Source organism: Tenrec ecaudatus, chromosome 15, assembly GCF_050624435.1.
Source record: "Tenrec ecaudatus isolate mTenEca1 chromosome 15, mTenEca1.hap1, whole genome shotgun sequence".
NCBI classification, from domain to species: domain Eukaryota; kingdom Metazoa; phylum Chordata; class Mammalia; order Afrosoricida; family Tenrecidae; genus Tenrec; species Tenrec ecaudatus.
This window is the reverse complement of record NC_134544.1, coordinates 69,685,820-69,955,532: the sequence shown is the minus strand read 5'-3', so window position 1 is coordinate 69,955,532 and position 269,713 is coordinate 69,685,820. Positions and strand designations below refer to the sequence as shown.

Here is a 269,713-nt window from a genome sequence, read left to right as displayed (position 1 = left end):
ATTCTGATCACATTTAATTAGAGTTGTCCACAGTCAGCAATGGTGATCTTCTTGCTGGTCTTGCCATTCTTGGAACCACAACGCTCCATGGCTTCCACAATGTTCATGCCTTCTTTCACTTTACCGAAGACCACGTGCTTGCCATCCAACCATTCAGTCTTAGCAGTGCAGATAAAAAACTGGTAATCACTTGTATTGGGTCCAGCATTCACCATAGACAGGATGCCAGGGCCTGTGTGCTTCAGGATGAAGTTCTCATCTTCAAATATTTCTCCATAGATGGACTTGCCACCAGTGCCATAATGGCGTGTGAGGTCACCACCCTGGCACATAAACCCTGGAATGATTCTGTGGAAGCAGGAACCATTGTAACCAAAACCTTTCTCCCTAGTGCTCCGAGCGCGGAAGTTTTCTGCTGTCTTTGGAACGTTGTCTGCAAACAGCTGGAAAGAGACATGGCCGAGGGGCTCGCCATCAGCTGCTATGTCGAAAAACACAGTAGGGTTTACCATGGCTGGGCACAGCAGGACCAGACAGGAATACAGATTCAGGCGGTAGCATATGCAAAGCGCATATAAATGTGCTTTACACAATTGATGTATGTATGGATTTGATAAGAGTTGCATGAGGCCCAATAAAATGATTTTTTTTTAATTGTGGTGATAATTGGACAACTCTTCTTTTTTTCTCCAACTCTTCATGATGTGATCAAACTATTGAATGGTATGATATGTGAATAATATGAAACAAAACTGTTAAAAATATGACTGAACTATTGATTTGTATATTTTGTGAATTATATGCCAATAAAACTGTTTAAAAAATTTTTAAAAACAACATATTTGGAAACGACTTTTGTGTATGAGATATATTAAAAACAAAATGACTCATCATCTATCCAGATAGGATAAGAAGTAGATGCAACCTGAAGACTACACAGAATATTCTGTCCCATTTTCCAGAGTAGATGTTTCATGGGGGAATGGAAGAAAAGTGTACAACAAAACATCAGGTGCAATAAATAGGCGGAGCTACTGCCCAGAGATACTTTCTAATCATTGAACTGAAATTACTCCTGGACGTCTCCTTTCAGCTGAATCACAAATTGGCTAAAAAATAAATGAAATACTCTATGATTTGTCTGGAGCCATGAGGCAAAGCCATTACTTGGAATTTATTAGCCTGAGCTCTGGATATTCTTCCACCCCAGCCTACGTGACAGAGCACTGCAGCTGTGTTTGACATACTTATCTTGCCAGAAACAGATAAAGAAGTCTCTATCTGTCTGCATGATTCTGTTCTGAGGTCATTATTCCCGGAATGAACTCTGCTCGCAAACTTGGGTAAACGTGTTTAATGAGTATATGTAAGCACCTGCATCTTGTTCCCCCCACTATTGTTCTCAAGGAAACATCTGCATCTTGCTTCCCCCACTATTGTTCTCAGGGAAACACCTGTGGCTTGCTTCCCCCATTTATTGTTCTCTGGGAAACACATGCGGCTTGTTTCCCTTTCCCTGGCCTGTATAAGCTATAACTTTCCACTCAATGAACAAGACTTGATCAGGATATTGTCTTGTCTCCATTCTCCGTGCCTCTTGTCCCCCCAATTCCCACTCTCTCCTCCAGGATCCACGTTGAATGTCCCACGGGACGGGACAATGATTACTGGCCTTTTTTGCATTGAACATCCACAGTCTGAAACATGCCCATGCCAATGTTGTTCCCCAAGACCTTATCCCAGATACTCTATGCCTCCACTGAGTATGCCTTCGGGGCTGAGAGAAAGGGTTAGGGTTCTCTGCTGGCAGCTACCAGTCCTCTGCAGCATTGCTTGTAGATCCATTCCTTCCTCAGAGTCACACTCCCTGGCCAAGCATTTGAGACCACTTCCATTGAGGACACTGCAAGGCAGGCTACCAGAGATCAAGTGGAGTGACTGGATGAGGGGTATGTGATGAGTCAGAATGGCAGTCAAGGGGACCCCCTTCCCCATTATGCCAAATTATGTTTTCCATTGTAGTCTTCATGTACCAAGAAGGAAACAGAAGAAACTTTTACTATCATTATTATTATTGCAATTGATTTTATTATTTTATTAGGAGCTCTTACAGATATTATAGCAATTCATCATTCTATTAGATCAAACCTAGTTGTACAATTGCTACCATCATTATTTTCTTTCTTTCTTCCTTCCTTCCTTTCTTTCTTTTTCTTTCTTTCTTTCTTTCTTTCTTTCTTTCTTTCTTTCTTTCTTTCTTTCTTTCTTTCTTTCTTTCTTTCTTTCTTTCTTTCTTGTTAGTTCAAGGATCGTTTGTTGGCCTTTAGGAGTGTTTTCCAGTCCACTCTGTTGGGGCACCACGCCCTGGCACAATATCCACATTCAGCATTCCTTGGGGATCTTGCGACTCCACTTCCTTGCTGTTCCGGTGCACTCCCCCAGTGTTTAGCCTCGGTATGGTGGGATCAGGTCAGGTGCAATTTGCACACTGTGCCTCCTGTGCTGTTCTCTGTAGCTACCATCATCATTTTCAAAGCATTTTTTTCTTCTTTAACTCTTTGACATCAATTCCCTTTTATCCTCCCTACCCCCCATCAATCCTTAATATATATTATAATTATTGCCCTATTTTACACCATCCAGTGTACCCATTTACCTACAATTCTGTTGTTAGTTCCCTGCGCCTGGGGTTGTACAGTCATCATTGCTATCAGTCCCCCTTCTCCTTTCCATATGCTCAGGGAATCATTACTCTCATTACTGTTTATGAGGGGTTTATCTATCTTGGATTTTGTGCATCAAAAGGTCTCAATTGTACAAATGTACACATGCAGGTCTAGTAAGATTAGTGAGGTAAATCTAAGGGTGTAATAGTGAGGCAAGGAAATATTTTTTTAATAGAGGACAGTTATGTGTTTAATCAGAGTTATACTGCACCCTGCACATATCATCCTTTATATATAGCCCTTGTGTAAGGGACTGTCTAATTGTCTTACAGGTGTCTCAACTTTATCCATGCTTTTTCACATCAATTTGATTGGTTGTTTTTGAACTTCTGATTCCTGTTGACACCTCATGATCACACAGGCTGTTATGATTTCATGTGGTCTTTGTTGTTTCCCTCCTAAACAGTCCTGTGTTTAACCTCAGGGCTTTATGATCCCAGGTACTATATATTTTAAGAGCCGAGCACCATCAGTTTTCTTCACCACATTTGCATATGTACCCATTTTGTCATCAGCAATTGAGTATCACACGTTGCCACAATATTAGAGTTGTTTTCGTTGTATGTTTTCTTTCCAACTTGCTAATTATCACAGTTCTCATAAAAAGTTCTTCAATCTCATGGCACAATGAGAATTGCCTACAGAAAATATCCTTTTAAATCATTTTTTTCGTGATTGACAGGTTCCCAGGTTCCCTTAAGAGCTCCACTTCTGCAATGTCAGTGGCTATTCGATGGTGATGACAAAGAGTCACGTTCCAAACTTTCAAGGTAACAAGGCTTTATTCAAGGAGTCTGGTTCAGTTCGGGGAGGTAAAATCGCAATGTGGGATGTAGATCACAGAAGACAGCCAATGGATACATGATACTGAATGAGACATCAGGTGGGTTCAGATTCATCAAAGATAACAATGTTTGTGGAGCTAGATTTAGCACACACACACACACACACACACACACAAAAACCCAAACCACCTGTGCTAGTCCTGGTTGACTAGAGAAACAAAATTCATGGACACTCAAATATGTATAAGAAAGAGCTTTATATTAAAGGGCAATTGTGTATTGAGAAACATCCAAGCCCAGTCTAGGTCAAGTCTATAAGTCCAATATTAGCCCATACGTCCAATACTGGTTAATAAGTTCCTCTTTAGACTTGTGGAGCTATGCAATAATGCCAAATGCAGAAAGACCACTGGCCAGTGGGTGGAAATTCTTGTGGACCCAGGGGCGGTGGAAGCATCTAAGTGCTGGCGTGGGTCTCCATGTGGTTCCTCCAGTTCCAGAGCTCTGGGTGCATCGGTATAGATACAAGTGCCTTTTTAACAGGAATGTCTTACAGGGAGTGAGTGTATCTGGCCTCCAGTGGGTTATTTATCTCTTTTGCACACCAAATGAGTCATCCAGCTGTCTATGAGTTTTTTTCTCTAGCTTACCTGGATTAATACATAGCTATGAAAGCAACCCGTATTGAACTCTTACATTAACCAATAAGCCAATATACTGTCCATTGTGACCTCCAACTGCATTTATTACACAGCCCTTCAGATACCATCCTACTTAGCAGGCCTCAAAAATGTGCAATGTAATTGTTTTTGCCACACTCTCCTAAGAGAATAGGTATAAACCTCTAAATCAGTAAAAGTGATTCAAAAAAGAAAGAAACTTGATATAGATAAAACACTATTAATAAATTGAAACAAAGTAGAAAGTCTTTACACCCAGACATTAAAACGTATTTTATAGCCATAGCAAACAAAACAGACTGGTACTGGTAAAACAATTGATATGAAGACTGGTGGATTATAATTGAACACCGGAAATACAATCAAATACCTATAGACACCTAATCTTTAATAAAGACACCTACAATCAAATACCTATAGACACCTAATCTTTAAGGCAGAGTACGTGGGGGCAGAGATAGTCTTTTCTCTAAGAAATCTAATTTACGTTGGCTCTTTACCTACAACAACAAAAAAGAAAAATAAGAGGACCCATACTACACACCATGTATAAAAATGAACTCACCATACATCAGAAACCTAAATAGAAACCCCAGAACCATAAAGGCTAGCAATGAAATTTTAGGGACAAACTAAAGGTCACTATCAAGGCATAAACACACTGTGAACATAATGAAATATCAGCAGTATAAACGAAAAGTAAAGAACTGAGACATACTAAAAACAATAAACATTTATACACATTGAAATAATTCATCAAAAGAATTAAGAGAAAACGCACAGATTGAGAAAACCATTCAGTAATAATACATCAAATTAAGGGCAAATCTCCAAAATCTGTACGCAACTAAAACATTTAACAAGAAAAATACAAATAACCCAATGGAAAAAATAGGTACAAGACAAAAACAGACAATTCATTAAAGATGGCATCTAGATGTCAAACAATCATATTAAGAAATGTTAACATTCACTAGCAAGAAGAGAAAAATAGATTAAAACAATGAGGAAATACCACCTGACACTCACACATTTATCAAAATTCAAGACGGCAAAATAATAAATACTAAAGACAAAGAGTAGAAATTGGAATGCTCATACCTTTCTGGTGGAAATCAGTGTGACACTTCCTTAAACAAATGCAAATCCAAATACTTTAAAATCTAGTAGTCTCTTCATTTTTTATATACCCTAAAGAAGTAAAGAATACAATATGAACAGACATATGCATACTTGTTTATTGCTGCATTTTCCAAAATATAAAAAACAAGGAAATAACCAAAAACGCTTATTATAAAGGAATAGACAAACAAACCCTGGTACTTCCATATAATAGAATATCATGCATCATTAAAAACAAAATGACTGTTAAACAGGAGGAGACATGGAAAAAAACTAGAGAACATTATGCTTAGCAAACTCCCTCAATCTTACAAACATAAATGTTTAATATTACTAGCATTATTATGCAAAGAACTCGGATTATACTTGAAAAGATAAGATTTTGATGACTGTGAGGAGGCAAAGGACAGGGATTGAACAGGGACAGGAGAGCCATAGGTTATTGAGGAGGATGGGGCAGAGAAAACAAAGAGAACCACTTGCATGGAGTGTTTAAAATGGTACTGCTGTTGATTTCCATTTCTTGAGAGATGGGTGGTGTAAATATATGCAGTGTACATATTTTTTTAAATCCCTCAAGATTTCTTATTCTTCCAATCTAAATATTGGTCTAAATGACTAACAAAAGAATAAAAAACCAAAAAGCAAACTGAACTGGACTTTAACTAAAGAAAAAAGTTCACTTCCAACAAAAAAGACAAAAGAAATCAGTAAAGGCTTTTTTTTTATGGGTACCCAACCTACTAAGAATCACTGACTTTATTAATCCATTGTGCTGGAAACTGAGAGCAGCATAGTAAAACGCTTAGACAAATAGGCAGACGTAAGTAAAGAAGCAGACTAAGACTCGGGACAAGAGAAAGAGAGAAGAAACTGGTGTTGCTGGTCTTTAGATTGCAATATGCTTTCTTCCAGAGTTGATAAGGAACACATTTCCATGGCAGAGAAATTCATTCTATCTCAGTGTCCGATAGAAATTGTCCTCTGTTAAAAGTCTTTTAAGGCATTTTTTCCATGATTGCCTGATGATCCCTGACCACTTTTCATTGTGAGCCCAACTTCTGCTTTTTCACTAGCTGTTTCAACAGTAATGATAAACAAGCCTGGCCACAATAGAGTTTGGGAAGGTAAAACTCTTTTGGGTCATTGACCATCAAGGACAGAACAATGTACATAACGTATTTAATGGGACATTAGATGGATTCAGATTAAGAAAAACCACTTGCAGCCCGTGTTATTTTAGGTGAAACAAAGAAATAGATCAGAAACTTCCTCAGCTAAGTTACTGAGGTGTTCTTTCTCTCTGAATTGCTAATTTTCAATCACTGAAAGATGTGTCCAGTTGTCACTAAGACAAGGCCCATTTTTATCAGGTTTATGCCCACTTTAATAGCTCTGTCTACTTAGAATTGTTCTTAAAGGAAAGACTTAGACCATTCAATTTTGTTGTTTTTAATATGTACTTTCTTCCTGAATTGCTAATTAACAAAAGTCTAAGTAGTTGGACAGCATGCCCTCCACCCACCACTTTTCTGTCACTTTGTCTTTGTCTCATGGCTTTTGTGTTGCTGTGATTCAAATGCAAAGGCGTTTCAAATGCAAGCAGGGTCACCCAAAGTGAAGAGTTTTTAGCAGAACTTCCAGGAGTCCCTCATTACCTCCATGCCCCGCCCCTTGGGAAAGACCCTACCCCTACCCAAGTGATGTCATTTCCTGCCGAACCCACTTCCTCTGACTGAGAATGTGCAGTGCGAGGGTCCTAGTAGGGTAAGTAAGTCTCTATGTTTCTATGCTGTTCCTAGGCTCGGTGGCTCCGACAGGCCCGGCATCCCCAGCTGTGGCCCGATCCCCACGAATATTACAGTTCCTGCATCTTGTCTGCTCGCGTTCCAGGTCATCGCGACCCCATGGGATATTTCCAGGTAAATCCTTTCTGAGCTGGTTACAAGCCTCTCTGCCTTCGGCTTGGGAATATGCCGGTCCCCTTTACCTGCTCAGAGCCCCTCATTCACCCTCACCCCTTAAGCCGGAAATGCCCGATTGATGGTGGGTTCTTGTCCACCTTGTCAGTTATTGGGCATGAGAGCAGGGGACTTCAGAAAGTCCTTTACTGAAAGGAGAGGCCAGCCTTGGAGTCATCAGGGCACTCCACTGATGACCGAGGTCTGTATTAGCGCTTAACTTGTAAGCACCTTGCTTTGCAAAGAGTACTATAGCAGTGACAGCTCCAAATCCCCGCATAGATTAAGTCCTCACTTGGATTGCAGAGTCCCACATAGAGTAAACCCCCATTGAGTGCTCTCTCCCAAGGAAGCAAAGTTGTAGGTAACCTGGCCCTCAGGCAGAGGGCTTTGGAGTGTGCATTACGTACACCTTTTTCCAGGCAGCCCTGGAAGGGGCAGTCTTTCTTAGAGGCTTGCAGGCCTGTGTGTCCTTGATGGAGGTCACCAAACTGAAGACAGTACAGGGGGTCTCCTAGCCATCCCTTATCAGTCTTGCCCTGGGAAGCATGCCTTCCACCCACCACTTTTCTTTCAGTTTGTCTTTCTGTCTGTGCTTCTGTGTCGTTGTGATACAAATGCAAATATGTTTCAAATGCAATCAGGGCCACCCAAAGTGAACAGGTTTCAGCAGGGTTTCCCGACAAAGAAGAAACTACTAAGAATGAATCCATTGCCACTCTAGGCCCTGTGCCTGACCTCCAGGGCCGTCCTTCCAGGTCGCACTCATTATCTCTAGGCCCCGCCCTTCTCACAGACTCCACCCTCTCCCCTCCCCAGGTGATGCAATTTCCTGCTTAACCCACTTCTGACTGAGAAGGATCCCAGTGAGTGTCCCAGGAGTTTCTGAGGGTGAGTGAGTTTCTGTGTTTTTGTGCTGATCACGGGCGCGGAATCCCCCGCAGGCCTGGCGTCCCTAGCTGGGTCCGGGTTCCTGTGGACATTACACTTGCCACGCCCTGTCTGCCAGTGTTTCAAGGTCGCCGAGACCTGGGACATTTCCAGTTAAATACTTTCTGAACTGGTTGCAGGCCTCAGGCTTCGGGTCTGGGAATACTCTGGCCGATTTTCTTGCTCAGAGCTCCTCCTGCACCCTCACCCCTCGCTCCAGAAAGGCGCGATTGGGGGTGTTTTTTGTCCTTGTCAGGTCGCGGCCATGAGAGCATGGGGACCCCAGAGTGGCCTTTACTGAAAGGAGAAGTGAGCCTTGCAGTCATCAGGCCACCCCACTGATGATTGAGGCCTGTATTAGAGCTTGGTTAAGTTCTTCTTGCTTTCCAGAAGGGTACAATAGCAGCGACAGCCCAAATCCCAACATAGATTAAGTCCTCACTTGGATGGCAGAGTCCTACATAGAGTAAACCTCCCTTGAGTCCTTTCTTTCCAGGAACCAAGGTTGTAAGTAACATGGCCTCAGGCGGCTTTGGAATGAGGCCAGCTCCAGTAAACTTTTCATTTGATCCCTTTGGGTGTGGCCCTGATTAACCTTGAGACCTGCATATAACAGTTTCTTAGAATCAAATTCTATGTATGTAAATTCTTTTTATCCTGTTGGGTTTTTTCCCTCATATGTTAACTGTTTCTTCATTTTGTTTGAATGTACTGTGCAAGAACTGTGTCCTACTAATAGCTCCTCATTTTAAAAATTGTGTCAATTATTTCTAATTAAAGGCTACATCCAGATATATAACTCTTGTATATAGTAAGATAGGATCTTATTTAAAATAAGCTACCATTATTTTCTCTGCCCCACTGCATGGTAGTGCTTGAATGTTTTAGCCTTTTATCCACGTGTTCTTGATAAGAGGCTTGTTTTGTCCACTGCGCTACAGTGGGTTCTGTGAATGATGCCATAGCACCTTACACTACTCCTTATGGTTTCTAGGCTGTAGTCCATGTCTATTCAATGGCCACCTCATGGAACACAACTGCTTTCATTTCATGGAGCTGCCAGTCTTTTAACCATTGGAGCAGGAGGGCTTCTTCACGGGCTAATTTAGATAGGCCACGCTGACATGTTTTTCATTATCGACATGGTGATTCTTAATGGGAATTATGTTTGTTATTCTGATTTAGTCCTATTTCCAACACACTCTCCATGTGCATAAATAGACATGAATATGCGATAATCATGTTCAATTTCCCCTTTGGTTAGGTGCCATGAAGTTAATTCCATCTCGTGGCTATGTTATGTGAGTTCCATAGTGTTTCTGGAGCATGATATTTGTGGAAGCAGATCTCCAGTGCTTCCACAATAATGCGGGCTCTTTACCCCATCAAGCCTCAGTGGAACAGTCTAGTGCAAGCTATTTGTGCCACCTAGAAACTTTCATTGTCCCTAACCTCCCAAAACAAACTCACTGCCACAAAGTCAATTCTGTCTCATAGTGTTCCGTATAGGTGTCCAATATCAAAACCTGTACAGGAGCAACCAGCCTCATTTTCCTCTTGCAGATGTGCTGGTGTGGTTGAACTGCCAGCCTTAAGGGTATCAAATGAAGCCAGAATTAATTTTTTCCCTTAGAAATGAACCAGGCCAAACAGATGCTGTCAAACCCACAGCAGCTCCTGGAGGCTCCATGTGTGTCATTGCACAGGGATGTTGCAGAGGGGTTTCAGTGACTGGTTTCTCAAAGTGCATCACCCAGGCTTTCTTCCCGGAGACCCCGAGTAGACACAAACGTCCAGCCTTTCATGAACATCTATCCATGGTAACCATTATAATGCTCAGGGACATAAAAAGTGAAGCAAGGCACAGATGCGAGCAAGTACACATACTTAGAAAGGCCAGAAACTATATAAGTTGGAAATTTTTCAGAGAAGGAAAACTCAAAACTATACAATGAGGTTGAGTTTCTAACTATAACATGAGAAACCACACGGTTGAATTTGTAACCTTTGCAGGACCCAGAAAAATAAAGTCATATTGTTAATTTTCAGCTATCAAGTTTTTATGTGAATTGTACAGATATACTGTAACCTAACTGGCCTCTTTACCATAGCTAGAGAATAAAATTAATATCAACTTTAATAGATCTTCAAGAGAGATGGTATATGTAAATAGCTTAATATTCTTCCTGAGTTTTCATGGAAGATTGGAAGATGAACAGGTATCCTAAAAATTTTTAAGATGTACAATATTTGAGAAATTAAAAAATTATTATATTCTATTTAGCATAATCCTGAACTGTCTAGAATAATCTATTAGGAACAGATATGCAGTGGCTTCAAAAGGTTCATGGATAAAGTCCACTGTCTTTATTCCATTTTTCCATGACCTTTTTGAAGCCCCTTGTGCATTCATGGCATAAAGGATTGGCTACCAATGAGCTCCTTGTATCTCAATTAGATAATACTTGATAAATATTAATCATTTTGCCTGCCATTGGATTCCATATGGTGACTGTATTTGGTTTCAGAGTAAAACTATACTCTGTAAGATTTTCAGTGGCTAACTTCAGAAGTTGGTTGATTTCTTGTAGGGTACTGCTCCGTTGCCTTCAATTGCAATCTTTTGTTTGAAAGCTGAGCGCTCAGTCATTTGCACTACTCAGAGACTTCCTTTAAGCACCTACACCTTGAAGTTTGAGTGCTTGCAGTCAGAGCCCTGCATTGCCAGATGTGTCATGAGTTAACGTCCCTTACAAGTTGGTGGGCCTTTTCTAGGGCTACTTTTCTTTGTCTGTTGTTCTTTTATGTGTTCTTGTAATGATACTTTATTGTGTGTGGGATATATGAACAAAGGAACCTATTTGTCACAGTGGGTTAAAAAATGAGCTGCTGACTGCAAGGGCAGCTGTGCAAACTCACCAGAAATGCGCAGGAGAAAGATGAGTCTGCCTGTTCCAGTAAAGATATACAGGCGTGGCAGTCCTAAAGGGAGTTCTACACTGTCTGATAGTTCTGCTGCGAGTTGGCCAGATGTGAGGGCAGGGAGTTACATGTGGACAAGTCCAGACCTTATTCTTGGCCACTTATTCACTATTTGAGGCTAAATGCAATTAGATGAGCATTTTTGTGGACGCTTGTGAAGTGCAAAAAAAATTTTTTTTGCTGACAGTTTTGAGAACTGATCCATTTGTGGAGGAGAGTTGTTTTGGAACATGCTATTTTTAAAATAATTTATTGTGGGCGCATACAACTCTTACCACAATCCATACATACATCCATTGTGTCTGACATCTCCCTTCACCCAGTTTCCTCTTGTACATCCCCCAGGGAGGAGGTTATAATGTAGATCCCTGTAATCAGTTCCCCCTTTCCACCACCCCCTTCCCTCCATCATCCCCCCACCACCCCCCTGTATCGCCTTTCTCACCACTGGTCCTGAAGGGATCATCTGTCCTGGATTCCCTGTGTTTCAGGTTCCTATCTGTACCTGTGTATATCCTCTGGTCTAGCCAGATTTGTAAGGTAGAATTGGAGTCATGATAGTTGGAGGGGTGGGGAGAAGCATTTAGGAACTAGAGGAAAGGTGTAATTAATTTTCATCATTGCTACACTCCAGCCTGACTAGCTCATCTCCTTCCTGCGATCCTTCTGTAAGGGGATGTCCAATTGCCTATAGATGGGTCTTCAGTACTCAATCTGCACTCACCCTTATTCATAATGATTCGATTTTTTGTTCTCTGATGCCTGATACCTGATCCTTTTGACACCTCCTGATCACACAGGTTGGTGTGCTTCTTCCATGTGGGCTTTGTTGCTTCTGAGCTAGATGGCCACTTGTTTACTTTCAAGGCTTCAAGACCCCAGATGCAATATCTTTTGATAGCTGGGCACCATCAGCTTTCTTCACCACGTTTGCTTTTGCACCAATTTTTCTTCAACGATCATATTGGGAAGGTGTGCACACAATGGTATGATTTTTTTGGAATATGCTACTTTTTATTGATTTCAATTTTTTTTTATTCACTGAAGTCTCAATGACACACCTTTCTGACATCCTTTATCCTTATTTAAATTTATTTGGTCAACCTGGGGTTTGACTATCCTTAAAACATAACAAGTACATTCCTTCCTGATACCCTGTGGTCTGGTATTTTCTCCTTTAGGAACAAACTCTTTTGGGCTATCCATTAGTTAATTCCCATTACAGCCTTCAAATCACTATTTTCAATGAATTCAATTAATTAGACTACTAAGGGCAGATAACGAAAACCACCACTAGACAAAAGGTCTGGATAGGCAGGTACGCAGAATGATTTCAGAATGGAAATCAGCTGAGAGAGTGCCTATGTTCACCGCCCCTCTGTTTTCAGGAAAGATGCTTGCTCTGGGTCCTAACTAAATTAATTAATTAGAGGCATTGAAAAGGATGCCTTTTTTTTGGTTAGTTGCCACCTAGTTTTCTCCAATTTATAACAACACTGTGCACCCATGGTAATGTAGTACGCTATGTGTTGGGTTGGTACCCACATGTTCAGCCTTTCAAAACTGCTAACTGGTCCACAGTAGAGATGAGGCTTTCTACTCCCTTAAAGACTCGCAGTTTCAGAAACGCACCGGGCCTGTTCTACACTGCTCTTTAGGAATGATTGAGTCCGAATTGACTCAATGACAGTGATTTTTATTTTTAATGTACAACAGAAAAACAAAACCAAAAAAAAAAACAAAAAAACTTGCCCTGTGACCTCCGTACTCTGAGTTCAACATGGTCAACTTTTTTCTCTGAGACTGAAATGGTGACTTTGGGCTCATCACAATTTGGTCATGAACCTGAAAGTCCTCATTTGCATTTCTTATAACTATTGCTTCTTTTGTTTTACTTTCTTGCTAGTGCTTCTTCATGCTCCATTTATTTTTCCAGTGTGGGATTTCCATCAATACTTATTGCTAATGAGCTTTTCATTTGGTGGGTGACCTTGGAGCTTCCCTCTCCTGGCCATGAAGACCTGGGTGCTCTTTGACTCCTTTGCTTGTACGTTTGAGAAAGGAAATCAAACCATATTTGCAAACTCATCACAGAACCCCCCCCTACATTGTTCGAATTTCCTTATCATGCCAAGGTTCACTGGCTAGTTTCCTAAAGTGATCATTTTATTTCTCCCTGTGCTATTTCATGAAATGTAAATATGCATGTGTTACTGCTTAGGCTCCACCTCTGTTGCATTTCTCATACAAGTTATTACCATTTGACCTTGTGCTTTTCTTCTTGTTAGTTGTAGATTCATTTTCAACTCATAGCCACCTCATGTGTCCAGGGTAGAACTGTTGGTTTTAGAATGGTGTGCCCTTTCAGAACAAATTGGCCTTGTTTTGTTTTGATTTCCTCAATGCTGTGTCTGCTTTGCCTGGGTATTATATTACCTCAATCAATTGAATAAAAGCAAGAGCCAGTTATATGGGCCTGAGGTAAGCAGTATTGTCTGAGACTCATGGACTCTTCAAGGCAAATGAGTTCCAGTTACCTGAATTGAATAGATTGTTTTCTTCGTTTCCTCTTTGTACTACACAGAATATCTCTTGACAATGAGGCTACATGGGCCCGTAAAGATTTACAGACTTGGAAACGCTAATGAGCAGTTTCACTCCCTGTTATATGGTGAAAATGAGTTAAAATGTACTTGACAGCACTACATTTGGTTTGGTTCATCATGAAGGAATGGGAAGGCTTTAAAACATGGCACCTGATGCACTGCTGTGCATGAGATTTTGAAAGTCTTATTGGATCGACATTAGGTTACATTGTTGTAGCAGATTTGTAGAGTGACCGGTGAAGCTCATGTGACGTTTATGTTATAGCTAGTTGGTGATGCTGTGAAATTTTATCATGAAAGTGAAACCTTTTCTATGTTGTTGTTAGGTGGCATTGTGTCCATGGCAACCCTAAAACCCTCTATTTAACAGCGTGCCCTGCCCTGCACCATCTTCACAAATGTTCCCATGTTTGAGCCCATTGTGACAGCCCCTGTGTCGATCAATTTTGTTGAAGTCCTTTCTCTTCTTTGCCTCTCTCTCCCTTACCAAGCATGATGGCCTTCTCCAGGGACTGGTCTATCCTTAAAAAATGTGGGAACAAAAGTCTGACAAGTTATAGAGGCCAGTCCCACAGCTGAGAGAATGCTAGTGGTCATCATGTTCAGCTAGTCTGCCTTCCATGACCTGCAAATGTGAAAAAATCTTTAAAATATCTAAAATGTGAAAACATCTCAAAGCCTGGTGTAAGTACTAGGATCCTTAGACAGTTTACCAGTCAAATGCATTGAAGTTCTGTCTACTTATACGAAAATTGGAATCTAACTACATTTTCCCAATTAGCAAAAAGACGAACATGCTATAATGATATTTCATAGATTGTGCTCTTTTGTCAGTATATCCTATGGGCTTAGTGTATATTTATGTGTGAGTGTCCACTGTTCTTTGAGGGGAGTAGGCCATAATAATTACATGACAGTAGCTTTGTGTCTCAGAGTGGGAAAATTTTTGAGGATATCACTATTCATTTTTAAAAAAATCATTTTATTAGGGCTCCTACAACCCTTAACACTATCCACGTGTACATCAATTGTGTAAAGCACATTTGTACATTCATTGCGCTCATCAATCTCAAACATTTACTCTCCAATTAAGTCCCTGGCATCAGCTCCTCATTTTTCCCCTCCCTCTCCACTCCCCCCTCCCTCATGAACCCTTGATAATTTATAAATTATTATTTTGTTATATCTTGCCCTGTCCGACGTCTCCCTTCACCCCCTTTTCTGTTGTCCATCAACCAGGTTGGAGGGCACATGTTGATGCTGGTAGTTGGTTCCAAACCACCCTGCTTTCACTCTCCCAGTATCACCACTCTCACCACTGGTCCTGAATGGATCATCCACCCTGGATTCCCTGTGTTTCCAGTTCCTATCTGTACCAGTGTACAGAGGGTATCTATATTCTATTGCTACCTTTCACTCTTGCCATGTTACCCATTTCCCTGTTCAATAGCTTGTTCTATCTCCATGAAAGTACAAAATACACAAGAGTGCAACTGCAGAGTGACTGGAAAGTAGGAGAGTAACATAGACACACCACAGAAAACTTCATAATTCCCCAAATAATCATCTCTATCAGCAGGTAATATGTCCGCTCTTGATCATGTAGAATTCTCCAAGACAATTCCAAGAATGCAGGGCTATGGGTTGCTACTTTGTTAGTTCATATCAGTAGCTCTCCAATGGCTAAGGAGGGGCCACAGGGAGAAGCACAAATTCTGCACTGTTTCCTGGTTGCTATCTTGCCTTCGCCCTGTGCTTCATGTTCTTCTAATAAATATTCTGGTTGGTCCTGTGCAAGGAGGTGAATTTGTCTCCTCCCTCCAATGGAAGAGAGGATATGAATGTGGAATTGAGGCTTTTATTTTGGTCATTCGTCTGATTTGTGTGTTCTGACTGTTCTCTATTCTGAAAAAGAGATAGGAATAAGGTTGCAGTTGGTCACAAACTGTACAGAGATAAACTCATTATGCTAGAAGCATGCAGTCGTTGGGATAGCATGTAATTAGTCAGGAAGTGTGTCTAGTGCAGTGGTTCTCAACCTTCCTAATGCTGCGGCCCTTTAATGCAGTTCCTCATGTGCGGTCACCCCCAACCCTAAAATTATTTTCATTAATGTAATTTTGCTACTGTTGTGAATCTGGCAAACCCTGTCAATGGGTCATTCGATCCCCAAAGGGGTCACAACCCACAGGTTGCGAACCCCTGCTCTAGTGGGTGAGGTGGGTTAGCTAAACCCTGTTGGAAATCTTTAGTAGAACAAGACCCCTGTGTCTAATCCATGTGAAATGAAGTCTATTTCCCAGGACTGTCATCTTCATCTTTCATATAGTGGAATGCATGGCACCTTGCTGAACCCGAATATATGGGATATTTTAGGACACTGTGGCTGTTGAAGAGGTGGCTGTGGATTTCTCTTAGGAAGAATGGGCATTGCTGGACCTTTCTTAGAGGAAACTATAGAGACAACATGTGATGACAGAAACTTTTAGAAACCTGACCTCAGTAGGTATGAATATTTTCATTAAAAAAGCGAAATGTGAGTGTGTGTGTGTGTGTGTGTGTGTGTGTGTGTGTTTGTAATACTCATTGATGCTACTGCAGTATGTGGGCTGAGTAATGGGAATACTTTGTTATATGAACAAATGTAGGAATTTCCTCTCAGGAGCATGCATGTCATGCTTCTCCCCATGAATCTAAAGCTTAGTGTTATAGTAACTTCTTATATCAAGTGTGACTATGAGTCTACTAAGTTTCCTTACATGTTATAAATGTGAGTGTTGACCTTTGGTGCAGAGAGTATGTGTGCATTGTGCCTTGTAAGAGCTCTGTTTTTTACAAGGTTAACATGATAGCTTCATTTATTTAAAATCATTTTATTGGGGGATTGTACAACTCTTATTACAATCCATACATACATCCATTGTGTGTCAAGCACATTTGTACATTTGTTGCCTCATCCTCAAAATATTTACTTTCTACTTGAGCCCTTGATATCAGCTTCTCATTCTTTCCCTCCCTCCCCGTTCCCCTCTCCCTCATGAATCCTTGATAATTTATAAATTATTATTATTTTGTCATGTCTTACACTGTCCAACATCTCCCTTCACCCACTTTCTGCTGTCCATCCTCCATGGAGGGCATTACATGTAGGTCCTTGTCATCGGTTTCCCCTTTCTGCCTCACCTTCCCTCCACCCTCCCAGTATCACCACTCTCACCACTGGTCCTGAAGGGATCTTCTGCCCTGGATTCCCTATGTTTCAGGTTCCTATCTGTACCAATGTCCATCCTCTGTCCAGCTGGATATTTAAGGTAGAATTGGGATTATGAGAGTGGGGGGGGGGGGAGGAAGCATTTAGGAAGTAGAGGAAAGTTGTATTTTTCATCGTTGCTACATTGTGTCCTGACTGGCTCATCTTCTGTAAGGGGATGCGCAGTTGCTGACAGATGGGCTTTGGGTCCCCAACCTGCACTCCCCTTCATTCACAATGATTTGATTTTTTGTTCTTTGATGCCTGATACCTGATCCCTTTGACACCTCGTGATCACACAGATTGGTGTGCATCTTCCATGTGGGCTTTGTTGCTTCTGAACTGGATGGCCACTTGTTTACTTTTAAGACCCCAGATGCTATATCTTTTGGTAGCTGGGCACCATCAGCTTTCTTCACCACATTTGCTTATGCACCCATTTGTCTTCAGCGATCATGTTGGGAAGGTGAGCATCACGGAATGCCAGTTTAATAGAACAAAGCGTTCTTGCATTGAGGGAGCACTTGAGTGGAGGCCCAATGCCCATCTGCTACCTTAATACTAAACCTATAAATATATGCACATAAATCTTTCCCCCCATGATCATATAAAAATATATTTACATATGTACATGCCTGTATTTAGATCTCTGTAAATGCCCTTTGCTTCCTAGTTCTTTCCTTTACTTCCTTTTACTTTCTTGTTGTTATATTATCATGCTCAGCCTTCATTTGGGTTTCAGTAATTCCTCTCAGTTACATTGCCTTTGATCAATGCCTACCAGGTGTCCTACACCCTCCTTGCCACTCTAACACATCATCATGGGTCCTGTAGGTGCAATTTACAGCAATAATAAGTAAAAATTATAATAAAGTCACAGAACATGAGAGATAGAAGAGAGATTGAAATAATGGAGTTAGACACATTTCATAGTAGCATCCTCACCTCAGCCTCACTTGGTCCACATGGAGAGAGAGATTTATTGCTAACCAAGGTTTTATATTCTCTGGGGACATGTAAGCCCCCTAATTAAAGGTGAAGACATACGTCACAGGAAAGGGTTGTGCTATGGGTTATACAGTTATGGCAGGGGATGATCTAGGGGTTCATATTGCTATAGGAAGAGGAGGGAATAAGGGTATACTTGTGACAAGATGAGGGGACCCAAAATTCATGATAGTGGCCTAATTTTGGATGTCACTGAGCAGGTTTGACCTGTTCTGGCTCACTATAGAAACCATTATCAGTAGGATATAAACCTACCCTGCAGGGATCAAACTGAAACCTTTAGGGAGAAGTAACCCATTATCCTTAACAGTGGGCCCTATTTGTGGTGGAACAACTGATTGTCTTCAGGGAGGTAACTTGACAATCATTTACCATTAGTTGCGAGCAGTGTCCTAAGTCTAACATATATTTGGGGAAACAACTTGGGAGAAATATTTTTGTTTCCCACAATTTTAGATCACTTATTGTTCCCCTGTCCTTGGGTTGGTTAACACCACTTCCTTCCTTTCCCCCACCTCCCCCAATCCCATGTCCACCCCCTTCCCCCAACCATGGGTCCTATTGCTTTCTCCTCCAGATTGTTTGTCCAGCCTATCTTATCTACATAGACCTGCAGAGATAATATGTTCACACACACACACACACACACACACACAGACACACACACACACAAAGACAGCAAAACAAAGTGACAAAAGAAACAAAACAACAGCAACAAAAAAAGCAATGACAAAAAAAAGAAAAACCTGTAAAAAGTTAAAGGTGTGTGTGTTTGTTGACCTTTAGGAGTGTTTTCCTGTGGAGTCTGATAGGCTGCCACACCCTGGCCCCAAAGTCTATTTTGCGTACTCCCTTGGGACTTCCTCACTCTGCTCCCCATGTTCTGTTGCACGCCCTTAGTGTTTTGCCTTGGTGTGGTGGTGTCAGATTGGATGCAATTCTCACACAGTGTCTCCAGTGTTGTCCGCTGTAGGACTATGGGTCAGTGAGGGATGTCATTTCTCATAGTGGGGCCAGCCATAGGTCCTCCCTTTGCATTGGCTGCGCTGAGCGGGGGATATTGTCCTCAAGGCTTGATTGGCCAGGATGTGCTCCACTCTCTCTTTCTCCCTCTTCATTTTCTCCTGTGTGCTACATGTCCCTTTCCCTGAGCTGTAGCTTCAGTGTTGTCCTCTGAAGTAAATTCTTCCAGGGGTAGGGGGGGAAGGGGGCAAATGTCCTCGTAGTTGGGATTGAGGCTGGCCCCTCAGATACTGTTGTTATAAATAGATTTTCACCCACCCAAAATCCACAGACTTAGAGGAACATAGGGCTGACTTGGTGACAGGGAATTGGTGATTATCTTTTCACACTTTCCTTGTGATGTGTCTTTCTTTAAGAGCAGCATGTCAGATACACTCTTTTGCCCTCATATGTCACTAATGTGATGGGGACTTGCCTTGGGCTGGAGTATCTAGAAAAATACAACTATAGACACTAACATATACATAAGAAAGAGCTTTTTATCAAGAAAATATCCCAGCCCAGTTCAACTGAAGCCCGTGGGTCCAATTCTAGCTGGAACATCCATGGCTCAGTGTGTTCAAGTCCTCAAACTTCAATTTTTGGGTGAACATCAATCCTTTCTGCTGTCCAGCTTAATATATGTGTGTGTATGTTATATACATTTATGTGTGTCTATATATGTAACTATATAGTCACTCTAATATTATATGTGCCTAAAATCCCTTGCTTTAGTTCATTAATTCATCAGTATATGAGGACCTTCAACACTACAGAAAACTACAGGACTCTAAATCCATGACTTTCATCACAGAAAGGGTCGAAACAAATTCTGTTTCAGGGTTCTAATTTGAATAATTTTGCATTCCCTTCTCTGTAAGATAAATGCTGTAATTTTGATCATGCTGTATTTTCTTTATCTTTTTTATTAAATCATTTTATTGTGGGATTATACACTTTTTTTATTATATACTCTTATCACAATCCACACATCCATCCATTGTGTTGAGCACATTTGTACATTTGTTGGCATCACTATTCTCAAAACATTTTCTTTCTACTTGAGCCCTTGGTATCAGCTTCTCATTTTTATTCCCTCCCTCCCTCATGAACCCTTGATAATTTGTAAATTATTATTATTTCATGTCTTACACCGACCGATGGATTCTTTCACCCACTTTTCTGTTGTCCATCCCCTAGGAGGGGGTTATATGTAGATCATTGTGATTGTTCCCTCTTTCTCCCCGACCTTCCCCTCACCCTCCTGATTAGCAATTAATAATTAGTGAGTTAAGTACCAAGAGTTATTTCAGCATGTTTAAATGTAGCCTACCACATCTTTAATATTTATTAGCTATTTATGGCATATTATGAATATTTTATAGATATTATTAAATTATGATTAGAGGAATTTTTATTTCTTTTTGGAAGGCTCTTCTTCCTTCAAAAAACTGTTAAGGGGGTGGAAGGGGAAAAGAGAGAAGCTGATACCAGGGGCTCAAGTAGAAAGAAAATGTTTTGAGAATGATGATGGCAACAAATATACAAATGTGCTTGACACAATGGATGTATGTATGGATTGTGATAAGAGTTGTATGAGCCCCCAATAAAATGGTAAAAAATGTTTTGGAAATTTTGATTGCAACATATGTACAAGTGTGGTTAACACCATCGAATGGTGGATTGTTATAAGATTTGCAAGACCCCCCCCAATAAAATGATTAATTAAAAAAATGTTAACCTGATTGCTCTAGTTAGAACATACAGTCAATTTTTAATATTACTGGTAAAACTGGACATTTATGTTTGTCCTTTTTCTGATGTGAGGTAATGTTTTTTCAAGTATGACATTTTGACTTTATCTTTTTAGGAATGTATATTGGCATATTAATATATTGAACTATATCTGCTTTATATTAGATTTGTAGAGGTTTTTTCCTTAGCATTAAAAGCCTTTGACTTTGCTTAGTATGTTTCTTTGTCTATTTAGATTATTCCTTTTTTTACATTAATTGGTATATTACAGTGCTTATTTTCATGTTAGATGAATTCTAGGATAGATTCCAAGTACTCATCATATGTAATTATTTTCATGTGTTTTTGACTCAATTCCCAATATTTTCAAGAACTTTTTCATGTAGATCCATTATCAATATTGGTCTACAGTTTTCTTGAAGTTTCATGATCTGACCTTGTTAACAGGTTATTACTGGTCTCATAGAAAATGTTAGTAAGTGTACTCTCACGATCATTGTTATGTTTCACCCAATAATGTGAACTTAGACAAAAAGCATAAATTGTTTATTCATACTGTGTGAATACTCTGGTGTCTAGCTGCCAGAATCTTCAAATTTAATCTGTCTTCCAGTTAGCCTTGAAGTTTCTCATGGAATTTAATTGTGATTCAGTTGATTATAGACCTTCTGAACATCCTGAAACCCACTCAACTCTCATCGATCGCTTGCTCTGGCTGGATCCTCTAGTCTTGCAGCTGACCCCTCAGTGTAGAGTGATAAATGATTTACACTCCTCTTGAGGGACAAATCGTCACTCACACCTGAGACTATGGTTGGGACATCCTTGAACTCAAGCCAATAAGCCCACTCCCACAGTGTGTGTTGTTTGCCATCAGTCAGCATTACCTAGAAAGTTTGGAATCCAGAATTTAGGCCAAGATGACAAAATGGTTGATAAGTCATCTCTTTTCTGGATCCATCTTGTACTTTTAAGCTTTTGCCCTCACCTTGGCTCTTGCCATGGCCCATCTACCTTAGCCCTTGCCATTCCTTGACTGTAGGCTGCAGTCTTTCCCAAAGGCTTTAAAATTGGACATCCGTAAACACAAGAGTTTAAGAGCGTAGCAAATAAGGATTCCCCTGGCAGGTTTTCTTGTTTAGGATATCTCTGTGTTGGCCAAGGTACGTCTAGGATGTCCTACTGGTGTCCCTCTGTCTCTTGTTGTCCACCTGTACAACTTTCTCTACTTACTACACTAAGATGCATAAATGGGTACCCAACCATAGGCATTTCTTCACACACAATTGATATCATAAAGAATACCCAGGATGCAAGGGGATTGGGGCAGGTTATACTTGATGAAAAGCTCAGCCTACGTTGGAGTAACATCTATGAACACGAATCAGCTTGATCACTTTCACCAAATATGTCAAGGGTTATGGTCTGAGGTGCACTATGGGCTGGTAAAGAACATTCTTCATAAAATATTCTTTTCTTCAGTTAGATTGCCGAAGAAAAGAAGGTATTTACATTCAATGGAGCCTGAAATACTTGCGCTTTATTCTAAAACAAAATATTGTGTATATAGGATGTGAATCCAAAGTTGATGATGATATTTGAGAAATTAGTAAAATGCTGTGTAAAGAGAGTGGGCTTTTGTTTAATGCAAACACCCTCAGCTTGGAGTGTGATTTGGATCCCAGTTGGTGAGGGTGGTCACTATTTAGCCCAAGAAGTACAGGCCAAGAACCTGATATGCCTTTTTCAGCATTGCCTCCTCTTCTGTTTCACATCAAAGATTTGCCACAGAGAAATATGGTCCAGTCTAGGGAGCTAGAAATCTGGTACTACTGTCTTGCACATTGAAGCATCACAAGGAAGGATTTCAACTTCTGACTGGGTTGTAAACCAAATCCATTCACCTGACTCCAGGGTGAGCATCCCTGGGGTTCCTGGGGGCAGCACTGGGCAGAGGAACTTGAGGGAAAGGAGTAGGGATCTGGGCTTCCTGGAGTCTGAATCCAGGAAAGCACCAGTGTACAAGGATCCAGGCTGCCCCATTGGTCAGGGTCTGAGCAATTTGAGCATCTCCCTGAAAGATAGAATTCACTTGTTATGAAACCATTTATAATTATATTAGAACTTAAATTGTGAGCACTCCAATTTCCAAAAGGTTGCTGGCATAGTGGTTACAGATTGGACTGCTAACTGCCAGTCAGAGGTTCAGAATTACAAGTCACCCCTGGGGAGAAAGACAAGGTTTCCAATCTTGTAAAGAGTTACAGTCTCAGAAATCGACAAAGGGCTGTTCCACCTCCTTTTAAAGTGTTGCTATAATCAGAATCCACTCGCTGGCACTGAGTTGGGTTTAAGGTTTTCGTTGCTGATGACAGTGACAACTCTGTCCATTTGCTGCATCCCCAACTTGATTAAGCCTCCATTGAATTCTTTCTGATCATTAACCAAGAATGTAGATCATCTTCCCTTTGGGGAGAATGCCTTAGAAAATAGATTGCCTGTACTCCTCTCCAGCCAGCCCCTTCCCAGGGCCGTCCTAGATGTGTCCTTGATGGAGCTCACCTTACTGAGGACAGCACAGGGGCCATTGTCATGAGTCTGGCCTTGATTGCCTCAGTTTGAAGGGCCTGGACGATTCGTGTAAGTCCTTCTATCTAATAATGTGCATGTCCCAATTATGGTCCCATTCCTGCTGCTACTGTCCCACCTGTAGCTGTGATGTACTGATCTGCCACCAATCATGATCTGTGACATGGCCTTTTGTTCTGTGCCCTATTATCCAGGGTCTTGACTGAATCCTCAGTTGCATTTGAACTACTGATGGCCTCCCTTATCCATATGATATGTGAGTGTGTGTCTTTTGTTGTCTCTTAAAGTTTAATAAATGTCCTCCTTAAATTATATTTGACAAAGGGGTTACTTTTCTACCCTAAAGCGCAATTTAGGATCATCAGTGACTCAAGGTACAGTTCTTTGGGACAGCATCTTAACAGCCACCCTGCAGGTGAGGTCAGGCCCTGCAACCCCCTGGTTTCTGTCCTGAATGGGCAAATGTTACAAAGGTCTTTTCATTCTGCGGATAAATGCTCACTCTGCACCTTAGCCTCACACCAAACACACTCAGCTCTATGTGGGTTGGCAAATCTAGTTGCCAAGATAAGTACTCATATGTACCCCCATTTCACCTCCTAACCTCCTGCCCAAAGGCACTCGCGTCTCTTGTTCTGTGACCTGGGAATCCCACTGCTCTGTTTCAGTCTCTTGGTTCTGCTGCCACCATGTCTCTGTTGCTGCTTCTCCCCATCACTTCCTCTCTTGTGTCACAGCTCTCTGTCTTCTGGATTGAAGAGTTTTAGTGCAAGAATGTAGTATCCAAAGGCCCCTACTTCTGGCTCTTCTTTTTTGATGGTAGTGAGATCCCAGTTTTTGTCTCTGAAATGACTCAATTAGTCCTAGGACGATTTCCAGTGTGACTAATCTTCAGGTTAGGTTTTAGACAGTTTATTTAGGTAACCACAATGCACAAAGTACCGAGTATTGTTGGGCAAGCTGCCCAGTCCTCTTGAAGCAAAAAAACCAAACTCACTGCCATCAAGTTAACACTGACTCATAGTGAGCCTTTAGGACAGGGTCGAACAGCCCCCGTGAGTTTCCAAGACTGTAACTCTGGCGGAGTAGAGAGCCATGTCACTCATGGTTGATAGAAGCCCCATCCTGCTTTTGAGGAGAAATTGGGAGTTTCCAACTGCTGAACTTGCAGGTGACAGCCCGACAGTCACCACTGTGCCACCAGGGCTTCTTTGCCTCGTTCGCATTGGCAGGAGACAAACCCACGTAAATGATTTGGAAGAAGTTAAGGGGACATAGCTAGAAAGACTGTATACTTGTATAGGCCAACTGTCTAACTCAATGATTCGCAACCTTCCTAATGCCCCAGCCCTTTAATACAGTTCCTCATGTTGTGGTGACCCTCCAGCCATAAAACTATTTTCATTGCTATTTCATCACAGTAATTTTGCTACTGTTGTGAATCAGGCAACCCCTGGGAAAGGGTCCTTCAGCCCCCAAAGTGGTCTCAACCCATAGATTGAAAACCGCCAATCTTAACTGCATTAGGTACTACAAATAATGCTACATTAAAAACGTTATCTATATTGGGATTCAAAAATGCACTCACTATTGGGGAATGTATACTTTTTCATATATATATATAAATATAAATTTCAATCTAATAGATGTCATGTAAGTGTTTATTATGGAGCCTTGGTTTTAACATATGCTAAGAGTTGGACTTCTATCCTCAAGGTCAGAGGTACACACCCATTAGCATCCTGTTATGCCTTTAAAGTCTTGAAAGCTCTGTACAGCAGTTCTCCTGTGTCCTATCTGCAGATTATACGTTTAACTCTACTTGATGGTGAGTTTTAAAGTGATTATACAATTTATAGTTCTTCTATAAAATACTCATTAGTTTATAATAGCTCTTTATATAGCCCATTTAAAATGTTTCCAGATGCTTTAATTAACATATTTATCTTAAAGATTCATTTGTTATTCTCCTTGAGAGTCACACAGTAAGGAATTGATAGTTCTGTATGCTGTGTGGTAGGGATTCAAATGTTTTGTTTCTTCTTTCTGACATTTATATTTGATTGTCCAATCTCTATTTGTTATAAAGTAATCTTTTATTCACATGTATGAAAATTAATGAGTTTTATATTTTATTGCTCATGTTATAAGCATGCTTCCCAATACTCATTGAGGGGACCATTAACAGTATTGGGGACTTTGTGTGTTAAGAGGGAAAGAACAGCAACAGCATCTGGACCTACAGGTTATGTGTTACTCACATTGTATTCTCCCATCAGCTTGCAGATGGTGCATCACCAGCAGCTTAGAGGAAGGAGGAAGAAGCACCTGGTATTATTATTTTGGGGATGTCCTCATGAGAGATTGAAACTTGTGAGCATCATTAGCTGATCCACAAAAAATAAACAGAGCATCCCAGTTGCCGGCAGTGTTATAAGGATCAGAGAAAATGCCCAAAGCTCAGGTGATTTTGATGTGTTTTTTATCCGTTTCTGTATTTCCTACTGGAATTGTAGGAGCCTGTGTAATACTGATTCAGTTCAGTGGAAAAGTGGAGATTTGAAATACTAGAAGTTAGAGATAAACTTCGACTCTGACTTCAATATTTGGCTGGAGAATATTAGGAGTATATTGATCATAGGATTAACATAAACTATTGACATTAAACATAATATATCAGTGAGGGTTCTTTGGATGACATTATCTTCCAACTTGTAGTTTATTATTCTATGGCCAGCTCCTGAGAAGCATTCAAATGATATGTTATGCATAATTTTTAAGGAGAAATAAAATCACTTCTTTAGGAGAGTTCACTATTCCATGGGACTTTGAGTAAGTTTCTTTAAAGCTTCTTTCTGAAGGTTATATATTAGATAATCTCCGAAACAACAGCATTCTCATCAATGCATCTAACATGGACCCTGTAGCAGTAGTGGTTTAAAAATGGCTGACAGCAGCTCACCTCCTCACACTATGGAAGCAGGAGAGAGAATCAACATCAGCTGTGATTTGTATGAGGCAGAGCTTAGACAGACCTGTACCCTGCAGTAGGTTTCCAGTTATGACACCAGTATCTTTGCCACAGCCCTCTCCTACTCAGCTCAGTAATTTTTTTTGCAGTTTCCATGGGCTAATTACAGTTCAGAGTCACAGGTAACAGAGTGTAATTTGATATCAGAATCAATAGGCTACACATTGGCTTTCATATTAAAGAACCATGTAAGCACATTTGCTCTTCTTCAGGGCAGGCCTGCTTTCCCTGTCCTCTATCAGACATTTTTCCTCCTATAGGTTGGCTCATTTCTTAGTTCCATCTTTATAGGGTCCTCTCACCTCCTTTGGGATATCCTCTTCTTGATTTTCACTGCCTCCCCACTTTCTTGGCTGAAAAGTCCTTTCTGGACCTGTCACCATTGGCTCTCTCACTGTGTCTCATCTGCCCTTGTCATTTTCTCCATTACACAGCTCTTGACCTGTGAATAGTACAGTTCATTTTGCAGGAGCAGCAGTAGACCGGTCCCTATGAGGTAGAGGTTCAAGATGGTCCATGATTTGCTCTCCAGCATCTCACAAAACTAAATAGTTATCAAGTAAATAAATCACTCTTCAAGATGTGGAAGCTGGTGAGTCCCCAATCTGTAAAGAGGTCGGGGATCAATCTGTAAAGTTCTCCTCATTCATGTGTTTGCAAAGGCTGATGAACCAGATCATCAGGGCAGAAAACAGTCCACTGCCTCACAAAGTGAAGTTGTTGAATCTGGTCTGATAATAGGTAGCAGGGGCTGAGGAACCCAAATGGGAAGGTCAGACAGCAAGCTGTTGACTCATGGAGTGAGTGTATTAAGCTCTCCAATTAGGTCACACAGGCAGCTTGCAGTTGTCATTCAAGGAAATGGCTCATGAATTTCTGGAAGCTGCAAATCCCTAATCCATGGGTTCATTCTGAACTGTGTGGCTGCAGGGGCTAACAAAACCAAATCAACAAGTCAGATGACAGGAAATGTCTCTTTCTCTCTCTCTTCTCAAACCATGCCTGCAGTTCTCTCTCTCCCTCTTGACATGATGGCTTCTTGGGTCAACCTAGCACCTTCCCTGCCTAGGCAAGGTAAGGAGGGCTCCAGAGGTCCACCCAACAGAACTACGAGTGGCCCTTGCAGAGCATGTGGTGAAAGATGGCAGGTTCAAGAGGACCTTGCAATTAAAATTAAGGCCATACGGTCTGAAGGTGGCTGAGAAGAATTTGTCTTAAGGTTGTCAAGAGGAGCTTGTCCTAAGGTGGCCTTTAAGAACTTAGAAAGTTGTTCTGCATTCAGGGAGATATTGCCCATGAACATTCTGATCTTGGTTCTGGTTAAAGCTGCTTGTTCCTGATCCCAAGTTGTACCTTGTTCATGAATAGACACTTTGTTCTGTTGAGTTTTGTGTGGCCATAGCAGCAGATTACCAGACCCAGAAGTGAGACAAAGAGTCGTGTGAGAGGAATGACTTGTGTAAGAGTTGACAAAAAATGTTGGAGAGCTGAGGTATGTTTGACCTCCCCCATCTGAAATGTTCCTGATACTTATTGCCACTGAAGGTTCCGAGCCTCTTATAATGGTGATACTAGTAGAAGCCCTAATTCCATTTCATAATAAACAGGTGTTTATCTACTTTGTGGGAGTATAAAGCTGAGCAATTTCACTGGAACTCAAAATTCTAATGTTATGAGTAGGTGCATTATTTTGGGGCATGCAGGTCCCCAACACTCCAAAAGTGATCCTCAGGAGTGACATTGCAATTGCGACAAATATTAAAAGACAGAGAGCAGACAGTAAGACACAGGGACTCTCTTCCCAGGTCAGGACTGAGCGTGAATGTATTTTCCAACGGGTGTATATATAGTGGAGCTTACAGATCTTTCCATAAGGCGTGCATGTCATTGCCGTTAACATATGCATAGTCAATGGGTAATAATATCATAAGTGGGTAACATAATAAATAAGCAAGAGTGTGACTCACCATCTTGACCTAGTGCTAGTTGACTTGAAACCCACCCTGTGCCCTCCCCAAGCATTTGCTACATTTATGGTGGGTTGGCTACAGAACCTGATGGCTCTGATCTACAGATAACCTTCAGGCATGGTGAAGTAGCCAGGTTCAGAAATGATTCATCTACTATGGTACCTCCTTTAAGACTGCTCCTTAATGGAGAATTATTGCAGGGGGTGGGGGCACATCATTTGGCCTGGAGAATGTTTATTTGAAAACATTTATTTCTCAGAACAATGGAGATCTTTCTGAAAATCGGGCTAGTTTTCTGGGCTGATGGTTGCGAATATAGAAATAAGGTCAACTATTTTCTACCAAGTCCTCAGTTAGTTTTTATTACTGTTTTGATTTCTTTACTGTAAGATATATATTTTTAAATCTTCAAATGGAAAATACACCATTAAATAGACTCCTCTTACTATAGGAATCACTGACCTTCAATGATGTGGCTATAAAGTTCACCTGGGAGGAATGGCAGCTCCTGAACCCTGCTCAGAAGACACTATATCAGGATGTGATGTTGGAGAACTATCGCAACCTGGTTTCCATTGGTGAGGAGAATTCTCAAGTCATTGGCTCTGTCACTGACTTTTCCTATCTTAAGTGTTGAAATCCTTGCTGTGTCTGTGGTGTTCTCAAAGCGATAGATTCTCATTGCATTCTCTGGTCCGAGATTAGTGGGTTAGGCCTTCTACCCTTGAGAAAACACTATTTACTTTGTTCCTTTGAACATTATTTTCCTAGAAATACAACATTCTGCAGGCTTTACAAACTTTAGGTTAATTTTAATGTGACTAAGATGCTGTAATTTCTCATAAACAGGTTATCTAGTTGTCACCTCAGAAGCTTTCTCTCAATTGGAATAAGAGAACTGTGTTCGGTATTAGAAACAAGCTATAGTGGAATTTTTTCAGATGCATAGTCAAAATACCTTAAGGGGAGTTGACTGGGGGAGTTGATTCAACTGGTAGAAGGCTCACATGTATAATAGGTGTCAGAAAATGCATAAAAATTGCACACTTCTTTGAATTCTTCTAGATGTTGAGTGAAGTAGACATGTAGCTCTTATGAAATTAAATTTCCATTTACTTGTTTTACACTACTGTATGTTTGCTTGAATAAGTTTCTTTAACATTCTGAAATTTTCTCTCTTTTGTATGCTACCACTTTACTATGAAAATCCATCTTGCTAGACTCTCTCCAAACAGAGAACTCTGAATTTGTAACTGTCCTCTGAGCACAGCACATTCCTCCCCTACTGGGTAAGAATGGATTTCCCTTTGCAGTATGCAGCACCATCTTGGATCTTGAACTCCCACCATAAACGGGTCTCCTTTGGGCTTCCTTAGTTTCCGCCCTTGGAGTTTCTCTAAAAGTTTTGGTGTCCATTTTCTCATTTGTTGTCCTGTTCTTTTAAAGTTTTCTTCATGCAGGTGATATAAATTCTTTCTGTTTTCTTATAGAGATGGTCAAATTGCCTTCTTCTGTTGCAATTCTTTAACAGACATGTTTCTCAATATTTTACTCCTTTTGGTGAAACACATTTATGACTTCTGTTATTTTCAGGTATCTAAAATTATCTTCCTAGCAAGAAAATTATCAGCTTAAAGCATATTTTAGTACTATACCTTAAATTTTTTTCTACCTGTAAGATTTTTTTTTAAGTTGTCTGTTCCTCCAATAATTTTGGAAGTGGAAAGGGCATGTTTTCTTTTCATTACGCACATGTCTGCTGTGTATTCCTTAGTATGCAGTGTGCCTTCTTAATAGGTTCCAATACACGAATGATGACCTTTGCTGCTTCTAAAGAACATTTTTGCAGTATATTCCAATAGATTTTGTTGCTGTTATTCAAACAATGTGTAATATATTCAACATTGCTCTTTTCTTTTCTGTCTTTTGAGTAGCCTTTTGGTTTCCATATGTAAGATGTCTTTCGTGTCATCCCACATATCTAGTCTCAGTCACTAGTCTTCAGTCATCAGTCTTTTATTCCCCAAGTTTATTTTTTATGTAGTCTCAGCTCTGTGATCTAGCTACTTTTCCTTGCTTTTACTTGGATTTGAGCAATTGATCTGTTCAACAGATAACCCATGTGTGTGTTTTGACTAATGAGCTTTTCCACCATTTCTTTCTATAGATGTGGTTGATTTGATTTTCATTTGTTCCAATCCAAAAGATCCATATGTATAGTTTCCATTTCTGGTGCTTAATAAGAAATTTGGTATGAATTCATCATTAGTCTCAAAATTTTATCAGTAAACTTGTATGTCCTGTCACTATTGTTACATTTTCCCATTACTGATACTTTCCCCAAATTTTACATTCATCACTGTATATGATTGTATGGTTGATCAATATCAGGCTGCAAAACTCATGTGAAATTTCCAATATATATTTTTCAATATTTTGTTGGGAGCTCTTATAGATATCATAACATCCCATAGTTCAATTACATGGAGGAGTACTATACAATTGCTACCACAGTTTGAAACGTTTTGTTCTTAAATTCCTTTGTATTAGCTCCACTTTATCCTCTCCCTCCTCCACCCTCAATTTCTTTATTGTGGAAAACAGAACCTGGATGAAAGCAGCCTTATCTCTATACTCCTGACCACAGAGCATGGAAGACCAGTACTAGTGTTAGAAGAAAACCTTCTCAAGCCCCAAGGATAAAGCTAGAGCCGAAATGCACAATCCCCAGATAGAGTTTTCTCCACAACTGCCCTCCAGTAAGATGTTAGTGTACAGCTCCTACAGGCCGCTGACTTCTTGCTACTCAGCTAAAATTTGCCTAGCTATAAAAACAATCAGCTTCCCTTTGTTGCTATCACTCAAGCAATCAACTATCCCTTTGTCTCTTAAATGCCCTCTGCATGGATCATAAAAGGTTGTGTAATTGAAGGGCAGAAATAAAAAGACTTTGTATGTTTCACTAATTTATGTAATCTCAGGGCATGCAGCCCCCCTGCCCACCTCACAGACACCTACCTACCTAACAAGGTAGGCAGGATCTTTAATCTGGGATGCCTGAACTAATTGGATGAGCAATTTAAGACCAGTGTTGAGGGCAGGTGGAGTAGAGTAACTGTCTCCTTAGCAGGGCGAACAATAACAACACGTCTGCTCTTGTAGTTAAAGCTACTGGCAGATAGTAATTAGCCATGTGCTGGTATGAGGTATCATTAAGGTAACACTATAATGAGAGGATATTGTGGGGATGATTTTTAATTAGGAGAATGTAACTGGGACTCTTTTCCAGCTTACAAGTGTGAATGCCTCTCCACCTAGATACCAGGCTTTGCAATCTTCCTTCATTCTGAGGATAAATAATATGTCTGCACCACTCTTCTTGACCCTCACCTTCCCACAGCCTGATACTTATCATCAAGTATTCTAAAAGAATTCAGGTCCTGAATAAAAAAATATTTTCTTCTATTAAATTGGCGTTCTATCATGCTCACCTTCCCGACACAACCACTGAAGACAAAGCGGGTGAATAAACAAATGTGGTGAAGAAAGCTGATGGTGCCCAGCTATCAAAAGATAAAGTGTCTGGGGTCTTAAAGGCTTCAAGGTAAACAAGTGGCCATCTAGCTAGAAGCAAAGGGATCAGGTATCAGGCATCATCAGAACAAAAAATCTTACCAGAGTGAATGAGGGAGGGAGTGCGAAGTGGAGATCCAAAGCCCATTATTAGACCACTGGAGATCCCCTTGCAGAGGGGTCTTTGGGAGGCAATCAGCCAGACAGTGTGTGATGTAGCAACGATGAAAAATACAGCTTTCCTCTAGTTCCTAAATGCTTCATCCCCCTGCACTCTCATGATCCTAATTCTACCTTGCATGTCTGACTAGACCAGAGGGTATACACTGGTACAGATAGGAACCAGAAACACGTGGAATCCAGGGCGGATGATCCCTTCAGGACCAGTGGTATGAGTGGAGATACTGGGAGCATAGAGGGAGGGTGGGTTTTAAAGGGGAAACCGATTAAAAGGATCTACATGTGACCTCCATCGGGGACGGACAACAGAAAAGTGAGTGAAGGGAGATGTTGGACAGGCAAGATATGACAAAATAATAATTTATAATTTATCAAGGTTTCATGAGGGAGGGGGGTGTGGGAAGAGAGGGGGGAAATGAGGACCTGACTCCAGAGGCTTAAGTGGAGAGCAAATGTTTTGAGAATGATAAGGGCACTGAATGTACAAATGTGCTTTACATAATTGATGTATGTATGGATTATGATAAGAGTTGTATGAACCCCTAATAAAACGATTATTTTTGCAGTCTATCTGCAGCAAGGTCCGGGGGGTCCCTCAAGGTGGGTAATGGCATCGGTGAGGAGACAGAAACCACACGACTCAAAGGTTATGGGTGACTGTTCCAATTTTATTCACGCAAAGCTTCAGCATATATATTCTTTTTCTTGGCTTAAAGCTTATGGCCTGAGATCATTCATCAGGAAATTCTCAGGCCACAAGACCATGACAAGTTACATAAATCACATCATGATTCTTGGTTAAAAATTAGTACATCTTGAAACTACAACTTTCTCAACTACAAGGGTGATAGACATAAACCTTCTAACAATAACTGAGCACATTCCATCCAACTAGGGTGCATTGTTCTAACTATGAAATCATTAAAGCATTAATACATTTCATTATCAAAAATTACGTGACAGGCTTTGGCTGTTCTTTATGTTCCTTCTTGGGCTGTTCCTCTAGGGTTTTCATTTCTTGTTCTTTCTTTTCCACTAAGTTCCCATAAATTAAACTCCCAAAAGTCTTTCTGTACCAAGATATGAGTTGCCTCACAGTAGGTAGCTTTGTTTCCGTGGACTTCAAACACCACGGGGCCTTCCTCTTGCTAACCTTTCCATAAAACTTAAACTACTAAAATGAACTTGTACACCTTCTTTGTTAACCATTCTTATGACATTTTCATTACAAGCCCCTGTATAAGGTAAATCAGGGTCAGGAACTCTATTTCTCTTTGGGTTATTTCCTGGAGGGGGATGCCGTATTTTACCCCCTATGCTGTAACCAATATAAGAAAAGGGAAAAACTGGGGGAAGAGGATGACAATTTTTTTAAGTCTTACATAGAAGCTTCCAAATGAACCTCTGAGATTTCTGTGAGTTTTGGTTGCACTAGCTCAGCCTGCTCAAGATCCACCATAAATTCCTTAAGTGGGGTTTCTGGCATCCAGTTTCTAGTTTTATTATACAATACACTCTGCACGCAGTCAGGACATGGATCTTTCCAAACCATAGGAAGGGAAGTAACCTCAACTTCTGGGGAATATTCCTCAGTTGACATCAGTTGTTTCCTAAAAGGGTAAGTGATCAAAATTATCAGGAACCAGAGAGCAGCTACAATTATCAATAATGATATCAGGCCAATAATTCCAAAGGGTTCACGGGGTTCGTGGAAGGGACCTTCCTTGGTGGAGCCTTCTTTAAATGCTCCTCCATGCACTGACTTTGTCAAGGCCCATGGTTGGAAGTGTTCTCGGCAGATTATAATAAAAATTCAGGATATTCCCACATTCATACTTGTCTGTTATGTTGTGTCTTGCCTTCTGGAGGTTTGCATACCTCGCTACCATATGAACTCACTGCTAAACGACCTCGCGCTCTTATTCCGGCACCAGAGATGAGACAACTCTACCCTGTTTTTGCTGTCTGCTTTATCTTCTTTAATGCATATGCAATTGCTAAGGGCCCATTCGACTTTGGGGCTGGATCCCTCACTTTATGTTTGCTTTAATTGGTGCACAAATCTAAATAACACTGGTAGTAAGTGGTTTTGCCTACCACTGACAAAACAATCTTTCAGGGAAGAGCTTTCAATGTGCTTTTGGATAATGAATATGATGCCAGTCTTGAATTTGGGTACCTGATTATCTAATTAAAAATAGCCAGTACTGGTCTACTAAATTTGAATAATGCATAAACTATCAATCTTTTAACATTCCATTTTGTTTTGACAACTTGCAAATTTTTCATATTTCATGTATGCCATTTTCCAATTATTAGAGGATGTTTGCAGCTATTGTATTTTCCTTTTCAGTCATGCCATGTCAAGCACTGAAGGTTCCCAAAGCTCTTCTTCTATCTGCATCATTATTGTTGACTATACTTTGAGGATTTAATACTTGTTCATTGTTATTTCATTGCCATTAAACCTGAGGGCTGCATATTCTAGAAGTAGATCACTATGTCTTCCTCCTAGTCCCTATTTCTGGAGATTCCACTAAGACCTGTCTACCATGGGTGATCCTGCTTGTATTTGAAATACTGGGTGGCATTGCTTCTGGCATCAAAACAACATGCAAGCCACCACAGAACAACACTGTAAGATAAGTGATGCAAGCTAGAACAGACTCCATAAACATAAAGAATATGTTTCTGTACCATAATACCTTTCCTATATACCTGTAAAAATGCGTTTCTCCCAAGTAGAACATTTGGCATTTTTCACATTCACAACTTTATCTAGTACTTAGTTGTCTTTCAGTAAAGGTTAATGAAATGAATACATCTAATCTCTACCAACTGGAACTAGTAAGCCTTATCACACCTGCGGTCTATTGGTTTCAATTTGTTCCTTCTAGTACATTTGTTGTATATTTTCATGTACCTCTTTAAGCAAATCCCTAATCTGTATCCATGCATCACTTTCATATCAAACCTGATTTCTACAATAACTATTTTTAACATTTGGATTGCTTACACAGTTGTATTTCATCCAATGGACAATAAGCATTAAGCATAGTGTTTTATTTATATTCATATAAGAGGGTTATTACTAAAGATCTACTTTGTCAATGCATATTTTAAGGGGTCCATTGTAAATCAAGATGTTGAAAAGAGTCAATTTTCTGTTCTTTTATAGATATCCAGAAAGATGATGATCATTTTCTTGAGCACTTGCAATGTGAAAGATACATGGACAGAATGGAACAATGCTATAAATTTAATACATTGGAAAGTACTGTTTATCAGCACAAAAATAATTTCCTACCAAAGGAAACTTTTGAGATGTTCGGTTTATATGAAAAAATTGTTAAATCAGATTTAATGGTTCTGGAATTAAATCAGGACAGAAGCAAGAAAACACAGAAGTCATTTGTGCTCAAGCAAGATGAGGAAACTTTCCTCCACATTGAACAAGAGCAATTTTGTACTGAAATGAAATTCCCTTAGTGTGAACAGTCCAGGCTTCTGAAGTCACAGTGGATTCAACATCAGGAATCTGATGCAATTGAGAAATCACACACAGCTGATAAATGTGGGACAACCTTCATCGAGGAGTCTGTGCTCTATGAGCACCGGATCACTGATACACTAGATAAGAACTATGAATGCAGTCAGTGTGGACAAAACTTCAAGAAAGCGTTCAAACTCAATGAACATTATCAAAAAAGTCATGAAAGACAAAAGCTATATCAATGTTTGCAATGTGGGAAAACTTTCAAAAGTGGGTCCTACCTCAAGGGACATCAGGAATCTCATGTGGCAGGAATGTCCTATATATGCAGTGAATGTGGGAAAGACTTCACCAGGAAGGGTGATCTCACTGCTCATCAGCAAACTCATACTGCAGAGAAACCCCATGTATGTAGTGAATATGGGAAAGGCTTCATTCAGAAAACTCATCTACGGACTCATACAGGAGAAAAACCCCATGTATGTGATGAATGTGGAAAAGTGTTTCTCTGGAAGTACAATCTCACTGTCCATCAGCGAACTCATACTGGAGAGAGACCCTATGTATGTGATGAATGTGGAAAAGCCTTTAACTGGAAGAATGGGCTCACTGTTCATCAGCGAACTCATACTGGAGAGAAACCCTATGTATGTGGTGCATGTGGCAAAGGCTTCATTCAGAAAATACATTTTAAAGCTCATCTACAAACTCATACTGGAGAGAAACCCCATGTATGTGGTGAATGTGGCAAAGGCTTCATTCAGAAAACACATCTGAAAACTCATCTACGAACTCATACAGGAGAGAAACCCCATGTATGTGGTGAATGTGGAAAAACCTTTAACTGGAAGAACGAGCTCACTGTTCATCAGCGAACTCATACTGGAGAGAAACCTTATGTATGTGATGAATGTGGAAAAACATTTATTGGGAAATCTGCTCTCCTTTATCATCAGCGAACTCATACTGGAGAAAAACCCCATGTATGTGATGAATGTGGAAAAGCCTTCAACTGGAAGAGCAGGCTCACTCTTCATCAGAGAAATCATACTGGAGAGAAACCCTATGTATGTGATCAATGTGGCAAAGCCTTTACTGGGAAGACTTCTCTCACTTATCATCAGCGAACTCATACTGGAGAAAAACCCCATGTATGTGATGAATGTGGAAAAGCCTTTATCAGGAAGAATTCCCTCACTTAACATCAGTTACCTCATACTGGAGAGAAGTCCAATGGATGTGATGAAGGTGGGAAAGGCTTTATCAGGAAGAAGGACCTCAGTGTTTCTCAGGGAACTCATACAGGAGAGAAACCCCGAGAATGTAGTGAATATGGCACAAGTTTCATTCAGAAAGGAAATCTCAAAATTTATGTGTGAGGGAAACCAGCCCCTAACACATCATCATAGGTCCCGTAGCCGCAATTGTACAATGATAATAAGTAAAGATTATAGTAAAGTCATAGACAGCATGAGAGATAGAAGACAAATTGAAATAATGGAGTCGGACGCATTTCATGGTAGCATGCTCACCTCAGCCCCACTTGGTAGTCCACGTGGTGATAGAGATTTATTGCTAACCAAGGTTTTGTATTCTCTGGGGACGTGCAACTCCCCAATTACAGGGGAAGACATGTCACAAGAAAGGGTTGTGCTCATGGCTTGCCCTTCTATGAGACATGATGCCCCTCAGTGACTAAGGACGATACAGGGGACAGCACCGGAGACACAGTGTGGGAATTGCACCTGACCTGATCCCACCACACCGAGGCAAATCACTGGGGGAGTGCAGCGGAACAGCAAGGGAATGGAGTGGCAAGGTCCCCAGGGAATGCTGAATGTGGACTTTGGGGCCAGGGCGTGGTGCCCCAACAGACTGGACTGGAAAACGCTCCTAAGGGCCAGCAAACGATCCCTGAACTAACTACAAGCTTTTCTCTTGTGAACTGTTTTGTTCTGTTCTTTGTCAGTGGTTTGTTTTTGTTGTTTTGTTGTCTGGTTGTATACTGTTGCTTTGTTTTCCTCTGTCTTGTTTTCGTGCATGTTAGTAACTCCACAGGTCTGTCTGAATAGGACAGGCTGGATGAACTATCTGGAGGAAAAACAACAGGACCGATAGTTCCGGGGGGACTTGGGGTGGGGGGGTAGGGGGCGTACGGAAGTGGTGTTAATAAACCCAGGGACAAGGGAAAAACATGGGACCCCAAATGGTAGAGAAGGGGGAGTGGCAGGCATGGTGGGAAATGATCAAGGGTAAGGTTGCTTAGAGAAGAGGTATACTCTAGCCCAGGTGGCGATGAAGCATGGTAGTAGGGCAGGAGGAAAGTCAAGGGAGATGGAGGAAAGAGCTAGGAGTCAAAGGGCATTCATGGAGGTCTAGACAAAGACATGTACATGCAAATATATATAGGAGGATGGGGAAATAGATCTATGTGTCTATATGTATAGGTCAAGTATTAAGGTGGCGGAAGAACCTTGGGCCTCTACTTAAACACTCCCTCAATGCATGAATACCTTCTTTTATTAAATTGGAACTCTATGATGCTCACTCTCCCGACACAACAGCTGGAGCTAAAGTGGGTGAACAAGTAAATGTGGTGAAGAAAGCTGATGGTGCCCTGCTATCAAAAGAGATAGTGACTGGGGTCTTAAAGGCTTGAAGATAAACAAGCGGCCATCTAGCTCAGAAGCAACAAAGTCCACATGGAAGAACACACCAGCCTGTGTGATCGAGTGGTCCCAGGGGGATCAGTTACCAGGCATCAAAGAACAAAAAAATCATATCATTGACTGCACACCTCCATGATAGGATCGCTGAAAACATATGGGTGCATAAGCAAATGTGGTGAAGAAAGCTGATGGTGCCAGGCGATCAAAAGAGATAGTGTCTGGGGTCTTAAAGGCTTGAAGGTGAACAAGCGGCCATCTAGCTCAGAAGCAAAAAAGCCCACATGGAAGAAGCACACCGGCCAGTGCGATCACGAGGTGCCAAGGGACCAGGTATAAGGCATCATGCACAAAAAACAACAACGATATAAGTGTGTGTATATATGTGTATATGTATATATATACCATATTAAATGAAGGGGGGTGTGCAGAGTGGAGACCCAAGGCCCAAGTGTCGGCCAATGGAGATCCCCTCATAGAGGCGTTTAGGAGAGGAGATGGGTTAATTAGGGTGCGAGGTAGTACCGATGGGGAACACAGCTTTCCCCCAGATCCTGGATGCTTCCTCCCCCCAACTACCATGATCCGAATTCTACCTTGCAGGGCTGGATAGGACAGAGGCTGTACACTGGTGCATATGAGGGCTGGAGGTACAGGGAATCCAGGGTGGATGATACCTTCAGGACCAAGGGTGTGAGGGACGATGCTGGGAGAGTGGAGGGTGAGTGGGTTGGAAGGGGGGAACTGATTGCAAGGATCCACATGTGACCTCTTCCCTGGGAGAGGGACAGCAGAGAAGGGGGGAAGGGAGACTCCGGATAGGGCAAGATATGACAAAATAACGAGGTATAAATTACCAAGGGCACATGTGGGAGGTGGGAAAGGGGAGGGAGGGAAAAAAAAAAGAGAACCTGATGCAAGGGGCTTAAGTGGAGAGCAAATGCTTTGAGAATGATTGGGGCAGGGAATGTATGGATGTGCTTTATACAATTGATGTATGTATATGTATAGATGGTGATAAGAGTTGTATGGGTCCCTAATAAAATGTAAAAAAAAGAAAAGAGGAGAAAAAAATGATTAGGGCAGGGACTGTACAGATGTGCTTTATACAATTGATATATGTATATGTATGAACTGTGATAAGAATTGTATGAGCCCCTAATAAATTGTTAAAATTTTAAAAAAAAGTAAAAAAAAAAAGAAAGGGTTTTGCTATAGGTAATACCGTAATGGGTGTGTGTGTGGGGGGGGGGTGTGATATAGGGATATATACGCAATAGGAAGAGGAGGGATTGGGTGTATCCATGTGACAAGATGGGTGGATCCTGGGTTCAGAATGGCAGCCTAAGTTTGGATTTCACTGTTCCAGTTTGACCTAAGTCTAACATGTTTGGGGGAGATGACTTGGGAGAAATCTTTCTGTTTCCCACATCTATGAATTTATACAGGAGATAAACCTTATGTATGTATTGAATGTGGTAAAGCTGTCAGCCATCAACCATACCTTACTAGCACATCGGAGATTTCATACAGGATCTAAACTCCATGTATGTGGTGAATGTGGCAAATCCTTTCTCAGTAAGAATAAGCTCATCGTTCATCAGCGAACTTATCCTGGAGAGAGAGAAAACCCATGTATGTAGTGAAGGTGGCAAAGCCTTCATTCAAAACTCATCTGTGGAATCATACTGGAGAAAAACATTTTATGTGTTGAGTGTGGTAAAGCTTTCACCCAGACGTGATGCCTTACAGCACATCAGAGATTTCACAAATGAAAGAAGCCCTTTGCATGAATTAAAAGTGGAACATCTTCTTTGTGGAAGTCAGGTCTCATTAAACACGAGAAAATTCTCAACAAGAAAATCTTTCATTGGAGTTAGTATAACAAAACCTTCAAAACAAAGGAAGAAGTGCTAGAGTTTGCCCTGGGCCATGTGTGGAAACAGTTGTGATTTACCATATGGGTACCCATATTCTGTGTTGCTGTCCCTCTACTGACATGGCCCACCATTTTGGGGGCAGATGACCTTCCAGACTTCCACAGTGCATGGGTACCTCATTGCTCTTCCAGCTTTGAGTGCCCGAAAGAGAGCTGAACCTGGTGTTTCTGGATCACAGATGTACCAACCAGTAGAGTGACCACCCAGATGCCAGTTGTGCCTGCCACACTTGCATGCTCTTTGTTTACCCTTCCTCCCCAGACAGCAGAGTAGTACCATAAAATAAGAATAAAGGAAATAGAAGATGTGTGGGAACAATTCATCCTGAGGATGAATTGACCACAGCAAACCTCAGCCTCCACAACCCTGAGACAAGAAGAACTAGACAGTGCCCATCTTCCACTACTAATTACTCTGAAAGGGATCACAAAAGAGGGTCCTGAGTCGAGTGGGAGAAGAAAGAACAAACCAAAATCATAAAATAGATCACTGTTCTGATGGAATCCTCAAATTATGGACTTCAGCGACTCTTCAGTCTTGGACCTGTACTCACGCCTCTGACTCAGCTTTCAGCCCAACAATCTATAAGCTAGGAGGGGAAGATTAACATCTGAGGTATACTCCTTAGAACAATCAACCATACTAAATAAAAAGAACAGCATTTGCTTATGGATAAGAACTCTTGAAAGCAAGAAGGTATAGGAAAGAAGGATAAATAATATAAAAACACGAGGAGGGCTGAAGTGGAAAGAATGCTGGTATATCTTGGGGATTGCAATCAATGTATGAATTGTTGAATGGAAACCAGTTTACTCTGTAAAGTTTTAAATCATAAAAAGAGTTAAAAAATGAAGAGCTCATGTCTCATCAATGATTTCATGTAATATGGTTACCATGTAGCTGTAATGAGTGTGGGTAACAAACTTACCTGTGTTTCTAAGTTTACTTGACATAAATACACAAAATTGAAAAACCTTAAGTTCAGTCAAGATGGGAAAGCTCTGCACAGGAAGTCATGTGACATCACATACCAGTGATCTCAATGACAAGGAAAGCTCTGGCAATATAGTGACTTTGCAAATACCCTCCTTGGTTTCTCTCAGTGTGTCAGTCAACTACATTAGAGTTTTAACCAATGTAGTCCTGGTTGGCTGGCCTTTAGCCCAAATGGTGTCATGTGACAATAGAGGATTTGTACAGCAGAGAAACCACATGAATACAGGGAATGTGGCAGTGCGTATGCATTTAGTGACTGACAGTGCCTCCAGTATCCAATTACATTTTCTTTGATGTTCCGCAAAGCTCAGGCTAAGCTGATGCACTAACTGCACAGAAAGACTGAATGAAGTCTGCCACATTGTATGACTGCAGTGTAAATCCTGTAGGAAATCCTACGAATACAGAGACTTGGAAAGCCTAATGACTGATGCTATGTGCATATGTGCATTGATATCAAGACCAATATCTGATTTTACATTTGTTCTCTCTTTTGACCCATGTTAACTACATTAACTGGAGAAATACTGTGGCCATAGAAGAGAAATGAGAATAGCCTTGCTCTCATGCAGCATTCTTTGGAAAGTAGGTTATTGCAGATGCAGTTAAGGTAAAATATAACCCTTTAGCCTTTGAGATACTTTTTGACCCATTTTAAATCTATTGTAGTTTTTAATATTTCTCTTCTATTGAGCTTTATCTCTTTTAATTTGTTGTTGCTTTTAAAAATATGTTTCTATGAATTCCATGATGCCTAATCGTATTGCTGGATATATGGGATTTCAAGTTCTGGTTGTTTTAAGTAGTGCCACATTGTTTTGCACAATGGCTGTATGTATTTATGTCTTCCAGCAGTATATATGAATCCCAGTTCCTCCAGATCCTCTCCAGCATTTGTTGTTTTGCTTCTTTGGTTTGGGCTGGCATTGTAGGACTTAAGTGCTATCTCATTGTGGTTTTCCTGAAGGCTAGTGATTGTGCGCATTTTTTATATGTTTGTTAATCATAGGTACCTCATTTTTGGTGAACTGTCTGTTCATATATTTGTCCCATTTTTTCGTTGGGTCTTGTTATTTTCTTATTGATATGTTGTAGAGTTCTGTATATATATATTTAAGGATATATTTTAAAAATCATTTATTGGGGGCTCATACAATGCTTCTCACAATCCATACATACATCCAATTATCATGATCCCTGTTCTACCTTGAAAGTCTGGTTGAACCGGTTGTTGTACACTGATACAGGTGGTAACTGGGAACACAGGGAATACAGAGTTCTGTATATTTTTGTAACTAGCTCTTTTTCCAGTGTGCCATTGGTAAAAAAAAAAAAAATTACCAATTCGTGGGCTCTCAGTCTTTTTTGTTATTTAAATAATTTTGTTGGGGGCTTGTACAACTCTTATCACAATACATATACAAATCCACTGTGTCAAGCACATTTGTACATTTGTTGCCCTCATCATTCTCCAAAAATTTGCTTTCTACTTGAGCCCTTGGTATCAGCTCCTCATTTTTCCCCATCCTCCTCATTTCCCCCTCCCTTATGAACCCTGGTAAGATATAAATTATTATTTTATCATAGCTTACAATGCCCAAAGTCTCCCATCACCCACTTTTTTGTTGTCCATCCCCAAGGGAGGAGGTTATATGCAGATCCTTGTATTCCGTTCCCCCTTTCTACGCCACCTTCCCTCCACCCTCTGGTATTGCCACTCAGTACTGGTCCTGAAGGGATCATGTGTCTTGGATTCCTTGTGTTTCCAGTTCCTATCTGCACCAGTGTGCATCCTCTGCTCTAGCCAGGTTTGTAAGTTAGAATTGGGATCATGATATTGCTGTGGGTGGGGGCTGCGGATGGGGGAGCGGAAGCATTTAAGAACTAGAGGAAAGATGTGTGTTAAATGAATGTTACACTGTACCATAACTGGCTCATCTCCTTTGACCCTTCTACATAGGGATGTCCAGTTGCCTACACTGGGTCTTGGGTCCCCACTCCACACTTTCCCTTATTCACAGTGATAGGATTTTTTTGTTCTTTGGTGTTTGATACCTGATCCCTGCAACACCTGTGATCACACAGGCAGGTGTGCTACTTCCATGTGGGCTTTGTTGCTTCTGGGCTAGACGGCCACTTGTTTACCTTCAAGCCTTTAATATCCCAGATACTATAGCTCTCAATAGCTGGTCCCCATCACCCTTCACCACACTTTCTTATGCACACGTTTGTCTTCAGCCTTCATATGGGGAAGGTGAGCACAAAATGATGCTTTTTTGTTCTTCAATGTCTGATACCTGATCACTTTAACATCTCGTGATCACACAGGCTGGTGTGCTTCTTCCATGTGAGTTTGTTGCTTCTGAGTTAGGTGGCTGCTTGCTTACTTTCAAGCCTTTAAGACTCCAGACGCTATATCTTTTGATAGCCGGGCACCATCAGCTTTCTTCACCACACGTGCTTGTGCACACGTTTGTCTTTACTGCTCATGTCAGGCACTAAGTGAGCATCATCATAATAGAACAAAGTGTTCTTGTATCGAGGGGGTACTTGAGTGGAAGCCCAATGTCCATCTCCTACTTTAATACTAAACCTGTAAATATATGCACATAGATCTATTTCCCCGTCATATATAAATATGTTTACATATGTAAATGCCTCCTAGTTCTTTGCACTCTCTCTTTTTACTTTTGTCTTGTCCCACTTGTCCCACTATCATGCTCAGCCTTCATTTTCATTTCAGTAATTCTCAATAACATTGCTCTTGATCACTCCCTACCAGGCCTCCCAAACCCTCCTTGCCACTAGTTTTGAATCACCAATTATGAACCACTGATTTGGATCTCTTGTTCTCTTGTCCCTGGGTTGGTTAACACCACTTCCTTTCCCCCACCTTCCCCTCTCCCAGGTTCCTTGGAACTATCTGTTGCATTGTTTTCTTCTCCAGATTGTTTATCCAGCCTAGCTTATCTAGATTGACGTGTAGAGATAATATGCACATAAAAACAATACTGCACTAAAAAAAATGACACATAAAAACAATGACAGCAGCAATACAAAAAAAAAACAGTGACTTGCAAAAAAAAAAAAGAAAGAAAGAAAAGCCTGTAAATAGTTCAAGTTCTGTTTGTTGACCTTTAGGCATGTTTTCCTGTCTAGTCTGATGGGATACCACACCCTGGGCGAGTCTATTTTTTATTTTCCCTTGGGTCTTACTTGCTCTGCTCCCCTTGCCGTTCTGTTGCACACCCTTAGTTGGTGTGGTGGGGTCAGCTCGGGCACAAATCCCACACTGTGCCTCCAGTGTTGCCCCCTGTATGGCTATGGGTCAGTGTGGGATGTAGTGGGGCCAGGCATATGGTCCTCTCTGGGCATTGGCTGCCCTGAGCGGGGCTATTTTCCTCAGGGTTTGGTGGGCCACGGTTTGCACCACTCCCCGTTTATTTGCTTCTGCTTTCTTCTAGGTATGGTAGGTCAGTTCCTTTCTCTCACCAGAAGGTCTAATGTTATTCTCTATGCACACCCTTCCATGGTGGTCAGGCTGGTTCTGATTGGGGCCGGCCCTATAGACCAGTCTTTTTATGGATTCCTCCACCTGTTACATTGCCCTCCTGGTTTGGTGCGTCATGGTGGGTTCTCTTTGCACATTCCAATTCTGTGGGGACACAACCAATCCTCCCCTCCTGGGTGGCTTAATGCCCTGTTCCCCCCATATCATCATCTCGGTTTCTCCCCACCGCCATTCTCCTTCCTCCTTCCCCTTTTCCCCTTCTTTATGTTGGACTCATATATTACCTCCCTGGGTTTTGTCTGACCTCCCCCTGACTAGCTGTGATGCCTCCTGTGATTTGCGAGATAAGTGTCTGTTCTTGTATTCCTTACCTCAGGGGACTCGTGTTATACCTGTCCTTTTGACATTGGCTTACCTCGCTTAACGTGATTCCTTCCAACTCTTCCTATGAAACGACGTGTTCCATGTGATCATCCATGCTTTGTGCTCCATAGTGTGTTTGTGCTAGAGTTTACTAATCCCATGGAAACTTAGGCTGTTTCCAAGTCTTCGTGATTGTGAATTGTGCCGCAATAAACATTGCATTGCAGATGACTGGTCATGTTTTATTTGTTACCTCCTCTGGGTATATGCCCAGTAGAAGGATGACTGGGTCATAAAGTAGATCAATTTCCATTGTCTTTAAGTATCTGCAGATTGCTTTCCACAGTGGCTGTGCATATCTACGTGACCCCCAGCAGTAGAGGAGGATTCCTATTTCACCACAACCCCTCCAACACTTGTTGCTCTCTGATTTTCTGATTTGAGCTAGCCTCAAGGCAGTAGGTGGTATCTCATGGTTGTTTTAATTTTCATTTCTCTTATGCCTAATGACAGGGACCAGTTTTTCATATGCTTGTTGGCCACATGGGTCTCCTCCCTAGTGAAAGTTCTTTTCAGTTCTTTTACCCACTTCCTTAGGTGTTGGGAGAGGTCAGAGGCTTACAGACATCCTCCCGATGGCAGTTAGTCACCAGAGTATATGGCAGGCCTCACTCCCTGCTACTGGGGACAATAAACTATTCCTCCCTGAGGCCTGCAACCAAGTGTTCTCACCCTACCTATAAGGATCTCTATCAGTTGAGTCAGGGAACAGGCCAAACTGACTGTGACATCAAAGTTAAGTTATCCGCCCATCTTATCACATGTATACCCCCAATCCCTCCTCTTACTATTGCATGTATGTTTCTAGACTACCCCCTCTCATTACTGTATTAACTATAGCACACCCCCTTTCTGTGACATTTGTACTCACCTGTAATTTGGGGGCTTGCATGTCCCTGGAGAATATAAAAAGCCTGGGCTAGCATTAAAGATCTCTCTCTCCCTCCACATGGACCATCAAGTGGGGCTGAGGTGAGCATGCTACCATGAATCATGTCTGACTCCATTTATTACAATACTTCTATCTCTCATGCTCTCTATAACTTTACTATGATCTTTACTTATCACTGTACAATTGCGCGTACTGTACCCGTAATGATGTGTTAGGACTGGCTTCCCCTGACACTTGGGGGTTCACTGTTTTCCTCTTTTTGCAGGCCATGAGGGTGTTAAAATTTTTAGTAATGAGCTCTTTGTCCAATGTGTCATTACTAAAAATCCTCTTCCAGTCTGTGGGTAGTCTTGTCACCCTCTTGGCCAAGTTTCGAGGCACACAGGGGTTTTATTCTTATTAAATCCCATTTGTTGATTTCCAGTTCACCTGTGTGTGTACCCTTCCCTATTGCAGTGAACCTATGAATTCCCTGGGTCAATGATCTTAGGTGTATCCCGATTCCCTCCTTGATGATCCTGATGGCTTGGGGTTTTACTTCTAGGTCTGTGATCCGCCTTGAGTTTATTTTGCATGGGGTGAGGTAAACGTCTTTTTTCATTTTTCTACATGTGGATATCCATTGTTTCCAGCACTACTTGTTATAAAGGGCCTCCCCTTCCCACTTGCAGGTTTTGGGACCCGTATTGAAGATCAGTTGTCTATATGCTGATGGTTTTATTCCTGGGCTTTGTATTCTTTTCCACTGGTGTGAGTCTCTGTCATTGTGCCAGTACCACACTGCTTTGATCACGGTAGCTGTGTAATATGTATTAAAATCAGTTAAGGCGAATCCTCCAACTTTGTCCTTCTAGAGTTCTCTTCTAATTCTGGGCTTCTTCCCTCTCCATATGAACTTGGTGATCAGTTTTTCCAATTCTTTGAAGAAGGTTGTTGGTATCTGAATCAGAATAGCATTGAGCTTGTATGACCGGCCGCATCTTTGCTATGTTGAGCCTTCCAATCCAATAGCATGGGATATTCTTCCATTTGTGAAGGTTGCTTTAGGTTTCCTGTAGTAGGATCCTATAAATTTCCTTGTATAGGTCTTTAGGATTTTTGTTAAATATATTCCTAGATATTTCAGTTTGTTCTTGGCTATTGTGAAGGGTGCTGCTTTCTTCATGCTTTCTTCCATGGTTCCGTCCGATGTGTATAGCAAACCTACCAACTTCTCTTTGTAGATATCATATCCAGCCACTCTTCCATATTCCTCTATTGCTGTAAGTACTCCCATGTGGAGCTTTTGGGGTTTTCAATATACAGTATCATCTTCAAATAGTGATGGTTTCACCTCCTTCACTGCCATTTGGATCCCTGTGATATCCTTCTGCTGTCTTATGTTGTTAGCTATAGCCTCCAGTAGAATATTGAATAGAAGTGGGGACAAGGGGTATCCTTGTCTTGTACCCTTTTTCAGTGGAATTGATTTTGTCTTTTCTGTATTAACTATGATGTTGCCTGTTGGCATTTCGTAGACAGCTTGTACCTGCTTGAGGAATTTACCTTCCATTCCTATCTTCGTGAGTATTTTAATTAGGAATGGATGTTGGGTGTTGTCAAATGCTTTTTCTGTATCGATGCATATTATCATATATTTTTAAATCATTTTTCTTCTTGATGTGGTGTATAATTTTGATGGATTTTTGGATGTTAAACCATCCCTGCATCCCTGGCATGAATCCTACCTAGTCAATGTAGATAATATGTTTTATATACTTTTATATTCTATTGGTCATTACTTTGTTAATGATTTTTACATCTATGTTCATTAGAGGTATTGGTCTGTAATTCTCTATACCTCTGGGGTCTTTGCCCCGTTTGAGTATCAAAGTTATGCTGGCTTCGTAGAATGAGTTTGCCATCCTTTTCTATGCTTTGGAAGACTTTGTGGGGAATCTGAGTCAATTCTTCCTTGAATTCTTGGTAGAATTCTGCTGTGAAGCCATCTGGCTCAGAGGCTATTTTTTTTTGGTAGCATCTTGATGACCCTCTATTTCTTTTGCAATAGGTTTTTTGACATTCTTGACCTCTGTGTGAGATAATGTAGGGATCGACTGTTATTTCAAGTGTCTATCCTTGTCTTCCTCTTTTCTGAATTCATTAGAATACAGACTTTCATAGTGTTTTTTGATTATCCTCTTAATCTCATTTGGGTCTGTTGTAATTACCCCTGTGTCATCCCTCATCCTGTCTATGGATGCTTGCCCTTTCCTATCCTTGGACAGATTCGCCAGTGGTCTGTCAATTCTGTTGATCCTTGCATAGAAACAGCTTTTAGTTGCATTTATCTTTTGCATTGTTCTTTTGTCTTTCCACTGGTTAACTATGCCCTTAATTTTATTATTTCTTTTCTTTTGCTATTGGAGGGGTCCTTCTGCTGACCCTATTCTACTTGTTGGAGTTTTGTGATAATATTATCTGTCATAAGTCTCTCTTCTTTTTTATATGTATTTAATGATATCAAGCTACCTCTGATAACTGCCTTCGCAGTATCCCATAAGTTTTGATATGTTGTATTCTCATTCTCATTACTTTCTAGACACTTCCTAATATCCTCTCTAATCTGGGCCTACCCATTCATGTCGCAGGAGATAATTGTTTATCTTTTTTATTGCTCTTGCTCTTCCAATTGATTGCCCTTGCTCTTCTGGATGTACTTTTATTAATGTCCAGCTTTATGACATGATGATCTAAGAAAGACGTCTGAATAATATCTATGTGTTTGAATTTACACGGACTTGACTTGTGTCCCAGCATGTAGTCTCTTCTTGAAAATGACCCATGTGACCTTGAGAAGAATGTGAATTATCTGTATTTGTATGGAAAGCGGTATAAATGTCAGGCCCAGTTTCCTAATTATATTTTTTAGCCATATAGCCTCTTTACTGAGCTTTTCCCCCAGTAATTTGTCTTTCCCTGATAGCAGTGTTCTAGTCACCTTTTATGATGGTTCAATCTGTGATTTATTTTTTCATCTTTTTAATAGTTTGATGAAATTTGTCACTCCAACGTGCGCATAAATATTCAATATGCTAACTGGTTCTTGGTTTACTGGGCCTTGAGGCATTATGTAGTTTCCCTTCTTGTCTCTTTTTATGGTTTGAACCTTGAGATCCATTTTGTCAAAGATTAAGATTGCCACCCATGCTTTTTTAAAGGTGTCATTTGCCTGGTGTACTTCTGCCAGCCTTTATTCTTAGTTTATTTTTGTCTGTGTGCTTAAGGTGTGTCTCTTGAAGGCACATCTTGATGAATTATGTTTTCTGAGCCAGTCCTCCAGCCTCCTTTCTTTCCGTGTATGAATTGAGTCCATTGGAATTCAGAGTTATTATTACAATCTGTGCATTCAATGTTCTTACGCCCTGTCTTGTGTTTTGGGTGTTTTCCTATCCTTTCATATCAGTGTAGAGATTTTCTATTTTGTCTTCTTTTCTCATTTAGGCCCTGTTGTCTTGGTAATTGTTGCTGGCATTTTGGCTTCTGGATATATGGTGTCTGCTTGTTTCTGGTGGAGGTTGAACCTCTGGCCACAATGAGTCAGCCAGTATGTTCTGCAGGGTCAGGTGTCTTGCAGCATATTCTTTTATTATTTCCTTGTCCTGGAAGACCCTTATTTTCCCATCTATCTTAATGGATAATTTGGCAGGGTAAAGGATTCTGGAGGAGGCATTTTTTCTTTCAGCTTTTAGAAGATGTTTCTCCACTCTCTCCTCTTCATAGTGTTTGCTGATATGTCTCAGCATATTCTTACCGGATATCCTTTGTATGTGACTGCCTTCCTTTCTCTTGCTGTTCTTAAAATTTTCTCTTTTTCCTCAAAGGTGGATATTTTTACTGTTATATGTCTTAGTGAGTTCTTCTTGTGGTCTAGTCTAGTTGGTTTTGTTCAGCATCCTGTATGAGTGTCTGGTTCTCACACATTAAGGTGGGAAAGTTTTCTTCCAGAAATTCTTCCACTATCTTGGCTGTCGACTTCTGTGGTGTGTTCTGCTCCAGTAGACCAATTATATGAATATTATTCCTCTTCCTAGCATCTGTCATTGATATCTGGTTATTTTCTGCTTCTTTGATTTTCCTATTTGACGGTCTTTCCCACTTGCATATGTCTGTTTGTGGGTCTTCGAGATCACCGATACCGTTCTCTGCCTCCTCAAGCGCAATCGTAAATTCTGTAAGCTTGTGTTTGGCTTCTGCTACTTCATCCGTTAGCACCTGTGTTTCCCTTTGGTGTGTGGACTTCATCCCCTCTATTGTGGACTTCACCTCCTTTATCATTGTATCCTTATTCTGCATTGCTTCCTTCAGCTCCAGTATTACTCTGAGCAGACTTCTGAAGATTTTCTTCTGTGACAGATCTGTGTCTAATTCTTCTACGAGAGTCATTAACTCTGCTACTGTGTTTTGTCTCTGGATTTTTGTAGGGAATGATGTGGTCTGTTGATTTTTCCTCAATTTTTCATAGGCCCCATGTTTCTAGGACACCAAGGGCCCCTTAACTCCTTCCATGTGTTACTATTAAAGGTGCTTCTGGGGGCTACATATGACCTTCTATAGAGGTGGGTCAGACTCCTTTGTAGACAGAGTCCCTTGATGGTTCAGTGGCCAACAGTGGTGAGAAGTTTCAGTGACTGGAGTGGAGACTGGAGCCTAAATGTATGCTCCTAGGATCCTTTGACCTGGTCTGTCAGGGCACGATTAGTCTTTTTCTTGGTTAAAAAAAAATTTTTAATAGGGAAAATCATAATAGCAAAAAAGAAGAGAAAAAAGAAATAATAATGTAAAAGGTCAAAGAAAAAATAAAAGAAAAACAGATTATTTTCCCCCTTTTGCCTCCAATTTTTAAAGATGCCGAATTGAAGGCGTATGTTGGGGAGAGCTCACTGTCACCCGAATGGTGCTGATCAAGGGCTCCAAAGCCAGACTATGTGGGAATGAATGCTCTTCAGATCAAGCATGCTCTTCCCAAGGTCCCTGCAGGCCTGTTGTGTTTAGCCAGTAGGCAGAGGTTAGGCATCCAGGAAACGCACAACAGCAGCGAGCCAACCACACCAGCCTGAAAGGACTGGGGAAGCAAGAGGTGGTGTGGAAAATGCCAGACCAAGATGCCCACCTCCTCTGCCAGCAGGAACTGGGCTGGGGCCAGAAGGCATTTGGGGCCGCTGGTGCTGGGGATGCCTTGGGGTACTGCAGTTGCTTGGGCCATCTGGAGTGGATAGAAACAGCTCTGGCAGGAAACCCAAAGATTGTCATTAGCGTCCTTAGCAGGCAAGAATGCTTATCGTTCGGGCCGTGCTGTGAACCCCGCAGGGCTGCACAGGGCTCTGCAGTTGCATGGGCCAGGCCAGGAAAGGGCAGAAGTGGTTCTGGTGGGAAACACAGGGTAGTGGGGCCAGCCCGCTGCACTGTGGGAATGGGCTGGGGCAAGCAGGCTTAGCTCTTGGGGCTGCCAACACTGGGAACCCCTCAGGGCACCACAGTGGCATGGGCCAGCCTGAAGTGGCTCTGTGGGTAGAAGCTGGATGGACTTGGCAGCGGGTGCATGTTGGTGGAGAGTGCCCACCGTCATGCAGCCTCCCAGGCAGGGAGCAGTAGCGAAGCTGACAGGAGCAGGCAGGCAGACCATGGTGCTGGTGGCGAGGTCCCAGGCAACAATGGGGGCGGATTTTCCCTAGTGCAAGTTACCAAGCCAGCTACTGGTAGATTTCAGGTCAGTTACTGGGCCCAGGCAGATTTCTGCCACGTGGGGAGAGGGGAACTGGGAGAAAGGGAAATTTCTCTCTTAGTGGGGTCCCATGTGTGGGCAGCTGTTGTAGGGAGTCCCACCATAGCTTTGCGTGTCTGCGCGGGGCAACCAAGCAGCTCCTGGTGTGGAGGCCCGGCCTGGGTGTGGAGTGAGTCAATCACTGCTCACACCAGTGGTGGGGGTGCACTGGGGTCACTCAGCCTGATGAGCCGAGATTTCCCAAGAATCGATCCCAGATCACTGAGTCTATGGCTCAGGACAGATGTGTGGAGTGGGGGTGGGGGAGCTGATCCAGGGGCATCTCTCACCAGAATCCTTCCACTCGACTACCAGGACACTTAACCCACCATGTCCAAAAGAGCCTTCGGTATGTGTGGCTCACCTGGTTGCCATCTTGACCCCTCCTCCATTTCACTCTTCTAATGTAGTCTTCTGATGTGCATAAGTGGTGTAATTTCATTTATGTCCAGATTGGGAATCTTTATTCTAGCTAGTGGACTTTGGGAGGATTCAAACTCTCTGAAATTCCCCAAGGCACAAAATGATATTCTGGTAGGTTTATAAGAGCAAAAACCATAGTCGGTTTGGCAATCAGTAGGGGTTGAGGATATTACAAAGTATAAACAAAGAAAGGTTGAGGCTTCCACATTCCATTCAGCAAGCAGTTTATAGAAACTAAGATAAGCATTAATGTTCTTAAGTTTGTGAGGTAGGGTGGAATGGGGTATGAGACAAAGGGCACATTCTGAGAAAAGGAGGATATTGACTTTTGGGTAATAATACACTGTGAAGGAGCAAACCTGAGTGTGGAAGAGAAAGAGGTCACATATTTTAGTGATTAAAGAGACCTGGACATCATTTTTACTAAATTCGAAAATGGGGGCACACGAGTCAAGCTTAAGTCCTTACAACACTGCACTCTGAACCAAATGGTGATTCACCCAGAAGGCCTTGGAAGTCAGGCTTATTGAATTAGTTTTCAAAGGTCTCAGCCTTCAAAATAGAAATGCAGTTCTGCTCTGTGCAGAATGGGACACAGTGCATCAGAATCAACCCCCATGGAATCTAAAACAGTACTACATTGGTTTGGTTTTGTTTAAGTGCTATGAGCATAAAGAAACCCTGGATGCACAGTGGGTAGGGCGTTGACCACCTGAAATCCAGCTTCTAGCAAGGATGATTAAAGGGTGTGCCTCCAAATAATTTACATTCCAGACCCTACAAGGCTCCTATGACTTAGAATTGACTTGGTGACTGTGTGTAGGGCCTAATTGTATGATTTGAGTCAAAGTTTCTTCTCATTTTGTGGACCTGGTTTAACAGCCCCCAATCAGAAAATATTGCACAGGAAATGAAAGTTTTTTTTCCCTCAAAGCTTTAACCACTATGTGGAGAAAAATAGAGACAGCACACAAATTGTCAAAGTCATTCCCTCTGTCCTGGGTTTCTGGGACATTTTCAGGATGTGAATTTTCACAGTGTTTTCTACATAGTCATAGGTGGGTGGCAGTGTCCTCAGACTGCAGTGTGATAATCTGAAGATATTCTGTGCTGACTGCAATGACTATGGAGAAGACACTTCCTTCTGTAAAGTCCTCAGGGAGATGCATTGATACAGTGACTGCAGTACTAGTCTTAAACATAGCAGATACTGTTTTGCAGATGCTGTGTACTTGTTAGGTGTCCTGTAGTCAGTTCTGATTCACTGTGAATCTGCAAACAATAGTCATAAACACTGCTTGGAGTTAGATTTGGTCAGTCATACTCAAGGTGCACTAAAAACCCCAATATTCTGAAATGTGGAAATCATGGTAGAAAATATGATTCCAAGGAAAACATAATCTAATTTCATGCAGTTGTGCTGTTAATTGATAAACAAGAATAAAATTTTCAGATTAAAATTCTAACTACTTTGTTGTTTTGTTTTCTGACTCTATGACTAAGAGATGGCATGGAGGAGATGGTTCCATTCCAGATCTTATCTAGTGCCTGATTGAAAAGCTCAACAGATGAATGGAGCCTTTTCTTCCAAGATGGCTTTGTCTTAAGTCTGGCCAGCTGGCCTGGTTGTAAGCTAGGAATGCATACAGGGCTGAGGATCAGGACCTTGTTCTAGCACCTGGATCTCTCCTTTTGACTGCCCTTCCTCCCAACATGGTGCCTGCGTGTGTCCTGAAAATCATGAGTTAAATAAAATGAAAGCTACATTAAAATTTATTGATTTTCACTTATGTTTAAATTAAAATATGAAATTGTTTAAATTAATATGGTCTCTAAGAGCTGACAAATTAGAAATACTTTGGGTATTTATATACAATCAACCCCACAAGGGAAAGTGTAGAGTTTCCTCAGGAATAAGTACCTCCCCTTGCTTCAAGCACAGGAGCACACTATTCCAAGGGCCCCAAATGTGTCCTCTGAAACCAGTCACTTCTTCTGTCCTGATTCCCAGTCAGTGGCTTAGGATGGTAGCAGGATTTAGGCCACCAGTTTTTCAGACCCACTTGCCAGCTCTGATGAGCAATTGTGGCTTGAGGATACCACTGTGCTCTCGCTGGTCTACCCTGGACTGAGCACATTTCAGGGAACCCCTACCCATCCTATATCTTCTCCTCCTCATAGCAGTTCCTGGGGACAGGGTTGCATCAGAGCTGACAGGTCCTTCAGCTTTGCCTTGTTCCCTCTGCATGATGTGCCTCCATGGGTGGTCTTCTGCTCTTTGGGAACAGAAGGGCATTTCCTCATATTACAATGAAATGTTTCTAATTCAGTGTTTGATACAGACCCACACATCTAGAGAGATCCTCAAGGGAAACGGTAAGATAGAGAGGAAGCCCCAGACACTGACAGGAAGTCAACTTTTAACTCCTCTCTGTTTGGTCTGCTGGAACTGAGCCCTGGGTCCGAGGGTCCTCAGCAATCATTGAAGTCCAGTGTCCCACTGTAGGGAGATTTGTGTATAAACATTTAATGATTCCCTTCATGGTGTCTCTTTTATGGTGATACAAGGTTATGTCTTTAACTTTGAGCCTGACTATTTGAATGTAGGGAATGTTCTTGTCATTGTCTCTGGGGACTGCCAATCAGCCACCCGCTGAGCTTATGTAGGGTGTAGTACCAACATTAGTACTAGTAATTGAGACCCACTGCAGGCCCTCCCCTGGAGCTGGCTGATGCAGTCCATTCATAACTGCTGGTAAATGCAGAGACATTGTCTAGTTAGCCTCGGGTCTCCCCCCAGACTCTACCAGCTACTCTTTACCCTAGACATCTGCAAACACAAAGACATCCTGTTCAGGAAACTATCACAGATATCCACTGTTTCTCTTGTTCATCATCTTTTCTTCCTTTTTATAATTGCCACCAGGGAACCTTAGGTCAGCAGACTCCATTGGGACTTGTGCATATCATATCTGCTCAGTGAATGGGGAGACCTGGGCAGCCCATGGCTGTGCACTCTCATTTCTAGAGTTTAAGGGTTAGGCTAGGCTGCTTTTCATCAGCAGACGAATGTGCTCTTTGGGAGATGCTTTCATTAGAAAGATATCTGAGGGGAAGATATGAGTGTCCTGGGGCAAATAGCTGGTAATTATAGTGTTTGGAAAAATATGATATCTGATTATACGAGTTTACTGCACTGATTAATCCACATAGACACCAAGTGGAACAGAGGGAACAATATTTTCCCCGGTAATACAGCTCCTGTCATCCGTAAGATATAATTGCCTAAGTGTAAAAGTGAATGACACCAAAACAGGATGTTATGGTCACAGGTGGTAAACTACTGTAGCTTGGGGAAAAGATGTGGGGGGGGGGGGCGGGAGGGAAAAGAGAAAAAGAAGTTCTATCCTGGACAGGGTCAGAAATTTCTCTCCTGGGCCCATAATTCCCCCGAGGGAGAGACATGGATACTTTTAAGGTCCCAAGCCAGTCTTTGGTTCAGAGTGCTCCCTTAAAAATGATGCAAAGTCAGAAGATTAGATTAATCACCACTCCCTTTAACAAAGCCACATCACAGAATTAACAGTCATCAAATATAATAACCCTGAATGCACCTGAGAGTGCTGGAAAGGCAAGTGGAGTTTTGGGGATTTTTTATATTTGTTTCTGGAGAGTGCAAAGCCAAGCAAAAGAAGCAAAGAAAAAACTTCAACCCTGATACCCACGGATTGAACCTCTAATAACATTCCCTCCTCTGAATTTGGCTTTACCATTTGAAATCCTTGCATCATACTCTGAAGCCCACGACTCTGGGTTAGCAGTCATCTGCGCCTCCATTCCAGGATATTCCAGCTTTAAGTTCAATGGAATATTTCCGTTCCTTTAATAACAGCAAAGTAAGTGATACTATTAAATTGAGCTGAGCTAGAGTCATGTAACATTGCCTGGGGCATCATATGAAATGATTACCTAATCTGAGAATAGGTCTCAGACTCTGTGTTGGTGTTTATGCTGTTATTGGCTTATGCATTATTTGCCCTTTTGAGATGGACTGCTTTGACTCAGCATAATGTTCTTTAGGTCTACCTGTGTAGTGATGAGCTTTGTTGGTGTTACACTATTTCCTACACATATATAGTATCCGATTCTGTGTATGTACCAAAGTTGCTTTATCCAATCTTCTATTCATTGGTTTTTGGTTATGGCCAATTTCTTGATATTTTGAAGAGTACTTTGATGAACATGGGCATTCATATGTCTATCTTTAATTTGTGATCTTAATATACCCACTGAAAGCTTTGCTGGAATACATGCAGTTTATTATCCCATTTGTTTGTGGTATCACCATATCACTTTACAGAGTAGTTGGACAGAACTACCAGCAGCAGTGTCTGGGAATTCCAATCTCTCTGCTTCTTCTCTGGTACATTTATTTCTGTTTTTCTTTCCTTCTTTTCATGGGCTACCATTTTCAGTGTAAAATTATATAGCTACAATTTTTTTATATCTGCATCTTCTGTATGGCTTATGATCAGGAACATTTTCTATGGTTGCTGCAAGCCAAGTGCTCACTCGATCAGGAACATTTTTAATGTACCTATTTCACATTTAGATGCCTATTTTGATTAACAGTCTAGGTATAATTTTTACTGCTTTTATTGTTGAGTTATTTGGATTTTCTTATTATTAAAGTCTTGCATCATTCTATATATTTTAGAGGTATATAATTGCCCCTGTGTCATTGGTCATGATTGTTTTCCAGTCCAGGAAATAATTGTTAATTCTCTTATTGAATTATTTTGATGTACATATGGGTTTTATTATACAAAGAATTAGTCAGTTATTTTGCTTCTCTTGTGTGGACTTCCTCTGCTGTGTTTGAAACGTGTATGCCCTGTATTTGGGCCCTTAAGTATGTAACTATTTTCCCATTGGTGATCTTTATGGGTCTGTACATGGAGGTAGGTCTTTGATCTATCTTGAATTCAGTTTTGTATATGAGAAGTCAAATGGGTCCTGTGTAATTCTTCTGTAGATTTAGATCCAATTTTGCCATCACCATTTGTTGTAGAGAATGGTTTCTTCCCATTTAATTTTTGGCACTTTCTTGAATATCAGTTGCCTACAGGTGGTTGACTTCATTTGTGAGTTGTCTCTGCCCCTCGCCCCAGCCACCACCACACACACACACTGGTCAGTGTACCTATGATTTGACCAGTCTTATGCTGTTTTGCCTAATGTGGCTGTATAATAGGTTTTGAGATTGGGTAGTGTGTGTTCTCCTACTTTGTTGCTCTTTTGATCTTTCTTGCTTATCCTGGGTCTCTTCTCCCTTCATATGAAGTTAGTAATTAGTGTTAACATTTGATTATGGGATGAAGTTATTATTTGGATCAGTATTGAATGGTATTTAAAATTTGTGTTGGGTAATATTGATATTTACATAACGAGCCTTCCTATCATGAGCGAGGGACAGTCTTCCATTTGTTTAGATCTCCTTTGGTTTCTTGTTGTTAGGTGCCATTGAGTTGAGTTCTGTCTTAACGTGACCCTCTGAACAACAGTGTGTATTGCTGCTCAGTCTTGTCCCCACCCCTGTCCTTGATAAACGATTTAATCAATTATTGTCTCTGTGTGCCCAGCACTTCTAGACAATAATAATTATATAAAGATAAAAATAAAATGTAAGAAATAAAAGTCTACTCATAATATGTTTAAAACAGAAAAGGAATTACTCTCATAGAAAAATAAAAAGATATTTAACCCTAGAGAAAATTCAGGTTGAGTCAAGAGGGAAATCAAGTGACCTTGTACCATATTTTTCCATGATTAAATCCACTATAATCAAGTTTACAATAGTATATGTCTGAGACTAACACTGAAAGAATTTCTTCAGGGATAATAAATTAAATTAAGGAAAATTTAACATTGTTTATTATTTTAATTGTCTTTAAAGATAACTAATATTTAAAACAATAACAAATTTGTATACTTATCTATTATATTCAAGTGATTTTGTTTAAAAAGGGACAGAAGATAGGGAAGGAAGAATTGGAAATATGTTATTAAATTATCCTTATGCTCAATGGAAGGAATGTATTATTGTCTAAACATAAAATAAGATTATTAAAAATTCATGTTATAAAACAGGATAGATTTGTAAAAGTTCATGCAAGAATAATTTACTAATTCAATTAATGTAAATAATATTTATAAAATACTAATTCAAAGCAAGAAGTAGAGCAAAAACAATCCAATAAATAGAAAACTACTAGTAAAAATGTACCTACTAGTAATGTGTTCAGTTTTAATACAAAATGTTCAATGTGGTATAAATTTAAGTCTGAGTACTGATTTGAGTTGGAGACATTTCCTTTGAGGCAAATACCTATCATTCCCACGTGAGAACAATGTATGGCTGTTGTAGGATAGGGGCCCACCTGGGTAAAGTTCAATCTGGTGTGAGGGGAGAGAGTAAATTTGGCACACAGTATAAGATTTTTTTTTTCCTCTTAAGAAATTCTCTTGAGGGTGGGGGGAGTGGGAAGGGAGGGGAAAAAAGAGGACTTGATGCAAAGGGCGTAAGTGGAGAGCAAATGCTTTGAAAATGATTAGGGCAAAGAATGTACAGATGTGCTTTACACAATTGATGTATGTTTGGATTGTGATAAGAGTTGTATGAATCCCTAATAAAATGTCAAAGAAAAAAAAAGAAAGAAATTCTCTCAACCACAGAGCTGATGAGAATCTTCGTTTATTGAGAGGAAAGGGTCACATGTCATGTAGGTAAAAGGTATAAGAACAGTCACCCTGAAACACGCTGATGCCACCGAGTCAATTCCAACTCATAGTGACCCAATAAAATGGAGTAGAACTACTCCACAGTGCTTTAGAGACTTCAGATATTTATGGAAGCAGACAGCCTAATCGCTTTCCTGCAAAGTGGCTGGGGGGTTTAAACTAACAACCTTGCCATTAGCGGCTGAACACTTAAGCCATTGCATCACCATGGATACTAAGAATTTTTTAGTCATTGGAAAATTCTCATCTGTATAGAGAAAATATCACTTCCTCCTTATAGGACTGCAATAGTGATCAATGAAAGCCACAAAGAAAACACAAACAAAAAAGTGCCCTTGGGGACAAATGACAACAAGGGAAACAGAAGAACAACCAGAAGATAATATTGCTGCACATATATCTGAAAGTATAAATTAAATAAGAAAAAATAAAAAGTAAAACAACCTATCACTTCCTCACACACAAGCCTCAGAAAACCAAAAACTCAAACCAGACACCAATGATTAAGGTATGTTGGTGAGGATATGATAACATGTTAAATGTCTTTGTCATTAGGGAATTGTAAAGTTGAACAGTGAGATACCATATTTTTGAAATGAATGAATCAAGCAACATTAAAGGGCAACCTAATAATGCCTTATGTTGTTAAGTGTTTTAATAGTTGTTTAAAGGACATAAACACAGAGAGTTGTTCTCTAAAATCTGGTCAGGAATATGCACCAGTTGTTTTAGTTTTGTGTTTTAATGCACTATGGTCTTAAATAAATGCTTATATCAGTTTGATGATTTCCAAAGTATCTGATAAGGAGGGACACTATAAAATGCTCAAGAGAATGGTAGACAAAGAACGACTAACCATTGTGAACATATATTCCCTGAATGAGAGACCCGCTGAATATGTCAACCAAACACGCTTAAAGATGAAAAAAGAAATCACAGCCTCAAAAATTATATTCAACACACCACTCACTGAGAAAAATCATAGGGAAAGAAACTCAACAATGAGGCTAGAGATCTAAACACTACAATTAGACAATTTGACCCGATAGATATTTACAGAGCTATTAATCCAAATTCACATTCTTCTCAAGCTCACATTAGCACATATTCAAAGACAGACCATATGTTGGGGTGTAAGGTGAATCTACATTAATTTAAGCACATTGATATACAGATATCTCTCTGGCCACTGTGCCATAAGGCTAGAAATCGACAAAACGAAGACAAAGAAAACAAGAGCAAACAATTGGAGTATGAATAACTCTACTGCAAAAGGAATGTGTAATGGCACGGATCAGAGATGAAATTAGGAAATTTCTAAAAACCAACGAGAATGAGCACACGATGTACCAAAACTTATGGGCCACAAGGAAGGCACTTATCAGAGGAAGTTTCATAGTGATACATGCACACATGAGAAAGGAGTAGAGACTCATGATTGATAAGCTTGCACAACATTTACAACAACTAGAGCAGAGTCAGCAGGACAATCCTACTAATAGAAAAAGAAAGGAAATTATAAAAATCAGGGCTGAGATTCAGGAGAGGGAAAATAAGAAAACTATGGGGAAAATATTGCTGCTAAAAGTTGGTTCTTTGAAAGGATAAACAGAATTGACAGTCCACTGGCAAACCTAACCAAAGAAAGGAGGGAACAAATTTAATAGCAAGAATAAGGGATCACAGAGGGGACAATACAACAGATCCTAATGAAACAAAAAAGGATAACTACACAGTACTATGAAGGGTTGTACTGCAATGAATTGAACAATTTGGAAGACATGGACAAATTCTTGGAAAATCAATCATTCCCTAAACTATCCTCAATGGACATAAAAAGTCTCAACAGACCCATAGCAATAGAAGAAATAAACAAGGTTATCAAGGGATTACCAACAAAAAAATCTCCTGGACCAGATGACTTCACTGGAGAATTCTACAAAGCATTTGGGGAAGAGCTAACACCAATACTACACAAACTCTTCCAGATTATAGAAAAAGACAGCAAAGTACCAAACTCCCTCTATGAAGCTAGTATACCAAAACCAGGCAAGGATCCCACAAGAATTGAGAACTACAGACTGGTATCCCTAATGAGCATCGATGCAAACATCCTTAACAAAGTACTAGCCAACAGTATACAAAAGTATATAAAACAAATAATTCACTATGACCAAGTGGGATGGTTCAACATTTGAAAGACCACTATTATTATTCATCACACTGACATGAAAAAGTATAAGAACCTCATGATAATATCGATAGATGCAGAAAAAAACATTCGACAACATCTAACACCAATTCCTGTTTGTGACACTTGAGAAGATAGGAATGGAAGATAGGAATTCCTCAAGACAATACAAGCTTTATATGAAAAACCAACACTCAACGTGGTAGTCAATTGAGAAAAGACTAACACAATCCAACTGAAAAAGGGGACCAGACAAGGATGCCCCTTGTCCCCATTCTTATTTAATATCGTTCTGCAGGTTTTGGTTAATAGCATAAGGCAAAGAAGAGACATCAAAGGTATTCTTCTGGGGAAGGAAGAGGTGAAACTCATTATTTTCAGATGATATGATTTTATATGCAGAAATTCCCAAGAGGTCCACAAGGGGAGTACTGGAAGCAATAGAGGAGTTTGGCAGAGTGACAGGATACAAGATCAACAAACACAAGTTCACCGGATTGTTATACACATTGGATAAGGCCACAGAAGAAGAGATCCAAAAAGTGGTACCCTTCACAATAGCCAGATACAAATGGAAATATCTAGTGATATACCTGACTAAAAGAACAAAAGATCTATATGGGGAAAACTACAGAACACTATTACAAGAAACCAAGAGTGACCTCAACAAATGGAAGAATATCCCTTGTTTGTGGATTGGAAGACTCAATATAGTCAAAAATGTCAGTTCTGCCAAAGGCACTATATAAGTTTAATGCCATCCCGATACAATTACCCTCATCTTTCTTCAAAGAAATGGAAAAACTGATTACTAACTTCATATGAAGAGGGAAGAAGCCGAGAATTAGCAGAAAACTCATCAAGAAGAAGGACACAGTGGGAGGGCTTGCTTTACCTGACTTTAGCACATTCTATACAGCCACAGTTGTCAAAACCACATGGTGTTGGTACAATGACACATACTCAGATCAATGGAAAAGAACTGAAAACCCAGAAATAAAATCAACAGCATACAGACAACTTATCTTGGATAAGGGCCCCAAAAATATCAAATCGGAAGCAGATGCCCTCTTTAACAAGTGGTGCCAGAAAAAATGGATATTTACTTGCAGAAAGATGAAGCAAGACCCTTATCTCACTCCATGCACAAGAATAAGCTCAAGGTGGATCTCAGACCTTGAAGTTAAACCCCAAACTATTAGGGCCATCAATGAGGGATTTGGGACCAACTTGAGAATTTGGCACAGGGAATACATAGGCTATTAGAAATGGGGAAGGACACAAACACAGAGGATGCACAAATTGACAAATGGGATACACTGAAGATAAAACACCTGTGTACATCGAAAGAATTCACCAAGAGCGTAATAAGAGAGTCCACGGACTGGGAAAACATCTTAAACAATGACACATCAGACAAAGGCCTTATTACTAAAATCTATAATACTGTGCTAGCTTCCCCCTCCAAAAAAAAATCAAACACTAATTACCCACTTCAGAGGTGGGCAAAGGACTTGAACAGAATTTTCACAGGGACAGAAATCTGAATGGCCAACAAACATGTGAGAAAATGTTCCCGATCTTTAGCCATAAGGGAAATGCAAATTAAAACAACAATGAGGTACCATCTAACACCCTCAAAGGTAGCCCAATTAAAAAAAATCAGAAAGCAACAAGTGTTGGAGGGACTGTGGAGCGACAGAAACTCTCATCCACTGCTGGTGGACCTGTAAGGATGTACAGCCCCTATGGAAATAGATTTGGCCATATCTAAATAGATGGAAATCAAGCTACCATATGACCCAGCAATCCCCCTACTGGGCATATACCCAGAAGAGACAAGAAACAAACCAAGGCCAGACACAATGTTCATTGTGGCACCGTTCACAATTGCAAAGAGTTGGAAACAACCCAAATTTCCATTAACTGATGATTGGATTAAAAAACTGTGAATACAAAGGAATACTATGCATTGCTAAAAAGCAGTGATGGGCGTATGAAGCACAACACTGCATGGGAAGTACTGGAGGAAATAATGCTAAGCCAACTAAGTCAAGCACAAAAGGACAAGTACCACATGAGTCTGCTGAGGTAAGCTTTAAAAAAAATTTTTTTAAGGGACATAGGGAAAAAGCTACTGTATACAAACATTCCTGGGGTGAGGACCAGGTAATATGGCAGAGACCAGACCAAATACAGGGATGCACATGACAGACACCTAAAAAATAACTGGGCAAAAGGAAAAAAGAGTAATAAAAAGAAATGGGTAGCGGGGGCACAGGGCACTAACCCACCCAATGGGAGGGTATTGTTTAAATCTCCACAGGGAAAGAGGAACCACACTTCAACCCAGTGCTCCAAGATTTGATTGTCACATGTCGGCGTTGGAGTAGGGAACCAGTGGAGAAGTCTGGGGATCCAGCCCCAATCTCAACTACTAAGTGAACACCTAACCCTCTCACCAGAACAATTTATTTCAAAGGTCGGCATTGAATCTGCAGCTTTCGGAGTCGGACATATTTAATCAGAGCACAGGGGAGCAGATGAAGTGGGAGGAGGAGAGAGTGGAGCACATCTGGCCTCACATCTGGCGTGAGGACGATGTTCCCAATTAGAACAGCCAGTCCACAGAAAGGACCACATGGCCAGTCCCACTATGACACATGATGCCCCTCAGTGACCCATAGCCCTACAGGGGACATCACCGGAGACACAGTGTGGGAATTGCACCTGATCTGATCCCACCACACCTAGGCAAAATACTAAGGTGGTGCAACAGAGCAGCAAGGGAATGGAACAATGAGGTCCCCAGGGAATGCTGAAGGTGGACTTTGGGGCCAGGACATGGTGTCCCAGCAGACTGGACTGGAAAACAGTCCTAAAGGCTAACAGACGATCCTTGGACTAACTACAAGCTTTTCTTTCTTATACTTTGTTGTTGTTTTTTGTCATTGTTGTGTTGTTATTTTGTTGTATATTGTTGCTTGGTTTTGCTCTGTCTTGTTTTTGTGCATGTTATTATCTTCTCAGGTCTGTCTAAATAAGATAGGCTGGTCGAACAATCTCGAGGAGAAAAAAATGGGACCGACAGTTCCGGGGGGACATGGGAGAGGGGAAGGTGGGGGGGAAGGTAGTAGTGTTAACAAAGCCAGGGACAAGGGAACAACAAGTGAGCCAAATCATTGTGTGGGAGGCCTGGTAGGGTATGATCAAGGGTAATGTAACCAAGAGGAATTGCTGAAGCCCTGGTGGGGACTGAGCATGATGGTGGGACAGGAGGAAAATCAAAGGAAATAGAGGAATGAGCTGGGAGGCAAAGGGCATTTATAGAGGCCTAGATAAAAACATGTACATATGCATATATATTTATATATGAGGATGCAGAAATAGATCTATGTGCATATATTTATAGGTTTAGTATTAAGGTGGAGGAAGGACCTTGGTCCCCAACTCAAGTACTCCCTCAATGCAGGAATACTTTCTTCTATTACATTGGCATTCTATGATGCTCACCTTACCAACACAACCGCTGAAGAAAAAGCGGGTGAATAAGCAAATGTGGTGAAGAAAGCTAATGGTGCCTGACTATCAAAAGATATAGCGTCTGGGGTCGTAAAGGCTTGAAGGTAAATAAGCAGCCATCTAGTGCAGAAGCAACAAAGTCCACATGGAAGAAGCACACCAGCCTGTGTGATCACAAGGTGCGAAGGGGTCAGTTATCAGGCATCAAAGAACAAAAAAATCATACCATTGTGCGCTCACCTCCATGATATGATCACTGAAAACAAGTAGGTGCATAAGCAAATGTGGCAAAGAAAGCTGATGGTGCTCGGCTATCAAAAGAAATAGCGTCTGGGTTCTTAAAGGCTTAAAGGTAAACAAGCGGCCTTCTAGCTCAGAATCAACAAAGCCCACATGGAAGAAGTACACCAGCGTGTTCGATCACGAGGTGTCGAAGGGATCAGGTATCAGGCATCATCAGAACAAAAAATCTTACCATAGTGACTAAGGGCGGGGGGGGGGAGTGTGGAGTGGAGGCCCAAAGCCCATTTGTAGGCTACTGGAGATCCCCTTACAGAAGGGTTTCGGGGAGGAGACTCAGGGTGTGATGTAGCAATGATGAAAAATACAACTTTCCTCTAGTTCCTAAATGCTTCCTCCTCACCCCACTATCATGATCCCAATTCTACCTTGCAAGTCTGGCTAGACCAGAAGATGTACTGTGGTACAGATAGGAACCAGAAACACAGGGGATCCAGGGTGGATGATCCATTCAGGACCAGTGGTGTGAGTGGTGATACTGGGAGTGTAGAGGGAGAGAGTGGGTTGGAAAGTTGGAACTGATTACAGGGATCTACATGTGACCTCCTCCCTGGGTGACGGACAACAGAAAAGTGGTGAAGGGAGACATCGGATAGGGAAATTCATGACAAAATAATAATTTATAAATTATCAAGGGTTCATGAGCGAGTGTGGAGGGAGGGGAAAGAATGAGGACCTGATGCCAGGGCCTTAAGTGGAGAGCAAATGTTATGAGAATGATGAGGACAATGAATTTACATATGTGCTTTACACAATTGATGTGTGTATTGATTGTGATAAGAGTTGTATGAGTCCCTAATAAGACGATTTGAAAAAAAAGAATGTGTCAACTTGTTTTTAAGGGCCTGTGGCATTTTGTGGGCTTGAGGCATTTTGTGACCCCATCAGTAATATTTCAATGTACATTCTGAAGGAAGAGCAGAGACTCCTTTCAGGAGGAACACTAAATACGTTTTTGGTAAGTGATAGTGAGACAGAGCATTTGGTAGCTGTTAACTGCACAAGGAACCGCATACATATTGAGGTGATGAAATTATTTCTAGAAATCTTAACTAGAACTATGATCAATGTATTGTGACTCGTCAATGGCACCACTAGCAGCCTGGTCTGAAACAAGGACACATAAGGTTTTCCATGTAAAGGATATGGCTATGACTCCTTGAAACCACAATTCCTGAGGACATTTGTATCTGATCCAGTGGGTCTCATAGTACTTAGGCCTGTAGCTCTCAGTTTCCTAACATGTTTGAAGTAGCTTTACTCTCTAGGTACCAGGGAAAGTCTATGTGGCCTTGTCCAATTGGCACTTATCAATAGTGGATAATTAGGGTCAAACTTTTCAGATACAACAGTGCGTACTCAGAAGTCTTGACCTTAAAGACCCTGGTTTTATTTTGTTGGGTCTCAACTTGGCCCCAAATTGTTATCCACTTATCTCTTGAATCTGTGCCTTAGCTCTGTAAATGAGAAGTGTGACATTTCATCTACTGGAATCTCCCCATATTAAACCTGTGAAATATTTTAGTCCTTTCTCCTGAAGAACAAATCACCTATCCTCTCCCCACCCCCGCAAACCTTCCCTCTATTTTATTCAATAAAACATACTATTGACAGCATTCACTGCGTCAATCCATCTTTTCCAGGGTCTTTGTTTATGGCCCTCTCCTTAACCAAGCGTAAGATCCCTCTCCAAGGACAGGTCTGCTCTGAAGCATGACCAAAGGAAGAGTGTGACCGCAGTCCCCCACTACCACAAATTATGCAGTCGCGTTTCCCACATTTGGGAAAATCGCAGGGGTCAGCACATCCGGAGTGCAATGGATAAGCCTCGCCCTGGGAAAATCACCTTCGTGATCATGATCTCTCCCCTGCCAGCCAAGACCCACCTGAGATCTGCAATGGTGTCCCTTGCTCCACAACCTCTTCTAAATCAAGCCTGAATCTCTGAGAGTTTCCTGTTAATGTATTTGCATTTGATGTCAGTGATTTTTAAAATAATTTTCACCTTCTGTTGGATAACCTTTCTTTGGAATGAGTGCAAACATGGCTCTTTTCCAGTCAGTTGGATGAGTCACTGTCTTCCAAACTTCTTGGCATAGATGCGTGCTTCAGCAGCTTGTGGAAACACTCCACATGGTACTGCACTGATGTACTGCTGCGACCCTCACTGGGGCTTCACTTTCCTGTCGGTTTGTCATCCTGTGGCGCCTTGTGTGTTGTTGTGATGCTGGAAGCTATGCCACTGGTATTTCAAGTACCAGCAAAGTAAACAAGGGAACAGGTTTCAACAGAGCTTCCAGACTGCAAACAAGGAGTAAGTTTTCCCTTTCATATAAATTAGCCAAGGGAAACATATGGATAGCTATGAAACCGTGTGCGATACTGAAATCTGCATGCATAGAACAAGAGCATTGTCAAAGATAGTGCCGAGAGACGAGCCCCTCAGGCTGGAAGACACTCAAAACACGACTGAGGAAGAAGTGCCTTCTCAAAGCACTGTGGACCATAATGCTGTCGATCGATAAAGCCTGAGGGAGGAAAGCCTTCAGAATCCTCATTTGCTGATGGGGCAGGATTCAAAATGAGAAGAAACCACTGAAAATATCATTTAGTCATTGAAACTTGGAGTGTACAGAGTATGGACCTAAGACAATTAGAAGTCATCAAAAACGAAATAGTGTACATAAAGGCAGATACCTAGGCATTAATGAACTACAATAGTCTGTATTGGCCATTTTGAATCAGAAAATCATACAGTTTAATTATGCCAGGAATTACAAAGTCAAGAGGAATGGCATTGCATTAATTATTAAAAATGGTATTTCAAATTTTATCTTGAAGAACAATGCTGTCTGTGATAGGATAATGTCTATCCAGATATAAGAAACTCCAATCAATACAACTTCCATTAAAATTTATGCATCAATTACTAAATTTACTGATGCAGAAAATGAAGAATTCTGCCAATGTGTGCAGTCTGAAATCACACATGCAATCAAGATACTTTGATAATTGTTGACAATTGGAAAGAAAAAGGAAGAGTAATTGGAAAATATGATCTTGGTGATAGAAATGTAGCTGGAAATCACACGACAGAACTTTGCAAGATCAACAACTTCTTCATTGCAAATACCTTTTGCCAACAACACAAAAGGCGACTATAACATGACCTTCTCCAGATGGAATGCACAGACTGACTCCATCTGTGAGAAGAGACAATGGACATGCTCACTATCAGCAGCTAAAACCAGGCCCATGTTGACTGTGGGACAGGCCTTATAAGTAAATTCAGGTTGAAACGGAATCAAATGAAAACAAGTCCAGGAGAGCCAAAGTACAACCTTTGAGTCTATCCCACTTGAACCTCAAAAACATCTGAAGACCAGACTTGATGCATTGAACACTAATTACAGGAAATCTGATGACTGGGATAATATCTAGAATATCATGTATTGAGAGGCAAGCAATAAAGTAAGGGGTTATTATAAAAGACAATAAAGAAAAAGAAAAAAAATACTATTGACATATTATGTTCTAGCCTCCTAACTACAGTACATGATCATCTGTGGATTTATTTTTATGGTTTTATTCATTCGAAACAATTTAATAGTGTTATAGGCATGTAATCCACATATCACACAGTTCAGTAGTTCAATCATAATAAGAGTTGTACACTCATTGCCCAATCAAATTATTTTTGAACGTTCACTCCTGCCTCCATGGTTAAAGCACTTTTAAAATGAGTTGTGTAATCATCATCAGTTCTAAAGAGTGCTCCCTCCCCATCCCACGTGCATCATTTGCTCCCTCAAACCTACTCTCCCTAACTCCCGCCCTAACCTCTCCATCCCCTATAAACCCTTGCAGTAGTTCTTATGTTTGTGCTCCTATTCCTTCTGTTCTTAGCAACCTGGAAAACAAACAGAAGCAGTATAAAGAGAAAAAATTCAATTGCAAGGATAATATAATATTACAGAGATAAAAATACAAATAGTTGGAAAGAAAGAAAAGACCGGCGTGAATTGGTATGATTTCTGTAAGAACTCCCAATAAAATGCTTTCAGGGGGAAATTGTCACACATCTGAGTGTGAGTTTGAGCCCCTGTTCTAACAACCAATTTTTCAAAAAGACATAAGAAAGTGTCCATTTGGGATGGTATCTGTATTTGAAATGAATTCACCTCTTTGTGATGTTTGGCTTAGGATCTGTAAGTAATAGTGACTTTATTAGATAGAAACCAGGCTACTGCCAACAACATGTTGGGTCAAATTGGGGCCAACCTGTTGCTCAAAGTTTACATTTGGAAATCCACAAGGGTTGCAGCGACCAGGAGCACAGGAAGGAGGATGGTGGGGGATGGAAGAAAGACAGGAGACCTGATACAAGAAGCTGAGGCAGGTGGAGCCTTTTCCCTGATGAGGAAGGAGGCTTCCCAGCAACTGCAGCACATTAATTTATACGGGCAAGGCATAAGGAATTTCATGGCTAGTCGAGGGGAGTCGCAAGCTGGGAAGAAGGAGCATAGCTGATTTGCAGGTCATCCTGCTTCAGCGATGTTAAAGGGAACAAGGGGGGAACTGTCAACTGTCCCTTAGGTGAAGGACACGACACTTGTTGCATCCGCTCCTTGAGCTGTCAGCACCCTTCCATGGGGCCCTGCCTCAGCTGAAGGAAGTGATGATCCTGCCCCACTAGTCCAAGAAGTAGACAGTTTTCCCCCCCAAGAGTTTGCCTCCAGCTTCTCGCAGCCTTCACCAGTTGCATCTCACACTGGACACCTGCAAACATAGGGACATTCCAGTCAGCAAAACCCTCACACACATCCACTGTCTCTCCACCATGCACATTCATGCTTGCTTTTTCTCTGTAAAATCACTTTTTAACATAGTAACAAGGAAAACCCGGATCAGCACTCAAAGGTGACTTGTGTTCAGTCCTGATAATTGAATTTGGACACCTGGGAATTCCAGAGTTGAGGCACTTCTCCCAGGGCTGGGTTGTTTTATCAGCAGAAGGAAGGGTTGACACCAGTAAGTGAAGTGCATGACTGCTGAGAAGGTCATCACAAGAGCAGATAAGAATGTGCTAAGTATCATAGGGAGTCTTAGGCGTGTTGTTTATGATGAGTGGGGCTGCTAATTACAAAGTCAGCAGTTTGAACCACCAGTGGTTCATTGGGAGGAAGATGAGGCTTTCCACTCCCACTGAGATTTGCAACTTAACACTCCTACAGGGGAAGTGCTACTCTGGCCCCTTGTGTCTTTGAGAGGAAATGACTCAATGGCAGTGATGCTTTTTGGATGTGCTTTTGGAAGGACACTGCATTCTGGGTAAAGTAAGGTATGTATAATTTTACTATACTAAATGGAGAGAACACATCACTTTATTGCATTTTTGAATAAATACACAAATGTGGGTAGAGGCACCATTACCATTTTAACTTTATAGGTGTAAAACTACAAATGGAAAAAAAAAAACTACAAATGGAATTCTTAAAATTTCAGCTGTGTATCCCGCAGAGACTCACCTCATGCTCTTTGTCCATGTTCTTTGAGCTCTTAGGGGGAAAAAACAAAGAATTTGAGGTAGGCTACTTCAATGCTATAGTGTGAAATTTGTAAGATTTTCCTATGAAACTATCAGAGGACAACTCTTCATACCTAAAAGAATAGGTGAGCACAATGTCCCAATGGGGAACAGTTCCTCAGTTCTTCTATCCACACATGTGCCCATCATTGCAGGTTTCCATTGTGTTCAGAGTTCATAATGTGTTCCATGTTCTGTTTCCTTAGTTTAAAAAAAGTCTTTGAAGATTAACAATTTGATAACAAAATTTACTCATCATAAGCTTCTGAGTTAACTTTTATGTCTTTAATTTAACTGACCCCACAGATAGATTATACAGCCCCCGTTAGCCATAATTATTAGTATTTTTACCCACACTTGTGCCTCTGGTCTTGGGTCACAAGCCAGTTTTGTGATAAGACAGACTTTAACCTACTTTGTCGTTTATGCTTCTTGCTTCTGCTGTCATATGGTTATTTCTCATTAAATAAAAATTTTAAATCACACTCTTATACTTACTTAAAAATGACTTTATTGTTCATGCTTAGATCTTTGGATATTTTTAGTTGTATGCCTGTGTGTGGCGGGTGGGGGACATGATCTGATACACGGATTCATTCTTCTGCACGTGGAAATCTAATTCTTTTTTTAGGGGGGGGTTTAAATTTTTATTTCAAAAGCTTGGATAGCTTCAATATCCAGGTCGTGGCAAAATCAGGACACGTGTAAAATACCTTACAATACATTAGATTCCCAAAAAGGTACCAAAAAGTACAGTAAAATTAACACTTCCGTTAACAGGAAATGTATGACACAAATAATATAAAATTAAAAGGTGAAAAAAGGTGACACTGGTTTCCTAAGATACAAGTTTACTCTTTACCCACCAGGGCCTGCAGGCCCAGGATACAGAGCAGCAGCAGGGCGCACACCCACCCCTCGGGTTTGGGGGAACCTGGTGTTAAATTAGGCCCACGATGCTGCTCGGCCTCTGATACACCACACGCTGCTAACACAACTAGCTCTGGAAATAGTAAACAGGAGAGTGATTTCCAGGGGGAAAATTTTAAATAAGATGCACATGGGACAGGCCATAGAAAGTTTGCCAAGTTAAATTTGGTACATAATTGTGTTCACTGATATCCAAACAGAGTGGCGCGGTCAGCTGTCGTGCCTGCCACGGCCTCAGTATGGCTTGTAGTTATTCTGGTGGCCACCGCGTCGCTGGCTCTTCCCGTAATTTGTACTACCCTGACTGTAGTCGTAGCCGTAGCCGTAATAGCCATAGGGCGAGTAGTCGTAGCCGCCATAGCCGGGCCCGTAGCCCTGCTGGTAGCCGTAGCCCTGGTTCCAGTAGTTGCCGTAGCCCTGATTCCAACTCTGACTCTGACCTCCACTTCCACCACCACCACCACTGCCTCGGTTCCCTCGGTTGTGGTTTCCACGGCCCCCAGGGCCGTACTGCTGCTGCTGGTAGACCTCTTTGGGCTGGGCCACCTGGATTTCACACTTGCTTCCACTGACAGTGTGAAACTTTTTCTCCAGAACCTTCTTCACAGGTTCCTCTTCTTTATAGGTGATAAAAACAAAGCCTCGTCTTTTGTTAGACTTTGGATCCATGGGAAGCTCAATGGCCTCAATCTCTCCAAATTCGCCAAAGTACTCCCTAATCTTCTCCTCAGTGGCCTCAGGATTCAGACCCCCAACGAAGATTTTCTTCACCGGATCCTTTTTCATGGCCATGGCCTTTTTAGGGTCAATAACCCGACCATCCAGCCGGTGCTCCTTCTGGTCTAGTACCTTCTCCACGCTGGTTGCATCTTTGAAGAGGATGAACCCAAATCCTCTTGACCGTCCAGTGTTAGGATCCATTTTTATTGAACAGTCAACGACCTCTCCAAATTTGGTAAAATAGTCTTTCAGATCCTTTTTGCTGGTATCCCAGCTCAAGCCACCAACAAACATTTTTCCCGCGTCCTCCTCGTTCTTGCTGGCGTTGATCTGGTCTCCCTCGGCGCCATTCTGATTGCCGGCCGGGGTGGCGGCGGTCGCCGTGGTGGCTACAGTCGCGGTCGCCGTCGTGGTCGTGGTCGCGGTGCCGGACCCGGCCGGCGACTCGCCCTCTGGGGCGGCCTCGTGCCCGTTTTCCGTGGCGCCGGTCGTCTCCATTGGCTGCTCGTCACCCGTTTCCGACATAGCTCGGCCGGTGCGCTGCGGCTCAGCTTCCCTCCGGCCCGCGTAGTTCCGCCGCCTTGGAAATCTAATTCTTACAGAATCATTTATTTAATGGTTACTTCACTTAAGAGGATTTAATACTTTTTTTAATTAATTTTAACAATTTATTAGGGGCTCATACAATTCTTATCACAGTTCATACATATACATACATCAATTGTATAAAGCACATCTGTACAGTCTTTGCCCTAATCATTTTTTCTCCTCTTTTCTTTTTTTACATTTTATTAGGGATTAATACTCTTATATAAAATAAGTTTACCTCAGTTGTATAAGCATATAATTTTTACTTTAAAATTTACTCCATTGGTCTATGTGGAGTCCCTCTGTGAAGGATTACACTCTATTCTGCTCACCATATAACAGGTGATTCACACTCACCCAGAGATACCTGAGAGTAAGGTCTAGTGAATCATTTCCCAAAGATGCCTGGAAAGTAAGAGGAGGAGGGACTGCATTTGTCTAAATGGTGAGATTCTGTTTTGCAGGAAACTGTGGATGATAGTTGAGTCCCCAATTGTATTCATTTGTATATCACATTTATTATGTATTTATTGGACATAGTTTTCCTGATTAATAGCCATACAGGTAAACTGAATAAGGAGTGGTATGTATTCTGAATGTTAAACATTAAACAATTTAACACTTTGCGAATGTAAAAAACTATAATATATTCTTAATTTAGGTAATTACTTGACTAAACAGCATTAATCTAAACATTCTGCACCACACTTCATCAGAGATGTTGTTGGGTGCTTTGGTGTCAGCTTTGATCATCATGGTTCTATGTACATCAGAAAAAAAACATAAACTGCCACATCTTGGACTGTCCCCACTTATTCCTAGAGAACAATTTTGTAGCCACTCTCTGTATATCTAATTAAGCATTTTCCCCTATTTTGCTGACACTCTGTCAAGCAGGATGTCCTTCTCTAGGAACTGGATTCTCTGATCGCAGGTTCAAAATATGTGGGAAGTCCCACTATTCTCAATTCTAAAGAGCATTCTGAGATGTTAGTCTGCAATTTCTTCCTCTTGTGGCAAATTTGCTATTTTTAAAATTAAAGTTTCCTTCCATTGAATGTTTGCTTCATTATGCTCCAAAGAGTAATCTCAAAAATGACACCTCCAACCAGACGGGTCATTCCAGTTCCCCTGTTTCCTATGTTAGAGATCTCTCTCTGCCTGGAACACTTGTGTCTGCATAAACCGAGACAATGAGTAGCAAGCATCACTAATGACATGTCACAAGTTCAGCCCCAGGTGTCCCCACAGTAATTATCTCAGACATAGAAAATCAGCCAGTCACTACTCACATTGCAGAGGGAGCAAAGCAGTCAGACACCTGACCCTTCAACAAGTTTTGATGAACAGATAAATGATAATAACCATGATAATCTGTATGCCAAGAAGGAAAATTGATCATATGGGATGCCAATGAAGGGTCGGGGTCACTTTTAATATTTGGACTACAAACAGAGAATGCTAGTTTCTCCTATTAAGCCTGCAGTGAGGAGAAATTTAGAGAAAAACTGTCCGGGGGATGCTGAGAGCTAAGAGAGGAAGTGCTCATTCTAACACGTCTGTGCTCAGTGGGTCCTGTGTGCCCCCTGCTGTCCATGTCTCCCCTGCAGGGGAGGTTTGTGTCTGAGCTCACACTGACATCCCCTCACTGTGCTCCTTGCACAGTAATCCATGGCCGTGTCCTGAGTGTTTATGGAGTTCAACTGCAGGAAGAACTGATTCCTAGTGTGTCTCTGGCTTTGGAAGGATGGGTTATAACTTGTACTACTCCATAGCATATCGCTCACATCCACTGCAGTCCCTTTTTTGAGGTCTGGCAGATCCAGTTCCAGCAGGAAATTCTGGTGATGGAGAAAACTGAGACAGTGCAGGTGAGGGACTGCTTCTGGGAGGGCTTCACCAGTCTTGTTCTCGACTGCTGAGGCTGCACTCCTGTAAATAAAGATAATTGGTCTCTGTCAATCACTTGCAGTTACAACCATCCCTGTAGACCCAGGTCAGATATCTGAATCTCCCACCTTAGGGAACTGTCACTTGGCACAGGAGAACACAGAGCAAAAGCATCTTTAGACCACAGCTCTGCTTTGCCAAGAGACCTAGAGTTCTGCTGAGAACTGACAACTTTCAGTGCCCAAAAGCGAAATTTTAACTTAGTGCCTGAAAAATTATTTGCATGTGAGTTTTAAAAGTTTGGCGTTGAAAAAGTAAGACCAAAAAAATCTATCCAATTTGAACTGTGGTCCTGAAGAAGACAGTTGAAAGTACCTGGGATTGCTCAAAGGACAAACTAACTTGGAGTGAAGTGAAGGGGTATGGAAAGAAGAAGGCCTTCAAGGAACTGGACTGACAGTGTCTACAACAATGGGCTGAAGCATGGGAGCAATTTTAAAGAAAGCACAGGACCGTGCTGTGCTTTGTTCTGTTGTGTACAGTTCCCTATGGGGTTGTAACCAACTGGATGGCAGGTAACAACAACAAATGGGTGATGGTTGTGGTTGAGTCATTTGGATGACAGAAAGCATACTGGCTGGGAAGTAGGTTGACCATAATGCAGAGCCATGTGTAAGCAGAATGGTCACAAATGTGATACCGTGTCTGTAAACTTTATTGTTTAGGAAGTGACCCCGTGATTGCAGGAAGGTAGTGAGTCAAGTGGCAGTACAGTGGAGAGGTCTAACTAGAAGATCTTCCAGGTCAGTTAGTAACAGAGAATCTGATGGCAGGGATTCTGGCACCTGAGCTACCCAATGTAGATATCAGGAAAGGGCTGAGAAACCTGCTATCGACTGCCTGTGAGCTAGGTCACATAGCAGTAGAGAGGTTGCTAGTGCAGAGACCGAATGCAGAACTTCTGTACTGACCTGGAGTTAGACCAGTGAGCAGCAGAGAGACCCCACTGGTAGAGAACTGTCCAATGCTCTGATCAAGAATTGTATCAACAGGGAATATTTTTGTTCCAAGGTTTATCTGCTTCGAAAGCTCCCCTGGTTAGCCAACTACATACAATTTGTATCTTGTTACTTTCAAATTTTTATTTTTCTTTAAAAAAATACCTTTTTGGGGGGCTCTTACATCTCTTATCACAATCCATATGTTCCTCACATGTGTCAAGCACATTTGCACATATGCCACCATCATCATTTTCAAAGTATTCTTTTCCCACTCGAGCCCCTGATTTCAAATTAAGTTTCATCCCAATGTATAACCTGTTTTCAACCTCCAATTAACTACATACCTGTGAGTGTGGTGTGAGTCTGTGCAGCTAGTGGATGGATTTGTCAAACCCAGCTGAGCAGGGAGTGAAGCACAGAGAATTGATGGGTTTAGAAATGGTGAAGGAGTTGGAGAACGGTAGTGTATATCTGACCTCCAGCTTATAGTACTCACCTTTATGCTGATTGCAAATCTATTCCACTGTGAATTATTCAAATAATTAAACTACACCATAAACGCGTATCTCCCCACAGGTTATTAAACATTCCTTAAATTTTTATGAGTTTTTAATTCATAAATAAATTAGCAATAACATGATGGCACTACTTTGTGACGATTCAAAAAACAAACCTTAAAATTTACAATCCAGTTTTTTATTTATATTGATCACATTTCATGTGTTAGCTAGACATGTGTTACCACCCTACCAAATTGAACATCAGAGATAATGACCAAGACTTCCTGTTTTATAGCTATGACTGTATAATGAGAAATGTAAAGTATAGTGTGTACATATATGTACATATATATGTTGAAAAAATATATGAAAGTCAGTGAAAACATCATTTAAATGATCCCAAACAATAAAATTCCAAAACTAGTTGATATTTCACAGCAGAAAAAATATATATGTATTTGAAAGTGAGTGACTAACCTCATGAACCAGAGTGGAGTGATGGATTGCTTTTATATGGCCTTTCTGTCCACTGCTTTGTCCTTCCCAACCAAAGAATGGGTAAGGCCCTGCAAATAAGGTGTATGAAATTAGAACAAGTGGGACACACACACTCACTCACTCACTCACTCACTCACTCACTCACTCACTCACTCACTCACTCACTCACTCTTTCCTCTTGTACAGCAAGTATCTAAGCATGGCGCCCTCCACCAAGTCTGTGAAGGGCGGGGCCGGAAGTGCGTGTCGCCAGCATCTGGCGTGTATTTTGGCCTTTGGCGGCCGCCATAGTCACGCACAGCGTCCCCGTCGCGCCGGGAGCTGCGGCGGGAGTTTGAGGAGGATCCTGCGCACCGGCGGCGCGGCGAAGCCTTTGGGAAGTAGTGTAAGTTGTCGGGACGACGGTGAGTGAGGAGAACAAGTGCGTGTCTGCCTCTGAAACAGGGCGAGCGACGCGCGGACGTGCGGCGTCAGGACCCGGGCTCCTGAGGGCGAGGCGGGGCAGAGGAGCTGGGGGGGGGGGCAGCAGGCTGGAGCCATGCTTTCTGGGGTCCGACGGGGAGAGCGCCCACACACAATCACCCGGGGTGCCCTGCCCGTCAGGGCCAGAGGGCTTTGCGCCTCTCCCTGAATGACAGAATTCACTGGATGGACAACCGTTTATAATTGTATTAGAGCTTCTTCAGTTCTGAGCCCTCCAATTTGCAAAAAGTGGTGGCCTAAGTGGTTACAGATTGGGCTGCTAACTGCAAGGTCAGCAGTTCGGAATTACAAGTCACACCTGGACAGAAAAGCAGGGTTTCTACCCTTGTAAAGAGTTACACTTTCGGGAACCCACCTGGGGCAGTTCCAACTTCTCCTAAAGGGGCGCTGTAATCGGAATCCACTCGATAGCAGTGAGTGGGGTTTTAGGTTTGGGTTACTGACGACAGTGATACCTCAGTGTCCATTTGCTGCGTCCCCACTTTGATTAAGCCGCCATTAAATTCTCTCTGATCATTAACCAATGATACAGAGCATCTCCCCCTCCGGGAGAATGCATGAGAAAGTAGATTGCCTGCACTCTTTTGCAGCCAGCCCTCTCCATGGGCCTGCCTAGGTGTATGCTTGATGGAGGTCACCTTACTGAGGACAGAACAAGGAGCATTGTCATGAGTCTTGCCTTGATTGCTTGTGTATGAAGGTCCTGGACCAGTCTTGTAAGCTCTTCTATTGAATAAGGTGCACGTCCTAATTATGGTCCCTTTCCTGCTGCTGAAGTCCCACCTGTACCTGTGATGTATTGATCTGCCACCAGTCATGATCTGGGACATGCCTTTTGTTCTCTGCCCTGTTACCCAGGGCCCAGGCTGTGAATACTCAGTTGTTATTTTGACCTCGTGCTAATGGTCTCACTTATCCATACGGTGTGTGTTTGTCTTTTGTTTTCTCTTAAAGTTCAATAAATGTTCTCCTTAAGTTATATTTGGCATAGGGGTAACTTTTGTACCCTAACACACAATTTGGATCCTAAATGACTCAAGATACAGTTCTACTTTGGGACAGCATCTTGACAGCCATACCTGCAGCTAAAGTCAGGCCCTGCAGCCCTTTGGCTTCTGTCCTGAATGGGCAAGTGTTTCAAAGGTCTTTTAGTTCTGCAGATAAGTGCCCACTCTGTCCCTTAGCCTCATGGAACTCTGTGTAGGTTGGCAGATCTGGTTCCCCAGATAAATACTCAGATGTATACAACTTCATGTATTAACCTCCTGCCCAGAGGCACTCAGCTCTCTTGTTCTGTGGCCTGGGAATTGCACTGCTCTGTCTCAGTCTCTTGGTTCTGCTGCCACCATGTCTGTGTTGCTGCTTCTCCCCATCACTTCTTCTCTTGTGGCACAGCTCTCTGTCTTCTACATTGAAGAGTTTCAGTGCAAGAATCTGGGATCCAAAGGCCCCTACTCCTGGCTCGCTCTCTCTTTTTTTTTTTTTGGATGGTAGTGAGATCCCAATTTGTGTCTCAGAAATGTCTCAGTTAAACCTAACAGGATGTCCAGTGTGACTCAGCTCCAGGTTAGGTTGTCAGGCAGCTTATTTGCATAACTCCAAGTCTCAAGGGTACCAATCTATTGTTTGGCAATTTTCACAATTCTCTTAAACCAAAAAAACCAAACCCACTGCCATCAAGTTAACACTGACTCATAGCAAACCTATATGACAGGGTACAACTGCCCCATGTGGGTTTCCAAGAGTGTCACTCTTTAGTGGACTAGAAAGCCATGTCACTCGTGAAAGGAGAAAGCCCCATCTTTCTTTCTAGGAGAAATTGGTGGTTTCCAACTGCTGACCTTGCTGTTAGAAGCCCAACAGTAACCACTATGCCACCAGATCTCCTTTTCCTCATTCACATTGTCGAACGACACACCCACCTAAACATTTGGAAGGAGTTATGCGGCCATCGCTAGAAAGGCGTACAGGCAAACTAAGTGCATTGGGTTATTGTAAATAATGCTACATTAAAAATGTTATTTGTCTTGGAGTTCAAAAGTGCACTCACTATGGGGGATGTATACTTCTTACTTCATATATACATATTTAAATTTCAAACTAATAGGTGATATATGTGTTTAATATGGAGCTGTGGTTTTGACAAGTGGTAAGTGTTGGACTGCTAACCCATTAGCTGCCTGTCGTGGCTCTGTAGTCTTGGAAACACTGTAGAACCGTTCTCCTTTGTCCTATCGGGTGCTTATATGTGTAACTCTACTTGATGGTGATTTTTAAAGTGTTTCTAAAGTGATTGTACAATTTACAGTTCCTCCAGCAAAATAATCTTCAGTTTATAATAGTTCGTTATATAGCTCATTTCAAAATTTCCAGATGCTTTAATTAACATAATCATCATAAAGGTTCATTGATTTGTCATTCTCCTTGAGAGTCACACAGTAAGGAATTAATTCTCTGTGTGCTTTGAGGTAGTGGTCCAGATTTATTGTTTCTTCTTTTTGACATGTATATTTGATTATCCAATCCCTATTTATTGTAAAGTCATCTTTTACTCAGATCTGAAAATTATGAGTTTTCACTTTTATTGCTCATGGTATTAACATGTTTTCTGTCACTCAATAAGGAGACCGTTAACAGTATTGGGGACTGTGTTAAGAAGATGGACAGGAACCCTTACAGCATCTGGAACTAAATTTCTCGCATTGTAGCAGCTTGCAGATTTTCACCAACCAGCAGCTTAGAGGAAGAAGGAAGAAGTGCCTGGTTTGGGTATTATTATTTCTGGGATGTCCTCATGAGAGACTGAAATTTGTGAGCATCATTGGAGCTGATAGAGTTAAGACAAACATAGAGCATCCCAGTTGCTGGCCGTGTTATAAGGACCAAAGAAAATGACCAAGGCTCAGGTAATTCTGCTGCATTTTCTTCTTTTTTGTATTTCCTACTGGAAGTGCAGAAGCCTGTTAATACTGATTTGGTTCCTTGGAAAGTGGAAATTTGAAATAGCAGAAGTTAGAGATAAACTTTGACTCTGACTTCAACATTGAGATGGAGAAGATTAAGAATATGTTGATCACAGGAATAACACTAAACTACTGACATTGAACATAATACATCACTAAGGATTCTTTGGATGATATTAGCTTTCAACTAATAATTCATTATTCTATGGCCAACCCATGAGAATCATTCAAATTTAACACTATGCTCAGTTTTTAAGGAGAAATAAGATCACTTCTTTAGGAGAGTCCATTATTCCATGGGTTTTTTGTCTGAGTAAGTTTCCGTAATGTTTCTTTCTGAAGGTGGTGTTGAATAATCTCCCAAACTGCAGCATTCTCATTAATGCATCTGAAATGGGCCTTGTAGCAATACTAATTTAAAAATGGTTGACGGCTTCTCACTTCTTCTAATTATAGATGTAGGAGAGAGAACCAACCATCAGCATTAGCCCTGATTCATATGAGGCAGAACTTAAACATAAATCTACCCTCCAATGGTTTTCCAGTTCTGACAGCAGTTATTTTTACACAGTTCTCTCCTTCTCAGATCATTCATTTTTTTTCAGTGGCCACATAGAAATTATAGTCCAGAATCACAGGTACAAGTTTTATTAAGTAACAAAATATAACTTGCTAACAGAATCAATAGGCTACACATTGGGATTCATATTAAGGAAACATGTAGGCAGATTTGCTCTTCTTCAGAGCAGGCTTGTTCTCTCTGTCCCTCTCAGACATTGTGCCTTCTGAATAGAAGCTCATTTCTTGGTTCCATCTTTTTCAATTCATCTATATCAGCTCCTTAGTGATACTGTCCTCTTGATCTTGCCGGCCTGTTCCACGATCTTGGCTGGAAAGCTCTGTGTGGACCTGTCACTGTGTCTCCTTTGCCCTGGTCGTCATCTTCATTGGACAGCTCTTGATGCAAGAATCTTACAGTTCATTTTGCAGGACCAGCAGTAGACCTTCACTATGAGGTAGAGCTTCAGGATGTCCATGATCTGCCCTGCGGTATCTCACAAAAGTAAACAGCCATCAAGTCAATAACTCTTCAAGATGTGGAAGCTGGTGAGTCCCAAGTCCATAGGTCAGGTATCACTCTGGAGCAGTGGTTCTCAACCTTTCTAATGCCGCACCTTTTAATACAGTTCCTAACGTTGTGACCCCCAATCATAAAATTATTTTCGTTCCTAATTTGTAGTAATTTTGCTACTGTTAGGAATCACAATGTAAGCAGGATGTGTTTTCATTGTTACAAATTGACCATAATTAAAACATAGTGAGTAATCAGAAAACAATATGTAATTATATATTGTGAAATATTTCTTTCTAATGACAAAAAAATGAAATTTTGTTTTGAAGCATGTATAGCATGGGTAATAGTCTTCACGCCCGGTACTTGAATGTGGGCGTATCTGCATGTGGGTGGACTTCCTGCATACAGATAGAGGAGCGGTATCTTGGTTCCTAAGACCATTGGAAATATGTCTTTTCTGATGATCTTAGGCAAGCCCTGTGAAAGTGTCATTCGACCCCCAAAGGGGTTGAGACCCATAGATTGAGAACCGCTGGTCTGAAGGGTTCTCCTCATTGATGTGTTTGCAAAGGCTGATGAACCAGATCACCAGGACAGTAGTCCACAAGGTGAAGTTGTTGAATCTGGTCACATAATAGGTTGCAGGGGCTGAGGAACCCAATTGGGAAGGTCAGACAGCACGCTGTTGGCTCATGGAGTGGAGCAAGCTCTCAAGTAAGTTCACACAGGTGGCTCAGAGTTGTCATTCAAAGAAATGGCTCATGAATTTCTGGAAGCTGCAAATCCCTAATCCGTGGGTTCATTCTGGACTGTGTGGCTGCAGGGGCTAACAAAACCAAATCAACCGTTCAGATGACAGGCTAATTTCTCTCTGTCTCTTCTCAAACCATGCCTGCAGGCAGTTCTCTCTCTCCCTCTTGATATGATGGCTTCTTGGGTCAACCTAGCACCTTCCCTGCCTAGGCAAGGTTGGGAGGGCTCCAGAGGTCCACCCAACAGAACTACGAGGGCCCCTTGGAGAGCATGTGGTGAAAGATGGCAGGTTCAAGAGGACCTTGCAATTAAAGTAAAGGTAATTCTGTCCAAAGGTGGCTGAGGAGAATTTGTCCTAAGGTTGTCCAGAGGAGCTTGTCCTAAAGTGGCCATTAAGAGCTTAGAAAGTTGTTCTGCACTCAGGAAGGGAGATAATATCTGTGAACATTCTGATCTTGGTTCTGAGTTATAGCTTCTTGTTCCTGATCCTGAGTTGTACCTTGTTCATTAATAGACCGCTTTGATCTATTGAGTGTTGGGTGACCACAGCAACAGATTATCAAACCCAGAAGTGAGACAGAGTGGTGTGGAAGGACTGACTTGTTTTAGAGTTGACAAAAAATGTTGGAGAGTTGAGGTATGTTTGACCTCCCCGATCTGCACTGTTCCTGATACTTCTTGTCACTGAAGGTACCGAGCCTCTTATAATGGTGATGCCGGTAGAAACCCTAATTCCATTTTATAACAAATAGGTGTTTATCTACTTTGTGTGAGTGTAAAGCTGAGCTATTTCTAGAACATTCAGATAATGTTACTGGACCTCAAAATTCTAATTTTATGAGTGGGTGCATTATTTTCGGGCACTAGGGTCCCCAACACTCCAAAAGTGATCCTCAGGAGTGACATTGCAATTGTGGCAAATATTTAAAGACAGAGAGCAGACAGCCGGACACAGGGGCTCTCTTCCCATGTCAGGACTGAGAGAGTGAATATATTTTCCAATGGGGATATATAATGGAGCTTACACATCTTTCCATAAGGCGTTCATGTCATGCAGGTAGCATGTACATAGTTAATGGGTCATATCATAAGCGGGTAAAATTATAAACAAGCAAGATGCTGAGTTACCATCTTGACCTAGTGTTAGTTGACTTCAAACCGGCCCTGTGCCCTCCCCAGGCATTTGCTACATTTATGTTGGGCTGGCTCTAGAACCTGATTGCTCTGACCTCCAGATAACTTTCAGGCACAGTGAAGTAGCCAGGCACAGAAATGATTCCTCTACTATGGGATCTCCTTTAAGTCTGCTCCTTAATGGAGAGCTAGCTATTGTGGGGGCCACATTATTTGACCTGGAGAATGCGTATTTGAAAACATTTATTTCTCAGAACACTGGAGCTCTTTCTGAAAATAGGGCTAGTTTTCTGGGCCGATGGTCGCGAATGAAGAAATAAGGTCAGATATTTTCTACCCTGTCCTTGGTTAATGGCACATTATGGAATGAACTACCACTGTAGTTTTTATTACTGTTTTGTTTTCTTTACTGTAAGAGTTTTTTTTAATTTTCAAATGGAAAATACTTCATTTAGTAGACTCCTCTTACTACAGGAACCACTGACATTCAACGATGTGGCTGTAAAGTTCACCCGGGAGGAATGGCAGCTCCTGAACCCTGCTCAGAAGACCCTATATCAGGATGTGATGTTGGAGAACTATCGCAACCTGGTTTCCATTGGTGAGGAGAATTCTCAAGTCATTGACCTCGTCACTGGCTTTTCCTGTCTTATGTGTTAAAAACTTTGCGGTGTTTGTGGTATTCTCAAAGAGGTCGATTCTCATTGCATTGTCTCATCCTAGGTTAGTGGGTTAGGTCTTTTACCCTTGAGAGAACACTATTTACTTTGTTCCTTTGAACATTATTTTCCTAGAAATACAAAATTCTACAGGCTTTACAAACGTTACGTTAATGTTGGTGTCTAAGAGTCTGTAATTTCTCATAAACAGGTTATCTAGTTGTCACCCCAGAAGCTTTCTCTCAGTTGGAACAAGAGAACTGTGTTTGGTAGTAGAAGCAAGCTATAGTGGAATTTTTTCAGATGCATGGTCAAAATACCTTAAGGGGAGTTGGCTGGGGTAGTTGATTCAACAAGGAGAAGGCCTCATATCTATGATACGTGTCCGAAATTGCATAAAAGTGTGTGCTACTTTGAATGTGAGAGTTCACTTGTCCTAGATGTTGAGGGAAGTGCACCTGTAGCTCTTATGAGATGAGATTTCTATTTTCTTGTTTTACACTATTATATGTTTGCTGCCATAATTTTCTTTAACATTCTGAAATATTCCCTTCTTTTATGTTTCCACTTTACTATGAAAATCTATCTTGCAAGCCTCTCTCCAAACAGATAACTCTTAATTTATAACTGTCCTCTGAATTCAGCACATTCATCCCCTACTGAATAAGAGTGGATTGCCATTTGTATTGTGCAGCACCATCTTGGATCTTGAGCCCCCACCATAAGCAGGTCTCCTTTGGGCTTCCTTAGCTTCCCCCCTCGGAGTTTCTCTAAAGGTTTTGGTGTCCATTTTCGTGTTTGTTGTCCTGTTCCTTTAAAGTTTTCTTCATGCAGGTGACATAAGTTATTCTGTTTTCTTAGAGAGATGGCCAAATTCTTTCTCTGTTGGAATTCTTTAACAGACATGTTTCTCCATATTTTACTCCTTTTGGTGAAACACATTTATGACTTCTGTTATTTTTAGGTATCTAAAATCATCTTCCTAGCAAGAAAATTGTTATCAGCTTAGAACATACTTTAGCACTGTACCTTCAATATTTTTTTACCTGGAAGATTTTTATTTGAAGTTGTCTGTTCCTCCAATCAGCATCTTATATTCTTGCTTTCTTCATTACGCACATGTCTGCTGTGTATTCCTTAGTTTACAGTGTGCCTTCCTTAGACCCACTATTTCTTAACAGGTTCCAATACACGAACGATGACCGTTGCTGCTTCTAAAGAATATTTTTGCAGTATATTCCAATAGATTTTATTGCTGTTACTCAAACAATGCATAGTATATTCAATATTGCTCTCTTTTCTTTTCTGTATTTTGAGTAGCCTTTTGATTTCCATGTGTAAGTTGGCTTTCATGTCATCCCACATCCCATCTGGTCTCTGTCATTAGTCCTCAGTCAATCTTTTATTCCTCAAGTTTATTCTTTACATAGTCTCTAAGCTTGTGCTCTAGCTACTTTGGCTAGCTTCTACTTGGATTTTAGCGATTTATGATCTGTTCCACAGTTAACCCCTAGGCGTGTTTTGACTAATGAGCTTCTCCACCATTTCTTTCTATAGATGTGGTTGATATGATTTCCATTTGTTCCATTCTGAAAGATCCATATGTGTAGTTTCCATTTCTGGTGTTTAATAAGGAATTTGCTATGAATTCATCATTAGTACCAAAATTTTATCAGTAAACTTGCGTGTCATTTCTATTCCTAAGGTCACATTTTCCAACTACTGATACTTTCCCCAAATTTTACATTCATCAGTGTACATCATTGTATGATTGATCAATGTCAGGCTGAAAAATTCATGTGAAATTTTCAATACATATTTTAAAAATATATTTTTGGGGGTGCTCTTAGAGATATCATTACATCCCATAGTTCAATTACATGGAGCAGTACTGTACAATTGCTACCACAGTTTGAAACATTTTCTTCTTGAATTCCTTGATATCAGCTCTCCTTTATCCCCTCTCCCATCAATTTCTTTATTGTGGAAAACAGAACCTAGATGAAAGTGTGAGCAGCCTTATCTCTATACTTCTGACCACAGGGCTTGGGAGACCAGTACTAGTGTTGGAAGAAAACCTCCACAAGCTCCAAAGGTAGAATTGCTAATGCGCAATCTCCAGATAGAGTTTTCCCCACAACTGCCCTCCAGGAAGATGTTAGTATACAGCTGCTTCAGGCGCCTGACTTCTTGCTACTCAGCTGAAAGATGCCTAGCTTTAAAAGCAATCAGGTTCTCTTTGTTGCTGTCACTAAAGGAATCAACTATCACTTTGTCTCTTAAATGCCTTCTGGATGGTTCCTAAAGAAGAGTTGTGTAATTGAAGAGCAGAAATAAAAAGGCTTTGCATTCTTTCACCAATTTATATAATCTCATGGCATGCAGCTCCCCCTGCTACACCACCACCCCCCCACATGCACAGGCAGACACCTACCTACCTAACAAGGTAGGCAGGATCTTTACCTTGGGGATCCCTGAAATAATTGGATGACCAACTTAAGACCAGTGCTGAGGGTAGGTGGAGTGGAGTAACTGTCTCCTGAGCGGGGAGAACAATAACAACATGTCTGCTTTTGTAGTTAAAGCTGCTGGCAGATAGTAATTAGCCCTGTGCTTGTATGAGGTATCATTAAGGTAGCACTATAATGAGAGGATATTGTGGCCATGATTTTTAATTAAGAGAATGTGACTGGGACTCTTCTCCAACTTAGTGAATGCTTCTATATTTGCTTTAATTGGCGCACAAAACTAAATAACACTTGTACTAACTGGTCTTGCTTGCAGGCATATGAATATTAGCCTACCACTGACAAGATTATACATCAGGGAAGACACTGAAGTGTGCTTTTGGATAATGAATATGATGCCAATCTTCTTGAATTTGTCAATCTCAGCCTTATAAACCACTTGATTACCTAATTAAAAATAGCCAGTACCAGTCTATTACAGTTGAATAATGCATACACTATCAATTTTTTACCGTTCCGTTTTGTTTTGACAACTTGCAAATTTTTCCTGATAATATTGCATGTGTGCCATTTTCCAATGATTAGAGGATGTTAGCAGCTATTTTTTTCTCATTTTCAGTCATGCCATGTCAAGCATTGAAGGTCCCCAAAGCTCTTCCTCCATCCACATCATTACTGTTGACTGTACTTTAAGGATTTAGTACTTCCTCAGTGTTACTTCATTGCCATTAAACCTGAGGAGTTCATGTTCCAGAAGTTGATCACCAGGTCTTCCTCCCAGTCCTTATTTCTGGAGATTCCACTAAGACCTGTACACCATGGGTGATCCTGTTTGTATTTTAAACACTGGGTGGCAGTGCTTCTGGCATCACAGCCACCTACACGCCACCAAGGACAACACTGTAAGATGAGAGCTGTGAGCTAGAATACAGGCTCCATTAACATAAAGAATGTGTTTCTGTACCCTAGTCCCTTTCATATATACCTGTAAAAAATGGTTTTCTCCCAAGTAGAACATTTGGCATGTTTTACATTTCCAACTTTGTCTAGTACTTAGTTGTCTTTCAGTAAAGATGGATGAAATGAATACATCTAACCTCTAATCACTGGAATTAGCAAGTCTTATCACTCCTGTGGTCTATTGGTCTCAATGTCTTCCTTCTGTTATGTTTGTTTTATGTTTTCATGTACTTCTTTAAGCAAATATCAAATCTGTGTCTATTCATCACTTTCATATCCAACTTGATTTCTATAAAAACTATTTTTTATCATTTGAATTGTTTACATGATTGTATTTCATTCAATGGGCAATAAACATTAAGGATAGTGTTTTATTTATATTCATAAAAGAGGATTGTCACTAAAGATCTACTTTGTATCAATGCGTATTTTAAGGGGTCCATTGTAAACCAAGATGTTGAAAAGAGTTAATGTTCTGTTCTTTTATAGAAATCCAGAAAGATGATGATCATTTGCTTGAGCACTTGCAATTTGAAAGACGCATGGACAGAATAGAACAATGCTCTAAATTTAATACATATCCTCAGCATAAAAATAATTTTCCTCCAAAGGAAAATGATGAGATGTTTGGATTACATGAAAAAATTGTAAAATCAGATTTAATCATTCTAGAATTAAATCAGAACAGAAGCAACAAAATACAGAAGTCAGTTGTGCTCAGTGAAGATGAGAAAACTTTTCTCCACATTGAAAAAGAGCGATTTTGTACTGAAATGAAATTCCCTGAGTGTGAACCACCCAGGCTCATGAAGTCACAATGCATTCAACATCAGGAGTCTGATGAAATTGATAAACCACACACAGGTAATAAATGTGGAACAACCTTCATCGAGGACTCTGTGCTCTATGAGCACCAGGTTATTGATATACTAGGTAAGACCTATGAATGCAGTCAGTGTGGGCAAAAATTCAAGAAAGTGTTCAAACTCAATGAACATTATCAAAAAAGTCATGAAAGACAAAAGCTATATAAATGTTTGCAATGTGGGAAAACTTTCAAAAGTGGGTCATACCTCAAGGGACATCAGGATTCTCATGTGGCAGGAATGTCCTATATATGCAGTGAATGTGGGAAAGGCTTCACCAGGAAGAGTGATCTCAATGCTGGAGAGAAACCCCACATATGTGGTGAATGTGGAAAAGTCTCAATCAGGAAGACTGCTCTCACTGATCACCAGCGAACTCATACTGGAGAAAAACCCCACATATGTGGTGAATGTGGAAAAGCTTTTATCAGGAAGAGTAAGCTTGCCGTTCATCAGCGAACTCACACTGGTGAGAAATCCCATGTATGTGGTGAATGTGGAAAAGCCTTTCTCAGGAAGGATGTTCTCACTGTTCATCAGCGAACTCATACTGGAGAGAAACCCTATGTATGTGGTGAATGTGGGAAAGCCTTTATCACGAAGACTGCTCTCATTGTTCATCAGCAAACTCATACTGGAGAGAAACCCCATGTATGTGTTGAGTGTGGAAAAGCTTTTATCAGGAAGAGTAAACTTACTGTTCATCAGCGAACTCATACTGGAGAGAAATCCTTTGTATGTGGTCAATGTGGAAAAACCTTTCTCAGGAAGGATGGTCTCACTGTTCATCAGCGAACTCATACTGGAGAGAAACCCCATGTATGTGGTGAATGTGGCAAAGGCTTTATCCAGAAGGCTTCTCTCACTGTTCATCAGCGAACTCATACTGGAGAGAAACCCCATGTATGTGGTGAATGTGGAAAAGCCTTTATTCGGAAGCGTGCTCTCACTGTTCATCAGCGAACTCATACTGGAGAGAAACCCCATGTATGTGGTGAATGTGGAAAAGCCTTTATCTTGAAGCATGCTCTCACTGTTCATCAGCGAACTCATACTGGAGAGAAACCCCACATATGTGGTGAATGTGGAAAAGTCTCAATCAGGAAGACTGCTCTCACTGATCACCAGCGAACTCATACTGGAGAAAAACCCCACATATGTGGTGAATGTGGAAAAGCTTTTATCAGGAAGAGTAAGCTTGCCGTTCATCAGCGAACTCACACTGGTGAGAAATCCCATGTATGTGGTGAATGTGGAAAAGCCTTTCTCAGGAAGGATGTTCTCACTGTTCATCAGCGAACTCATACTGGAGAGAAACCCTATGTATGTGGTGAATGTGGGAAAGCCTTTATCACGAAGACTGCTCTCATTGTTCATCAGCAAACTCATACTGGAGAGAAACCCCATGTATGTGTTGAGTGTGGAAAAGCTTTTATCAGGAAGAGTAAACTTACTGTTCATCAGCGAACTCATACTGGAGAGAAATCCTTTGTATGTGGTCAATGTGGAAAAACCTTTCTCAGGAAGGATGGTCTCACTGTTCATCAGCGAACTCATACTGGAGAGAAACCCCATGTATGTGGTGAATGTGGCAAAGGCTTTATCCAGAAGGCTTCTCTCACTGTTCATCAGCGAACTCATACTGGAGAGAAACCCCATGTATGTGGTGAATGTGGAAAAGCCTTTATCTTGAAGCATGCTCTCACTGTTCATCAGCGAACTCATACTGGAGAGAAACCCCATGTATGTGGTGAATGTGGCAAAGCCTTTTTAATGAAGAACGATCTCACTGTTCATCAGCGAACTCATACTGGAGAGAAACCCCATGTGTGTGATGAATGTGGAAAAGCCTTTATCACGAAGACTGCTCTCACTGTTCATCAGCGAACTCATACTGGAGAGAAACCCCATGTATGTGGTGACTGTGGAAAAGCCTTTATCCAGAAGACTTCTCTCACTGTTCATCAGCGAACTCATACTGGAGAGAAGCCACATAAATGTAGTGAATGTGGCAAAAGCTTCATCTGTAAGGGAAATCTCAAAACTCATCTACAAAATCACAGGAGAAAACCCCTATGTATGTGGTGAGTGTGGCAAAGGCTTTATCCAGAAGACTTCTCTCACTGTTCATCAGCGAACTCATACTGGAGGGAAACCCCATATATGTAGTGAATGTGGCAAAAGCTTCATTCTTAAAGGAAATCTCAAATTCATCTACAAATTCACAGGAGAAAAACCCTATGTCTGTGGTGAGTGTGGTAAAGCTTTCAGCCAGACGCAATGCTTTACAGCACATCAGAGATTTCACACAGGAAAGAAGCCCTTTGCATGAATTAAATGTGGAACATCTTATATTGGATGTCAGATCTTGTTAAACATGAGAAATTTTCAACAAGAAACCTTTCATTGGAGTTAGTTTAACAACGCTTTCAAAACAAATGAAGAGGTGCTGGAGTTTGGCCTGGGCCAAGTGTGGGAAAGGACAGTTGGGACTTACCATATGGGTACCCATGTTCTGTGTTGCTGTCCCTCTACTGACATGGCCCACCATTTTGGGGGCAAATGACCTTCCAGACTTCCGCAGAGTGTATGCTCTTCCAGCTTTCAGTGCCTGAAAGAGAGCTGAACCTGTTTCTGGATCACAGATGTTCCAACCAGTAGAGTGCCCACCTACTTGCCAGTTGTGCCTGCCACACTTGCATTCTCTTTGTTACCTCCCCCTCCCCCAGGTGACAGCACAGAAGTACAATAAATTAAAAATAAAGAAAATAGAAGGTGTGTGGGACAATTCATCCTGAGGATGAATGGACCATCAACCACCACAACCCTGAGACAAGAACTAGATGGTGCCCAGCTTCTACTGCTAATTACTCTAAAGGGATCACAAAAGAGGGTCCTGATTCGAGTGGGAGAAGAAAGTGGAACAAACCAAAATCATAAAATAGATCAGGCTTACTGGTCTGATGTAGACTTGGAATCCCCAGATTATGGCCTCTAGTGACTCTTCACTCTTGGAACTGTACTCACTCCTCTGACTCAGGTTTCAGCCCAACAATATACAGGCTCAGAGGGGAAAAATTACATCTGAGAGGTATGCACTCCTTAGAAAAATCAACCATACTAAATCAAGAGAGCTTTTGCTTATGGATCAGAACTTTTGAAAGCAAGAAGGAATAGGAAAGAAGGAGGACTAATATAAAAACACAAGGAGGGCTGAAGTGGGAAGAATGCTGGTATGTCTTGAGAATTGCAATCAATGTATGAATTCAATGGAATACAATTTACTCTGTAAAGTTTGAAATCATAAAAAAGTTTTTTTTAAAAATGAAGAGCCCGTGTCTCATTAATGCTTTCTTGTAGGATAGTTATCATGTAGCTGTAATGAGTGTGGGTAACAAACTTTTACCTTTGTTTCTAAGTTTTCTTGACATAAATCTACAAAATTTAAAAGCCTTCAATTCAGTCAAGATGGGAAACTCTCCACAGGTAGTTATGTGACATCACATACCAGTGATCTCACGCAGAAGGAAAGCTCTGGCTATATAGTGACTTTGCAAATACCCTCCTTGGTTTCCCTCAGTGTGTCAGTCAACTACATTAGGATTTTAACCACTAAGTCCACTGCACTTGGAAAAAGTTTCAGAAAGGGCACAAGCTCAAGGAAGTATAATCTACAGATATAGGCATTTTTATAGATTTTGATATTGAGATATATGCCACAGTAAAATACTGGTAAAAAAAATCTGGCTCAAAGACAGTAAAGATGTTCCACAGGGTTTAGGCTGCATTCTTTACAGAGGAAAGGGGAAGTATTTAAATCAGGCTATTCGGAGGGCTTGCTCTACCTTAACTTTACACATACTTTACAGCCACTGTAGTCAAAACAGAGAGGTACTGGCATAATGACAGATATTCAGAACAATGGAAAAGAGCCAAAAACCCAGAAGTAAAAACATCAGCATACAAGCAACTGATCTTTGATAAGGTCCCAAAAAATATTAAATGGGAAGCAGATGCCATCTTTAATAAATGGTACCAGAAAAAATGGATATCTACCTGCAGAAAAATGAAGCAAGACCCTTACCTCACTTTGTACTTCTTTTTCTTTTGAATTCATTTTGTTGAGAATTTGTTAATAATTATTTGTTTCCTAACAACAGTATTGGCATAGACAATATTTTCTAGGGTGTTCTAAGAGGAAATTATCGCACAATGTGCACTAGTGAGTATTCATTAGAATGAAAAAATTCAAGATATATCTGAGGATGTAGACAAAATTTGAGACAACATGATCATTTTTTAACTGTATTAAATATTTCTAAGTTTGACAACAAATGGCAGTAGGTTGTATCTAAATTGTAAACTGAGGTCTGAGCAATACATAGTGCTCTGAAATCTGCCTGGTGAACGATAGACAAACCCCATTCCAATGAAAAGAAGGCATGGTCAGATGCATGAAGGTTCCCTAGAGTCCATGCACGGTGGTCCCTGAAGAAGTGCTGACAAGGTGGGGAAACCACAGCTTCTGAGAGGAAAGCCTCACTGCCTTCATTCCCTTGTCTCTGCTGAAACTGAGTTTGTGTTTGTGCTCACACTGACTTCCCATCACTGGGTATCTTGCACAGTAATACATGGCTGTGCCCTCAGGATTCACAGAGCTCAGTTTTAAATAAACATGGTTCTGGGTGGTGTCCCTGGTGATGGTGACTCAGTACTGGAGATCTGGATTATACTTTGTGCCCCCATTCTCCCATATCCCAATCCACTCCAGACCCTTTCCTGGAACCTGGTGGACCTAGGTCACATGATAGCAGGTTAAAGAGAATCTAGAGACAGCACAAGTGAGAGATAGGGTCTGTGAGGGCCTTGCTAGTCCAGGGCCTGACTCTTGTAGCTGCACCTGGGCCTGTACAGCTGGGGATAGAGAGAAACACAGTGAGTCATGTGCTCGAATGCTGCACTCCCAGACTTCATGTCTGACTCCCTGAACCACTCACCTCCCGGAGTTGCCAGGAAGAGGAAAACCCACACATGCTTCATGTTCATGTGGATAAGATTCGTGACACCCAGAAAATGCTCTCCGGGTGAGAAGGAATATAAATTTTAAGTCCATGCGTGCTGTGGTTTCCTTTGGGTTCATGTCAGGCATTTGCGTGTGGGAGGTGCATGGTATGTAAAGGTGGAAAGGGCTGAATGGGGCCCCTGCCTCTGGGACTCACACTAGAAAAGCAATGCTGGTGGAGTCCTTGGGAGAACACAGCCCTCTCTCTGAGGTCTTCACTCTACCAATCATGCGGACAGCTGTGCAGATGTTAAGTTTAATGTAGCTTTACATCCATTACCATCAGAAGTACACAGATGATCTGGTGAAATTAAATACGATCTCTATCCTTACCATGCAATGGAATCAAGACTAGGCCTACCTGAATCGTTTCATACCTCTGACCATGTAGGGAATCAAGTATATGTCATCCCTAAAACTCTTTGTCCCCATAACATTTCAGAATATTTGGGAAGGGGTAAAAGATACTTTGTCATATTATGTTTTTAATATTGGAATAAAAAGGTTTCCTAACAACAAGGTTATTTGTGGGGTTACAGGAACCCACAGAAATCATAAGAAGGTCATTTTTCTTCCCATGGCTTAGTACCCTATGTGGGTGATGGGTATTCTGAGCCCCCTGCTGACAGCAACCCATCACATACAGGAGAGGTGTTTCCTGGGCTTACACTGCCTTCCAACTTCTGCGGGCCACACAGTAACATTTTCTCTGGTCATAAGCATTCAGACTGTTGGTCAGGAGTGTGACCTGGAGTTGTCTCTGCAGATTTCCAAACATGGCAGTGGAGCTACCATAGAGGTCAGCACAGCAGTTCTAACTGCAGTCTTTATCCAGGCTCCTGTGGGTTCTTAGCACCCCTGCAAGTCAACTTTCTCCCTGAGGTTATTTTTTATCTCTGGTCCCTCAGTGTGAAAAGCTTTAGAGGTAGAGAGTGCTACAAGTTGCAAACACTGAGTTGGATATAGTGAAAGGAAGTATGATATACAGACATAGCTATAAAGATTTTGATATTGAGATATGTGCCACAATAAAGTACTGGTATAAAAAATCTGGCTCAAAGACAAAGTTATTCGACAGGGTTTAGGCTGCATTCCTTACAGAGGAATGGGTAAGTATTTAAATCAGGCTTCTATTCAAAATAATTGAAACCGGAACTTTTAGTTAATTATTCGATATTAAGAGGAAAGTTTCTAGCCAGAATTATTTTGGGGGTGGTTTTCTGTTATGTTTGATGGGAAATTTTGCAGATGTTGGTAATTGTTGAAAACAATAATCTAATGCCACTGAACTACACCTGAGAAGAATGTTGCAAATAGTATTGTGTTGCATGTTTCATGAGAAAAATATGTTCCAATGTATGACAGAAAATTTTGCACACATAGCTGGAAACTGATGGAAATCCTTGCCAGTACAACATATCAAATACTGTTTAAAATATTGAACAGGAAAAGGGATTATGATATAAGCCAGTAACTGAATTTACCAAAAAAATTCATAATGAAATAGTCTATGTTTATCATTTTATTTTATTGTTCATTTTTGCCCAAACCAGTTTATAGTTAGCTGTGGTAGTCATATAATCATTTGTCAATTTGACAGGATTAAGAGTGAAGGGGTAGAGTCTAGCCAGTCACTCAGATCATAGCCAGTGTGGCCTCTGTGTTGACATGGCCTTCTCCTGAGGATTCTGGGAACTCCTTTATTCCTCCTTGGATGTAGGAGTCTCTCTGTCTCTGTCTCTCTCTGTTCACTCCCTGGGAGACATTGCAGCTGACAAGACACATGCAACTATGCTAGTGCCCTGAGCTGGAGAAACCATGCCATGCTGGACCCATGCCAGCGCTGAGATGCTTACAATGCAACCGGATCCGGAAGACTTCCCACCCACTGGCCTGTGCTCTTCTTACGTTTGGCATCATTGCATGTGTTTTGTGAGTCTGAAGAAGACTTTAAAAATAGCTATCGGGCATATGGTCTAAGATTGGACTTAAGGACTTGATCTGGACTTGTCTGGGATGTTTTCTCAATATTTGATTGCTCTTGTATATAAAGCTACTTCTCAATGACACAAGTGTCTATGAATTTGTTTCTCTAGTCTACCCAGAGTAACACAGATACCATATCATAACACAGTTCAATCACATCAAGCAGTATTTTATTATTGCTACCACAATCAGTATGAAAACATCCTCTTCTTTCTTGAACTCTTTAATATCGGCTCCCTTTTACCCCACCCACTGCCCCACTGTACCTCCAAGAAACCCTTGTTTGTCTTGCTGCCTCTATACATTTATCAATTCTGGGTTTGTACTGTTAAACAGAAAAACACATAACAAAACTCAAGAGTATTACCCCCAGTTGCAAAATACATCTGAGATGAACCCGAATAGGAATTGGGAGTTGAGGAAGAAGGCAGTCCGAATTTAGTCCTCTGTCCTTCCCTGGAGTCCAGGACTGAGCCAGATGTGTTTCGGATCAATTATGTCAGTCTGGCTACTGGGGTGTGGTGACCTTGCTGGATAACTGCCTTTCCAGGGCTTCTGTGTTCAAAAATACTCTTTAGGTCCTATAGCCTGCCCTTTCTACCTTTGGCTTATCACATGCTAACATCCCCAAACTGATTGTTAAACATATTACAAGAAAAACACAAGACACCGAGAAAACGAACTCCCTGCCTTCCAGTAGATTCTGCCTCATAGCACAGCCCTATTTTGTCATCTTTGCCGGTGAGGAGGGAACACTGTTCTTTTAGCAGCACAAGCGAGGGATGCTTACAAACCACCATCCCTGCACTGGCCGCAGAGTGAGACCGCTGGCTGTGGGGAGTGGGAACCACTCCTGATGATGAGCCGGCTCCATCTCTGTGTGTGCAAAGTTCTGTTGCATGCAATGTCTGTGGGTAAACTGCTTTTGTTGGCGACCACAGACAATGGTTTAACAGAATTATGCTGTTAAGTTGACCTTACACTACAATAGAGGGGAATACTGTTGGAAGGAAGAATAAGGCTATTTTTATAAATCTACCTTTAAATTGAAGCACAGCAAGTGAAAAAATATGCTTAAAAGGAAAACCAAGTGTTTGATCGCCCCTGTGAACAACTTGCTGCTGTGGGATCGCCAAATTTGTGGGTGGTAGCTGGGTTGGGAGACCGGGATATAATACCGGGCGTCCTTTAAATTGGTTTACCCACAGAGAGCACAGCTGTGCTCTCAATCATGCCGTCCCAGTTCACAGCACCTTCCTGTGTTTTGCTTCCCTTACAGGTTCTGTGGCAACTCCCGACCGAACAGTTGATACTTCAGGAGCATCCCACAGAAGCCTGCAGAGACAACTGGAGGCTTGATGCTGAACCACAAGGTCCGCAGAGGGAGGAGAGCTCCCACTGGTGATAATCCCTAGCTATGCCCAGCTCCCTCCTGCAGATGATTAGACCAGGCCACGTGGAGAGTCTCAGCACTCGGGAAACAGGAGTGCTTGGAATCTTCCAGGAGCGGGGCTAGGTGTCGGTGGAGGTGTTTCTATTTTGATTTGAGAAAGGAATCACAAAGCTCCTCACCCTGCTAGTAGAAATGGGACCTGGCATTTCCAGGTTTCCCGGCAGTTTTCCTGCACAGGACTGGTACCTTTCAGAACTGGTGCCCAGACTCTAGCCTGATCCACTTCTGAATGTACACTCCTCTTCCTTGGGCCATCCACTGTACTAGAAAACTTACACCCCAGGACCACGCATAAACAGCGGATAATTCTGAGCTGTACAGGAAACCACTGTTATAAGCACAATAAAAGTTCACTCTTCTAAGAATAATTCACAGAGTCCATAAGGGACTCTAGTGGATTGATTATACTCCTCCCTTGCCCCAAACCACAATAACCTCTGTAAATGCAGACCGGTATCTCTCATGAATATAGATGCTAAAATCCTCAACAAAGTCCTGGCCAATGGAATCCAACAGCATATAAACTTTTTTTTAAAGACCAATATTCTCAGGCCAATGAATCAGGACAGAAAATCAACAATAAAAATATCCACATACAATTGATTTTTACAACAACCCAAAAGACATTAAATAGGAAGCAGGTGCCTCCTCAATAAATGGTGCTGGAAAATCTGGATATCCACCTGCAGAAGAATTTGGATATCCACCTGGATATCTTATTCCATGCATGAAAATAAACTCGAGGTGGATTAAAGACCTATATGTAAAATCCTGAGCTAGCAGGATCATTAGTGAGAAAATTAGGACATTGCTAGGAGGCCTAGTTCAGGGAATACATGGGCTGGCAGAATTAACAAAAGAAACATACTTCATAGAAGGTAAAATAGATCAATGGGACCTATGAAAAAGAAAACACTTGTGTAAATCAAAAGTTTATTTAATAAAAGAGTAAAAAGAGAGCCCACAGACTGGAATATGATATTTTCCATCTAATGACACATCAGATAAAAGACTAATTACTAAGATCCACAGAATGTTACAAGCTTATAGCAAGGAAAAAACAAACTTTTGATAAGATGGGCAAAAGACCTGAACAGACAATTCACACAAGATGACAGTTAAATGGCTAATAAACACATGTGGAAATGTTCCAGGTCTTTAGTCATCCAGGAACTGGAAATCAAAACAACAATGTGATACCAACTAAAGCCCAGTACTGTATCCCAATTTCAAAACAAAACATAACTGAGAACAATAAAGGGTGGAGAGGGCCTGGTGGGATAGGGACTCTTGTACACTGCTAGTAGGCATGTAAATATGTACAGCCACTGTGGAAGGAGATATGGCGATACATAAAACAGATGGAAATTGAACTACCATATGACCCACCAATACCATCACTGGGCATATACCCCAAAGAAATAAGAAAGAGATGACGAACAGACATGTGTTCCCCCATGATCATTGCAGCACAGTTCACAATAGCACGAAGCTGGAAACAAATTCCCATCAAGAGAAGAGTAGATACATTTTTTTTAAAACACTCTGATACATACACACAAATAAATAGAATCCCTAAAAAGCAGCAATGAAACACCTCAAGTCGTGGTGGAATCTGGAAGACATGCTGAGTGAAGTTAGTCAAGCACAAAAGGACAAATGCTATCTAAGTCCGCTGCACTTGGAAAAGGTAGCAGAATGGGCACAAGCTCAAGTTTACTGGCCATCAGGTCTTCTGGCTGGGAACTAGATCACCTGGGAAAGAGCTGGACCGGTGCCATGAACCACAAATCCTGTTCAAGGTAAGTACTGTGGAGGTCATTTGGCCAGAGGGCACTTCCTGACCTTATAGCTGGGATCCATTGGTGGCGGGAAAGGGGGCAGGAGGCTGAGTGGTAGCAATATGGATCTGGGGTGAGGTCCCCTGGAGAGGGTGGTGGCCCTCTCAAAGGGGTGAGGCTTATTGATGGTAGGGGTGGGCAGCTCTGGAGAGTGGGGATGGAACAGTCAATTTTGGGTGAACATAAGTGCGTGTCTGTTGGGGTGTGGGAAAGGAGAGCTGACAGCCAACTGGGGGAAGGAGGGACTGCAGGTGCTCTTGGGATCAACAGGTAGGGAGGGTATTTCATGTCTTGCACTGGGAGAGCAGAGCTGACCTAGGACTCTGGGTTTACCTGGGAAGCTAGGCCAGATGTCACAGAACAGTGGGAAACTGAATCCTGACTCTCAGAGTACAAGTCATGCTGCAGAGCTGCATCTGTGAGATCCCCAAATGGGAACTCCACTGGGGGAATTGGATTCTACCCCAGACTCACTGTAACCTGAGGATTTAAGCAGGAAAACACATGGTGTCGGGTTGAAGAAAAGACCTGTACCAAGAGCTGTGTACTATTGGTTGTCAAACAAACAAACAAGTCTTGGTACAGCGAGTGTGCTGTGTTAAGACCTGTATTATCCTGGCAACCCTGTGTGGCTGTCCTATTGCAGTCTGCTTATACTCATCTATATTAGCCTGTCTCTCAGAGGTGTGCCGCCATTGGGGCTCACCGTCTTGAAGCAGTGTAATTTGTTTTATTATTTTTCAGAAAATGAAACCTAGGGATGTTGAGCCCACAGGGAACGAAAGTATAACAAGGGTTTAGGGTGCTTGAAGGGTGGAGGAGACAAAAGGGAGATGATTTCCAGAAGTCTGGGAAGGAACCCTATCATTTGGAAAACATGTTATGAGTATGCAAGCAATTCCACAATTAGTTTAGACAGAATTGAACTATGGAACAATGAGACCTATACAGTGGTTCCCAAGTTAAATCATTTTAATTTTATCCAATAAAAGGAAATAAAGGAATAGATCAAGGAATGGGTTTGGAGCTTGCACTAAATCCTATCCCCAATTTAAGAACAATCAGTTCTTACATCATGGCCCTGCTTGATCCTCAGCTTAATGAAATGATCACTTGATATAAGGGCGCTACAGCAAAGTGGTGAAGAAACCAGAAGGTGCCTGACTATCAATCAGAACAGTGTCTGCAGTCTTAAAAGCTTGTATTCAAACAAGCAGCCATCTAAGCAAGGAGTCTGCTAACTCCACACTGAGAAAGCACAGCAGCTCGTGTGACCCAAAGATGGCAATTACAAAACAGCAGTACAGTGAGGAGAAAAGCATCAGAGCACACATTGTGAACACCCAATTTGTGGAGGCCTATGGGCATGGTGAGAGCCCCAAACCCATCTGCAGAGCATCTGGTCAGACTGAGCCACTGGCAGATGGCTCTAGTCACAGGCAAGAGTCTCCGTCAACCTTACTGTCAGAGACCATGGTCATCCTGATTATGCAAGGTTGAATTCAACACTTGGCCAGGGGACCACCAAACAGACGAGACTTCAATTTGTTCTGGGCGCAAGCATTTCTTACTGGTTCTATGACAGAAACCTCTTCCCTGGCTTTTTGAATATTTTTGGTGGTCTTTTCCTTCTTGCACATTGTTTGTATGTTTGTCTTTATACTATTATGTTTTTACCCTTACCACCTTAGCGCATTTTTGTTTGTTTTTGTTGGGTCATCCAGCAGTGAAGTACAGGTAGAGCGGATGCATGTTGATAATAATGTCTATAAGGGTCTATAGGAATAGGTAGGGGGAGATCGGGAGGGAAACAGGATTTGGGGAGTAACTAATGAAGATGGGAGGGGGTGGGAGCACTAGGACAGATTGTGATTGCATAAATCATCTTAGAGGCAATTTACCTATGGCGGGGCAGGGGACGATGCTCTAAAATTGATGTGGGGCGATTGTAAAATTCTCCATGACAGGATTGAGTAAATAAACTACAAAATAAACAATATAAACCATTAACATCTTAATAAAAATATTATAAATGATATCATAAGTGATGTCACAGATGAAAGGGCATAATTAAAATAAGAATACCATGAAGAAAATTATGTGGAGACCAAGATAATGGAAAAATAGAACAATTCCTGATAATAATATTAAATACTGTTAAACAAAATACAGAACACACAGAAAACAAACTACTGGAGAAATGCAATCAAAATAAGATACAAATTGGAGACACAATTTCCATAACCCACTGGCACCAAGTGAACCCACACTCACAGTGACCCTCTAGGACCGAAGAGATTGCTCCTTAGTGTTGTTTCAGCCGCCAGAAATCTTTTTCCTTCATTGAGAAATTGACACATATGTATTAGATAATCAATTTTAGACTCCCTTTTGAATGTGCAACTGTGCTATATAAAAGTAATTTTTAAATATGTTCAAAATAAAAGTGTTCTGAAACATTTGTTTATCAACTAAGATTCTTTAATATAGACTTAAAAACACTTTATGATGATCTATTTCAGACATCATACTATTCTATAATTCAGTCCTATTAAGCAGTGTTGTACAGTCACTACCACAATCCGTTTCAAAACATTGTCTTCCTTCTTGAAATCCTTTATGTTAACTTCCCTTTACCTGCCACATCCCCTGCCATAGCCCCCAGAACCCTAATTCTAATTATTGTCTCTGTAGATTCACCCATCCTGGGGTTTAAAAATTTCAAAATATAGAAAAAGACCTAACCAGGAGTCAAAAAAATTACCAACAATGACAAAACACCATAGCAATAAACCTGTACCTGGAAAAAAAAAACCCACAGAAAATATTAAAAACCAAATCAAGCACAAAGGGTATCAAAAGGGAGATCAAATGATAAAGTTTTAATCATTCAAGTCAGATTTGCCATTTTAATTTACTTTAGTCCTTTCTCCAATGCGCTCAATCTGAGCACCAGGTTATTTCCATTCCTCAATTAAGGTTCGAGGGAAATTTCCGGAGGCTTATAACCGGTGTAAATCCTGTAAGTATGTTTTGAGTTTTTCCTGTAAGTGTGTATTGAGTTTTCAGTGTCACCCACAGCTTTCTGCACACCATAATCTCACAATTTACGCCCTGATACTATCCCCCCTTTTGGATTTTAATGATACAATTTATAATCCTGGCACATCTTTTCAGAGCCTTATCACTCTCTCTTGGATTGGCTGGTGATTTTGAACTGCTGATCTTGTACTTGGCATTCCAATGTGAAATCCAATGTTGTATCAGGGAGAGTATATTTGTATATCATGTTTATTACTTATTTATTAAACTTTATTTTCCTGATTATGATAGCCATATAGTTAAATTTAATAAGGAATGGTATATGTATTGAATTTTAAATATTAAATAATTTATCACTTTCTGAATATAAAAAGCTGTAATATATTGTTATTTTAGGTAATTACTTGGCTAACCAGAATTAATCTAAATGTTCTGTACCGCACTTCATCAGGGATGTTGTTCGGTGTTTTTGAGTCAGTTTTACTCACAATAACTGTGTGTACAAGAGAACAAACACATAAACTGCCAAGTCTTGAGTTATCCTCACATGCTCCTAACTTTGAGACCATGTTTGCAGCCACTCTGTCTGCGCATCTAACTGAGCATTTTCCTGTTTTGCTGACACTTTACTAAACAGGATGTTCTTCTCTCGGGACTGGTTCCCCAATAACATGTTCAAAATATGTGAGAAGGCTCACTATTCTCAATTTTAAAGAGCATTCTTAGATATTAGTCTGAAATTTCCTCCTCTCGTGACACATTTGCTTTATTTATTAATAAATCTTTTTATTGGGGCTCATACAACTCTTATCACAATGCGTACATACATCAATTGAGCAAAGCACCCTTATACATTCGTTGCACTCGTCATTCTCAAAATTCATCTTCCACTTGGGTTCCTGGAATCAGCTCGGTTTTCCTTTTTTTCCCCTTCCCCTTCCCTCCCCGCTCCCCCCTTTCCCCTGGTCCCTTAACAGTTTATAAATAATTATTATATCTTATCTTATACTGCCCGGCATCTCCCCTCACCCACCTCCCCATTGCCCATCTCCCAGAGAAGAGGTTACACATAGATCTGCAAGATCGTTTCTCCCTTTCTACACCCCCTTCCCTCCTGGTGTCTCCACTCCTTCCGTGGGTGTTGAGGGGTTCGTCCGTCCTAGATTCCCTGTGTTTCCACATCCCTACTGCACCGCTGTACATCCTCTGGTATAACCAGGTCCACAAGGTAGAATTGGGGTGTCGCACAACACAGGGACAAGGGAACAGCGAGTGGTTCAAAACCAGAGGAGGGAGGGGAGGGGAGGACTGGTAGGGAGTGCCAAGGGCAAGGTAACTGAGAGGAATTACTGAAACCAGAATGAAGGCTGAACATGGTAGTGGGACGGGAGGAAGGAGAAAGGAAATAGAGGAAAGGAGTAGGAGGCAAAGTGCATACAGAGAAGCCTAAATACAGACATGTACATATGTACATATATTTATGATTATGGGGCCAATAGGCCTATGTGCATATATTTATAGGTTCAATAGTAGGGTAGCAGATGGACACTGGGCCTCCTCATGCATACTCCCCCAATACAATAGCACCTTGCCCTGCTAAACGGTCATTGCATGATACCCACTGTGTTGGACAGGGTTCTCTAGAGAGACAAACCAGGTTGCTAGTAATTATATATAAATATACTTATAAAGATAGATATATAATACAAGAAATGAACCGTTAAATTATATACAGATAGATAATACAAGAAATTAACAGTTAAATTATAAAGCAGTGAGACACTAGCAGTCCTTTAAGGCTTGAGAGCTGCCAGTTGCCAGTCCCCTTCTGTAGAGAGAGCTGGGATATATATCTCCAGGCAACAAACAGGAAGGCAGGTCCTCAACTGTCATCAACTGTCGGTCCCCAGCTCCAGAGATGAACATTCCAATCATGTGGGCTTAAAGGGACCTTAACTTACAGCGACAAAGTCCACAGGCTAGGCATCCCACAGGTAGTGTACCACTTTGAATTGAGGCACAGAACAAGCAAGGCGAAGCTCACCGAGCCATTTATCCCTCTGCCCTTCTGTTAATCCTACTTGTGTTTATCGGCCAGGCTGGCACAATAAACTATCGCACCCACCTTCCCGACATGATCACTGAAGACAGACCTGTGTGTAAGCAAACGTGGTAAAGCAAGCTGATGGTGCCCGGCTATCAAAAGATATAGCGTCTGGGGTCTTAAAGGCTTGAAGGCAAACAAGCAGCCATCTAGCTCAGAAGCAACAAAACACATGGCCTAAGTAAATACAAGGTGCTGAATGGACCATGTAGTAGACACCAAGGAACAAAAACAATCATTGTGTGATCACCTTCCTCACATAATCGCTGAAGACGAAGTGTGCATAAGCAAGTGTGGTGAAGAAGGCTGATGGTGTCTGGCTACTGAGAGATATAGTGTCTGGGGACTTAAAGGCTTGAAAGCAAACAAGCGGCCATCTAACCCACAAGCAACAAAGCTCACACGGAAGCAGCACACCAACATAGGTGATCCTGAAGGACAGAGGAGACCAGGTCTCAAACAACAAAGGCCGGGGGTGGTGGTGGTGGGAATCACATCATCGTGAATGAGGGGGAGTGCGTGATGGGGGACCCAATGCCCATCTGTAGACAGTTGGACATCCCTTCCTGAGGGGTTGTGCGGTGGAGATGAGTCACTCAGGGTTCAGTGTAGCAACCATGAAACTCAAAACCTTCCTGTATTTCCTGAATGCTTCCTCCCCTCCCAATTATCATGACCCCAATTCTACATTTGCTATTTTTAAAATCAAAACTGTCCTTCCAAAGAATGTGGACTCTTTATGACTCCAAAGAGGAATCTCACATAGGACTCCGCCAAGAAGATAGATCACTCCAGTGCACCTGTTCCCAGTGTTGAGGGTCTCCATATGCTTTGTTTCTGCATCAAGGGAGACAATGGGTAGCAAGCATCCCTGAAGACATGACACAAGTTTGGCCCCAGAAGTCACCACAATTATTTTCTCAGACCTAGAGATCTTTTGTCAGTCACTACCCACAGCCCACAGGGAGCAATGCAGAGAGACATCTCCAGAGACCTGACCCTTCAACAAACTTTGATTAAGAGATATAATGAGAATGACCATGTTAATCTGTTGACTATTTGTACTGTGAATTGAGAAGGCTAGTTCCTTCTCAAGCTTTCAGTGAGGAGAAAATGTAGAGAGAAAAAAACACCATCCTTGGGGATGCTGAGAGCTAAGTGAGGGAACCCCGATTCCAACAGGAAATTCTCCCTGTCATCCATCTGTGCCTGTGTAGGCCTGGGTGTCTGTGCTCTGTGGGTCCTGCGTGGCCCCTGCTGCCCAGTGTCTTCCCTGCAGGGGATGTTTGTGTCTGGGCTCACATTGACTTCCCCTCGCTGTGTTCATTGCACAGTAAACACGGCCGTGTCCTCAGCAGTCACGCAGCTCAGCTGCAGGGAGAACTGATTCTTCGGTGTGTCTCTGCTGATGGAGAGTCCAGTTTGGAAGAACGGATTATAATATGTATTACCATCATACCTTATATCTCCCATCCACTGCAGTCCCTTCCCCAAGAGCTGGCGGAACCAGCTCCAGGTGTAAACACTGGTGATGGAGATACCAGAGATACTGCAGGTGAGGGAAAGCTCCTGGGAGGACTTCACCAATCCTGGGCCTGACTCGAAGCTGCACCTGGGACAGGATCCCTGCAAACAAAAACAGATGGTCCCAGTCAGTGACTTGAAGTCACAACCATCCCCATAGACTCAAGTCAGATGTCTGAGACCCCCACCTTGGGGAACTGTCACCAGGCACAGGAGAACACACAGCAATAGCATCTTTAGACCACAGCTTTGCTTTCCCAAGAGACCTATAGCCCTGTCTTAAGAGGACTGATAGCCTTCTTAGCCCAATGGTAAATTTTACCTTGGTGCCTGAAGAATAATTTGTATGTGAGGGAGCCCTGTCCTTATAAGCAGAAAGTGTTAGAGACCAGACTCCCCTCTTCCTTCTGAGCCCATTCTAGGGTAACTGCTTGCTTTAGCTCATATGCATGTTAGTCTATAATGAAAGAAGGTTTTTCTGAAGAGGTGTGTGGTAAAGGACAAAGAATGTCCAGAATTTCTGAGTCCAGTGTTCTCTTCTTCCAGCCTCTCATTGCCCTTGCCCTACCTTGGACTTCTATAAGTCCTGTGTCCCAGAGAGTGGGCAGGACAGGGTTTGTTGAAAACATCCATTGGACACCAAGGCATCTTCAGATCACACTCTCCAAGACCCATTTTTTTCCTGTCCACCCTGACACCTCCTAATTAACATCCTCATATTACTGAGAAGTTTTACATGTGTGAGAGTAATATCTATTAGAAGCATTAACACCAAATCAGTCCCAAGGAGTTGGGCTTGATAATGTCTCAAAGGTCCAACTCTTGTATGAAGCCATTCAGTTCCAATTCCCACCCACTCCTCCCTTGAGGAGATCCCCTCATGTATCTGGTTTCTGAGAATCACTGCAACATCCACCAGAAATTCATGAAATCTTGAAGGAATCAATCACGTGGTGGTGGGGTCTGGTCAGTCCAAATTCTGAAGATCAGGAGAGGTTAAACCAGACACTGGGTAGAAAGATATGTCTCACTCCTAGCTTTGCATTTTATTTATGCACATCTGACCTGAAGCCTCTGACAGAATGTTTCCAGTTGGCATTGTCCTGCTACTAAGCTTATTCCGCCAGGATTTTCCCAACCTTGGGTCATGGTCATCACCAACTCCACTTCTCTTACAAGCAATAGACACACCACATCCCAGAGCCTAATGATCGAGGTCACTCTCAGTGTAAGTAAAGAGATTCGAGTGCCAAAGGGTCTCAGGGAAGAACACGTGGCCTATAAAAGTTGGGCTTAAGACAAGATAATGTTTTCACTCTGTAGCCGCTAAAAAATGCAAGATTCTCAATAGACACGCACACACGCACCTTTGTTTTCTGGAATATCGAAAATGATGTCAAATCAGTCGAATCCTGGTTTCAAGTATAAAAATTCAGAAGAGCAGTAGGTGGAAAACCATCATTTGAGAAAATAATCAGAGTAAGAAGAACCAAGAACAGTGTTTTAGATCTTGAACCAAAAGACACTTTCTTGAGACCCAACAGGCACTCTCCATTAACATTAGGTCCATCCATGCAGTTGATCCTCAACATTTAGAGAATGTGCGCAGACACTCTTAAATGTCCCTTACCCAGGGGGCTCTGGTTCAATTGAAATGGGAGCATCTCCAACCAGCGACAACCTCTCCATTTGTGCTCTGGACACAGCCCCATTACAACTGCTCATGGGTCTCACCTTACATTTATTCCCTAAACTCAAGGAGAGTCTACTTTTGTAAAACTGTTCATATTATTGACTCTAGAAGCTGCGCCACTATCTCTAGCCATGCTACTTTCTTCAAATACTTTCTTCATAATGTATCATTTTCAAATAAATGACAGTCAGTATAATGTCTTGATAATTTAGAAGAGTCTTTATTTGGTTATAACTGGATGGCTAGAATCTAAAAGTGATTTGTTGTTTGCAGTCCCAAGTCCACATTTCAGTCAATCTTTTAAAGGCAAAAAGCTTATTTATCCTTTGTCTAAGATGTACTCAAGCATGGACAGAAGAAGAAAGAAAAATTAATGCTACTATTCTTTAGGCTTAGGGAGCATTACAGGGCACAGCATTGATTATAACATTCTGCAACTAAAAAAACCAAGCATGCATTACCAGGTACATTCCTTATCATAAAAGAAACAATGCCAAAATTGACTATAACAACCTGGTTACCATAACCATAAGATTAACTACACCGTTCAGATTACAACATCAAAGGAAGCAATATTGAATCAGAACAAATGATATATTGAAGAATAGTCAAAACTAATTGTGTCCAGAACCTGGGAACATGGGAGTACATGCTAAAATTAATCACAAGCAGATACTTTCCCATAAGAGGAGGGAGAAAGGACAGGTCAACTAGCAGTCTACGTTTTGAGATGGGAGGGAGGAACAGGTAAGTCACTTAGCAGCTCACAAAAATGGAGTTTCTTTTGTTAGCCTCAATAACACAGTTTAAAATATTTTCCCCAGACTAAGCTTTGACACCATTCATTTACTGAATATATATATATATATATACACATACATATTACAATGGGGAAATCCAAGCACAAGGTTTTAGTTACCTGGACTTCCTTGGGCCAGAATTTGCTGAAGGGAATAAGCAATTGCTTTGAAACGAAGACACATAGATATCAGTACAATCCAGGGGTATAAGCACAGGACACTAGCATTTTTCATGTGGAGATAATTGAGTCAGTTCCCTTGTCATATGTGCACTCGCAGAGCATCACCTGATCCTGTTCATTTTACCAAGTCCCCATCTCACCGTCTACCCTTGGTGCTTGTCTGACTGATTTAAGCTTGAGACCATGATGTAGCTGCACATGAGTTCAGCTCACTTCCATGTCTGAGTTTGACTGCCACAATCATCTCAGATAATTTCATAGCAGTGGTTCATAGGGGTCTCCTTAAATGTCACCCTCATGACATTACCCATCTGCACATCATTTTCCTAACAGGGTTGGTACACATGTTCTCAATGAGCTCCTGGGTGCTCCCTTTACTCTGAAGGAGCAACACATCCAACTCTAGACGCAGATGGGTTTCCTTTGCAGTCCCCCATCTCCTGGAGTTAGGCTTGGTCGGTCACTTAATCAAGGTGCACTGAATCTCTCAAAATTCTGAAAGGTGGAAATGATGAAAAATATGGCTCCAAGGAAAATTCAATCATATTTGCTCCAGTTGTCTATAGTTGTACACGAAATAGACATACAACACTGCAGCCTAAAATTACAAGAATTTTGTTGTTGTTGTTGTTTTATTTGTTGCTTGGTTTCCCCTTTTATTCTTTTGATGCAAAAATGTCTGATTTTTAGAACGTCACTCTCATCTATATTGTTTCTTTGTGTGTACTTCTTTTGCTCTGTTTGACAGTGTACGAGTGCCCTGCAATGGGGCACTTACATGTGTCCCTGCTTCCTTATAGATGGACCCTATAGCTCTGGGATTGACGTTAGGTCCTTGATCATCTTGTGTTCGTTTTTGTACATGAGCTGTAGTTTCAGGTCTCTTTCATCTTCTGAGGGTTGTGATTCAATTGTGCCGGCACCATTGTTGAAAAGAATGTTGCTGTCCCTTATAAATTCCCCTTGGACCTTTATTGAAGATCAGTTGCCTGCTTGTGGATGGATTATTTATTTGTTTTCTATTCTGTTCCATTGGTCAAAATGCCTGTCATTGTATGAATGCCAGATTGTTTTGATGGCTGTGGCTGTAATAATTGTAAGGTTGGTTTCTGTGAGGCCCCTACCTTGTTCTTATTCTTTTGGGGTCTCTTGCTTATCCTGGGACTCTCCGTATGAAGTCAGTCATAGGTTTTTGTTGTCGTTGTTGCCGTTTTCATTTCTTTAAATGATTAAGTTGGTATTTGGATTGGAATTGAATTTTATTTAAATATCTCATTAGGTAGTATTGACATTTCCTTTATATTCAGTATCCTTATCCATGAATATGGCATATTGAGAATGTGAACAGATTTGCATTGGGAAGCATGACCATTCCTGAATCATATCATCTAACTGGAAAAGAGAGACTGAAAATAGATAAATAAAGACACAAAGAGATTTTGGACAGTTCTGAATCTGGCCTGCACACTTCCTACTGAAGATGAGAGTCCTATGGGAGGCACATTCTGCTTTGATGTGGTCCATTCCCTAACTAATTGCCTGCATATCTCTAACCTGGAACTCACCTCCCCCAGTTTCTGTGGAGAGTTACTCTAATCACTATTTGTGATCACTGCAGGCTGTACTGTAGAGTGATTGCCACACTTCTTGGGTAGTGTGTTAGTCTGGGTTGACTAGAGAAACAATCCTGAAATACTCATATGTGTGTATGAGAGAACTTGATACTAATGAGCAATTTTACATTATGAAAACATCCTATTCCAGTCTAGATCATTCCATAAGTCTGGTATTACCCCACATGTGAATACTAGTACATAAATTCTTCTTTAGACGCACGAAGCCATGCAATGATGTTGAATACAGGAAGATCGCAAGCCAATGGGTGAAAAGTCTTCTGGATCCAGTGGTGGTGGAAGCCTCTCAGTGCTGGCATGGGTCTCCATGTGGCTCCTCCAGTTTCAGGTCTCTGGCTCCATCAGCCTAGCTCTATATGTCTTGTCAGTAGGAAGACGAAGCAGAGAGTATGTGTCTGGCCTCCAGTGAGATATTAATCTCAATTGGACCTCTAAATGAGGTCATCAAGCTGCAGCCTGGGTGACAGGTTAAACTCTACCCCTTCACCCTTAACAGTGTCAAGTTGACACCAGATTTTTTGACTACCACAGATAGGTTGTACTATCTCTGTTATTCGGGAGCTAAGGCTTCCAGGGCATCCTACTAGAGCTCTCCTGCCTTGTTCTGCAAGCCAAGTCTTTTTGTGCATATATCAGCCTCATGCTGGTCTTGTAGACTTATGTCCCTGAATCTCAGCACCTCCATCATCCAAGCTAGCTCCTTGACTGGGAAAATTAGGTCTAGAGATTTGGGGGTCTTCACACAGCCGGCTAGTGTTGAGAGTCGATATCAACGTGGAGTCTATCAGCAAAGGTTACTGATCTTTCACTAAATTTGTGTCTACTTTATGCTGATAATCCTTCATTCTGGAAGTATAGGATATCCCTCTTGCAGTTATTTTCCACTGGTCTTTGTGGAGTCCCTCCCATGTGTGCTACTCAGTCGCCATATTGCTCCGTCTCTGAGATATAGGATATATATATATATACAAAATGTTTCTCTACAATTTTAAACATTTTTACTAAACAAAAAAATTAAAATGTAAAGCTATTCTTCTAAACTTTCCCCCAAAGAATTCTATCCCCCTTGATTGACAGCACATCAGAATGAAAGTTCCACAAGCCTCAAGGAAGTTCTCTTACTTTTGGGGACACCCAGAAATATGCAGGGGAAAGTCAGCTCTTCAGTGTCCATGGTGTAAGGTTTGTCCTTGGTGTAAAATCCTCTATGGACAACCTTTCCAACTCTTGAAGAATGAGCTGGTGTATTGTCATGATAGATAGAAAAGATCTTTTGTGCAACATTCTAGGATGTTTTCTCACTAATGTCATGTTTTATTTTCTTTAAACTTATTCATAGTAATATTCTTAGGTTTTCTATGTCTTATGAGAATTTCACTCCAGACCTACCTGTTAGAATCCATAAAATCGCTGTCATATTCTGAATTGAACTTTATCCCTTGAATATCGACCTAGATGATTCCCTCAGAAGTAACTGTTTTCATTGTGTCTTTCTCTTTGGATCATAGTGATGCATCCAAGATTTATCAATAATTAAGTTTCATTACCAAAAGCTGGCTTCATTAATTTCAGTTTTCTTTTAAAACAATTGTGTAATATCAATATTTTGAGCTCATTGATGTATGTGTACTGGTTTCTGGCACCAATCAAGAAACCAAAATTATCACTTAAAATTTAAAATACAGAACCATGTGATATTCTCACTTCATAAGTTACCTCCTCAATGGTAACTCGATGGTCTTCTTCCACAAGCACTTCATGTCTGCCAGTTTCATCATTTGTAGCAGTTGACTTTTTCCCCTCTTTGGCTCACCTGTGAAGTTTCCACTATATTTCTTATAACACTTGATCCATTTTTTAACTATCATGTGTGCAGAAGACAGACTTTCTGTTGACCTAGTTTCTTTCTTTCTTTCTTTCTTTCACGACTTCCACACAAACATGTATTTTTAATCACCCTAATGAAACCAAGTTGAGTGTGTTACTGAGAAAATATGGCCACAGTCATCCCCTGATAGCAGAGGCATGTTTAAACATGTTTTACTTGGAATAAACACATGAATGCAGAATTTATTTTACTAATTCTTACATAAACTATAGCTCTTCTTGGCTAGGCAAAAATATGTATGAATGTGTGGATAACTGCAACTGTGAATTTATTGATAACATAACCACATATTTATAAAGGGTTAAGCGTTCTAATTTGATTTGGTGAAGATGGTCATAAGTGTAATTCTCATAAACTGTCATTTACTCTGCAGATGAATATTTGTATTTACATGGTAAGTTTTAAGGCTATATAGTACAGTTTTTCAATCTTAGCATAATTGATATTTGGGGTTATATATTTATTGTGATTTTAAAAAAGGAATCCCTGGATTCTATCTACTAGTGCCAGCAGAACTTCCCTAAGTTTGGCAAACTGAGATAAATTTCAAGAATTTCAAGGTATCTCTGGGAGAAAATATTTCCTCTGAAATGTGAGATTGTTAATATCAATGTGCATAACATTACCCAGGTTATTCTAAATATGATATTGCAGTAACATAGATTGATGAGTATTCATATAAATGAGAAAATTGATGATATATGTGAAAGCTGGGGAAAGATTTAGTTTTTTATTGTTAAAAGGTCATTTTATTGGGAGCTTTTACAACTCTTATTATAATCCATATATCAATTGTATCAGGCATATTTGTACATATGTTGCCATCGTTCATTTCTAGATATTTACTTTCTATAGAGCCCTTGTTATCAGCTCCTCTTTTTTCCTTCACCCCAGATGTAGTTTTAACGTGATCAATGTTAGAAACAATTCTGCATTGTTTCTAAACTTTGCCATTAATGATGCCTTTTAGTTCCCTGAACTGCAAACCAAAGTCTCACCAAGAACCATTGCTTTGAAATAATCTCTGGGATGATCAGTGGAAGACAAACAAATCCATCCACTTGAAAAAGTATTGTTCCCTGTCAAATTTTCCCTAGAGTTACTGTGCTTGGGAGTCCCCAGGGAGGTGGTGACAAGGTGTGGAAACCACAGCTTCTGAGAAGAAGCCCACACCCAACTGCTTTCCATAGCATCTGCTGAGAAGATAGGGCGCTAAACTGAGTGTGTACTGGGGACCCCAACACACCGTCCCCCTGCTGGCTGCCACAAGGAATTTTTTGTCTGAGCTCACACTGTTTTCCCAACACTATACCTGTCTCTTGCACAGTAATAGACTGCTGTGTCTTCATAATTCACGGAAGTCAGCTTTAAATAATCTTGGCTCTTGGAGATATGCCTGGTGATGCTGACTCAGGACTGGAGAGTTGGAGTATCGTGTGTACTCCCCTGGACTCCATATCATACCAAACTACATCAGCCCCTTTTCTTGAGTCTGGTGGAACCAGTGCACACGATTGCTGGTTGAAGAGAATCCAGAGACCGTGCAGGTGAGGGACGGAGTCTGCGAGGGCTTCACCAGTCCCGGGCCTGGCTCCTGTAGTTGCTCCTGGGACAGGATCCCTGGACACAGGGAGAAACCCACTGAACCATTTGTTCCGAGGTAGAATTCCAGACTTCACAGGGAACCCCTGAAGCATGCACCTCTAGAAGTTGCTGCCAGAAAAAGGAAAACCAACGCATGTTTCATGTCCCTGTGCATGAGGTCTCTGACACCCAGGAACAGTTCTCCACGATGAGGAGGAACCCGAATTTAAGTTCACGTGTGCAGTGTTCTCTTGTGGCTGCCTAAGAGAAGTTTGCATGTGCGAGATGCATTTGTATGTAAATGTTAAATAAGGTGAAGGAAGGTCCCTGGCTTAGAGACTCACACTGTGGGGAGAATGATGCTGAGAGTACCATTGAGAGAAGACAGTTCTGTCTCAGAGTTCTTCACTTCTACTAGACCAGGGTTCTCTTTATCCACCCTAGGACATATTCAGGAATCCAGATTTAGTTATGGATCCAGGAAATCTCTAGGAATAGGGTAAATGAACTTAGACTCCAAGGTGTGGATGGATATTTAGATAGTGTCAAAAATAAAAGATAGATTGGTGAACACACCTGCAGATAAATAATTTATGTTAGCTATGTGGAGATAATAAATAGATATAAAGAAAGATCTCTCACTGCTGTATGAGTCCAGTCAGACTTAGTACGAATCTGTAGGACAGGGTTGAACTGCCCCTATGAGTTTTGGAGACTAACTTTTTATGGGAATAGAAAGCCTGATCTTTCTCTGCACAGCAGCTGGTGGTTTTCAACTACTGACCTTAAAGAACACAGCCTCACACGTACTCACTACACCACCATGGATCATGTTGGGTTGTGATCCATAAGGTAATCAGTTCAAAATCCTCACCCATACATCAGAGACACTCTGGGCTTTCTACTCCCCTAACAAGCTCCAGTCTTGGAATCTCACGAGGGCAATTCTACCCTGCCCTATAAGGGCCCTGTGAGTCAGCATCAGCTCAATGGCAGTGATTTTTTTTCATAAAGAATGACAGATAATGGTAAATGGAGAAGTAGACCAATAAACATCAAAGAGTCACCAACTCTCCAGGGTTCCCTGAATGCTCACATTTTTAATCATTCCAAATGTCCATTCACTCTTGTTGAAAATATTAAATATTCCAAAGTATTAATAAAGGAATTAAATGGTCCCCAAACATTGACTCATGATGAAACCGGAATCAAGGTGCTATTTGTCATACACCTTGAAACATTCATTAACTTGGGCGAGTAGTCTGCACCAAAAATATCTTTGGAGTCAGGTGCATTGAAGGGTTATTGTGCCAGGAAATACCTCCATGTCAACATAAATTAGATTTTGTTTTTCTCTGCCTATGTGTCTGTCTGTCTCTCTGCCCTCAGTTTACCTCTCTGCCTAGAAAATATTCCCTTTCCCCTGAAATGGAATTTCTTCAGAGTCTGTAGATCATGACCTTGAAGGAGCACTTTGGGAAGCAGAAACCATCAGGACCACAAACAAAGATAATACATGGTCCTCAGTTCACAACTATGTTTCTGAATAACCAGGACTTCATACTTTGATCTCTGATTATTAGCACCTGCCCTGCAGAGTGAGGATTCACTAGCCCTCATAATCCCTGTTATCTTAGCAGCCTGACAGCCACCTGCCCCTATCATATTCAAGGTCAGTAGTTTGAACCCACCAGCCACTACATGGAAGAAAGACTTGGATTTGTATTTCCCCTAAAGAGTTACAGTCCCTGAAGCTCACAGAAGCAGATCTACCTGTCCTGGAGGGATGCTATTAGTCAGAATTGGCTTGATGACAGTGAGGCTTTGTTTCGTGTTGTTTATCATATAAGACATCAGCCTGCCACTTAATCCAAGGATTTGGTACTTGTGAGTCCTCATTTATCATGTGAGCTATTTCTTGATATCAATCTCTGTGTATATATATATATATATATATATATATATATATATATATATATATATATACACACACACACACACACACACATCTACTTCACCAGGTTTATTCCTCTGGGTAACTCAGATAAGTATGTGTATGGATGTGCATGTGTGTGTGTTATTGAGAAGATTTTCAATTCAGCTAACCTAACAGTGACTTATAGAATATTTCACTGCATTGAAATATCACCAAACAAAATTTATATCTTTTTTTGGTGTTTTGGTTTTCATTGTCTATTAACTATGTCTAAAATAATTTAGTGGAATGATGTCCTATGTGAATGACTATATATCCCCAAAATAATTGAAAATGAATTAAATTCAACTAATCGTTCAACTAGAAGTAAAATGCAAATATTTTCAAACAGACAATTTTACACAAACTCATATTTACTTCAAGCCTTTTTATTTTCCAATTACATAGTACTGAAGTTTAATATTATTTCAAGTGGTCTCATTGATGTGAAGTTTAAGCACTTGTTTGTTGGAAAAATGTTCATCTTTCTAATCCACCAAGCTATTTTCCTTAGAACTGAGGCAGGCTGTTGTACTCTACCCGTTGGTGTTGTGATGAGTGGAATATCAACTCAAGTACACCTACCAACAACCGTGATGTCAGTGGCTTATTCGTAATTATTAAAATACCAACCTATTTCTCTTCAATATTAATTATACTGTTTGAGAGTTCATGATTAAAATAGTCATGAAACTTATTTTCTTTTTCATAAAGTGGTAAAAATAAGTGTGCACAATTTAAAGTATACATATTTCTTCCATGAAAAAGAAGAACAAAAATAAGCCAGAATCTTTTCCTGGATAGAATTCAGGTTACAACATTTAAGAATATTTTGTGGTTCTGAAACTATAAATATATTAACCAAGAGCCCTGCATTGTTTTAGGAGACACTCAGAGTGACGGTTCATGAGAGAGAGCTGCCCCGTACGGTTTTCTAGTGTGTGATCCTGATGGGAGCAGGCCATCAGATCTTTTCCCAACTGAGATACCAAGTAGCTTTGCATTGCCCAACTTTTGGCTAGTGTGTTAGTCTTGGTAGACTAGAGAAACAAATTCATGGACACTCACATGTGTATAAGAGAGAGCGTTATATAAAAAAGTAATTTTCCATTAAGGAAACATCCCTGCCCAATCTAGATCAAGTTCATAAGGCTGATATTAGCCCATATGTACAATACCAATCTATAAAGTCCTCTTCAGACTCACGAGACACATGCTATGATGCCAAATGCAGGAAGATCACAGGCCAGTGGGTGGGAAGTCTTGTGGATCTAATGGTGTTGTAAGCCTCTCAGTGTTGGCAGGGGTTTCCACGTGTCTCCTCCAGTTCCTAGGGCACGGGATCTATCAGTGCAGTGCTATGTGTCTTGTCAGTAGAGCATCTCTCAGGGAGTGAGCAGAGAGAGAATGCCTCCTGCCTCCAAGGAGGAAACACAGGAATTCCCAGAATCCTCAGGGGAAGGCCATGTCCACACAGAGGGCTTATTTGCTATATCCTGATTGGCAACCTAGACTCCACCCCTAAACTCTTAATCCTCAAACTGACACCAGATTATGCATCTAGCACAGTTAGCAGTTGAGCGCTTACCTATTCTGCCACCAAGGCTCTCTGTTACAAATTTAACTAGGAGGGAATGCAAGGTGGGAAATTCACTAAGCTCCATGGATAACTTTGAGACTGAAGAAAGGAGCTCTGTTTCTTTTAACCTTTGTCCCAGGTTTAATTCTTTAGTAGAACCGCTGCCCTCTGCCAACACTCATACAATACTAAATTAATTCATTACTTATTTACAAAATGCCTCTATATTCCCATGAACTCTCAGTCCACAGAGTTCTTCTGAACATATATGCATTTTTCCAGTTGTCCTAGACCCTTCACTCTGAACGCACTATATTTCTCATTCCTGAGGTACAACCCATTGCCATGATGTCATAGAAAGTTAATGATGTGCATACCTAGATCCTTTTGATTCTAATTTCTGTCCTATCGTCTCCTACAGAAACCAAAGACAATCTGCTCTCAACTCAACGTTTGGTAAGCACTCTTCAACGGCTAAGCATTACAGATCCCAGACAATCAACGTTCACGGAAAGCAACACAAAAGACAGAAAGAGGAGCGTGGGAAGGGGGGTGGGGTGCTCTCTGCATTAAAGTGGAAAGCATACATTCTTAGAGAAATAGTGCCCTTTTCTTTTAACATAGTTCTAGAATTATCCTAGTGTTTACAGGACCATGTACATCCACGACTGTTTGAATGTCTTCCCCATATATAATGAGAGGTACTGATCTCTCAGATTTCAGCAGAAGAAATGGGATGTGGAGTATGCAGGCTGGTGATAACATGGTAGGTATGAAGCATACTGAAGCGGAAGCGTGAGGAAGCACCCTATATACGTATTTGTTCACACCTACATTACACCCAACTGTTGGTGTGTCTTTGTCTTGTGACCCGTTTTATATTCTCCTGAGGCAAATACCTGCTCACAGCTATATATTAATGAGTTCTGAGAGTGGTCTGGTGACAGCAGTCTGCTCCAGGCAAATATAAATTGCCTTACTTCTCAAGCAAGTGGGTCATTTAGTGGTGTTCCCATGCTCCTCCATTTCTCCCCATCCCACAATCTCCTCCTGAAATGGCTCTGAGAGCTCTGCTCTGCAGCTGTGACTGTCAAGGGTTTGGGGCGCTTCGAGATGTGGTTTCCGTCGCTCTGTCCTCACACAGTAATGCATGGCTGTGTCTGAGACCTTCATGCTGTTCCACTACAGGAAGGCAGTGCTGAAGTCTTGTCCATGGACAAGATATGGCCTTGGAATGAGAATCTATAGTGTGTTCTTGAATCTTAAGGATCAGTCATCCCCTCGCACTGCAGGTCAATCCAGATGAACCAATAGCTACTGGAAAATTTGTATCCAGATGCTTTACATGAGATCTTCAAAGCCTTCCCCCACTGCCCCCCCAAGACCTCTTCACCTCTAGCTCAGGCTGCAGCAGATGTACCTGGGTGAAGATGCCAGTGGAGACATGGGTGAGATGTCCATTCCAGCCCTTTTGTGATGCCAGACAAAGAACTACCCCTGACCTGGGAATACAGAGACTAGGAGGGAGAAACATAGACAGAGACCATCCTTCAAGAGAACAGAAAAGACAGCACTCAGGATGCCAGAAGGGCACTGTAGGAGACTCCTCAAAGGAAGGGTACTGTGGTTGTAGATGACACATCTCTGATTTTACATAGTACAGCCTGACATCCAGATAAAACTCGTCAAGGCTGGTAACCCAGATATCAGGCAGAGCTGGTTTTCAGCTTATGGAGAAGAGCAAAATGTCTCCATTAACACACACACACACACACACACACACACACACACACAAACACACACACACAAGCACTGCGGCAATAGAAAATGCAGAACAGTGCCTTTCCCAATCGAGTGCATCTCTCAGCTTCCTCTGGTGATGAGAAGGGGAACATCTGTGTGGGGCTGCTCCTGAGGGCCATGGGAAAGAAGGAGAAGGGATTTTCAAACTTCTCTGGGTCATCTTTCATGTTCTTTGGTTAGAATAATTCAGTGTTTTCTTGGAGATGGCATCAAGACCTGTGGGTTACAGAAGTTCCTCCCCCCAAATGCTGAGTGTATCATTGCTGTATCTACTAAAGATTAAATAATTTGCAACAAGATAGCGGGCATTTATTTTATTCACATCTTGCCTGTGGCCCGGGGACACTATTCAGGTAGAAGATAAGGTAATCTTTGCTCTACATTTTATTTTATCATTCCTAATTCTATTATCTGTTGCAGCAAACTGTGAAAACACTGGAAGCACTCAGTCTCATGTGCAAGGATATTTGGAAGACAGCTATTTGGTCAACTGACTGGACAATATTTGTGCCCATTGCAAGGGAGGCGATCCCATAAAAATGCTCAAAATATAGAATGCTATTACTGATATTTCAAGCAAGTAATATATTCCTTAAGACCATCCAAAAAAGTTTCTGGCAGCATATTGACAGGGCACTGCCAGACGTTCAGACCAGAGCCAAGAGGATGTGGAACAAGGCATAGCATTCCTGGTGTCAGATGGATCATGGCTCAAGCAGAGAATAAAAGAAAGAAGTTTATTTGTGTTTCCTTGACAATGCAAAGACATTAAACTGTGTGGATCATAATAAACTGGATAACCTTGAGAATGAGGAGAATTCCAGAATATCTAGTTGTGCTCATGGATCAACCAGGTAATATGTTGTGGTTTAAATTCAGGACAGGTGTATGTCAAGGTTGTATCTCTTCACTGTACATGTTCAATCTGCGTGCTGAACAAGTGATCACAGTAGATGAGGGGGAATGTGGCACCAAGTTTGGAGAAAAGCTTATTAACAACCTCTGATATGCAGATGACACAACCTTCTTTGATGAAAGTGAGGAATTGAGACACCTGGATCACGGATCGTGGCCTTCAGTATGGATACAAACTCAATGTAAAGAAGACAACATTCCTCATAATTGGACTGAAAGCTTACATCATGATAAGTGAAGAAAAAGTTGATGTCATATATTTTGTCTTGCTTGTAGCCACAATCAATGCTCTGGGAACAGCAATTAATAAACTAAAAAAAAACATATTGCATTAGGTAAATCTGCAGCACCGAAGAGCAAGGTTGCTGCTTTGAGGACTAAAATGTGCCCGACCAAATTCATGGTTTTCTCCATTGTCTCATATGCATATGAAAGTTGGACATTGACTAAGGAAGACCAATAAAGAATCAATGCATTTGAATTATTGTACTGAAGAAAAATATTCAAAGTACCATGGACTACTAAGAAAAAATATTCAATGGACCATGGATTGCTAAAAGGACAAACCAGTCTGTGTTGGAAAAATGCTGTCAGAATGCTCCTTAGAGGCATGGATGACAATACTTTGTCTTAGATACTTTGGACACATTGCCAGGAAAAACTAATCCCTGAGGACATCATGTTTGGTAAAGTGGAAGGGCATCGAAAAGAGGAAGGCCCTCACTGAGATGTATTGACACAGGCTGTAACAACAGACGCAAACATAGAATGTGAAGGTGGCCAAGGACCAGGCAATGCTTTGTTTTGATCCATAGAGGGCCAATTGATAGCACCTAATAACATTAAACCAAGAGTTTAAACTAAAGCAAACTTCATTTATCTTATAGTTTGCATCTTGAAGCACTCAGATTAGCATACACGTTTATTTTTTTACAGATGTGTTAATAATATGAATATTTTGCATCACCAATTATGAACCACATAGTAACCATGAATTAGATGACATTGCTGAACCAGGAAGAAGAAGAAAAATGAAAAAAAAACAGTAGGAGAAAAGGAGATGCCAGGTCATAGTTGACTCTGACTGACAGGGACACTTCTTAAGGAGATAAAAGAGTCAGATGTGAACGTCATTTTCCACTGACATGTTACTGATGCTGAACCAGTTGCTGTGGACACCCACCACAAACCCTGATGGTGTGCTAATTGAGGAAAACTAATGGGATCACTACACTGACTCTGATATCTTGGAAACAACTCAACAGAACTGTTCTCTGTCTTTCAGCTACTAGTAGAGTGCTTAACTGTTTTCTTAACCCAGGGACTTGAGATGCCCTGAAGGAGGTTGGAAAAGTCTCCCCGGGTTTCCCTGAGGTTCATTAAACAATGATCCAGGGAACCTCTGGCAACATTCCCAAGATGTGAGACAGGCTCCTTTCTCTGCATGCAACAGTACTTTCTCCTGTTACGACTTTTAGCTTCAGAGATATCAGCAGTAGACAAACTGTCACAACAATCGGAGATTCCCTGAGGGAAAGTGTGAGATGGAGAAGAATCACTAGAGCACAATAGGAAACCAGTCCAGAAACTGTTCCTCTGTACCTGCTCCTGGGTCTGTATCCTATAATTGGTGGGTCCTGGGCGCCCCCTGCAGTCCAGCCCCGTCAGGGCAGGGAAGATTTATGTCAGGGACACACTGACTTCCTTTCAGGATCTTTCTCACAGAGTAATAGATGCCCTTGTCTTGGAGTTCCAGGCTGTCCATGTGCAGCTACAGCGTGTTCTTGGCATTGTGTCTGGAAATGAGGAATCTGACCTCCATGGAGTCTGCATAGTTCTTATACCATGATAGATGTATTTACACAAGAGACTTGAGAAAAGGTTACATACTGATGTGTTTTCCTCCTCCCCTTTTGGGTCACTGGTTTCATTCCACAGGAAATAAAAGTATTTTTCTTTGTTTCTCATGTCTAAGTGCATAACCAGTAAATAAAGAAAGGATTCAGTTGCTATTCTGGGTCACTGCCTCAGCGCAGCACAGCCCCATCTCCCCAGGTTTTGTGACAATCTCAGGATGTGGGTTTCACACTGTGTCTTGCACAGTAATAGGTGGCAGTATCCTCAGACTTCAGGCTGCTCATCTGTAGATACGCTGTGCTGACTGAGGCGTCCAAGGAGAAGACATAGCCTTGTGTGAAGCCCTGGGCATATGCTGGTTTCCCAGAGTAGTGTAGATTCAGCCCATCCACTGAAGGCCTTTCCCTTGCACCTGCCACACCTGCGGCATCCATTCACCATGCTAAAGCTAGTGAAGGGATATCCAGAAGTCCTGTAGGACACCTTGACAGACTCTCCTGGTTTCTTCACCTCGGCCTCCAATTGCACCAGCTGGATCTGGGCACTTGCACCTGTGAAGAAGTGAAACAGAAGATGAGTGCTCTGGAGCTACCATAGCATCCTCCCCACCCCAGGATCTTGCCTAGTTACCTAGGGCAACTGCCAGTGGGAAAAGGAAACTCCATAGCCACTCCATGACGAGTGGACTTTCGTCTTGATGGTTTATGAGTAACCTATATGGCAATGTCCTCGATGGGTGGTGTCTATGGGGAGATGATGTCAGCTTTTTACTCTATAGCGCACTTGTTTTTGCATATAAGCCGAGTTCTGGAATGCCCGGTTCCTGTTCTCCATCAGGTATAAGTAGCACGTTCCTGATGAAGAGTATTGGACACAGCCTGGATTGCTAGAAGAGCAAATATATTTTATAAATACAACCACAATAATGCAGCATTCTTCCTCTGTATTTTGAACATGATTTCATAAGGAACCACTCCCTGGAGATGGGCATCGTGATAGGGGGCGATGTGAAGAGTCAACCCCTATTATTTCATGATGGAACTGTAACAGTTCAGAAGAATCTTAGTTAAGAGAATTGTATAGTTTGCTGAGACATAGCTTGACTACAAATATTATTCCATAGCTGTGACCCTAAGCTCGATGAGGGAATCTGGGGAGTCTAGCCCTGTTATTTTATGATGGAAATATAACATAGTTTAGAAGAATCCTAATTAATAGAATGGTATACTTTTTCAAGACATAATTTAACTAGAAAACTTCCATAGCGGTGATCCTAGTGGGTCACAGTGAGTCAGGATTATCTCCATGGAAACTAAATCTACATCTGGTTGGTTTTTGTTTCTGTTTGTTTTTTAAATTACTATGAGCGTATAGAAACCCTGGAGGTACTTGTACTTAGGGCATTGGATGTCTATAATCCAGTGACTGGGGAAAACTTAAATTATTTGTCCCATGTTGGTTTACATACCAGAAAACAGTATATCAGATTTCTAGGAGTTGGGATTGATTCAATGATAGAAGATGTATGACCTCATAGTATGACTTAAGTCATGAAGTATATCCCTCCCATTTTGTGGACTTAGTTTAACAGCCCATAACTGAAATATGTCACATGAAGTGCAAGTTTCCTTTTTCACCAAAATATAACCAGTAAGTTACATTTTGCAAACACATTGTCTTGTACCTGTCCCTTCCCAGAATAGCTGCCTTACCACTCTGGGGTTCTGACATTTTCATGATATGAATTTGAACTGTTTCCTAAATAGTCATAAGTGACTATGTCCTCAGACTGCAGGCTCTCTGAAATGTCCATGCAGAAAGCATATCCTTCTTTGAAGGCCTCAAGGAGACAGATTGATACACTGGCTAAAAGAGTGTGCTCAAATTTAGCAAATCTTGTTAGGATCGTGTGGTGTTTGCTATTGTTATGTGCTATGGAGTTGGTTCTAACTCACTGTGAATCTACATAGAGTGGAAGAAAACTCTGCCTGGTCCATTGGCCTCCCCACAATTATTATATCTGAGCCCAGTGTTTCAGTTATGCTTCAATTCATCTCTTTGAGACCCTTCCTTCCTTTATTTTTGTTTTCTTTTTAAGGACGGCATAGGACTAGGCATTCTTCCTTCAGTTGTGCATTGAATTGTTATACAATAACAACGGAATGGCTCAAATTTTACTGATCTGCAGGGAGGATGAATGCTTATATCATTAGGCATTTTGTAAATTGCACGGTAGAATTTTATACGTTGAGAATCTTCTTAACACAAATGTAGGCATTTCCCCCCACTCTTAACACTGCTTGAAATAGACCTTAGAAATAATTAGCTTTCATAATTACTTCATGATTCTGTTTCATAATTACTTCATGATTCTGTCTTGCACTGATGTGGTCTTCTCACTGGGACACTATTAAATAAAAATTTTATTTCTTCTTTAGAATGAGGAGGGTAAATTGACTGCACCATGGCAGAAGGGGGGGAAACCTGCATTTCAGGTGGCACAGAATTATTTTTAAAAATAGAGAAAGATTCCCTAGGGAAGCTGTGGATGTAGAAGAATCACTGATTACAAAAGATAGCCAGCCCTGAAGCCATCTGCACCTGCTCCTGATGTGAATCCTGTTCTCTGTGGGGCCTTAGTGCCCCCTGCTGCCAATGTCTCCCCTGCAGGGGAGGTTTGTGTCTGGGCTCACACTAACTTCCCCTCCCTGTGCTCCTTGCACAGTAACACAGGGCCATGTACGCAGCAGTCATGGAGCTCAGCTGCAGGAAGAACTGATTCTTTCTTGTGTCTCTAGTGATGGAGAATCGACTTTGGAATGACAGGATATCTTTTGCATTACCATCAGAGCACTTGAGTCCCATCCACCACATTCCCTTTACCAGGGTTTGGAGGATTCTGGGCCATCAGTAACCACTGGTGGTGGAGTAACAAGAGACAGAGCTATTAGGGAGAACTTTGGGAGGGTTGCACCGGTCCTGGACCTGATTCCTGTAGCTGCACCTCAGCAAGACACCTTGACACAGTGAGAGTTGGCCTTTCTGTCACTATCATCCCCTATAGACCTGGCCTGATACTGAGACCCTCACTTTGCGGAAACTGTCAGCAAGCATGGGAGAACATCCAGCAATGTCATATTTAGACAACTTTATTTGACGAGAACTGAATGCCTTCACAGCTAGACAAGAGAATTCCACCCTAGGCCTGAAGAATAATGTGCTGTGTGGGGGAGCCCTGGACTTATCAATGGAGAAGGACTGAGTTCAGGCTCCACTCTTTGTTCTACGGCCACCATGAGGTAATTTTTCTTTCAGTCTGTAGTGAGAGCGAATTGTTCTTAAGATGTGTATGGTAAAGGTCAAAGGAAAGCCAACTATTCCTAAGTCCAGGATTCTTACCATCATGCCCCCTACGACTCTTCTCTTGCCTTGGACTCCAATATATCTTGTGCATTTCTGAGTGAACAGGATCTAGTTCTTGAAAGGATCAGGGAGTCTTCATTACCTCACACTTTCCCAAACCCATTTTCTTTCCTGACATTCAGGGAGCTCTTAATCTGCTTACTCCAAGTTCTTGGGGGGATCTTTTTTGGATCATGAGCATCACAAACCACCACCATTCCAACAAGCAACGTAAATACAACACCCAGTTCCTGTTTATGTTTGTCTGGATAGACTAGAGAAACAAATCCACAGAAACCCATATGTACATATACATATATGAGAGTTTTATATAAAGGGTAAGTGTTAATTAAGAAAGCATCCCAACCCAGGGCTGTCCAAGCCCATAAGTCTGAAACTAGTGCATATTTCTGACACTGATCAACAAAGTCCTGCTCAAGCTCACAAAACACATGCAATGATGCCGACTTCAGGAGGAAAGCGGAATCAGTGAGTGTGTAAACAGCTCAGCGCTCACAGGGGTCTCCACATGGCAGCTCCAACACCCAGGGCTGCATCCTGGGAGGTCCATGTGGCTTCTCTTCAGGGATGTCTTGCAGGAAGTGAGCCTTTCCAGCTAAAGCAAGGAACTAGCTAAGGCAGCTGCACCCTGGTCCAACCATAAGAGAGCAAGAGACCTGAGCACAAGAAAGCCAAGGCTCACTGAGCCATTTATCTCTCCGTCCTTCAGTTAAGCACACATATGTTTATGGGCCAGGTTGGTGCAATAAACCTTAAGTATCTCACTGATCTATATCCAGTCTCAGCTTCGTTAAATAAATTAAAGTGAACTACAGATGTATCTCACCAGACAAAGCAAGGTCTTAACTCTATAACCTCTCAGATAACTCTGAGAAGAGACTGTTTGTTTACTCGAGAGCACCCAATATAACACTATTCCAGTCGAGTTGATTCTTAAGTTGGCCAGGTCTGCCAGAGCAGTGAGCAAGGAATCAACATTTACCAGAAGGAGCAGAGTAGGAATAAGTGCCAAAACCTGTAAGTCACATCTTCAATGGAAAGACACCTGCTGAAGACTGAATAGAGACTCTGGACTCAAATGTAGGCCTGCACTTCTGACAGGCAACAGGGCCTCAGCATTTGGAGAATGACCATGGACACTTTTAAATACCCTTTACCCAAGTGGTGCTGGTACATCTGAAATGTCAGCATCCTCAAATTCAGTCTCTCCATTTATGCTCTAGACACAGCACTCTATTTTGCTACTTACCCAAACTCACAGATTGAGCTTTTCATATTATTGACAATTAAGGAGTATCAACTCAAAACAAGCATTTTAAAAGCTAATTTCCAACAGTGGTTCCCTTTTCATTTCTCTTTTTCATATCCTAGGTCTCAAAAATGGTCCAGAGTTAGAGTTGGTCTCCCTCACTCATTTTCTGCTTGGTTATAACCACTGTATTATATCACAACTAACCAAATTTAAGCCAAATTCATCTGGACTTCTCTGAGCCAGATGCTGTTGAGAGGAATAAGTAACTGCTTTGACAGAAAGAGCCATACATTTTATCAATACCCAGATGTTTAAACACAGTCATGTTTGTGTGTGTCATTGAGAAATTGCGGGATTGGTTCTTTTTTACACACAGGCTGGAATGGCATCACTCGATACTGGTATTTCCAACAAAGTGCCATCTTATGCCATCTGATGCTGGGGGTTGTCTGACCAACTTACACACCAGACTATGTGCATCTAACAACGAGTCCAGGTCACCTTCATCTCTAAATGTGATGGTGATGATTGTCTCAGATAAGTTCATGACAGGGATCATGAAATCTGAAGTGTAAATCTAATGACAGTATCCCTCTGAATTTAATGCTCTTATTAAGCATGCTACACATAATCTTTTCCCCGCTAATTACAGTTAATTTATTTATTTTACACATGTTAGTGGAGGCTAATACAACTCTTATAGCAACCCATATATCCATCCATTGTTTCCTTATTCTCAAAACATTTGCTTTCTGCTTGAGCCCTTGGTATCAGCTCCTCATTTTATTCTCCTCCCTCTCTGCTACTCCCTCCCTCATGAACCCTTACTAATTTTAAAATTATAATTATTTAGTCATATCTTACACTGTCCAATGTCTCTCTTCACCTAATTCGTGTTGTCAGTCTCCAGGGTGGAGGTTACATGTAGATCCTTGTAATCCTTTCCATACCACCTTCCCTCCACCCTCCCAGTATCGCCAATCTCAACACTGATCCTGAAGGGATCATCTGTCCTGGATTCCCGGTGTTTCTAATTCCTATCTGTACCGGTGTATATCCTCTAGTCTAGCCAGATTTGTAAGGTAGAATTGGAATCATGATAGTGGGGATAGGGGTTGGGGGAAGGAAGCATTTAGGAACTAGAGGAAAGTTGTATGTTTCATCGTTGCTACACTGCACCCTGACTAGCTCATCTCTTCCCTGCGACCCTTCCATAAGAGGATGTCCAATTGCCTGCAGATAGGCTTGGGTCTCCACTCCTCACTCCCCCTCAATCATAATGACATGATTTTTTGTTCTGATGATGCCTGTTACCTAATATCTTCGACACCTAATGATAACACAGGCTGGTGTGCTTCTTGCATGTTGGCTTTGTTATTTTTGAGTTAGATTGAAGTTTGTTTACTTTCAATCCTTTAAGAGCCTAGATGCTGTAACTTGTGATAGATGGACACCATCATCTTTCTTCACCATTTTTGCTTATGCACCCATTTGTCTTCAGCAATCATACTGGGAAGGTAAGCACATAATGGTATGATTATTTGTTCTTTGATGTCTGATATCTGATCCCTTCTGCACTTTGTGATCACACAAGCTGGGGTGCTTCTTACATGTGGGCTTTGTTGCTTCTGAACCTGATGGCTCATTGTTTACCTTCATGTCTTTAAGACCCTGGATGCTATATCTTTTGATAGCCATGCTCCATCAGCTTTCTTCACCACATTTTCTTATTCACCTGCTTAGTCTTCAGTCATCAGGTCGAGAAGGTGAGCATCACAGAATGTCAGTTTAACAGAACATAGTATTCGTGCATTGCGGGAGTACTTGAGTGGAGGCCCGATGTCTATCTGCTACCTTAATACTAAACCTATAAATATATGCACATAGATCTATTTCCCCATCCTCATATATAAATATATTTACATACGTATGTGCCTTTATTTAGACCTCTACAAATGCCCTTTGCCTCCTAGCTCTTTCCTCTATTTTCTTTGACTTTCCTCCTGTCCCACTATCATGCTCACCTTCATTTGGGTTTCAGTAGTTCCTCTCAGTCACATACCCTTAATCGTGCCCTAACAGGCCTCTAACACCCTCCTCACCACCAATTTGGATCACTTTATTGTTCCCTTGACCCTGAATTTGTTAACACCACTACTTTTACCCCCACCTCCTCCTCTTCCATGTCCCCCTGGAACTGTCAGTCCCATTGTTTTCTCCTCCAGATTCTTCACCCAGCCTATCTTATTTAGACAGACCTGTGGAGATAATAACATGCACAAAAACAAGACAGAGCCAAACAAAGCAACAAAAGAAAGCAAAACAACAACAATAAAAAGCCAATGACAAAACAACAACAAAGGAAAGCCTGTGGTTAGTTCAAGGACTGTTTGTTGGCCTTTAGGAGTGCTTTCTGGTTGATTCTGATGGGGTGCCAAGTCCTGGCCCCAAAGTCTGTTTTTGGTATTCCCTGGGCACTTTGTTGCTCCGGTCCCCTTGCTGTTCTGTTGCACGCCCTTAGTGTTTTACCTCCATGTGGTGGGATCAGATCAGGTGAAATTCCCACTCTGTGTCTCCAGTGTTGTCCCCTGTAGGGCTATGAGTCAGTGCGGGATGTTTTGTCTCATAGTGGGGCCAGACATATGGTCTTCTCTATGGATTGGTTGCTCTGAGTGGGAATATTGTCCTCCAGTCCTGGTGGGCCAGGATGTGCTCCACTATCTTCCTCACCCTTCATTTGCTCCTGTGTTCTCTGCTCAGACATATCCTTCTCCCTCAGGAGCAGCTTCAGTGCTGTCCACTGAAATGAATTCCTCTGGGGGCCATAAATATTCTTAATAAGCTGTAAAGTTCGTCCTGGACTATGGAAATCAACACCTTGAGCTTTACACTCAATGCATGGGTTTCATTTCCACTGCCCCAAGCCACAGGGTGATATTAGGTCAGTCATTTAATCCAGTTGCCCTTATTACTTTCCAATTTGGAATTTTTAGAGTAATATGGGCCCAATGAAAGGGCAATCATATTTATTCCACCTTTCTACTACTGTAGAGAAATCATGCACAATTCTTTACAGCTTAAAATTACAACTACTTGGTTATTTCATGACTGTGATTAAGACATCACGTGAAGAAGAAGGTCTGTCTTATCTCTGTCCACATGCAGTTTCTCCTTGAGAATCTAATGGGTGAGTGAAGATGGTACTCTCATACATTCACCTCTCTTGCTACTTGAGGCTGTAGGATGAGAGCTAAGCAATAGCTAAAGCCAAAATCTTGTTCCAGCACACCTGGACCACCACTTTTTCTCCTGAGTGTTCTCCCAATGTAGCTGCTGTGCACCTCTAGAAAGCCAAGGAACAAAATGAAAGTTAGTTTAAAATATATACGTAGTTTAAATGATATATTTCATTTAAACCATACTACACGCACGAATTTCAGTGTTTAAATAATTTCTCAATTTGACCTCCCTGTTCTCTGAAGTGCCAACCTGCAATAGAAGCTGATGAACTATTGAGAAATGCCACATACCAGAAGATTTCCAAAGAATTAGACTAAGTGTGTGTGCCTGTGTATATAAGCTCTCTATAGATTTATAATCTACTTAAAATGATAGAACTATTGACATAAGGGAAGAGATTAGTTGTTGAACTATGTGACCTAAATTCACCATCTTGGGCTGTGAGTATGGGAGTCATAGCAGAGAGTTTTATCTCCGCAGGTGTAAAAATTCTATAAAAAATTCGGGACCCTATTCCTCAAAAACAAAAGTAAACCAAACAAATGATCTTCATCTTTACTTCTATGGAAATTCTAAGGAGTACAAAACAGATTTGTTAGTTCTTGAAAGCTATGGTGTATTCAATAATCTTTGCCTATACCATAATTCATATACATTAAGGTTTCATTGGTCTCTTAAAAGTCATTGTCAAGATTTCTTATCCCTGTTAGGTGATAGAGAATGACATGACTAGGGAAAGCCATAACGTAGTCCCAACCATGACATTAAAATATTCAAAGAGGTTTTTTTAGAAATTTATTTTACCTTGTTGTAATTACTGATTGCTTCTTGTATTGATACTGATTGTAGATTTAGGTGAAATGAATTCCTTGACTGAAGTAGTTTCTTGGTTTTTCATAATATTTTTATTGACTCACTTCAGAGGACTAAAGGTTTCTTTATGATGAGAAATATAAACCACCTGAAGGCTGTAATCATTGGCATCTATCAGTGAGTGCTAAATATCTCTTCACTTTCAGTCAGCATATTGGTGTCATCTGTGTGTCATAGTCATTTGACTTCTAATGGAAAAACGTCTGTTTTAATTAACCAAGTATTTCTGCTCTCTTCCCATGAAGATTTATACTCACAAAACCTTATGCAGCATGGCTGTGGGTCAGAATAGACTTAATGACATTGAGTTAGGGGCACTATGAAAGACACTTCTAAGAAATATAAAGCAAAATCATGAAAAGGGTATATTTGTAGAAAACAGCTGAGATAATGACCTTATATACAAAATATGAACTAAGTTCTTAAAACTCAATAAATAAAAGTGACAGGAAACTAATTGTTTTTAGGTACTATTTTTAATGTTGAAGCTATTTGGTTGCTGTGATAATTACCTATCATTTATAATCTTTGTAATGTCCTTGATTCCCCTAATCTCTAACATTATGGTGCACACTTGTTTTTCTCTGTTAAGGCATAAGGGATAGGTATAGATGATAGATTGACAGATTGACAGAGAGATTGCTTGTGTTAGGCCTGGTTGTCTAGAGAATTCAAACCAGTCACTCAAATATGTGTAAGAAATAGCTTCATATGAAGAAGTAATTACATATTGACAAAAACATCCCGCCCAGTCCAACTCAAGTCCATGAGCCCGATACTATTCCATAGTTCCTATTTAGACTCATGCAGCCACATGCAATGATGCCGAATGCAGGAATATCACATGATGGTAGGTGCAAACTCTTGAGGATCCAATGTCTCTACAGCATAATGATGAAGACACAGAGTTGGGGGTGGCGTGGGGTTCCAATGTTCCTCCTTATGAGAAAACCATGCCCACAAGGAGGTACCATCAGTCTGTGACCTCAGTGACAGGCTAGATTTCACCACATTATATATTTTCAATCTGACATGAAATTATGTAACTACCATACTGATAGTGATAGATAGATGATAGATGGTGATGATAGATAGACATAGATGACAGATATCGATTAGATGATAGATGATGATAGAGATAGATATGACATATATTTATAGGGATAAGTATTTTAACAGTTTTATTAGTACTTCATCCACATGTCATACAATTCAATAATTCAATCATGTCAAGAAGAGTTGTGAACTTATCACCACTTTCAATTTTAGAACATTTTCTTCTTCCTTGTACTCATTATTATTCATGAAATTAATTTTTGTAAGTGTAGCAAAAATATACACAAGAAAACACTCTCCAATTACACAATTTCTACATGTAAAATTCAGTGCCATTAATTAAAACATTTCATGTACAAAGATTACTGATATCCTTTTCCAAATTAATCCACAACCATTAACATAAACTCAATGATCCCTAAACAACAGTGCTTTCTCCTTCAACCATGATAATCATTTGTCAAGTTTGGTTTCTTTCTGCTTGTTTGTTTTAGTTGCAATATTCTTCATACAGTATTCAAATATCACACGCTTCTATGTCGAGTTAAATTGCTTTTAAAATGAGTTTCATAGACATCATCACAATCATTTCAAGTGCTTCTTCCCCCCCTCCTGCACTTATTGTATGCTCCCCCAATTCCCTCACATCCCCAGTAAACCATTGCATTACTTATTGTCTCTATGCATCTACTCCTGTGCTTCACAATATGGGAAACCCAACAGAAATCAAAACAAACCGGCAAGAAGAAAATAATACGAATATAAAGATACAAATAAAAATTAAGAAAGAAAATACCACCAACAATATCTTTTTTTTTTCCAATGACCATAAAAGAAAACACAACTCATCAAGAAAGGAAAGCTCGTAGTTAGTTCACAGACTGTTTGTTGGCCCTTAGCAGTGTTTTCCAGTCCAGTCTGTGCGGGCACCAAGTCCTGCCCCCAAAGTCCTCCTATGGCATTCCCTGGGGACCTTGTTGCTCCACTTCCTTGCTCTTCTGCTGCACCCCCTTAGTGCTATGCCTCGGTGTGGCGGGATCCGTTCCCGCACTGTGTCACCAGTGTTGTCCCTTCTAGGGCTATGGGTCTTTGAGGGACGTCGTGTCTCATCTTGGGCTGGCCATGTGGTCTTCTGTGTGGACTGTCTTCTCGGAGTAGGAACATCATCCTCAAGGCCTGGTGGGCCAGGATGTGCTCCACTCTCCCCTCCTCCCCCTTCGTCTGCTCCGTGTTCTCCATCAGATATGTCCCACTCCCGGAGCTGCAGATTCAGTGCCATCCTATGAAAAAACATTCGGGCGTGGGAGGGGGCACAGGGGGGGGGGAGGATCTGCTCAGATCTTTCGAGGGTCCAGGAGAGGGTGACTGCTCAGCTGGGCACAGGCATATGGGGCTCTGAACTCTGGCTCCAGACACTGGTTGGGAATGTGGCTTTGTTGTTAACCAGTTGTGTTCCTGTGGGTCAGTGCCTGTGTCTTTTTGAGTGAGTTTTCTCATCTGGAAAGTAAAGGTATGCCATGGTCTAGTGTCCCATGTCACTAAGTGATCAAGAGGGGTTAACCCGAACCTGATTCAAACCATGTGCACATGTCAGGCGCATTCTAGATCTGGGGTGGCGATTCAGAGCCCAGGACAATGATAATGTCCAAGAGGTGATATAGGTGGCTTCGTATTGAAACGGGAAGCCCACTGTGGAGGTTTTGTCCTTCCGCTGATGGCCACTTCAACTCCTGCTAAAAGAGTTTCACTGGCTCAACAGCCGAGCCGGGAGCCAGTGCCATGAAAACCATGTAGCTAACTGGGACATAGGGCAGAGAGACATTTTTTACCTTGATGGCTTGGGAAGCCCCCCAATCTCCATGCAAACCTTCTGGTGTGAGTACTTTGGAAGCAATCATAGGCTGACAGTAATTCCAATCTTTCCTTTGACAATGTGTCCATTCTCTTTGTTGAACCTGAGAAGATGGTCCCTGTGTCCTCCAAGACATTTCCTGGTTGGCCCCCGACTTGGACAGTTAGCACGGGATCCTGGGGGCCAGTGAAACAGAGCCCTGAGACATTCCTTCAGCTTCCTCAAGCGTTATTGTCTCTCCCTTGGGTTTTTCTAGGCGAGGACGAGGCCCGTCCTCTCTAGTGGAGGTTTGTCCGTCTGTCCTGGGGTTTTCAATGCAATGGTTTTTCCAATGTCTGTCTCTTCTGTAGTAGGCACCTGGATCCTTCCTTCCTCGGGGCTTGGCGGTGCCACAGGTCAGTCTCTCCGTGAGTGGGCCATGATCTCTTTTCCTGAGTCTCTGGTGTGTCCCATGGCAATTCCTAGTATTTTAGCTATTTCTTTGTCTCTGTCGTGGTAGGGTCATCTGTGTTGTGATACACCCACTAAGACACTTCTACCAAATCATGAAGTTTGTTCCCTTCAAATGCTTCCCATTTCTTTTTCATGTCTGAGGCGGGCTGAGTAATAAAGGCAATACATATTTCCCTCTTGTTCTCGGGAGCCTCTGGGTCCACAGATGCTGCCGCCGCCGCTGCCATCACCGCTGCTTGTCCCGGACAGGAATCGCCACCACAATGGCTGCTGCCACCCTCCGTGCACGCGCCTCCGGTGTCCCGCTTCCGGACGCTCTATCCCACAGCCAAGTGCCATCCACCGCACTTCTGGCAGATCCCTCACATGCTTATGAAAGCTGGACAAAGACTGGAAAGTTGATTCTATGAATTATGGTGTTGGTGAAGAATACTGACTATGCCAAAAACTGCCCGGCGCCCCACGCAGCGCGCTCCGGATCCGATGTGCCATCAGTAGCCCCAACCGCCGCGGCCACCCCGCTCGGTCACCTCGCGCCCGCCCGGCGCGCCACTACGCCACCCCCACCAACAATATCTTAAAAGCAAAAAAAAAAAAATCTTAAAAGCCAGAGAAGAAATTACTGTAGTGGAAAAAGTGAGAAATATTTGAACCTAGAGCAAATTCATGTTGAGTAAAGAGAGGTCACCTGAACAAGTATCATATTATACTATGGTTTGATTTACCATAATCAAGATTACAATGATCTCTGGCTGATAGTAAAGCTGCTCAAGACCCTTTCCTGTGTTTAAAGGGGATATGCCAGAGGATTACTCTCACTAGATGGTTTGAAAATGGATTTGGGGTCCCCACTGTCCTACATACTTTTCTATAATTTTTTTGTTTTGTTTTTCATAATTTAAGCTTTGCTGTTTTTCTCTTCATCATATTTGGATTTTGTTATGATCTGTGCATCACACATGTGTTTCTTCCATGTGGACTTAGTTGACACCTCACTTAGATTGATGATCGTTTGAATAAAGATAGAACACCTGCTCTGACTTCCCTGCAAGATGCCACTGATCTTCCAGGCAAGACGCAGATAGAGGACCTCTGTCTGACCTGCTCTGATCTTCTGGGCAAGATGCTGATAGAAGATCAACTCTGATCTTCCTTTCAAAATGCTGATAGACGACCTGCTCTGATCTTCCTTGTGAGATGCTGATAGACAATGTCTACCACCCTGGACCAGTGATATTGACTCTTGTGCAGACTGTTCATTTGCTTGATTCTTAGCCCTCCCCCTCACTGCTGGTCTCGACCCAGACACAGGGCCACTGGCGGCTGCTAAGTTGGGTAGACCAGCAGTGAGTGGGAACTTTGTCATTTTCCTCACCGCCAGTGGGAGGTTGACGAGCAATCTCATGCTGGCAACCTGTGGGAGATGTTCTGATGTGCTCATGCTCTTTGGCTCCCCTGGGATCTGAGCCCAGGTCTGCCATCAGCTAGCCCACAGATGGGTCCAACAATTCTCCCTCTTCCTCTTCAGCAAACTTTTGGGTAGTAATGGGTTGGGTTCCATTTTCTTTTTTAAAAATCATTTTATTGGGGGCTTATACAACTCTTATCACAATCCATAATTCATCAATTCTGTCAAGTACATTTGTACATTTCTTTTTTCTAATTTTATTGTTTCAAAATGTTTCAAGAAACAAATCAACCTTTATCTGTATTTCATGATTTTACTTCAAAACACTGTCCTAATCTCCCATCTGTTCTGTTCAAGATGCATGCGTATTAAGGGACGCTCTGTGTGTGTTTGTGTATCCAACATACACACCTGTTTGTGCAGTGTCGTGTTTACCAAACACTCGGGAGGTGAGCCAGCCAGTAGTCTGGGTCGGGCAAACAATGAGGTGCGACCTCCTGGTGAATGTGTGCACCTTCCTCCTGACCCTGCTCTTGGGAGCACCGCACGCAGGTGGGCCAGCTCTGGCTCCTCTCTGGCAAACAGCGTCCCCTCCTCCTCCTTTGAATAGTTCTGGATAATGATTTCATTTCTCAAGTGTATCATTTAAAAATTTTAAGTTTAAAATCGGGCAGTTTATATTTAATTATTTTATTTAAAAACCCGGTGTGTCTGGCATGCATAGAGGGTGATGGGGTGTGTGTGTGTGTGTGTGTGTGTGTGTGTGTGTGCGCGTGCGCGCCTGCGTGTGCATGCGCGCCAGAAAAAGAGATGAGTCAAGCCCCGGCATGGCAAAACCCAAGAAAGGACACACTCACTAAGGTGGTGTAAAAAACACAGCCAAATCCTATGTTAGGATCAACATGCTGATAATACCGACTTGGAAACAGCAACTGAGTGAGAAGACAGGCTAAGCTACTGAGCAGGGTACCCTTGCTGGGGAAAGTTCCCACCTCCACTCCAGAACCAACAAATGAGAGAATTGTCCTTGCAAGACGCTGGTAGAGGATCAATCTGCTCTGCCCTTCCTTGTGAGAAACCGCTCACCTTCCCTGAAAGACGCTGATAGATGACCGGCTCTGATCTTCCCAAAGACGATGTTCAACAGTTGCGGCAGAGGAACTATTTGACAGCAGCAAAATTCTTCTAGTGCAATGGAAATATGGCATTTTGACATATAAAAGCATTTAAAACTCCTCAACGTAGCAGTTAGCCATCAGTAAGCAAAAATTTTTAAAAGGTCAGGAATCTCAAGAGAGAAATTAGATTATAAAAGTGTTTATTAAAAATATATGAAACAGAGGAAGGAGCTGGGAGTCAAGGGGCATTTATGGAGGTCTAGACAAAGATATGTACATGCAAATATATATATATATATATATATATATATATATATATATATATATATATATATGGATGGGGAAATAGATCTATGTGTTTATATTTACAGGTTTAGTATTAAGGTGGCAGAAGGACCTTGGGCCTCTACTCCAGCACTCCCTCAATGCATGAATACTTTCTTTTATTAAATTTGCACTCTATGATGCTCACTCTCCCGACACAACTGCTGAAGCCAAAGTGGGTGAACAAGTAAATGTGGCGAAGAAAGCTGATGGTGCCCGGCTATTGAAAGAGATAGTGTCTGGGGTCTTATAGGCTTGAAGGTGAACAAGCGGCCATCTAGCTCAGAAGCAATAAAGCACACATGGAAGAAGCACACCAGCCGGTGCGATCACGAGGTGCCAAAGGGACCAGGTATAAGGCATCATGCAACAAAAAAAGAATATATATATGTTTGTGTGTGTATATGTATGTATGTGTGTGTGTGTGTGTGTGTGTGTGTGTATATATGTATATATATGTATATATATATATATATGTATATATATATATAGTGAATGAAGGGGGAAGTGCAGAGTGGAGACCTGAGGCCCAAGTGTCGACCACTGGAGATCCCCTCAGAGAGGGGTTTAAGAGAGGAGATAGGTCAGTGAGGGTGTGATGTAGTACCACCAGATCCTGGATGCTTCCTCCCCCAACTACCATGATCAGAATTCTACCTTGCAGGACAGGATACGGCAGAGGTTGTACACTGGTGCATATGGGAGCTGGAAGCACAGGGAACCCAGGGTGGACGATACCTTCAGGACCAGGGGTGTGAGGGGTGAGGCTGGGAGAGTGGAGGGTGAGTGGGTTGGAAAGGGGGAACTGATTACAAGGATCCACATGTGACCTCCTCCCTGGGAGATGGACGGCAGAGAAGGGGGGATAGGGAGACTCTGGATAGGGCAAGATATGACAAAATAACAATCTGGGGATTTTCAAGGGCTCGTGAGGGAGGGGGGAGCGAGAGGGAGGGGGAAAAAAAGAGGACCTGATGCAAAGGGCTTAAGTGGAGAGCAAATGCTTTGAGAGTGATTAGGGCAAAGAATGTACGGATGTGCTTTGTACAATTGATGTATGTATATGTGTGGATTGTGATAAGAGTTATATGAGCCCCTAATAAAATGTAAACAAAGAAAAAAAGAAGAAAGAAAATGATTAGGGCAAAGAATGTACAGATGTGCTTTATACAATTGATGTATGCATTATGTATGGATTGTGATAAGAGTTGTATGAGCCCCTAATAAAATGTTTTTTAAAAGTGTATGAAACAATCTCTGAAGGTGACTCTAAGGTGAATAAAGACTGTAAACCTAATGGCAAAATAAAGTGCACACAGCACCTAGTTTTCACTCTATATATTCCATTTCCTTGGCTATGTGGCTCAAGAAATTGAAATTGTTATACATGTACAGTGCAATTGAAAATACATAAAGGGAAATGCGTAATGAAAAATGAAACGAAAATATTCCCAATATAATAAAAAAGTTGGACAATTTTGAACAGTGACAAAACACAATATAGATTTGGATTATGATGTAAAGTTGAAAAACAATATCACTGAGTCTTCACCACATTAATAAATGGTTGAATGAATAAAATAAACAGGGACAGAAAGAAACATCTCCTACAAAAGAATTTCAAGTGACACATACTTGCACTCACGCACACACACACACACACATCAATGCACCCACTTTGAAAGACTAAAGAGTGTCATCTTTCAAGAGCTCATTTTACTTGTAGCCACAATTACATTAAATCACATATTGAATTTGAGGAATAAACTGTGGAAGATCGCTTTAAAGTGCTAATTATAAAGATTTCACCTTGAGGAATGAGGTGCACGTGACAGAAGCCACAGTAGTTTAATTGGCATACACCCGAAAATGTTTGACCATAGATTAGAAAAAGCAAAGAACACTTGATACCTTTGGATGATGGCATTGGGGACGGATACTTAATATGTAGTAGATCCCTGTGTGGGAACTAGTGTTGCCAGAATTCTCTGTAGAAGTGAGCGTGGCAGGACTTCATCTAATACACTTTGGACATAAGATCAAGAGGGGCCAGTTCTTGGGGAATGGCATTATGACTGGTGAAGTAGATGGTCGTGAAAAATGTAAGGCCCTCAGTAGCTGCCGCAACAGGCTCAAACACGGATGGTGACGGTGACCCAGGGCCAGGCAGTGCTTTGTTCGGATGCACAGAGCCCACTCGATGGCACCTAACTACAACAATGTAAACAAACAAACAAACTTAATTCATCTTGCTGTTTGCGTCAGGGAGAACTCAAAAGAGCATACACTTAAAAATATAGATCTTGATATATGAACATGTTTACATTGAGCACATGAACTGTGAACCAGTGCTGAACTAGAAAAGAGCAAACACTAGGGGAAAAGGCAATGCCAAGTCATAGTTGGCTCCAGCCGGGACATTTCTGTGTGAGAGGACAGAGGGTCAGAGGTGAACGTCATTCTGCTCTGACATGTTACTCATCCTAAACCAGACCCTACTGACTTCACCCTGAAACCCTAAGAGGGTTTCATGTGTAGTAAGCCACTGAGATCTCTATAATGAGTCAGTATTTCAGAAGCAGGTTAACAGAACTGTTCTCTAACATTCAGCTCGTGTTCCAGTGTTGAACTGCTTTCACCACACAGCGCCTCCAGCTGCACTCAATGAGTTTGGGAAAGTTTCCCAGGATTCCTGGGGTTCATCAAACACTAGTGTTTGGAATTTCAGGTGGAGTCATTTCTCTAACATGTAAAACAGGCGACCTTCTCTGCATGGGACAATAGCTTCTCCTGTGACAATTGTTTGCTTCATGAATATCAATTGTAGACCAGGACTCATAAAAATGGGAGAAACCCCTTGGGTGAAACAGTGAGATGGAGAAGCGTCCCCAGAGCACAACAGGAACCAGTCCTGAAACTGCTCATCTGCACCTGTTCTTGGGTTGTAGCCTGTGATCTGTGGGTCCTGCGCACCCCGTGCGGCCCAGATCTCTCCCTGCAGGGAGTTTGTTTCTGGGATCACACTGACCTCCTCTCGCTGTCTTTCTCACGGAGTAATAGACAACCTTGTCTTCCACTTTATAATGTCCATTTGCAGACAAACTGTGTTCTTGCCATTGTCTCTGCAGATGGTGAAATGACACTTCATGGAGTCTGAATGGTTTGTGGTCCTGTGATGAAGTACTGACACAGAGAGATGGGGAAAGTCTACACACCAAGGTATTTTGTATCCTCCTCCCTTGAGGAGCTAATTTCACAGGAAGTCATTTTCTTTGTTTCTCATCTCTAGGTGCATACTCTGTAAATAAAGAGGGGGTTGAAGCACAGCTGCCATCCCTTCAGGCTTCCTGACACTCTCAGGATGTGAGTTTTCACAGCGTGTGTCTCACACAGTCACAGGGGGCAGTGTCCTTGGACTTCAGGCTGCTAATCTGTAGATAAGCTGTGCTACTGGGGCATCCAAGGAGAAGACATAGCCCTGTGTGAAGCTCTGGACATATGTTGACTTCCCAGTGTGGGTGTTGATCCAGCCCATCCACTGAAGGCTTTTTCCTGGTGCTTGTCACACCCAATTCATATCGTAGCTGGAGAAGGTGTGTCCAGAAGTCCTGCAGGACACTTTCACCTACGCTCCTGGCTTCTGCACCTGGGCCCCAGACTTTACTAACTCCATCTAGGCGTGCACACCTGCGAGGAAGTAAACCATAAGGCGAGGGCTCTGGAGCTGCCACAGTCTTCCCTCTGGCCTCATCCATGTCTTAGCTTACCCAGCACGGCTGCCAATAGGAAAATACAGCTCCATAGTCACTCCTGATGCATGCACTTCAGTGTCAGTGATTCAAGAGCAACCTATATGGCAATGTCCTTGTTTATTGTGGTATCAGAGGTGATGGCTTCAGCGTTCAACTCCATAGGGCACTTGTATGTACACATAATTCACATCCATGAATGCATTTTTGATCTACATCAGGTATAAATAAGAGGAAACCTGAAGAATTTGACAGAGCCACACACCAGCATAGCTCATCTGCTCATCTGAAATGTGGTCTGGAATCCTGATGGCTAGTGGGGGTGAATCTCATGATCTCATGATGTGGTTTGACAGCTGGTCATGACTGGTACAGATGTATCCATTTATACTCGACCCCTATAATTTCACTGACTTCATAGATGAGATCTGACAAAATCAGCTTCTCGTGGACTAATACTGACCAATCAAGGGGTCATTCCTCTGTGTCTGTGATGAAGTAGAGTGATGTTTCACTGACTCACTGGGGTGGGTGTGGGGGAAGTCTTACTCATTTTACTATATCATCTTCACTATTACTACTTATGGAATGAGTGTGTTTTCATAAATAGTCAGCTATATCTTCCATGAACTTATTTTTTCTTACTCAGTTAAAATAACGTATACCAAAATATTATTTCATTAGGCGTAATTTGCTTACTTCCTCTTTTCACATAAAAACCAGCACACAAAATGTAACATAAGAAAAATTGAAAAACAACCAATTGAATAATACAAAAGTGTGTAAATTATTAAGAAAACATTCAAACCAAGCAATACAATATTTGAAATATAAGGAAATATTAATTTATCACCGTAAGTCTGACAGTATTCCCTAAATAAATTTAATTAATTTGCAAGATATGTTAAAGATACATTGGCAAGATTAACATAAGTTGTAAAATTTAATTTAAAAAATAGCATCAATGTTGTGAAAAAGATTGGCAAGATGCCATAAGATTAGGACATATCTCTACAAACTCAGAAATTTTCTAGAGTGCAGTACCTATTTTCTGGGAAAAAAATCCTTCCTTGCCTGACTGGTCCTAAAACAATTCAAGTGCGTAGGGCTCATGGAAACTCAGCAATCGTTGGAGGCTCTTCATTTCAAGGCCAGGGCATTGGTTTCTCAGGTTTCAATTCAAAGAACCTAGGGACAAAGCATAAGGGTTGATCAAATGTAGATCAGTTTCCCGGTGCTGGACGATGGAACACCCCATACTATCTATCCACTCATACCTCTATAATGTGTAATCACGTGGAGATAATCACAACACTCTGCCCACGTACAAGCTCTAGGCCCTCTCTGGACCCCTGCCCATCCATTTCCACTCTGGACACCTGCTCTTTCTCTCTTCGTCTGACTCTTCCTCCTCTGAGTCAGGCATCTATTCCTTATTCTGCAATGTGAGCCATGGATGCACTGATGCTGAGAGTCCTTCCATGCACCCATCAGAGAACTGAAGTGAATTGGCATATCGAAAGTCATCCGAAATCTGGAGGAGGTCTATTTAGAGGGGCATGGCTTCATTCTGCTTACCTGAATCAGAAGCTACTGAACCCATGTATTTGAAAAAACAAAAACCAAATAAAACAAAAATGTAAATTAAAAATTTATAAATTTCTAGAGATTGAGTACTGTTTGCTGTGACAGTGAGAAACTATTGGGGCCAGTCATTAGTGAAGCACCACATTTTGTGGGCTTTGACTATAAAACCCCTCCAGATTTTTACGTGAACTTTCAAAATAAGCCCTGGGTTTCAGACACTGGAGAGGGAGACTTTTAACAACTCAAAAGATTTCTCACCAGCGGAAGGTCAATTCCATTGACTTTTCATATCTGGAGGTAAAATATTTTCCCTATCAACCACACACCCCATATCTTACCCATGAGACCTAAGTGTGAGGGTATAGTGAACAAGTATTAAAAGATCCAAGATAAAGAAAGGAGATACTGCAATGAAGTAAAGGAACACGGACAGGCCAAACTATAAACTACACCACAGGCATGAAGGTCAGAGTCTTACTGCCCAGGTGCTATAAAAGATTCAGCCTCAATCAGAAGAACACACAGAAAACTCCCTGTTCTCCCACTTCATCACCATGTAGATTCCCAGCATCACAATCCTGCATTACAATTTAGAGTGGGAAGAATCTGCTCCTCTGTGGAGAAAACAAAACAAAACAAATTACATATAGCAAACATAGCTATAGTCTAACCCTTGCCAGGTTAGCACGAATCCCCACAAAACTTAGTTTCCCACAAAACTTAGTTCTGAAAAATGTTTCTACCTCAAAGAAACACTCATTATTAAGATAAATTTTCATTTATCTGAATACGCCCATCACATTTGTAGGCTGATTTTCTGTGTTGCCATACCTCAAATTTAACTCATTAGTCTTATTGAAGGTTTTTAAATTTTATTTTACATTGAAAACTGAACTGAGTATTTTTTCAATGTCTTGTCCAATCAGTATTCTTTACCAAATCGCTGTAGTTTGTCCAATAGAAGTGTTCAGGACACATGGTTCTAGAAATGGAGTGCTGTGTGAAAAAGAGCCCTTATTCATAGACGTGGAGACCGTGGGACAAAATTATTTGCAGAGCACATTGAAATCTGCAAACGAAGTGAAAAGACTACAATGGATGGATGGATGGATTTTGATAAGAGTAGTACGAACCCCCAGTAAATTGATTTTAAAAAAGAAGAAAAGAAATGTCTAGGAAATGATTGTGACATATGTACAAATGTTCTTGATACCATTGATGTATGGGTACAAGAACTGTAAGAGTCCTCAATAAAATTTATTCTTTTTTAAAAAAAATAGTGAGGAGACTTAGAGATGATCACATTCTAATAGAGAATAAGTCAAGTGTAGCAATGAATAAAGAAAACATAAATAGCAATTAAGTAATTTCAAAATGTAATGAAATTAGTATGTGAAGCCAGAGGCCTCAGGATAATCTACCAAGTTTAAAAGACAAAATGAAAATTATTTATTATACCTAAGATGTATCATAAAGAGCAAACTTGTCATTATCCAAAACAGTTGACTAGGACTAGAATTCAGATTAGGAGCACCAGGAAGAAACATGTGGTTAATATCTTATAGAGAGAGTCCAGACTGCATCACATTTGAGAATGACATGTTGTTTTGTATATGTACCGTCCATTTTGACTAAAGATCACTCTTTATAGAGACTGGAACTGCCCCCATAGGGATCTCTAAACTGTAATCTTTTTGGACACCAATTGTCAGTTTAACTGTGCAAGGGACCAGCTGGTGGGCGGTACCTGCTCACCTTTCAAACAGCATCCACGATCTTGAACTTTGTGTCGCCAGGGATTGCTACATCATCACTTACAACTATGTAGAGAAACACAGTTTACAAAAACATTTAATTGGCATGTATAAGGTTTAACTGTAAGCAAGGGTTTTTCCATCTCAATCCTATCACCCACCTAATCTGGGTTGAGAGCAGTAACCTCTATTAACAGGAAATTAATCTCTATTAAGCAGTAAATAAAGGGAGAACATGCTTTCTGTGATGTCCATAAAGATGACTTCATTATTTTCATTTCTTTTTTTAGTATTACACCTCTCTTTCATTTATATTCATGCTTATGCAAAATGAACCACATAGTATATTTCAACATATGAAAACTGTCTTGTCTATCACACTATTAATTATAAAAGTTTATAAGAGAACATGTGTTCACATTCTATTGAAAAAACAGAGTTGTTGGTCCTAGTTAGAATACGAAAATGAAAGTACCATTGCCATGTTCACACTGTAAATCCAACATTCATTATAGAATGTATAATAAATAGAAAGTGTAGACAAGAGTCTTAAATGACTTCAGGGTATGTAATAAAATTCCCAGAAAAGGATAGAGGCATGGGTCTTAAACAGAATTGGAAGTTGTCTCATATGTGAATGTCAGTAGGTTGAGAAATACCCAACTCAATGTAATCAATAGAAGAAATATATCCCTAACATCTATACATATGGTAAGAGGGAAAACAAATTAAAAAACTAGGTTGTCTACATAAACATCTATCAAGAGTGTGCCAGGCCTAAGAATGGCCTGCTATTTTGTCAAACTACAGTGCACACAAAGGACCACGGAACCCATCACCTGCATTATGCAGAGATATCAAACCAAAAGAGGAAGCCCCACTTAAAATGAGGAGCACAAGAAATAGTCTGTCATCTCTAGAGGAGAATTTTCCAATTAGAACACCAATGGTAATGCTGAACCTGCCTTGAAATGCACAACAGTTCATATAATTTCTGCTCAACATACCCCCCTTCTCCTTCCCTCAGGATCATAGTCTTCCAAAAGTTGAGGGAAAAATAGAAAACTTTTAACTTTTTAATTACATTTCTCAGTGAACTATTTGAAACTCAATTATCCTACTCTCATAGATTAAAAGTTCTCTCTTCCCTGGCCTCCTCAGAATGGTATGATTTACCTTTAAAATAGAGAGCCAAGAGGTCATTTCCTGGCAATATTCAGAAAAAAGAATAAGATTTTCTATTCTGTCATTTTTCATCTGCAAATTAATACACATTTTCCTCCTGTCATCATTTATATTCAAGGAATATATAGAGATAATAGTGTATAAGTTTATTAGCTCAAAAAAAGTAGATTAGCTTAATTCTGGATAATTACGTTACTACTGAAAACGTTCTCTGAAGATCAATTTAATAATAATAATAAGCCACCATTTCTGGTAGGTATAGGGGACCTATGGGTGGGTCTCATTGATTAATAGCTAATATCATTCCAACATTTCCCAAAAATGCCAAGTACAAGAATTTAAAAATAATTACTAAACAATCCTGTATAATAAGTAGTCTACTTACATCAGACTATAAGCTAACGTTCACTTTCGATGAGGCAAGATAAATGATTTCTAACAAAAGCTGCCTCTGCAATCATTATATTAGAAATAATTATTATGAAAAATATATAGATAGGTCCTAGTAAATGGCAAAATATTTCCAAGACAAAGTTTTATAACAAAAATAAGGGAGGGATTGGCGCATTTAATATAAATACTGAACACATTGTGATAGAATTCTAATAATGCTGGCTTCAGGGAATAACACACTTTATTGAATGAGACTTTTTGGAAAAGCAGGGATCAATTCTTCAGTTATTTAAACTGTTCTACTTGAAGACCAAAAACGCGTGGTTCAATGTACAAAATAGTTATCAACACAGCTCATTTTAAAGAACAAAACACGCATCAAATGACATTTCTGCAGTTATATTCTCACTGCAGGATCGTGTAGAATATGCACCTTTTTCTAACTTTGGGTTAAAATATCTACAAGACTGTGGTCTTCGAGGCCTTTTTCCATCTGCCAGTTCTTGCCGATCCTCAGGAGACAGTAGATGCTCTCTCATTCCACTCACCACCATCTTAAGGCAATCAGGGTTGTCTTGAATGAGGGGTTCAACTGGGACGGTTTTACACCAGAAATTCTTGGAGATGAGAGGAATTCTGACGTTAGCGAGGACATCAATCATAAAAGGCTGGCGATTCGGCGCATCATGTCTCAGTCCCCTGACGGCAGCATCATAAACCTGCTCCTCTGTGCTCACGGTCAGGGGTCCTGATTGAGCAGACATGTTACTCGCTGAGCATCAAGTTAGAGAAACTCCTCAGTTTTGTAAACGTCAGTGAAATGCTGGTGAATAAAGGCGTGTACAGTGGCTTTCAACTCAGGACAGTCTAGACACGCTGCTAGAACGCTTAGACCAAGACAGTTTGAAGCATCCACTTGCTCTTTCAAAAAATCAACACACATGTTCTTCACAGGCTGAATCTGGTACTGGTTTGCTGCATCCAACAGAGACTGCACATTGTTGCTATTCATGGTTGCTATTCACAGTGTAAGCATATTCCACCAGGTGTTCAATAATGTCAGGTCGGTGTCTTTGAGTTCTACGTCAAAGGACTTTGATTCCAGCGTGTCAGTTGTGAACATGACATTAAATACTGGCCTGGCTACAGCCAGGACCACACGATGAGTAGGGATCTCTCTTTCCTGATCCATGAGAGTCACATCACACAAAGTTCTCCGTCTTCACATGTCATTCATGACTGCCATGGCGCCCGCCAACAATTTCGCTTCTTCCCAAGCGGCAGGTTTCTTCTCGGTTTTTCTCCTGCTGCTCCGCGCCACCCTAGAGGCTGACATCCTGCCTGAGCTCCAGGGCTCCCCAGGCCCGGCCTGGTGTGGGCTGTGGTCTGCGGACTGAGTCTTTGCAGCTGCAGTCTCAGCCGCAGGTGTGGGCCCTTTGGCAGGGACCGCCTCTTCCTGGCTCCTCCCCAAGCCCCGCCCCAGGCGCGCCAGGCCCCGCCCACCCCACCAGGCACCTGTGTTGGTGCAGCAGCAGAAATGAGCGGGACAAAAACTGCCTTGAGAGGAAGTGAAGGCAGAGACCCTACTCCTCCCTGACCCTGCCAGCTCCTCCCACCCCGGGTCACGCCCAGAAAGGGCAGGAAGTGGCGGTGTCTTATTCCGAACTCCAGTTCATGGCAAGGCTCCTACTGTCCATGCTCTGCTCGCGGTGCCAGAGAAGCGCTCACAGCCTGAGCCCCTTGTTGCTGGCGCTCCCAGGTGGGAGGCTCTGGGATCGGGGACGTGCGAGTGGGCAGAGGCTATTTTAGGGTGCCCCTGCTGCACACAGCAGTCTGCTGACTAGGGTGCAAGCACCCTTTCTCGCCCCAGGAGCCCTGCCAGCGCTTCTCTTGGTGAGAGATGGGCGGCTGTCCCAGAAGCCAGTCCTATTTCCCCACTTTCGGATTGGTTGGGGTTCATGGTGGGATTCCCTGTTGGAGAAAGGGGATCCCGCCTTGGGTTTGGGGCTTCAGGGTTCCCTGATTCTCTCTTTGCGGGTCTCCTAACCCCCTCCCTTGTTTCCTTCCCCACAGCGGCGCCTCCTCCCGGAGACTCCTTGTGCCTCCTCAGCTCAAAGGTGAGCCCCAGGGTCCTGTTCTGCTGACCTCCCTCTGGACCCGACCAGACTCTGTTCTAGGTGCAAGATATCTTGCTGGTCCATAAGAGAAACGTCCTCCCTGGCTTTAAAATATTGATGGTGGGTTTTTTTTCTTTATGTTTATATTTTTATCTATATATTACTATGTTTTATTTTTCCTTCCCACTAAAATTTCTTTCTGTTCGTTATCGTTTCTGTTGGGTTTCTCAGTTTGTGAAGCACAGGAGTGGATGCCTACAGATAAGAAATGATGGGAGGGTTTGTAGGGGATGTCTCGTTGGGGTGGGGGTGGGTGGTGTCTGAGTTGGGGAAAGGAAGGGGCTTTGGGGATCAACGAATGAAGGAAGGAGGGAACTGAGCACTAGAACTAATGGTGATGACAGAAGTCATTTTAAAGGCGATTTAGTCATGGTGGGAAAAAAGACAATGTTGTGAAATTGATTGTTGTACTAATTGTACAGTTCTTGTGATGTTTGAATGGTTGAATTGTGGGATATGTACATTAAGTGTCGCAAAGGGTATTCAAAAAGAAAAGGTCTCCATCATGAAAACTATCGAACTAAATAAACTATGCATGAGTCAAAAACCAAAGCGAAACAATCAAACAAAAAATTAGGTATTACCAATGTGTTTGACTTCTTTCTCTGGGATGAAAATGGAAGTGGCCCTGAAACAGGCCCTTGGGTTTTGAACGTTGTGAGGCTGAAGGTCAATTTACTTGGAGCTGGTGTAGTGGGCGTTGGCCCTGGTGCCCTCGGCCATGGCGCGCTTGGCCAGCTATCCAGGTAGTAGCAGGTGCACAGCTGTCTGGATATCCCTGGCAGTGATGGTCGAGCAGTTCGGAATATGTAGTTGAGGTGCCTGATGGGTGATGTGCACGAAGGTGTCATTGGTTTGTGAGTTCACGATGCCCATGGCCCTGGACGAGATGCTGGAGTCCGCGTGGAGCTACTTGAGCACCTTGTGCACATACACAGAGTAGGTCACCTCACTCCTTCACTGGCATTTCTTACTGTGCTTCCTTTGAGCCATAGCTGCAGCCTCCTTGGGGCCCCTCCTCGGGCAGGCAGGGACTTAGTGGGGTCAGGTGGGTTGTTTGACTGGGACAGTACACCTGGAAAAGGTAACGCAGGTGTGCTAAGGCGAGCTCAGGGAGGACAGAAACTCTTGTGGAGCAGAAGGGCAAAAGTTTGCTTAATCTTTATTTTCAGTACGAATACAGACCATGAAAGCGGGGCCTAACGATCCTTCTGACCTTTGGTTTTTAAGCAGGAGGTGTCAGAAAAGTTATCACAGGGACAACTGGCATGTGGTGGCCAACCATTCACAGTGACGTCACGTTTTGTTCCTTTGATGTCAGCTCTTTCTATTGCTGTGAAGCAGAATTCACCAAGCATTGGATGATTCACCCTCTAATGGGGAACGTGAGCTGAGTTTAGACCTTCTTGAGACATATTAGTTTTACCCAAATAGGGATGTGTTGTTACCATGGTAACCCTGCTCAGAAAAAGAGGAACTGCAGGTTTTCATTGGGTGTGTGTGCTTAGTTGAGGAGCCAATGGGATGAAGCTGCCTTCTCTGGGATTAAGACAGACTCTTAAACTGCAGGGAGGATAGGACACGGCCAGGGAGCCTCCATTGGGCTTGGATAACCTCCAACTCTGCTGGCCTGGGCTATGGCTGTCTGTGGATGCCAGTCCCCACTATGCACTGGGACCAAAACGGTGGCAGCCCCCTCACCTGCCTGTCACACACCTCATGTTAGTGGTGATTCTGGTGCTAGAACATTGGTAGACAACCTGCTTTTGGTCAGGGTTTCCTATGGAGCAGGGCAGCTCCCTCCCTGTGATCTATTGCTGCCTTAACAGGACCTTCCAGTTGACCTCCCAAGTGGCGACGAGAAAAATAAGTCCCCACTCGGTCCCAGTGGAAGGGGACAAGGCTCCTAATGGTGGTGCCCAAGGCGCATGTACACATCGGAGCATCTCCAGCCAGTTGCCGAAATGGGACTCCTGGTCGAGCTCCCATATAGTGATGAGAAAAATGACTAATCCCCACCTGATGCCAGTCCATCCACCTTTTGCAGCAGGAGCAGCCTGCGGTCTCAGGTGAGGGCCACAGGAACATTGATAACAGGTTATTTCTGGTCTCCTAGAAAGTATTAGTAAGTGTTCTTTCAAAACTATTGTTATGTGTGAACCCAATAACTTGAACTTAAACAAACAAAAAAACAAGGAAAAATGTTTATTCATCCTATGCGAATAATGTAGTCTCTAGATGCCAGAATCTTTAATTTTCATCTATCTTACAGTTAGTCTGGAAGGGTCTCATGAAATTTTATTTTGATTTAATTGCCCATCGACCTTTAAAGCAGCCTGAAACCCACTCAACTCTCATTAGTTCCTTGTTCTGCTGGATCCTTTGATCCTCCAACTGACCCCTCAATGTAGAGGCCTATATGATTTACACTTCCCTTGAAAGACAAAATGTCACGACTGATGACTGTGTGCTGTCCTTACCCTAGAGCCCACATTCATGAAAATACTCTGCCATATGGCAGCCCGTGTGGAGCTTAGAGAATTGCTTCAGCTCGCCTCCAAAAGAATGGTATATTGAGGGGTAGGAAGTCCTCACTGATTTTGTTGTCACCTTGTTTGTTCCTTTTTTTTTTAACTAAAGAAACTTCTTCCCTTTTTTAATAAGAAAAATAATAACTTTGTAAAAATAACTAGCACACTAGCATGTCTTTATGCAGGCCTTGGGTGTTTATTTGTGGTTTCTGGGGCTGTTGTCATATTAGCTGTCATTGAGTCAGTTCCATCTCACAGGCACTGAGTGAACTACAGAACAAAGCACTACACTCTCCTGTGCCAACCTCACAATTTAGGATGAACCCATTGTTGCAGTCACTTTGTTAATCCATTCAATAGAGGGATTCCTATTTTTCACTGCCCCTCCACTTTATCCAACTTAACATCCTACTCCAGGGACTGTTCTCTTGATAACTTGTCCAAAGTATCTAATACGAACTTTCACCATCTTTACCGCTAAGTAGCCCTCTGAAATTACTTATCTGATATTACTTCTGCCAAGACAGACTTGTTTGTACCATCGCTATTCATGGTACTTGGGGTGTTCTTGGCCAGAACTACAACTCAACTACATTGATTATTCTTCTGCCTGCCTAATTCAGTGCCCATCTTTCGCATGCAGAGGAAGCCATTGACAATAGCATGTTTTAGTCAGGTGAACCCAATTCTCAAGGTAATATCTTTTTAAAAATCATTTTATTGGGGGCTCGTACAATTATTATCACAACCCATACATACATCCATTGTGTCAAGCACATATGTGCATTTGTTGCCACCATCATCCTCAAAAAACTTGCCTTCTACTTGAGCCCTTAATATTGGCTGCTCATTTTCCCCCTCCCTCCCCATTCCCCCTTACCTCATGAATCTTTCATAATTTATAAATTATTATTTTGTCATATGTTATACTGTCTGTTGTCTCCCCCCACCCCCGCCCTCTTCTCTGCTGTCCATCCCCCAGGGAGGAGACTATACGTAGATTCTTGTAATCAGTTCCCCCTTTCTACCTCACATTCCCTCCACACTCCAGGCATCGCCACTCTCACTACTGGTCCTGAAGGAGTCATCTGTCCTGGATTCCCTGTGTTTCCAGTTGGTATCTATACCAATGTACATCCTTTGGTCTAGCCAGATTTGTAAGGTAGAATTGGGATCATAATAGTGGAAGGGAGGAAGCATTTAAGAACTAGAGGAAAGTTATATGTTTCATCGTTGCTACCCTGTACCCTGACTGGTTCATCTCTTCCCCATAACCCTTCAGTAAGGTGTGTCCAATTGGCTACTGATGGGCATTGAGAGTCCCCTCTGCACTCACTCACATTTACAATGATATGATTTTTTGTTTCTTGATGCTTGATACCTGATCCCTTTGACAGCTTGTGGTCACACAGGCTGATGTGTTTCTTCCATGTGGGCTTGTGCTGTTTCTGAACTAGACAGCCACTTGTTTATCTTTGAGCCTTTAAGACCCCAGATGCTATGTATTTTTATAGCCAGGCACTATTAGCTTTCTTCCTCAATGTAATATATTTCCAGCACTGTAAAGAGGTGTTATTCCCCTGTTTCATCCAATGTAATGTAGCTGTAGTTCTCTTGACTGTTACTATCACCATTTGGGGTGTTTTGGGGGGATTTTTTTTTCACAAACTTAACTTTTTCTGGAAGGACTTAAAATTACTCAAGCTTAGATTAAGAATGTTGATCAAGGTAGGATTCAGACCATGACAGTGTGTGTGTGGGCGGGGGGAGGGTGGGAGCTTTTTGGAACTAGAGGAAAGTTGTAGTTTTCGTTTCTACATCGTACCCTGACTGGTTTGTCTCCTCTCCAAGACCCTTCTGTAAGGGGATATCCAGTGGCCTACAAATGGGCTTGCAAGTCTGGCTAGACCAGGTGATGTACACTGGTACACATGGGAACTGGAAACATAGGGAATCCAGGTTGATGATCCCCTAGGGACCTGTGGGGTGAGTGGTGATACCGGGAGGATTTTGGGAGGGTGGGTTGGAAGGAGGAACTGATTTCAAGGATCTACATGTGGCCTCCTCCCTGGGGAACAGACCACCGAAAAGTGGATGAAGGGAGACGTGGGACAAAGCAAGATATGACAAAATAATAATTTATAAATTATCAAGGGTTTGTGAGGGAGGGGCCAGTGGAGAGGGAGGGGAAAAATGAGGACCTGATGGCAGGGGCTTGGGTGGAAAGCAAATATTTTGAGAATAATGAGGGCAACGAATGTACAAATGTGCTTTACACAATTGATGTATGAATGGATTGTGATAAGAGTTGTATGAGCCCCTAATAAAATGATTTTTTTAAAAAGAAAGAATGCTGATCAAGTAGGTCCAACCTTGTTCTTTAACCAGCCTGCCTCAGAGCTCTGAGATTGAAACCTGGACTTAAGACCTAGGGGAAGGTGAACAAGCGGCCATCTAGCTCAGAAACAAATAAGCCCACATGGAAGAAGCACACCGGCCAGTGCGATCACGAGGTGCCCAAGGGACCAGGTATAAGGCATCATGCAAAAAAAAAAAAAAAAAGATATAAGTGTGTGTTTGTATGTGTGTATATGTATATATGTATGTGTATATATGTATATATATATCATATCAAATGAAAGGGGAAGTGCAGAGTGGAGACCCAAGGCCCAAGTGTCGGCCAATGGAGATCCCCTCATAGAGGCGTTTAGGAGAGGAGATGGGTTAATTAGGGTGTGAGGTAGTATCGATGAAGAACACAGCTTTCCCCCAGATCCTGGATGCTTCCTCCCCCTAACTACCATGATCCGATTTCTACCTTGCAGGGCTGGATAGGACAGAGGCTGTACACTGGCACATATGAGGGTTGGAGGTACAGGGAATCCAGGGTGGATGATACCTTCAGGACCAAGGGTGTGAGGGACGATGCTGGGAAAGTGGAGGGTGAGTGGGTTGGAAAGGGGGAACTGATTACAAGGATCCACATGTGACCTCTTCCCTGGGAGAGGGACAGCAGAGAAGGGGGGAAGGGAGACTCCGGATAGGGCAAGATATGACAAAATAACGATGTATAAATTACCAAGGGCATATGAGGGAGGGGGGAATGGGGAGGGAGGGGGGAAAAAAAGAGGACCTGATGCAAGGGGCTTAAGTGGAGAGCAAATGCCTTGAGAATGATTGGGGCAGGGAATGTATGGATGTGCTTTATACAATTGATGTGTGTATATGTATGGATTGTGGTAAGAGTTGTATGAGTCCCTAATAAAATTTAAAAGAAGAAAAGAGAAAAAAAATGATTACGGCAAAGACTGTACAGATGTGCTTTATACAATTGATGTATGTATATGTATGAACTGTGAAAAGAATTGTATCAGCCCCAATAAATTGTTAAAGTAAAAAAAAAAAAGACCTAGGGGAATGGTGAGCCTTATATTCCAGATATTTATGACAACTGGGCATGACAGAGTCAAAGATAAATTGTGTATTTTTCTAGTAGTCTGACTTGCATATTAGTTTTATAGGGGCACAAACATACACCCCTGTCAAATAACTGCCACTTCACAACTCCCTGACTAAGAAACTCTCGGGGGGTTGAAAAGGGCAATGCCAATGACATCAATCTAGGATATCCGACTAGCCACATCAGGCTAATGTCTCCCTACTTTATCACAGCTTAGCCTCTTCCCGTCACATTCATTTTGTGTTCCTACCCCTCCAGGCTCCTGGTCGAGCAAGTTTCACAAGTGGTGCCAAGATACTAGCTTTTTCTCTCTCCCTAGAAATCCAAAACTATGGGTGAGATGTAGGTGTTATAGTGAGATAATCAGGGAAAAGGATAAAAACATGTAAAGGGGAAGAAACTGTTGGTAGAAAGGTACACAGATAGTATCAGCACTGAAATAATTGATCACACCTCATAATTCTGTAAATTTTTAAAGTACATTGTAAATGTTTTTATAGCAATAAAACTAGCATAAGAATATTGTAGCATTGAGTTTATTGACTTTGGCTTGAAAACATAGATTCTTCCTGAAAATTCACCTATTTTGATAACAAATTAAAGTGTGTGGGTTCCTCTATGAAGTCAACCTTTCAAAACCTAGGCCAACGCTCAACTTAAGCATTGAATTCCCAAGGCTATACAGTAATCCAGGGTCATAATTGCCTTTCAGGAAGACCTGGAATCCATTCATCCTCTGAGACTAGGAGATACCTGCTTCTATTACATGAATGTCAATGAAGGGGACCTGACGAAGAGAAGAATGGACTCTATTAGCATAGCGTGGGCTCTGTCATTAAAACAAATACCTCAGGTTGAATCCTAATCTTCAGCTCAGGGGCACAGGGTGGGCACTCCTTAGGGCAAGAAGTGCAGGCCAACAACCTGACATACCTAAGTGATCACTCCTCTTCTCATTCAGGTTGCAGATTTGCCACACATACCAAAATACAGGCCAGTCTAGGGAGCCAGAAGCCTGGGACTGCTGTCTTGCACACTTAAGCATCACAAGGATTTGAACTTCTGAATGGTTGTGAACCAAATCTGTTCACCTCACTGCAAATGTCCTAGTGTCTCTGCTTTTTATTTAGAGGGTGCATTGATTTTTATTCCAGAAGCTTGACTACAAAATGGTGAGTACTACAGAAACCTAGGGTATTTGCATTATACAAAGTAAGGTCAGGTAGTGATCGCTGGAAACCTGAGGTTAGATTATAAGGTAAAAGTGTGATGGGCGGGGCACAATGGATGGAGCTTTCTGAAGCTGTCTATTGCTATCAAATGCATATGTGGTTCCAAGCACTGGATAACTGTGATGGTCTTCCTTATGTGCCTTGAGGCTTGTTACATAAGGTATCAGCATCCCAGTTTGGGCCTTGGTTTTTTGAAATGTGTAATAAACTTCCTGAGTAGAGTCCAGATATAAAGGTCTACCAGAGGACATGAATTCTTAGCTCATCCAGAGTCACCATTGCTTCTTCACTACAGTTTTCTTTATTCCATCAGGCAGTGACATATTTTCTTTAGATTTTTAAAGATGGCAGATTTGGCTCTTACACTGTTGGACGTATCTTCTCATGGCTTCATCAAAAGAATGAGTCTGTTTGAAATGTGTCCAGTTGGTCAATAAATGAGAATTCCTATTCCTTATATTTGTTTATGTTGATAAAAAGCCCTGAAGAAACATTCCTCACTGGTAATGTCCCTTTCTACAACAGATGAAATCCTTCCTAGGCTTGCAGTATCTTTACCTTGCCTTACATAATTAACACAATTATTGTGCTATTATTAAAAACACAGCCACTGAAGGTGGTTTATTTTGCTTGAACTTTTTTTAAAAAACAAATAATTGTGTCTCTTCAGAGGATCCCATTCATAACATATCCCATGTATTGAGGTTGATACCTCATCACCTTTACTTTTTTTTTTTTAAATATGGAATGCTTCACGAATTTGTGTGTCATCCTTGTGCAGGGGCCATGCTAATCTTCTCTGTATCGTTCCAATTATAGCACATGTGTTGCCGAAGCAAACACCATCTTTGCTTTTTAATAGCATTTGTCCTGTACTTCTTCCAAGAGACCAAAAACAAAAGATACAAACTCATTTCCATAGAAATGATTCCAACACAGAGTAACTTTAAAGTTGTGGGTAGAGCTGCCCTAGAGGTTTCTTGCACTGTAACTATGTATGGGCATAGAAACTTTGTCTTTCTCCAGTGAAATGACTGATACTTTCAAAGTACTGACCCAGCAATTAGCTCACTGTACTACCATTGCTCCATTATCCATGATAGGTTTGTGATAAGAATTGTACGAGCCCCCTAGAAAATGATTTAAAAAAAAAAACCATCTCTTAATTTTCAATGAGAATTCTGGATGTCCTGCTTCTGCAACAGGTCTTTTTGAAGATATTATTACTTATTTTAAAAGGGACACCACTAACTTCCTTTTCTATCTCTTCATTCAGGAACATATCACTTCACATGCTCATTGTTTTTTATCCATTTTTAGATACAGCTTGATGGCACTTTTGAAGATATCACAGAAGCCCACATTTTATTTAGTCTGCTAATCCAGAGACCACAAATCTGGGATGATTTCCAAGCTCAGCCCCTTCAAGTGTCTTGTGAATAACTGCCGGCCTGCCTTTAGGAGAACACAAGTAGGTGATGATACTGGCAGTATAATCATTGAGCTTGTATTCCGTTAGTTTAACTAGTAAAATTCAGAACCATGAAAGGGAGGTCATCATGTGCTTCAATATTCTCAGTCCCTCTTCAATTCTTATTTGTCTCATTCATATGCAATCCTTGTATGAATATCCTGTGTGAGAACTTTGTATGAATATCCTGTGTGAGAACTTGGTATGAATTTGTGTAACCATAAGTTTCCAGGATATAAGTAGCAATAGATATTGGTTTCAGCATATTTGTTAGTCTAGGTAGACTAGAGAAACAAATTCATAGACACTCACGTGTATAAGAAAAAAGCTTTTGAGAAAAAAAAAGAGAAAGAAAAAAGCTTTATATACAAGAACAATTGGGTATTAAGAAAACATCCGAGCCCAGTCCAGATCAAGTCCATAAGCCCAATATTAGCCCAGATGTGCAATACTAGTCCATAAATTCCTTGTTACACTCACACAGCCAAGTAATGATGGATGCAGGAAGATCACAGGCCAATGGGTGAAAAGCCTTGTAAATCCAGTGGCAGTAGAAGCACCGCAGCGCTGGCAGGGGTCTCCACATGGCTCCTATAACTCCCAGGGCTCTGGCTCCATCAGCCTTTCTCCATGTGGCTTGTCAAAAGCGATGTCTAGTGATGGGGAGAGGGCGGGGGTCCCACCCCCAGTGAGCTATTTGTCTCCTTAGTGCCTCCAAAGAGGTCATCAAGCTGCTGCCTGATTGACAGGCTAGCCCCCACCCCTCTCATTCTTAAGTATGTGCTTTTTGTGTTGTGTTTTTGGGGGGTTAGCTAAGTTCATTCATTTCAAACTCATAACAACCCTATACACAAAAGAACAAACCAACGTACAATATTGAGTCATTTTCATTATGGTTCATAACTCTGAGCCCATTATTGAAGCTATTGTGTCATTCCATCTCCTCATGGGCCTTATTCTGTTTGACTGTCCTCTACTTTGCCAAGTATGATACCCTTTTCCAAGTACTGGGGTCTCTTGATATCATGTTCAAAAATGTGAGATGAAGTACCATCATCCTTGTTTCTAAGGAATATTCTGGATGTACTACTCCAAGAAAGATTTGTTTGTTCCTTTAGCCAAACCAAAACCACTAGCATTAAGTCAGTGCTGGCTCATAGCGACCGCCCTGTGGGTTTCCAGGACTGTAACGGTTTACAGGAATAGAAAGTCCAGTCTTTCTCCTGAGCAGCTTCTGCTGCTGGTGGTTCATCAGTTAACCTTTACTCTGCGATCCACATCGTTAGTTCCTTTGACAGTCCATGGTAATTCCAATATTCCTCAATAGCACCACAATTCACATGCAATGATTCTTTACTCAATGCTCAACTTTCACAAGAATATGAAGCAAATGAAAATACCATCACTTGAGTTAAACTTGGTATGAAGACATATGGCAGTAAATTTAAGTAAAGTCATGGTTACCCAATTTAGCAATATTTTTGATGATTTGGATGTTGCCTGAACACACTAGAACGTTCCATTGTTTAAATATAGACTAATGTAGGTGTCATGAATCAGAAGAGATATGGCTCTGGTTTGTGGTGAATATTTTCATTAGCTATCTTTTTACATAGTCATTTATCCTCCTTTCTGTCTGGCTGTTTGTTTCTCTCTCTCTCTCTGTTGATATCTGCTCTACCTATCACTGGGAATAAAAATGTCCTTGATTTGTGGCTGCATATAACTCCTAGAACAGGTTACACTCTTGTGTGTATTAAGAGAAGTCTGCAGTAGATAAAGTGAAGACTTCAGAAAAAAATCTGGGTTACCCTAAAAGCACAGTTAGCAGCATTCTTTGAGTGGGAGGAGCAGACCCAGAGGCCTCCCTTTATCCTGTTCAAGTTGATTTACAAATGCACCTCCAATATGCAAATACCTCTGGCAGCCACATGAAGCCACAGCACCCGTATATGTAAATTCAAAATCCTCATCACTCTGGATAGCCTTTTGGGGTGTCATAAATCTTATCCACATGAACATGAAGCATGTGTGGGTTTTCCTTTCTGGTGGCAACTCTGGGAGGTGAGTGCTTCAGGGATTCCTACATGAAGTCTGGGGATGCAACATCTGAGCACATGACTCTGTTTCTTTTCATCACCAGGTGTCCTGGCTCAGGTGCAGCTACAAGAGTCAGGCCCAGGAGTGGTGAAGCCCTCACAGACCTTGTCTTTCACCTGTGCTGTCTCTGGATTCTCTTTAAATAGCTATTATGTGCACTGGATTGCCAGGCTCCAGGAAAGGGCCTGGAGTGAGTTGAGGTAATAACATGATGGGAAAATATACTACAATCCATCTCTCCAGTCATGACTCAGCATCACCAAGGGCATTTCCAAGAGCCAACTTATTTATAACTCAGCTCTGTGAATCCTGAGTACACAGCCATGTAACACTGATGGGAAGTCTGTGTGAGCCCAGACACAAACCTCCCTGCAACAGGCCATGGTTCCAGGACATGCACGAGAGAGGAGTCAGGGATGCTTTCTGCTCAGAAGCTGCAGTTTCCCCCATGTTTTCAGCACGCCTCTAGGGATTATCATGTATACACTCTGGGGAATCTTCATGCATCTGAATGTATCTTCTTTTCATTGGAATGGGCTTTGTCTGTCTTTGACCATATATACAACAGAGTTCACAGTTATATGTCCTGATAAGATATGTCTGCAATTGACTGTACTAACTAGAATTATTTGTTGTCAAAGCCAGAGACATTCGAAAACACCAAACACCACCACAGAGTCTATGCCAACTCACAGTGATGCTATTGTGAGTTTCTGAGACTATAACTGTTTACAGGAGTAAAAAGCCCTCTCTTCCAGGGAACATCTGGTTATTTTAAACTGTATACGAGCAGATCTCAGCCCAAAGCATAACTACTTTACATAAGAGAGATCCTTAAAGAAACCTTAATGCAAGAAAAATTTCTCTTATGAATCTCAAAGTTTCTTTAAGCAATCAGATGTATTCATACATGCTCCCACATGTATATTTATGTAATAATGTTAACTTACAGTGACCTGGATAATATTGTATGTGTTGATAGTCTTAGGTACGCTTGAGTTGGCTTCAACTCACAGAGATCCTATGTGCAACACATTGAAATGCTGCCCGGACGTGCACTATGCGCACAATCATTCCTCTGTTTGGACTGATCACTGCAGCCATTGTGATATTCATCTCATTGATAGTCTCTCTCATTTGCATTGACATTTTACTTTACCAAGCACAAGACCATTCTCTGGGGACTAGTTCCTCCTGATGACATGACCAAATGAGTGCAATGAAGTCTTGCTCGAATGCTTCCATGAAATATTCAAGATGTTGGACAACAGAAAAGTGAGTTAAGCGAGATGTTGGACATTGTAAGATATGACAAAATAATAATTTATAAATTATTAAGGGTTCATGACGGATGGGAAAGTGGGGGTGGAGGTGGGAAATGAGCTGATAACAAGGGCTCAAGTAGAAAGCAAATCTTTTGAGGATGATGGCAACAAATATACAAATGTGTTTCAGACAATGTATGTGTGTATGGATTGTGCTAAGAGTTGTACAAGCCTCCAATAAAAATATTTAAAAAAAAAGAAATATTCAAGATGTGTTTATGTGAAAACAGACCTGTTTGTCCTTCAGACCACTCATGATATATTTAATGGTATTCCCTAACACCATAACCCAAATGTATCAATTCTTCTTTGATATTTCTTACAGGGTTTGGGCCATAATTGGAGTCACTCTTAGTTTTCACAACTGCGGCAGCTATTTCTGGCACTACAGATAGTGTCCAAGGTGCTTCTAAAATCATACAATTCATAAAGGCAGCACCACGCAATAAACTCTTAGGAGCAGAAAATAGCAATAGTGCTGACATTGAAGAAATCTATGTAATGTCTAAACATGGGGCAACAAGAAGATAAACATTCATCTGCAGAAATAAAGGTCGATGCATGTAAGTTATACTTAGATGAACCTGGACCACAAAATCATGTGGCACGATGATTAAATGCTCAACTTTTAGCCAAAAGGGTGGCAGGTCAAAACGAATCAGTGATTCAGTTTGTTAAAGACATGATTACTTTCTCCCATGAGCATTATGGATAAGAAAACCTTTATCAGACAGTTCTTCTCTTTCATGGAGGATCTAACAACCATCCTACACCCAAGCAACCTTGGGCGCTTAAAGTTCTGTAAATGTTGACAAGACATTTTCAGCCAACAATTAGCCAAGACACAGTGAGCTTCAACATATAGGCAATGATCAAGACAGTGTATTCTGTTAAAAATTTCCCGTTGTTAGGTGTGTTTCCCACATAAAACATCTACCCTTTCCCCCTGACCTGAGAAGAACCTTGTATTTTGATTTGTTTTTTGATGCTGTTAAATGCCAGAGTGCATTCCAATTCTACGTGATTCAATGGACACCAGAACTAAAGAATGCCTAGTTCAGCACCACAATCACAATGACTCTTTTTGAGCCCATTGTTACAGCCACCATGTCAATCCATCTCATGATGTAGCTTCTTCATTGATCCCCTACTTTATCATGGAGGATGTCTTTCTCAAGGGACTGGGATAATGATAATGCTGCACAAAACAAAGTCTCACTATCCTTGATTCTAAGGGACTCTCTGGCTATTTCACTCGAAACAGATGTTTGTTTTATTGAAAGCCTGTCCACGGTACTTTCATCATTCTTGTCAACACCATAAGTCAAAGGTCATCAGTTTTTATGGCCTTCCTTATTCATATAATATTTAAAATTATAACTTGGCTTCTAAAAGTGACATTTAAAAAGTCCTGTAATATGAGCCTGTTGGTGCAGAGATATAAAGGGCTGTGGTGGCGCTATGGGATAAGATTTGTTTGTGCACCACAAGGTCAAGGATTCAAACCAGCCAACGGTTCCCCGAGTAAGATGACGTTGTTTATGCCTGTAAATAATTACAGTAAGAGAAAGCCTAACAAGTAGTTCTCAGTCCTCTAAGGTCCCCATTGAGTCAGAAGAGACGCAATCATAGTGGTTTGGTTTTGGAGGAAGAGCTTGTTTCTTAGCTCGGTTGCTTGCTACATTGGTTTTCCCTCAATGCAGAAGAATGGCTGGGGTGTTCATAGCGCTCAGACCTCAGAAACAATAAATTAATGCATACATTAGTGGATGCATATGTTCAAATCAAACAATAATGCTGCACTGGAACTCATAATTTTGTAATTGCAAATATTGGAATCTATGGAGCCTACTAATTCAAGGTATGCTTGTGGGTCACATCACTCCCATCTGTGTCACCCAACTTATTTCAACAACCAGCTCTGGAGATACTTTCTGATGGAGCTGTGGTGCCTGCGCATTAGCATACTGTTTATAGTCCCTCACTCGTATCACAGCCAGGAACACTCATAGGCAAATGCCTGTTGTGGTTTGTTACTTAAATGAGGCCACCACCTTCACCACCCTGCACTCAGGGGATCCCAGAGACTTCTGAGTCAAGAGTCTTTGATACAGAAATGTCTGCCTCCTTTCTCGTCCTCCTGATGGTGCTGGGTCTCCCATCAGGTCAGTGGCAGGCAGATGCAGGGGTCACAGCAGATTCAAAGACCCATGGGTCCTTTAATACTTGTTCTGACCTTGCTTATCCTGGGTCTATTTGATTTCTGTTTTTAACTTGATCATTTCCATGTCCTTAAAGATGGATGCTGGAATCTTGTTCAGAATTGCATTATCATTACACATCGCTTAGAGCAGTGGTTCTCAATCTGCCTAATGCCGCAAACCTTTAACATATTTCAAGTTGTTTTTGTTGCTAGTTCATAACTAATTTTACTACTGTTATTAATTGAGAGATCCCTGTGAAAGGGTTGTTTGACCCCCCCCCCCAAAAGGGTTGTGACCCACAAGTTGAGAACCACTGTTGTAGACCATATTAACCTAAATCCTTTTATTTCATAATTTTAATTTAAGTCAGTAACTTTTCATATAACTTTCACTTTCTTTATCTCATGACTTTCAGGAAACACTCCGGGACCATGTTGGGTGGAATCTCAGTCCAAAGGAGAGATTCAGGTTCTAGATCAAGGTCCTGGCCCTCAGCCCTGTATGCATTCCTAGATTACAGCCAAGACAGCATGCCAGACTTAAGAAAAAGCCATCTTGGAAGAAAAGACTCCATTCATCTGTAGAGCTTTTCAGTCGGGCACCTAGATAAGATCAGAAAAACCAAACAGTAACACAGTAGTTAGAATTGTTACCTGTAAACTTTTATTCTTGTTAGCCAATTAACAGAACACAGCTGCATCCAATTGGATTGTATTTTCCTTGGAATCATATTTTCTGCCATCATTTCCACATTTCAGAATATTGGGAGGTTTAGTGCACCTTGAGGATGACTGACCAAATCTAACTCCAAGCAGCATTTATGACTGTTCTATGCAGGTTCACAGGGAATCAGAACTGACTACAGGACCCTAACAATTACAAAGGATCATCAAAACATTATTTGCTATGTTTGAGATTAGTATTGCAGTCACTGTATCAATGCACCTCCTTGAGGACTTGACAGAAGGAAATGTCTCCTCCATGGTCATTTCAGTCAACACATCCTATCTTCAGATTATCACATTGTAGTCTGAGGACACGGTCACCTATGACTATGCAAGAAACAATGAAAACTCATATCCTGAAAATGCCAGACACCCAGGACAGAGGGAATGACTTTGACAATTCATTTGCTGTCCTTTTTCCCCCTTCTTTCACTTAGTGGTTAAAGCTTTGTGAAAAAAAGCTTTTATTTCCTGAAAATAGTTTCAGTTTTGGGCTGTTAAACCAGCTCCACAAAATTGGAGGAAACATTCTCTAGGACTCAAATCATACAATTAGGCCACAAACACAATCACCGAGTCAATTCTAACTCAGGTGCATTGTAGACTCTGGATTGTACGTTTTTTTTTGGAGGTAGACCCTTTAATCATTCTTCCCAGATGCTGGATTTCAGGTGGTCAATGCCCTACCCACCGTGCACCCAGGGTTCCTATATCCTCATAACAATTTAACACACCAAAACCAATCTAGTATTGTTTTAGATTCCATGGGGGTGATTCTGATTCACCGTGTCCAGTTGTGCACAGAGTAGAACTGCATTCCCATTTGAAAGGCTAAGACCTTTGAGAATGAACTCACTATACCATTTAATAGCCGGGTACCATAAACTTTCTTCGCATTTGCTTATGCACCTGCTTTGTCTTCAGCTATTGTGTTGGGAAGGCGAGCAACATGGAATGCCAGTTTAATAGAACAAAGTATTCTTGCATTGAGGGAGTGCTTGAGTGGAGGCCCAATGCTACCTTAATACAAAACCTATACATATATGCACACAGATCTATCTCCACATACTCATACATATATTTACATATGTACATGCCTTTATTTAGACCTCTCTATATGCCCTTTGCCTCCTAGCTCCTCTATTTCCTTTGACTTCCTCTTGTCCTACTATCATGTTCAGCCTTTACTTTGGTTTCAGTAATTCCTCTTTACATCAGCCTTGGTCATGCCCTACCAGACCTCCTACACCCTCTTCACCACCGATTTGGATCACTTGTTCCCTTGTCCCTAGGTTTGTTAACACCACTTCCTTTAACCCCACCTCCCCCTCTCCCATGTCCCTCAGAACTGTAGGTCCCATTGTTTTCTCCTCCAAATTGTTAATCCAGCCTATCTTATTTAGACAGACCTGCGGAGATAATAACATGCACAAAAACAAGACAGAGCAAAACCAAGCAACAATATACAACAAACAACAAGCCAATGACAAAAGCTAAACAAGCGGCCATCTAGCTCAAAAGCAACAAAGCCCACCAGCCTGTGCAATTATGAGGTGTTGAAGGGATCACGTATAAGTCATCATCAGAACAAAAAAATCTTATCATTGTGAAATGAGGGGGAGTGTAGAGTGGGCACCAAAAGCCCATCTGTAGGCAATTGGACATTCCCTTACAGAAAGGTCGTGGGGAGATCAGTCAGTCAGGGTGTAGTGTAGCAAAGATGAAACACACAACTTTCCTCTAGTTCCTAAATGCTTCCTCTCCCCACCCACTATCATGATCACAATTCTACCTTACAAATCTGGCTAGACCAAAAAATATACACTGGTACAGATAGGAACTGGAAACACAGGGAATCCAGGGCAGAAGATTCCTTCAGGACCAGTGGTAGAGCGGCAATACCAGGAAGGTAGAGGGTAGAGGGTGGTGGGGTTGAGAGTGGAAATGGGGATCGATTACAAGGATCTACATATAACCTCCCTGGGGCAGGGACAACAGAAAAGTGGGTGGAGACATCAGACAGTGTAATAAATGACAAAATAATAATTTATAAATTGTCAAGGGTTCATGAGGAAGGGGGAGTGCAGAGTGAGGGGTAAAATGAGGAACTGATGCCAGGGACTTAAGTGGAGAGCAAATGCTTTGAGAATGATGAGGGAAATGAATGTACAAATGTGCTTTACATAATTGATGTGTGTATGGATTGTGTTAAGAGTTGTATGAGCCCCCAATAAAATGATTTTAAAAAGAGAACTAATTCACTAAGCCTGGCTTCCAACACATTCTCAGTGAGTTTGAATCACCAGCCATTTGGTTTGTAATGCAGTGCTGTAAGAACTTCTCTTAAGCTTGACTCATGCCCCACTTTAGAATTTTTAATATGCTGTCCTGGCCTCTTTCATCACTAAAGTATGTAATCTCTTTCTCCTCCACACCCAGTTTTGCCCCATCGCAAAGTATTATTACTCAAATGTCAATATCCTCCTGTTTTCAGAATGTGCCCATTTTCCCATTCCACCCTGCCTCACAAAGTTAAAAAGATTATGCTTCTCTTAGCTTCTGTAAACTGCTTGCTGAAAGGAATGTGGAACCCCCAACCTTCCCTGCTTACACACTGAAAGCTTTGTAATAGCCTCAACCCCTCCTGATTGCTAAACCGGCAGCGGTTTTTGTCCTTATAAATCCACCTGACTATAATTTTCAGCTTTGAGTAATTTTGTCGAGATTTGAATCCTCCCAAAGGCCACCAGCTAGAATAAAGACACCCAATTTGGACATAAATGAAATTACATTACTTATGCACACCAGAAGACTGCATGAGAAGCGTAAAATGAGAGCCCATGGACAGGGACATTTATTTTTAATCAATGACACATCAGTCAAAGGGATAATTACAAAAAAATACGGAACTCTACATCTCAATAAGAAAATAACAAGAGACCAAATCAAAAAATGGGGAAAAGATATGAACAAAAATGAAATAAAAATGAAGTACAAATAATTAACAATGATTAGCAAATGAAGTACAAATGATTAACTTCACCAAAAATGAAATACAAATGATTAACAAACATGTAAAAAATGCTCACTAGCCTTCAGGAAGATGCAAATTCAAAGCACAATGAGATAGCACTTAACCCCTACAATGCCAGCCCAAAACAAAGAAGCAAAACAACAAATGCTGGAAAGGTTATGGAGGGATTGGGATTCATATATACCGCCGGTAGAGATACATACAGCCACTGTGGAAATCAATGTGGCACTACTTAAAACAACCAAAGCTTGAAGTCCCATATGATCCAACAATACCACGATTAGACATCATGGAATTCATACACAAAGCAATATACTTTTAAAAACAACAAACTAAAGCAGAGGTAAAGCTCAATTGAAAATAAGAGGAATATTTAAAACTATAAGATTTAAAAAGGGTGAAAAAGGATCTCAAAAGATAAAGTGCTATATTTTAACTTAACTGCATCTGAATAATCCACCTTCCAAAGAATTCTGCATGAGAACAAGGCCATTCACATACCTGTTCTATGGTCACAGTATTTCTCCAGTTAACGTAGTTAACATGAGTCAAAGGAGTGATCAAATGTAAAATCAGATATTGTTCTTGGTATCAATGTACATATGAACACAGGATGAGTCTATCAGGCTTTCCCAGTAGCTGTATTCATGATTTCCTGCAGGATTTACATTGCAGTCATACACTGTGACAGACATTTTGTGCAGCCCTTCTGTCCAATTACTACATCACAGTTTATCCTATGAGCTTTGGGGAACATCAAAGAAAATGTAATTGGATACTGGAATCACTGTTAATCACTAAATGCATATGCACTGCCACATGCCCTGTATTCATACGGTTTCTCTGCTGTACAAATCCTCTATTGTCACATGACTCCTTTCGGGCTAAAGGCCAGCCAATCAGAACTACATTAGTTAAAATCCTAATGTAGTTTAGTGACACACTGAGAGAAACCAAAGAGGGTATTTGCAAAGTCACTATATTGCCAGAGCTTTCCTTCTTATTGAGATCACTGGTATGTGATGTCACATGACTTCCTGTGGAGTTTCCTATCTTGAGTGAATTTTGTATGTTTTCAGTTTTGTGTTTCTGTGAAGAAAACTTAGAAACACAGGTAAAAGTTTGTTACCCACATTCTATGCAGCTACATGATAACTACTTATGTGAAATCATTGATGAGACATGAGCGCTTCAATTTTTTAAAACGTTTTTTTATGATTTAAAACTTTACAGAGTAAATTGGTTTTCTATTCAACAGTTCATACATTGATTGCAGTCCCCAAGATGTACCAGCCTTCTTCCCACTTCTGCCCCCTCCCTGTGCTTTTATACTATTCATCCTTCTTTCCTGTGTCTTCTAGCTTTTATGAGTTTTTAGCCATAAGCAAATGCTGTTCCTTTGATTTTGTATGGTTGATTTTCCAGGGAGTGTATGTTATTCTTGGATGTTATTCTTCCCCTCCAAGTCTATATATTGTTGGGCTGAAAGCTGAGTCAGAGGAGTGAGTACAGGTTCAAGAGTGAAACATCGCTAAAGGCCACAATCTGTAGATTCCAAGTCTCCATCAGACCAGTAAGCCTGATCTATTTTATGATTTTGGTTTGTTCCACTTTCTTCTCTCACTCGACTCAGGACCCTCTTTTGTGATCCTTTTCAGAGTAATTAGCAGTGGAAGCCCAGCATCATCTAGTTCTTCTGGTCTCAGGGTTGTGGAGGCTAAGGTTCCCAGTGTTCCATTCATCCTTTGGCTTAATTGTTCCCGTACATCTCCTATTTTCTTCATTTTTATTTTATGTTTCTTCTGTGCTGTCTCCGGTGGCTAACGAAGAGCATGCAGGTGGGGCAGGTACACGTGTCATCTGGGTGGGCACTCTACTGCTTGGTATAGCTGTGATCCAGAAACACCAGGTTCAGTTCTCTTTCAGGTACTGAAAGCTGGAAGACCAATGAGGTACCCATGCACTCTGTGCAAGACCGATAAGGGTTGGTCATGCCAGTAGAGGGACAGAAATGCAGAACATGGATCCCCATATGGTCACAATTGTCTGTCCCCACGCTTGGCCCAGGCCAAACTCTACCACCTCTTCCTCTCTTTTGAAAGCTTTGTTACACTCAATGAAAGGTTTTCTTCTTGGAAATTGTCTAATGTTTAAGGAAACGACTTCCACATATAAGATTTTCTATATTTAATTCATGCAAAGAGCTTCTTTTCTTTGTGAAATTTCTGATGTGCTGTAAGGCATCACGTCTGGCTGAAAGCTTTACCACACTCAACACAGATTAAGGATTTTCTCCACAAAGAATTCATAGATGAGTTTTGAGATATGCTTTCTGAATGAAGCCTTTGCCACATTCACTAAATACATAGGCTTTCTCTCTCTGCACGATGAGTTTTCTGATGAATGTTGAGCTTATTCTTCCTGAAAAAGGCTTTCCACATTCACCACATACATGGGGTTTCTCTTCAGTATGAGTTCACCAATGATCAGTGAGAGCTGTCTTCCTGATATAGCCTTTGCCACAGTCATCACATACATAGGGTTTCTCTCCAGTATGAATTCGTAGATGAGTTCTGAGATGCTTTCCGGTTGAAACCTTTGCCACATTCACCATATTCATGGGATTTCTCTCCAGTATGAGTTCGCTGATGATCAGAGAGCACAGTTTTTGAGATAAAACCTTTCCCACACTCATCACACACATGGGGTTTCTCTCCAGTATGAGTACGCAGATGAACAGTGAGCTCATTCTTCTTGATAAAGGCTTTTCCACATTCTCCACATACATGGGGTTTCTCTCCTGTATGAGTTAGTAGATGAGGTTTGAGATGTGTTTTCCAAATGAAGCCTTTTCCACATTCATCACACACATGGGGTTTCACACCAGTATGAGTTCGCTGACGAACAGTGAGTTCCTTCTTCTCGATAAAGGCTTTTCCACATTCATCACATGCATAGGCTTTCTCCCCCGTATGAGTTCACTGATGAACAGTGAGAGAAGTGTTCCTGATAAAGCCTTTGCCACATTCACCACATACATGGGGTTTCTCTCCAGTATGAGTTCGCTGATGAAGAGTGAAATCATTCTTCTTGAATTTTTGCCCACACTGACTGCATTCATAAGTCTTATCTAGTGTATCAGTGATCCGGTGTTCATAGAGCACAGACTCCTCGATGAAGGTTGTTCCACATTTATCACCTGTGTGCGGTTTCTCAATTTCATCAGATTTCTGATGCTGAATGCATTGTGACTTCATGAGCCTGGATTGTTCACACTCAGGGAATTTCTTTTCAGTACAACATTGCTCTTGTTTAACATGGAGAAAAGTTTCCTCATCTTCACAGAGCACAACTGATTTCTGTATTTTATTGCTTCTATTCTGATTTAATTCCAGAATGATTAAATCTGATTTTACAAATTTTTCATGTAAGCCAAACATCTCATCATTTTCCTTTGGAGGAAAATTATTTTTGTCCTGAGAAACAGTACTTTCCAATGTATTAAATTTATAACACCGTTCCGTTCTGTCTATGCATCTTTCACATTGCAAGTGCTCAAGCAAATGATCTTCATCTTTGTGGATTTCTATAAAAGAACAGAACATTGATTGTTTTCAAAATCTTGATTGACAACGGGTCTCTTAAAATATGCATTGATACAAAGTAGATATTTAGTGACAACCCTCTTATATGAATATAAATAAAACAATATGCTTAATGTTTATTGCCCATTGGAAGAAATACAACAGTGTAAACAATCCAAATAGTAAAGTTATTGTAGAAATCAGGTTGGATATGAAAGTGATGAATGAACACAGATTTAGTATTTGCAAAAAGAGGGGCATGAAAATGTACAACAAACATACTAGAAGGAAGACATCAAGACCAATAGACCATAGATGTGATAAGGCTTGCTAATTCCAGTTGGTAGAGGTCAGATGTATTCATTTCATCAATCGTTACTGGAAGACAACTAAGTACTAGGCAAAGTTGGGAATGTGAAAAATGCAGAATGTTCTACTTGGGAAATAAAGATTTTTACCGGTATATATGAAAGGTATTATGGTACAGAAACATATTGTTTATGTTTATGGAGCCTGTATTCTAGCTCACACCACACATCTTTCAGTGTTGTCCAGTGGTAGCTTGCATGTTACTGTTATGCCAGAAGCAATGCCACCCAGTATTTTAAATAGAAACAGGATCACCAATGGAAGACAGGTCTTAGTGGAATCTCCAGAAATATGGACTGGGAGGAAGACCCGGTGATCTACTTCTGGAACATGCACCCCTCAGGTTTAATGGCAACGGAATAACACTGAAGAAGTACTAAATCCTCAAAGTACAGGCAACAGTAATCACTTGCTCCAATCCTCTTATCCTTAGTAGTTTGAGTTATTTATTTTTGGATGGTGTGATGTGTGTCTGCAGTGAATAAACCGAGAATTTGAAAACGTAAAAAAAAAAAAAATTTTACAAGTAGAACAAAATTAGAGGTAGAGTGCTAAAGTATATCCTAAGCTGATAACAGTTTTCTTGCTAGACAGGTGATTTTAAAGACCTGAAACGAACAGAAATCATAAACGTGTTTCACCAACAGAAGCAAAATATGGAGAAACATGTCTGTTAAAGAATTCCAACAGAGAAGGCAATTTGACCATCTCTATAGGAAAATACAAACAGTTTATTTCACAAGAATGAAGAAAACTTTAAAGGAACAGGAGAACAAATGAGAAAATGGACACTAAAACTATTACAGAAACTCCAAGGGGGAAGCTAAGGAAGCACAAAGGAGACTGACTCATCCATGGTGGGAGTTCAAGAACCTAGACTGTGTTGCGAACTACAAAGGGCAAGCCATTCTTACTCAGTAGGGGAGGAATGTGCTGTATTCTGAGGCCAGTTACAAAATCAGAGTTCTCTGTTTGGAGAGAGGCTTGCAAGATGGATTTTCATAGTAAGGTAGAAGCACATGAAAAAGGGAAAGTTTTGAGAATCTTAAAGAAAGAAAATTAGGGAAGCAAACATACAGTACTATAAATCAAATAAATGGAAACTAATCTCATAAGAGCTACAGGAGTACTTCACTCAACTTCTAGGAAAAGTGAGCTCTTTTATTCAAAGAAGTACACACTTTGATGCATCTTCCAACACCTATCGTGGATGTGAGGCCTTCTACTACTTAAATCAACGCCCCCAGTCAATTCCCCTTAAGGTATTTTGACCACGCACCTGAAAAAAATCCCACTACAGCTTGTTTCTAATACCGACCACAGTTCTCTTGTTCCAATTGAGAGAATGCTTCTGGATTGTCAACTAGATAACCTGTTCATGAGAAATTACACAATCTTAGACACACCAAAATTAACCTGAAGTTTGTAAAGCCTGCAGAATGTTGTATTTTTGGGGAATTAATGTTCAAAGGAACCAAGTAAATAGTGTTCTCTCAAGTGTAGAAGGCCCACTCCACTAACCTAGGACCAGAGAATGCAATGAGAATCCACCTCTTTGAGAACACCACAGACACTGCAAGGATTTCAACACATAAGCTAGGAAAAGCCAATGACTTTAGAATTCTCCTCACCGATGGAAACCAGGTTGCGATAGTTCTCCAACATCACATCCTGCTATAGGGTCTTCTGAGCAGGGTTCAGGAGCTGCCATTCCTCCTGAGTGAACTTTACAGCCACATCGTTGAATGTCAGTGATTCCTGCAGGAAGAGGAGTCAATTTAATGGTGTATTTTCCACTTGAAGAGTTTTAAAAAATATCTTACAGTAAAGAAAACAAAACAGTAGTAAAAACTGTATATTCCATAATGTGTGGCAAACTGAGGGCTTGGTAGAAAGTATTTAACTTTATTTCTACATTCGCAATTATGGGGACAGAACATGAGCCCTATTTTCAGAAAGATCTCCACTGTTCTGAGAAATAAATATTTTCAAATACACATTCTCCAGGCCAAATAATGTGCCCCTACCCCCACCCCCTACAATAACCCTTCATTAAGGACCAGTCTTAAAGGAGCTCCCATAGTAGATGAATCATTTCTGTGTCTGGCTACTTCGCTATGCCTGAAAGTTATCTGTAGAACAGAGCAATCAGGTTCTGTAGCCAACCCACCATAAATGTAGCAAATGCCTGGGGAGGGCTCAGGGTGGGTTTCAAGTCAACTAGCACTAGGTCAAGATGGCGAGTCACAATCTTGCTTATTTATTATGTTACCCACTTATGATATTATTACCCATTGACTATGTATACACTAATTGCATGATGTGTACGCCTTATGGAAAGATCTGTAAACACCAGTACATATACCCATTGGAAAATACATTCACTTTCTCAGTCCTGACATGGGATGAGGAACCCCATGCTCCACTGGTCTTGAATATTTGCCACAATTGCAATGTCACTCCTGAGGATCACCGTTCAAGTGTTGGGGACCTCCATGCCCAAAAATAATGCACCCACTCATAAAATTAGAATTTTGAATACCAGTGAAATTATCTGAATGTGCTAGAAATAGCTGAGATTTATATTCACACAAAGTAGATTTATATTCACACACATTTGTTTATTTTAACAAACAAGTTTACAGTACATTGTGAAATGGAATTGGGACTTCTAGCAGTATCACCATTATAAAAGACTCGGTATCTCCAGTGGCAATGATTATCAGGAACAGTTCAGATGGGGGAAGTCAAACACCTCAGTTCTCCAACATTTTTTGTCAACTCTTACCAAAGTCATTCTTCCCACACCACTCTGTCTCACTTCTGGGTTTGAAAATCTGTTGCTATGGCCACACAAAACTCAATAGATCAAAGTGGTCTATTAATGAACCAGGTACATCTTGGGATCACAAACAAGAAGCTATATATCAGAACCGAGATCAGAATGTTCATATGCAATATCTCCCTTCCTCAATGCAGAATAACTTTCTAAGCTCTTAAAAGCCACCTTAGCCCAAGCTCCGCTTGACAACCTTAGGACAAATTCTTCTCAGCCATCTTCAGACCATATTGCCTTAACTTTAATTTCAAGGTTCTCTTGAACCTGCCATCTTTCACCACATGCTCTCCCTTGCAGGTCTCTTGCCATTGGCTCAACCTTTGGAGCCCTGCTAACCTTGCCTAGGCAGGGAAGGTGCTAAGTTGGGCAAAGAAGCCATCATATCAAGAGAGAAAGAGAACTGCCTGCAGGCATTGTTTGAGAAGAGACAGAGACATTGGCCTGTCATCTGATCTTTTGATTTGGTTTTGTTAGCCCCTACAGTCTTGGAGTTCAGAACGAACCAATGGATTAGAGATTTGCCAGCTTCCAGAAATTCATGAGCCATTTCCTTGAATGGCAACAACAAGCTGCCTATGTGACCTGACTTGAGAGCTCCCCCCACTCTATGAGCCAACAGCCTGCTGCCTGACATTCCCATTTGTATTCCTCAGCCGCTACAACTTATTATCTGACCAGATTCAACTTCACTTTGTGAGGCAGTGGACTGTGGTCTGCGCTGATGATATGGTTCATCAGTCTTTGCAAACACATTAATGAGGAGACCCCTACAGATTGATACCTGACCACTATATAGATTTGGGACTCACCAGCTTCCACATCCTGAAGAGTTATTTACTTGATGGCTATTTAGTTTTGTGAGAGACTGCAGGGAAAATCATAGAACAGCTTAAACCTCTACCTCCTAGGGACTGATCTACTGCTGCTCCTGCAAAATGAACAGTACTATTCATGGGTCAAGAGCTGTGCCAATGCAGATACTGATCAGGGCAGAAAAGACACAGCAACGGAGCCAATGGTGACAGGTCCAGAACAGATTTTCAGCCAACAAAGTGGGGCAGGCAGGCAAGATGAAGAGGAGGATATCCTCAAGGAGCTGAGAGGAGCCTATACAGATGGAAGTAAGAAATGAGCTTAACTTTAGGGGTTAAAATGTCTGAGAGGGACAGAGAGAACAGGCCTGCCCTGAAGAAGATCAAATTTGCCTACATGGTTCTGTAATATGAATCCCAATGTGTAGCCTATTGATTCTGATGCCAAATTATATTCTGGTACTGAATAAAACTTATATCTGTGACTCTGGGCTGCAATTAGTCCATGACCAATGCAAAAAAATGAATGAGCTGAGTAGAAGAGGGCTGTGGCAAAGATACTGGTGTCAGAACTGGAAAACCATTGGAGGGTACAGGTATGTTTAAGTTCTCCCGTATAGGAATCAGAGCTGGTGCTGATGGTTGATCCTCTCTCCTGCAGGTACAGTTAGAGGAGGTGAGAAGGTGTCAACCAATTTTAAACCACTATCGCTTCAAGGCCCATTTTAGATGAATTAATGAGAATGCTGCTGTTTAGGAAAATATGTAAATATCACCTTCAGAGAGAAGCATTAAAGACACTTAATCAGACAAAAATCTGACGGAATAGTGAATTCTCCTAAAGATGTGGTTTTATTTCTCCTTAAAAACTACGTATAGCATATCATTTGAAAGATTCTCATGAGTTGGCCATAGAATGATGCATTATGAGTTGGAAGATGATGTCATCCAAAGAATCCTCATTGATGTATTAATCCTATGATCAATATACTCCCAATCTTCTCCAGCCAAATGTTGAAGTCAGAGTCAAAGTTTATCTCTAATTTCAAATTTCGACTTTTCCACTGAACTGAATCAGTATTATACAGGCTTCTACAATCCCAGTAGGAAATACAGAAAAGGATAAAACACATCAGAATCACCTGGGCCTTGGTCATTTTCTTTGGTCCTTAGGACACTGCCGACAACTGGGATGCTCTATGTTTGTCCCATCTGGATCAGCTTCAATTATGTTCACAAATTACAATCTCTCATGAGGATCTCCCGAAAATAATAATATCCGAATCAGGCACTTCTTCCTCCTTTCTCTATGCTCCTGGTGATGCACAATCTGCAGGCTGATGAGAGAATACAATGTGAGTGACACATAACCTGTAGGTCCAGATGCTGTTACTTTTTTGTCCCTCTTCTTACACCAAGTCCCCAATAATGTTAATGATGCCCTTATTGAGTGATGGAAAGCATGCTTATAACATGAGCCATGGGTCCTCAAACTTTGAAAACAGTTCACTGTCCCTCAGACCGCTGGAAGGCCGGACTATAGTTTTAAAAAAAACTATGAACAAATTCCTATGCACACTGGGCGAGTCAGCTGCTAAGCAGGATAGGCAGCGGCAGCAAAAACACCTGGCGGGCCGAATGAGCAATAAATGTAAAACTCATAATTTTCAGATATGTTAATATAAGATGACTTTATAATAAATAGTGATTGGGCAATCAAATATAAATGTCAAAAAAGAAGAAACCAAAAAGTTGGATCCCTACCTCACAGCATACAGAACTACCAGTTCCTTACTGTGTGACTCTCCAGGAGAATAACAAATCAATGAACTTTGAAGATAACTATTTTAAGTACAGCATCTGGAAAAATTTTAAATTGCTATTATAAATTAAAGATTATTTTATAAAAGAACTATAAATTGTATAACCACTTTAGAAACACTTTAAAATTCACCATCAAGTAGAGTTAGATATATAATCTGCAGATAGGACCCAGGAGAACTGCTGTACAGAGCTTCCGAGACTCTAAAGCCAGGACAGGAAGCTAATGGGTGTGTATCTCTGACCTTGAGGATAGCAGTCCAACTGTTAACACATGTCAAATCCAAGGCTCCATAATAAAACACATGACATGTTAGACTGAAATTTATGTATTTATTTTGAAATAAAGAAGTATACTTCCCCCAATAGTAAGTACACTTTGAATCCCAATATAGATCAACATTTTTAATGTAGCATTATTTGTAGTTCCTAATGCAGTGAGATCAGCGGTTCTGAACCTGTGGGTACAGACCACTTTGGGGGTCGAAAGACCATTTCACAGGGGTCGCCTTATTCATAACAGTGGCAAAATTATTGTTATGAAGTTGCAACAAAAGTAGTTTTATGGCTGGAGGGTCACCACAACATGAAGAACTCTATTAAAGGGTTGGGGCATTAGGAAGGTTGAGAATTGCTGAGTTAGACAGTTGGCCTATACAAGTATACAGTCTGTCTAGCTATGTCCCCTTAACTTCTTCCAAATCATTTATGTGGGTTTGTCTCCTGCCAAGGCTAACAAGGCAAAGAAGCCCTGGTGGCAAAGTGGTGACTGTCGGGCTGCCAACTGCAAGGTCAGTAGTTGGAAAACACCAATTTCTCCTCGAAAGCAGGATGGGCTTCCTTCTCCTATGAGGGGCTATTCGACCCTGTCCTATAGGCTTACTATGAGTCAGTGTTAACTGGATGGCAGTGAGTTTGTTGGGGTTTTTTGCTTCAAGAGGACTGGGCAACATACCCAACAATACATTGGTACCTTTGTACCTTGTGTTTATGTAAATAAACTGTCTGAAACCTAACCTGAGGATTAGTCACATTGGAAATCATGTTAGGACTAATTGAGTCATTTCAGAGACAGAAACTGGGATCTCACTACCATCAGAAAAGAAGAGGCAGGAATAGGGGCCTTTGGATCTTAGAATCTTGCATAGAAATTCTTCAATCCACAAGACAGGGAGCTGGGGCACAAGACAGGAAGTGATGGGGAGAAGCAGCAACAGAGACATGGTGGCAGCAGAACCAAGCGACTGAGATAGAGCAGTGGGATTCCCAGGCCACAGAACAAGAGACCTGAGTGCCTTTGGGCAGGAGGCTAGGAGGTGAAATGGGGGTATATCTGAGTACTTATCTGGGCCACTTGATTTGCCAACCCACATAGAGTTGAGTGTGTTTGGTGTGAGGCTAAGGTGCAGAGTGAGCATTTATCCGCAGAATTAAAAGAACTTTGTAACATTTGCCCATTCAGGACAGAAGCCAGGGGGTTGCAGGGCCTGACCTCATCTGCACGGTGGCTGTCAAAATGCTGTCCCAAAGAACTGTACCTTGAGTCACTGATGATCCTAAATTGTGTGTTAGGGTAGAAAAGTAACCCCTTTGTCAAAGGTAATGTAAAAAGAACATTTATTAAACTTTAAGAGACAACAAAAGACACACACACACACATCATATGGATAAGGGAGGCCATTAGCAGTTCAAATGCAACTGAGGATTCAGTCGGGACCCTGGATAAACAGGGCACAGAACAAAAGGCAATGTCACAGATCATGACTGGTGGCAGATCAATACATCACATATACAGGTGGGACTGCAGCAGCAGGGATGAGACCACAATTGGGGCATGCACATTATTAGATAGAAAGACTTAAAAGATTGGTCCAGGGCCTTCAAACTGAGGCAATCAAGGCCAGACTCATGACGATGGCCCCTGTGCTGTCCTCAGTAAGGTGAGCTCCATCAAGGGTACATCTAGGCAGGCCCTTGGAGGGGGCTGGCTGGAGAGGAGTGCAGGTAATCTACTTCTAAGGCATTCTTCCCAAGGGGAAGATGATCTGCATTCTTGGTTAATGATCAGAAAGAATTCAATGGAAGCTGAATCAAAGTGGGGATCCAGCAAATGGACAGAGTTGTCACTGTCATCAGCAACGAAAACCTTAAACCCAACTCAGTGCCACCGAGTGGATTCTGATTACAGCGACCCTTTAAAAAATGTGGAATGGATTTCTGAGACTGTAACTCTTTACAAGATTGAAAAGACTGCCTTTCTCCACAGGGTGACTTGTAATTCTGAACCTCTGATCTTGCAGTTAGCAGTCCAATCTGTAACCACTATGCCACCAGCCTTTATCAAATTGGAGTGTTCAAAATTTAAATTCTAATACAATTATAAACGATTACATAACCAGTGAATTCTATCATTCAGGGAGATGCCCAAATTGCTCGGACCCTGACCAATTTTGGGCAGCCTGGGTCCTTGTCCTTGTACACTGGTGTTTTCCTGGGTTCAGACCCCAGGAAGGACGGATCCCTCCAGCTTCCCCTGAAGATCTTCTGCCTAGCACTGCCCTCAGGAACCCCAGGGATGCTCACCCTGGTTGGAGTCAGGTGAATGGATTTGGTTCACAACCCAGTCAGAAGTTGAAATCGCTCCTTGTGATGCTTCAATGTGCAAGGCAGTAGTACCAGATTTCTAGCTCCCTAGACTGGACCGTATTTCTCTGTGGCGAATCTTTGTTCTGAAACTGAAGAGGAGGCAATGCTGAAAAGGGCCTGTACTTCTTGCGCTAAATAGTGACCACCCCCATCACCTGGGATCAAAATCACGCTCGAATCTGAGGGTGTTTGCATTAAACACAGGGCCCACTCTAACTTTACAGAGCAATTTAACTAATTACTCAAATATCATTATCAACTTTGGATCCACATCCTATATATACAATATTCATTTTTAGAATGAAGTGGAAGTATTTAAGGCCTAAAAATTCTCAAGCTCCATTGAAGGTAAATATCTTCTTTTCACCAGCAATCTAACTGAAGAAAGGAATATTTTATGAAGAACATTCTTTCCCAGTCCATACTGCACCTCAGCCCATAACCCTTGACCTATCTGGCTAAAGTGATCAAGCTGAATCATGCTGATACATGCCACTCCAACCCAGGCTGAGCTTGTCATCAAGGATAACCTGCCCCAATCCCCTTGCATCCTGGGTATTCTTTACAATATCTATTGTGTGTGAAGAAATGCCTATGGTTGGGTAGTGCATTTATTCACAATAGTGTGGTAACTAGAGAAAGGTGTTGTACAGGTGGACAACAAGAGACAGAGGGACATGAAGAGGACATTCTAGAGGTGCCTTGCCAACACAGACATCTCCTAAACAAGAAAACAAGCCAGGGCTATCCTTATTTGCTACCCACTTAAGCTCTTGTGTTTACGCATGTCCAATTTTAAAGCCTTTGGGAAAACCTGCAGCCTACAGTCAAGGAATGACAAGGGGTAGGTAGAGGGCAGAAGCTTAAAAGTGCAAGATGGATCCAGAAAAGAGATGACTTATCAACAATTTTGTCAGCTTGGCCTAGATTCTGGATTCCAAACTTTCTAGGTAATGCTGACTGAAGGCAAACAACACACACTGTAGGAATGGGCTTATTGGCTTGGGTTCAAGAATGTCCCATCTATAGTCTCAGGTGTGAGTGACTACTTGTCTGTCAAGAGTAGTCATTAAAACATTTATCACTCTACACTGAAGGGTCAGCTAACAGGACCAGAGGATCCAGCCAGAGCAAGTGATCTATACAAGTTCAGTGGGTTCCAGAATGCTCAAAAGGTCTATAATCAAATGAATCAAAATTAAATTCCATGAGAAACTTCAAGGCTAAGTATAAGGCAGATCAAAGTTTAAGATTCTGGCAGCTAGATACTGGAGTATTCACATAGTATGAATAAACACTTTATGTTTTTTGTCTAAGTTCACATTATTGGGTGAAACATAATAATGATTGTGAGATTACACTTACTAACATTTTCTATGAGACCAGTAATAAACTGTTAACAAGGTCAGATAATGATACTTCAAGAAAACTGTAGACCAATATTGACAATGGATCTACATGAAAAAGTTCTTGAAAATATTGGGAATTTAGTCAGAAAACACATTAAAATAATTATATAAAATGATTAATTGGGCTCTATCCTAGAGTTGTTTTAATATAAGAAAATAAGCACTGTAATACATGAATTAATATAAAAAATAATCTAAATAGACACAAAATATACTAAACAAAGTCAAAGGCTTTTAATGCTAAGAAACCTCTACAAATCTAATATAAAACAGATATAGCTTAATATATTAATATACATTCCTAAAAAGAAACAGTCAAAATATCATACTTGAAAAAACATCACCCCACGTCAGAAAAAGGACAAACATAAATGTTCATTTTTACCAGTGATATTAAAAATTGACTGATATTCTAACTAGATAATCTGTTTAACATTTTTTAAGGAAGAGGCTTTTTAAAAAATTAAAATTCCTCTAATCATAATTTAATTATCATAGCCATAAAATATGCATGCCATGCCATAAATAGCAAATAAATATTAAAATGTTGTAGGTTACATTTCAATATGCTGAAATAACTCTTGGTACTTATTCACTATTAATTGCTAATCAGGAGGGTAAGTGGAAAGTTGGGGGAGAAAGAGGGAACCTATCACAATGATCTAGATATAACCCCCTCCCAGGGGAACAGACAACAGAAAAGTGGATGAAGGAAGACCTCGGTCAGTGTAAGAAACGAAAAAATATTAATTTATATATTATCAAGGGTTCATGAGGGAGGGAATAAAAATGAGAAGCTGATACAAAGGGCGCAGGTAGAAAGAAATGTTTTGAGAATGATGATGCCAACAAATGTACAAATGTGCTTGAAACAATGGATGGATGGATGTGTGGATTATGATGAGTTGTACAAGCCCCCAATAAAATGAAGTAATAAGGAAAAAGAAAATATAGCATGATCAAAATTACAGCATATATCTTACAGAAAAGTAAGTGTATAATTATTTAGATTAGAACTCTGAAACAGGGAATTTGTTTCCACCCATTCTGTGATGAAAGTCATGGATTTAGAGTCTTGTAGTTTTCTATAGTGCTGAAGGTCCTCCTACACTGATGAATTAATGAACTAAAACAAGGAATTTCTGGGCACATATTATATTAGAGTGACTATATAGTTACATATATAGACACATATATAGGTATATGATACACACACATATATTAAGCTTGACAGCAGAAAGGATTGATGTTCACCCAAAAACTGAAGTTTGGGGACTTGAACACACTGAGTCATGGATGCTCCAGCTAGCATTGGACCCTTGAGCTTCAGTTGGACTGGGCTGTTATATTCTCCTGATAATAAGCTCTTTCTTATGCATGTGTAAGTGTCTATAGTTTTATTTTTCTAGACAACCCAGCCTAAGGCAGGTTCCCATCACATTAGTGTCATATGAGGGCAAAAAAGGTGTATCTGACATGCTACTCTTGGAGAAAGGCACAGCACAAGGAGTGTGAAAAGATAATCACCAATTCCCTGACACCAAACCAATCCTATGTTCCTCTAAGTCTGTGGATTTTAGGTGGGTGAAAATCTATTTATAAGAAAAGTATCTGAGGGGCCACCCCTAATCCTAACTACAAGGTCAGCTACCCCTCCCTGCATAAGAATTTACTTCAGAGGACAACAATGAGGCTACAGATCAGGGAGAGGGACATGACTGATCAGAGCATGCGGGAGAAAATGAAGAGGGAGGAAGAGAGAGTGAAACACATCCTGGCCAACCAAGCCTTAAGGACAATATCCCCACTCAGAGCAGCCAATGCAAAGAGAGGACCTATGGCTGGCCCCACTATGAGACATGACATCCCTCACTTACCCATAGTCCTACAGCAGACAACACTGGAAACACTGTGTGAGAATTGCATCCAATCTGACCCCATCACACCGAGGCAAAACACTAAGGGCGTGCAACAGAACAGCAAGGGGAGCAGAGCAAGGAAGTCCCAAGGGAGTACCAAAAATAGATTATGGGGCCAGGGCGTGGCACCCCATCAGACTCCACAGGAAAACACTCCTAAAGGTCAACAAATACACCTTGAACTTTTTACAGGCTTTTCTTTTTAGGTCTTTTTTTTTTGTTTTCTTTTGTTGCTTTGTTTTGCTGTCTTTTTGTGTGCCTGTTCATATCATCTCTGCAGGTCTATCTAGATAAGATAGGCTGGTAAATGATCTGGAGAAGGAAACAATGGGACCCATGGTTGCAGGCACAGAGGAGAGGGGGAAAGAGGTGGAGTGAAGGAAGTGGTGTTAACCAATCCAGGGACAAGAGAACAATAAGTGATTCAAAATTGTGGGAAACAGATTTCTCCCAAGTCATCGCTGCAAATATGTTAGACTTAGGACTCTGCTATCGATTAATGGTAAAAAATTGTCAAGTTACCTCCCTGAAGGCAATCAGTTGCCAGACTATTGTCTGGTCCCACCACAAATAGGGCCCACTCCCTGCTGTTAAGGACAATGGGTTACTTCTCCCTAAAGGATTCATTCAGTTTGGTCCCTGCAGAGTGGGTTTATACCCTACTGATAATGGTTTCTATAGTGAGCCAGAGAACAGGTCAAACCTGCTCAGTGACATCCAAAGTTAGGCCACTATCATGAACTTCGGGTACGCCCATCTTGTCACATGTATACCCATATTCCCTCCTTTTCCATAGCATATGAACGCCTAGATCACCCCCTGCCATTACTGTATTCCCATAGCACAACCCTTTCCTGTGATGTATGTCTTCACCTGCAATTAGGGAGCTTGCACATCCCCAGAGAATATAAAAGACTTGGTTAGCAATAAATCTCTCTCTCTGCATGTGGACCACCAAGTGAGGCTGAGATAAGCATGCTACCATGAAATGTGTCTCACTCCATTATTTCAATCTCTCTTCTTTCTCTCATGCTATGATTTTACTATAATCTTTACTTATTATCACTGTAAATTGCACCTACCGGACCTGTGATGATGTGTTAGGGGCTGGCCTTTCCCCTCACACAAAATCAGTGGCAAGGAGGGTGTAGGATACCTGGTAGGGATTGATGAAGGGCAATTTAACCGAGAGGAATTACTGAAACCCAAATGAAGACTGAGCATGATAGTAGGACAAGTGGAAAGTGACAGGAAATAGAGGAAAGAGCTAGGAGGCAATGGCATTTATAGAGGTCTAAATACAGGCATGCACGTATGTAAATATATTTACATGTGATGATGGGGAAATAGATCTATGTGCATATGTTTATACATTAAGTATTAAGGTAGCAGATGGACATTGGGCCTCCACTCAAGTGCTTCCTGAATGCAAGAACACTTTATTCTATTAAACTGTCATTCCGTGATGTTCACCTTCCCAACACGATCGCTGAAAACAAATGGGTGCATAAGCAAATGTGAAGAAAGCTGATGGTGCCCAGCTACCAAAAGATATAGCATCTGGGGTCTTAAAGGCGTGAAGGTAAACAAGCAGCCATCTAGCTGAGAAGCAACAAAGCCCACATGGAAGAAGCACACCAACATGTGTGATGACGAGGTGTCAAAGGGATCAGGTATCAGGTATCAAAGAACAAAAATCCTATTATTGTGAATGAAGGGGAGTGCAGATTGGGGACCCAAAGCCCATCTGTCAGCAACTGGGCATCACCTTACAGAAAACGAGCCAGTCAGGGCGCAATGTAGCAACGATGAAAAATAAAACTTTCCTCTAGTTCCTAAATGCTTCCTCCCCCCTACTATCATGATCCTAATTCTACATTACTAATCCAGCTAGACCAGAGGATGGACACTGGTACAGATAGGAACCTGAAACATAGGGAATCCAGGACAGAAGATCCCTTCAGGACCATAGGTGAGAGTGGTGACAGTGGGAGGGTGGAGGGAAGGTAGGGCAGAAAGGGGAAACCGATTACAAGGATCTACATATAATGCCCTCCCTGGAGGATGGACAAAAGAAAGTGGGTGAAGGGAGACACTGGACAGTGTAAGACATGACAAAATAATAATAATTTATAAATTATCAAGGTTTCATGAGGGAGAGGGGAATGGGGAGGGGGGGAAATGAGGAATTGATATCAAGGGCTCAAGTAGAAAGTAAATATTTTGAGAATGATGAGGCAACAAATGTGCTTGACACACAATGGATGTATGTATGGATTGTGATAAGAGTTATACAAGCCCCCAATACAATGATTTTAGATAAATAAAACTATCATATTAACCTTGTAAAAAACACAGAGCTCTTACAAGGCACAATGCACACATACTCTGCACCAAAGGTCAACACTCACATAACATGTAAGGAAATTTAGTAGACTCATAGTCACACTTGATATAAGAAGTTAGTATAACACTAAGAGCTTTAGATTCATGGGGAAACATGACATGCATGCTCCTGAGAGGAAATTCCTACACTTGTTGTTATAACAAAGTATTCCCATTACTCCGCCCATATACTGCAGTAGCATCAGTGAGTATCACACACACACACACACACACACACACACATTTTTCTTTTTTAATGAAAATATTCATACCTACTGAGATCAGGTTTCTAAAAGTTTCCATCCTCACATGTCTCTATAGTTTCCTCTCAGAAAGGTCCAGCAATGTCCATTCTTCCTAAGAGAAATCCACAGCCACAGTGTCCTAAAATATCCCATATACTCGGGTTCAGCAAGGTGCCATGCATTCCACTATGTGAAAGGATGAAGATGACAGTCCTGGGAAATAGCGACTTCATTTCACATGGATTAGACACAGGGGTCTTGTTCTACTAAAGATTTCCAACAGGGTTTAGCTAACCCAACTCACCCACTAGATCAGTGGTTCGCAACCTGTGGGTTGCAACCCCTTTGGAGGTCGAAGGACCCTTTCACAGGGGTTGCCAGATTCACAACAGTAGCAAAATTACATTAATGAAAATAATTTTAGGGTTGGGGGGTGACCGCACATGAGGAACTGCATTAAAGTATAGTTTTACTCTGAAACCAAATACAGTCACCATGATATGCAATTGTAGGCAAATAGTATTTATCAAGTATAATCTAATTGAGATACAAGGAGCTCATTGGTAGCCATCCTTTATGCCATGAATGCACAAGGGGCTTTCAAAAAGGTCATGGAAAAATGGAATAAAGATAATGGACTTAAAAAAATGATAATGGACTTTATCCATGAACCTTTTGAAGCCACTGCATATCTGTTCCAAATAGAATATGCTACATAGAACATAGTACAGGATTATGTTAAATAGAATAATGTAATACATCTTTTTTAATTCCTCCAATATTGTACATCTTTTTTTTAACAATTTATTAGGGGCTCATACAACTCGTATCACAGTCCATACATATACGTACATCAAATGTATAAAGCACATCTGTACATTCTTTGCCCTAATCATTTTCTTTTTTTTCTCCTCTTTTCTTTTTTTACATTTTATTAGGGACTCATACAACTCTTATCACAATCCATACATACACATACATCAATTGTATAAAGCACATCCATACATTCCCTGCCCCAATCATTCTGAAAGCATTTGCTCTTCATTTAAGCCCTTTGCATCAGGTCCTCCTTTTTTTCCCCCTCCCTCATGTGCCCTTGGTAATTTATACATCGTTATTTTGTCATATCTTGCCCTATCCGGAGTCTCCCTTCCTCCCCTTCTCTCCCGTCCCTCTCCCAGGGAGGAGGTCACATGTGGACCCCTGTAATCAGTTCCCCCTTTCCAACCCACTCGCCCTCCACTCTCCCAGCATCGCCCCTCACACCCCTGGCCCTGAAGGTATCATCCACCCTGGATACCCTGTGCCTCCAGCCCTCATATGTACCAGTGTACAACCTCCGCCCTATCTAGCCCTGCAAAGTAGAATTCAGCTCATGGTAGTTGGGGGGAGGAAGCATCCAGGATCTGGGGGGAAAGCTGTGTTCTTCATCGGTACTACCTCGCACCCTAATTAACCCATCTCCTCTCCTAAACCCCTCTGTGAGGGGATCTCCATTGGCCGACACTTGGGCCTTGGGTCTCCACTCTGCACTTCCCCCTTCATTCAATATGGTATATATACATATACACATACATACACACACACACACACACACATATATATACACATATACACACATATACCTTTTTTTTTTTTTTGCATGATGCCTTATGCCTGGTCCCTTTGGCACCTCGTGATCGCACTGGCCTGTGTGCTTCTTCCATGTGGGCTTTTTTGCTTCTGAGCTAGATGGCTGCTTGTTCACCTTCAAGCCTTTAAGACCCCAGACACTATCTCTTTTGATAGCCGGGTACCATCAGTATTCTTCACCACATTTGCTTATGCACCCATTTCTCTTCAGTGATCCTATCATGGAGGTGTGCAGTCAATGATATGATTATTTTGTTCTTTGATGCCTGATAACTGATCCCTTTGGGACCCCTCGATCACACAGGCTGGTATGTTCTTCCATGTGGACTTTGTTGCTTCTGAGCTAGATGGCCGCTTGTTTATCTTCAAGCCTTTAAGACCCCAGTCACTATCTCTTTTGATAGCCGGGCACCATCAGCTTTCTTCACCACATTTACTTGTTCACCCTATTGTACATCTTTAAAATCTTTAGGATACCTATTCATCTTCCATGAAAACTCATGAAGAATATTAAGCTATTTATATATACCATCTCTCTTAAAGATCTATTAAAGTTGATATTAATTCTATTCTCTAGCTATGGTAAAGAGGCCAGTTAGGTTACAGTATATTTGTACAATTCACATAAAAACTTAATAGCTGAAAATTAACACAAAGACTTTATTTTTCTGGGTCCTGCAAATTTTACAAATTCAACTGTGTGGGTTCTCATGTTATAGTTAGAAATTCAACCTCATTTTATAGTTTGAGTTTTCCTTCTCTGAAAGATTTCCAACTTATATAGGTTCTGGCTTTTCTAAATGTGTGTATTTACACACATGTCCCTTGCTTTGTTTTTGATGTCCCTGAGCATTACAGATGGTTAACATGGATAGGTGTTCATGGAGAGATTGGGAGTTTGTGTCTACTCTGGGTCTCCAGGGAAGAAAGCCTGGGTGATGCACTTTGAGAAACCAGTCACAGAAACCCCTCTGCAACATCCCTGTGCAATGACACACATGGACTCTCCAGGAGCTGGTGTGGGTTTCAGGGCATCTGCTTGATTTGGTTCATTTCTAGGGGGAAAAATGAATTCTGGCTTCATTTGCTACCATCAAAACTGGCAGTTCAACCACACCAGCACATCTGCAAGAGAAAAATGAGGCTGGTTGCTCCTGTACAGATTTTGATCTCAGACACCTATAAAGGAACACTATGAGAGAGAATTGACTTTGGGGCAGTGAGTTTGTTTTGGCGGGTTAGGGACAATGAAAGTTTCTAGGTGGCACAAATAGCTTGCACTAGACTGTTCCACTGAGGCTTGATGGGGTAAAAAGCCAGCATTACTATGGAAGCACAGGAGATCTGCTTCCACAAATATGATGCTCCAGAAACAGTATGGAACTGTTCTGCACTCTAACACATGATATAGCCATGAGATGGAACTAAGTCCATGACACCTAACCAAAGGGGAAATTAAACATGATGATCGCATATTCATGTCTATGTATGCACATGGATAGTTTGTTGGAAATATGACTAAATCAGAGTAACAAACATAATTCCCAGTAAGAATCACCATGTCTATAAAGAAAAACATGTCAGCATGGCCTATCTAAAATAGTCCATGAAGAAGCCCTCTTGCTCCAATGGTTAAAGGACTGGCAGCTCCATGAAATGAAAGCAGTTGTGATCCATGAGGTGGCCATTGGTAACACATGGACTACAGCCTAGAAACCCTAAGGAGGAGTGTAAGGTGCTATGGCATCACTCACAAAACCCACTGTAGTGCAGTAAACAAAACAAGCCTCTTATCAGGAACACGTGGATAAAAGGCTAGAACATTCAAGCACTACCATGCAGTGGGGCAGAGAAAATAATGGTAGCTTATTTTAAATAAGATCCTATCTTACTATATACAAGAGTTATATATCTGGATGTAGCCTTTAATTAGAAATAATTGACACAATTTTTAAAATGAGGAGCTATTAGTAGGACACAGTTCTTGCACAGTAAATTCAAACAAAATGAAGAAACAGTTAACATATGAGAAAAAAACACAACATGATAAAAATAATTTACATACATAGAATTTGGTTCCAAGAAACTGTTATATGAAGGTCTGAAGGTTAATCAGGGCCACACTGAAAAGGATCAAATGAAAAGTTTACCGGAGCTGGCCGCACTCCAAAGCCACTCTCCAAAGCCCTCTGCCTGAGGACCATGTCACCTACAACCCTGCTTCCTGGAAAGAAAGCACTCAATGGAGGTTTACTCTATGTGGGACTCTGCAATCCAAGTGAGGACTTAATCTATGAGGGGACATGGAGCTGTCGCTGCTATTGTACCCTTCTGCAAATCAAGAAGAGCTTAACCAAGCTCTAATACATACCTCAGTCATCAGTGGTGTGGCCTGATGACTTCAAGGCTCGCTTCGCCTTTCAGTAAAGGCCACTCTGGGGTCCCCATGTTCTCATGCCCGCTAACTGACAAGGAAGGAAGGGGCCCAGGCAAAAAGCACCCCCAATCGCGCCTTTCTGGAACGAGGGGTGAGGGTGCAGGAGGAGCTCTGAGCAAGAAAAGCGGCCAGAGTATTCCCAGGCCCAAAGCCTGAGGCCTGCAACCAGTTCAGAAAGGATTTAACTGGAAATGTCCCAGGAGGTCTCAGCGACCACGAAACACTGGTGGACAGGGCGTGGCAAGTGTAATGTCCACAGGAAACCGGACACAGCTAGGGACGCCAAGCCTGCGGGGAATTCCATACCCGGGATCAGCACGGAAACACAGAAACGCACTCACCCGCAGAAACTACTGGGATGATCACTGGGATCCTCCTCAGGCAGAAGAAGTGGGTTAAGCAGGAAATTGCATCACCTGGGGAGGGGATGGTGTCTGTGAGAAGGGGCGGGATCTAGAGATAATAAGGGCGACCTGTAAGGAGGGGCCTGGAGGTGAGGCTCAGGGCCTGGAGTGGAAATGGATTCATTCTTGGTAGTTTCTTCTTAGTCTGGAAACCCTGCTGAAACCTGTTCACTTTGGGTGGCCCTGCTTGCATTTGAAACACATTTGCATTTGAATCACAACAACTCAGAAGCCCAGACAGAAAGACAAACTGAAAGAAAAGTGGTGGGTGGAAGGCATGCTTCCCAGGGCAAGACTGATAAGGGATGGCTAGGAGACCCCCTGTACTGTCTTCAGTTTGGTGACCTCCATCAAGGACACACAAGCCTGCAAGCCTCTAAGAAAGACTGCCCCTTCCAGGGCTGCCTGGAAAAAGGTGTAGGTAATGCACACTCCAAAGTCCTCTGCCTGAAGGCCAGGTTACCTACAACTTTGCTTCCTTACCTACAACTTTGCTTCCTTGGGGGAGAGCACTCAATGGAGGTTTACTCTATGTGGGACTCTGCAATCCAAGTGAGGACTTAATTTATGAGGGGATTTGGGGGCTGTCACTGCTATGGTACCCTTTTGCAAAGCAAGGTGCTTACAAGTTAAGCGCTAATACAGACCTCGGTCATCAGTGGAGTGGCCTGATGACTACAAGGCTGGCCTCTCCTTTCAGTAAAGGACATTCTGGGGTCCCCTGCTCTCGTGCCCGATAACTGACAAGGTGGGCAAGAACCCACCCTCAATCGGGTATTTCTGGCATAAAGGGTGAGGGTGAATGAGGGGTTCTGAGCAGGTAAAGGGGACCGGCATATTCCCAAGCCAAATGCAGAGAGGCTTGTAACTAGCTCAGAAAGGATTTAAGTGGAAATATCCCATTGGGTCGCGATGACCTGGAACGCGGGCAGACAGGATGCAGGAACTGTAATATCCATTGGGATCGGGCCACAGCTGGGGATGCCGGCCCTGGAGGGGCCTCGGGGTCTAGGAACCAGCGTGGGACACTCAGGCTGAACCTTCACAGTCAGAGGAAGTGGGTTCGGCAGGAAATGGCATCATTTGGGTAGGGGTGGGGCCTTTCCCAAGGGGCAGGGCACGGAGGTAATGAGGGACTCCTGGAGGGAGGGGCCTGGATGTGAAGCTCAGGATCTCTAGTGGCAACTGATCCATTCTTAGTTTCTTCTTAGTCTGGAAGTTCTAAAAACTCTTCACTTTGGGTGACCTACTTGCATTTGAAACGCCTTTTCATTTGAATCACAGCAACACAAAAGCCATGAGAGAAAGACAAACTGACAGAAAAGTGGTGGGTGGAGGGCATGCTTCCCAACTTCTTAGACTTTTGTTAATTAGTAATTCAGGAAGAAAGTACATATTAAAAACAAACATAAAATTAAATGGGCTAAGTCTTTCCTTTAAGAACAATTCTAAGTAGAGCAAGGTACTAAAGTGAGCAGAAACCTGATAAAAATGGGCCTTAGTGACAATTGAACACATCATTCAGTGATTGAAATTAGCAATTCAGAGAGAAAGAACACCTCAGTAACTTGGCTGAGGAAGTTTCTGATCTATTTCATTGTTTCACCTAAAATAACCTGGGCTGCAAGTGGTTTTTCTTAATCTGAATTCATCTAATGTCCCATTAAATACCTTATATACATTGTTCTGTCCTTGATGGTCAATGACCCACAAGAGTTTTACCTTCCCAAACTCTACTGTGGCCAGGCTTGTTTATTATCATTATTGAAACAGTCAGTTAAAAAGCAGAAGTTGGGCTCACAATGAAAAGTGGTCAGGGATCATCAGGCAATCATGGAAAAAATGCCTTAAAAGATTTTTGGCTGAGGAAATTTCTATCAGACACTGAGGTAGAATGAATTTCTCTGCCATGGAAATGTGTTCCTTATCAACTCTGGAAGAAAGCATATTGCAATCTAAAAACCAGGAACAACTGTTTCTTCTCTCTTTCTCTTGTCCGAATCTGAGTCTGCTTCTTTACTTACGTCTGTCTATTTGTCTAAACGTTTTACTATGCTACTCTCAGTTTCCAGCACAATGGATTAATAAAGTCAGTGATTCTTAGTAGGTTGGGTACCCATAAAAAAAGCCTTTACTGATTTCTTTTGTCTTTTTTGTTGGAAGTGAACTTTTTTCTATAGTTAAAGTCCAGTTCAGTTTGATTTTTGGTTTTTTATTCTTTTGTTAGTCACTTAGACCAATACTTAGATTGGAAGAATAAGAAATCTTGAGGGATTTAAAAAAATATGTACACTGCATATATTTACACCACCCATCTCTCAAGAAATGGAAATCAACAGCAGTACCATTTTAAACACTCCATGCAAGTGGTTCTCTTTGTTTTCTCTGCCCCATCCTCCTCAATAACCTATGGCTCTCCTGTCCCTGTTCAATCCCTGTCCTTTGCCTCCTCACAGTCATCAAAATCTTATCTTTTCAAGTATAATCCAAGTGCTTTGCATAATAATGCTAGTATTATTAAACATTTATGTTTGTAAGATTGAGGGAGTTTGCTAAGCATAATGTTCTCTAGTTTTTTTCCATGTCTCCTCCTGTTTAACAGTCATTTTGTTTTTAATGATGCATGATATTCTATTATATGGAAGTACCAGGGTTTGTTTGTCTATTCCTTTATAATAAGTGTTTTTGGTTATTTCCTTGTTTTTTATATTTTGGAAAATGCAGCAATAAACAAGTATGCATATGTCTGTTCATATTGTATTCTTTACTTCTTTAGGGTATATAAAAAATGAAGAGACTACTAGATTTTAAAGTATTTGGATTTGCATTTGTTTAAGGAAGTGTCACACTGATTTCCACCAGAAAGGTATGAGCATTCCAATTTCTACTCTTTGTCTTTAGTATTTATTATTTTGCCGTCTTGAATTTTGATAAATGTGTGAGTGTCAGGTGGTATTTCCTCATTGTTTTAATCTATTTTTCTCTTCTTGCTAGTGAATGTTAACATTTCTTAATATGATTGTTTGACATCTAGATGCCATCTTTAATGAATTGTCTGTTTTTGTCTTGTACCTATTTTTTCCATTGGGTTATTTGTATTTTTCTTGTTAAATGTTTTAGTTGCGTACAGATTTTGGAGATTTGCCCTTAATTTGATGTATTATTACTGAATGGTTTTCTCAATCTGTGCGTTTTCTCTTAATTCTTTTGATGAATTATTTCAATGTGTATAAATGTTTATTGTTTTTAGTATGTCTCAGTTCTTTACTTTTCGTTTATAGTGCTGATATTTCATTATGTTCACAGTGTGTTTATGCCTTGATAGTGACCTTTAGTTTGTCCCTAAAATTTCATTGCTAGCCTTTATGGTTCTGGGGTTTCTATTTAGGTTTCTGATGTATGGTGAGTTCATTTTTATACATGGTGTGTAGTATGGGTCCTCTTATTTTTCTTTTTTGTTGTTGTAGGTAATGAGCCAACGTAAATTAGATTTCTTAGAGAAAAGACTATCTCTGCCCCCACTTACTCTGCCTTAAAGATTAGGTGTCTATAGGTATTTGATTGTAGGTGTCTTTATTAAAGATTAGGTGTCTATAGGTATTTGATTGTATTTCCGGTGTTCAATTATAATCCACCAGTCTTCATATCAATTGTTTTACCAGTACCAGTCTGTTTTGTTTGCTATGGCTATAAAATACGTTTTAATGTCTGGGTGTAAAGACTTTCTACTTTGTTTCAATTTATTAATAGTGTTTTATCTATATCAAGTTTCTTTCTTTTTTGAATCACTTTTACTGATTTAGAGGTTTATACCTATTCTCTTAGGAGAGTGTGGCAAAAACAATTACATTGCACATTTTTGGGGCCTGCTAAGTAGGATGGTATCTGAAGGGCTGTGTAATAAATGCAGTTGGAGGTCACAATGGACAGTGTATTGGCTTATTGGTTAATCTAAGAGTTCAATAGGGGTTGCTTTCATAGCTATGTGTTAATCCAGGTAAGCTAGAGAAAAAAACTCATAGACAGCTGGATGACTCATTTGGAGTGCAAAAGAGATAAATAACCCACTGGAGGCCAGATACACTCACTCCCTGTAAGACATTCCTGTTAAAAAGGCACTTGTATCTATACCGATGCACCCAGAGCTCTGGAACTGGAGGAACCACATGGAGACCCACGCCAGCACTTAGATGCTTCCACCACCCCTGGGTCCACAAGAATTTCCACCCACTGGCCAGTGGTCTTTCTGCTTTTGGGATTATTGCATAGCTCCACAAGTCTAAAGAGGAACTTATTAACCAGTATTGGACGTATGGGCGAATATTGGACTTATAGACTTGACCTAGACTGGGCTTGGATGTTTCTCAATACACAATTGCCCTTTAATATAAAGCTCTTTCTTATACATATTTGAGTGTCCATGAATTTTGTTTCTCTAGTCAACCTGGACTAGCACAGGTGGTTTGGGTTTTTTTGTGTGTGTGTGTGTGCTAAATCTAGCTCCACAAACATTGTTATCTTTGATGAATCTGAACCCACCTGATGTCTCATTCAGTATCATGTATCCTTGGCTGTCTTCTGTGATCTACATCCCACATTGCGATTTTACCTCCCCGAACTGAACCAGACTCCTTGAATAAAGCCTTGTTACCTTGAAAGTTTGGAACATGACTGTTTGTCATCACCATCGAATAGCCACTGACATTGCAGAAGTGGAAACCTGTCAATCACGAAAAAAATGATTTAAAAGGATATTTTCTGTAGGCAATTCTCATTGTGCCATGAGATTGAAGAACTTTTTATGAGAACTGTGATAATTAGGAAGTTGGAAAGAAAACATACAACGAAAACAACTCTAATATTGTGGCAACGTGTGATACTCAATTGCTGATGACAAAATGGGTACATATGCAAATGTGGTGAAGAAAACTGATGGTGCTCGGCTCTTAAAACATATAGTGCCTGGGATCATAAAGTCCTGAGGTTAAACACAGGACTGTTTAGGAGGGAAACAACAAAGACCACATGAAATCATAACAGCCTGTGTGATCATGAGGTGTCAACAGGAATCAGAAGTTCAAAAATAACCAATCAAATTGATGTGAAAAAGCATGGATAAAGTTGAGACACCTGTAAGACAATTAAGACAGTCCCTTACACAAGGGCTATATATAAAGGATGATATGTGCAGGGTGATGTATAACTCTGATTAAACACATAACTGTCCTCTATTAAAAAAATATTTCCTTGCCTCACTATTGCACCCTTAGATTTACCTCACTAATCTTACTAGACCTCCATGTGTACATTTGTACAATTGAGACCTTTTGATGCACGAAATCCAAGATAGATAAACCCCTCATAAACCGTAATGAGAGTAATGATTCCCTAAGCGTATGGAAAGGAGAAGGGGGACTGATAGCAATGATGATTGTACAACCCCAGGCGCAGGGAACTAACAACAGAATTGTAGGTGAATGGGTATACTGGATGGTGTAAAATAGGGCAATAATTTTAATATTTATTAAGGATTGATGGGGGGTAGGGAGGATAAAGGGGAATTGATGTCAAAGGGTTAAAGAAAAAAAAAATGCTTTGAAAATGATGATGGTAGCTACCGAGGACAGCACAGGAGGCACAGTGTGCAAATTGCATCTGACCTGATCCCACCACACCGAGGCAAAACACTGGGGGAGTGCACCAGAACAACAAGGAAGTGGAGCGGCAAGATCCCCAAGGAATGCTGAATGTGGATATTGGGCCAGGGTGTGGTGCCCCAACAGAGTGGACTGGAAAACACTCCTAAAGGCCAACAAACGATCCTTGAACTAACAAGAAAGAAAGGAAGGAAGGAAGAAAGAAAGAAAGAAAATGATGATGGTAGCAATTGTACAACTAGGTTTGATCTAATAGAACGATGAATTGCTATAATATCTGTAAGAGCTCCTAATAAAATAATAAAATCAATTGCAATAATAATAATGATAGTAAAAGTTTCTTCTGTTTCCTTCTTGGTACATGAAGAATACAATGGAAAACATAATTGGGCATAATGGGGAAGGGGGTCCCCTTGACTGCCATTCTGACTCATCACATACCCCTCATCCAGTCACTCCACTTGATCTCTGGTAGCCTGCCTTGCAGTGTCCTCAATGGAAGTGGTCTCAAATGCTTGGCCAGGGAGTGTGACTCTGAGGAAGGAATGGATCTACAAGCAATGCTGCAGCGGACTGGTAGCTGCCAGCAGAGAACCCTAACCCTTTCTCTCAGCCCCGAAAGCATACTCAGTGGAGGCATAGAGTATCTGGGATAAGGTCTTGGGGAACAACATTGGCATGGGCATGTTTCAGACTGTGGATGTTCAATGCAAAAAAGGCCAGTAATCATTGTCCCGTCCCGTGGGAAATTCAACGTGGATCCTGGAGGAGAGAGTGGGAATTGGGGGGACAAGAGGCACGGAGAATGGAGACAAGACAATATCCTGATCAAGTCTTGTTCATTGAGTGGAAAGTTATAGCTTATATAGGCCAGGGAAAGGGAAACAAGCCGCAGGTGTTTCCCAGAGAACAATAAATGGGGGAAGCAAGCCACAGGTGTTTCCCTGAGAACAATAGTGGGGGAAGCAAGATGCAGATGTTTCCTTGAGAACAATAGAGGGGGGAACAAGATGCAGGTGCTTACATATACTCATTAAACACGTTTACCCAAGGTTGCGAGCAGAGTTCATTCAGGGAATAATGACCTCAGAACAGAATCATGCAGACAGATAGAGACTTCTTTATCTGTTTCTGGCAAGATAAGTATGTCAAACACAGCTGCAGTGCTCTGTCACGTAGGCTGGGGTGGAAGAATATCCAGAGCTCAGGCTAATAAATTCCAAGTAATGGCCGGGCCTCATGGCTCCGGACAAATCATAGAGTATTTCATTTATTTTTTAGCCAATTTGTGATTCAGCTGAAAGGAGACGTCCAGGAGTAATTTCAGTTCAATGATTAGAAAGTATCTCTGGGCAGTAGCTCCACCTGTTTATTGCACCTGGTGTTTTGTTGTACACTTTTCTTCCATTCCCCCATGAAACATCTACTCTGGAAAATGGGACAGAATATTCTGTGTAGTCTTCAGGTTGTATCTACTTCTTATCCTCTCTGGATAGATGATGAGTCATTTTGTTTTTAATATATCTCATACACAAAAGTCGTTTCCAAATATGTTGTTTTTAAAAATTTTTAAAACAGTTTTATTGGCATATAATTCACAAAATATACAAATCAATAGTTCAGTCATATTTTTAACAGTTTTGTTTCATATTATTCACATATCATACCATTCAATAGTTTGATCACATCATGAAGAGTTGGAGAAAAAAAGAAGAGTTGTACAATCATCACCACAATTAAAAAAAAAATCATTTTATTGGGCCTCATGCAACTCTTATCAAATCCATACATACATCAATTGTGTAGAGCACATTTATATGCGCTTTGCATATGCTACCGCCTGAATCTGTATTCCTGTCTGGTCCTGCTGTGCCCAGCCATGGTCAACCCTACTGTGTTTTTCGACATAGCCGCTGATGGCGAGCCCCTCGGCCATGTCTCTTTCCAGCTGTTTGCAGACAACGTTCCAAAGACAGCAGAAAACTTCTGCGCTCGGAGCACTAGGGAGAAAGGTTTTGGTTACAATGGTTCCTGCTTCCACAGAATCATTCCAGGGTTTATGTGCCGGGGTGGTGACCTCACACGCCATTATGGCACTGGTGGCAAGTCCATCTATGGAGAAATATTTGAAGATGAGAACTTCATCCTGAAGCACACAGGCCCTGGCATCCTGTCTATGGTGAATGCTGGACCCAATACAAGTGATTCCCAGTTTTTTATCTGCACTGCTAAGACTGAATGGTTGGATGGCAAGCACGTGGTCTTCGGTAAAGTGAAAGAAGGCATGAACATTGTGGAAGCCATGGAGCGTTGTGGTTCCAAGAATGGCAAGACCAGCAAGAAGATCACCATTGCTGACTGTGGACAACTCTAATTAAATGTGATCAGAATTTTCTGTTTTATCTTAAGCACCAGACCATTCCTTGTGTAGCTTGGGAAATCACCCTTCTACTCCCCATGTGCTGGCAGTATCAATTAATCTTGTGCTCTCACTCCAGTTCTTCGAGTTTTCTCTTTCCTTATTCCCCGAGTCCAGCTGGAAAGCAGAGTTACGTTTATGATTATGAAATAAAAGATAAACAATTAAAAAGCACATTTGTACATTGGTTGCCATCATCATTCTCAAAACATTTGGTTTCCACTTAAGCCCTTGGCATCAGCTCCTCATTGTTCCCTTCCTCCCTGCACACCTTCCCTCATGAACCTTGATAATTTATAAATGATTATTTTGTCCTATCTTGCATTATCCGATGTCTCCCTTCACCATTTATTTCCTTTTTTGATACACACTGAAAACAACAAATTTAATGAACACAAATTAGATATCCTTGAACCCCAAATAATAACAGACTCCAAGGGACAAAGGTGCAGTTTCTACATGAGCAGTTGTTTGGTTTAATTAATGGAGTGTGTTAAAGGTGTGGGGTTCATTAGAAGAAGTAGCTATGTTCACTGGTAGAAGACTGGATCAATTTTTCAGAGTGCAAATGAGTTAAGAGTCTCATTTAGATTCTCAACATCATCCAATGTTGGTCCAAATTTTTTGTGGGGGCTAAAGTGTGACCATTTGAATCAACATCCTGCATTATCAGAGAAAAGCCTGGCAGTTTGCCTCCTTAAATATCACAGAGTCACCTTTGAAACAGTTGATCTTGATACTTGATGCTGCCAGGTATCAAGACACACTGGAAAACAGTGGGCTCAAGATATCCAGACAAGGGATTTCTTTTTCAAGGACAGCACCCAATTCTTGTTCAGAAAAGACACATAAGTGTTTCCAAGTGCTCTGAGATTTCAAACAACATAGTAGTCATTGAGATGGGGAGGTCCATAGTAAGAGAAAATATTGGGACACCTAGAATTTGCACTTCTGAGGGTGAAGTAAATGGGTCACGATAGGTCACCACTTTCCAAGTTGAATATTGGCTGGTGAGACTGTTGTTCCTGGGGCTGAGAGCATGAGAGTCACACTCACATTTGACAAGAACTTCAATTGAGCTGAGCTCAAAGAGAAAGAAGAACCTTGGTATTGGCCCTCTTTCAGGATTTAGGAGAAGCAGCTCCATTATTCTGTGCCCAGTGATCGGTCAAGTTGATTGTTGACATCATTGAAGGCAGGAATTTACAGGCGTCTGAGTGGTACATAGCAAAAACTGAGTAGGTTACAAGGGACATGTAGTGCACAGCAACTTGGCTTGAGAATGTTTTCGAAGGCAAACACTCACTGGTAGGACTCTGCATAACCATGACCATGTCCACGAGATTCCCTGAGATGTCCAGTGACAGCAGGAAGGGGCGAGCATGCTCAGGGAATCAGGATCAAGTGGGGGTTCCAAGGTCGGAAGATGGGGTCACAGCAGCACCCAGAAGCTTTGACAGTATGCTGCATCTCAAAACTCCGAGGGACAGGGTCATCTGTTGACGATCCATCAGCAGGCAGGGGCTCAGAGGGAAGGTGCACAAGTGATCGTGCTGTGTGCCTCATGTCCCTGGACTCCCTGGACTGCTGGTGGGATTCAGTCCCAAGGGCTCCTAGTGCGACTCCCAATTGTGGAGGCTGGAGACACTGGACAGATGGAACTGAGGTGGGAAGTGGGGAGACACTGGATCCCGCAGGACTACTGACATTGAAGGTAGGGCCCTCAGGCTGCACAGCAGAGCTGCCTGCCCAGGAGGGATGTGTGAGACCAGGACACACCAGTGCACAGCCCCCAAGCCCACTGTGTTGCAGCCAGAGTCAGAGAGCAAGTCCTGGCCCTGCGTGAATTAAAGGACTGCAGATGCCCCTGAAGAGCTTGGGCTTCCTTCCAGGCCGTCCACTCCGGGCTGGTCAGTGCTGTGGGCTCCACGTGGTCCACGGAGGTGCGGTCCCTGCCCTGTTTCCACAGCTCATGGCGCCCAGGTTGCAGAATGCGCACGAAGGCGTCCATGGGAAATGTGACCCCAGCTTCCCCGCAGCTGCACTGAGAAGCAGCTTTACCGTAATTAACCCAGCGCAGGACGGCGAAATGGATGGATTCCGCACAGTTGAAACCGCGATGGAAGCCAGCGTGGGAGCCCTAGGGGAATGTGACCATGAACGCGCCTGCTTCCTGGGTGATCCGACCAAAGGGAATGCATTTTCCCTGAGGAGGCTGGGTGAGATGAGGGCCACCTTGTGCCACAGGAAGTTCTCTCGCAGACACGAGAACTGCCAGGGAGCTTTTCCAGGCGGGCTCCTTGCTCAGGGGGCACCGCATACCAAGTGTTGTGCTCCTTGAAGTGCAGGTGGGTGATGCTGTACAGGTCCTTGTCCTACGTGTGCCAAGCGGAGGTGGTCTTCCACAGGCCAAAGTACAGGGAGTGGGGATTGACGCCTTTGACAACAACTCCACACTCCTGCTCCAGGAGACCCTGGATCGTCCCCAGGTGTGTGAGGTTCCAATGCTCTGTCTTTTCACCAAATAAGGAGCCGCATACCTTAGCCCCATAAATGGGAGAATGGTACAGGCAGCTCTTCCAATATGTTCGCTCCAAATCCTCAACATCCCAGTGTGTGGGAGTGCGATGTCTGTCAGTGTTGGCCAAGTGGCGATGCTCCTTTACGGTCATTGATTTCTTCGTTTTATGGTCTTGCAAAAAGACACCTGCCTGCCCCATAGCTACCTGCTGAACAGGACTGGCTATGAGGTGGCATCCACATTGTCAGTTCTGTCTGGCTGTCCACCCTTCGGTGTGATTATCTTTGCCAGGCCTGCATGGTGGGCACCTTGGTATTCCATATAAACAATATATTTGTTGAAATCCTTTCAATTCTTCCATGAGGGGCCAGAAAATCATGATTTTAAGACTTGTGTTCTGGCTTTGATAATCAGGGGACTTCAGGCTGCAAAATAAAGTCATAAAACCCTGTTCTCATGGCCGTTCTGTGTATCTTGGAATTCTGGGCTTTTGTTTCTTTATCTCTCTGAAAATTTATTCCAGTGTATTGATTTCTCCGTGAGAGCAAATGTACTTCCTCCCGGCATGTTGATTCACTAAGGGAATTCTACTATGGTGGACAGCTATTGTTTTCCCCCAAAGAGACAGGACTTGTCCACATGGCGTGGTTTTTCCCAGACTGCCCCTGCCTCAGTATGCTGCTCTGGAAGGTTACTCAGTTGGAAGGGTATCTGTATTAGTTGATACTTAATTTCAGTTGCAATCATGTGAAATCTCCAATTCCACTAACAAGAAGTGCCTCCAGGGGTTTTTTAAAAAGTAAATCTAAAGAAAATAATTCAGAAACATTCAACATAAGTGAAGGTTTCCAGAAATGCAAGTAAAGAAACAATCTGGTAAAGAAAAATAGCATGAAGATGGTAATATCAAAAATAACAATGTAAAATATGAACCAAGAGAACTAGCCAAACAGACTCATTGACATCAGTTCGACCCTATAGGACATGGTGGAGATGTCTTTGTGCTTTTCTCTGGCTGTAACTCTTTTTTTTTTTTTTTGGAGAGTAAGTTCTTTTATTTATCTCTTCAAGGAGGTGATAATATTTTCTGTTGCTTTCTGTATTTCTTTATCCTCTTTGGTAACTGAAGAAAGTGACAATCCCAATTTACAGAACTCCACAGCATCCTTCTTTTTATTAAGATCTATAGAGCACTTTGCCAAATATAAATAATTGGACTTGGAATAACCAGGATGCAGTTCTTCAGCCTTAAGGAAATTGTGCAAAGCTTCTCCAACGGTTGATGTTGGTACTCTTCCAAACAGAGTAATAGCCATTTTTTTCTCAATCCAGTTAAGTTTTGAGACAGTATAGCAGTATCTTCCTTTGAGGTAATACAAATGGGGTTCTTCAGGTAGTAATTGGATTGCTTTATCAAGATGTTCCTTGAAGCGATGGCCATAGTTGACTTTGTTTTGCAAACCCTCAAACTCATATACATAGCCGCACAAAATTGCAAACCACATATGACAATATCCATTCGTGGGTGCTTTCATAACACCTTTTTCACCCAACGTTTTTCCAATATTAGCATAATGTTTCTTTTCTTGTACATTTGTAGATAAATCATACATGTCCGTGTAAGCACGAGTTAGCCGCCAAATAAACTCTATTTCTTCTTTAAACTTTTCCTTATGGTCACAAAGTAGTTCAAAGCTCTCCACCTTGCCAGACTCGGTCGTACGTAAGTGATCTGCCTTCTGCAGAAGGGCTTCTAAGGTTAATTTCTCCACGTGTGCGTTAAATGCCTTAGGGACCGGAAAGCCCTGCTCTTCTGTGTCAGTATTCACGGTAACATACATAGCCACACGCAATGACGCAGAATGCAGGAAGATCACAGGCCAGCGAGTGCAGAGCTGTGTGGATCCAAGCTCAGCAGGAATACGGCAGGACCAGAAGCTCTAGGGCCAATGATAGAGTCCCAGCAATCAGGAAGGTGAAGGGGCAGAGAGTGATGTCTCTAGTGTCTCACGCTCTTGGTTTCTCACACCCTGGCTGTAACTCTTTTTTAAAATTTTATTTTAGCCCATTATGGTTTGTTCTCTACAATATTTTGTTGGAGTTCAACGATTTGCACTCGTAAGCTATATAGCCAAGAGGCAACAGAGTGTAACACAGAGACTTATTCTGAAGTCTTTGTACTGAATGCCATACAAATCTGCTTCGGAGAAATAGATGTAACGAAACAAAACAAACACATAACTTCCAAGGTTCCAAAAACCCAGCAGAAAATAACAATTTAGTGTATTTGTGGGTGTTAACATATGGAAAACAGATATTGTGCAAATCTTAAATTGACACCCAGGGCTTCTTTTGTATAGATATTATAACAATATGCAGTACTTCACCTACAAAACTTTCTTGTTCAAAGGTTCTCTAACACGAGTGGCTTTATTATGCAGAGACAACGTTTTAAGAAACTCACAGTGGAAACAATCCAGTATCGACAAACCCTAGTGATCAAACACAATCCTTTTAATGTAAAGTGAGGACAATATATAGAGTATGTCCTAGCTGTGGGTATTATGAAACATCCCAATTTTTCAGACCAAAAGGCACTCACAGCAAAGGATGATATAAACTATGAACCAAGCCAGCAGTCAGATTGGTTCTGTGAAATCTGATTACCTACTGTTCAGTTTATGCAGCTCAAGGACAAAGGTAACACTAAGCAGAAAACTCACTTCCTTCCATCTACAAATCATATATGTATCTGGACACCCTCATGACTGATCTGGTCAAGCAGGTGGAAGGCAGTTCAGAGCTGTCATCTCCCTAGCAGAGCTGCCACATGGATAATCCAGGCTTCTGTTTTTCCTGAGAGCAACCTGCCATACGTGTTTCTGAGGTGTCCATCACTGTACACTTCCAGACCAGGCACTGTTCAGGACTGACACAGAAAGCACCATTCCTTACAAGTATTTTCCTTGGCCAGCTCTCAAATCCCCTTGGGCAAGCAAAGGGGGAAAGAGCTTTTCCATTGCTGTCTTTTTGTGTGGGAGCAAGAGGAAAAGTGGACGGAATAAGGCTTCTTCACTCCAAAAGCAGGAGGCCACTTCAGTGTGGTGCTGGGCTCAAACCAGCCTATTTCTTGTGCACTGATTTTAACATTTCATTTTCTTAAATGGCAGGTATCCTACCACACCCTCACCAAAATAAAAAATGAATTGTACACTGGTGAAGACAAATAGGTAAACATTTATACAAGAAAATATAGGCTTAAAGAGCATGGCACTATAAATGCTCGCATGGCCAGTCTCACTGAGCGTGCTCAGGGGTGAAAGTTGAGCACTGGGTTTTTTGCTTTTAAAAAAGTTTTAGAACCTAAACACAACTCTAACACAGAACATTTGAACATTTATGAGTCTACCCCTATGTACTAATACTGTTGTACAAACCAAAGGTGGATGGTTTAATTCAGAGCCAACCATCCATACATCAAACCATGGTGTAAGACTGACTTAATATTTTCAGCATCAGGAAATCTTGATACAATCCCTTCATCTTCAAAAGGGTTTTGATCAACCTTACAAGGGGAAGGTGGCAGGATGTGAAAACCCAGCAGTTAAGACAGGTGACATGACACAGGTTTCTCGTTTATCAGCCTTAACCTTTCTGCATCCTTGTCAGAACAGCAGAGCACAGTGTCAAGATCCACTTACAGTCTCATTGTTACCAAAAACCAAAGACACTAATGCCTGGAACAGAATGCTCCTCAAATTGTACCCATTTTCTACATTCCTGGCAGGAGGAATCTCAAAGGAGCTCCTTTGGCCCATTTCAGAAAGTCACACCTTGTCCATATAAACTTTAATATACCAATCATTGTGTTCATTGGGTTGATGTCTGATCCATTTTACGAATTCTCTAAACATGTTGCTGAAAACCAGTAATAACATCCTTGGGATCCTTTCTTCAAACTGGCTACATCTTCCCATCAATCAATTTAGCAGTGTCTCTGTTAAGATATATCCAAAGCATCTCTCAAGTCCCTTCGTTCTACGAACTCTGCCACCAAATTAGTGAAGAATAAGCCAGACAGGAGATACTTGCTGACAGACGTGGAAATTAGCAACAACGGCAACAGGCAATATGTCACAAGAAGGTTGAATTACCTTGAATGAGTTTAGGAATTTTCTCTGGTGCAGTGGAGATTTCCAATACTTTAGACAAGCTGAAGAGTCACCTTGTTAATTAACAGCTTTGTTTTAAAGTCTTGTAAGAACCCCGCTGTTTAAAGGTCTTTCAGAATGCTTGCCTGAAAAGAAAAACGCTTGGAGGTCCTGAATTCTTCCCTAGAACAATGTGTCCTTATGAAGGTCAATCCAGCTGCTTGTTTGATCTCTGCTTTCTGAGAACTGAGATCCAGCTATAGGCACTGCTCCCAGAAGAGGATTTGAGGTGTCCGGGTGGTAAGGAACAGACATCTCCTTCACACGTGTGCAGCAATGACATCAGGTCCTCCTTTGGGCATCTCCATTCCATTCCATTCCTCAGCAGGCTGCACAACACTCTAAATAAAGAATGCTACAAAATTGCAACTGACACACGAGGTTGTGTCCTCAATTGCAATTCATTCATTTGCATGGGGAAGACATCTTTGAAATCATTTCTTGAGGTAGTTCATCTGCCTGGATTAGTGAAACATTCTGTTGTGTGACCGTGGCTTTATATACGGATCAATCTGTTCTAATATCTTCTCTAGAAACAAGATAATTCACATCCAGAAAACCTGAAACACAAGTGAGTGTTGGTTTTCTTTCTGGTGGACATTTCCAGAGAAGAGTGTCTTAGGGATTCAGAGACAAGTCTAGTGATACTCCACTTGAACTGCAACTGTCCTTTTTCCTTTAGGTCAATCGCTGGTGCAGTTATAGGGATGGCCCCATCCCCATCCCAACACCCAACTTACTGCTGTTGAATCAATTCAGACTCATAGAAACTGTACAGGATAAAACATCATTGCTCCTTTGGATTTCTGAGACTGTAAAACCTTCCATGAACAGAAAGCTACATCTTTCTCCTGAGGATTAGATGGTGTTCTTGAACTTCAGAACTTGCAATTAATAGTCTATTGTGTAATTCACACCATTGGATCTCCTAGGTATGGGGTGGTGGTGTAGTTTTGGCCTTTTTAAAGACGGTTCTATTTCATTTTTAAAGTCGATAAGTAATTTCTTTTAAACTTTGTTCAGTAATTTCCTTGTCCTTGAAGAGAGATGCTGGGACCTTGTTCAGAAGTTACTTATAATGATAACTGCATTATAATTATAGATTGCTTAGAGTGTGTTATTTTCACAAAGTTGAGTCTTCCTCTTCATGAACATGGTCCAGTATTCTAATTATTTGCTTTTCTTTTGGTACCTTGTAGTAGTGTTTTTCTTAAAGGCTTCTTTCTACAAGACTTGTTTTTCTGCTTAGGTTTATTCTATTTTTTCTTATCTTTTAGGGGGCTATTGTAAGTGGCATTATTTTCTGATTTCCTTTTTAGAACTTTCAATAATTTTATTCTAGGGCTTTTGGATTTTCTGTGATTAGAGTTATCATCAGCAATTACAGAGTTTAACTTCTTTGTTGCCATTTTGGATGCAGTTGGTTTACATTTGTTGATTGATAGCTATTGTTAACAGTTTGTGTTAGTCAGGGTTGGCTATAGAAACAAATTCATAGACACTCAAAGCTGTTTAAGAAAAACCTTTATATAAAAGAGCAATTGTATATTGAGAAAACATCCCAGCCAAGTACAGATCAAATCCATAAGTCCTATATTAACCCATATGTCCAATGCCAATCTATAAATTCCTCTTCAGACTCATGCAGCACATGCAATGGCCCTGATTACAGGAAGATCAATAGGCCAGTAGGTGGAAAGACTTGTCGATCCAGTGGCAATGGAAGCATCTGAATGCTGGCAGTGGTCTCTACAGGCTCTTCCAGCTGCAGCACTCTAGTGTATCTTCATGTGTCTTATAAGCAGGAATGCCTCATAGGAAGTGTGGGTGAAAGGTCAGCCCCCCCCAACTAATCATGGGTTTTATAGGTACAATTGTACAGGTGAGGTATATAAAGATTATAATAAAGTCATAGAGAATAAGGAGAGATTGAAATAATGGAGTCAGACACATTTCATGGTAGTATGCTCATCTCAGCCCCAATTGGTGGCCCAAGTGGAGATGGGAGACAGGAGGGCAGGAAGTAGGGGGAGGGGGAGGAGGAAAAGGGGAAAGGAAATATTGGAGTGGCGAGACAGGGAGAGTGAGGGGAGAGAGCTTTTTACTGCTAACCCAGGTTTATATATCTTTTTTTTTGAGGGGGGCATGCAAGGCCCCTAATTATAGGTAAAGGCATGCATTACAGGACAGGGTTGTGCTATAGGTAATACAGTATTGGGAGGGGGTGGCCTAGGGGTACATACCTAAAGGAAAAGGAGAGATTAAGGGTATACATATGACAGGATGGGCTGATTGTAGATTCAGGATGGCAGCCTAACTTTGGATGTCACCTAGCAGATTTGACCTGTTCTCTGGCTCTCCGTGGAAACCATTATCATTAGGGTGCGAATCCCACCCACAGTGTATCAGAGACCTTCAGGGAGTATATCTCTAGAAGCATCTGACCTCCCACCATGTGCTGGAAAATAGCCTCAGTATGTAGCACATCTTTGGGGGAGACAAAGCTCGGGAAGTTTTTTGTATCCAGAAGGGAGTACGTGTGTATCCCACCTCCAGCAAGCTATTTATTTCCATACTGTTACCAAATGAGGTTATCAAGCTGCGACCTGATTGACAGGCTAAATTCTACCCCTTCACTTTTAACATACTCAAGTGGACAGCAGATTATGCAACCACCACAGAGTTTCAGCACAATATGAAATAAGATTGGTATTTAATGATATCCTTATTTGATTCCAATTTGAAAGGTGAATGCGTGCACTTCCTCTCCATTGAGTGCAATGTCTGTCATTGGCCTCGTAGTTTGCTATTTTAAGTCCTATCAAATCAGTTTGGACCCACAGCAACACTAGAGAAAACAGAATGAAGCATAGGTCTTGCTTCATCCTCACAGTTGTGATGCATGAGGCCTTTGGAGCAGTTACTGTGCCAATCTATCATATTAAAGGTCAGCTTTTTAAAATGACCTTATGCTTTATAAAGCATTATGTTCTTATCCAATTCTCATTCTCCTAACAAATATCCAAAGCACTTGGGATGAAGAAATCACCGCCTCACTTCTTTCTATTAAGCATCAGAAGTATACATCACCCAATGTATAATTATTTGTTCTTCTGGTGGTCCATCCTACCATCAAATTATTCCCCAGTACAATAATTCAAGTACATCATTTGATCTCTGATCTTTTTCATTCATTGTCCTTGTTTCACATGCACATGAGACAATTGAAAACCTCAGAGTTTGGCCAGGTACATCTGAAACCTCAAAGAGACATCCTTGCTCTTCACCTTTAAAGAGGTCTGTGCAGCAGGTTTGCTCAATGAAATGCACCACTTGATTGACTCAAGCTTTCATGAATATTGATTGCAGATCCAAGCAAGATAATTTCAATATTATCTCCATTCATCCTGATTTTTTCCATTGGTCCCATAGTGGAGAGTTTGATTTTCTTAACATTGAATTTTAACCTTGCAGGACTGGATAGGGCAGAGGTTGTACACTGGTGCATATGGAAGCTGGAGGCACAGGGAATCCAGGGTGGATGATACCTTCAGGACCAGGGGTGTGAAGGGTGATGCTGGGAGAGTAGAGGGTAGAACTGATTACAAGGATCCACATGTGACCTCCTCCCTGGGAGATGGACGGCAGAGAAGGGGGGGAAGGGAGACTCCAGATAGGGCAAGATATGACAAAATAACAATCTATAAATTATCAAGGGCTCATGAGGGAGGGGGGAGAAGAAAGGGAGGGGGAAAAAAGAGGACCTGATGTAAAGGGCTTAAGTGGAGAGCAAATGCTTTGAAAATGATTAGGGCAAAGAATGTACAGATGTGCTTTATACAATTGATGTATGTATATGTATGGATTGTGATAAGAGTTGTATGAGCCCCTAATAAAATATTTTAAAAAAAAACCCAGTGGGGAGAAAGCTGATGGTGTCTGAGTATCAAAGGACATACCATGTGGGGCCTTAAAGGCTTGAAAGTAATCAAGCGACCATCTAGCTCAAAGTGAGCAACAAAGCCCACATGAAAGAAACACACCAGCCTGTGTGATCAATAGGTGCCAAAGGGATCAGGTATAAGGCATCAAGGCACAAAATATATCATTGTGAATGAGGGGGAGTACAGATTGGGGACCCAAAACCCTTCTTTGGGGACTTGGACATCCCCTTGCAGAAGGGATGCAAGGAGGATAAAAGCCAGTCAGGGTGCAGTGCAACAACAATGAAACATAAAACTCTCCTCTAGTTCTTAAATGCTTCCCCGCCCACCCCCACTATCATGATCCCAATTCTACCTTACAAATCTGGCTAGACCAGAGGATGTACACTGGTACAGATAGGAACTGTAACACAGGGAATCCAAGACAGATTGTCTCTTTAGGACCAGTGCTGAGAGTGGGGATACCGGGAGGGTGGATGGAAGGTGGGGTAGAAAGGGGGTACTGATTACAAGGATCTTCATATAACCTTCTCTTTGGGGGATGGATAAGAGAAAAGTGGGTGAAGGCAGATGTTGGACAGTGTAAGATATGACAAAACAATAATTTATAAATTATCAAGGGTTCATGAGGGAGGGAAGTAGAAAGGGTGGTGAAAATGAGCTGATATCAAGGGCTAAAGTAGAAAGCAAATGTTTTGAGAATGATTATGGCAACAAGTGTACAAATGGCCTTGACACGATGGATGTATGGAGTGTGATAAGAGTTGTATGAGATTCCAATAAAGTGATTAAAACACACACACACACACCAAAAAACAGATCCAGTAAAATAAGATATGTCTACAAAGAAAATTATGAAACAATGCGCCAGAATGTTATTACAGTGAAGGATGACAAGACTATGTCAGCAGAGAACAGTTGCTGGAGTAGAACATTATGCTTGGTAAATAAGAGGGTCAGCGAAAAAGTGGAATACTCTCAATGCAATGGATTGACACAGTAGCTGCAACAATGGGCTCAAACCATAGAACAATTATGAGGGTAGTGCAGGACTACACAGTGTTTCTTTGTTGTTGTTGCTTTTAAATCATTTTATTAGGGACTCATACAACTCAACACAATCCATACATACATCTATTGTGCAAAGCACATTCGTGCATTCATTGTCCTCATCATTCTCAAAACATTTGCTCTCCACTTAAGCCCCTGGCATCAGGTCCTCATTTTTACCCCTTCCTCCCTGCTCCCTCTCCCTCATGAACCCTTGATAAATTATAAATTATTATTCTTTTTCATATCTTTCCCTGTCCAACGTCTCCCTTCACCCACTTTTCTGTTGTCGGTCCCTGAGGGAAGAGGTCACATGTAGATCCTTGTAATCGGTTTCCCTTTTCCAACCCACCCTCCCGGTATCGCAACTCACATCACTGGTCCTGAAGGGATCATCCACCCTGGATTCCCTGTTATTCTGGTTCCTATCTGTACCAGTGTACATCCTCTGGTCTAGCTAGACTTGCAAGGCAGAATTGGGATCATGATAGTGCTTGGGGGTGGGGGTGGGGGGGGGAAGTAAGCATTTAGGAACTAGAGGAAAGTTGTATTTTTCATCGTTGTTGTGCTGCACCCTGTCTCTAGTGGCCTACAAATGGACTTTGGGTCTCCACTGCACACTCCCCACCTCATTCACTCTGGTAAGAGTTTTTGTTCTGATGATGCCTGATACCAAATCCCCTCAACACCTCATGATGGCACATGCTAAAGTGCTTCTTCTATGTGGGTTTTGTTGCTCCTGAGCTAGATGGCCGCTTCTTTATCTTCAAGTCTTTAAGACTCCAGACGCTATATCTTTTGACAGTCGGGCACCATCGACTGTCTTCGCCACAGTTGCTTATGCACCCATTTGTCTTCAGTGATCGTATCATGCAGTTGAACACACAATGATAAAATTTTTTGTTTTTTGATGCCTGCTAACTGATCCCTTCGGCACCTCGTGATCACACAAGCTGGTGTACTTCTTCTATGTGGGCTTTGTTGCTTTTGAGCTAGGTGGCCGCTTGTTTACCTTCAAGCTTTTAAAACGCCAGATGCTATCTCTTTTGATAGTCAGGCACCATCAGCTTTCTTCACCACATTTGCTTATTCACCCGCTTAGGCTTCATCGCTTGTGTTGGGAAGGTGAGCATCATAGAATGCAAATTTAATAGAAGAAAGTATTCTTGCATTGAGGGAGTGCTTAAGTAGAGGCCCAATGTCCTTCTGCTACCTAATACTAAACCTATAAATATATGCACATAGATCTATTTCCCCATCCTCATATATAAATATATTTGCATATATACATGTCTTTATCTAGACCTCTATAAATGCCCTTTGCTTCCAAGCTCTTTCCTCTATTTCCCTTGACTTTCCTCCTGTGTCACCATCATGCTCAGTCCCCACAAGGGTTTCAGCAATTCCTCTTTGTTACATTACCCTTGATCATGCCCTACCAGGACTCCCACACCCTCTTCACCACCAATTTGTATCACTTTTTTCCTTGTGCCTGGGTTTGTTAACACCACTTCCTTAACCCCCCGCCACTTTCCCCTCTCCCATGTCCCCCCTGGAACTGTCAGTCCCATTGTTTTCTCCTCCAAATTGTTCATACAGCCTATCTTATTTAGACAGACCTGTGGAGATAATAACATGTACAAAAACAAGACAGAACAAAACCAAGCAACAATGTACAACAAAACAACAACAACAAACCAATGACAAAAACAAAACATGACAAGAAAGAAAAGCTTGTAGTTAGTTCAAGAATCATTTGTTGACCTTTCAGAGTGTTTTCCAGTCCAGTCTGTTGGGGCACCATGCTCTGACCCCAAAGTCCACCTTCAGCTTTACCTGGGGACCTCGCTGCTCCATTCCCTTGCTGTTCTGTTGCACCACCTTAGTGTTTTGCCTCGGTGTGGCAGGAATAGATCAGGTACAATTCCCACACTGTGCCTCTGGGGTTGTCCCCTGTAGGGCTATGGGTCAGTGAGGGTCGTCATGTCTAATGGTGGGGTTGGCTATTTGAGCCTCTCTGGACTCGCTGCTCTAATTGGGATCATCATCCTCAAGGCCTTGTGGGCCAGGATATGCTCCACTCTCTCCTCCTCCCCCTTCTTCAGCACTTGTGTGCTCTGATCAGATATTTCCCTCTCCCAAAGCTGCAGATTCAATGCCATCTTTTGAAATAAATTCTTCTGGGGTGAGGGGCAGGTGTCCACTTACTATATGAGATTGGAGCCGGCACCCCCAGACCTCTCCACTGGTTCCCTACTCCTCGCCAGCATGTTGCATTCACATCTTGGAGCATTGGGTTGAAGTCTGATCCTTCTTTCCCGACAGTGTTTCCTTGTGTTGTGCATGGGGTTGCTTTAAGTCAGAAACTTATTCAATGGTACCTAAGAACAACAAGAAACCCAAAGAGACCTACACAAGTGGAATAATAGCCCTCATGGATAAGAAAAGTCAATATCATATAAATATAAATGTCACTGAAAACAATTTTAATCACACCAAAATAATTGCGAAGTAGCAACTTTATGCTATATAGAAATGTTAAAAGTAAATATCAACTTCATATGAACAGGGAAGATATACACGAAAAGAAAGGAACTGCAAAAACAAGAAGAATGAAGTAAGAGACTTTCCGCTACCAACCTCAAAAAACATTAAACAGCCACAGTAGTTAAAACTGCCTGGCACTTTGGAAAAGTATAGAAAACCCTTCAACACAGGACTTAAAAGATATTGAATGGGAAAGAATCTTATGCTTCAACCAATGGTGATTGCAAATTGGATCTCCATCTGTAGAAGAGTAAAACAAGATCCATGCCTCATCCCATCAACAAAAGCTAGCGGAAGATTGATGGGAAAAAACCACAAAACTAAACATAGTGGGTGGAAGGAAGAATTAAAGAACTAAAGGAATGGTGTATGTTTCATAGGTGCTGCACTGCACGCTGCCTGGTCCGTCCCTCCCTTGTGGCCTTTCTGTGAGATGTCTAACTGTCTACAGATAGGCTTTGGGTCTACACTCTGACCCCCTCACTTGCATCGATATGCTTGTTTGTTTTAGGTTTTAAAATGCCTGATACCTGATCCTGTCAACACTTCATGATCACACAGGCTGGTGTATTTCTTTCATGTGGACTTTTTTGCTTCCTAGCTAGATGGCTGCTAGTTTATCTGCAAGCATCTAAGATCCCAGATGTTATATCTTTAATAGCTGGGCACCCACTGCTTCATTCATTTGCTTATGCACTCATTTTGTCTTCACCGATTGTGTCCGGAAGGTGAGCATCACTGAATGCCATATTATTAGAACAAAGTGTTCTTTCGTTGAGGGGGGTGATTGAGTAGAGGCCCAATGTTTGTCTGCTACCTCAATACTTAACATATAAGTATGTATATATATATATATAAGTATATGTACATATGTCTATGTCCCTATCATTATATAAAAATATATTTACATATACATAACTATAAATTTATAACTGTATTTATAAATCTATAAAAGTCCTTTCCCTCCCAGTTCATTCCTCTAGCTTTTTTTATTGTAATTTTCTTGCAAGTTTCTATTCTTAGATGATAAGAAAAAATATTTTTAAATAGATGGATATAATGGCATGCTAATGTTTTTATGCTCTTAATAAATTAACAATGAATACTTGATGGAAAGGTGAATATAACTTTGTTACTCCCATGCATATCAATCACCTTGATAGAGACATCTGGAGAATACTAAAAACTGGTAACATATAAGCAAGTAGTTTTTAGTATTAATAAGGATGGCCAGTATTAACACATGGATATTAATAAACTGGCTTTCCCAAAATACAGGTCTGTACATGGCATTATGAATAAGTTTTGATCAATAAGACTGGGGAAGAGCTCAAGTAATCTGTACCTTTGAAAATCTTTGTAATTAATAAGGTTTCATGGCTAGTAAGGAATTATTGCTTTAGAGCAGTGGTTCTCAACTTCCTAATGCTGTGACCTTTTAATACAGCCCCTCATGCTGTGGTGACCACCAACCATAAAATTATTATCATTTTAAGCATGTTATTGGGGACCTGTACAACCCTTATCAGAATACATACATACACCCACTGTGTCAAGCACATTTGTACATTTGTTGCGATGATCATTCTCAAATATTAGCTTTCTACTTGAGCCCTTGATATCAGCCTCTCATTTTTCCCTCTCCTTCCCCACTTCCCCTCGCTCATGAACCCTTGATTATTTATAAATTATTATTCTTTTGTTATATCTTACACTGTCCGATGTCTCCCTTCACCCACTTTTCTGTTGTCCATCCCCCAGGAAGGAAGTAATATGTAACTCCTCATAATCGGTACCCCCTTTCTACCCCACCTGCCCTCCACCCTCCTGGTATCACCACTTTCAGCACTGGTCCTGAAGAGATCATCTGTCGTGGGTTCCCTGTGTTTCCAGTTCCTATCTGTATCAGTGTATATCCTCTGGTCTAACCATATTTGTAAGGTAGAACTGGGATCATGATAGTGGGGGTGGGAGGGGAGGGAGCACTTAAGAACTAGAGGAAAGTTGTATGATTCATCGTTGCTGCACTGCACCCTGACTGGCTCCTCTCCTCCCTGAGACCCTTCTATAAGGAGGTGTCCAGTTAAAATGATATGATTTTTTTTCTTTTTGCCTGATACCTGATCACGTTCACACCTCGTGGTCACAAAGGCTGGTATGCTTTCTCCATGTGGGCTTTATTTTTTTTCTGAGTTAGATGGACACTTGTTTATCTTCAAGCCTTTAAGACCCCAGATGCTATATCTTTTGCCAGGCGGGCATCCTCAGCTTTCTTCATCACATTTGCCTATGCACACATTTGTCTTCAGTGATTGTGGTGGGTAGGTATGCATTATGGAATGCCAATTTAATAGAACAAAGCGTTCTTCCATTGAGTAAGTACTTGAGTGGAGGTCCAATGTCCATTTGCTGCTTTAATACTAAACCTATAAATATTCCCCTCCCCCCACTATCATGACCCCAGTTCTGCATTACAAATCTGGCTGTATCAGAGCATGTACACTGGTACAGATGTCTGTACCAGTTTTCCCTAAGAGGTCTGGACACATGGAATCCAGGACAGATAAGCTCCTCAGGAAGAATAATGGGAGTAGCGATACCATGAGGGTAGGGGGAAGGCAGGGGGAGAAAGGGGAAACCGATCACAATGATCGACATATAACACCTCCCACCCAGGGTGAAAAGCAACAGAAACATGGGTTAAGGGAGGCAGCATAAAATAATAATAATCTATAATGTATCAATAGTTCTGAGGGTGGGAAGGTGGGGGGAGGGAGGGCAAAAATGAGGAGCTGATGCCAAGGGTCAGAGTAGAAAGAAAATGTTTTGAAAAGGATGATGGCGACACATATACAGATGTTCTTGACACAATGTTTGGATGGATTGTTATAAGAGCTGTAAGAGCCCCCGATAGCATGATTTAAAAAAAACCCAAACATCAATCCAGAGCTACAAAGATCATCAGTGGGAACATAGGCACAAACTTAAGGGCCCAGTTGCAAGGCATGCACATATTATCAAATATTTTAGAGGAAACACACACAATGGAAGACAAAATAAATGGTTAGTCTTACTTACAATAAGACCCATATGTGCATCAAAACATTCAATAAGAGAACAAATATTTTCCACAGACCAGAAAACAATCCTAAGCAAGGACACAATGGCCAACTTAAATCTGAAATCTAGAGAATGCTGTAATACCACAATAAAAAACAAATAACTCAATTATAAAGGCAGCAAAACCCATAGTTAATTAAAAGAGACATTCAAATAGCAAAAGACATGAAAACAATATTCACAAACATTAGTCATAAAGGAGATGCAGATTTTTAAAAAAAGTGATATCATGTCACACTGACAATGATAGCCCAATTAAAAAGAAAAAGAAAACCCAAAAAACCCTACTGGAGACGAAGCAGGGAGATTGGGACTTTCACCCACTGGACTGACGTTTCTGTCCAATTGCTCTGCAAACCTATCTGGTAATGCTACAAGCAAATATTACACACTACAAATAAATGGGATAAGAAATTGCATACCATCCATCAACAAGTTTTGTGGGTTTATATCCTAAAAAAGTAAAATCGCATATCGCAGACAGACCTATGCACTTCCATGCTCATCAGAGCACTGTTCACAGTATCAAGAAATTGGAATAATCCCAAAGACTGTCTTTAGAAGATTGGATAAAGAAACTTTGGTACATACACACAATGGAATACTACACATGTCCAAAACTGCTGGAGAAAACACAAAGCACATTATGACTTAGACCTATAGAAAATTGTAATGAGTGAAACTGGACAATCACAAAAGAACAAATGTTGTATCAGACCACTGTCAGCATAAACAGCAACAGAGCCTGACAACTCTGCTAAGATCATGTAAACATTTAATATGACATCCCAGGCAATGTTGTAACATGATTCTCTAACTATGTACTAGGTATCGCTCTCTCATTTGTTCATCTAAAATTTTAAAAGACTAAGCAAAACAAAATAAGAAAACAACAACAAACATTTCTGTAGTAGAGGATCCACCTCAGTTGGGATATGTTGTCATCTAGCAGGAAATGGAAAGGGGCAAATAGCTTCTGACAGCATCCCAGGGTTACTGCAATGTACTAGAATCTCCGAACTACTCTGTTGAACTTAAAGCTGAAACTTGCTGTTGTGGGAGGCACAGATGACTGATATCCCGAAGTCTTGGGCTTCAGGGTATGATCCAAGATTTTCAAATGGAAAAGCCAAGATCAGAGGAGGGAATGGTATTAGAGGTTCAATTCAGTGGCTATCAGTGTTGAAGTTCTCTTGGTTGTGGACAGCAGAGACTCCAAGCTTCTAGTGAAGTTCTGTTGTTTTTCTTCCTCTCTTGGTTTTGAGGTCACCAGGAAAAAACAGATGCTTACAGATGTTTGTTCCACACTTGTTTTTTTCCGCACTCCCAGGTACATTCCAGGTTTATTATATTTCATGACTGTAAGTTTTGTGTGGAGCTTTGCTAAAGGGAGGGGTGATTAATCTGACCCTCTGACTTCATCATTCTTAAGGAAACATTGTGAACGAGGTCTGAGGTGTCGCCTTACTAACATCCATGTTTATACCCCAGTGGCAATATAGGCCTAGAAGAAATTCCTGACCCTCTGCCAGGATAGATCTTCTTTTTTACCTCATTCTTTTCCCCCTCAGTTACTGTAGTTTACCACATATAACCAAAACTTATTGTTTGGAACCTTTAGCTTGTACATCTAGGCATTGATAACTTTTTTTTTTTTTTTTGGGCATTGATATCTTATGGACAAGAGGGTCTATTTTCTGGGGGAAAAGGTATATGGTATCCTCTGTTCCCCTTGGTGTCTATGTGGTTTAACCAATATAGTAAACTGGCATGATAAGAAATGATATTTTCCCAACTATTATTTGACAGCTAGTTCCCCTGGGACATTCATATCTGCTGCTCAGGTATATTTACAATACAAGACACGCACAATGGCATGTTACTCTGCTAATGACATCCAGCCTAGCCCAGTCCTTCAGCTACAGGAGAGAATACAGCCTCAACAGCCCTAGGATGCCCAGCTCCCCCAATTCACCGGAAAGGCGTGATTCTGCATAAGTCCCACTGGAACTGCTGATCTGAGTGAGCTTCGCTTGTTGCAGTATTAAAAAGGAAAAGAAAATATGGTGAACAAGAGAGAGAAACAATGTGTGATGCTTTCCTCATCAGGATGTCTTTGCGTTTGCATGTTTCCAGTGCAGCTGGTGGGCTCTGGGAGACTTGAGGCAGACTAGGGCACCCCTGGATTCTCCTGCCCAACTTGTGGATCGGCCACCAGTGGTTAGGACACGGATTTCACTGCCAGTTCCCTGTAGGGGCTGAAGTGAGTAACAATTGCTGGTCCTTATGGTGATTCCCTAGCCTACATATACACTGGGAGTAGCTGATTGACAGTCAGAAGTAATGCCAAGAACATACTGCATCTTCAAATGGACAGCCTCAATGTTGGTAACACAACCTTCTATTCCAATAATGGAGACAGGGTAAAGTAAATCTGTAAGCGTCTGGACAGAAACCTCCCTACAGGAAGGTTTGGACTTCAGGGATTGCTGAGGGCTCTCAGCCAGGACTCAGTTCTGGCAGACAGGCTGGAGGGGGGTTAAGAGCTGGCTGCCTGTCAGTGTCTCCATCTTACAGTTTCCCTTGGAGCTTCTCTCGATGTGAGGGTTTGTATCAACCACTGAATTAGAAACTTTGCATTGTAAGGGGAGGAAACAGTCTCCTATTTCCAAAGAGCAGAAGGACACATATGGAGTCAGATACACACAGAGGGCACAAGGAAAACATGGGGGATCTTTCAACCATGATGCAAATCTGTCCCCAGTAAGGGTATTGGGAGGCAAGGGCAGCTGGAATTCCCTAGAAGTTAGCTCAGTCCAGGATGAACCAGCAAGCACATCACAGTGTCCTCAAGCCATAGTTGGGCATCGGAGCTGTCTTGTGTATTTGAAAAACTCTTGTATCTTAATCCCCTTAACATGTACAGACACTGACAGGGAATCAGGACCAAAGAGGCAATGGGTTTCGGAGGACACATTTGAGGGCCTGGAGCATTGTGCTAGCTTGTGTAGAGTGAGGAGAGGTGCTTTCACTGAGCAAACCTCATCTACTGTTTGCCTTGTGCCGTGATTGCATTGGCCCCACCCCCTCACAAATGTTTACAAATGGCACGTGTCAGATTTCATAGGAGCATATTAATTTAAGTAGGTGTATTTAATTATAATTTAAACATAAATGTAATTCAATAATTAATATAATTTAAATGTCACTTTATTTCCATTTCAACATTCACCTACGCACAATGCTGTGAGCTGAGTCCAAAGGAGAGATCCAGGTGTTGGAACAAATGCTTCCCTCTCGGCCCGGATGCATTCCAGGCCTCCAGCCAGGGCAGCTTGCCAGACCGATGGAAGTGCCTTCCTGAAACAGGGGTCACCATCCATGCATTAAGATTTTCAAACAGGCACGCCATGGGTTCTGGGATGAAACCCTCTCCTCCATGTTATTTCCTAGCTATAAAATCAGACAACAAAACAAAAATAAAGAGTTGTAATTTTAATCTGCAAAGTTTTATACCTGTTTACTGTACAATCATGGCATCCATTTTCGGAGATGGAGGTGACCTGGACTAGTGTGCAGCTCCATTACAGTGTGAACCTTAAATTGTCCCGCCAACCACCAGCAACAGATGTCATGAGCTGCGTGTGCTAGAATGACCAGGTTCAAGTAAAGCCATGCCAGTCTGTGTGTGCAAGCTGAATGAATCTAATGCACTCCCAATGAAAAATATTATCATGTCATTTGCTTGAAATCTTAGATTTTGGTGAACCTCATGAGTATTTTTTTGCAAAACTTTTGTTTATTCTCCTTAGCAAAATCTGGTTCAAAAAATCCAAGTGACCACCACCTTGTACTTGGATTTCTGCGTTGTTAAAATACATATTAGTTCAGATATACAGACAATCATTCTGTAACTTAGTGGTGTCAACTGTGAGAATGGAGAAAAATGCTTCTGATGGTGTATATAAATGAGAAAATAATCTAGATGGGAGTTAAAATTTAAAAATATATATATATTTAGGGATAGTGCTACTGAGTTCCTGGTCAATAACATTATATATATGATGTTATACATATATATTCCAAATGAGACGATCTATGAATTTTGGTGATAAATTCAAGGGTGAGATCCCTGAGCAGTTATCAAGGGGTCACACGAAAAGGACAAATAGAGAGGCACACTTTGGTTGGAAATGCTCCCATTTCAGGTGAACCAGAGTCCCCTGGGCAAGGGACATTTAGAACAGTCTGCACTCATTCCTACATTTTGAGAACCTGAATGGACCTCATTTAACCCAGAGTGCTTGTTGGGTCTGAGGCAGGTGTATTTTGGTTTAAGATCTGAAATATCGTTTATGGATCTTATTCTTACTTTGCCCTATCTACTAAACAAGTGTTTCCCACTTCCTGCTCTGAACAATCTCTTTACTCAGATTCATGACCCTTGAAATAGTGCCCACCTTTTCTAGGTGGCAACTTCTTCCCCGAGACACTATGACACATGAATCACTGTACTGACACCGAGACACTATGACACATGAATCACTGTACTGACACCGAGACACTCTGACACATGAATCACTGTACTGACACCGAGACACTCTGACACATGAATCACTGTACTGACACCGAGACACTCTGACACATGAATCACTGTGCTGACACCGAGACACTATGACACATGAATCACTGTGCTGACACCGAGACACTATGACACATGAATCACTGTACTGACACCGAGACACTATGACACATGAATCACTGTACTGACACCGAGACACTATGAGACATGAATCACTGTACTGACACCGAGACACTATGACACATGAATCACTGTGCTGACACCGAGACACTATGACACATGAATCACTGTGCTGACACCGAGACACTATGACACATGAATCACTGTACTGACACCGAGACACTATGCCACATGAATCACTGTACTGACACCGAGACACTATGACACATGAATCACTGTACTGACACCGAGACACTATGCCACATGAATCACTGTACTGACACCGAGACACTATGACACATGAATCACTGTACTGACACCGAGACACTATGAGACATGAATCACTGTACTGACACTAAGATACTATGGCACATGAATCACTGTACTGACACCGAGACACTCTGACACATGAATCACTGTACTGACACCGAGACACTATGACACATGAATCACTGTACTGACACTGAGACACTCTGACACATGAATCACTGTACTGACACTGAGACACTATGACACATGAATCACTGTACTGACACCGAGACACTATGAGACATGAATCACTGTACTGACACTGAGACACTCTGACACATGAATCACTGTACTGACACTGAGACACTATGACACATGAATCACTGTACTGACACCGAGACACTATGAGACATGAATCACTGTACTGACACTGAGCTTTTCCTTAGGCATCTTGCACTGGGATATAGTGTGTGCGTTGCTTGTAAGATCCGTGGGTTTCTGATGATCGTGGCCCAAGGTGGGGAAATCCCTGGCTGATTAACAGTAGTAGGTGGCCAAAATCTACTAGAGACATCCTGCCAGAGTCGGCAGGTCATAAAATAAAGAGACAGAAGTGGAGGGCAACCTCTGGTGCCAGCATCTGGCATGCCGCTTCCTGACCTTAAGAATTTGAACTGAACGGCACCCACCAGCACGTAAACCATTTCAACCACGGTCATGGGTTTCTGTTGGACGTTGCGATAATTTTCAGAGCCCAGAAACATGAGAGGATATAATCAAGGGAGAAGAGGGTGGAAAATAGCCCTGAATGGCTTCCTGGAAGAGTTGAATATTTAAGGCATCATTAATCCCCAACTCCTTGGAATATGTCTGGCATTAATTCTTCTAAAACATATATTCCCACATAGAAAAACTACCAAGGACTTTGAGGAGGTTGATTAAGAGGCATTTTTAGATCCCTTGAGTTAGAAATACCTCAGTCCTTGGGTTTGCACCAGAAAGAATTCACAGCGAAGCCTGGTTTGTGATCAAAGTGAATTTTATTTTTATAAAGGATAGAAACCGTTTTCAGGTGTTAGAGTAAATTGAACTAAAGAGAGAGCGAGAGCAGGAGCAAGATAACACGGCACAGCTGCTGCACCGGACCACAACCAGGCTGCTCTGAACCGTGTAGTAGCTGCTGGGAGAGAGCCATGATCTCAACGTTTTTGGCTTTTTCAAGGGAGGCGTGGTCTATGATACTGGTTAACCCCATTGGCTGAATTAAGCTCACCTGGCCTAGATGGCGTCCCACCCAGGTGTACAGGCTTCCTCTCCCAAAGTCCTGAATGTGAGCATGCCCTCTAGCCTTAAGCAGCTTCCAACTTCCTGTAAGGGCAGCGGGAGGCTTTGGCAATGTAGAGGGCCAGCCCTCAGTTCTGCCTCTAGCTACCTCACAGCATCAGGGTCTAAATAAGGAATGGGTTTTGGAGAGTGTGGGGCAATGATGATACTCTGGGGTGGACCTGATGGTTTCAAGGAACTCTGTACTGTCCAGTCCTCGACACACAGGACATACGGGAGCCTCAGTCAGGGCAGGAGCAATGAAGGCTGGAGGGAGAGAATACTGGGCTCAGAAATGCTGGGTTTTCCTTTGACCATTCACACACACCTCTTAGGAAAAATGATCTCTTATTACAGACTAACACACAAATGAGTTCAAAAGAATTACCCTACAATGGACTTAGAAGAAACAAAAAAGCCTCTATTGATAAACACAGGGTTCCCTCCTATGCAAATCCTTCTTCAGGCACTAGGTTGAAATCCCAGCCTTGGGCACTGAAGGCTATCAGTTCTCTTTGGACAGGGCTGTGGGTCCCTTGGGAAAGCACAGCTGTGGTCTAAAGATGCCATTGCTGTGTGTTCTCCTGTGCCTGATGACAGTTCCCCAAGGTGAGGGTCTCAGAGATCAGTGTGGAGTCTATGGGGATGGTTGTGACTGCAAGTGACAGACGGATTCCAATTATCTTTATTTATAGGCATCCTGCCCCTGGTGCAGCTTCAGGAGTCGGGTCCAGGATTGGTGGAACCCTCCGAGAAACTGTCCCTCACCTGCACTGTCTCTGGTTTCTCCATCACCAGCATTGGTTATGACTGGAACTGGATCTGCCAGACCTCAGTGGATGGGATACAGAGATTATGATGGTGATACAGATTATAACCCGTCCTTCCAAAGCCAACTCTCTATCACCAGAGACACATCGAAGAATCAGTTTTCTCTGCAGCTGAGCTCCGTGACTGCTGAGGACACAGCTGTGTATTACTGTGCAAGGATCACAGTGAGGGGAAGTCAGTGTGAGCCCAGACACAAACCTCCCCTGCAGGGGAGACATTGGGCAGCGGGGGGCTCACAGGTCCCACAGGACACACACACCCAGCCCTAGACAGGCACATGTGAATGACAGGGAAGATTTCCTGTTGAAATTAGGGCTTCCTCTCTTACATCTTAGCATCTCCAGGGACAGTTTTCCTCCTCCCACCCCACCCCCAGAGTTTCTCCTCACTGCAGGCTTGAATGGAGGAAAAAATATTAAAGTGACTCTGAAACTTCATACTCTTCCTGGATGACCCATTTTTCTTCTCGGCAAACAGATTACCATGGTCGTTCTCATCCTCTCTGTTACTCAAAATCTGTAGACAATGAAATACAGGCATGTACACATTCATGAGTGCAGAGCACGATTTCAATTGCTCTGAGCTCACTGATCTATTACAGCCCCTGGTTAGGACTCTGGAGGTCTCTCTGACTGCACTGTGGGTAGTAACTGACTAAAAATCTCTAAGTCTGAGAAAATAATTGAGGTGACTTTGGGGGTTAAACATGTGACATATCCTTCGTGATGCTTTCTCCCCACTGTGTCCCTTGATGCAGAAACAAGTGTTCCAGGCACAGAGGGGAACAGCTGAACAGGAATGAGCTGTCTGGTTCGAGGACTCCTTTGTAAGATTACTCATTGAAGTCCCAAGGAAGGGAACACATGTTGGAAAGAAAACTTTAATTTCCAAAAGATAGAAAATGTATCACAAGAGGAGGACATTGCAGGCTCATATTGCAGAATGTTTTTAGAACTGAGAATAGCATGACTTCTCACGTATTTTGAACCTGTGATAAGGGGAACTGGTTTCTAGAGAAAGTACATCCTGTTTGGTAGAGTGTCCGCAAAACAGAGGAAAACGCTCAGTTAGAAGCACAGACACAGTGGCTGCAAACATGGTCTCAAACTTAAGAGCAAGTGAGGATGGTTCAGGACTTGGAAGTTTACGTATTTCCTGTGAGACATTATGAGTAAAAGTGACTCAGAAACACCCAACAACATCTTTGATGGCGTGAGGTACAGAATATTGAGATTAATTTTGGTCAGCTAAGTGTAATTACCTAATATAATCACATATTATACCATTTTTAAATTTTAAAAATGTTAAAATTATTTAACATTTAAAATTCAATACATATAACATTCCTAATTAAGTTACAGCTACATGCTTTTCAATTAGAAAAACAATGTGTAATAAATAAGTAGTAAATACATATGCAAATAAAGGTTATTTACAACACCACTATCCCTGATGGCATAGTGGATTTCACATTGGGATGCTAAGTGCTAGGTCAGCAGTTCAGAATCACCAGCCACTCCAAGGGAGACAGATGAGGCTCGAAAAAAGATTCACAAGATTGTAAATTATAGTCCAAATAATAATTGTAATCCAAATCCAGAGGAGGAAATAGTATCAGAGCTTAATTGTGAGATTCTGGCATGCAGAAGGCCACGGAGGACAGTGGAAGTTCAAAATCCATGTGCAGGATCTCCACAGGGAATACACCTCCTGTGATTCCCTCTCACCGTAACTGAGGGATGGAAGAAGGTGGTGATCAGAGAGTATTGGAGAGATGACTGTAGGAGATCAAAATGACACATCTGGCTTGGATGATTAGCAATTTGTCATTCATTTGATCTCCCCTTTGATATACTTTGTGCTGAATCTGGGTTTTAACATTTTATGGGTTTATTTTTAAACATTTAGGGGGTTTATTTCTGCTATGTTTGTCATTGTTGGTAGCGTTTTTGATTCTCATATATTTTTATATGTTTCTTAGTTCATGAAGCACAGGGTGGGTGACTCTACAGAGTCAATAACTAGAATAAGGGTAATGGGAGCTTCAGCAAGAGAGGTGGGGAGGTAACAGAAAGGAGTTCAAGAAGGAAGAACATGTTTTCTGATTGTACAACACTGCTTCATATGATTTAACTATAGATGGGAAGATGTCTGGATTAGGTCCTAATAAAAGGGTTTTTGTTTGAAAGAAATAACATTTTAAAACATAGTAGCTGTGGAACAAATGTTTTAAAGCATTTTCATTTTGAATAATCTCAAAATTCATTTTAATAAAATAATATTGCAAATTAAATAAGAAATCTAACATTGATATAATGTTATCTACTTAATAATAAAATTTGCCAATTTCTCAATTAAAAAAAAGTTTTACGGTGCGTAAAACTCTAAGGAGCAGATCTACTCTGCTCTAGACAGTCACTATGAGTCAGAATTCACTTGGTGCCAGTGAGTTATGTTGTGTTTCCAATTTGAATCTTATTTTGGTTGCTTATGTCCATTAGTCTGTTTTCTGTATTTGGTTGAATCATATTTAATACGATTGTCAGGAATTGATCTTTTTTTCCCATTACCTTGGTCTCCATAGAATTGCCTACATTGTGTTTTAGGTTAATGATGCCATCTTTTTCTGTCGCATCACTGATGGTATTATTTATAATATCTTTATTAACGTGTTAATGGTTTTCCTTTTAAATATATTTTTTGTCTGTGCTTCAATTTACAAGGTAGCTTAGTGAAAATAACCTTATTCTTCCTTCCATCTGTATTTTTCCCTTCTTTTGTAGTGTAAGGACGACTTAACAGTGTATTTCTGTTAAACCAATGCCTGAGGTCACCAGCAAAAGCACAGCTTACACACAGGCATTGGATGCAACAGTTGTTTGCTCACACAGAGAAGAGACCGGAGCAGCTCATCATCAGGAGTGGGCTCCAGTCCCCACAGCCAGTGGTTTCACTCAGCGGCCAGGGCTGCAGTTGAACAACAGTGTTCCCTCCTCACCAGCAAAGATAGAGAAGTAGGGTTGTGCTAGGAGGTGGAATCTCCTGGAAGGCAGTGAGATGGTTTTGTTGTTGCTGTTTTGTATATTCCGTGTAATGTGAATAACAGTCAGGTTGGGGAATGCTAGCATGTGTTCAGAAGAAGGTAGAAGAGGTATGCTGTAGGACGCCAGCTCATAAAGAGTGTATTTGGATCCAGAAGCCTTGGGAAAGGCAGTCAGAGAGCAAGGTCATCACATTCCAGGAGCCAGACTGACACATTTGGTCCTAAGACCTAAGCACACCTGGGTCTGTTATGGACTCTGGGGAAGGACAGCAGACTGCACTTGAACTGCCTGCTTCCTCAATTTCCGATTCTTACTGGGGTTTATCTCAGATGTATATTGGCATTGGGGGTAACATTATTGAATTTTTGCTTTGTTTTTCTGTTTTACATTAGATGAAACGTGGAATTTATGAACATATAGACATAGCTAAGACAATAAGGGATTCTGGGGCCTGTAGTAGGGGGTGGCGGGGATAAAAGGGAACTGATGCCAAGGAGTTCAAGAAGGAAGAGAGTGTTTTGAAACTGATTTTGGTGACAATTATACAATACTGTTTGATGCACTTGAACTACGATTTGATAAGATTATTAGCACCAAATAAAATGGTTTTAGAGGAAAACTAAGAAAATAACTAAAATATTAAATACTATTCCATTACTAACAAGTTTTAATTTCATATTTCTGGCTTATATAACAATCTTCTATAGTTCAATATTTTCACTAGTTTTTTGAAGTGTTGTTCCCGTAAGACTTTCCATCAGTTTCTGATTATGAAGGAAAAAGTTATCTTTCATTTTTAACTTATTTTTTCTCATGGTACATGTACAGGCAATCAAATAATATTTTCAACATTCTTCTCATGCATAACTAAGTGGCATTAGATTGTCATTATGCTCAACAATTGCCAAAAACTGTAAAATTTCCTATCACACACATCACAGAAACCCATAAAAAAGAATTCTGACTTGACAATTTCCTCCTTAACATGTAATAAATAACTTTATTACTTTCTTGCTTCAATTATTTGAATAGAAGCCTGCTTTAAGGGCCTTTCTCTTCCTGTGGAAAGACTGAAAGCTAAACTCTGCTCCGTACCTCCCTTGTCTTTCAGGCAAATCTCTCTCTTAATCAGTATTTTATTGTGGAATGCATCTCAATATCGTATCTGTATAAATATCTGTGTCTATAGATCATACTTCCTTCCGCTGTACCGAATTCAGATTGTCTGCAAGTTGTAGCACTCTCTACCTCCAAAGCTGTTCACAGTGAGGGAGGGTCAGTGTGAGTCCACACATAAAACTAACCTCAGGGAGAAAGCGGACCTGCAGGGATGTTAAGAGCCACCAGCTTTGGGCCAAGAGAAGAAAGAAGTGAGGGCAGGAGCATGGATGAGGGACTGCAGTGCCGGGTCAGCTAGAACTGCTGTGCTGACCACTATGGTAACTCTACGGCCCAGGGCAGGAAACCTGCGGAGACAGTGCCAGGTAACACTCCTGACCAATAGCGTGAAAGCTTAGGGCCAGAAAAAATGTTGCTGTGCGACCCACAGAAGTTGGAGGACAGTGTGAGGCCAGGGAACACCTCTCCTGTAAGTGATGGGATGCTGTCAGCAGGGCGCTCTCTGAATACACTGAGCCCAATACCCACCCGGTACTAATTCATGGAAGAAAATGGAATTTCTTTTTATTTTTGTGGTTTCTTTTAGCCTCACAAATGACCCTGATGTTAGGAAACCTTTTCATTCCAACTCTAAATAGAGAACATAACATTGAAGTACCTTTTACTTCTTTCCAAATACTGTGAAATAAAACAGGGGAAAGAATTTGGGATGACATACACTTGTTTCCCTGTGTGTTCAGATGGATGAAAGATTCAGGTGGCCCCAGTCTTGATTCCAAACATGAGGATAGAGATGGTCTTTAATTTCAATAGATCATTTGGGTACTTTCGACGGGAATGCACATAAAGTTACATTGAACTTGAAATATGCACAGATGTGCATATGGTTGGTAGAGTGAAGACCTCATAGGACTGTGTTCTCCCAAGGACTCCACCAGCATCACGTTTCTCATCTGAGTGCCAGAGCTCTGGGCTCCATTTGGCCCTGTCCACCTTTACATACAAGTGCACCTCCCACATGCAAATACCAGCCCCGTGAAACCGCAGCGCGCATGTACTGAAAGTCCTATTCCTTTTCACCCGGAGAGCATTTTCTGGGTGTGACGAGTCTTATCCACAAGAACACAAATTGTGGGTGGGCTTCCTTTTCTGGTGGTGACTCCGGGAGGTAAGTGCTTCAGGCACTCCTACATGAAGTCTAGGGTGGCAGCATCGCAGCCCAGGACTCTGTTTCTCTTCATCCCCAGGTGTCCTGGCCCAGGTGCAGCTACAAGAGTCAGGCTCTGGACTGGGGAAGCCCTCACAGACCCTGTCTCTCACCTGTGCTGTCTCTGGATTCTCTTTAACCAGCTATGCTGTGCACTGGATCTGCCAGGCTCCAGGAATGGGACTGGAGAGGTTTGGTGTAATAGATACTGATGGGGGCACAAAGTATAATCCAGCTCTCCAATCCCGAGTCAGCATCACCAGGGACACCTCCAAGGGCAAAGCTTATTTAAAACTGAGCTCCGTGCATCCTGAGGACACTGCCCTGTATTACTGTGCCAGACACACAGAGATGGGAATTTGGTGTGAACCCAAACACAAAACTTAGTACATCAAGTCATGGTTTTAGGAGACGTGAAAGAGATGTCAGCGATGTTTTCCTCTCAAAAGCTGTAGTTTCCCCACCTTGTCAGCACCTCTCTAGGGACCACCAAGCACAGACTCTAGGGAACCTTCATGTATCTGAACTTGCCTTCTTCTCATTGGAATGGGCTTTGTCGATTTGGCCATTTATTGAAAGGCAGACTTCAAAGTAATAGTTATCAGTTCAATCTGTTGACAATTCAGGGAAATAACTAGTCCTGTTTTTTTGTCAGTTAGAAATATTATTTAAAAAAACCCAAACTGACTGCCATCAAGTTGTTAATTTATAGTGACGCCCATGTGGGTTTCTGAGATTCTAACTGCTTATCGGAGAAGAAAGCCCTGTCTATCTTGTTTGGAGTGGGCACTGGTATGCAGATCTCAGCCCAACACATAACCACTATGTCACTAATGTGAGTAAAAAAATATTAATGCAGGAAAAATTTCTCAAGTGAGCTCCAAATTTTCTCCAAGCCATCAGGTGGATGTTCAGTGTTTTCATTCCAGTGAACACTCACAAGTGTAGGTTTATGTAATAAATTTAACTTAGAATGATCTAAATAATACTGAATATGTTGAATTGTTATTGAGTTGGTTTCAACTCGCAGAGATCCCAGGTACAACAGGAATAAATACTGCCTGGAAGTGCACTGTGCTCACAGTGATTCCTCCGTTTGGACTCACCATAGCAGACTTTGTGACAATCCAGCTCCTGGAAAGACTCTCTTTTTCACCGACTCTAATTTACCAAGCACAAGACCATTCTCCGGGTTGTGGTGCTCCTACCGACATGTTCAAATGAGGGAGATAACGTCTGACTTGAATGCTTCCAAGAAGCCAGATGTGCTTATTCCAAGACAGACCTGTTTGTCCTTCAGGCAGCCCACAATACAGTTAATATTATTCTCTAACACCATAACCCAAGTGCATCAATTCTTTTGATATTTCTGGTAGGGTATTTGACCTTTCTTAGAGTCACTCTTAGTTATCCCAATTGTGGCAGCTGTTTCTGACACTACAGATACTGTCCAGGGTTGCTACAGAAAACACACAATATATAGGACAGCATACTCTACGTATGCAACAATGAATACTCAAGGAGCAAAAAATAGCAGTAGCACTGACGTTGAAGAAATCTACATGGTGTCTTAACACTGGACAATATGAACAGGAATGTTCATCTTTAGAATATTAAGTTGATGCATGTAAGTTATGCTCAGGAGAACCTGGACCAAAAAAGTATGTGGCACAATGATTAAATGCTCAACTTTGAGCCAAAAGGTTGGCAGTTCAAAACCATCCAGTGACTCCCTTGGTTAAAGACCTGCTAACTTTCTGCCATCAGTATTTCAGAAAAGAAAATCCTATTCAGACAGTTCTTCTCTTTCATGTTAAACTTCTTTACGAGTCTCTAACAACCATCCTGCGCCCATGTAACTTTGGATGCTTAAAGCTCTATAAATATGTAGACATATGCTACCAATAATTACCCAAGACACAGTGAACTTCAACGTAAGAGCAATGATAAAGACAGTGTATTCTGTTACATATTTCCCTTTGTTAGGTGTGTTTTCCTGCATAAAACACATACGATTTCCCAAGCACTGTTATTTAGCCTGGGAAGAATGTTGTGTATTTTGATTTCTTTTTTGTTAAGTGCCACAGAGTCAGTTCCTATTCTCAATGCCTCTCTCAGCATCATAATTGCAATGGATATTTTGAGCTCATTGAAACAGCCACTGTGTCAATCTATATAACGGGCCTTGGTCTTCATTGATCTCCTACTTTATCATGGTTGATATCTTTTTGAAGTGACAGGAATAAAAACTTTCCATGAAACAAGGTCTCACCATCCTTGATTCTAAAGCACTCACTGGCTGTACTCCCTTCAAAACAGACCTGTTTATCTTATTACCAGTCTGCCCCACAGTACTTTCATCATTCTTTTACAACACCATAAGTCAAAGGCCATCATTTTTTCTATGGCCTTCCTTTTCACAGTCGAGTTCATATCTATATAATAATATTGAAAATATCATGACTTGGCTTCTAAAAGTGACAGTTAAGAAACCTTGTACTATGGGCCTGTTGGTGCAGAGACAGGGCTATCGTGGTGCTGTGGGATCAGATGTGGTTGCTCACCACAAGGCCAGGGATTCAAACCAGACAAGGGGTCCTCCTGAGTAAGATGAACTTGTCTATTCCTGTAAATAATTATAGGCAGAGAAAGCCTAGCGAGCAGTCCTAACCAGTCTGATAGGATTACTATGAGTCAGAAAAGATGCACTCACAGTGGGTGTGGTTTTGGTGGAAGAGATTGTTCATTTCCGTGCATAAGCAAATGTGGCGAAGAAAGCTGATGGTGCCCGGCTATCAAAAGAGATAGTGTCTGGGGTCCTAAAGGCTTGAAGGTGAACAAGCAGCCATCTAGCTCAGAAGCAAAAAAGCCCACATGGAAGAAGCACACCAGCCAGTGCGATCACGAGGTGCCCAAGGGACCAGGTATAAGGCATCATGCAAAAAAAATATATATGTATGTGTGTGTATATCTATATATATGTATATATATATATATATATATATATATATATATATATATATATATACCATATTGAATGAAGGGGGAAGTGCAGAGTGGAGACCCAAGGCCCAAGTGTCAGCCACTGGAGATCCCCTCATAGAGGAGTTTAGGAGAGGAGATGGGTCAGTCAGGGTGCGAGGTAGTACCGATGAAGAACACAGCTTTCCCCCAGATACTGGATGCTTCCTCCCCACAACTACCATGATCTGAATTCTACCTTGCAGGGCTGGATAGGGCAGAGGTTGTACACTGGTACATATGAGGGCTAGAGGCACAGGGAATCCAGGGTGGATGATACCTTCAGGACCAAGGGTGTGAGGGGCGATGCTGGGAGAGTGTAGGGTGAGTGGGTTGGAAAGGGGGAACTGATGACAAGGATCCCCATGTGACCTCCTCCCTGGGAGAGGGACGGCAGAGAAGGGGGGTAAGGGAGACTCCGGATAGAGCAAGATATGATAAAACAACGATGTATAAATTACCAAGGGCACATGAGGGGGAGGAGCGGGGAGGGAGGGGGAAAAAAAAGAGGACCTAATGCAAAGGGCTTAAGTGGAGAGCAAATGCTTTGAGAATGATTGGGGCAGGGAATGTATGGATGTGCTTTATACAATTGATGTATGTATATGTATGGACTGTGAAAAGAGTTGTATGAGCCCCTAATAAAACGTTAAAAAAAAAAAAAGAACTGTGTATTTCTGGTTTCAAGGAAGCCATGTGAAGTCCAAAATGATGGAAGAGTCAACTTTTCATGTTGTCGATACCCAGTTTCACAAATATCCCATGAGATCTTGAAGCCAAGGTGATGTGACACTTGGATACACCACAGGGGATCAATGTAGTCTCCAGAATGCTTCTTGTAGTCTTATCATCTTGTAACTTTGGTTCTGCTTCCTTATTTCTGCCTGTCTGGATCAGCCTATTTATATGTTAGTCTCAAGTTCCCAATTGTCAGACTTGAGATGAAAGTATATTTAATGATCTAAGTGACCAACAAAACTCCAGTCACTGATCCCTCTGAGTACAACTGTGCTGGTAGGACACATTCAACGTGTACTTAACCAGCCTTTGTGAAGGCAGGCTGTCTAGGACGTTGCTTCATAGTCTCAGCCTAGAATTGTGTACTATCACTTTGTAGACAACAACCGGAAATATAGTAGGGACAGAAAATGGATTGAGAATAGTGGCAAGTGAATCCATCATTGAACTAATGAAAATTAGGAAATAAAATTTTCCACATTTAGTTCATGCAAAGGGATTCTCTCCTTTGTGAAATCTCTGATGTGCTTAAGACACCACTTCTGGCTGAAAGCTTTACTGCATTCATCACATGAAAGGTTTTCCTCCGGTATGAATTCATAGATAAGTTTTGAGATGTGCTTTCTGAATGAAGCCTTTGTCCCATTCACTACATATATGGGATTTCTCTCTCTCCAGGATGAGTTCGTGATGAACAATGAGCGCATTCTTCCTGAGAAAGGCTTCTCCACGTTCACCACATACATGGGGTTTCTCTGGAGTATGAGTTTGCTGATGCTCAGTTAGCTCACTGTACCAGATAAAGGCGTTTTTCCACATTCACCACATACATGGGTTTCTCTCCAGTATGAGTTCGCTGATGAACAGTGAAAGCAGTCTTTCCAATAAAGGCTTTTCCACTTTCACCACATACATGGGGTTTCTCTCTGGTGAGTTTCCTGATGAACAGGGAGCATGTACTTCCTGAGAAAACCTTTTCCACATTCATCACATACATGGGTTTCTCTCCAGTATGAGTTCATAGATGATAAGCGAGAGCAGTCTTTCCAATAAAGGCTTTTCCACATTCACCACATACATGGGGTTTCTCTCCAGTATGAGTTCGCTGATGATAAGTGAGAGCGATTTTCTGAATAAAGGCTTTTCCACATTCACCACATACATGGGGTTTCTCCCCACTATGACTTTGCTGATGAACAGTGAGAGCAGTTTTCCAAAAAAAGGCTTTCCCACATTCATCACATGCACGGGGTTTCCCTCCAGTATGAGTTCGTAGATGAGTTTTCAGATTTACTTTATGAGTGAAGCCTTTGCCACATTCACCACATATATGGGGTTTCTCTCTAGTATGAGCTCTCTGATGAACGGTGAGAAAAGACTTCCTGGTAGCGGCTTTTCCATATTCACGGCATACATGGGGTTTCTCTCCAGTATGAGTTTGCTTATGAACAGTGAGAGCATTCTTCCTGATAAAGGTTTTGCCACATTCATTACATATATGGGGTTTATCCCCAGTATGAGTTCGTAGATGAGTTTTGAGTTGTATTTTCTGAATGAAGCCTTTGCCACATTCACCACATACATGGGGTTTTTCTTCAGTATGAGTTTGCTGATGAACAGTGAGATCACTCTTCATGGTGAAGTCCTTCCCACATTCACTGCATACGTAGGGCATCCCTGCCACATGAGTTTCACAACATCCCTTGAGGTATGATTTACTGTGATAAGTTTTGCCACAATCCAAGCATTTATAAAGCTTTTGTCCTTCGTGAGATTTTTGATAATATTCATTGAGTTGGAACACGTTATTGTATTTTTGCCCACACTGACAGGTCTTATCTAGTATATGAATGAGCTGGCATTCATAGAGCAAAGACTCCTCAATGAAGGTCGTCCCACATTTATCACCAGTGTGTGGTTTCTCAATTTGATCAGATTCCTGATGCTGTGACTTCGAGATCCTGGATTGTTCACTCTCAGAGAATTTCATTTCAGTATAAAATTGCTCTTGCTCAGTGTGGAGGAAATTGTCCTCATCTTCCTTGAGCATAACTGACTTCTGTGTTTTGTTGCTTCTGTTCTGATTTAATTTCAGAATGATTAAATCTGATTTTACTATTTTTCCATGTAATCCAAACAACTCATACGTTTCCTTTGGAAGAAAATAATTTCTGTGCTGATAAACAGTACTTTCCAATGTATTAAATGTATACTATTGTTCCATTCTGTCCATGTATCTTTCACATTGCATGTGTTCAAGCAAATGGTCGGCATCTTTCTGGATTTCTATAAAAGAACAGAACATTGATTCTTTTCAAAATCTTGACTTACAATGGACTCCTTAAAATATGCATCGATACGAAGTAGATCTTTAGTGACAACCCTCTTATATGAATATAAATAAAACACTATGCTTGATGTTTATTGCTCATTGGAAGAAATACAAGCGTGTAAATAATCCAAATGGTAAAAATAGTTATTGTAGAACTCTGGTTGGATATGAAAGGATGAGTGAACACAGATTTGGCATTTGCTTAAAGAGGTATATGAAAATGAAACAACAAATGTAATAGAAGGAAGACACTGAGAACAATAGACCACAGGTCGGATAAGGCTTGCTAATTCCAGCCGGTAGGGGTTACATGTATTCTATTCATCAAGCTTTACTGAAAGACAACTGAGTACTACATAAAGTTGGAAATGTGAAAATTGCAGAATGTTCTACTTGGGGGAAAAGCATTTTTAGAAGTATATATGAAAGGTATTGTGGTACAGAAACATATGCTTTATGTTTATAGAGCCTATATTCTAGTTTACACCACTCATCTTTCAGTGTTGTCCTGCGGTGGCTTGCACGTTACTGTGATGGCAAAAGCAATGCCACCCAGTATTTCAAACAATAGAAGCAGGATCAGCCATGGTAGACAGGTCTTAGTGGAATCTGCAGAAACAAGGACTGGGAGGAAGACCTGGGGATCTACTTCTGGAACATGAACCCCTTAGGTTTAATGACAAGGAAATAACACTGACGAAGTACTAAATCCTCAAAGTAAAGTCAACAGTAATGACGCGAATGGAGGAAAACGTGACTGAAAATGAGAAAAAATAGCTGCACACATATTCTAAGAATGTGGAGATGGAATATATGAAGTATTATCAACAAAAATCTGCAAGTTTTCAAAACAAAATGGAATGTCTAAAAATCGATTGTGTATGATTATTAAACTTAAATAGACTGGTATTGTCTACTTATAATTACATAATCACGTGGTTTATAAGGCTAAGAATGACAAATGAAAGAAGCCTGGCATCGTATCCATCATCAAACAGTACATGGTAATATCTTCGCTAAAGAATAATTCTGTCAGTGGAAGGTTAATATTCATATGCCTGCAAGTAAGACCAGTTATAAGTGCTATTTAGATTGGTACACCAACTGTTTAAGCAAACGTAAACAGTGGGGGATCCAGCCCCACACTCAAATGGGCCCTTAGAAATAGTGTGTGCAATTAAGGAAGATAAAGCAGACAGCAAAACAGGGAAGAGTGGCCTCATCTCCAATCCCGGAATGAGACAGCGAGGTCATTTAACAGTGAGTTTATATAGTAGCGAGCCATGCAAGCCTTCAGAAGGCACGGACACAACAGAACGGAATAGTGTGAACGTGGGAATATCCTGCATTCTTTTAGAACACTTCATGGTAAGTATTAGGCTGTGGGAAACTGAGGACCTAGAAGAGAGGACACAGCCTAATTGCTTATTCTCAGAATTAAAGAAGATTGCAAGGCCAGGCATTTGGGTGGAGGGAGGAATTCACATTTGTAAATTGGAGAAGAATCCAAGTCACATTCTCCTAATTAAAAATTATCCTCACAATATCCTCTCATTATAGTATTACCTTAATGATACCTCATACAAGCACATGGCTTATTACTATCTGCCAGCAATTTTAACTACAAGAGCAGACATGTTGTTCTTGTTCTCGCCACTGAGGAGAGAGTACTTCAATTCACCTGCCCTCACAACTGGTTTTCAGTTGCTCACCCAATTATTTCAGGGACCCCCCCAGGGTAAAAGTCCTACCTACCTTGTTAGGTAGGTAGGTGTCTGTGTGTGTGTGTGTGTGTGTGTGTGTGTGCTGGGGGAGGAGCGGAGGGGTAGGGGGAGGGAGATTGCAAGCCCTGAGACTGTATAAATTGGTGAAAGAATATAAAGCCTTTTTATTTCTGCCCTTCAATTATACAACCCTCCCATAGGACCCATCCAGAGGGCATTTAAGAGACAAAGGGATACTTGACTCCTTGAGTGATAGCATCAAAGGGAACCTGATTGCTTTTTAAGCTAGGCATCTTTTAGCTGAGTAGCAAGAAGTGAGGCGCCTGTAGAAGCTGAATACTAACATCTTACTGGAGGGCAGTTGTGGAGAAAATTCTATCTGGAAATTGTGCATTTCAGCTCTAGCTTTATCCTTGGGACTTGTGGAGGTTTTCTTCTAACACTAGTACTGGTCTTCCAAGCCCTGAAGTCAGGAGTAAAGAGATAAGGCTGCTTTCATCCAGGTTCTCTTTTCCACAATAAAGAAATTGAGGGTGGGGAAGGGAGGGGATAAAGGAGAGCAGATAGAAAGGAAGTCAAGAGGAAAATGTTTTGAAACTGTGGTAGCAATTGTACAGTGATTGAACTATGAAATGTTATATCTGTAAGAGCTCCCCCAAAAAAGATTAAACATATATATTGAAAATTTCACATGACTTTTATAGTCTGATATTGATCAATCATACAATCATGTACACTGATGAACGTAACATTTGGGGAAGTTGTCAGTAGGTGGAAAATGTGACCTCCATGACAGAAAGGATATGCAAGTTTAGCAATAAAAATGTGAGATGAATGATGAATTCATACCAAATTTCTTATTAAACAACAGAAATGGAAACTATACATATGGATATTTCTGAATGGAACACATGAAAATCAAATCAACCACATCCCTAGAAAGAAATGGTGGAGAAGCTCATTAGTCAAAACATGTCCAGGGGTTAACTGTGGAACAGACCATCAATTGCTCAAATCCAAGTAGAAGCTAACCAAAATACCTAGATCACAGAGCTGAGAGACTATGTAAAGAATAAACTGGAGTAATAAAAGACTGATGACTGAAGACTAATGACTGAGACCAGATGAGTTCTGGGATGACACAAAAGAAATCATACATTTAGAAATCAAAAGGATACTTCAAAGACAAAAAAGAAAAGAGAACGATATTGATTATTCTATGCATTGTTTGAATTACAGTAAAAAATTCTGTTGGAATGTCCTGCAAAAATGTTCTTTAGAAGCAGCAAAGGTCATCTTTTGGGTTGAGGACCTGTTAAGAAGGGGTGGGCCTAAAGAAGGCACACTGCATAGTAAAGAATATAAAGCAGACATACGCTTAAGGAAAAATCAAAGAATACAGGATGTTTAAAATGCCCTTTCCACTTACAAAGTTATTGGAGGAACAGGCAACTTAAAAGAAAAATCTTACATGACGCACGTGGCCATGGTGCAATTCAAGCACAGGTGAGCCAATCTGGCCCAGCCCCTGGACCCGTAACCCTCAGTCCTGTGCTCATCTCCCTCCTGCCACAGGAACAATTAGAACGTGCCAGAAGTTCCTGATTCAGGTACAACGAAGACAGCTGTTGGGATTGCTGCGGAACTGCACTGACAGAGGAGCATGGAAGCCATCCTGAAATCCTCTCCAGGAAGCTGTTGGAAGAGCCAGACAGGAGCTTTCTGACAGTGGCAGTGAGGAGCCTGCGGTGGCCCCCAGTGAGCCTGTGCTTCCCAGTCCCAGGCAGACTCCGGGTCTGCCTCAGCAGCGCGCTCAGCTTTCCAGAGGCAGCATCTTCGGCCACAGCTCCAAACTGACTGAAGGGAAACAAATCCAAGTCATCTTCATCTGGTTGTATGCAGCCCCTCTGGGAAAAGCAGCCCTGCTGTTTTAGGCAGTTTTGTACTTAGCTGTCTGACAGGTCTGGTTTCTGAAGCGTTTTGCATCCTGTGATCAAAGTCCATTGTGCCTGCACTCCCAACCCGTCCCCTCCTTCCTCCCATGTGTATGCGCGTGTGCACACATTGGAAAGCGGCCTGTGTGATACTAGATGAAGTGTGAACAATTGGATTTCACTTTGAAAGTCTCTTGGGTGGGTCCTAAGCAGAGCAGGTCACTTAGAATTAAAGTATTTGTACTTTTCTAAGAAAAACAAAACAAAATCTTACAGGTAGAAAAAAATTGAAGGTGCGGTGCAAAATTATATGCTAAGCTGATAACAATTTCTTGCTAGGAAGGTGACTTTAGATACCTGAAAATAACCGAAGTCATAAATGTGTTTCACCAAAAGGAGCAAACTATGGAGAAACATGTCTGTTAAAGAATTCCAACAGACAAGGCAATTTGACCGTCTCTAAAAGAAAATAGAAAGAACTTATTTCACCAGAATGAAGAAAACTTTAAAGGAACAGGAGAACAAATGAGAGAATGGGCACCAAAATCTTTAGAGAAACTCAAAGGTGGGGAGCTAAGAAAGCACAAAGGAGGCCCATTTATGGTTCGAGTTGAACATCCAAGATGGTGCTCCATCTGTTTGGAGAGAAGTTTGCAAGATGGATATTCATAATAAGAGAGAAGCATATAAGAGAGGGAAAGTTTTGAGAATCTTAAAGAAAGAAAATTATGGAAGCAAACATACAATAGTATAAATCAAATAAATGGAAATTTAATCTCATTTAGAGCTACAGGGGTACTTTTCTCAACTGCTAGGAAAAGTGAGTGCTCACATTCAAAGAAGCACAGACTTTTATGCATTTTCCAACATCTATCATGGATGTGAGGCCTTCTGCCCGTTGAATCAATACCCCCAGCCTATTACCCTTAAGGTATTTTGACTATACACCTGATAAAATTCCACTATAGCTTGTTTCTAATACCGACCACAGTTCTCCTTGTTACAATTGAGAGAAAGATTCTGGGGTGACAACTAGATAACCTGTTCATGAGAAATTACACAATCTTAGACACACCAAAATTAACCTAAAGTTTGTAAAGCCTGCAGAATGTTGTATTTCTAGGAAAATAATGTTCAAAGGAACAAAGTGTTCTCTCAAGGGCAGAAGACCCAACCCACTAACTTAAGACAAGAGGATGCAATGAGAATCTACCTCTTTGAGAACACCACAGACACTGCAAAAATTTTAACACATAAGACAGGAAACGCCAATGACGAGGCCAATGACTTGAGAATTCTCCTCACCAATGGAAACCAGGTTGTGATAGTTCTCCAACATCACATCCTGATCTAGGGTCTTCTGAGCAGGGTTCAGGAGCTGCCATTCCTCCCAGGTGAACTTTACAGCCACATCGTTGAATGTCAGTGATTCCTGTAGAAAGAGGAGTCGATTTAATGGCGTATTTTATACTTGAAGATTTTTAAAATATATCTTACAGTAAAGAAAGCAAAACAGTAATAAAAACTATTGTGACAGTGCATTCCATAATGTGTGGAAAACTGAGGACTTGGTAGAAAGTATTTGACCTTATTTCTACATTCGCAATTATGGGGACAGAACACGAGCCCTATTTCCAGAAAGGTCCCCACTGTTCTAAGAAATGTTTTCAAATACACATTCATATAGCTCTCCATTAAGGAGCAGTGTTAAAGGAATTACCATAGTAGAAGAACAGTTTCCGTGCCTGGCTACTTCATTATGCCTGAAGGTTATCTGTAGATCAGAGAAATCAGGTTCTATAGCTAAGCCACCATAAATGTCACAAATACCTGGGGAGGGCTCAGGGTGGGATTGAAATCAACTAGCACTAGGTCAACAGGGTGACTCACCATCCTGCTTATTATGTTACCCGCTGATGATAGTACCCACTGACTATGTATGCGCTAACTGCATGACGTGCACGCCTATGGAAAGATCTGTAAACTCCAGTACATATACCCATTGGAAAATACATTCACTTTCTCAGTCCTGACATAGGTTGAGGAGCCCCGTGCCACACTGGTCTGTCTTTAATATTTGCCACAATTGCAATGTCGCTCCTGAGGATCACTGTTCGAGTGTAGCGGACTCCCGTGCTCTATAATAATGCACCCACTCATAACATTAGAATTTTGAGGTCCAGTGAAACTATCTGAATGAGCTAGAAATAGCCAAAATTTATGCTTCCACAAAGTAGATAAACACCTGTTTATTATCAAATGGAATTAGGACTTCTAGCAGTATCAGTGTCAACAATTATCAGGAAGAGTTCAGATGGGGGAGGTCAAACATACCTCAACTCTCCACATTTTTGTTAACTCTTAATCAAGTCATTCCTCCCACAGCACTCTATGTCTCATTGATAATCTGTTGCTACGGTCACACAAAACTCAACAGATTAAAGTGGTCTATTAATGAACAAGGTAAAACTCGGGTTCAGGAAAAAAAATATAACTGAGAACCAAGATCAAAATGTTCATAGGCAATATCTCCCTTCCTGGATGCAGTACAACTTTCTAAGCTCTTAAATGTCACCTTAGGACAAGCTCCTCGTGACAACCTTAGGACAAATTCTTCGCAGCCACTTTCAGACCAGATTGCCTTAACTTTAATTGCAAGGTCCTCTTGCACCTGCCATCTTCCACCACATGCTCTCCAAGGGGTCTTCGTAGTTTTGTTGGGTGGACCTCTGGAGCCCTCCTAACCTTGCCTAGGCAGGGAAGGTGCTAGGTTGACCCAAGAAGCCATCATATCAAGAGGGAGAGAGAGAGAACTGCCTGCACGCATGGTATAAGAAAAGACAGTGAGACATTGGTTTGTTGATTTGGCTTTGTTAGACCCTGAAGCCACATAGTTCACATTGATCCCATGGATTAGGGATTTGCCAATTTCAAGAAATGCATGAGCCATTTCCTTGAACACCTGTGAACCCCCTGTGTGACCTGACTTGAGAACTTCCCCTACTCCATGAGTCAACAGCTTGCGGTATGACTTTCCCATTTGGGTTCCTCATCCCCTGCAACTTATTATCTGACCAGATTCAACAACTTCACTTTGTGAGGCAGTGGACTGTTGTCTGCCCTGATGATCTGGTTCATCAGCCTTTGCAAACACATGAATGAGGAGAACCGTACAGATTGATCCCTGACCTCTATACAGATTAGGGACTCACCAGAATCCACATCTTGATGAGGTATTTGTTTACTTGACGAATATTTAGCTTTGTGAGATGCTACAAAGTAAATCATGGAACACCGTGAACCTCTATCTCATAGGCACTCACTCATCTACTGCTGGTTCTGCAAAATGAACGTTAATATTCATGGTTCAAGAGCTAGACTGATGGAGATAATGACCAGGGCAGAAGGGACACAGTGACAGAGTCAACGGTTACAGGTCCAGAAAGGACTTTTCAGCCAAGATAGTGGGGCAGGCAAGCAAGATCAAGAGGAGGATATCCCCCAAGGAGATGAGAGAAGGCTAGACAGATGGAACTATGAAATGAGCCTGCCTCCGTGGGTAAAATGTCTGAGAGGGACCGAAAGAACAAGCCTGCCCTGAAGAAGAGCAAAATTTTCTATATGGCTCTTTAATATGAATCCCAATGTGCAGCCTATTCATTCTGATACCAAATTATATGCTGTTACTTAATAAAACTTGTACCTGTGGCTCTGGACTGTACATTTGCACATGGCCACTGCAAAAAGTTAATGAGCACAGTAGGAGAGGACTGTGGGAACAATAACTGGTGCCATCACTGGAAAAGTATGGAGAGTACAGGTATGCTTAAGCTCTGCCTCATATGAATCCGACCTGACGTTGATGGTTGATTCTCTCTCCTGCATCTATAGTTAGAGGAGGGGAGAAGATGTCAATCATTTTTGAACCACTGTTGGCTGAGGTTAAAAATTTGGGTTTTCAATTTTAGATTCATTAATGAAAATGCGGCTCTTTGGGAGATTATGTAACACATCACCTTCAGAAAGAAGCATTAAAGAAACTTAGTCAAACAAAAATCTCATGGAATACAGACACTTCTAAAGAAATGATCTTATTTCCCCTTAAAAACTAGGCATAGCCTATAATTTGAATGACTGCCATAGTTTGGCCATAGAATAATGATTTAGATGATAATGTGATCCCAAGAATCTTCAGAGACGCATTATGTTCAATGTCTCCTAATCTCAAGCCCAATGCTGAAATCAGAGTTCAAGTTTATCTCTAACGTCTACAATTTCAAATTTCCACTTTTCCAATGAACTGGATCTGTATTATGCAGGTTTCCACAATCCCAGTATGAAATATAGAAAAGGATAAAACACATCAGAATCACCTGGGCCTTGGTCATTTTCTTCGGTCCTTAGAACACTGCCAGCAACTGGGATACTCTATGTTTGTCTTATCTGGATCAGCAATAAAGATGTTCACAAATTTCAATCTCTTATGAGGACATCCCAGAAATAATAATACCAAAATCAGGAACTTCTTCCTCCTTCCTGTACGCCGCTGCTGGTGATACACAATCTGCAAGCTGATGGGAGAATACAATGTGAATAACACATAATCTGTAGGTCCAAAAGCTATAACAATTCCCTTCCTCTGATTGCACAAAGTCCTCAATACTGTTAACTGTGCCCTTACTGAGTGATGGAAAAATGATTTTATCATGAGCAATAAAATCTAAAACTCATAATCTTCAGACATGTGAGTAAAGATGGCTTTATAATAAATAGAGATTGGACAATCAAACATACATTGGACAAAGTCAAATAAGCTGTGAAAAAGAAACAAAAAGCAGGATCCCTACCTCACAGCACACGTAACTATCAATTCCTTACTGTGTGATTCTCAAGGAGAATGATAAATCAATGAACCTTGAAGATGGTTATGTTAATTAAAGCAGCTGGAAACATTTTAAAAGGGCTATATAAAAAAGCTAGTATGAAGTGAACACTATTTTCTAGAGGAACTATACATTGTAAAATCACTTTAGAAACACTGTAAAACTTCCCATCAAGTAGAGTTAGATGTATAAGCTGCTGAGGGGACACAGGAGAACTGCTCGACCGAGTTTCAAAGACTGTAAAGACATGACAAGCAGTTAATAGGTATGTACCTCTAACCTGGAGATTAGCAGTCCAACCCTTAACACACGTCAAAACAAGGGTTCCATATAAACACTTATATATCATCTATTACATTGAATTTTTTTTATATACAGCTTTCCTCAAGTTCCTAAATGCTTCTTTTCCCCCTCAACCCCAACCCCAAGTATCATGATCTGAATTCTACTTTGCAAGTAGGGATAGAGCAGAGGATGTACACTGGTGCAGACAGGAGTTGGAAGCACAGGGAATCCAGGGCGGATGAAACCTTCAGGGTCAGGGGAATGAGTGGTGATACTGGGAGGGTAGAGGGAGAGGGGTTGGAAATAGGGAACCAATTACAAGGATCAACATGTGACCTCCTTCCTGGGGGACGGACAACAGAAAAAGGGGTGAAGGGAGATGTCAGGCAGGGCAAGATATGACAAAACAATAATTTATAAATTATCAAGGGCTCATGTGAGAGGGGGAGCGGGAGGGAGGGGGAAAATAGGGGACCTGATGCAAAGGGCTTAAGTGGAGAGAAAATGTTGTGAAAACGATGAGGGCAAAGATTGTACAGATGTGCTTTACACCACTGATGTATGCATGGACTGTGATAAGAGTTGTATGAGCCCCTAATAAAACGTTTTAAAAAAATAGATTGAAATTTATGTGCAGATTTTGGAATGAAGTAAGAAGTATATATCCCCATAGTGAGTGCACTTTTGAATCCAAAGATAAATGATGTTTTAATGTAGCATTATTTGTAGTAACGTAATGCAGTTTGACAGTTGACCTAGGCAGGCCCGTAGAGAGGAGCTGGCTGGAAAGGAGTGCAGGCAATCTACTTCAAAGGCATTCTCCCCTGGGGGAAGATGATCTACATCTTTGGATAATTATCAGAAAGGATTCAATGGAGACCTAATCAAAGCGGGGACACAGCAAACAGACACTCTCTCTGTTGTCACTGTCATCAGCAACCGAAACCTAAAACCCAACTCACTGCCATCAAGCAGGTTCCCGCTACAGCAACCCTTTAGGAGGTGGACCTGCCCCTGGTGAGTTTCTGAAACTGTAGCCCTTTACAAGAGTAGAAACCCTGTCTTTCCCCCAGGTGTTACTTGTAATTCTGAACTGCTGACCCTGCAGGTAGAAGCCCAATCTGTAACCACTAGGCCTTTTGCAAATTGATTACTTACCCAGTGAATTCTATCATTCAGGGAGATGAGATGAGACATTGGACCATGATGGACAGGACAGCATGGGCCCCTGTACACTGGCGCTCTCCTGGGGTCAGACCCCAGGAAGCATGGATCCCTACTTCCCCTCAAGCTCCTCCACCCTGGCCCCACCCCCAGGAGCCCCAGGGTTGCTCACCCTGCTTGGAGTCAGGTGAATGGATCTGGTTCACAACCCAGTCAGAAGTTGAAATCTTTCTTGTGAGGCTTCAATGTGCAAGACAGTAGTAACTGACTTCTAACTCCATAGACTGGACTGCATTTCTCAGTGCCAAATCTTTGTTGATGAGCAGACAATTTTGAGAAACATGTCAAGTTCTTGGCCTATACTTCTTGAGCTAAATAGTGACCACCCCGAACCCTTGGAATCAAAACCATGCCCTTATCTGAGGGTGCTTGCATTAAAAACAGAGCCCACTCTACATTTACAGAGCAATTTTACCAATTTCTCAAATATAATTATCAACTTTGGATCCACATCCTATAAGTATACAATATTCATTTTCAGAATAAAGTGCAAGTATTTTTTTTAATAAATCATTTTATCGGGGCTCATAAGACTCTTATCACAATCCATACATACATCAATTGAGGAAAGCACCCTTATACATTCGTTGCCCTCATCATTCTAAAAATTTGCCTTCCACTTGGGTTCCAGGAATCAGCTCATTTTCATTTTAACCCCTCTCCCTACCTCACCACTCCCCCCTCCCTCATGAACCCTTAATAATTTATAAATTATTATTTTATCTTATCTTACACTGCCCGGAGTCTCCCCTCACCCACCTTCCTGTTGCTCATCCCCCAGATAGGAGGTTACATGTAGATCCCCCAGATCGGTTCTCCCTTTCTACACTCCCTTCCCTCCAAGGTACAAGTATTTAAGGCCTCATAATTCTCAAGCTTCATTGAAGGTAAACATCTTCCTTCACCAGAAATCTAACTTTAAAAGGAATATTTTGTGAAGAATGTTCTCTACCAGCCAGTACTATCCCAAAGACTATAACCCTTGACATATTTGGCGAATGTGATCAAGTTGAATAATGCTCTTACATGCCACTCCAACTGATGCTTAGCTTTTCATCATGTTTAACCTTCTCCAATCTGCTTGCATCCTTTGTATTCTTTACAATATCTATTATGTGTGAAGAAATGCCTATGGTTGGGTAGCACATTTAAGTGCAACACTATGGTAATTACAGAAACTTCTTGTGGAGGTGGACAACAAGTGACAGAAAGACACCAATAGGACATCGAGATGCACGTTGGCCAAGACAGAGATATCCTAAACAAGAAAACAAGCCAGGCGAATCCTTACGTGCTACTCTTTTAAGCTCTTCTGCTTACTGATGTCCAATTTAAAAGCCTTTGGGAAAGACTGCAGCCTACAGTCAAGGAATGGCAAGGGGTAGGGAGATGGGTGATCCCAAGAGCCAAGGTGAGGCCAGAAGCTTAAAAGTACAATGTGGCTCCAGGGAAGAAATGACTGATCAACGATTTTGTAATCTTGGCCTACATTCTGGATTCCAAGCTTTCTAGGTAACGCTGACAGATGGCAAACAGCAAAAACTGTAGGAGTGGGCTTATTGGCTTGGGTTCTAGGATGTCCCATCCATAGTCTTGCTCTGCTAGGGAGAAGAGGAAAAGCTAGTGCCTAGACTTGAGCTGGTGAAACATGTTCCACCAGGACCCAGTTCGGCAGGACAACAAAATGAATGTGGTGGGAAGAGGCAATGGTGTGATAAAGTAGTGAGGCATTAGCCTGAGTGGTTAGTTGGATATCATTGTCACTTCCCTTTTGTAACCCCCAGGGTGTCTCTGAACGCAGTTATAGGATAAGGGGTGTAGACTAGTGCTCCTCTAAAACAAATCAGCAAGTCAGACAACTAGAGAAAAGCGCAATTTGTTTTAGACTCTGTCATGTATACCAGTCATGAAGCTTACTTTGAATATAATGCTCACCATTGCACCGGGTGTTAACCACAGGTTTCAACTCTAGCGCCTTACATTGGTTGGTAGCAGAGTAAAGTTGGCTTCCAGGCCCCTCCTGAGCAACATTCTTAATTTAAGCTTGATTAAGTTTTAATGCCTTCCAGACATACTGATAACTTATGCAAAAAATACAAAAAAACAGAATGGTGATAGTAACCGTTGAGATCAATAGCTACATTGTATACATGCCTTATTATGCTTATTTAGAGTATTTCAGAGGAAGGATCTTACTTTGAGGACTAGGTGCACATCACCCAAATCATGGTATTGTCAATTGCCTCTTATGTATTGGCAGCTGAACACTGCATAAGGAAAACTGGAGAATTCATTTATTTGAGTTATACTGCTGGCTAAGAACACTGAAATAACATTGGTGTCCAAAAGCACAAACCAATCTGTCTTTGAAGAAGTAAGCTCAGAGTGCTAGTTAGAGTCAAAGATAGTAAGCGTTTCTATTACATACTTTGGACAATGTTGTCAGAAAGGAGCAGTCCCTGGAGAAGGATATTGTATGTGGTAAAGTAGAAGGTCAGGGACAAATAGGAATCCCCAACTAAATGAACAGACACAGTGACGACAACAACGGTTCATCCTAAACAGTGAGTCTGGCATAGAAGACTGTGTTTCCTTCTGTTGTGTACTGGGTCCCTATGATATGGAGTCAACTCAGTGACACCTAACAACAACCACCTCAGAAACCACTAACCAGTACCCAAGACAAGCACAAAATACCAGTGTGTAAGTTATATTTACAAAAGTTATTTCCATGGTAACTGATGCCAAACCTTTCCTGTGACATTTGCTGGAACATAAGCTCTCTTATTAAAAAGAAGGAATGGGTTTGGTGTGTGTGTGTGTGTGTATGTGTGTGTGTGTAACAAAGTAATGACAAAATCCCTGAGGTCTATCATCACTGAATCAAAATTAAATTCCATGAGAAACATCAAGGTTAACTATAAGATAGGTTAAAGTTGAAGATTCTGGTAGCTAGAGACCAGAGTATTCACACAGTATGAATAATCACTTTGTGTTGTGTTATTTAAGTTCAAGTTATTGGGTACAAACATAACCATGATTGTGAGAGTACATTACTAACATTTTCTATGAGACCAGTAATAAGCTGATACCAAGGTCAGATGATACTTCAAGAAAACTGTAGACTGATATTGGTAATGGATCTACATGAAAAAGTTGTTAAAATTATTGGAAATTGAGTCAGACAACACATCCAAATAATTATATACCACGATTAATTGAAATCTGTCCTAGAGTTGATTTAACATCAAATAAGCACTGTTATATACCAAAAAATATAAACAAATTATCTTTTTTATACTACAAAAGAATTGATAATTATCAATTATCTAAATAGACACATAAAACATACCAAACAAAATCAAAGGCTTTTAATGTTAAGGGAAAAAACCCTCCACAAATCTAACATAAAATGGGTATACTTCAATAGGTTAATATGCTAATAAACATTGCTTTTTTTAAAAAAAGGTCAAAATGTCAGACTTAGAAAAACTACAAAAATATCCACTTTCACCAGATATTAAAAACTGACTGTATATTAAAACTACAGTAATCAAAATAAGATTTCTTTAAGGACAAGGCTGCCAAAGAGAAATAAAAATTCCTCTAAACATAAATTAATGATTGTATCCATGAAATCTTTAAGATATGCCATAAATAGGTAATAAATATAAAAACGTAGGCTACATTTCAATACGTAAAAATAACTTTGGGAACTTAATTCACAAACCATCAATTGCTAAACAACAGCTCCCAGACTATTAACCCTTACACCTTAACATGCTGAGCATCCTGACAACACACTGATAATCTTCCCAAACACTGAAACCCTAACTACCTGAAAAGCCCCTCACCATCCAGAATGGCTATTAATACCCTTAGCACTCCCTGATAGCAAAAACCAATTAAAAAAATTTAGCCTAATTCATTTATTCCAATTTAAAAAATCAGGAACACAACTTGGAATATATTCTATAACCTAAATCCTAACTATATAACTCAAAGTCTCAAATTGAGGAACCAACTCCCAAACTGTACTGTTTAAATCATAACTCTACATCTTTATACCATAATACATAAGCCGTAAGCAACTGCAAACATAAGCTGTCAGGCAGGACACATTCTAAACAGAAAGCCCTTTACCAAACGTCTTGATTTTTAACAATTTTTCTCACCTCCCGCGGTGTTTTTAAAAAGTCGCGATTTTTGGAAAGAATGCATGACAAGCTAGAGTATCCGGTTTTTGGCTGCCATGTGGCTATTTCACCAGGATCTGAGTTTGATCAATGGTGTCCTGCTGGTATCTTGCTTTACCAATGTTAAAATCTGGTCACCTTACTTTAATCTCTCCATTAACATCTGACTCCTGACACTTATGTTCTATTTCTATCCATTGACTCTTGTTCTTGAACCAGGAACATTAATCCCAGGACCTAATTCCAATCTTACCTACAGATTCTGACTCTAGCACCCTACAACCCTAAATTGAACCCAAATCTAACCCATCAAGAAAGTCACATTGCTAGGTATGTATGTGGAGCTATCTTCTCTCTCAGACTTTACCTAAATGTAGGGAACTAATAAGGTAGGTAGACAGACAAAACCAGGAATCACAGGCACATTTTCAGTAAACTATTAAATCATTTTCTTTTCTTTTTTTAACTATTAAATCATTTTCATCTAATTCATGGTAGTTGGCAAAATAAACTGGTTGATAAATGTTTATATATGATAACAACAACATGTCCATATGACAGGTGTCTTGTGGATCTCCCCTCTACTCTGTCCTGGCCTCAAGGAGTCTTTTCTGCTATCGGACATATGCAAGGATGTTACCCAATAAGCAAGGTGCCTGAGGGTTCAGTTGTACTGATTTATTAATTTATACATCCCAATTTCATCTGGTTTCTTCCTCAAAGATGTAGCGAAACCCATGATCAATAAGGCATATTAATTACTTCTTAATTTTGTCACCGACCCCTTCCCTCCCCTCATTCCCACAGGACACTCAGGTCACAAAAGATGCAGGAGGCAGAAAATTAAAGGTACATACATAGGAAGCATTGTATCCACTTTTCAAAACTAACATTGGCCTTTTACTGAGACCTAGGGAAAGGGCTCAGTGAATGATTTTATATACCTCCTCTACCAGTGTGCACTGATAACCCGAAAATATCTGACTCCAGTCAATCTTTAGATCTGTGTGAACCAACAGCTTAACCTCACAGGACATACTTCAAGTGGGGCTGTATCTTCACCCCAAACTGGAAACATGTCAATCCTAAGGATACTCTGTGTGTCCAGTGCCAGGGACTCCCTGTCAGAGCACACTGGGGTTCTCCTCTCACTGAGAAAAGTAAGTCCTCAAAGACTTACTCATGATAACAACAGCGGGGCAACCCCTCTCAGACCTAACCTGTGAAATGCTGACCGGACACCCTGGGCACATGGATATCTCAATGAACTCTGAAATGAAAGTGAGAACTTGGTGTGGGCCAATTAGCAACTAAGAAGTCATTAGTGGAGAATGATTAAGGCAGCAAATGTACAAATGTCCTTGACACAGTGGATGGATGTATGGATGTGATAATAATTCTACGAGCCCCAATAAAATGATTTTTTTTAAAAGAAGGATTTATGAACTAAAGACCAGTTTAGTCCAATGAGAGAACGTTATGGATAAAGACAAAAAAGCAAAAATTTCTTCAGAACAAGAATAATTAGACGGCTTGATGCAAGATTTAGACAAACTCGAGAGTCCCTCTGGCCAGCTATATTGGGCACAAGAATCCTAGGGAGCATCATCAAAGCTCGGGGGGAAAACTATTTTTCAATATAGATTTTTAAAACCAGCCATACTATCAACAGGAGAGCACCCCAAACCTCCCAAAATAAAGGGATTTTCAGCCATGGAAAAAAAAAATAAAAGAAGTCATTAGTGGACACATCACCGCCAGGATGATGGCACAGGTCTGAATACCTTTGAGTGTAACCGCAGGGGCTTCCAGAGGCAAAAGACATTGTTCCTCCCTGAGCGTGTTATTACATACCTACTGGAGGAGGGTACCTGGCCTAGGATAGGCCCGCGTGCACAGGTTCCAGGGTCTTTTACCATCCAAGAAGCACAAAACTGCCAAACAAAAATGATCCACTATCTTTCCACACAGCATAGCCTGATCTGAGATCCACATCTGTCCCAATTTCAGCACGTCGAATAATCTGTCTCCAGGATCACCTTGGTCTGAGCTCCAACTGGGAAATAAAGGGGATGCTAGAGACAGATTAAATGGTAACCACCCAGAATTACTTCAGCAAGATCAATAAATCAATATAATTTTTCTTCCAGGTGCCTTCCTTTTCGGAACAGCCATCATGGGGCTTGGAGTGGATTACCTAATATAAACTGATGCTTGTGCTAAGAATATGCAGACTTCATGAAGACCTGATTAGTCATCTATAGAGAAGGTGCCAAGGATGAGCTATATCTGTGAATCCATAGCGGAATGGGGGACATGGCCAGCTAGTACTGTGTGAGACATGGTGAGGGAAGTCAGTGTGAACCCAGGAACAAACCTCACCTTCAGGAACGGGCTACAGAGGGTGCTGATGAACAAGTGAGCACAAGAACCAGCCTCTGAGGCAGGTAGAGAGGGGTTGACAGGGTGGGTTTCCTGTTCTGAATTTCATCGTTTTCTCCAAGAAAACATCTCTATTTGTATTCTTATGTTCCAAAGCCCTGAGATCTATAAATTCAATCATCGGGCTTCCTTAGAAGTTAAAAAAACTACATGTGAACTATTTGCCTTCAGAGATCATCACATCAGTCAGAACCAGTTTTCATTTAGGAGAAAGTATAGAAACTGATGACCAGAAAAGATGGTGCTAACTGCAGGTCTGAAGGGAGTGACCTCACTTGGGTTGTACACAGACCCTAGAAAAGCAGCTGCCTTAGAGAAGTGCTGAACCTGTCTTATAATTCTGTTCCTCCCTCATAGCTGTGAATATACCATTTGTAATAGGGGAAATGTTACTGTCCGACAGCAATGTCACAAGAATCTTCATTTTTATGGAGGTTCCTTAACAGCCCTTAACACCTTTCAAACAGTGAAGATGTGTGTTTACGGGCTGGAAGACAATGAACGTCTAATAATCAGGTCACACTCTAAACCTATACTGGAGAGAAGGGTACACAATGGAAACAGAGTTGTCTTGCTGAATAACACAAGTCTTTTAAAACACAGCATGAGCAAAAGTGCAATATTGTTCATATTAGGACCCAGAAATGTGGAATTAGATTCCACCCATGTTCTTAGGAAAGTCGTGGATTTAGAGTCCTGTAATTTTCTGTGTAGTGTTGAAGCTTCTCACATACTGATGAATGAACTAAAACAAAACATTTCTGTGCAAATAAACACAAAAATAATTCTCATTAAGAGTCACCATGTCAGAATAACGGGGTCAAAAAATGTGCTTGACACAATGGATGTATATATGGATTACGACAAGAGTTGTATGAGACCCCAATAAAATGATTTAAATAATAATAATAAATAAGAATCACCATTTCTATTATGCAAAACATGTCATCTTGGCAAATCTACATTAGTCAGTGAAGAAGCCCTACTGCTCCAGTGCTTAAATGAGTGTCAGCTTGATGAAATGAAAGCAGTTGAGTCGCACGAGGTGGCAATCTGTTGAAATACAGATTACAGCCACGAAACCTGGAAAAGTTCAACGGCCCATGGCATCACTACCAGAATGCACTGGAGTGCCCATGAGAACAATAAACCAGTGAATAAAACAAGCCTTCTATCAAGGACACTTGGATAAAAGGTTAGAACATTTAAGTTCTACCATGCCGTGTGGCAGAGAAAATGGTCACCTATTTTAAATAAGATGAGATCTTACTTTATATAAGAATTATATATCTGGATGTTGCCTTTTACTAGGAACAATTATAGCACATTTTTGAAAATTAGGAGCTAACATTGGGACATAGTTCTACCCAGTAAAATAAAAAAAATTGAAAAAGAAAGTAACCAGAGCAAATAAATCAAAAGGATAAAAAGAATTTACATACTTAGAATTTGGTTGCAAGAAACATTTTCTGTATCCACTAGGATAGTGGTTGTTAACCCTCCTAATGCCGCGACCCTTTAATACAGTTCTCTTCACTTTGTGGTGTGCCCAACCATAAAATTATTTCCGTTGCTATTTCATAATTGTAATTTTGATACTGTTATGAATCATAATGTAATTATCTGCAGGATGTATTTTCTTCGCTACAAATTGATCATAATTAAAACAGTGATTAATCAGAAAACAATATGCATTATATATTGTGAAATGTTTATTTCTAATTACAAATAAAGGAAATTTTGTCTTGAATCATGGTATAGCATGAGTAAGAGTCTTCACCTCCGGGTATTCATATGTGGGCGTATATGCATGTGGGTGGACCTGGCTGGAGACAGAGGAGCAGTGTCTCAGGTCCTAAAACCATCTAAAATATGTGATTTGCCATGGTCTCAGGTAACACGTTACCACCCCCGCCCTAAAGGGTTAACAACACACAGGTTGAGAACCGCTGCACTAGGATAACTGATAAAGGACCAATTTAAATTCTATGTCACTGTGAAAATAAAATAGCAAAAAAAGTGCTGACCTTGAGGACATGTGTCACTAAAATATATTAATGCACAAAACCCAAACTCCCTGCGTTGAGTCAATTGACTCATAGTGACACTATAGGAGAGAAGAACTACTCTGAATTTTCAAAACCAAACTCTTTACAGAGGAAGAAAACCTATTCTTTTTCCAGATTTATACATAAAAGGACCTGAAACATCAATCAATAATTGCTGGATTCTGCAAAACAAGAGAATATAAAAGAAAATAATAAAAAGTCCTACAAAAAAATTGAGTGGACTTTACATCTGGGCCAGCAATGCACTAAGAGCCAAGAGGGATGGTATGGGAGTGATAGCAGTGGATTGAAGAGTGCAGTGATAAAGAGAATTGAGCCAAATAGGACAAATCTCTCATGTGAGGTTTATTTGGGGAGAAGTCCCCAAGTTGGATTCTTCACACTCCAAGTGGAAAGTTACAGCATCAGCAGAAATTAGGAGACAAGTCCCAGTGGGCTGTCTTAGAGAGTAAAGTCTTAGCACCCCAGTTAGTAAAGGTGTATGGATGACAGTGACTGCCTAAAGTCAAATTGAAGGGTCTACCCGTAGATTAGGCCTCCATGGAATTATTTCTGATTATTAAGCAAGGATATAGATTAGATTTGCCTAGAGGCAGAGGAAGTGAGAAAGTCGACGGCCTCCACCATTCTCCAGCCAATCCAGGGTGTCCTATATTCCTTAAGTTGAGCGCAGGAAACCTACATCAGATGGCCCTGGACCACTCTTGTAAAATGTTCTATCTGACAATAAAGATGTCCCAAATATGGTCCTGTCCCTTCTTCTGTAGTCCCACTTATAAAAATGATTGTCCATCAATCATGAACTTGTGACAGTTTCCTTTGTTCTAATATAATTTACCGTAATTAGATTCCCGACTTGAGTGTTTCCTTGAACTGTACCAATGATCTGCTTCATCTGGGTGACGTCTGTTTGCGTCTTGTATTCTCTTTGTCACTATTAAGACTTAATAAATGGTCTCCTTAAATTATATTTGAGATTGGAGTCCATTTTGCAGTCTAAAACAGAGCACAAGCTGGTTTCTGAAGGGCAGAATTGATTGACAATGCACAAGCAGGAATGATGCTTTAGAGTAAAACAGAGACACCATTTTAAATATAGTTTAAAGTGAACATTTGTTAAATCTTAACTGACAAACACAGCACAGACACAAATACATCTGGATGAGTGAAGCCACCAACAGGAGGTTGAAATGGCTTCCCAGGTTCACAATTGAGATATGCGATAAAGAGGTTGTGGGGGAGGGGCAGGGCAAAAGAAACGCCTACAAAAGCATGATTGGTGGCCAATCACAGGCAATTCCGAATGGTCCAGGGCCTTCTGACCCATGCAGTCAGGGCAGGTCTGATAAGGGATAGCTAGGAGACCCCTGTACTGTCTGCAGCAAGGACACACAGGCTTGCAAGCTTCTCAGAAAGACCGCCCCTCTCCAGGCTGCCTGGAGAGAGGTGAAGGTAATCCACACTCCAAAGCCCTCTGCCTGAGGGTCCAGATACCTACAACCTTGCTTCCTGGTCAGAAGGCGTTCAATGAGGTTTACTCTACGTGGGACTCTGCAATCCCAGTGAGGACTTAGTCTGTGCGGGGATCTGGGGCCGTCACTGCTACGGTACCCTTTTTCAAAAGAAGGTGCTGAGAAGTTAAGCTCTAACACAGACCTCGGTCAGCAGTGGAGCGGCCTGGTGACTGCAGGGCTGGCCTCTCCTTTCGGTAAAGGCCACTCCGGGATCCCCTGCTCTCTTGCCCGATTAACTGACAAGGAGGGAACAGGCCATAGGCAAGAACCCGCCCTCAATTGGGCATTTCTGGCGTGAGGGGTGAGGGTGAATGAGGAAAGGGGGCCTAAGCAGGAAAGGGGACAGGAGTATTCCCAGGGCAGAAGGCAGAGAGGCTTGTAACCAGCTCAGAAAGGATTTAACTGGAAATAACCCAGGGGGTCGCGGGGACCTGGAACGCGGGCAGACAGGGTGCAGGAACTGTAATAATCGTGGGGATCGGGGCACAGCTGGGCATGCCGGGCCTGTCGGGGACTCCGAGCCTAGGATCAGCATAGAAACATGGAGACTCACTTACCCGTTTGGGACACTCGGGCTGCACCTTCTCAGTCAGAGGAAGTGGGTTCTGCAGGAAATTGCTTCAGCTGGGTAGGGGTGGGGTCATTCGCAAGGGGCGGGACTCCTGGAGGGCGTGGCCTGGAATTGAAGCTCAGGTCCTGGAGTGGCAACTGATCCATTCTTAGTAGTTTCTTCTTAGTCTGGAAGTTCTGCTAAACACTCTTCACTCTGGGTGACCCTGCTCGCATTTGAAACATCTTTGCATTTGAATCACAACAGGGAAAGACAAACTAAGGAAAAGTAGTGGGTGGAGGGCATGCTTCCCAACTTCTTTGACTTGTTAATTAGCAATTCAGGAAAAAGTATATCATATTAAAAACAAAAAAAAATTAATTGCCTAAGTCTTTCCTTTAAGAACAGTTCTAAGGAGAGAGAGGTAATAAAGTGAGGATTAACCTGATAAAAATGGACCTTAGTGACAACTGAACACATCATTGAGGGATTGAAAATTAGCAATTCAGAAAGAACACCTCAGTAAATTAGGTAAGGAGGTTTCTGATCATTTCATTGTTTCACCTAAAATCACATGGGTGTCGTTTTGGGGTTTTTTTTGTTTTTTTAATGAAACTGAATCCTGCAATGTCCCATTCAATGCCTTATATACTTGGGTCTGTCCTCCATGGTCAATGGCCCACAAGATTTTTACCTTCCCTAACTGCTCAGTTCAGGTGCTCCCCTTTGAGGGTTGTGGCCAGGCTTGTTTTTCATTGCTATTGAAATGACCAGTGAAAAAGCAGAAGTTGGGCTCACAGTGAGAAGTGCTCAGGGATCATCAGGCCATCATGGAAAAAATGGCTTAAAAGACTTTTGACAGAGGACAATTTCTATTGGACCCTGAGACAGAATAAATTTCTCTGCCAGGGAAATGTGTTCATCATCAACTCTGGAAAAAAGCACATTGTAATTTAAAAAATAGCAACAACAGTTTCTTCCCTCTTTTCTCTTGTCCCGAGCCTTCCTCTGCATCTTTGCTTATGTCTGTTTGACTAAGCGTATACTATGTTGCTCTCATTTTCCAGCATAACAGATTAATAAAGTCAATGATTCTTAGTAAATTGGGTACCCATAAAAAAAAAGCCTTTACTGATTTCCTTTGTCTTTTTTGTTTGAACTTTTTTTTTCTATAGTTAACGAGCCTAATATAGTTCGGTTTTACTTTCCTGCTTTTTGGAATTTTTTGGTTTTTGTTAGTTACTCAGACCAATATTTAGATTGGAGGAATAAGAAATCTTGAGGGATTTTTTAAGAAATATGTACACTGTATATATTTACACAGCCCACCTCAAGAAATGGATATCAAAAGTAATATTTTAAACAGTCCAAATAATACTCTCTTTTTTTTTCTCTGCCCCATCTTCCTCAATAACCTATTGTAAGGTCTCTCTCTCCAGGCTAAATTTCAGCCTTGGTCCTTGGCTCTGCGTGAGAAAGATTTCACGCCGAAGCTGGACTCGTGATCCAAGTGAATTGAATGAGAGTTAAAAGAAGCTTCAGGTTTTATGCGGCACCCATAGGATTCCTTCGACCATGTGGCCTGGCAGAGACTGCTCAGGATCATGCAAGGATCTCTCTCCTCCCAGGAAGAGGACCAGACCAGGCCCTCTCCCTTCCTGTCCCTGCCTTTTCAAGGGTTCCCGGGGGAGGCGTGGTGAATGACCCCAGGTCGCTCTCATAGGCTGAATTGCAATCACCTGGACCAGGTGGGCTGCTCCAGGTGTAACGCCAATCTGAGCCCACCAGCGGGAAAAACCAGCTTTGTTCTAGGTGGGCTCTCCTGGGCATGCGTAAATGGACTTCCCAATTCCCTAGGCTTAGCTGCCTAACACTATCACTCTCCTATCCCTGTTCCCCCCTCCCACCCCCCCACCCCCGTCCTTTGCCTCTTCACAGTTATCAAAGTCTTATCTTTTCAAGTATAATCCAAGTTTCTTTATGTATGGTTTTCATTATAATGCTAGTGTTATTAAATATTTATGTTTGTAAGATTGACTGAGTTTGCAAAGCATAATACGTTTTTTCATGCCTCGTGGTGTTTTAGACAGTCCTTTTTTTTCCCTGAGTAAGTATATAACTCTATATGCTTACAGATAATATGACTATTGATTCAACACTTTTTCAAATTTACAAGATAAAACAAGGCTTAGAACTGGATCACTTGGTCCTTTTTCTCTTATCACCTCCCAGTTCAGAATGCTTGCATTTTTAAATGGCCAGCATCTTCTTGGACCTACAGTTAAGCTCAACACATTCAATCTCAGCATGATCTTCTTTGTGGTTTTAGCCTTCTTCCAGAAAATTGGCTTTGTGTGCCCACCACAGCCACTCTGCTTCCCATCATAGGGTCTCCTTCTTATACTGGGTCACTATGTGAGGTTGATGGTTGCCGCATTTCTTACAGAAAGTTCTCTGGGCTTGGAATACATTGACTATCTTTGCAGAGATATGGCCTATGCAGTGTAAATGGGAACTGAGAGTCTGCCATCCTTGTCTCACTCCACTTGTGCCTAACCCCAGAGTCATTTTGTTTTAATTGATGTATGATATTCTATTGCATGGAAGTACCGGGGTTTGTCTATTGCTTTATAATAGGTGTCCATGGTTGTTTCCTTGTTTTTTTATATTTTGGAAAATACAGCAACAAACATAGGTGTGCATATGTCTGTTCGTGTTGTATTCTTTATCTCTTTAGGGTATATATAAAAATGTACATATGTAAATATATAACGAGAGGGGAATAGATCTATGTACTCATATCTATACGATAAGAATTAAAGTTGCAGAAGGATATTGGGCCTCAAATCAAGTACTCCCTTAACACAGGAAAACTTTATTCTAACAATCTGACATTCTGTGATGCTCACCTTCTTGACAACATTGCTGAAGACAAAATGTGTACATAATCAATGCGGTGAAAAAAGCTGATGGTGTATGGTTATCAAAAGATTTAGCATCTGGCATCTTAAAGGCTTGGAGACAAACAAGCAGCCATCTATCTCAGAAGTGAAAAAGCTCACATGGAAGAAGCACACCAGCCTGTATGATCATGAAGTGTCAATGGGATCAGGTATCAGGCATCTAAGACACAGAATAAAACCATACCCAATGTGAATGATGAGGCACATGGAGTGGAGACCCAATGTCCATCTGTAGAGATTGGACATCCCCTTACAGAGGGGTCACAGGGAAGATATGAGCCAGTCAGGACGCCATATAGCACCAATGAATCACACAACGTTTCTCTAGTTCTCTTGGTGCTTCCTTCACCGCACTATCATGACCTCAATTTTACCTTACAAATTGGACTAGATCAGAGCATGAACACTGCTACAGATAAGAGCCCACAACACAGGGAATCCAGGATAGACAAACCCCTCAAGGCCAACAAGAAGAGTAGAAATACCAGGAGGATTAGACGAGGGTGGAGTGAGAAAGGGGGAATTGAGCACAAGGCTCAAACTAGAACCCCCTCCCAGGGGGAAGAATAGCAGGAACGTGGGTGAACAGTGAAGGAGGACAATGTAAGATATGGAAAAAATAATAACTTTTCAAGGATTTGTGAGGGAGGACGGGTGGGAAGGGAGGGGGAAGAAACTAGGAGCTGATATCAGGGGTTCAAGTGTGAAGATAATGCTTTGAAAATGATTATGGCAGCATGTTTGCAATTGTGCTTGACACATTGGAGGAATATATGGATTGTGATGAGATGTAAGTGCCCCCAATAAAAGTACTTTTTTTTAAATGATGAGATTACTAGGTTATATTTGTGCTTGCATTTGTTTAAGGAAGTGTCATACTGTTTTCCACAGAGATTTTAAAATTGTACAGTCCCACCAGCAATGTATGAGCATTCCAATTCCTACTCTTCTCCAGTAGCATTGATTATTTTGTCTTATTGAATTTTGATTAAAATGTGGGTATCAGGTGGTATTTCATTATTGTTTTAATCTATTTTTCTCTTCTTCCTAGTGAACATTAACATTTCTTTACATCATTGTTGGACACCTGGATGACGTCTTTAATGAATTGTCTAATTTTGTCTTGTGCCTATTTTTTGATTGGGTTGTTTGTATTTTTCTTGTTAAATATTGTAGTTCCCTACAGATTTTGAGATTTGTCCTTAATCTGATGTATTATTACTAAATGGTTTTCTCGTTCTATGCATTCGTTATAAATTCTTTGATGATGTCTTTTGATGTGCATAAATGTTGTATTTTCAGGTGATCTCAGTTCTTTACATTTCTTCTATACTGCAGATATTTCATTACATTCACAGTATGCTTGTGTCCTGTGTTAGTGCCCTTTAGTTTGTCCCTAAATTTTCGTTGTTACTCTTTATGTTTCTGGGGTTTCTATTTAGATCTCTGATTTATGGTGAGTTCATTTTTGTACATGGTGTGCAGTATGGGTCCTCTTCATTTTTGGGGGGTTTTTTGGGCAGGTGAAGATCTAACATAATTTGGATCTCTGAGAGAAAAGGCTATGTCTGCCCCATTTACTCTGTCTCAAACCTTTATTAAAGATTAGGTGTGTATAAATATTTGATTTTATTTCTGGGTTTTCAATTCTAATCCATTGGTCTTCATATGAATTGCTATATCAGTACCAGGCTGTTTGTTTACCATGGCAATATAATATGTCTTAATGTCTGGGGGTTAAAGACTTCCTACTTTTTTAAAACATATTAATAGTGTTTTATTTATACCGAGTTTCTTTTCTTTCCACATAAGCCTTTACTGATTTAAGAGACTTACACCTATTCCCTTAGTAGAGTGAGGCAAAAAAAAAAAAAAAAAAAAAACTCAAAAAAACAGTGCACATTTGGTGGGACTGCTAAGTAGGATGGCGTCAGAAATGCAGGTGGAGATCACAATGAACAATTCTTTGGCTTACTGGTTAATCTAAGAATCCAACAGGGATTGCTTTAAATGTTAGGTGTTAGTTCAGATAGATTAGAGAAACAAACGCACAGACACTCATATCTGTGTAAGAAAGAGCCTTATATACAACAGCAATTGAACATTGAGAAAACATCCCCGCCCAGTCCAAAAGAAGTCTATAAGCCAGAGGTTAGTCTTGTCTGCAGGAATGTCTGGCAGGGAGTGAGTGTGTGTCCCACCTACAGTGAGATATTTATCTCTTTAGCACATTTAAATGAGGTCATCAAGCTGCAACCTGATTGACAGGCAAAACTTCAGTCCTTCATTCTCAAGTCTCAAATTGAGAAGAGATTTTGTAACTACCACAGGATAATTCTGAGCGACAACCCTAGTAGAACTGTGAGATTGAAGGGCATCTATGTCTGAGACCTATGTTAGCTAGGACTTCAGGAATAAAGAATTATCACTTTAAAAATAAAGAAACTGGATTTTGAGAAGAAGAAGTCTTACCTCTAAACACAATCCTACGTAAATAATTCTTATACAGGATCAGAATCTGGGCCTGGGTTTTTGTTTGGTAGTTGTTGGTCTTACATTTTTAATTGCTGTTGTTCTTGTACTTAAGATCCATACACCATGTCATTTTCAATGCACATGAATTCGTTCTATGTCTCTGTAGTTCCAAGTAAATATGTCTAAACAATAAATATATATAACTGTGCCTAATATATACCTGTGCCTTAAACAGTCTGTTCATATGTTAAAATGAATTTTATATCAATAAAGAATCTATGTCCTCTTCAGTTTTTCTTTTCCCTTTTTTATTGAGACTCAGAGCAATGTTGATGTCTGATTCGTAAAGAATCTGAATGGCTTTTAACCCTGCCACATTTCTCAACCTATATTTTTAAAAAAGAAAATTTTACTTTATTTATTGTGTTAGTCTGGGTATATTAGAGAAACAAATCCTCAGAAACTCATACGTATCAGACAGTTTTATATAACGGGTTAGTGCCCATCAAGAAAACATCCCAACCCAATGCTGCCCAAGCCCACACGTCCAACATTAGCCCGTATGTCCAACACCAATCCATAAAGTCCTCCTCCATCTCACAAAATACACACAATGATGCCAAATGCAGTAGGAAAGCCCAATCAGTGAACATGTAACCATCTCAGCGCTGGCAGGGGTCTCCACATGGCTACCACAGCACCCAGGGCTGCATCGGGGTAGGTCCATGTAGCTTCTCTTCAGGATGTGTTGCAAAAAGTGAACCTTGCCAGCTGAAACAGAGAACTGGCTAAGGCAGGTACACCCTGATCTTATCATCAGAAAGGAATAGACCTGAGAACTTGAAAGGTGAGGCTTACTGAGACATTTATCTCTCCACCCTTCAACCGACCTCACATGTTTATCAACCAGGTTGTCACAATAAAGTAACTCTCTCATTTATTTATCTTGGTATTTATCAATTTTTATATATTTTAAATACCTCTCTTTGATTTTTGTGTGTAGAACATTATTTGAAATAAAAACATATCCTGTGTAGTTGCACTGCCCATCTCATCAAGTCAAATCAGTAAAAGTGACCCAGTTCTTCCCCCACTTTATGCAGTTATTTTCTTGGCTGTCTCTTCCTCCAAAATTTTATGACCCTTTCTCCTTTTGGCCAACACCACATTCCATCACCCTTGCAGTCATTAAAACCTTATCTTTTACTATGAAAACAACATTTTCTTAATTTCTTATAATAATGATTTCATAAAATAGTTATCTTTGTGAGACGGATTAACATTCCTAATCATAATGTTCTCTTGCTAAGTCCATGTCTTAAAATGACTAAAAGAGTCATGTTTTTAAGTGATATTCCATAACATTCCATTATATAAATACAGACGTTTGATAGTTGCCCTCCATTTAGAGTCATTTTTTGATTGTCCCCATTGTTTTGGTATAATAAAAATGCCATAATAAGCAACATTTTGCAAATGTATGTCCATGTTTTGTTTTTTGTTGTTTTTTAAATCAAAATATTCTCCATAACTTTCTTGACTTTAAAAGAACTGTGAATTTCTGGTTTCAAGGAAGCCATGTGAAGTCCAAAGTGATGGAAGAGTCAACTTTTCATGTTGTCGATACCCAGTTTCACAAATCCCATGAGGTCTTGAAGCCAAGGTGATGTGACACTTGGATACACCACAGGTGAGCAATGTAGTCTCTAGAATGCTTATTGTAGTCTTATCCTCTTGGAACTCTGGTTCTGCTTCTTTATTTCTGCCTGTCTGGATCAACCTATTAATATGTTGTTCTCATGGTCCCAATTGTCAGACTTGAGATGAAAGTATATTTAATGAACTAAGTGACCAACAAAACTCCAGTCACTGATTCCTCTGAGTACAACTGTGCTGGCAGGACACATTCAACGTGTACTTAACCAGCCTTTGTGAAGGCAGGCTGTCTAGGATATTACTTCATAGTCTAAGCCTAGAATTGTGAACCATCACTTTGTAGACAACAACCGGTAATGTAGCAGGGACATAAAGTGGATTGAGAACAGTGGCAAGTGAACCCATCATTGAACTAATGAAAATTAGGAAATAAAGGAAAAGGAGCACACCATTAAAAATTAGGTGTTCGGTGATGTGCAGTTACGTCATCTCCTGTCAACTTCCGAAGGGGTGGACTTTCCCCATTCAATCAGGTCGCAGCTTCATGACCTCTTTTGGAGGTTCAAAGGGGCTATAGCTCACTCCCTTTAAGACACTTCAAATGACAAGCCACATGCAGCTACACTGATGTAGCCATAGCCCTGGAAAACAATGTGCCACTTGCGAGGTCAATTAGGAGTGCCTTTTGATCAACTGGTTGGAAATGCTCAGATGTGTGCAGTTGCATCGTCATCTGTAGGTCAATTTTACTTTAATGACAATGGCATTTGAGGTTCATCTGGCATGTGCAGGTTTGTGTGCCTGCTGGAGTGTGTGTGCATGCTTGTACTCCAAATTCTGTGGCAAAAAGCAGGTTTGTGCAACATCCACAGATAAGAAGTATCTATGCATATATTTCTCAAGGGGTTAGCAGGCCATGAGCCCCTGAAGCATTCGACTCCATTGCTTATCTAAAAAAGGATGCTGCTGTTTGCCTGCCTATCTTAATGGCCTTGTTTACCATCTTCCTGAATTAAAAGACTTGCTCCACTAATTAAGCGTAGAAGCAATTTGTACAGCAAGTAGGGGACTGCTGCATTTTAAAATTCCAACAACTAAATCTGATACAGTTATATTTCTCACATTTTAACTAACAGCAGGCTAACCCTTTCACTCTCCCCCCAACCTCATCAGTTTTGACTTAACCATTTCAATCCCCTTAAGGTACTGTCTTCTGGAAGTCTTTGGTACTTTCAGCATTCTTTGCCAATAATATACTTCAAATTAATTGATTCTTCTTTGGTCCTTTCTCAATATCCAACTTGCACATGCATATGATGGGACTGAAAAAAGGTGCACCTCTGTCCTCAAAGTGACCTCTTTCCCCTGCAGTACTTTAAAGTGGTCTTGTACACCAGATATGCCCAATGCACACATGTCCAAATAAGGTAAAATCCTGACAATTTCAATATCTCCCTGATTTAGCATATTATCTATTGGTCCCGTAATGAGAGTTTCGTTTTCTTTACATTGCGTTGGAATCCATACGGAAGGTTCCCATCCTTTCCAGCATGCAAGGCGTGTCATGTGTAGACTGACAGATGTTAGAAACCTTCCTCCTAGACAATGCAAAGTATAAGGCCAAGTTCTTCTTCAGAAACTCCAGCTTCTTGGATGATTTGCTCAGCATATAGATTGAATAAGCATGATGAAAAGATACAATTCTCACATACAACTTTCCTGATTCTAAACCACAAAATATTCTCTTCTTTATAGATAAGGGCCTCTTGGTCCATGTACAAGTTCTACATGAGGACAACTAAATGTTCTCAAATTTGAATTCATCTCAATGCTATGATCCTGTGGTAGACCAGGTTGTCTAGAGAAACAAATCCAGTGACACTCATATATGCATAAGGAAGAGTTTTATATCAAGAAGTAACATTATACCAACAAGGCACCCAACCCGTGTCTAACTCAAGGTCACAAGTCTGATGCAGGGCAGGGTCCTCTGCACACTTACAGAGCTGCAGCCTGATGATGTATAAAGGTGAAGCTGGATGTGGAAGATAACAGGCCAGTGGCGGCAGGATCAGATGGATCCAAGGTCAGTCGTAGTATGGAAGGGCACCAATAGCTCTCAGTCTCAGGCAGCCCACATGGGGCTACCCCTAAAGGAAGAGAGTTATATCAAGCAGGAAGATGGAGTGGCAGACAATGGGAAATTTAAATATTCTCCAATTATTAGAAGGCCACACCCCCAAGGAGGCATCATGAAGCTGTGACCTGACTGGCAGGTTGGATTCCACCACTACATGTTCCTACATCTTCAAGTTGACATAAATCTACCTGCCATAGATCCACAGTTAAATGCTTTTGCATAGTCAATGAAACACAAGTAAACATTTTTCTGGTACCTTTCAGGAAAGACCCATCTGATGTCAGCAATCACATCATATTTCACATTCGCTTCTGAATGCAGATTGCATTTCTGGAGTCTCCCTGTTGAAGTACTGCAGCAATCATTATTGAATTATCTTTTGCAAAATGTTACGTGCATGAGGTATTAATTCTATTGGTTCATAATTTCTACAGGTTTTTTTTTTTTTGCTCAGGTAGCTGAGTTTTAAATTTCTTACATAGAGAAATGAGTGATTCCTGTGCTTCATCAGCTGGTTGAAACATTTCAGCTGGTTTTCTGTCAACTTCTGGAGCCTCGTTTTTTTCTAATATCTTCAGTACTATTTGGACTTCTTCTTTCAGTACCATAGGTCCTTGATCATACACTACCTTTTGCTTTGTGTATTCCTTCCATCCTCTTTTGATACTTCCTGCATCATTTGAATTATCATTTGACGAAGAATATTGAAAGAACCATGGGCTTCAAGAAGAACTAACCAATCTCTCTCAGAAGAAGTGCATCGAGAATGCTCCTGAGAAGTGCGCCTTGGGAGATGTTGTCTCATGTGCTTTGGATGTGTTATCAAGAGAAACCAGTCCCTGGAAAAGCATATCATGCTTGGGAAAGTAGAAGGGCAGTGAAAAAGAGGAAGATCCTTGTGAGAGATTGAATGATTGACTGCAACAATGAGCACAAACAGAAAACTACTGTGAGATGGAGCAGGACTTGGCAGTGTTTCATTCTGTTGTACATGGGTTCTCTGGGAGCTGGAACCTAATTGAGGGCAACTATCAAGAGCAACAACACACTATCATTCATCCCACTCTCTACAAGGCTTTCCTGTTTCTATTCCTCCTCATTTCCTAAATTCTGTCCTTGGGTGTGTACTGTCCTTTTGATCTGACTTACATGGTTGGTTAGTCTATCAACAGGGTGAGTTTAGTTCCGGACTGTGGGAAAATAAGAGAGAGGGAAATATGACTAGGACTATATTCCCTAACTTATTATGGAGGGAATCTGGAAAGCTAGTATTCCATGGTAGGAAAGCCACCACTTTGGTATGGTAGAGATAAAGTCAAAGTACATTATTCTGCTTTAAATACCATTTCCACAGATTCTCCCCTAACAGCTATGCTGCCTTAAAGTGAGCACATGGTTGATTCTATCTCTCTACAGAAGCCAACATTCTTGTTGTCCCCTCCTGGCATAGTACCCATCCCCCCTCATGCTTTCCCCCAGTGCAGGTATTAGGTTTCCTCAGGAGTAAACTCAGAGACTTTACTGTGGTTACCACCCACCTTGTGATGTATGTAACTACTGAATGTGCATAACTTATAGCTACCTACAAATATCCCGACAGTAAAGATTGACTCTCTCCTTCTCCCTCTCTTTGCGTAAATCTGGCTACTGAGATCATGGCGGTCCCAGAAGTAAGTGTTTGGGTCTGGTCTGAACTAGGCAACCCCCTTTTTGGATTAAGCTGAAGCAGGTCCAGATCCTGCATGTGCTTCCCTGCACATCCCAAAGGTCAGCAGCTGCTGGGCGCCAGATAACCAGTGAAAACAGATGTTACTGGTTCAAAGAAAGCAGCAAGCAATTCTCCCTCCCAGTTTCCAGACCCCCTATGCTAATTGCCCTACATTCTTCACCACCCCTTTAAAATCCCTCATGTGCAGTTGCTGAGCATGACTTCCCTTACCTGTTGGCCTAGGTCCTGGAACCTCATCCGGGAGCTCCCCCACCTAATAAAGCTATTTCTGTTTCTGCTCTCCCGCGTCCTGTCCTGTCTGTCTTCCTTCCTGTTCCTCAGTTTCACCCTTACAGTAAGCAAGCTACTATAAAATGTGTCTGAGTCCTTTATTTTACTTTCTCTCTCCTATCTTCTAAGACTTTACTATGCTCTTTGTATATTATAGCCATGCAATTTCAACTACAAACCCCACGATTGTCACAGGCTTGTTTACACAAAGACTGGACTTGAGAGGTGACTAAAGACCATTGTGTTGAGGGTCTCTTTGGTGATTTGAATTTTGGTCCACATTTTCCTCCTACTCTATCTATGATCTTCTAGTGGGATTCCTTTTCGAGCCCTTGGTAGTGGTAGCTGGGCACATCTGGGTCTGATCAATCACTAACATTAGGTTAGCAATTTAATGGAAAGTAGCTTGTATAACTGAGGGATCCTTTTGGACTACACTTGTGTGCTATGGTGGGTAGAGCTACAAAGATAGATAGGGATCCCTGTTCGTGTAGTGGTTACGAGTTGGACTGCTAACTGTAAGACTAGCACTTTGAATCCACCATTCACGCCACAGCGAAACATGGAGCTTTTTACTTCAGCAAAGATTTAGTGTTGGAAACTCATATGGGCAGTTCTACCCTGTCATATAGCGTCACTCTGAGTTCACATTGACTCCATGGCACTGAGTTGTTTGTTTGTTTCTTTTGACAATTCATGATTTATCCATGGGGACAGAAAAACTCACATGAAAGCAGGTGTAGTAGTTACATAATTTCATATTCATTTGATAAATAAGACTAGGGTTGGAGTTTAGCCTGTCAATCAGATCACAGTTCCATGATGCTTCCTGGTGGGCTAGACTGTCTCATGAGAATTCTGGGAACTTCTACTCTTTCTCACTGGAGGTAGGCTACCCTCTCTCTCTGCTTCACCTTCCCTCTGTTCGGAGAGGTAGAAGAACCACGAGAGACTTGCGCCAGCCCTAAGAAATTCTGCCGCAACTGGATACACAAGACTTTTAAGCCACCGACCTGTCATCTTTCTGCATTTAGTATCATTGCATGTGCTGTGTGAGTCTGAAGAGGAATCTATGGACTAGTATTGGACTTATGGGTTCATAGCAGTCTTATGGACTTGATCTGGACTGGGTTGGGATGTTTTCTTGATATCCAATTACTCTTTGACATAAAGCTCCTTCTTACACATTATGAGTGACCCTGGATTTGTTTCTCTAGCCTATCCAGTCTAACAGGGCAGGTATTTTAAAAGAAGTCCCTTTTAGTTGCAAAATCTACCCTCTGTTTCCCAAGATCTAATGATAAGGTGGCTCCATCAAATCTGGGAACATAAATCAGTTTAATTCAGTAAATATTTGTTGATAAGTGACACATTGTTTTCTGTATCATCTGCACAACTATCTGACCATATTGGGAAATGTAACAAAGTATTGCAATCCTCGTATCTCAATTTTCAACCAGCAACTTTGAAATCTGACTAGAACTTTCATAAGGAAATTCTCTAGTGTATCAGGCATAAGAGAAGCATAATCCTTTTGGATGCAAATTAATAGAGAAATGTTTCACTTTGATCTGTCCCATAAGCACTTGTTCTGAGAGACCCAGCAGGCAAGAGTTACTTAGAGGAAGGAAATTTAAATTCCAGACCTCTCAACTTGGAAGAGTCTCTAGAAACTTTTTGCCCATGCGCTTGAAACCACTGGACTGATAGAACCTCTGGTAAGTGATATAATTAAATTAGCAGAGTGAGTAAACCATGATAAGTATCACTGAACTTAACTGTCAAGTTTAACTGCCCAAATAGAATTCAAGCAAAATAAAACAAGATAAAAGTACAAACTCCAATTCTAAGGACAGTCAAGTTTAACACCACCACCACCCCTTTCTCCCATCACTTTTTAGTGCTCCTGCTTAAGTTTTATTTTTACATTTTGTTACACTGACATAATTTACCGAGACCATATGATGCTAGGTACTTCTCTTTTCCTAAAGGCAGTCATACACCACAAAGCTTTGCGGTGCACTATGGTCCTTCACCTCAAAGGTCATTAGTCACAGTTCTTGCTTCAGCCCAGTAACACTGTGGCAGGGTGGATGGCTGGGCGTTTCCCGTTAGTTAGGAGGATGCCCCATCTGGGGAATCTGATCACAGGCTTACATACGTACATTGAACATCGTTTTATGTCCCCCATGCACCCTCTCGATGTCTGGTCTTGGCACAACAGACTCCATTTTGAGTCCTGTACCTCCATCTTAGCTCTCAAGACTGACCCCTAACTGACCTCCCCTCTCCTCCCCTGCTCAACCCCAAATTCCTGGAACCAGCTCTTCCCAAAGCCAGAATGTTTTCTGAAGATGTGGTCACTCGACCCTTCCCTGACATATAGATAAGATTATCGACCTTCTCCCTTCTGAAGCACCTGTGTGAGCAGATCCTCCCCAGCTATGATCCTCCCCAGCTGTGCCTGCCAGCAGTGGACATAAAACGCCACCAGGATTTTTCCCTGCGCAGCTTCAATAGCTCAATACCCTGAGTTGCTGAACCCGCTGGCCAGCTTCGCAATAAAGCCTGCTTCTAAAACTTCATTAATTGGGTCTTTGATTCTCTTTTCGCGTCCAAATAAGCCTAATACTCCACGCTGGGGAAAGTACCGTTTCTGCCCCCAGTTGCCATCATGACCTGAGCCTTCGCAGCTGCAGGCTGAGCCAGGGCTGAGGGCCCATTATTGTCGAGCGCCTCTCCCGGGCTCCGAACCTGCGGCCCCGCCCCCGGCCCAAACAGCACCGCCCCTCCCGCTTCCGTGCACCTGGGTTTGCGCAGCCGCGCAATGGGCGGGTCCAGAGCCGCCTCAAAGGTGAAGTGAAGGCGGAGCCCCGACCCCGCCGGCTCCTCCCACCCTGGTCACTCGGAGATGGGGCGGAAGTGCCGGTGTCCTAGCCGGAAGTGTCGCTTTTCAACGGCTCCTACTTTGCACTCACTTTAGGGCCAGAGGAGCGCCGGCCACCTGAGCACCGTGTAGCCAGCGCTCCCAGGTGAGGGGCGCCCTCGTCTCCACAGACACGCGTGTGGGCGGCGGCCAGTTTGGGGTACCCTGGTGCTCCCAGCAGCCCTGCTGGGGTGCAAGCCCCCTTTCTCTCCTCCTGCCCTTCTCCGGGCGGCGCCCCTTGTGGTGAGAGGTGAGCGCCTGTCTCGGGACGCCGATCCCATCCCCCAGCTTTTGGATTGGTTGGGGCTTGTGGTGGGAATCCCCGCTGGAGAAAGGGGTAATCCCAGACTGGGGGGTCTTGTCTTCGGGGTTCCCAGGTTCGTTGCCTTGTGGGTTTCTGCTAAGCCCCCTCCATTGTTTCCTTTCCATACAGCGGTGCCTTCTCCCGGAGACTCTTGTCCCTCGTCAGCTCAAAGGGAAGAGAGCGCGTCTCAGGAAGCGAGTGGCTGCAGCTGGTGCACAAAACGTTAGTGCTTTCGCCCGGGGTTTGCTAAGTCTTGTCACCTGTGCTGTACCTTCTCCTGGGAGCGCGGGGAGAGAACCCAAGGTCCAGGTCTAGAACCTCCCTGGCTCTTCTTGTCAGCTGGTGTGTGGCCGCAGGAAGCACACTCAGCCTTGTGAGTGTTGAAGTAGGCTAAAGAAACAAATCCATAGAAAGCCGTGTGTTATAAGCGTTTTATATAAAGAGTAATTGTACATTAAGAAAGCACCCCAACACAGTCCAGTTCAAGCCCCGAGTCCGATGTTAGCCCATATGTCTGATAGCTATCTATAAAGTCCCCCTCAGACTAAAGAAACACGTGCAATGACGCTTAATGCAGGATGATCCCAGGCCAGTGGGTAGAACGTCTTTGGATCCAGTGGTGGTGTAAGCATCTCAGCAGTGGCAGGGGTCTTCTCGTGGCTTCTCTAGTTCCCAGGGCATAAGGTCTATCAGCATATTGCCATGTGTCTGGTCAGTAGAGGGTCTCTAAGGGAGTAAGCCGAAAGGGAGAGAGAGAGGGAAAAAATCTGCCTCCTGTCTCCAAGGAGCATATTCTAGAATTCCCATAATTGTCAGGAGAAGGCCATACCTACACACGAGCCATTGCTTATATTTTGATTGACAGGCTGGACTCCACCCCTTCAGTCTTAATCATCAAATTGACAAATGATTATATAACTACCACACTAAACAATGGCATAAAATACCTCTAGTTTGTTTACTGGCAAACTTCAATTCGCTGGATCTTAAATCAGTTATTAAAGGGGAAAACTGATTTTCTTATGTAATGTGTGACTGCAGTACAACTTGGACAACTCAAGATGGTCACCAGCTGGTGTATTGATTTAAAAATTATTGAAGATCTCAATAATTTCTTTTCAATCTACAAAATATATTCTGATAGTCCATATATTCAAGTTTTCTCTCTCCTTCATGTTCAACCTCATTTATGTCAAAATTGTTCCACTATGCAAGTCCTATTGGCTCAGTAAAATGTTCCTCTCTCAGCCTAAGACTCAGTCTTTGATCCTTCTGATCACACTGTGCCCCCAATTTCAATGCCTTTTGTGTCTGACCAAACTGCTGCTGGGCCTTCTTTTCCCCTCCCCCATACAGCTCCCTTCAGGTCTCTCCAACCTCCTTGGATACTGCTGTGTTCTCCCAGTTGCCACACTGTAACCCTATATCTCCTGCTATCCGGTCTCATTCTTCTTTAGCCTTCCTCCTCACCACCTCCTCCCACCCCTGCCTTGTCTCAACCTCCTCCCACCACCTCTGAGTCCACAAGTTTTAATCCAATATCCCCTACCCTGTTACCTCATACAATTTCTACCCGAACTCCTCCCTTGCCCATACCAGGATGGTCCACTCCTGCCACCCCTCCTGTCACCAGTTCCCCTCCCACACTTACCATGTTTTAAGACATCTGACACCTCTCCCCTAATGCCAGTAACATCTCCACCTCTCAACCTTCTGTGTTCAACTCTCCAGTACAAAGACAGCTTGTTCAAACCCATAGTATCTATCCTCATATCCTGCCCCCCTCATTCCCCTCTGAAGTCACAGGACCAGAGAGAGGTCAGTAAAAGTTCACATTCCTTTCTTGATAAATTATTTATCAGTCTTAAGAAAACATCTTGGATGTTATATATTGGACCCAGACACTTAAAGAATTTAAGGTCTAGAAACTCCCTGGCTGGTGTGTGGCCTCAGGGCATGCACTAAGCCTTGTGGTTGTTGAAGTGATATTCCAGCACAACTACCATGCATTGAAATGTGATTGACATTCCACAGTTGCTGGGCTAAGCCCTTTCAGGACTGGGGCCCTCAAGAAGATGGTCCAGTTGGGTGGCTGTTTGTCAACACCCTGGCAGCTGGCAAGTGAAGAAGAGACAGGTTCAGCTCTAGAAAGATGGGTTCAATGACCTTGAACTCAGCCAAAGGGAGACCCAGTCTTTTTTTGGAAAGCTTACAGGTCTCTAGAAGGGCCAGACCACTTCCATTGGAAATCTTTACTAAGGACAGCATAGGTTTCTTCTGTTTACAAAGCTTACTGCACCCCTCTTGCCACTCAGTTAAGTATTGTCAGTCCATGGAAGCTGGCAGCAGCCCACTGGAGCTAGCTACACCCACCAGAAAGATGTGGGGGAACCCTCCTTAGCAAAAAGAGTTACAGACATCCCAAAGACTTGCACACCAAAATTGATCCTTTGTTCTCACATGGACTGGGCTCCTTCTACCCTCCTGCTGCTCTGACCTCCTTTGCTGTCACCTCTCCTCTCTACCTCTAAGGCTGGCTCTCCCTCCCGCTTAGAGTCTTTCTGCGGGTTCTGCAGCAGACATTAGAGTTGTCTAACCCCTTCCTCACCAATTCTGTAGTCCGTTTATGGGTCTGTATTAAGCCTAATGTTCTCTTCCTGTATGTTATAGCGGGTCTCAAGGACTTTACATCTTTTAATGTAGCTAATCCTCTGGCTTTAGACTAAGGGCCAACTCTAACCTTATCTTACTATCCTAAGTTCCTTTGATTTCCTGTTCCCTACAAACCGCACCTCCCTCAATAAGTCTATAAATTACAG

The 269,713-nt window shown here is 41.4% G+C and overlaps 1 protein-coding gene, 1 long non-coding RNA gene, 2 other non-coding genes and 2 pseudogenes across 4 annotated transcripts; 1 reads left to right on the top strand and 5 right to left on the bottom strand.

Annotated features, from left to right (window-relative positions):
* Positions 1–66,830: 66,830 nt before the first annotated feature.
* LOC142428200 (U1 spliceosomal RNA) lies at positions 66,831–66,994 on the bottom strand. Its single transcript, XR_012780171.1, has one exon. It is a non-coding gene; the product is annotated as a U1 spliceosomal RNA (small nuclear RNA).
* Positions 66,995–71,341: 4,347 nt separating this feature from the next.
* Positions 71,342–72,873, bottom strand: LOC142427784 (heterogeneous nuclear ribonucleoprotein A/B pseudogene; annotated as a pseudogene).
* A 4,151-nt stretch (positions 72,874–77,024) lies between these two features.
* Positions 77,025–191,020, top strand: LOC142427498 (uncharacterized). Its single transcript, XM_075532740.1, has 5 exons — positions 77,025–77,229; positions 88,185–88,253; positions 88,608–89,204; positions 89,289–90,212; positions 191,004–191,020. Exons 1-5 carry the CDS (start codon positions 77,025–77,027, stop codon positions 191,018–191,020), a joined length of 1,812 nt encoding a protein of 603 aa, XP_075388855.1.
* Positions 154,912–155,018, bottom strand: LOC142428313 (U6 spliceosomal RNA). Its single transcript, XR_012780236.1, has one exon. It is a non-coding gene; the product is annotated as a U6 spliceosomal RNA (small nuclear RNA).
* An 8,149-nt stretch (positions 191,021–199,169) lies between the features above and the next one.
* Positions 199,170–199,974, bottom strand: LOC142427497 (regulator of microtubule dynamics protein 2 pseudogene; annotated as a pseudogene).
* A 36,599-nt stretch (positions 199,975–236,573) lies between these two features.
* Positions 236,574–241,904, bottom strand: LOC142427268 (uncharacterized). Its single transcript, XR_012780028.1, has 3 exons — positions 241,773–241,904; positions 239,642–239,839; positions 236,574–236,700 (listed from the first exon to the last, which is right to left on the bottom strand). It is a non-coding gene; the product is annotated as an uncharacterized LOC142427268 (long non-coding RNA).
* Positions 241,905–269,713: the final 27,809 nt, after the last annotated feature.

What these genes read in the sequence shown, in the direction of transcription:
- LOC142427498 (XM_075532740.1), top strand. Translation starts at nt 77,025, where the DNA reads ATGGCGCCCTCCACCAAGTCTGTGAAGGGCGGGGCCGGAAGTGCGTGT. An exon ending in TGTAAGTTGTCGGGACGACG is followed by an intron (nt 77,230 to 88,184) that starts GTGAGTGAGGAG and finishes AACCACACACAG; the next exon opens with GTAATAAATGTGGAACAACC. An exon ending in CCAGGTTATTGATATACTAG is followed by an intron (nt 88,254 to 88,607) that starts GTAAGACCTATG and finishes AATGTGGAAAAG; the next exon opens with CTTTTATCAGGAAGAGTAAG.